This window comes from Aythya marila (assembly GCF_965140915.1).
Source record: "Aythya marila genome assembly, chromosome: 2".
Taxonomy (NCBI): Eukaryota; Metazoa; Chordata; class Aves; order Anseriformes; family Anatidae; genus Aythya; species Aythya marila.
This window is the reverse complement of record NC_139043.1, coordinates 90,734,948-90,978,740: the sequence shown is the minus strand read 5'-3', so window position 1 is coordinate 90,978,740 and position 243,793 is coordinate 90,734,948. Positions and strand designations below refer to the sequence as shown.

General features: G+C 40.3%; 2 protein-coding genes across 4 annotated transcripts; both read left to right on the top strand.

Moving 5' to 3' along the window:
* The first annotated feature begins 1,511 nt into the window (after window positions 1–1,511).
* Window positions 1,512–8,759, top strand: FRRS1L (ferric chelate reductase 1 like). Its single transcript, XM_082752675.1, has 5 exons — window positions 1,512–1,761; window positions 2,861–2,945; window positions 3,427–3,565; window positions 6,735–6,981; window positions 7,441–8,759. Exons 1-5 carry the CDS (start codon window positions 1,518–1,520, stop codon window positions 7,611–7,613), a joined length of 888 nt encoding a protein of 295 aa, XP_082608801.1. The 5' UTR covers window positions 1,512–1,517; the 3' UTR covers window positions 7,614–8,759.
* An 11,269-nt stretch (window positions 8,760–20,028) lies between these two features.
* TMEM245 (transmembrane protein 245) lies at window positions 20,029–113,217 on the top strand. 3 transcript variants are annotated; one of them, XM_082752934.1, is made up of 18 exons: window positions 20,029–20,662; window positions 29,814–29,931; window positions 31,219–31,320; window positions 31,932–32,039; window positions 44,422–44,631; window positions 49,110–49,279; window positions 53,521–53,544; window positions 59,835–59,939; window positions 61,152–61,234; window positions 63,271–63,361; window positions 64,118–64,216; window positions 67,704–67,835; window positions 74,334–74,456; window positions 80,428–80,573; window positions 100,812–100,912; window positions 102,794–102,968; window positions 105,505–105,699; window positions 106,683–113,217. In XM_082752934.1, exons 1-18 carry the CDS (start codon window positions 20,093–20,095, stop codon window positions 106,726–106,728), a joined length of 2,598 nt encoding a protein of 865 aa, XP_082609060.1. In that variant the 5' UTR covers window positions 20,029–20,092; the 3' UTR covers window positions 106,729–113,217. The 3 variants fall into 3 exon arrangements, with proteins under 3 accessions (XP_082609060.1, XP_082609061.1, XP_082609062.1); XM_082752935.1 differs by lacking the exon at window positions 53,521–53,544; XM_082752936.1 differs by lacking the exons at window positions 100,812–100,912; window positions 102,794–102,968; window positions 105,505–105,699; window positions 106,683–113,217 and adding an exon at window positions 84,727–86,030.
* Window positions 113,218–243,793: the final 130,576 nt, after the last annotated feature.

The window sequence follows — 243,793 nt, the reverse complement described above, 5'->3', positions numbered from 1 at the left end:
GGAGATGCGGAGCCTTCATCAGAGTTGATTATTGCCAGAAAGAAAAAGCCACAGCCTCATTTTCCTGTTAGCCTGATTTATAAGGTTTTTTTTTTTCTATTGCTGTTTGTTTGCTTGTTTGCATTGGCCTGGTAAAGTTTTCCAAGCTCAGTGAGGGGGGAATAAGCGACTCATTATTTTGTACTTGAGCTTGGTGTTGGTCACCCATGGCTTTTTACAGAGGCTACTATGGAACACGCTGAATTTGCACGTGGTCAAAAATTGCTTTTGCACCTTATTTTTTGCCCCTGTGTGGCCGTTCCTCTGTTTGGGGTGAGAAATCACACACTGCTCCACCGGATGATGGAGCATGCAGGTGGGAATTAACATCCTCTGCTAGATGCACCTGGGCATACTCCGGGACTACAAGCGACTGCTCAGCCAGAAGGAATGAGCTCGCCCCTAATGCAGCCTAGATCTTGGGAAGTCTCAGCACACCACCAAAAAGTAACTCAGTGCAGTCACCGGTATTAAAAAACGAACGATGCAAATTGAGGGATCTTTTAATTTTCTGAGCACTGCTGACCACGGCATGTTCTTCAGTATCCCCCTCCCAAACCCAATGTTTTTCAGAGTCTCCGTTCAGCCTCTTAGAAGGGGAAGCACCGTCATGCATAACGAGATAACAAAGCGATTACAGTCCTCACCAGAAGACAGCAACCCAGCCCCTGCAGAAGAGCACAGGGCTGGACAGCCGTCGCTTCTCCACGAACCCACAGGTAGCACAGCAGGAGCACCAGCAGACCCCAGACTTCCAGCCACGAGCCCAGGGCTGATTGTAGGAGCCTGGGGAAGGCGCTGGAGACCCAGGCAGGGTTTTGCTCCTTCTGCCTGGCTCGCCACACTCATGCCATCGCGTTACGCGGCGTGCAGACGGGACCAAGCACGGACGCGCGGCCGGACGGGGAGCAGCTGGTGTTACCTGGGGTGGACGTTAAGCCGCGGTGCTCTGCGATCCCGTCTGAGAAATCATGGGAAAAATGGACATAAATAGGAGAGAAGGAAACACCACACTAGACAAGATGATGACACAACACCGTAACACCACAGCGCTCGACAAAACACAACTCCACACCACACCAGGACACCGTAACACCACATAACACCACACCACAACACCGTAACACCACACCACAACACCATAACACCACATAACACCACACCACAACACCATAACACCACACAACACCACACCACACACCACCACACCACAAGCCCTACCCCACCACCCCGCGCCCACCCCGCATCTCCCCGCCGGGCCGCCCCTTTCCCTCCCGCGGGAGCGCTTTTGGGACCTCCCCGTCCCCTTCCCCATCGCCCCCCCAGCCCCGGGGCGGCTCCCGGCTCCTCGCTGCCCTCTCCCCGCTGCCGGTGCCGGTGCCGGTGGTGGTGGCGGTGGCGGTGGCGCAGGAGCCGGGGGCGGCCGCCCCTCACGGCGCGCTCGGGCGCCGCCGCCTCCCCGCCCCGCCGCCGCCGCCATGGCGGAGCGGAGCCGCGGCGCCCGGCGGCTGCCGGTGCCGCTGCCGGTGCCGGTGCCGCTGCTGCTGCCGGTGCTGCTGCTGCTCCTCACGGCCGGCTCCGCCGCCAGCCCGGCGGACGAGGGCGGCGGAGGGCGGCGGGAGGCGGGCGGCGGGGAGCCGGGCGACGAGGCGGCGCCCCACGACTCCTCGTACGGCACCTTCGCCAGCGAGTTCTACGACCTGCGCTACCTCTCCGAGGAGGGTGCGCTGCGGGGACGGGACGGGGCGGCACAAAACGGGACGGGACGGGACAAAACAGGACGGGGCATGGGGGAGCCGTGGGGAGCGGGGCTGGCGGCGGCGGCGTTGTTCAGCACGAAGGCCAGCGCCCGCCGCCATCTTCTGCCCGCCGCGGCCTGCGCGGCGCCTGCGGGGACCCCACGGCGCGGGGACCCCACAGCACGGGGACCCCCACAGCGCCCTCGGGCACAGCCCCGTCCCGCCCCGCTGCTTGTATTTTGTAATTATTAAGCTGATCTTGCATGTGATGGGGTTTGCATGTGGCTAGGTGTGTTTTGTTTTGCAGCTGGGTAAGTAGAATAATATATATAAATGTCAAGGGGGATGGATCAAAAGCTAGCATCTACAAGGCAGGAGGGGAAGGGTCCTGTTTGCAGGCGTGTCGGTGTCTCTTCAGTGCATTATTGTAGAGCCCAGAGTCATGAATCCCTCAGTGTCTGGCTCTTCTGTGTCTTAGTTCACAGGTGGTTGGTTGCAGGCCATCACCACGGGCAGTTCCCTATTTTGATACTCCTACCCTCTAATGCACTGAATATTTTATTTACCTTTGAAAAGAGAATGTATTGTAAGGAAAATGTATTGTGAGGTCCTTTCGGCATCCATTCCTACAGCTCTGAGTCTGGTGCCCTGGACTTACTCTTACTACCATCATTTGTGGCTAAGGAGTCAGACTTAGTTCTCTGACAGGTTTCCCAAGGGGTCTAGGAGTGCACGACGAGCTAGCTCAGTGGAGATCCCTGTTCATTAGCTGACTGCCCCACTCTGTGTTCATGCTGCCATAACGTGACGTTGTCTGTGAGAAACCTCACACCCTCACTGCAGCAAAGCCATGCTCCAGCATCCTTCTTCATTGCAAACCTGAGAAAATTTTGTTTTCACTCCTCTCTGTTACACTGGTATCAGGACCCTCTGGCTGAGGGATTGTGCCTGTGACAAAGTAGTCCTGTGTCAATACAGCTCAGTTATTAGCAAAGTAAATGCTATCGGAACCCTTTCTCTTCAGTGTTACTGCTTTTTACGCCTTGTATTTTATTTGGTAATGGTTTGTTCTCATTATACAGGTTACCCGTTCCCTACTGCACCTCCTGTGGATCCATTTGCAAAAATCAGAGTGGATGACTGTGGAAAAACTAAGGGATGCTTCAGGTCAGTCTGAGATAAAAATGCAGGTACCTTTACGTTTGCAAATGCCGACTGATTGCAATTGAGAGCTTGGCCAATTTTCTATATTCATTAAAAAAAAGAAGTCTATTATTTGAGAACATACTTTATAATTATGGACTACATTATTTGAAGAAACAATTATTTAAGTATATACGTCATGGCTACAGACTAGACTGTTTAATGTTTCTTTCATTTTCATGAGGCATTTACAAAACAAGGCCTCCGAAGGACTACAGAGTGACGATATGCGTAATTAATTTATTGCCATAATGATTAAATGTTATATATTCTTACTGTAAAAAAGTAATAGTTGCAAACAATAGTACTACTTCAGTATAGCATAATAAATGTTTTAATGTCATTATACCAAAATACATTCTTTTAGATTTTCTTGCAGAAATATAATCAACTCCATAGCAGCAAATTGAAAAGAAAGGTTACATGCAATTCCCATTCCCTTTAGGTATGGTAAACCTGGATGTAATGCAGAGACCTGTGACTATTTCCTGAGTTACCGGAGGATAGGAGCTGATGTTGAGTTTGAGCTGAGTGCAGATACCGATGGCTGGGTGGCAGTGGGGTTTTCTTCAGACAAGAAAATGGTAAGACTCTTTATGTTGACAATGTACACACTTTCACATGCTATTACACAAATGGTTTATATTTTATCTGTCAGAGACAGAGCATATAAGGAGAAACTGACTTGCTGACAACAAAGCACCATTCAGTAGCCAGCCGGGAGCAGGAGCCAGGTCTGCTGCCTCCCAAAAGACTGCCTCATCCTTACTGACACGTCCTTTCCCTTCTTAACGAAATATTATAATAGCATTTTAGGTTAGCTCTGACTGTCCAAATGTTACTAGCTTTTGGTCTTTTTATTAGAAAAGCCCTCAGACATAAGCCAACTCCTGTGGGAATGTCCTGTTGTATTTTATTTCAGTGTTACTTGCGCAAAAGGTACATCCAAAACTAAATAGCAAATAATTTTATTCTTTAGGAAATCTTTCAGAAGTACAAATATGGATTTCACTGCTAAACTTTGGATTTTGTTTTTTTTTCTTCTTCTTTTGTACCTGTGTGTTGTTCCAGGAAAGCCACAAAGGTGTGAATAAATGGCTGCTACTCAGTTATATACATGCTCTAGAAAACAATCTTGTTAAGATTTCTTCTTCTATCTCTCATGGATTTTACTGTGTGTGGTTTTATGCATATTCTTTTACTTACTCTTTCATTCAAAAGCGTTATTTTTCGTTGTGTTTCACTGAGCAAAACAGGAGCATGTATATATAATGTATGGATTGTAAAAATAACTGAGCAATAAACATCATAGAATCACTGAATGGTTTGGGTTGGAGGGGACCTTAAGGACCATCTAGTTCCAATCCCCTGCCATGGGCGGGGACACCTCCCACCAGACCAGGTTGCCCAAAGCCCCATCCAGCCTGGCCTTGAGCACCTCCAGGGATGGGGCATCCACAGCTTCTCTGGCAGCCTGTGCCAGTGCCTCACCACCATCACATGTTTTACTATGCTCTTTATAAAATGTTTAGCATAAAAGTGCAGTTCATAACGTGGGTGTGCTTGTACAGAAACGCTCCTGAGCATATCAGAAAATACTGAGTCTGTGTGCTATATCACGAGTCAGAAGAGAGGAGTGTTTTATGTATAGATGGAAGCAGTAGTTTGAAAAAGGACAGCTTAGAAGTCCTGAGCTAGGAGCCACAAAAAGCAAAGTGAAGATTTGCACTGACTTAACAACCTTTTGTCAGACCCAAAATGAGAAATAGAAAATGCAAGGGTAGGTGCTTTTCACTCATTAATAACTATGCCTTAGTATGATGCTGCAAATAAGCACAGCAAGGATAGCAATCTTCTGTGTCATAAAGAGCAGTTCATGTTGTAAGAACCAGTTCATGTTTAATGTGAGGAATAATTTTATAGCTAAATTTTGGGAGGAGTTTAGAGGCCTAGAAGTGCAAGTATTCAATAGGATTTTCAGAGCAGCTCAGCAGCTTTAAAGTTTTGGCCTCAAGCTGTCAGAGATCATTTACCAATTTGTAACTCTGATGTACCTGCAATAGATCTGCCTTGCCACCGCTTTAAAGCAAAGACACTGAACTTCAGTAGTTAGACAGACTTTAAAGAGATGATCAGTTATGAGTATGATTATCAATTTGTTAGTGTTACCTTGGCAAGCTTTCTGTCACATCCCTCACCCATCCTGTGTAATGCAGTATTTGGTGTCCTGGGATACACAGACTTTCCTGGGAAAATGACTTTCCATCGAAACAGCTTGGCTGTGAGAAACGGGCTGTACCTTGGAGGCCCTAATCCAAATGCTGTGGCCTGGATAGAGAAGTTCAGGGGAAAAAAAAAGTACATTGGATTCTCAGTAGATTTTTAAAAAGTCCTATGACCTATTTCTTTGTCTCAAATACCATTACGTTTTTGCACTTGTAGACTTCCATGCCTGCTGAGGTTCAAAATGATTTTTTTTCTTTCCTTGTGAAAAGCTGTGAAAACTCTTTGTACTTAAAAATGAGGCATTGGTGCTCAGAGGTACAACATGTAAACGTGGCAAATAAGTTATGGAAAGCAGTGACAGGCTCAGGACAGAAGCTGGAAAGGTAGCCTGCAGCAGTACTGAGGTGCAAAAAGTGTTCAAGCATGTGTTTTACCTAGCTGTTCCCTTTTCCCTTCACTTTCAGCATGTCTTTTACAAATTTACATAGGAATAGTTGCACTGCACCTTTTTCCTTATAACAAAGAACTGAGAGATGGTGCTCACGAGCATTGATTGTGTCATCAGCGTGTCCTATCACAGAGGTTTTTGGTGTAGAATGAGGACCTGCATTTAACATGGTGCAGATCCCCACAGCACTGGCATTCAGTGAAATGCCACACATCAAACTTGCACGGTGTTTGGATGGACCTTGACACAGGGGCTTCTACAAGATAGCACTCCTAAAATTAATGCTAATTCTTGAGCGCTCCACTATGATAGTTACCGTGAATAACTGTTCCAATAACTGTATAATCTTTCTGTGAATGACCTATAGGAATAATTGGCTCACTTCTTTCTGTCCTTTCTTTGGTTGGTGGCCGTGTATGTTATGGGGAGAAGCACACGTCAACTAGCCTTTCCTTGTCTTGTGTGGTATTCTCTATTCTGTCACTGTTTGCTGAACATTTTGTGTTTTCTCTTAAGATAGCTGAGAAGTGATATTCTTGTAAGTGAACATGACAAGAGATTAGAAAAGACAGACTGTACTTGATGCTATTATTTGCCCAGACTGAGTAGATTCATCTCCTCTATCTTACTAAGTTAGATTGCTTTTCTGTCCGTGATGTTGATGCAGTGGGTTTTGCACACAGCAAGGGTTCAAGGCTGCCAGTTTTCCTGAAGCAGGATCCCAGAACTTGACATGTTACAGAAGAAAACAGCCTTCTACCGGTCAATTAATTGTGTGATGTCAGGGCAATACCATGTCTACAAATAGATTATGTGTGTTAGGTTGTTATGGATCTTAGAAAGATCCAGAAGAAAATGCAGAGGCAGTAAGGGTAAGCATATATTAATGTTTACTCTGTGCTGTTCAGTCTAAATGAAGAAACATTGCTGGGAAAAGACTATTTGTGTATATATAACTAAGAAAAAGTGAACGAGAGTCCTGTGTCTTTGTTTTTAATAGTTGAAATTATGTACATAAATGAGGAAATGCTCTGTGAAGCTCTTTGTTTTCCTTCTACCTAAATGTTTTTACCATGTAGGGAGGAGATGATGTCATGGCTTGTGTTCATGATGACAACGGAAGAGTCCGAATACAGCACTTCTATAATGTTGGCCAGTGGGCTAAGGAAATCCAGAGAAATCCTGCCAGAGATGAAGAAGGGGTTTTTGAAAACAATCGTGTAACTTGTCGGTTCAAGCGTCCCGTGTATGTTCCCCGAGAGGAAACGATCGTAGATCTGCACTTGAGTTGGTACTACCTGTTTGCATGGGGTCCAGCCATTCAGGGTAAGTCAATATCTGTGTTACCAACAGCTGAGGTACCAAAATATGATAATGCCTTTCCTCATTATTACTAGATCCCCTCCTTTCTTAATGAACTAAAATTATGGCAGCATCGGGCTTACGAACGGATAAGCAAGAAGGTGAGCAAGCTGGCAGATTCCTCCATATCACATTTTCTTGGCTATGTAGCTATTATCCCCACTCCCCAAAGCTAAATTTAAGTAAGGATAATTCACAGCTGGAAGTTCTGAATTCCTTTGAGGGGTGTTTATTGTTTACTTGAATTTCACTTATTTTATTCAGATGTTTAATTTCAGAAATCAGAGAACTACTCACTGACAGTGTAACAGTGCATGCTCCTCTAGGTTTGGAAATTACTTGTCTTTCTGCCTATTTCTTTGACAAAGTTACAGAAAAAAAAATGCACCTGACATTATTTCTTTCTGCCCTTACCTATTAAAGGTTCTATAACTCGTCATGATATAGACTCACCACCTGTATCAGAGCGTGTGGTCAGTATTTACAAGTACGAAGATATTTTCATGCCATCAGCTGCCTATCAGACCTTCTCTTCTCCATTCTGCTTGCTCCTCATTGTTGCACTGACCTTCTATTTATTGATGGGAACCCCGTGACCTCTGGAAAGTAGCAAGGATTTGTCAGTGAAAGTTTCTCAGGATGGACGGATACACGGATGGATGATGCGTTTTTTATTGGGATTTATATCACACCACCATCATCATCTCGCTGCTTTTGGACATAGTTAGCTTCTCAGAAGAAGGAAGTAACCATTTCTGAGCGGCAGAGTGGTGACAAATCATTTAAGAATAATCAGTGAACAAGTAGGACAATGTTTTCAGTGTTGTGACTACTCGTTTAAAGAAGAAAAGACTTTTGTAAAATGAATGTGTGTGTGTGCACGCGTGTGTGTGTGTGTTTGGGAGAGGTGTCTGTGTGTGTGTTTAGGAGAGCCTAGTGATGGACGTCTTATCAAGTAACAAAATTGCCTTCCATACTGCTCCCAGAAAGCAAATTTGGGAAAACATTACAGTGCTGTTTGGTAATTCTGGTGCAGACAGAACAACTCCCAGGTGCAGTTTCTGAACTTAAGATCAGAATACTGACACTGAAGTTTAAAACCTAACCTTCAGTAATCCCATTTTTTAATTTATTTTTTTAATATTTATCAAGGTTTTCTTGCTCTGGTACTTTCCAAGACTAAACTTGCATAATCAAGCATGAACAGGATTTTTCTTCAGTAGAGAAGAAGCGATGAATGTCTTCATAACAATAGTTTCAACACCCTTCCTGAAAATAAAGGCTACTTCTTTTATGAGTGAGATATGAAGTTATTTAAATAAGGGGAAGGGAGAATGCAGTTATTTAAATTCCCCATCCATAGGAAAAACAAGTTTAAAACACAGAGAAGTTCCCAACAAGCCATAGGATATCCTCCCAGTGAATAAACTCCTTTTTTCTCTTTTTACGACAAAACAGTGATATTGCTGACATGTAAATAATGTTTTTAAGTAGTTGTGCAGTAGTACCAAGAAATCTGTTTTTTTTTTTCCTGTGTTGTATGCCTGTATATCCTGTTCATGTTAAAGATGAATATGGGCAGCTGATGCGTGCTTATAAAGAAATGGAAATATAAGAGATTATTTGTAAGGAGAGATGGGAATTAATAAAAGGATCGGTATCTTTAATTTCATCAAATCATTGCAAAAATGAAGTTACTGTAGAAAAAGATGGTCTGAAGAGGAAATACACCAGAAATTTTATCACCAATAAATGCTGTAAAGATGAACGCTAAATCTTATCAAACTGGAAAGTGTCAGAATGTATTTTATGAGCCATGTAAAACTCTGAAAAAATGTGAGTTTGTGTGGAGATTTTCTGTACTTCGTTAGCAGGAAGTGTATGACACATCCATGGAGCAGCTGAATGTGCTTGGATAAGGTTGCTTGCTTACTTCCCAACTTGCATCATTGCACCAAAACTCTCTCTAATGTCGTGTGCTTGAGGACTCTAATGTAGGAGCTGTTAAAATACGCAGTGGACCTCCTTTGTATTTTCGTTGCTGCATAGAGTGTAAAAAAAGGAACTGGCTTTGCTGGGTTTGCACCATTATTCACAGACTGAGGCTAATAGACATACTTTTTTTAGGCTCTGCATTCTTGAAACCTATGCTTTAAGTATTTAAAAATAGGTTTGAAAAGGAATTTGTCTCCATCACAACTCCCTTGCCCCCATTTTAAAAGAAAGCTTACTTTGTAACATGTAATACTTGCATTGATGTCTTTAAGGAGTTGTTTGCTTAAAATTGCTGGACCTGGAGTTCAGGAGGGGAGAGAGGAATTCAGAGGGAAATGAACTTGAAAAGTGTATACAGTAGCTTACTTAGTATAAATTACCTCTTGCAAGCTGAAAAACCAACTCATTATCTGATAAAATATTTAGTGGAAACCACCTGATGGGGAAGGTCAAGCTTTGGACCATCATGGCTGTAAAATTTGGGCATAAGAGCGGCTGAAGCAGAGAGCTGAAGTCATGGTTAATGAGTTTTATATTAAGCAACCAGCTGAAGTGAAGAAATCTTTCGGGCAAATTCCTTCTCCTTTATGCTAAAGTGTAGGCAGTTGCGGGAGCTGAGATAGCACAGCTCCTTCGCAGAGATTGCAGCTATTTAAAGTAGCTTCAGGGTTGCTTTAGTTTATGGCCTTGTAATTTACTGGTTTAGTTTCAGGCGTTTCCCTGATTACCCACTAAAAGACTTAATTTAATAATCGAAAGGTACTGAAGTACAATAGAAGCCCATTTGGGCTCCTCTTCACTTCTTTAACACAGTGCTGGATGCAAGGCAGCCTGGCTGGACCCGGGCTCAGAGGTACGTTAAAGATGACAGTAATGATACCACGGTAAATGTACAACACACACGTGGAGCTGCTTTCCACTGCGAGGCAGCCCACTGGGAGTCAGAGCTGCTTCAAGGTTGAAAGTTCAGGGTCTAAAGCAACAGCGAATTCAGAGCTGAAGCACAGCCACTTACGGAGATACCCAGTGCACAGCAGAAACTGCTTCAGGCCCCAGCTGTACCATGTGCTAAATTAGGGGAGAATTACAGTTTCTTTCTTTTTTCTATCCATTTTTTTTTTTAGGGTTACTTTTAAGTGTGCTGCCTGGTGGCTTTGTTGTACTTTCCTCTTTTTGAACTATAAGCAGAAATGTGCACTTCTAAAAAAAAATCTTTGACCCAAACTTCAAAGGACCTAATTAGCACTAATTAAGCGTCTCTAATCAAATGGGAGGAAATAAAAGTCCACAACAAGAAGCAAGGCAATCTGTTATTTGGCATTTAAGTTGATGATTGAGTTTAGCTTTGTTACTACTCTCCAGTAAACTGTTCTAAAATTTTAGGTACTACTTCATACATCTGAGAAAAGCTACAATTCTTTCTCTAAATGTTTTGCAGAAAGCTTAAGGAGAGCTGAAAATACCAAATTAGAAGCAGGAGTTGGGGTAAGGTGTTTTTTTTTTTTTTCTTTTCAGTGAAAAAAGTTTATTGTATTGTGGTACTTTGAGAGTCACTCTTCAGAGTGGAAAAAGCAGGAACACAAATCTTGTACAAAGAATGTGCAAGTATTTAGAAATTAGTATTTGGGAGTAAGTATGAGGACAAAAATGTAATAAGAGAAATGAAAAGGCTTTAATTCAATGGTACTTAACTTTGTGTGGTACCTGCTGTCTTAACATTTGAGTGGGCACATTAACTTGTCATGGGAAGTGTTTTGTTTTTCATGTTTTCTTTCTTAAGACTGAAAAGCAGGATTGATCCCTGCTGTACCAAATCACTAAAAAGCAGCTTTCTTCAAAGTAATTTTAAAGTGAATATGGCATTTCAATTCCTTTTTTTTTGACTTCTCTATTTAATGTGTACCAATATAAAACAAAGGAAAACGTCTCCCTCAGAAGAAAGCTCCTTCTCCAAATTAAACCACTTCTAGATTCCTTATGGTGCCTACTAGTAAGCAGCAGCACATTTAGAAAACGCTTTAATTTTGAGAGGGAGAGTGTCTTGCTGCAGGGTGACCTAATACAGAAACATAAGGTTTAGAAAAGTAACGTTTAGAGTATGGTGGCCTTTGGAAATTTGATTTTGAATGTTAATTAGAAAGATAATTAATTAGAATGATAGCACTGGAAAAGACCACAAAGCACTAATTAGCAGGCTTGAGTATATTATTCTTTCCACGCGCAGCAACATTCAGTTGTGACCATTGCATGTGACACTAAACATGATCCCACCTTCTGCTCCCTCTGTCCACCTTGCCTGTAAGGTATACATGCTTATAAGCTATTTGATAAAGAAATGAGATCCTTTGTGACAGTGCTTCTCACAAAGGGGCTTTGATTTTTGACTGTGGAGTCTGATAGGTACTCCACTACAAATAGTAAGTTAGGCATGAAATTAGTGAAGAGTAGGGTAGGGAAGAGTAAAATAAGCAGAGAGGACAGACCTTTATAAAGTTTGTTTTCCTTTGGTGGATTCAAATAACTATTTTTAAGTATAGTTGAGATACCTCTAGATGCTGATTTGGCTTTTTTCTTCCAAAGAAAGCCTAGCAGATTTTAAAATGTCACTGGATACAGGGTGAAGCTTTCATCCGAAATCCTCTAATTATAAGGGAATTGCTCTGTTTTTGAAAGAGAATATATTGATTAGGCATTTTGAAATCCCTCTGAGGCCTCTGTGTCCTTATTGATGGATTGTGTTTGCAATTCTTGGACAGCAAGAAAATAAGCATTTATAGCTGCCTTAATCTGATGGAACCTCCCCAGGCTGGGTTAAATGTTGCCAAAGGTTGTGTTTGGCACTGACTTTTCCAGTCTTTAACACAAGAATTAGAGAATAACTGCAGTGTTGTGCGCATCAGCACACTGATGGTAGCTCTGAAGCTGGCTTGGGGCTCCGTATCCTGGGGCTGGACGAGGAAGAAAAGCTCTTCGCCTGTCTCCATGTACTCAATGACTATTGTGAAGTGGAAATAACCAACAGCATGGCCCATCCAACACCAAATCCCTTAAATATGTCTACCTTCTTTTGCCAAATTGTGGATGATATTCCTACTGTGAGTGCCAATGCCCAGTTTTCCTCTGAAAAGATCTGTCCTTGTTGCTAGCCTATGTCCTGTACTCCTTCCCACAGCTGCTGTGTGCGATTTAGCACCTGGATCCTGAGAAGTCTTAGCCCAGCTGTGAAGAGGAGTTAGTGGATAAGGAGGATGGAAACACAGCTGTCTTCATGATTACCCAGGTCATGGTTAGAAATCTGTGCTGTGGACATTACTCCACTTACCTGTAAGTAAATACTGCTGTAAGCTGTAGGGGGAGGAAAGAGGCAGGGATCCTCCCAAATCTTTTTAATTATCCTTACTTTCCTGTCCCTCTAATGCACCAGACATTTAAAAACCCCTTTAAAGAGAAGTAAATTGTAAATTCTCCTTTTGTGGAATAGACTCTGATTTCTAACCTTTTCTTTTTTGGGGGTGGTGCTGGAGGTTTGCACTGTGCTGCTCTCTAGGGGCAGAACTGGAACTTATATCTGGTAGCTTTTTACCAGCATTTAAATTACATTTTGTGACCCCTTGGTTTACCACACTGATCTGTAGCAGGTGTATTTTAATTTTTTAACTTCTCCACACGGTTTCCCCAGAGAAAAGCATTCAGTAGTAGCTTTAGGAGAAAGGAACATATTTCACAGAGCGAATTACGAAAGGTCTAATATCACTCTTTTCTACAGATGCCTATTCTAAAAGTGCTAATATTTTATACAAGGTCCAGAGCCTTAAATTTGTGGTAGGAGTAGAAACATTTCAATATTACAGTTGTTTTGGTGCTTCACAGAATTGTGCATGTGCTGCACACCCTGCATGAACTGGCATCCTCCATCTCAGCCCTGATGCCACTGCGTGAAGAACAGGTGGAGCTGTACGATGAGGCAGAGGCAACCTCCAATGCTTCAAGATAGAAGAGTGGAGAGTTTGTTAGTAAGGCTGAAGGAGAAGGATGGGTTGATGGTTACGTCAAACTTCCCGTTCGTGCATGACTTTGGCTCTGCCACATGTAAATCACATGAAAATACTACTGGATATGAAAAGGTGCGGAATCTGACTTGAACAAGACTTTAACTTTTATACAGGTCCTAGCTGTGTAAGGGATGATGCGGGCAGATGGTCAGATTCATACCTTGAGATATGTACTCCCAGGGAACTTCAAGGCTTGAGCTAGAGGCTTGATCTTGCCCTTAAATTTAGAAAAAACACATCAGGACCATCCGCACAGCAGCAACAGTTGGCTGCTGCACACGTACCTGCTCACTGGGCATTTTGCAAACTGCTTGGCCGTGACAGTTCAAGTCTCAGAAGGTGGGAGCTCTAAGTCTTAACAGCTTTCTTTGTCCATTGTCTCTTTCCCCTAATTAAAATTTCATTATCATTATTTCTGTAACAGTGTGATAATGCCTACTGCAGTCCTTCCACAGCCTGCCCAGCTCAGATGGAGATCTAACTGGAAGCCTGTTGATGGCTGTAAAGAAAATCTTAATTTCCTGAGTACAAAAATTAATCAAAAGAAAATCATTTATATTTATTTACCATATGCCAACTTTTCATCGCTTTTTTTTTTTTTTTTTTTTCTCCTTTCTAGCTATTTCTGTGCAATTTATATGTCTGATTTTTTTGCAGATACAGAATAAGATCTAGGTAAACTTCCCTTTTCTTCACCTTCTATTAGTATGAAAAAAATCAATTGGGTCACTTTTTCAATTTTACATTGAGTTTGGTAAAACTATTTGTGTGTACTCTGTAATTTAACTTCTCTAATTTGGACTCAGATAGTGAGGTAAAATCAGTGTAATTTTGAAATGTTAAGGAGGACTTATACAGCTTGTGGAGTCAATAGATGTGAAAAAGCAGACTGAACAGGTATTACTTTCTTTGAAAATCTGTGATTGCATTGGCAATAGCAAAGAATCTGCTGTAAGGAAAAGGGCAGATTTTTATCTTTTCTTGGATTGCTAAATAATTTGAATTGTACTAATTTCTAACTTGCTTCCATGTCTCTCACTGAAGCAGGGATGTTCTCTCACTGATGTGAGGTTGGAGCATATGTAGAGCTTCACCACCCATGTTTATAGAAAGGCTGCTTCTCAGGATAGGCTAATTTTGATCTGCATTTAGAGTGTATTTAGGAACGTCCTTACAAGGTGAAATTTTCTATGGCACTTTTAAGAAACATTCTCTAAAGGTATTTTAAAGAAATTGGATTTTTAAAGAACTGGATTTTTCAAAAGTACCCAACAGCTGCAATTCTTTTATGGCTTCAAAGCCTACTCATGGCAGTGAACGTTTCATGGCGACTAGCAATTGCAGAGCATTACTGAATTTATCCTAGAATGGCTCGGGTTGGAAGGGTCCTTAAGGAGCATCTGGCTCCAACCCCCTGCCACGGTCAGGGACACCTCCCACAGAGGTGTCTGGAGTCCCATCAGAGGGACTAGAATTTAGTCTCACAGCTCTCTCTTAAGCTTCACACCTTTTGGTTCAATTTCATGAGATGATAATAGTAGAGGACTAAACTAAAGGAAAAAATCACCTAGATTCTGTGCAAAGGAGTAAAAACATCCTTGCTGATTTTTCACAACAGTGATCTGCAAAGTTCATATTCATGAAAATTATTCTTCCCAGACTTAATATTTAGGCAGAGTAAATTTTTTAAATGTATTAGTGTGTACGTGTGCAAATCTGAAAAGTATAGAAGGCAGTTTAAAAACTAAACAATAGGCTGTACTTTCCAACAACAACAACAAAAAAGACAGAATCTTACATGTTCCCTTACTTGTAGGTGATATTTTCTTCTGTATCATTGTCCAAAAATATATGCAAACCTGACATGTTGCCTACTAGGGTATTATATTTTCATTTTTTCATGTACTAACTTTTGTTGACTTCTTCGGTACAAAAATCAGCCTCCCATTATTTTCTTCTTTTTTTTTTTAAATAAGATTAAAAAAAAAAAAAGGCAGTTCAAGAAGTAAGAGAAATTATGTCATATAGAATATTAGGATAATTGGAGAGAAGACACAGATGTCATGTTTCAAATCTAGGAGGAGAAAGGCTTATTGTTTAAACACAAAATATTATATCTGCTTCAGAGATATTTGGAGAGCAATGTTTTGTTTTTTCAGTTTTTCATAGCTGGTGATATGAAACCAGTGATAAAAATCAAATTGAAAAAACTACCGCAATAATCTTCTCTTAAACTGGAAGTATCACTCAAATTTTGACACGGAAAGTCTAAGATGAAATTCCAAACCTATTAACTTCATTGGGAAAATGGGACCGTGATACTTCTGTGTGATGCCCCCAGCCTTCATTTAGGGAGATAAATTTTGTTAACATATTTGAAGCGTGGTGAGTTCTGTTTAGGTTAAGACAGATGCCTGGTATGTCTTGGTATTTCTGATTAATATATCCTGAGGTCTGGTTTGCCTTAACCTCTTTGCAAGTAAGCAGACTGTCATAAGTGCATTAACTCTTGCCACTTGGTGTTGTGTTACGTAAAGTGAAGCTGAAATGTCAGCTGTACCTTTTGATTTTATTCAGTGCTCTCAAGAGTAAACTTCAATCTAACATACATAGATAAAACACACAAATAAGCACTTTGTAAGTATAGTGTTAGCTGGTATTCTGCCTTTTTGTAGGCTCAGTTCTGTCTGCCAACACCCAGCATCCATTTGAAGACGGTGAGCTTTTGGCTGGGTGGGAGTGCCGAGCTGGGGCTTTGTAGTCCAGAAGTAATCATCAAACTTATTTATATTCATGCAGTAGTCTTTTTGAAAAAATAACGCTGGATGAATAGATAATGAAATTGTGGTGACCTATGGGACTATTTTACAATCAATGCATGCCCTAAAATACTGCTTTGTAACATCTGTTTTATACTAAATGTTGGTGTTAAAGTGAGCCTTCTTAGCCATTTGACAGTGACATACAACGATATTTATAAACCTGTTATAATAAATGCTTTTTTAGTCTAAGAAAATGTGTGGTATGGCATTTGTGAAAGGGAGAAAAAGAAGTTCTCTGTGAGGCTGAAGTCTCTGCTGCTGCCCTGTGCTGTGTTAATAATTCCTTCCCGTGCCATGGGCTTGAATTTATCCTGCGTAATTCCACGCAAGTCAGTGAGACTGGTCACAATAGCAACTTAACAGACGTGGGAGACAATTTTTTTTCTTTCTTTCCACCATCAGAATTGCTGTGAAGCTGTAAGTAAAAGCAATCGTCTGTATCTTAACAAATGAAGTAAAAAGAATGCAGGGGTTCCTGTGGTGACCTCTGCTGTGTGTTTGTAACTGGTGTGATGCAGCTTCAATCGTGATAACTATTTTAAATTGGGGTGTCCTGCTGTCATCGCTGCCCCATTGCATGGCCAACCAGAGCAGCTCCTGAAGTGGTGAGAACAGGCTTTTGCAAAAAAAAGACGATGAAATTAAGCTGGAGATTGGAAATGGGGAGGGGAGGAAGTCTCAGCATTCAGCAAGCAACAGCAGCTCTAGAAGTTTCTCAAAACGGGAAACTTCAATTTCCAAGATCTCTCAAGCTTGGGTATGCATTTTAGCTCTTTGCTGACAGGCTGAGAAGAATTGGCTCAAGGCACCAAGAAATACAGTGCTTTTATGGTGTGTGCTCTGTTTGTGTATGCAGTATTGCTACCCTGAAGCTGCAGCCTGCAATGCAAGAAAGGGTGGGTCTCGTTAGCATCTCCTGCTTGTGCACACTCCAAGTGGTCATGATCAACAGTCCTAGATCTTACTCCACGTTGCACCATGTAATGTTTGATGATTACTAAGGCATTTTGTCACAAACTGGACAAGGCCAAAATACCCTTCTGTCACTCAGGTCGGTGTAGATCCAGCTCTTGTTCCAAGCACACAGCTGCCATGTGGGCTAACCCTGAGAGATAGTGCTCTAGATCTTGTCCATCCCAGATTATTAGTGTTTTTGTGTGCTGGCCCACTGAATGCACATCTTTTTGTTGATGCTGTTGACTGCTGTGCCTTACCACCGTGCATTTGATTCCCCTCATTAACTTAACAAGACTCTGCCCCGAATAGTTCTAGTGCTACGCACTGGTAATGCCATTTACTTTAACAGAACCCTTGAACAAAGTTGTTTCCACAATGCAGTCAGTCACTGCTGTAATCATTGGGTATTTCCAGACCTGCTGCTCCTAAGAACTGGCTTTCATTTTCTTTTCACCACTAATTTGTAAATCATATTTAATTTGGAGTCATCTTACTTTAACAGTCAATCTGGTGAATCTGCATAAAAGATTAACTTTTTCCTGTAGGCTAAAATACAAAGGTATGTGCTGGTCACCTAAAAATACAAGGTTTACATCCAAATGATGAACTTAAAGGGCTACATATATTTTATTCCCTTGGTCCTGCTCTTATTGAATCTGTAGTGGTTTAAATATTTTTTTTTCACTCATCTGAAGAGATTACTTTTCTATTAAACTGCGGTGAATTAATGAAATGAGATTAACCCCAGCTGAGTGATCACAAATATTGAGCTATACAGAGCTAAAAAAAAAAACAGCAAAGAGTTCTCAAGACTTATTTTCCAAGTGTACAGGCTAGTGCTGACATCTGGTGGCTTTGTTACTGAGCTATTGCATAGTTTCCTGTGGTTATTACAGGTATAAATCATTGTTAACTTGCTGTTGTCTGTCTGCCGTGCTTCCTGGCCACCTCAGCATCCCATGTTTTGGTAGCACTTTTAAGGCAGCCTGGAACTTGCAGCTGCACAAGGAGTGAATAAGAACTGTGGGTGGGTGCCTGGAATTGTTTGGGAGAAGACTCAAACAGCTTAAATTCAGCACACACACAGTCATAGGCACTAATGCAGCAGCAGATGGAAGTGAGAAGCTTACTTATTTGCTAGGTAATGTTTCACTTTATATTACTCTATATAACAGAGCATCAAGGACCATCGATACTTACCACATGGGTACTTTTAGGCACATACATGTTTTCTGTATTGCCACAGAAGAGTTCCTTTTCCATTATTCCTGAGATGCACTGTATACCTATGGCCATATGAATGCCAAAAACACAAATTGTCAGTGCAATTTATACCTAGTTTCCCATTGAATCTAAAATCACATTGTACTTCAACCTTAAACAAGACCAGCGGTTCAGGCTGCAGGCACTGTTTGAAATCTGCTGTGGAATTAAGTTTTCAGACCTTTTAGATGTGTTTTGTGAAGATCCTCCCTGAGCTGTCACCTCAGAGATTGCTTCCTGATATTTATCTCCCTGTTCTTAAGTGTTTGTGTTGCAATATGTGAGATACACATGAGATAGCAATCTTTATCTCATTGATTTTTCTGTTTTGTGTTTTAAATTTCTGGTGTATTTAGTTGTCTATAATGAACAGTGAAATACAGTTGGATAGGAAAGGCTTTCTACAGTAGGGGCCAAATCCTCAGCTTGTGGAAGTCAGTATTTATAGCCTCACTCAAGTCAAAGAGGTGACATTAATTTCTGTTTGTGAAGAACATGACTGCCTGTGTCTGTTAAGAAGAATCAAAGGAGTAACGATGTGCCTATGAAGATTCGATTTGCCAGCATCTCTGTGTATCTAATGGAAAGATTTGTATTCTCAACTCTCCCCCTCTGTAAATCTCGGCTGACACTTGCTAATTGAACTTTAATGCAATAGATGTATTATAATGAGCCATTAGAGTCTCTTTTTGGCATGCTTCCTCCTGTCTGCAGGAACCAAAGAGAAAAGGCTGGGGTAGCGATGTGCGCTTGTTACCTATTTCAGCGCCCTGCCAGAAGGTAGTTGTATTTGATCAAAGAGCTGTGAGTGACAGTATCATTTTCAGGTGCAGTAAAAGCTTCTCTCTCCTATGGACAGCTGCTCGTAATGCATCATTCCCATCAGGATCAAACAAGGTACCCGTAGGTCTCTAAATGCCTCAGTTGCATGAAATTAAAGTCCTTTGAACTGGCACACAGTTTGCTTGGCAAAGGAAAACAGCTGCGTGAGCTGAGAGGGCCCTCTGCAAGCAGGAATGGGCGTGTAACTGGCAGCAAAGCCCTCGCAGCATGGAAGAGTAGGGACTGCGAGCCAAAAGCTCGCAGAAACTGGCTGGGTCCTGCCCCACCTAGAGCTGCAGGACACAACACATTACAGCAAGTGTGGGAAAAACCGGAGTCTTTCCCTCCTGGGCCGATGGGACAGATAGGTTGCAGCACTCCTCGGCTGTCTTTACTGCTCTGCCTTTAAAAATGGCGAAATAGTTTCCTATTTTATATGTTGGAAATGGTTGTGCTCGGAGTAATTTCAGCCTGGGGGTATCTACAGCATACCAGAAAGGCTGAGGTCCTGGTGGACACAGGTCTACCGTGATGTTATGTAATGTTAAAATTGTATGTAAATATTAAATTCGTAAATCAATTGGACTTTTTATATGTTCAGGGGCATGCACCTCTGCAATGTGTCGTAGAGAGGGACGTGCATTTCTTATTCGGAAGGAAAGGGGAAGATCACCAGGGAGGCTTCGTGGTGGCATCACCGCTAGCTTCAGCAGCGGGGTGAAGGCTGCTTGGGGGGTGTGAAAGGAAAACTGTTGGATTGTCGGGGGTCTCAGCACTCAGCAAACTTAACTCAGAACAAGCATGTTTATTGAGGCTTTCGGACTGTCTGTAAAACATGAGCTGTCGCCCTCACAGATGGAAACGTGCCTGCTGCACGCCAGAGGTGGGAAACCTGCTCCGCCTCAGGAGAGGGCTGTGAGGGGGGGGGGGAAGGCAGCGCACGGAGCGCTGCCTCACAGCGCCACAACCGAGGGCTGGAGCTGCCAAAAAAAAGCCAAAAAGGGGCCGGAGCGGCCTCCTCGTGTGGAAAAAAACTACATTTCCCGGCACCCTCCCTCCCCGCAGGGCGGCACTCCGGCCCCGGCCGCCTCCCCGCGCCCTCGCCCGAGCCTCCGGCGGCGGCGGCGGTGGCGTCGCCCCCTGGCAGCGGGGCTGCGGGGCGCCATGGCCGGCCGCGGGGAGCCGCCGGGGGGCCGGGGGGCTGCGACCGGGACCGGGGCCGGGACCGGGGCAACACCGCGGCTGCCGCTGGGCACCCCTCCGGGGGTGCCGGGCGTGTCGCTGCCGCGGCTGGAGAAGCCGATCAAGCAGGCCTTCTACAACACCGGGGCGCTGCTGTTCGCCGGGCTGTGCTGCGGCGCCGCCGTGCTGGTCTACTTCATCCTGGAGGCCTTCCTGCGGCCGCTGCTCTGGGCCGTGCTGTGCGGCACCTTCCTGCACCCCTTCAAGAGCTCGCTGACGGCGCTGGGCCGCCGCTGGCTCGGCCGGCTGCAGCGCTCCGGCACGCCGGTGCTGCTGGCCGCCCTGCTGCTGCCCGCCTGCTTCGCCAACTACGGCGTGGAGGCGCTGGGCCAGCAGGTGCTGCGCCGCCGCCGCCTGCTGCTGCTGCTGGGCGCCGGGGGGCCGCTGCTCTACGGGCTCTACTGCCTGGGCAGCTCGCTGGGGGTGCAGCTGCTGCTGGCCCAGCTCGCCTGCTTCATCTGCCAGGGGCTGGACTACTTCAGCAGCCAGTGGGTGAGGAGGGCGCGGGGTGCTTTCGGGGGGCTGCGGGGAGGTGGGGGGGTGTGGAGGGGCAGCCCCGGTTGCCCTGGTAAAGGTGCGTGCAAAAGGGTTTTAAAATGTCGCTGACTGAGGTACAGCCCGGCCAGCACCTGTGTGTCACACCCAGTTGTGAGGTGCCCCGAAACCGGGGTAATCCAGGGGAGGTTTTGGGCATGAGGTGGCTGTAGGCACTGTGAGGAACTCGGGCAAGATACTTGCAGGCTTCCAGATCTGCACCCATTTATTTACTTATTTCTTTCAAGTACCAAGCAGTGCTGATGCAGTTGGAGTGCCAAGTGAACCTGTGTGGCCAACTTGAAGCTGTGTGGCCAACTTACAAGTGTGCGTGGTGATAAGGGGGATGGGCAGAGATTGCTTTGCCTTCTGTTCCCCTCAGTGCATAGAGTAAAACTCTGCTGTAGCTCATCCTCGCTTTGTTATTTAGAAATATTTAATGAAAAATGCGAAAAACCAACCCCCAAAACCTACATATCTGAACTAAGTGGCTGTGTGAGAGCAGAGTGGATCAATAAAGTTGTACTTTTCTTATGTACCGATGTGCTGTTGACACGCTCAGCTTCCTTGGTGTCCAAGGCTTTTTAAAAGCAGGCTTTTAACGCTAGACTCTTCTGCTTTAAAAAGCAAACAACACCCCAGAAACATAACAGGGACAGAAACCTTGAGTGGAAAGTGACACGCGTTTATTTCCACTTACACATGGAGGTAAAACCAAAGAACTGGTTAAAACTGATTCACCTATGTGGGCAAGAGGGAGAAACTGCCAGGAAATCAATTAGCAAACTTATCAGGCTTGTGACTTTGGATTTGTGTGTGTGTGAATCCTAGTTTTATCCCCCTGGTGGGGCTAGTGTATGTTGAAACCTCAAATGCAGCTTTGGAGGTTTATACCAGGAAAGAAAAAAAAAAAAAAAAAGCAGTTGTACTCTGAAGTGGTGTCATGTGCTGGGAGATGTCAGGGGAGAAGTGTTTCTGGTCTGCTTTGTCCTCAGGAGTATAATTAAGACTGAGCAGACAAGACAGGCAGTCTCTCTCATTCTCATTTCGTTAAGAGACAAAGGTACAAGCTTCTTCCCTTTACCTTCAGTGAAGTGGTGGAAGAACATGAGCATGGCTTGAAGATTTAGTTAGTTGCTGTGCAGTTTATTTGATAAGTTTAAGACTTTTCCTTTGGATTCACGTACCTGTTTAACAGATCCAGTGTTACTAGACTATGTGACTTGGCCAAGTCCACTCCTTTATTCAAGCTCACTTAATTAAGCTATAGTTACAGCTGGTAAATAGAAAACTACCAAAGGAAGTTGTGCTGATTTAGCCTCATGACTCTGGTTGTAGTGCGCTGACGGCTGCATGCTCCGTGCAGGTTTGTTTAGCAGCATTTGATCCTTCAGCTTCATGTTGGTGTTTCTCATGTGACATTTGTGTTCACTGAGGTGCTCTAAGATCTTAACTAGGCAAAAAAAAAAAAAAAAAAAAAAAGTTCCTAAAACTCTTCAGACTTAAGTTGTGAAAATTTGAGTTTATATCAAAATAAGTAACCATGGGCTTCCTTAGGCAAACCAGTAACCAGCTAAGCGAGCTGCCAAAATCTCTTTCTAGGACACTATATGAGAAAGAAACTAAGGTCTTCCTTTGGTAAATAACCTCAGCTCAGCCTGGCATCATCTATGCATTTTACAGTGTTTTCCTCTTCCAGTTTCATGAATTTTGCCGTGACTCGATTTGTATTATCTCAGAACTGCAGCAGGGTAACTTAATTTTATCCGTGCTGCTGGGGAGCCTTGAGCTGGGTCGGTTTGTGGCATCTGCTTGAACTGCAGTTCAGCATTGACAGGCTGTTTAATTTCCGTGTTACTTTGCAGGACCAAGTTTGCATGTCTGCATTCTGCTTCTGAGCCACACAGGAGTTTTGCATACTGCACGTCAGTTTGCTCCATTGTTCAGTTCTTTCCTGGGACCCAAATTCTCCATGGCTCCTTCTTTGTGGTATCCTGCATGAAAATTAGATCTGTTTTTGTTTGTAGATACTCTGTGATAAGCAAAAGTAATGGTCATCTCTTTTTTTTTTTTTTTTCACTGTTTCTTTTAGCAGCCAGCTAAGCCAATCCAGATCTGTGTTTTGAAATAGCTGAATTCACAACAACTTAATTAACATAAGTAATTTTTTCCCTTTTGCAGTGAGGAGTACTTTCTTGCCAGGAATATAATAAATGAAGCATTTATTAAAAGTGTAAAGGAGACAAGCAAATGCCTGTTGCTGCGTGGGGCGCCTTGACCGTGAGAGCAGCACCTGAGTAGCAGCACACAGTAGTTTATGGCAATTTTTATCTTGTGAACTACAAATGTCTGTGCTCCAGCCAGCCACAGTTCTGTCTTGCAAAGGTGTAAAGTGCCTGTGTCCTTACTGGGAGCTTTGCACCACCTGGAAGGCTTGTGGAAAGGAAGAATGTGCACAGTCCTTGTTTCCCTTTCTGATTCCCTCTGGTGTACTAGGTAAGCGAGAGGGTGCCTGCTAGTAGAATTTGACTGAGAACAATTACGCTTTTTTTTGGGTACCAGTTTGGAGTTTCCTGCTTTACAGTTCCTGTATCTTCTTTGAAGGAGGTTGCTCAAGAAATGCAGTAGACTGCTGGCCTTAAAGATAGGAGCTAGCAGTAAATTGTTTGAGCTCCTTACCCTGATTCCAGCCTTCTCTACAGGTTGTTTGCAGAAACTTTATGTAGAGGACATGCGTTCTGCATGAACTTCACTTAGGTATAACAGGGAAGGAGGAAGTTTTTCTGCATCTTTTTTTCTTGAATCAGAGGGGAGGCTGTCCCAAAGCAGGCTATAAAAATGCCCTTGTATGTTTATATGCCATACCAGTTGCAGCATGGTTCCCCTCACAGCCCTCACACCTTCTGAAGACTGATCTCGGACTGCCTGGTCCATCATAGTTCTGTAAGAAGTATCTTCTATCCAGCACTGTACTTAAGGTAGGGGAAGTTTCTTTGCCTTGTGCCAGCAGTTCAAACTAGTTTAGCCTAAGATTTTACATTTAGAGTACTACGCAGGAAATGCCAGCTACTGGTTGTATTTGTTTTTCTGCAGTGGGGGTCATGTGCTCATATTTATATGGAAAATGGTTCGTTTGTAGATCCCAGCAGATAAAATGAATTATACAGCTGTTCTGCATTGACTCCGAAGCTCATCTCCTCAGTAAATTAAATCTGATGCGATCCTAATTGGCAGGATTCTCCAGGGTGAAGTTGGTCACGGGGCTGTCAAAACCTTTCTCCCACGACCAGTCTTTCTTCTGTGGTTTGTCGCAAGTTGTTGGTCAGGTTCAGAGCTGTGTCCTTCTATGTGGGTCTGTAATATTAATATGTTTTTTGGTTCAGGTGTGGAGCTGTAGGTCTGTGTTAGCAGAGCTGTACTTCTCACTGCAACAGGTACAACTCATTTTGTGCTTGTGGCTTAGATGCTGTTAGAGGACCCAATAATCCTTTCCTCGCTGCAGTGCTGAGCAAATTTGGAAATAATTGTGTGCTGTGAGCAGCATATTGGAACTGCCTAGGACGGTGTTGTCTGCCTTGGGCTGTTGACTCTGCTCTTTTTCAGGGAAATTATCAAAAACATCCATCAGGGAAACTTCTCTTGTGTAGGCACTAGATGTCAGCAGTCCCCAAAGCATCCCTTGCAGATGGAAATTCTCAAACGTGCTTCTTGGCAAACGCTTAGGGACACGGGCATCCAAGGTGCTTGGCTTCCCTGCTGCCACCAACGAAGGATAAAAGTGTCTACATTTGGTGAAGTTCACCTCCTGGGCAGTGTCTCCTCTAGCATAGGAAAGGGTTAAGTTTGACTGTCGGGTTGTGTGACTCTAAATGAGGAAAATGCAGTTCTGATTTACAATTTTACGTAATTCCTCTTTGCGGTGTTTCAGAACGAGTTGGGAAAGAAAGAAATTTCTTCTTAGAGCAGGCTTGAAGATTTCTAAAACTTTCCTAGCATATAAAAACCAAACCAAAACAGAAAAAAAAAAAAAACCCGCAAACCATTACCACCCACAAAAAATACAACCACTGAAAAAAAAAAAAAGCAAAAAACCCTTAAGTATTCTTTCTGCTGTTTATAAGAGTCTTTTCAGTATTTGCTTTCATGGTTTATAAATCAGCCGGGCATTGGCTGTAAACACACCTTACTAAAACCACAGTTTTGGTTTTATTTTCACAAAAGAGATCGATTTTGTAGAGACCGCATGTGTCCTACTGAAAACAGGATGGGGAGGGGCAGGAAAAAAAGAGGATGTTTGAAGTGTTTTGTTTTCTTTTTTCCCTTCCACACTCCCCTCAGCTTTGGGAGAGCCTGCCTTGAGATGCCTTTTGAAAAAGGTAATGAATTTTTTTATTTTTTTTTTAATTTATATGCCTGAGGTGCAGCCCCAGGCACCAAACTGACACTAGTCTTGAGCCTAATGATAAAAGCTACATAAAGCTGGTTATTTTTTGCTATTTTCATATATACGTATTATTTAGACACAGTAATATTTTTCTACCACCTCTGGAAGGAATGATTGGTAGGGATCTGTCCAGCAAGATTTGAGCCATGCTCTGTGAATCAAAACAAGAAGATGAAGAAGTCTCTTAGGTTGAGGAGATGTCTCCTGTGAAAGTGGCAACATGAAGCATGTCGAAGGAGCACTGCTGTGTCTGCAGGGAGAGGATTCGATGCACTCTTCTCACAAGTGGATCTTGAACATTTGATTTCAGAGTAGCTTTTTATTAACAGAGATTCCCCTAAGTAACCTTTGTATTAAGACAGGAAAAATGAAATGCAGGGGCATTTTAGCATTCAGAGCTGCAGTTTTCTGGATATCTTAATGTAATGGATTTCCTTAAATTCACAGCCTAGGAAAGGTTGCAGAAGACATTGAAAATACTTTTAACCCATGTGTGACAGTGTTGGTTTTGAAGGTCAGTTCTTGCCTGCACCAAGATTTCAATCGTAAGTTCATGATTTTTTGTCTCTTCAAAAAAGACACAATTTTTTGACAAAAATCATCTCCGTGTAAAATGAAGGGCAGTGACACTTCTTCATTCTGCTGAACTTTCCCTCTTGTGTTCTGTGCAATACACAGTAAAGCCAGGTGAAATTAATTTTGCTTCTGAAAACTGGAATAAAAATGACGTTTCCGTAATTCCTTACTTGCCATCTTATTATCTATTTTCTTGTTTAGAAAAACATTTTCAAGTGTACGGATAAAGAAGATGCTGGGATGTTTGTAGTTTTAGCTATGCATTTAAAGCCTAGCGTGTCTTCAGTTCTCAAGTCCACGCTGTTCTGCTCAGCTTTTGCCATGGGTTCGTTCCTTTGCCAGCGAGGACGAGGAGGTAGAAATAACGAGCTGCTGTCACAAGATCTCTTCTTCAACCAGCTTCACTCAGTGTAGCACCATTTTAAAACTTTGCAAAACACACGTGGAGTTGGCTGAGAAGACTCCTGGGTGTGTGTGTGTGACTGCTGCTGACTGCAGAATACTAAAATGAGGAAGTCCCTTTTTTGTAGGGATTTATTTGTGTGCTGCCTAGATAGGTGTGTGCTTGAGGCAGCTTGGAAGCGTCCTCTTGTTCTGATGGTCCATAATCTGATTTTCAAAGTAAGTGATAATCACATGCCAAAGGGTTGTGTGTGTGTTTTTTTTTTTTTTTTTTTATAACGGAAATATTATTGGAGGAAATGGGTTTCTGCAATAGGAAGCTGTACAGGGAAGGATAAATGACCCTTTCCTCTGCTTATCCTTTGCTGTTGTTTAAAGCTGGTTGATGAAGGAGCAGGGAGGGAACCAGAAGGTGCTATGCACAGTCGATGGATTTTGTATGGCAGCTGCCAGAGATTAAGGCTGCTAGTGAATGTTTGAAGTATTTCCTATTTTAAGAAAAACTCATGAAAATTGTTAACTTCTAAATGAAAATTTCGTTTTTAAATGTTGCAGGGAGGGAAGTGGTGAGGGTTTTTCTTGTTTTGTCGTAGCCCTGAAGCAAACTGGAAATAGGAAAATGTTTGAATTGAATTGGATCCAGAGCTTCCTCAAGCTGCTTTAAATAACTCCATTAAAAAAAAAAGGGGGAGGGGAGGGAAACAAAAACAAAACAAACAAACAATAAATTTAGAGACGCCAAAGGCAGAGGGTAGAAAGCTAGAAGAAGGAAGAGTTGAAACATGCCATTTGAAACATGGAAATGTTTGGGAGGTTGGCAAGGCAGATATCAGAAGTAGCTGTTCTTCATTCTCCTCGATCTTCACTGTCGTGTTTATGATGGGACAGTTTCCGTGCAGTATTCAGGAAGTTTGTTAACTGGGGGATGCTCAGCTATAGCTGAATTAGATTATAAACTTTTTTTCGGAGTAGTTTTCTTTCAGCTGAGGAAGCTTGAGCTGCCTGGGCGGACGTGAAGGCTGGTGTGCAGAAAGAAGAGAGAGAAGGGAGAGAAGGGAGCTGCCTTCGTGATCAGCAGCAGCGAGCTGCTGAATGAGCTCAGCTCTGAAGCCTCTCCCGTAGAGAGTAACTTGCTGACAGGAAGGGGGAGCTGTGCAAATAAAGGGTTTTACTCATCGACATAACCGGTGTCAAGAGCTGAGGAGGAAGAGAGAGGAGAGCTCATTCTCGTTGAAAAATGATGCCAAGGCATTTCGCAGATTTTCACGTTCTCCCAGCTTTAACTACAACTGGAAGCAGACTTCTGGTAACGTTGAAACAGCCATGCTGATAAATCTTAGATGTTCCAGCAGTAAAATTTAAAAGGGAAATCAAAACACTGAAGCAGATGCTTGATCTTAACATAAAAGCTGCAACTTTTTTTTTTTTTGCGGTGTAATTTTTCCTCCATTTGTCAGTTTAAAAGGAACTGAAGCCCCTCAGACTTGCGTAGACATCTCTAGACCTGGTCTTTTAAATTTACTGCTGTAGCCCAGCAGTGGATGATGAACCCTGAGAACTTGCAGTGCAGTCTTACAGTTACTTATTCAGGGAAGTATGCAGCTTGCTTATTTATTTATTTTTAATATGTCTAAAGGCAAAAGAATATCTTTTTAAATTTGCAAGAGGTGCTACAAAACGCAAAGGAGATACGAGGAGTGAGGTCTTTGCTGTCTGTTCAGACAATGAGGATAAGTGAGGGAAAGAAGAAGGAAAGCTTACGGGATTAAACCATCCTACAGTTCTGAAATATGGGAGTTGTGCATACCTGTAAGTATGATTGGGATTGGATCGGCATTTAAAATCTCGGAGTAAATGGGGAAAGTTAGGTATCTGCGACTGACTTCAGCTTGGTAAATAAGAAATTGTGATAGCAGATGGATTCTGCAGTATCCAAAGTGTGTGCATTAGTCACCTGGTTAGCTGTATACAAATACATTTATATGTATTGTGGTTTAGCATGGATTTTGTACTTACTCTGGGTTTAGTGCAATAATTAAACTTAAATTAAAAAAGCTTAATTTTGATGAAAGTAGACAGTATCTTTTGATTGTTCATTTCCATGGTGGCTGTTGTTGAGATGGTTGTGTAATAATGAAGAGGTTGTTAACACTTTCACTTTTAATGTGGCCAAAACCTTTGGAAACTATTCAGAAAAAAACAGTGGGAAGGGCTATATAACATGCATTTGAAGGGTTAAAAAAAAAATAAGGCTATTGCCAAGTTAGCAAGGGATAAAATCCACTGTCCATTGATGTGAATTTGCTTTGTCAGTTGCTTTCAGCTGGCTGTGAAACATAGGCTTATGCCTTGTTAGTCTCCGACATGTGGTGTATTTTAACCAGAAGACCTAATTTATGAACTCAGTGTCAGTGTTTTGCAATTTATCATTAAAGCCAAAGAGAAAAATTGTCTTAATGCTGGAATATGCCTGACACACAGATGCTGTGTTGCTGATAGTGGGGAGTAGGGCAGCACCTTCATGCTGAGTTGCCTAAAACTGCACTGCAATACAACTTGTGAGGGGATATGTTACGAACCTGTGCTGTGAAAGGCATGCTGTGATGCACTTGAGGTCAAAATTGATTTGTTTTTTGAGTTTAATCTAAATGTCTGAGTTTTATTAGTTTTAGGCTTTAGTCTGGAGCCTGTATTTGGCCAGAAGTATTACATTGCTTTGTGACTACAGATAGGTGACAGTGGAAAAGTTGGACTGACCAGCTTTGATGTGAAAGATTTTATGAAAAGGGCATATGTCTGCTCACATTTCTGAAGTGATTTTTGAATTGCCTTAAGTGCCTGAGTGCTCCTGCTGAAGTTACCTGGCTCCATCAGTGCTTGGCTGCTGAGCTCTGTGTAGTTGAGATTTCCTTCAGACCTTTTAGAAACATCAGAAATATTATTATTTGTATATCTATATTTATATAGATAAGAATTTTACAGTAATGAACCACTCTTTTAAAAAATATTTTTATACCTTTTTTTATTTCACATCTTTTGCTGAGTAGCAACTTTCTATCTCTAGCTGTCTCTTACAGTTTCCACTTTCATCTTTTCACCATTTCCAAGCTAAAGTCCTTCATCTCTAGTCCTAATTAGAATTCTCTGTTGTCATTTATCTGGTGAGCAGGCTTGTAGAAAGCAGTTACAAGCAGCAAAAGCAAATGACCACATCTCATCTGCTACCACAGAAATGTTTTTTGACTTCAGTTAAATGATCTTTGATAAAATTGCGTGTCATGAGTCATTTTAAAGGCAGGACTGTTCCGTGAACCAGCACGGCTGAGGAGCAGCAGTTTTTATTGAGCTTCTTAAGGACCATCTTTGGTATAAACTTGATTATTTCTTTGATAGAAGTGTGCCCTGCTAGGAGGAGTGGTGCTCTGCTGGCTCTGTCTCCCAGAGGCCCCTCTGGTGCTTCTGGTGGCCCCCTTTCATTTAGGCTCTGACCTTCCAGTGGAAGTTCAGAGCAATCGCTTGGTCTCAGCTGCACAGTCTTCCTTTGGGGTTTCCTTTGGAAGCCTGCATTTGGGAAATAAAACCTGACATCAGTCCTGCTGTATCAGCTAGGGGTACGTGTGTGTGCGCACAGAAATGTGTCTGTATTGCAAGTATGAATATTTATCCGTGTGTATCTTTCTCTTAAAGATATGGACCTTGGTGCTCGGTTACCTGTTGATGGTTTCATTCAAGTGGAATATAAGCACCGAGCGCTACTTAAAAGCAGTCTCCGTTCCTGTCTGGATCATGCTGCTCTTTCACCTAGGTGAGTAACAACGAGTTATTTTTCTAATGTGTTCATAGTGATTCAGTTGTCTTGAAATCAAAGCTATTCTTGCTTTTTCTCTAAATCCCTCGATAGAGCCTCAGTCAAGATGCAGGTTTTCTTTGCTCAGTAACTGGCTGCACGTGGCCAGCAGAGAGCCTTGGAGTAAGGAATGAGAAGAGCATCAAGGAGCTGAGCAGCTTGTGCCTTCCACTCCTGCTGCCCAGTGTGCAGTTGCTGTGGTTTCCCTTTATTTGGCTCTTGCAGTAACAGACCTGTTACTGATCCCTGACAGAAGGGATGGGTTGGGATTTTTTTTTTTTTAATTTTATATTTTCAGACTTGTCATTAACCAAGGCTCAAGCTGTAAAATGCATTTAACAGTAGAAATAAAAGATGGAAAAAAAATACACACAAAACAAAAAAAAAAAAGCAAGAACCCACCCAACCAAGTGCAGTCAACAAGAATGTTGATACCAGCAATTTCAAACAAATTTACTGTGTGATCTGTATAGTATGTTAATGCAAATACAAGATTACTATAATCTGTTAGTATTAAACATGCGATTATACCACTATAAAATTTGCATATTTAATATAACAGTGTCAGATTATATTATCATACGAGAGTTTATGTTGGCGGTATTAGGCAAATAATAAATAAATAATAAAAGGCTATCATGATGGAAGGTTTCAGAGCATGCTTCATGATTAACTTTGGTTTAGCAAGAGGTTTCAGGGAGTTTTCTGAACATGCAGGGACACTTTCCTGAGGTTTGAAGCTGCACAGAGTGGCTTTGCTTATGCTTATGTTTTGACAGTCTTATATTTTCTGGAAGTACTAGCTGAAAAGTCAAAACCCAAGAAAAGCACTGCTTGATGCCACCCTAGAGATTTAACAATAAATCCATATTTGGGGAGGGATTTGTTTTGCCTTTGATTTCTAAAATGTTTTTCCTTTGTGTATATCTTAATGTAATGCTGTGTGTTGTTTGGAAATTATTTTCTAAGGTACATCATCAGCATAGTTTAAAGTCACTGATGTTAGAAATTTTAACAGCTTGCTTTATTAATTCTGAAACTCGCTCGCCTGTTTTTCCTATTCTTTGATGCTGTGAATGAAGAAAGCCTGCTTGCCTTTTGACACTTTTTCATTTCTCCCTGGATTGTTTTTGTAGGTGGGGCACTTTTCTTAGTTTTGCTAAGTACAGAGTTCATCAATGGTGTATGCCATCTTTTATTATTATTATTATTATTTTATTTAATAAAAAATACCATCTCTTTCAGCTTCTGTGGCAGGTTCCTGGAGAATTCCCGTGTTCCTGGTTATAGTTGTTCTGATGACTGTAGGCATGTTGCATGAGCAGCAGAATGGAAAGGAGTCTTCTGGTAAGGAATGAGTCACTATGTCTTCTGTTATTGGAGGCAAAAGATATGTGAAGTCAAGAGAGGGAATCTCGACTGTATTACTGTAAATTCAATATCATATACGTTTCCAGAATTAACTGTAAGATTTTAGTACAGTTGTTTCAAAGTGGTTTATGTATGTTGAAATGAATCTTTGGTTCTTCACAGAAAATCTTTGCAATTGACTGTTTTCCATAACAAAGTAGTTACTCATATTTTCAAGCCCAGTCCCCCATAACTATGAAGTTTAGAATATATTTCAATAATTCTAGAGAATCCTACACGTAGCTTCAAGTGTAAAGCCCAGGAAATTTGGAATTGAAGGCTAACTTTGAAATAAATGAGCAGTATGGGTTTAGTAGTGAGAAAGCTCCATCCAGCAAGCTTCTTACAGTAACCTCAAATTATTGGATATATCAGTTTCTTAAGAACACAGTTTGTGTTTAGACTTTGAGAAAAATATTTTTCCTCTCTTGTTATTTCTGATGCTTGTTATTGTTATTTCTGCAGCTTCAGTGGATATCAAATGACAAATAAAACGTTTTAAGACCAGAGCCTTTTTTTATTTACATACACACACATTTTTTTTACAGGGGCAGAGCTTCCTGGTCAGATGATTTCCATTGCTGCTTCAACAATTGCCATGGCAATTTCAATGACAGAAGATGAGTCCAGTAATGAACGTTCCTCACAACCCTCAGGTGACTGAATACTCTGTAAGAAAATATTTGAATTTTCTCTAAAGGCATGTAATTAGAGGGAATTAAGAACAAATTTCAAAAGAGCCCCCTTCCTCTTCATCCCTTCCAAAATAGCACATTTATACTTTATGAAAGTGGTTTATCTGTTTTTAACAATGTTAAGACAATTATTATTATCTAAGAACTGTCTTTAGAATTGTAGCATGTGGCTCTCTGTACATGTAGGAGACCTGACTAACAGATTTTTTTTTCAGAATGAGGGCATTTTTCCCCCTAATATTTATTATTTATTTTATTTACCCCCCCCCCCCCCTTCTCTTTGACTTGTTGTGAGTTAAATGATATACCTGTATTTCACAACTGTTAACAGCCAGAATGACTTTCCTGTACATCACAGTGACAAAAAGCTTTGCTCTCCTTTTAAACTAATTCTCAAAGTCTTTACTTGAGAATGTAGCTTTGAGTCATGGTATGTTCAGTTGCAATAACAGAATTAGTAATCTGTAAGAAAAGGCTTGAAAGAACTACAAAGAGGGTGTTTACATGTCCATCTCTGGTTTTAAGCCTTATAATCATTTTTCTGGGTAGGCCTTTGATGGAGTGGGATACTAAAAAATAAGCTATTATGGGGATCTCTGGCAATTGAAAGGTTTCATCAGTTTTCTATAAGTAGACAAGCAAAACAGGTCATTCAACTTGACAGAATATGAACTTCCGAAACTTAAACTTGAAATTGGCTGTGTCTGTGCAGTCTTCTTGAAGGTAGGATGTTCTTTATGTTGTCTGAAACATCTGAACTATAAAAAGGAGAGAACATACTGAGTGTGCAAAAGAGGATGCTCTGAGAATCTAGCGTTAAAAACTTCTGCTTAAAGGCTAGTTTGCATGAAACTAAAAAGTTACTTCAGCTATCAGGTGTAAAACAGTTGATGTAGAACAATCTCTTCAGAAATCTTTTGGTGAAACATAAACACACTTCCAAATTTTAAATATGTCAGTGTAAACTGTATTTGAAACAGTGCTTCTTTTTTAAATATAAAACAGGCAGCTTTAGACAACTTATTCTTTTCTTATCTTTGTTTCTGTGTTTTACAAGCCTATCATGAAAATAAATACAGAACACATATGCCCTGAAATTTGAGAATGGTGACAATTTTCTTATATTGCTGTATCTTATCTTGGAAATTAGTTGTTTTGTTTGTTTTTTTTTTTTTTTTTTTTTTTTTGGCTGCATTTTGGACATCTGGTCAAGTGACAGTCTCCCACAAGTGTGCTGTATAAGTGGCTATGCTTTTTTATTTATTTATTTATTTTTAAACTTACACACCAGTTGTAATCCCTTTTCCTCATAAAGACAATTTCTTTTGTGATTTCAAGATGTAACCTTTCTTGGCTGAGAGAAAACTACATCAGCTTTACAAAGGTATCTTCTACAGTGAGTGCTTTTTTTGACTTACTTTCTTGAGGCAGATGACTTTTTTTTTTTAATCTTGTGAGTTCTGTTTTTGTTTTCCTTCACAACAGGAAACGAAAAAATACAGTGTTTGCTGTCTGCATTCAACAATAGCTAAAAGACTTTCTCAACAGTCTCTTGGGAAGCAGCATTGTATTCTGTCATGAGTGTTTGCTTTGGTGATCTTTGGTTTGGATTTTCTATTTGAATGGTGATAAAACATCGATCTTGTACAGCGAAAAGTTTCTACCTGCAGGGTTAAGAAAACATAACTCTGTTGTTTGTCTGCTGTCACGATTTTTGGATGTTTAGTTGTCCTGCTTTGGAACTTGTAGTGTAATACACGGTTATTTTATGAGAAGTATAAGCTATTGGAAATTTTCTGTACCATCTATCAGACTTCATGGGATCTTCCTTGTATCTACTCTAAATATATGTCAGCAATTGTCAAGGTTGGTTAACTGCAAGTAGGAGGAGATAGGCATATACATGTACTGTATTAATTCAATCACAGAACAGTACAAACATGAAGCACTGACTGTTCTTGTGCTTCAGTTTGTTCATGAAGAAAACACGAAGGAAAACAAACTGTAGTGATTTTACAGTTTTTTATTTTTTCCTGAGCACTATTTGTTTTCTTAATTTTTGTCCTGGTTTCAGTTAGCACAGAATCAATTTTCTTCCTAGTAGCTGGTGGAATGCTGTGTTTTGGCTTAGAATGAGAAGAGTGCTGATAACACCCCGATGCTTTAATTGTTGCAGAGCAGTGCTTATACTAAGCCAAGGACATCTCAGCCTTTGTTCTGTCCTGCCAATGGGCAGGCTGGGGGGTGCAGTAAGAGCTGGGAGGGGACAGACCCAGGACAGGTGACCCAAACTAGCCAAAGGGGTATTCCATACCATCTGACGTCATGCTAAACAATATATAGGGGTGGCTAGCCGGGGGGAGGGCGCCGGACTGCTCGGGGTTAGGCTGGGCATCGGTCAGCGGGTGGTGAGCAATTGCATTGTGCATCACTTGTTTGTACATACTATTATTACTTTCGTATTATCACCATTGTATCATCATTATTATTATTGTTATTATTATTTTGTTATTTTTTTTTCCTGTCTTATTAAACTGTCTTTATCTCAACTCACGGGCTTCACTTTCCATTTCTCTCCCCCGTCCCAGAGAGGGAGGGGGGAGGGTGAGCGAACGGCTGCGTGGTGTTTAGCTGCCGGTCGGGTTAAACCACGACAGTCTTTTTGGCGCCCAACGTGGGGCCCGAAAGGTTGAGATAACGGCAGATCTGATTAAAGTGTGTTAAACTAAAATTGGTGTAAGGATTAGACCTGCTTAATAGTCACTTGTCATGATGCTGATTGCTTTAATCACAACTCTGCTGCGCCTGTTTTCCAAATTGAGTATTATAGTACATTATTTTCCGTATTTGCTCTCTGTGGTGTTGTTTCTCCTCTCCGGGCCCTGGTTTCAGACCATTATGGTACTAAGTGTTATAGCAATGGCTTATGAGACGATAAGATATCTGGTCATGACTCTAACTTGGTATTTATACTCAGTAACATCGTGGACTCTGTACTTTGGAAACAGCATCTTGGGAACTATTAGCAATTATACCTATTGTTTTTCTCCATTAGAGAGTCAATCTGTGGAGGGGAAAGGGGAGGATATTTTTCCTTACTTGCTTACTCTCCCTTTCTCCTTCACCACCCCTGTATCCTCCTGGGTCACTTTGCCTTCCTCCTTCACCACCCTCTTATCCCCTGAGCTTGTCACAATAGCTCTCCAAGATATTGAATATTTCTGGAATACTCAGAATACCATAGTCTTGTTGTTCTGCCTCATGAATGCACTTCAGATTCTGCTTAAAGTTAAACAACTACTTATGAAGCTCATCCGGAGATCTGCCCGGAGGCAGTATAGTTGTGGGTGGCAGGGAGTATGGGTGGATATGGGCAGGCATCTAGAGCAGTTGGCACCCCCAGTGTGTTGGAAATTCACCCCTGAACAATGGCAAAATCCTCAAAAACTGGCAGAATGCTTGAAAAAAAGGTGTAATGATTCTGGCAGTTCCAAAGTAACACAAATCATTGTAACGTGCTGGGGCCTGGCTCATGCCTATCGAGCTGCCATTGATACTGCTGTCAACTTAGTGACAGACCCTGCGGCCACTCCAAACCCTGTGACAGATCCAACGGCCACTGTGACCCCTACGGTGGATTCTGCAGCCGCTCCAGTCCCAGCTCCTGCAGCCGCTCCAGTCCCAGCTCCTGCAGCCGCTCCAGTCCCAGCTCCTGCAGCCGCTCCAGTCCCAGCTCCTGCAGCTGCTCCAGTCCCAGTTCCTGCAGTTGCTCCAGTTCCAGCTCCGGCCGCTACTCCAGTCCCAGTTCCTGCAACTGCTCCAGCTCCAGCTCCTGAAGCCGCTCCAGCTCCAGCTCCTGAAGCCGCTCCAGCTCCAGCTCCTACTGCTGCTCCAGTCCCAGCTCCTGCAACTGCTCCAGCTCCAGCTCCTACTTCTGTAGCCGCTACAGCTCCGGTTCCTGCAACTGCTCCAGCTCCTGTAGCCGCTCCAGCTCCTGTGGCCGTGTCAGAGAAACGAGCTGTAGCAGTGCAAGTTGACCCTGCAGAGGGCATTCCAACCCCTGTGGCAGACCCTGTAACAAAGTCAGAGAAACGAGCAGTAGCAGTGCAAGCTGCCCCTGTAGAGAAGGTGAAAATATGGTATAGAAATTCAAGTCGTTTAGAACGCAGAGAGTCTTCTGCCAATCCAGGTAAGGCTTCTGCCAAAACTAAGTATAGAGATGACGAAGATGATGACGACGCTGGGCCGTCAAGGATTCAGGAGGAGGAAGATGAGGATGCCGAAAGAGCAACAGTAACTACCCGAAGCCTAAACGAGCGCGAGCTACGAGATGTGCGAAAAGATTTTGGTCGCTGTATAGGTGAGCAGCTTGTCACCTGGCTGCTCCGGTGCTGGGACTCTGGAGCCAATTGTGTGGAATTAGACGGCAGGGAAGCCAAGCGGCTGGGATCCCTTGCTCGAGACGCCGGCATTGACAAAGCAATTGCAGATGGAGCACGACCCACCAGCCTCTGGAGGCGTCTCCTCTCAGCTGTGAGGGAAAGGTATCCCTTCAAGGAAGATATTTTATGTCTACCAGGCAAGTGGACCACTATGGAGAAGGGAATCCAGTACCTGAGGGAATTAGCCGTACGGGAAGTGATTTATGAGGATCCAGACCTCAAACAAACATCCACAGATCCAGATGAAGTCAAGTGTACACGACCCATGTGGCGGAAGTTTGTACGGAGTGCACCATCATCATATGCCAGCTCATTGGCAATAATGGCCTGGAAAGAGGATGAGGAACCCACAGTGGGTGAAGCGGCTAAACAACTCCGGCAGTACGAAGAAAGTCTCTCCTCTTCCTTACAGGCCTGCGTCTCCGCTGTGGAGAAACTTTCTGAAAAGGTTCACCAACTTGAAGAGAATCTATTGTCCTCCCCACCTGAACCAACCAGTGCCCACCGACCAAAGGAGAACACTTGGGAGAAACTTTCTGAAAAGGTTCACCAACTTGAAGAGAGATTATTCTCCTTCGCACCTGTACAAAGCAGTGTCTCAGCTGTCAGGGGTAGGCGTTCACCCACACAAGGAAGACGATATGGTGGGTACTCACCCCGTGCCACCCTGTGGTTTTACTTACGAGACCATGGAGAGGACATGAGAAAGTGGGATGGAAAATCTACCGCGACCCTAGAGGCACGGGTACGTGAGTTGCAAAAGAAAACAATCAGGAAAAAGGGATTCTCCGAAAAGTTTGCTGCTCCAACTTCCAGCAGACAGTCCTTCAAACACAGAAACGAGGAAGATTCTGACCAGGATTAGGGGGGCCCTGCCTCCAGCCAGGGGGAGGAAAGGGACAATCGAGTTTATTGGACTGTGTGGATTCGATGGCCTGGCACATCACGCGCACAGAAGTATAAGGCTTTAGTAGACACCGGTGCACAATGTACTATAATGCCATCGAGCTATAAAGGACCAGAGCCCATCTATATTTGTGGAGTGACAGGGGGATCTCAGCAGTTGACTGTATTGGAGGCTGAAGTGAGTCTGACTGGGAATGAGTGGGAAAAGCACCGCATTGTGACTGGTCCGGATGCTCCATGTATCCTTGGCATAGACTATCTTAGAAGAGGATACTGCAAGGACCCAAAAGGGTTCCGGTGGGCTTTTGGTATTGCTGCCTTAGAGACAGAGGGCATTAAACAATTATCTACCTTGCCTGGTCTCTCAGAGGACCCCTCTGTTGTGGGGTTGCTGAGGGTCGAAGAACAGCAAGTGCCAATTGCTACCACAACTGTGCACCGGCGGCAATATCGCACCAACCGAGACTCCCTGATTCCCATCCATAAGCTAATTCGTCAATTGGAGAGCCAAGGAGTGATCAGCAAGACTCATTCACCTTTCAATAGTCCCATATGGCCAGTGCGAAAGTCTAATGGCGAGTGGAGACTAACAGTGGACTATCGCGGCCTGAACGAAGTCACGCCACCACTGAGCGCTGCAGTGCCGGACATGCTGGAACTTCAGTATGAACTTGAATCGAAGGCAGCCAAGTGGTACGCCACAATTGATATCGCTAATGCATTTTTCTCCATCCCTCTAGCAGCAGAGTGCAGGCCACAATTTGCCTTCACTTGGAGGGGAGTCCAATATACTTGGAATAGGCTGCCCCAGGGGTGGAAACACAGCCCTACCATTTGCCATGGGCTGATCCAGTCTGCACTAGAGCAGGGGGAAGCTCCTGAACACCTGCAGTACATCGATGACATTATTGTGTGGGGTGACACAGCAGAGGAAGTTTTCGAGAAAGGGAAGAAAATAGTCCAAATCCTTCTGAAAGCCGGTTTTGCCATAAAACAAAATAAAGTCAAAGGACCTGCACGGGAGATCCAGTTTTTAGGAATAAAATGGCAAGATGGACGTCGTCAAATCCCAATGGATGTGATCAACAAAATAACAGCTATGTCTCCACCAACTAACAAAAAAGAAACACAGACTTTCCTAGGTGTTGTGGGGTTTTGGAGAATGCACATCCCAAATTACAGTCTGATTGTAAACCCACTCTACCAAGTAACTCGTAAGAAGAATGAGTTTGAATGGGGCCCTGAACAACGACAAGCCTTTGAACAAATCAAGCAGGAAATAGTCCATGCAGTAGCCCTTGGGCCAGTTCGAACAGGACCAGATGTAAAGAATGTGCTCTATACTGCAGCCGGGGAGAACGGCCCCACCTGGAGCCTCTGGCAGAAAGAACCTGGGGAAACTCGAGGTCGGCCTCTGGGGTTTTGGAGTCGGGGATACAGAGGATCTGAGGCCCGCTATACTCCAACTGAAAAGGAGATATTGGCAGCATATGAAGGAGTTCGATCTGCTTCGGAGGTGGTCGGTACTGAAGCGCAGCTCCTCCTAGCACCCCGATTACCGGTACTAGGCTGGATGTTCAAGGGAAGGGTCCCCTCTACGCATCATGCAACTGATGCTACATGGAGCAAGTGGGTTGCACTGATTACTCAGCGGGCTCGAATAGGAAACCCCAGTCGCCCAGGAATATTGGAAGTGATCATGGACTGGCCAGAAGGCAAATACTTTGGGATATCATCAGAGGAGGAGGTGGGTCGTGCTGAAGAAGCCCCACTGTACAACCAGTTGCCAGAGAATGAAAAGAAATATGCCCTGTTCACTGATGGGTCCTGTCGTATTGTGGGGAAGCATCGGAGATGGAAGGCTGCTGTATGGAGTCCTACGCGACGAGTTGCAGAAGCTGCTGAGGGAGAAGGTGAATCGAGTCAGTTTGCAGAAGTGAAAGCCATTCAGCTGGCTTTAGACATTGCTGAACGAGAAAAATGGCCAGTTCTCTATCTCTACACCGATTCATGGATGGTAGCAAATGCCCTGTGGGGATGGTTACAGCAATGGAAGCAAAACAACTGGCAGCGTAGGGGCAAACCTATCTGGGCTGCTGCATTGTGGCAAGATATTGCTGCTCGGGTAGAGAACCTGGCTGTGAAAGTACGCCACGTAGATGCTCATGTGCCCAAGAATCGGGCTACTGAAGAACATCAAAACAACCAGCAGGTGGATCAGGCTGCTAAGATTGAAGTAGCTCAGGTGGACCTGGATTGGCAGCATAAAGGTGAATTATTTATAGCCCGATGGGCCCATGACACCTCAGGCCATCAAGGTAGAGATGCAACATACAGATGGGCTCGTGATCGAGGGGTGGACTTGACCATGGACGCTATAGCACAGGTTATTCATGACTGTGAAACATGTGCTGCAATCAAGCAAGCCAAACGGTCAAAGCCTCTTTGGTATGGAGGACGATGGCTGAAATATAAATATGGAGAGGCCTGGCAGATTGATTACATCACACTCCCTCAAACTCGCAATGGCAAGCGCCACGTACTTACAATGGTGGAAGCAACCACCGGATGGCTGGAAACATATCCTGTGCCTCATGCTACCGCCCGGAACACCATCCTGGGCCTTGAAAAGCAAGTCCTATGGCGACATGGCACCCCAGAAAGAATAGAATCAGACAATGGGACTCACTTCCGAAACAACCTTATAGACACTTGGGCCAAAGAACATGGTATTGAATGGGTGTATCACATCCCCTATCATGCACCAGCCTCCGGGAAAGTTGAACGATACAATGGCCTGTTAAAGACTACCTTGAAAGCAATGGGCGCTGGGACGTTCAAAAACTGGGATACGCATTTGGCAAAGGCCACCTGGTTAGTCAATACTAGGGGATCTACCAACCGAGCTGGACCTGCCCAATCAAACCTGTTACGTACTGTAGATGGGGATAAAGTTCCTGTAGTGCATGTAAAAAATATGCTGGGTAAAACAGTCTGGGCTACTCCTGCCTCAGGAAAAGGCAAACCTATTCGTGGAATTGTTTTCGCTCAGGGACCTGGATATACTTGGTGGGTGATGCAAAAGAACGGAGAAGTCCGGTGTGTACCTCAAGGAGATTTAATACTGGGTGAGAATAGCCCATGAACTGAATTGCACCATGTTAAATAGTATATTATACTGTATGTTATCACTACCATGATTACTATAGGTGACTAATTAGAATGTATGGAAAAGAGTGAAAAGACTGTCGTGGTTTAACCCGACCGGCAGCTAAACACCACGCAGCCGTTCGCTCACCCTCCCCCCTCCCTCTCTGGGACGGGGGAGAGAAATGGAAAGTGAAGCCCGTGAGTTGAGATAAAGACAGTTTAATAAGACAGGAAAAAAAAATAACAAAATAATAATAACAATAATAATAATGATGATACAATGGTGATAATACGAAAGTAATAATAGTATGTACAAACAAGTGATGCACAATGCAATTGCTCACCACCCGCTGACCGATGCCCAGCCTAACCCCGAGCAGTCCGGCGCCCTCCCCCCGGCTATCCACCCCTATATATTGTTTAGCATGACGTCAGATGGTATGGAATACCCCTTTGGCTAGTTTGGGTCACCTGTCCTGGGTCTGTCCCCTCCCAGCTCTTACTGCACCCCCCAGCCTGCCCATTGGCAGGACAGAACAAAGGCTGAGATGTCCTTGGCTTAGTATAAGCACTGCTCTGCAACAATTAAAGCATCGGGGTGTTATCAGCACTCTTCTCATTCTAAGCCAAAACACAGCATTCCACCAGCTACTAGGAAGAAAATTGATTCTGTGCTAACTGAAACCAGGACAATTTTGTAGTTGAATACTGCTTTTTAGTGTTAGCAGTGGGAAGTTTAATGATAGAAGGAAGGTGATCTAACTTAGGAAGTTCCCAGAAATTTCCATAGCATGCAGCAAGTGCACCCAAGTATCCAGCTTCAGAAACAGGCACTACTGCCGTGTTTTTGCTAGCTGCCTTGTAGGTAAGATTGTTGTCTTGCTGGCTTCGAATATAATAGAAACCAAAATCCTTAAATGTTTCCATGCCTTCCCCCCCTCCCCTGTATTGTATATTCTGATTTTGGTAGAATTCTTGATAGGCTGTTATATTAGCTATTTGGGAAAGACTGTCATGCTGTCATTACTCTGAGGATAAAAAGGTGCTTTTCAGGTTTTGTCTCCAAAGCCACGATGGACCACAGTTAGTGAAATTTTATAGAATCGAAATTACTCTAAGTCGAGATTCCGATGGTCCTTCTCCGTTTGTGTTAATGAGGCACTCACACCTTGATTTGCAGAGCTCACCTTGCCAACAAAACGTGGCTTTTTTCATTTGTGCTGTTTGTTTTTTGGACTGGATCAAATCTGTGAACTGGCTTACAATACGGTCACCTGAGTGGCATTTCTGATGCTAAGGAGTCCGTGTGTTTGGCACGAGAAGAAGACTGGGTCATTGGCAGCGCTGGTATAGTTCAGCTTCAAGTACTGTGGAACTAAATTCTGAAAAAGATGTCACGTCTTGGGATCCCCTAGGATTTTTATAGTCTCTTTTTTTCTTTTTTCTCCTTCTTTTTTCCCTGCCAGCTTATTCCCATCTGTGTTTTGCATTCTGTGTAGTCTCATTTATGTTAATAGGGAAGCTGTAAGAGAGTGAGTCAGTTTCATTGGTACTACTTTTAATGTTATTGTTGCTGCTATTTAGTTAAGGTTTATCTTCATTGCAAAAATTTGTTGATAAAATTTTTCATTACCAAAGGAAGTAATATTTTTTTTTCTTTCATAAAGGTCGTATTACTAAATGCTTTTGGGGCACAAAATGATAGGTAATTTTAATCTTGGCACAGGCTTCATCATCCTAAATTAATTTGTTTTGAATTTTGGCTTTTAGGGTTTCCTTCCCTTTGGTAGACATTTGAGTTCCTGCTTTTTGTCATTTTACTTCTGACTTTTGAGGAAAAATGTAACAAGAAAGGTGTTGAATAACTTGAATAGATGGGGAGTATTCTCAGTTATGGATCTTCTACTTTCAAGTAAACACTTTTGTGTTTCTCTAGTTTGTGTGCTTTTTTTTTTGTTTGTTTGTTTCTTTGTGTGCTTTTTTGCTTCTTCAAGGATAGGCTGTGAAGTACAGGGGAATGTTTGACCCCTTTATTTCTTATGACAAAAACACTTCTATCCTTTTAGGAAAGCTTCTGTTTACAGGTAACTTTCTACCCCATTACGAAAAATTACCTTCTGTCTTTTTGTCCAAAGTGTAGTTCAAGTATGATAGGGCTGGCCTTCCTTCCATCAGCTGATTTGCCTAGAAGCACTCCACCTGAAGCATCTGCTGTATTTGGCTGCTTGCAGAGTTCTTTCTTTCAGGTTTCCTCCTGTAATTCCTTTGGAAGTGTTCAGAAGTTCCACCAAAAATGTTACCAGCATCCACCTGATGTTTCTTTCATTGTGTCAGTGTCCAACTGGGTGGATCAGTAAATCTGCATTATTGTATTAGTGTGTTTGGGAATTATATAGCTCTAAAAATAGTTCCCCTTACTTGTAGAACACCAGTGCAGCTTTCTACAACAAAAGAAGAGTGCTCATCCAGTGTGTGAGGCTACAGAATTTGTCACTTGCCACTACTGTACACGTATGACAAATCTGTCTTTTGTACGCTCTAGCTGTCACGCTTTAGTCTAGGAGTAGCTTTAGTGACACGTTGCAGCTAACATTGCATGTGTGAACTGTGAATTTTTTGATATGCATGTGGTAGTAGTTTCAACAACAGTTTTTCTTCATGAGAGGAAAGTGTTGATGTGAAACAGGTCCAGTGTTGATTGCTTACCTGCAGCACTGTGTACCAGCATACAAATTTCCTCCTATTCTTCAGCACCCAGTAGCTTTTCAGGTGTTCCCATTCTTCCACAATGGCAGTAAATGTTTTTCAAGTAGTAGTGCATGGAAAGTTTGGGCATTTCTCCTCATGCAGCTGAGCATGCGGCCTGAGTAAAATTTAATAATGGTGTTCTCGGGGAGAGGTTGTACATGCAGTGACTGAACACGGATTTGGAATCATCCATACTAGCCTGATATTAGGCAGACTTATCAACTAAGAAGTTAAAAAAAAAAAATTAAAAAAAAAATAAAAACAGAAAGTTGGTATGTTCTTGTATAGAGAACTTTAACTTGCACATTAATACTATTGCCTGAAATGGCTGTTGGCTGTTTATTCTTAAGTGCCTTTGATTTTAACCCATCAGCTCACGTTTTTTTGGATTGAATTTAATCTTTACTAATTTATGAATGAATGACAGCATTTGTTAGCCACTGATCTGTGATTGCTTTTGTTACTAAAGTAGGTTACAGAAACAATTTAGGATCACAGTGAGCGCGTAGTAGCTCAGAAAATGAAGTGTAGCGCTGTAGTGTTCAGAAAATGAAGTGTATGAAAATGAGCGCTGTAGTGTTCAGAAAATGAAGTGTAGTAAGAAGTTTGAAAGATACGAGCGTTCTCCTCAGTGTATACTATGTTTTGTTTAAATGAGCTTTGAGCAAATTTAAGATTTCTGTTTGAGTCCTTGAAGAGAAATTTGAGATTTATTTTAAGACACAGGTTTCTGCTTTCCTGCTGAAAGTGAAATTTATTTTGTGGTTTTCAGGTTTTTGTGGTTATTTGCTAAAGTGCATTTGGTTTTGTAATCTACGTGCAGCAACAGAAGGCCTGTTAGGGGCTATAGCATCTCTACTCAGCTCCCTGCATTGCCTGGCATGGTGTAGCATGGTGTGGGAGAGCTAACATGGCCTTATTCTAGCTCTCCAAAATTCAAATCAGTGTCAAGCAGTCCCTCTCTTCTAGCGAAATAACAAAGGAGAAAGAAAAAAAAAAAAAAAAAGGCAGAATAAGTTGTCTCTAGGAAGTATATTCTGTTCTGTGGTGACCTTTAGTGTCATAACTTCCAATTTGTTTGCTTTTGTTTGTTTTAGGTGCAACAGAAGGTGAACAGCCTCCACAAGCTTCTTCATCTTTCTCCTCTTCATCCTCTTCTGGGAGCAGACAAAGACCTGAGATTGGATCTTTCCTTAAAAAAAAGAAAACCAGTGATGTTTACTTCGTTACGCTTGTGTGGGCCATTGTCATTGTCCAGATCTGGCTAAATTTCTGGATTGTGCAGCTATTGCCAGTGCCTTTTGCAGGTAGTAATCAATTACTAGAAATCTTTTTTAAAAGATGATTTTGGGTTGCCCTAGGCTTTGGGTAAAGTAGAAGGAAAGGCCTGTAGGCTTATATGAGTTCTTTAAATTTAAAACTTTTTCGAGACTCTGAAGTGTGCAGAGTTCAAGTATGTGACAATCAATGTTCTTGGTGAATTGTAGCTTCAAACAGGATTCATGTGTGCTGTCTGTTACCACGTAGTGGACAACTCTGTCGCTGTAGAATTGCTTTGTCTGTTGACTGTCGTTAGTATGTATGTTACCTGGAATAATTTAGTGACACACCTTACATTGTACAAATACCTTTGGGTTTGGAGTACTTTGTTTTTCTTCCTCTTGATGTCTTTCGTGTTTTTGTCCCTATAGATAGAGAATGTTTTAGCTGTTACTCAATATTGAAATATAGCTCATGCATCTGTTTTAATTTCCATTGAGAAAGGGTTGCTAGGTTTTGTGGACAAGTCACGAGAAATTTGGTTCTGACTCTAGCTCTGAGGTTAATTAGTTTTGCCACTTCACATATACATGTATCTGTTCTCTTACATAGCAAGAAAGAATGGAATATTTATGATAAGCTATCTGAAGAAGTTATTTTAATGCTGAATGCCACTTTTTTTGCAAAAACCTTTTTTGGAGGGTAGGTAGGGAAAAACTCTGGAAATAAGCTTGAGCTACCATGAATGTGAAAGTCTTTTCTCTCTTCATCCTCCATAAACACAGTTACCCAATTTCTTTCATCTTTCTCTGAGCTATTTTCTTTAAACTCTAGCTTTCAGCATTTTTTGATATATCTAACATTAAAGTGTAGCTAATTATTCTCTCCCTAAGTGCTGTGGGTTGTCCTCAGGAGGCAGCTGAAGTACCCATGGAGCTGCTTACTCTTTCCCTGTGCTCCGGTGTGGGCTGTATATGCTGACAGGTCACAGAGGCTCTGAGAGGCATGGTGAAAGAAGCAGCTGTGCATTTGACTGTGACACTGTAGCTGGAGCTAAAGGGTGATGTTGGGCATACAAATAGCTGAACACAGGCTAAAAAGAGAGAGTTTTGATCTTTGTTTCGTTCCATTGCAGTTGCTGCAGGAGAAACTCCCCAGTTTTGGTGTCTGGGCAACCTGGCAAATGGTGATGATAGAGTGGTCATATGTCATACAAATGATAAAGGGGTTAGAAAATCAAGTAAACTAGCTAGGAGTGGAGCTTAAATGGCATAATTTATTTATTACACAAAGTCTTGGAGGGACATAACCACTGTTTAGACATGTCTGCTCGTGTGGGAAAGAAAAGTGGACACAATAGTTTGGCTTTTAGGCAAGTGTCAATGAGAGGTTGGTTTTAAGTTTGAGCCAGAGAAATCATAGACCAGAGCATACATCTGTAACTGAAGTGGGTGAACACTGCTGCTGCCAGTCCTTAAGTTTAAATCCTCTACCTGAGCAATAAACTCAAGTCAAAATGTAAGTTAATTTTGAGAATATTTGTTTCCTGTTGTCTTAGCAGCATCACTGGGTATACAGGTAGTTGCTTTTTTGGGCATATAACTGATGAATATAACTAGATCATCAAAAATACTATGAAAAGGCAGTATAGTGATAAACAGAGACAAACTTAGACTGTTGGATCACACTTAGCAAGTGTGAGAATGCAAATGAGGATAACCTGGGCCATTAAAAGAGAGCTGGTATTAAAAATACTTAGTGGTGGAAAATAAGAAGGCATATAAAGCAAGTTTTCTTGTGACTTTCCAAGTCTAAGGAGACTATAAGAACTTCTGAGACTTTGAGGAAAATGCTTATAGTATCTTTCAAAAACAACAACCACAACAACAAAACACCTTTAAGTAGAAAGGGCTTAATTTTGCCCAGGTTCCTCACGCTGGTAGACAGGACATACATGAAACAGTATTTAGATTATTAGTAATATCTTGGTACCATTTATCTTTGTACTTCAACAGAATGAGATGAGATGCTTCTTTAAAACTGTTGAATTTAAGGTATAGAAAATGCTTACTGCATAATATAAAAAGGTGAAAAATGAATTTTGAATTCAAAAGCTAAGCATTAAACCAGACTGTGGAACACTTGTAGCACTGGTTCAGTGATGAGAGCCTGGGGATCCTGGTATTTGTCTTGTTTTAAGATCTTTCATTTACTTTCTTGCTCGTTCTGTCTTTTTTTTTTTTTTTTTTTTAGTTCAGTTTTTGTCTTTTGGTCACTTTCTGCTCCCCGTAGGTGTTTGAAATGTCTTACTATGCAGTATTTCTGTTCTGCTCATGTTTTCTAATAACAGAACTCCTTTTGGCTTTTTCTCTTGACTCATTTCATCTTCACACAATTACAGCTGTGCGATTGACTCTAGGACCTTTTGACACCACATTTTCAATGAGTGTGCCGTCAGTTATTCTAGAAGATACTTAAGCATTTATATTTAATAGCAGAAGGTTAGAATGTCATTTCAAATATGCTGATCACTTGTAAAATGCCAGCTGGCTCCATAATGCTGAGGAACGGTTTGTGTATTTACCATCAGTGGCTTTCTATCATACCAAGCTTCAACCTAAAAGTTAGGTGCTGGCTCTTGCACCATTTTCTCTTTTTTGTTTACCAGGTGATATTTATTAGAAAGCCTATTAGAGAGCTTATTTCTTTAAGAGAATAAATCCTGTATTTGCCACATGGTGGTGCCAGAGGTAAGTAAACCAAACCTCTGAATTGTTCAGTGAGCTCTTCATATAAACTATTACACAAATGGCTTACAGATAATATTGTGGCACCTTGATAAATGCACGGTGGAAATCAAAAGTTAACCTTTGGGGTTATGTATGCCATTTTGGATACCTCCAAATAGAAGTGTGATGAGAATTTTGGAGGGCAGAGACATTATTGTGGTGGTGAAGTGTGGCAGTAAGTAATACGTTTGGTTTGGAGGAAAAAAAAAATAAAAGTATGTTTGAATTTAGTGGTGGAGAGTTCAGTATTGGATGTTACAGTAAATGTGATATAACCAAAGGAGTGCTGCTGGTTTGAAAAAAAAAAAAAAAATCACAGAAAGTTATTTTACTGTTTAAGTACAATTTTTAATGTTGAGTATAATTTTTGATCTATGTGTGACATTGACTGTTACTTACTTTCTGGTAAAAAAATAAATAAATGAAGGAGAAATGACCTGAATGTGATTCTCTTGCTAATGGCTTTACTTTGTTTTCCTTCAGAATCAGTTTTCAGTATTTGGGGATTTAGCATACTTTTGTCTAGAGGTTTTTGCATCCATAGTTCATGAGAGGACAGGGTTGTGAGACCTCCAGATCTGTCACTGCCAAATACATTAAGGTATACCTGCATAAAGGATCGTGTAATGATGTTTTTGTGACTGGTATGTTTTCATCGACATAGTAAAATGAGTTGTAATGCAAATGTTTGTTTATAATATGAATTAATGAACTTCTCTGTTGCGATGTTACACTTGCTATTGGATTTGGAAGATTGCCTGCTTTCTTCAGTGATATAAAGACAAGTATTTTGAGTGGTGTAGCATTCTGTTGAAATATGGCAGATAAATCATGACTATTTAAGGCCCATTAGGTTCCAAGGAAGGTTTGTATGTAGCATGCTTTATTTGCCTTCGCATTCCTTAACGTGATGCTTCACAATTTTTGTATATATACATGTACTCAGTTAATGGAAGGAGAACAGAGATACAGAACTAGACTGATAAGCCTTATGCAGAAGTCTCTGTGCTATATCTCATTGGAGGTAAACCAATGTGATCTTTTGTTTCTGTAATTAATGCTGAGGCTTCTCTAGCGTTATTAAGAGGATGGGTTAGGAATGTTGGAGAAAAGCTATTTGCTGTAACAATAATAATAATAAAGTTCATGTATTTTTTTTGTCTGGTTTTGAGGAACAGTGTGAATATTTCAGTGGTCATTTTGAAGCCGAGATGTAAAGCTGATCTCAGGACAATGCTTTAGATGTTAAAAAGCAATAATGAATCAATAGTTGCATTTCAGTTGAAGGTTTATGTGTTCGCTTCATGACCTGCTGTCAGTCCTTAAATGGAAGGTGCAGATTTAACAGAATAGAAGGCCTCAAACTTAAGAAATGAGGCGAACAATTTCTGTTACATATCCCATACCGCTAAGTTCTCAAGGTAGTATCTGTGGAAAATGTGTGAGCGTGTGCTAAATGCACTGCACTGGACTTGTGGAATGGTATGCCTAAGTGTGCAGTGCACAGTCACTTTTGTGCTTGTGTAGTTTAAATTCCACGCTGATAGGCGTGTGTGTAAAATGAATGAGGAGATTAGCAGTAAAACCACTTCAAAATTCTGAAAGTGGTTTCTAATGCAAATTAAAACTTACTCTTTTCCTTTCTTTTTCATAGATCTTTCAGACTGGAATAGATGCGTAGTCTTGTGGTGCTCCTCTGGAATCACTAATACTTGATTTCCTTCTTATGGTTGCAGTTTGGGCACTGAAAAAGCTCGTGGTTCATTTTGGAGTTCTGAACTTCATGGCAAACCGCTGCAAAAGTTGGTGGCAACTTGTTGAAAACTTTGTGAAGGAACGTCAGGAAGCTCTTGCTCCACGACCCATCAGAGGGCTTGGAAGAGTCATGCTGAAGCTTGACAGTAAGGTATTCCTACATATTTTCCTAAGCAACCTGAACATTCATATTATTGTGTTAACTGTGTGCTGAGATGCTTTAACTCTAAAATAAATGTCTGTCACTAATGGGCACGTCTGTCACGTATACAAGTATATCTGTCTTACCGCGTAATTTAGGTCATGTCTCTTCTGTCACTATTCACACTGAAGTACATGTTTAAACTTTGTTCAATAATTATATGCAAAGCTTGACAAAAGTCACTTTTAAAAAGTTGAGTTAACTTTAGAAGATTCCTTACTTGAATGATGCAAACCTCCTACAGTTCAGTCACCTTATCTGATTACAAAGATTTTGAAGTTAAATTTAATGAGCTTGAATATGAAGAATGAAATGTTACTACTTTACCGTGCAAACTTAATTTTAAAAAGCAACCCACTTTATCCTGGAAGGTAGGACCTGAGCTAGTTTGAAACACGTTCTTTTTATACGGTATGAATGAATAGTTGTTGAACACAGTGGCATGGTACAGAAGGGGGCTTCGTTCTGGAAGAGAAGAAATATGTGGAATAAGGTATTTGGGAAGATCTGTAGAATAAGGCTTCTGTGATCCTTTCCCTTCTCCCCTTCCTTTCAAAATGTACCTGCATCTGCGTTGCAAATTGCAGAGTTGGAAAGCTCCATAAAACTTAAGATGACTCCTCTATTGAGAGTTTTAAGTTTTGACTTAAGCTGATAAAATATTTTGTTTGTTATAGTTTTGCTAGTGTGTGAGAACGTATTTCCTGTAACTGTTTTTGTTGAGTTATTCTCTGATTTAGAAAAAAATCTGTTACCTCAGACTTTTCAGTAAGTGAAGTGAATCCTATAAGTACATTTGTCAGAGCATCAACACCTGGGCAGATGCTTGCAGTTTATACCTCTGAATTCCAACAGGAAAATAAAGTGCTTTAGCCCAGATCTAATGGGTAAATGGATGCCAAAAGGTCAACAAAAGCATTAACTGGCTGTAGGAAATAAGTAAGTTCTACAAGGTTCACTGAGGAAGAATTTGAAAAAGAAAAATCTCTCCAGAATACAGTTACGAACAAGTTAAGTGGGGTTCTGAAAGACAGTGGGAAAGATTCATGTGTTGGAGAGGGGGAAAGCTTATAGTATACAAAGGTTTTCACTAAAAGCTTTTGTTTTGGAAGTAAGAAAAATCTCTAGGCACAATAGTGCATATATTTTCTCTGTCGTCAAGTTCAGTGTCCATGTATCAGAGAACTGTACAATACAGGATCCTTCCTAATTCCATTAAGTCTTTTTTCCTCAAAGAAGGTAGGGGTTTTTGTCCTAATGTGCACCAGAACTTCCCACTCTCCAGCTTAAATGTATACAAGGTCAGTTTATATTTATGTTGTTGTTGTCTAAGCAAAAGATCAGTGTTGACACAATACATATCTCTATCTTGCCTTTCCCACCATTTTTTAGTTGACAGTCATATTCCTTCTTTCTCTGTGCTGTGTGTATTAAATCAACCCAAGCTCTTCGGGCCCTTATAAGAAAGACGTTTGATATTCTGCATGATGCTGTTGTCCTTGTTTGTGACAATTCTAACTAAAATTCACCTGGCTTTGTCATGGGTGGCTGGAACTGTGGGCTTCCAATGCTTGTCACACTAATGCTTTCATATTTCTAAGTTCTATTGGATATGCTTATTCTGTGTTGTGGGATCGTGGATGAATCATACTTCATTTGGGAAAGAATTTGGGAAGCAATGCCAATAGGATTAGGTCAATTTCTTAACTAAAAGTAGTTAAAAGACAAAACAAAACAAAACCTTCTGTACTTCTTTTTCCATTGCTCATCAACCTCTGGTTATCGTCTTGGAAATGCAGACAAATTTGAACTGAAGAGAAGTTCTGATTGAGCAGAAAGAAAGGGCATTGCTTTTCATTTTCATTATAAACAGTAGGTCAAGCTGTGCCTATATGTGCAGGCCTGGTTTAAATGTGGATTCTAGAAATACAGTGTCAGTACTGTATTCATTAGTCCCTGATTGTGGATTTGCCCCCTGGATCTGACAAACCCAGAAATTCAGACATAGGAGGCTTCTTGGAGGAAGGAGGAGGGAAAAGGTTTCTGTTGTTATCCATCTAATCACCTTAGAACTTAGTAGTTATAGTATGCTTAACAGCAGTCAAGAACTAATAATTTGCTTCAGTATAATAATAAAAAGTTTTAATATTTTGACTGTAGTTTTTTTTTTTTTATTATTAGAGTTTGCTAGAAAGTTTAGCATAATCAGTGGATCAGCTGCACGCACTAGACGTGCTAATTAGGATGTGCTGTTATTTTGCATGCATGTTTTCTGGCAGACTTCTGCAAATCATATAGTTAATACAAGGTGCTTTGTAGATATAGTGTAGTAGAATATTATACATGGAGGACTGTGTTAGATTGTTTATACTTAGAGTAAAGTCAAAATTTGTTTTTTCGGGTACAAAATTTAACATGTAGTTAAAGCAGGTAGTAACTAGACAGAATCTCTACCAGTGCATGTGCTATTCTAGGAAATACTTCCACAGACACGTAAGATGTGGTATAGACAGTATGCCAGTAATAAACTGAAAAAGTTGCTGTAGCCTTACTCATTTTGAATGACCTAAACATTAGACTTAAGCTATAACCTATTTTTAAATGTAGATTGATCACATTTATAGAACTACTTAAATATAGGGGTTGGTAAGATAACAGGCAGGTATAGTCCCCCATATTTTCTCTAATAAAACTTAATAGTAAAATGATTATTATTTTTGACATATGATGTTATTTCCTAGTTACTGTATTTATCATCCAATTCCAGGAGGCTGAAATTACATAAAAATACCAAAATGACATCCTTTCACATTCTGCTAAAGCTCAGGCTAAGACTGGAGCTCTAGCTTTTGTTGCATTATAGTTGTTAAGTAGAGTAATACAACTGTGAGATCTACTTCTTTTTTCCCTGAAATAATCCAAATGTACAGCAGATTTTACTATTAGTATATGAAAAAGTAACATTAGAGGAAAAAGTATGATGTTGAATCTGTAAACATATCTACATTTCTACATTTTTTCAGTAAGAAGTAAAATAAAAACAAACTGTACAGTAGCAATTTGAGGCTTTTGAAGCATTGTCATTGTTTTCCACAACTGTGCTTCTTTCGATGAGTACACTGAAGCCGTACAAGTAGGTAGGAAAGCTGGGTGCTTTGTAACATCCATTATTTTCAGATTCCCTGGTGTTCATCTTTCTTTGTATATCCACTTCTTGCTTCTGATAAAACTTAATTAACGTTCTGAGTGGTGTTTTTTTTTTTTTTTTTAAAATTAGATAATGTCCTTAAGTTTTATTTTTATTCAGAGCTAATATGATTTCAGGCAATTGGTGAAAACCCTAGATTAATTAAGAGTTTAATAATATTTCTTATTTTCAGGGAAGAACAAACTTCATATACTCGATCTCAACCTCTAACACAGATGAACAATAACATTAAAGCTTTTCATTGTTGTGGTTATGCTTCTATCTGAATGGTAACGGCTGGAGTTAAGAGTGTAGTCCTACATAAACTAAGCCTTAAAATGGGTGTACTTGTGTGTGCTTTGGTGAGAACTAGTTTCAATAATAATAATAATGTCCATACATTTGTTTGATCTTTAGTTTGCTTTGTGTGTATATCAGATTTAATTATGTACATGATATTTCTTTCTATGTTGTGACATTGAATATGAGTGTCGTAATATGAATGTGGTACTAAATTTTTTTTTTAAATCGTAATTGACATAGCAAGGGTGTTTTGAAATAAAAACGAAACTGCCTGGGTTGGAGTATTAATGGAGTCAATAAGTGTCTCATGTTAAGTTTTGTTATTTTAGTAATGTGTACTTCTCAAAAGTAGAAATCCTACTCTGAAATGTTAGCTGCCAGTATAATGAAACTGGAATTGCCCAGGTTATGCTGATTGCTCTGTTAATATCATTAAAGTCGTTCTTAATTGTTATATCCCCTCTTTATTTCAAAAAGTACATGTTAATAGTAAAATCTATTTTCTTGCATTCAAAGTTTTTATGCTCTTTTCCTATTGCAGTTTACCTTTGTGTCTGGAATGATTTCATTTTCATTCTGTGGATGACTGCCTGCCTCTCATTGCTTTCCCCTCCCTCTATTACTGCGTTTTTCAATAATTTTCCACTGTGTTCTTGTCTTTTTTTCCCCTTTTCTTCCATCTCCCTCTGCCACTGACAAGCTGTGGCACTGGCTTAATAAGAAGGTAAATAAACCGAACAATTGTGATTCCAACTAATGGATTCTGCGGTTTTGGGGAGGGTTTGTTTGTTGTTTTTTTTTTTTTTTTTTTTTTTTCCAGCATGAACTCCTTAACATGCCTTGCTTCTTAGTTTTCTCTCCCAAGTGTCTCTTTTCCAGCTCTTGATATAAGCTACTGAAGGTCATATATAGTTCTACCTGATCTCTTTTCGTCTTCTAAAATAAACACACATAAATACATGGTTTGTACAGCAGAATATTGCTTTTCAAGTGGTAGTTTGATTTAGTTGCACTTATCTTCACCATACATATGCGTAACAAAACCAGTGAATTCCCTGACTTGAGAGCTGTCCTCTGCCCAGGAATGCACTGGTTACCTGAAATCACTCGGGAGTGCTGAGGGCCAGGGCTTGAGAAGCACAATTGTAAAGCTAGGAACGCAGGTGCTTGCATACAGAGCATTGACTGGTTTCTCTCATTGCTTTTATGGCATTTTGAAATGTCAAGTTGGCCTTGACATTCAGTCATGCTGAGCATAGCACGAGTGAAAGGAGGGTACCTGTGCTCTGAGAACTGAGGAATCTAATAACACTCCCAGGGAACGACGGCTAGTTTAAAAAAAATAATAATAAATAATATAGCAGTTGGTATAGCTAACTTTTTTTTTTTTTGCATGTATTTTAAAAGTACATGATGTGTTATGTATGAAATGTTCTCAGTTGACCTCACTCATCTTAGTCCACCAGGACTAGCTATTGGTCTTGGAGAACCCACATCCCAAGAGACGTTAAAGCTGAATCAGTCCGTGTTTGGCCTCTGGTGTGACTGTGATATGGAAAACTCCTCAGTACAGCGATGTCTTTGTGAGGGTTGGGCAGTACAATTGCTTCAGAGAAGCCGGGAGCTGGAGAAGGATGCCTGTAGGATGTGTACATCTGAAAAAACTCAGAGTTTTCAAAGTGAATATTTGAGTGTTTGATAAAATAGGGTAATTGAGAGGGGGGGAGGGGGAGAGCTAAATATCTTACCACTTCAGTACTAGTGGGTGAATCAGAGTGATGCTACACTCATGTATTGGGAATAGTGTAGCCAGCAGGCCCAGGGAGGTGATCATCCTCCTATACTCATCTCTTGTGAGGCCGCACCTCGAGTCCTGTGTTCAGCTTTGGGCCCCTCACTACAAGAAGGACATCGAGGCCCTGGAGCATGTCCAGAGAAGGGCTACAAAGCTGGTGAGGGGCCTGGGACACAAGTCCTGTGAGGAGCGGCTGAGGGAACTGGGGGTGTTTAGTCTGGAGAAGAGGAGGCTCAGGGGATACCTTATTGCTCTCTGCAGCTACCTGAAGGGAAGGTGTGGGGAGCTGGAAGTTGGCTTCTCCTCTCAGGTAACCAGTGATAGGACTAGAGGGAACGGCCTCAAGTTGCGCCAGGGGAGGTTCAGGTTGGCAATGAGGAGACATTTCTTCTCAGAAAGAGCAGTCAGGCACCAGGACGGGTTGCCCAGGGAGGTGGTGGAGTCACCGTCCCTGGGGGTGTTTAAGGAAAGGTTGGATGTGGTGCTTAGGGACAGGGTTTAGTGGGTGACGTTGGTGGTAGGGGGATGGTTGGACCAGATGGTCTCAGAGGTCTTTTCCAACCTTGATGATTCTGTGATTCTGATTGAAGTAGCACATCGACTGAGTAGCCATAATTAATTGAGCAAGTTTGATTATTATTTTTCCCCACAGTTAATCAGTCAGCTCAGGGTTATATAACTGGGAGTGTTTCTGTGTTTGTGAAGGAGATGGTAGAGTAGCGTGCTTTATCATTCAGTTGTAATTGTCCACTGAAAGGGCAAACTTTGAGTTTTCTTTTGTCCTTGAATATGGTTTGGTTGTTTTAAGGTTGCATTTTTTATTTCCCAACTTAGAAATGTTTCTGCTATGTGAGGGGCTTATAATCAATAAATATGTACACCTATAATCCTTCATAAATGTTTTGATTAGTTACTGATTTGTTTGGTAAACATGTTTTGACTGTTAATTACTTTGAACTCCAAAATACTTACGTTTGTTCAGAGGTTCGCTTTATTGGGCAAAAACCTGCGGATATAGCTTCTTACAGAGGGTGTTTTTTTTTTTTTTCTTTAGTTTCTAGGAGTTACTTTGGAAACTACTGCTTTGCTTTACAGTTCCATAGGAGGAGATGCTGAAGGTTGTTTAGTGTTATGCACATTGTTGACTTCTGTGCACAATGAGCAAGTAGCAATAGCATTATAATTACGATGAAAAAAACAATGAAATACTCCATCAATTCTTGAGTTAAGTTTTTGTTGTTGTTGTTTTTAATTATATTTTAAAAATCATACTCTACCAGAAGCAAAGAGGAGACTTGTAAGACAGAACAGTGGATTCAGTTAAAAGATTGCTTCTTATGTGTCTTCCTTGTTTTTGCTTCTCTGAAGGGAAGTACTTTCTTGAAGACTAGCACGAGTTTCTGATAATTCACTGAGAAACTAAAAATATACCCCGTAGAGAACAGCAGAATTTGGAGTGATGGTTGATTGTGGCTGCTGGTGATAAACATCAGCTTTTTTTTTCCTTCCTGCTTGAAACTTTTTTTTAGCAAATGAGTAATACATAATTATGTTTAACATGGCATATATGCCCCAAAGTAGAGAATAGGTTCCACTGGGCTGGCATGATTTGTTCTTTAGGACATCACACATAGCAGGAGTCTTTATAAAGAATTACTAAATGCTGTTGCTGTTGGAGAGACATCGGTGTGAGTAGACTTGAGACATCATATAGCTTGTTCTCCAGCTATTCTAACTTAAGTACTCATCTGGTTTGTTTCAGCATAGTCCTGAGATGTGTTGTGATTACAGGCTTCCCCTCATTCTCATCAAATGATATCAATAAGATGATATCAAATATTAAGGGAACTAAAGGGGAATGTTAACAAGCCTAATGGCTAAAACGTATGGAAAAAATGCTGATAAATGGTAAAACTGTTTTTTTAAAAAACGATTCTTGTAATTTTGTGTAGATTTAACTGAAAATGGAATAGATATCCAGGTATGTTTCACTGTGTGTGTAATGAAACAAATAAAAAAAAAAGGTGAAACAAATAAAAAAAAGTTCTGATGGCTATGCAGTGTGAGGACATGAAAACATGAATTCATAGATGATGTATCATACTGCATAACGTAGGGAACCTGTTCAGATAGCATGATTCCTGGATGCCAAGCATGAGCAGAACTTTTATTACAGCTAAGTATAATAGGGTTAGCATCATTATCTGAAAGTTCAAAGCAAGGAGTACTTACAGATTATTGAGAAGCATTTTAACAGAATGCAGCGTGGCTTAAAAGCTTTTTTCTACCTTGAGCTAAATTTGAAAAATTAAAAAAAATATATAAAAAATTATACCTTTCCCTTCAAAATCTTGACAACTAAAGATAGCTTTTTGTGGTCAGTTTATCACAACTCAGTAATGTTTCAGTTTGGTTTTACAAGTGTGACCTTCTGTAGCTTAGGAGCCTGGCTTTCCTTACCTTTGCGTAATTTTGGATGTTGTGGCAGCATCAGCTTTCTGCTGTTGACTAACATTTAGATGAAGAAGCTTGGAACTGAATTTAATACTTGATGATCTCTGGCTGATGATTAGCATTTAGTCAGTACATGTTTGTATTCGTGTGTGTGTCCACGATTTACAGAAAAGGTGTAAAGGGAGGACCTGATTCGGTGGTAAGTACAAGCACGCAGGGATTTAACTTTCTAGCTGACATGCAGTACTAAGTTAGTAGCTATGAATTATTTAGCACAAGTGTGCCAGGGTGAGTGCTTCCTACGGAAGTGTTGTGGGTAAATGCAGAGGAAGGAAGGGAGGTTTGATAGCAAGTAAATTAGAGAGGGAGTAAACATAGCCCTAAATTAATGTTGTGCATACGCTTTTACTTCTACCATACCCAGTCTAGTTCAGATTCTCTCCTCTGATTTCTGTATACCAGTTGTTGAGCTTGGTGGGCTTGCGTGGCTGAGGTTTCTGCCTGTGCTAGAGCAGCATCACCACTGCCATTACTTTATTAACTAGATTAAAGGTAATTCAGGCTTCACATGTGCTGCAGCTGCACCTTCGTGGCAGTATAGGCAAACTACAGCCAGGAGCATCAAGAAGGAGATCCCTGCTGGTGGTGTTCAAGTTGAGAGAGTCCTCATCCTGGTCTTTGGGAATTTTGTCATCTCCTAGGAGTTGCTACCGTGCCGAAACACCTAAAGCATCCAGCCTACACTGAGTTTCCATCTGTTGGATGCCACTCAGTGAGGCTGATTCAAGTGCTATATGTAAGACTAACTAGTGGGTTTCTTTTCTCTCTAACTTAGAAAGTCATTAGCAATTAGTTTTTACTTTAACTAAGAAATAGCAAGGGCAGCTTTAATCATTTATGTCTTCAGTTTGAAGCCCATGTCAAAAAGTTTCCCTTCCCTGGCCATCCAGTGTTTTTCAGGGATAGTTTTTATTTCTGACCTTTAAAGCAGGGGCTTTCATTTTTGCTTCTCTTGCTTAATCCTTAGCTGTATTTGAAGTTCGGAAGGGCACAGCAAATCCTGTTCTCAGTCTTACTTCCAAAGAGGAAACAGCCCAGGTACAGGCTAGTCAGAAATTTTCAGAAAGCTGTGTTATTGCTACAGGCAGGTAGTCTTCCCCCCCCAGCACTGACAAGGCATTTCTGATGGCAGAAATATTTCAGCAATGGGGAAAAATGTTAAAAATATCTAAGGCATAATATTTTGCAGATTCCTTTCTGCAGGTCGTGTAGATTTTGTTACAGATACTTGCTAGCTCAGCACTAGTTTCTTTTAATAGGATTTTGATTTTTTCTCGATGTTTCAGTATTTTGAACAACAGCTCTAAAACGCTGAATATAATTGTTGTGATAATTCAGACCCAGCCAGGAGTTGGGTTGGTTGTGAAAACTTGAAGTTAAAAAAAAAAAAAAAAAAAAAAAAAAAAAAAAAGGCACAAAAAACTTAATGAACATTAACTGCTTAAATGTATCAGGATTAGCTCAGGGGAAAACATCCCTACTATTTTTTTCAATTAGGAAATATAACTTCTGTTCTGGGGCCAATTTCACATGTAGAGATATGGCAAGTAAGGAGGAAAAAAATAATGTAAACCATCAGTACGCTTATTATTTTTGGAAGAGCTCTAACCGATAAATTATCATCCTAATCACTGAATATTTAACTTGTGCTCACTTAGAAATATCTTTTTCTGCTGCACATTGTTGATGACCTTAATTAGTTCTCTTAAAGCTCAAATTTTACGGCTGTATTTTTTCTGCTTTAATGCCAGATGGGATAAAAATAGCCTTGGTGTTTGAACCACAGAAGCTAGAAAAATGTGCTTGGTCATACTTGCATGAGCTTTCACAACTTTTTAGGTGAACAGTCAAGTGGTGTATGAGATAAAGCTCAGCTGGCACTGTGTAGTCACGTAGTGGAGCAGTTTTGTTCTGAATGAGATCAGCAGAATCCCTCTGATCTCAAGTGGTATCGCTGTTACTTGTGCACATGTGCAGAATGTGTCTTTCCACGAACCGACAGAACAAATGTGGCTATGCCCTCTATCACTAGATTCATCTGATTTGTGTTTATAATACTGAGAATCCTTTCGAGATTGAAAGTAAATGGAATATCTAGTGCACAATAATTGCCCTGATCTTTAATAATTTAGAAAACTTCCAGTCCCTTTTCAGAAGGTGATGAGCAGCTTTAAAAATCTCATAATTTCCAGCAATATGTCTGTAGTCATTTAGAGGGTTGCTAGCTTATTCAGTTTCAGAAGTCATGGTTGTACTTTATGGTATACCTTGTGTTGGCTTCCACGTAAACTTCTTAAACTTGTTAACTTCTATGCAAATAGCATCTGTAAGCTTCCAAGTGGTAAAGGACAAGAAACAAAGACAAATTCTAGGGTTGTAGTTGAGATGAGTGCTAGTCTTGTTAGGTCTATTAAGTAAATGTTGAATTACTGCTTGCTTTGCAGAGCTTGCCATGTCTTGTGGTACTGTGTAAATGTTGTTTGCAAAATCACATGTCATACCATGACCTTAATCATGCTAACATTGCTTGTTAATTGTTCATCTCAGAGCTTTGGCATTAATGCTGTTTTATTAGAGCCTGATTTTTGCACCCTGGTTGTAAATAAAAATAACAATACCGTCAGATAGCATCTAACATTGCTTTCATTACAGATTGATTTATATGCCATGATTTGTTTTTTCTTTTTTTTTTTTTGTCTGCACAGATGATCGTGTGGTTGGAGAAAATGCTAGATAAAATAATCAGCATTTTCATAATATTTTTGCTAGTAATAGGAACCCTTCTGCTAGCCCTGCTCCTTACTGCAAAGGTACAGTGCGCTGAAGAATGTAATCATAGAGCTCATTGTAAAAATTGAATGAGTTACTGATATTTATGCAAAATTGTGTAGCTTAAATAACTTTTTGAAATATTTAGCAATTAAATGTTCTGTAGTTGAACTCATATTAAAAAATGGTGGAATGGTAAAAATATATATTTGTATTTATGTAGAGAGATTTTGAGATCTGAAATTTATTCTGATAATCTAATTGCTAGCTTATATATTACAGTAACAGTTTGGTTTTGCATCTGGTTAGTTTTCTTGGCAATGGCAGAGCTACTTCGAATTTTGTTCTTTTTAATTTACCTTGCATCAAAAAACTTATTTGCAAAATGCTTAAGGTGCATTTGTCAATTCATTTGTATAATTGCCTGTAACAACCTCACCCTATACCATTTCGATCTTAAATGTGGGGATTCATGAGAGATATTCATTTTAATTGATTTTTGGTTTGTGGCTGTTTTTTTTTTCTCACCAGAAGAGGTCACTCATGTCTCTCTTTCCCCGTTTTTTCCTCTCTCTTTTTTCTTTTTTCTTTTGAGCTGTAATTCATTCTGGAAATAGTCAATGGGACTGAATGTTTCGCTTGCATACAGTTATGGAACAAAAATCAGATGGGTTCTGATGTTAGTCTCCTTTTTCCAAAATGTAGGCTTACATAATGTCAAGTACTTAAAATCGAAAGCTTTAAAAGCTGTGCAAACATTCCAGCCTAAAGCTTCCTTACATTCATAAAAGGAGCATTAAGATATTTGTCTATGGAGTCTTTTATCTTTCTTACTGAAGAAAGAATTTGCTGAGGCACTTCATTGTATGGTTGGTCATATTAGAGCTGAGCATTCATTAATTTTTATACTTCTTTGATCCATGGCTTTAAAAGATGTATCTGAAACTATGCTTTGTATTTTAGCACTTCCTTTGACAGCACAGCCGTATTGTTACTTTTTTTCACTGATGAGATAAGGTTCAAATTGCCATTTGCCATTACTAGTTACACAGTGCATGACCAAAACTGTCAGAACAGAAAAAAAAATGCTGTTTTTTGTATTGATTGTTTTTCTGGGTTAATGGCACTTCATTCTTCATAATGGGTTGTCTATGTTGTAAGAATTATTCTTTAAATGTATCACAAACTCTCTGACTGTGGGTAGAGTTCTAGTTTGCATTACATAAGATTTCTTCTCTCTGTATTTAATTTAGGTACATCAGGAGAGCGTTCACATGATTCAAGTCACAAGCAGCTTGATCAATGAGACAGTAGCCAGTCACCCAGAATGGGCAAAGTAAGAATGCTAAAGTTAAACGAATAGTGTAGGGTGGATAAACAAGCTTCCAGGTGCTGTTAACATTTTTCTTTAACTTAAAAAGCCCCCAAGGTGAACAAAAATGGGAGTAACTGTTGCAGGCAGATGTAAAAGCTGAGCTCTCAGGCCGCAGCAGTGTTTATGCGTCATTCTGGAAGAGACTCATGGTATCTGATCTGAGAACTGTTTGGACTTTGGTGGAGAAGGACAGCTGTATAAACTTCTCTAGTTACAGTTTTGGAGGAAAGCGTGCATGGTGCTGAGAATAAAGAGGCCAATATTCCTTTTGCTTTTACCTGGAAAAGAAAAGTAATAGGAAAGATTGCTCTAAAAGATTGTGAGCTGCGAGCTGAAATATTTTTTCAATGTAGAGAGCTGGCAGCACAATGCCCTTGACAGAATAGAAGTTGAAAGAAATGTTTCTGGAGTGAACTGAAAAAGAGTTCAGGGGTGGAAAGAATGGTGGATGGGAAAAATTTGGTATGAATTGGTTAGGAAAGGCTGTTTCTATTGAGAGTAGATGTGTGTTATATATAGAAGAAGCCTGTAGATGTGATATATGTAATGATTAAAGAAAAAAGCAAGGTAAATGTTGAGGGAGGGAGAAGATCATGAAAGAAATGAACATAGAGGAAAAAAAATAGGGTGGCCTGCTGAGCAAACTGATTGCATGAACAGCAGAGTGGAAATAGGTAAGACTGAAGGAGTGTGGTTTTGAAGGAGGGTTGTTCAGGTTTACTTTTGTTCTGCTTCAGCTAAACAGACCTTGAGTAAAGGTGAGTCCAGGCACTTCGTGGGGAAAAAATAGTTGACTTTTTTTCAAGAGCACCTTCTAGACAAAAGCAACAACAGTTTAATAGGATCAAAAGAAACTGCATGCTGTGTTCTAAGAGCAAGGGAGGTTTTCAAAAATAGAACTAGCATGATATAATTGATAAATGCTATAATAAAGTATTTTAACTACTTAATCATAAACATTTTAAAATGTTCTCTCTTGATTATTCCTTCATGGCATCTCTTCTGTTATTTGGCCTTCCCATTTTGCTATAGGATGGGATTAAGTAGGACTAAGGAAAATCAAGTTTGACTGTTTGAAGCATATTCACATAATGAAAATACTGGAGCTCTAGCTGAGTAATTAACAGAATTTTAGTTAAAATGTTTACTTACAATATCTCTTAATAGGAATAAGTGTATGTCCTATCAAATCTATCAAGCTTCAGTCAGCTTTCGGAGCTTGATATTTACATTATATTTAGAGGCAAGTGACTGAAATGTCTCTGAAATCCTATGCAGAACATTCCTGAAGAGTGACATGGGCAGAACAGCTTCAGTGTTGAGTTAGGTGAACAAATTCAGCAGTTTGGGTTTGCCTTTTTTTTTCTTTCTTTTTTGAAGGGCTGCAGTACAGTCATTAAATCAAGGTGTAGAAAGTCAAAGCAGGGAATGTGTGCCCTCTATTCAAAAGTGCTGAAATGCTGGCAATTCAGTGGGTCCATTACCTGAAAGTGGCAGGAATCCCTGAAGATAGGTATGAGTGGATAGCTTTGTAGATACTTGGAAATAACTGGCACTCCAACCTATTGCTTCATCCTATTCCTTATGCAGGGGAACAACATTAACAATTAGCATTCAGCTCATAATTCAGAAGGTTGTCTTTGCAACTAAAAAAGATTGGATTATATAGTATTTGTCAGAAAGCTAGGAAAATTCATACGAATGTAATGTGAATAAGGATCTCTTTTTGAAAAAGTTGAGATACGAATTGAGCTAAGGTTTCAGGAACCTTAGTGAATTACAAATGTAATGACATGTCCTAGACTGAGTTTTGCTTGGCTTACTAAAAAGTCTGCTCTTTGGACATGTTCAACAAAATTGCCTAGCTGCAGTAAAAGTGTTTAACCTTAGCTGTTTGTTGTTGTTTCGATGTGTTAATTTGTATTGTGTTTCAGGTATAATGAAGTGAGTAAAATACGTAACAATTAACTTTGTTTTTCTTCTTAAAAACAAAACAGCTGGCTCCCAGAAGCCCAGGTTATTCAGAAGGCGCTCAACTCAGCAGCTAATAACGTGTATCAGTATGGCCGAGAGTGGATTACACATAAGGTAAGAATAACATCCCCCTGCCTTTTTTAATGTGTAGATTTTGTGTATTTCATGAAAGGAAAAAAGAAATAAAAAGGTTTTCTCAGTGTTCCTTTCCTATGTGGTTAGCTGTTCTGTTAACGGATCTACTCTTTCTAATCTTCAGTCTGTGAGGGAAGGAAGGGTGGGAGTGGTTTCAGTAGTCTTTGTGCTCGGAGGAATATTTTTTTATAAGAGCTGAAAAAAATCTATCATTTTAATAAGACTGCCAGTGAAAATACATCAAACAAAGATGAGTAATTTTTTTTTTTATCTGGTTATAGCTGCCCAATTTTAGAAAATGTACTTTTTTTCTCCCCTACCACCAGTATTCTAATTTCTATGTGGGCTATGTGTGGTAGATTGACATGTTATTTATTTATTTTTAAGTTAACGTTCTTCAGGAGGATTTGCCATATGCATTTTGATATCTAGCACACATCTCAAATAATTTGAATGTTTACTGTGAGTAAGATTTTGGATTAAGCATTTTAGAGACTGTTAGTTTTTTGGTGTAGATAGAAGCCTGAGCTTAGTGTGGCAGAATGTTTTTTACAGATAAAACCTTTGTTAAGAACCATGAAGTGTATATTCCATACTAATACTCATTTTTTCCAATTACCTGAGTTTAGGCCATGCCTTTAATGACAGTTTTGTGTGATTCGTCAAGCTTTGGGTTTGTCAGTAGATGCCAGCTTTGTTCTGTCCCTTGTAATAAAGGATTTCTGTATGTTTCAGCTCCATAAGATTTTAGGAGAAAAAGTGAACAACACCGCTGTGATTGAAAAGCAAGTGCTAGAGCTCTGGGACAGGCTTTACCACTCTTGGTTTGTGAAGGTGGGTAACTTAAATCATATTTATAGTAACTATCACTTAGATTAGTAAAAAGCTTGGAGTACTGAGTAAATATCATAATAACAGAAAATTAGTTTTTTAAAAAAGCTCATTCTACAGCTACAGTTTGAGTACATTCAGAACTATGTCCTCATGTGTATACAATTATGTATTATAAATTGCAACATTAGCAATTGAATGTATACTGTGTTCACTTTTTATATTTAGTATTTTGTAGTTTAGAGCATTCTATTGAATTTTTGTGATCTTGAGGGGTTAGGAAAAAGCTGATATTCTGCCCGATTCCTGTAACTTTTATTGATTTGAAATTTTTAGAAAGAAGTCCTTTCACATTACTTTAAATGCATTTTTGTGAATGCTAAAAATGGGTTCTGCACACCGAATCTTGAAAAGTTCATAAGAGTTAAATCACTTTCATGCTGTCAGTGCCGTTTGCCTGTAAAGGAAAAAGTAAGCAATTCATTAGCCACGGTGCAATGGAAATACCAAAATCCAAAAGTCATACCCCTGAAATACTTCCCTATATTTAAATAATTGCAGTTACAGTTTATTAACTTTTCTTTACGCAGTCACTTTTAAAGTACTTCTGAAGTTTGAAGAAGATCTCAGTGTTAAAAGAAGTAAGAGTTTGAGTATTGTGATCAAAATACTAGGGGAAGGAATCGGTTATTTCTTCTGACAAGATAATGGTGTCAGAAGCATGAAGATTATGTGGTAGGCTACATGATGCTGTTGGGGAATATGAGGCTGCCGAGGAGAAATAAAAGTTACATTTTTGGGACATTTTGCTGGCCTTAAGCACTTAGGAGTAGTCAGTGTTGAATGCTTAACCTCAAAATTGCGTACTTTTGATACAGCTCATACTGAGAAACTTGGGCTTTTACTGTTGTAAGCTCTGTGTCAGATGCACCCTGGCACTGTGTGGTTCAGCATAACATGTGCTGGAGGAGTACCTTCTTGCTGCAGTGTGCAGCACAGGCCATATCTCTCTGCGTTGCAATATTTGATTCCTTCCCTGTATTTGTTATTTAAGACAAAGCTGTGGTCTTGTAGATACTCTTTTAGTAGAGCAGAGTAGCAAGCAGCTTTTCCAGGAGTCAGAAAGGCAGAAAGCTGCAGGAGCATGTTGATGCTCCCTGCATGCCATTTTGAAGCCGGTTCCCCTTGTTGCCCGCTCAAAACCCTGTGCTAGCACTGGCACATTGGGCTGCAGCCACTCATCTGCTGCTTCAGGTTCAGTTTCTGATCTTACCCTCTCTGTCACACCCCATGCCCACTTTATATGTTTTTCCTGGGTGATTTCCACCTGGCTATTTCCCTCTTAATATTTTAACGGCCTTGTGGGGTCCTTCAGAGTATCTGAAAACTGAAGGTAAGCTAAATTGCAGCATGCAAAACATCTGTACAATATCCAACAGTCTCAGTAAAGCTTTCAAGCTCCCCATCATTTCACTTGTATGAGCATAATAATCATACTTCATTCTGAGGCCTGCGCAGCGTTGCTGTAGCCTGTAGGTGACTGAAGAACCCAAGCTCAGGTGATGCAAAGCTGTAGAGTTGAGGGGGAATTGCCAACAAAACGTTAATTCAACCAGTAACTTCAACTTTCTGAAAAGATCAGTAGGTAGCAAATGGTGTATATTTTAAAAGGTTGCAAAGATGTTGTGAGAGATTAATTACCATCGAGTCTCTGTACTTACTGAAGTAAAATAATGACAGAATCATAAATCACTTGGAAGATGAGGGCATAAATGCAATTGAATCATCTTCAGGGAGAACTAGTCTTGCTCGTCTATTCAGGTGTGAAGTGTTTTGTTTTGCTGTGTTGTGTTCTAAGATCTAGTAAATTTGTTAGAGGACTCGGTTGACAGTTTCCTTGAATCCTCTGTATAAAAGGCCGTAGGTGCTACTGCAGTATAGCTGCTGAATAACAGTGAACTTGAAGTGGGCATTAACAATGTAAAAAAATCTGCAAGTGATACACCATTCTGCTGGTTAATGTCTTTGAAAACAGAACTAGGTGAATGGAAAATAGATTTCTCATAGTTTACAAATACAAAAGGTTTATTGCAGGTAGATGTTTGACTATTTGCATTTTTCTGCTCTAAATAAGCTGTCAGCCTAGAAGAGAGATCTCTGCGTTGCTGTGGATTGTTAAACAACTTTGCTAATTGTGCATCGTAAAATGTAACTGTGTGTCTAGGGAAAATTGGTAGTAAACAGAAAATATAATCATAGAATCGTTCAGGTTGGAAAAGACCTCTAAGATCAGCTAGTCCAACCTTTAACCTCGTACTGGCAAGTCCACCACTAAACCATGCTACTAAGCTCTACGTCTACACGTTTCTTGAAGGCCTTCAGGGATGGTGACTCAGCCACTTCCCTGGGCAGCCTATTCCCTTTGCACAACCCTTTCAGTGAAGAAATTTCTCCTAACACCCAACCAAAATCTCCCCTGATGCAAATTGAGGACATTTCCTCTTGTCCTATTGCGTGTTGCTTGGGCAAAAAGATTGACCCATATAAATCAGTGCAGGGACTTCACTCAGAATAATACTTGCTCTATGTGCCAGAAAAAGGTAATGTCATTCTGAATGCAGAATGGTAAGGTTAAAGTTTTGGAAAATTCTAACAGAAGTAGAGGGATGCTTGTATAAACATCAGAGTTAAGAGCGTCTCTTACAATTGAGGATTGGGATGACATCTGTTTTAATCAACAGGCAGGCTTGTATTTTCTAACTGTAATTGTGGCATCCTTCTCTGAAACTCCTGATACAGTCCCAGACTGAGTCAAATAGTCTTGTAGTAGATTGTGGTCACGTGTGGTTCAGTTGCAGAATAGACAACTTCTTAATTAGGGTGAAGCCACCTAAGTAACTAGCTGTTGTGTTTATGACCATTTTCTGTGCTCTTGCTGTGTCGCAGTTACAAACCTGTGTAGTTGTAAGAAATCCTCCATGCTTGCAGTTCAGTTTTTAGCTTCTGCATGACTGAATGTTGCCAGTGGAGAAGCAGATGCTAATTACGAGGAAAGTAGTTGTTTGGCAGCTTCTCGTATTGTTCTTTGCGGGCTGTACTGGTAGAAGTTACATGTTACAAAGAGTAAATTATGTAGGCAGTAACTGAAATCGTTACCTCTGGTGTGCTTTCATAAAGAGCAAGATAGATACCGTTGTCTCAGTCAGGCTGTGAGGCTGATGTTTAACTGAGATGAATCAGTACAATGTGCAGAACTGTACTCACACGGGATAATTAACTACAGGTTTCTGTCAGCTTTTAGTTTTTCAGTTGTACAGAGAAATGCTTTCTTACTTCCAGGTATTTTTGAGGATGCCAATTAAAGCAGGTCTGACTATTTAGATGCATGTTGGACATGTTCCTCATTAAGAAAATCTTCGTCTTCGGCTTTCACATTTATTGAGTTATTCACATGTCTGCTATCCTTACATCTTTGTCTTTTTTCTTTAAGAATGTAACACATTCTGGAAGACACAAAGGACACAAATGGCACATAAACCGTCAGAACAGCTGGCTTGGTGATATTCTGGACTGGCAAGATGTTGCTTCATTCGTTCATGATAACATTGAAACATTTCTTTCGGTATGTATTGTTTGCTCTTATTACCAAATTGGTCTGATTTTAACTGGTATTAATTCCTTCTTGGACTACTGCTAAGGACATGGCATGCAAGTACATGGAAACATTGGAAGTGTTATTTACAATTACCTGTGTAATAATTGTAAGTCTCTTTAGGATATATTCATACTACAAACAGAACCAAATTGTGATGAGGAAGCCCTCCTGATTTCAGCATCTTCAGTGATATTTGCTTGCCAGAATTCTTCCTGAGTGGGATTGTTACTGTAGGATCACCTGTGTCACCTTATAGCTGGATAAATTCTTCTTAGTCTGTAGTCTACTCTTCTGTTTTTGGAGGTCATTTGGTTGGAATTATTCTTACTTTATCTGTCTCTTCTAGAAATATTGTTATTTGCCAAATATCAGTTTGCTTCAGCCTTGTTTTTATGTAACATGTGGCAAGTGCAGGGTTGGAGGCTTTTATTTTTTTAAAAAAAGAATAACATTTGTCTAGGTTATAAATGAGAAATACATTGACCAAGGGGTTGTAAGATACACACACATATACATATATATACACACACACACACATATATATTACTTATCTGTATATGTAATATATAAATGTGCATGTGTGTGTTGTAGTCATATTTTTTTCCTCAAATTATTATTCATTGGGTTGAAAGCAGCTTATTTCTCTTTTATGAAAGTTCTGTGGAGAATGAAATTAATATTTTACACTGTGTGAGTCTCTGAATTAATGCACTGGACCTTTCACCTCATTAGGAGAAAAAGAAAAAGCATTGAAAGCAATGAGAACTGAAGCAACTACATTTGTCTAAAAAAATGATGTTGAATCTGAAGCGCTTAACATACAGTCAGTCCCAGATACAGTTCATCTTTGACTTGAGCTGTTGTAATCTAGAAATATATTCAGTTTAAGGCTTATCCATGTTGAAGGAATATTATTTATATCTAACTTGCAACATAAGATTTCTGTGGATGCAATTTAAGCAGTTATTTGCCTTGAGGCAGCTCATGGTCTCAACCGATGGGCATGTGTCCTTTTGTCTTCTCTCAGCTGCTGCTTAAATCTTTACAGTTTCTATCATTAAAAAACAAAATGCAAGTTAAGAAGAAGATGAGACAAACATCTTACTGTAGTGAACCTTTTTAGTGAATAGTAAAAATTTGCTTAATTCTTTCTTTGCGTGCTTGGGGCTCAGTTATAAACATCCATAGCATATCATTTAAAATAAATACAGAATGTGCTGCTAAGAGGGAGAGGAAGAGGAGGAGAAACTAAACTGCTTTATAGGTGCTAGCTGTCTCCTTTACTCCATTGCTAAACAGTGTTCAGAAACCAAAATAAGTGTGCTTCAGTAATCTTAAATAGGCTAAAATAGTGGAGGAAATACTGAAAAGAGAATAAATATTTAAGACTGCAATACATTAATATTAATATTTTTTTATCTAGCTAGCATGCTTAACATTCTCTAAAATCTTGTTTAGGAATACAGGGAAAAAAATTGCAGCAGTTGGCTTGTTTTCCTGTTTATATCCATGAACCCATTACTTATCTGCTGTGGGGAAACACCTGTCCTTTTTCTCCATACACTCACATCCATAATAACAGATTGTAAACTGGTCCACATAGTATATAACACTAAGTCCTGATTTCACATCCTTATGGGTAGCATCTTCTTTGCTGTCTGTCTCATAAACAAACTATTGCATAAATATTACACTGTTTTAAATTAGAATCGATTAAAATCTCATTTGTGGTCGTGGGTAGGTCATTAAAGCTTAGAGATGATTAAAATGAGCATACTTCTACCGTAAGTCTGATGTTTCTGAGAAAGTTGCTTCACCTATTCTAGGTTACAGTGGAACTTTACTGTATTCTGGATTTATGTTTTTATGAGAGAATGAAAATCTTAGTGTTTCGAAGAAGAACAATTAGTTACTACAGAATGGCATACTAAACTGGGAAGGATCAATATTCTAAATCATTTGGGTAGTTGTGGGGAGAATGGGCTTTGGAGTTTTTCATTTTATTTTTTTTCATGGGCTTTTGCTCACATTTTTGTGGGTTTTATTGTGTTCTGTGGTTTTCTGTTTTACTTGTTTTTTGGATGGTTGGTTGTGTTGCACAGGCTGGAGGTGGAGGTTTAAATGGCGTAGCTCTAATTGAAACTAGGATGTTTCTGCTTCAGGACGCTTCAAATCAATGCTAACCTGCAATTCATAAACATACAGTAAGACATGGTAGATTCCATAAACTGCTTTGACATTTTTTTTTAAACACAAAACAGTTAAAGAGAGAACTGTAAAGAAGTGGTGGGTGAATATGTAGTAGTAAATGCCTATGCATAGATTATAGCTGGAGTTTACCACATAATAAGTTGTGGAAACCCCTTGGCTTTCAGAAATATTTCAGAATAGTTCAGATCACTATGTATTCTCTGAAAGTACAACTCTTTGACAGTGTTATATATATATTGCAATTATAAGCAGATAAGCTCTTTCCCATTCATGGAAATCGTAGCAAGTGTTCGTCCTCTTTAGTAAGCGAAGGAGCATCTGTTAAAAGAAATATGTTAGAAAAGACAAATGGAAATGTCTCTCTTCAGGCTTTTCCCGTAATGGAAGAAACTTCCATATTAGAGTTGAAAGCATGTAATTAAATAGCTGGTATAGCTATGCTGGGGAATTGCTGGCATTTATTTCATTTGTAACAGTATGCATCAATTCAGGAATTTAGCTGTGAGTATCAGGTAAAGGACTGTACCCCCCTCAAAACATGCTGTTCATTATAGCAGTCATATTTAGCTCTAGTTTGATGTAGTTAGACCTTGATTATTTTAAAGTAACTCGCTATATAAACATGTAGGTTGCCTGAAGATTTAATGTAAAGATAAGCTTTTCAAAATCATCAGTTACATTTGTTTTTACATGTATAAGCTGTGGTGTTAGCAGCTCTGATACATTTCATCTTTGAATTCTTCTAGATTCAGTAGAAGCGGTAATGTTATTAACTTGTTTTTTTTGTAGTGGTATGTTTCCAAAGTGGGGTTTGTTTCATCCTATTCTTAGTCTGAGGAGAGGACTGGGGTGGGTCCTCACATCTGCCTCCAATTTTCTACCCCATGCTGTATCCTAAAGTAGTTTTTTAGGTGAACGAAACATGCAGTACGTTGCTGGGCTATTGAGATTTAATTTCTGAGTAATGAAAAAGCCTTGTTCCTTCTCCACTCGCCTGCTTTTCCATTCGTACCCTTTCCTCCGTTTCTTGAAGGTTTGAAACATTGAAAAAGCAAATTGCTGCTGGCTAAATCCGTGAATGATCACTCGAAACTCCCTTGATGGTATAGGAGACATTGCTCATGTCTCCTAAATTGATCTTGCTTTTTCCATAAGAGTATTCATCATTCTACCAGCAGCCAGTATCTCATCCAGAGATTTCCCAGGCAGAAAGACAGAAGACCTTCCTTTAAAAGATGCACAGTAAGCTTCAGCTCAGTTAGGTTTCCCGATCTGTTCCTTTAGCATGACTGATACATGTATGTTCCAAATCAGGTTGGGCTGACATCCAATTTCAATTGCTCAAATATTTCAATGAAAACATTTCCCAATGTTTGCTCTGTCCCTGAGGATTTCTTCATGTAATTACCTCACTGTATATCCAATACAGTTCATTCTTCAGTAATAATTCAGCTACCATGCTCTCTTCCCTGTAAGCATTCTGAGATTTGGTGTTCTCTGTGGCACTCAAACACCACTGTGAACTCTCAGGTGCCAGGACTTAATGTTTTTGTGACTGTTAGTGGGGTATTTGAGCACTTTCTGATATTGTATTCAGTGATGACTGATGTCTGCTATTTCTGTCTTCTCATCCTTGTGATGAGAAACTTGTTGTGAAATTTTAATTGTAAATACACATAAGGGGAAACTTACTCCACAGCTGGAGACCACTCCCAGAGGATGCCCTTGCCTTCATAGGACATACCAAAAGTCTCCAAAATGCACTATCCTTGCTTACCCCAAAGTAAAAGCTAGGATGTCCTTCTAGGACAGCTGTTCTCATTGTTGAGTGAACCCTGTGATAACTATATCCAAGCTAACTGCAGATGTATGCTCAGGTTATTAGCTCCTCAGCCTAAAACCTGTAGGGAAACTTAAACAAGTACAGACTGTGCCGCAGGAACAAAACATCCCCAAAGAAACTTTCCCAGCCCCACCAGATACAAACTCTCTCAAGCAGATGGAGCAAGTCCCAGCCCATGAGAACTGCTCGTCAGTAGCAGTGGGGGGTGAAAAGGGCCGTGTGTGTGTGGAGGAATTAAAGATGGCTGTGAATAGTATTTAGAAGGCTGAGAAATCAGGCCAGTTTTAATCTTTTAAAACAAAACTTCACCGGACTAACTTTCATCAACAGCACACTTTAATGCTAATGACTTGTTTTACAATCTACTAATTGCTATTGCTGTGTGTTCAAAGTAGTCAGTCTTCAACAATCATACCCAACAGTGGCTGTGAGGGTAGAATAGCATCGTGCTGGTGCCGTGTAGTTGGCATTGCTATCCACTGTCAGCCACAGAAGTCAAGGGGATCGAGCTCAAGAGCTCTTCAGTAAGGAAACTGGAACTGGAGCATCATCTTCCCTCAAATTAAGGAGCTTGTCCTTTTTATAAAATGGTTTGTGTCATGTCTGGACAACTCCCACCCCTTGACCTCTGCCTTGGACCACATTTTGTGTGATGCTTGGAAAATTATTACTTTCCCTGACCATGGCAGGTACCTTATCCTGTTGCTTGCCTTTACTTCCACCCCGTTTCTTAGTTGCTGCTGCTTTTTCTTAGAGCAAAAGCAGTCTTTTCCCAGCTCTCTTTGATGTCATGTTCATCAGTGAACTGTTTGTGGTTCTGAGGCCTCTGTTTTCAAACTGTGTCCTTTCTTCCAGTGCTTTGCTGTTGTTCGATAAACTCCACAACATAACGAGATGCCTGTGGCACCAAGGTCCTGTGCACACAGCAAGTCCCAGTAACACTCTGGGACTGCAGTTTTGCACAGCTAGCATAAAACTTGCAGACTCTTTGAAATGGTGGAGGGAAGGGATGCCCTCCAGAGGTCTCTTGGCAGGCTTGAGAGGTGGGCCTGTGTTAACCTCAAGAGGTTCAACAAGGTCAAGTGCAAGGCCCTGCATCTGGGCTGGGGGAATCCCAAGCACAGATGCAGGCTGAGCAGAGAATGGATTGAGAGCAGCTTTGAGGAGAAGCTTGAGTAAGGAAGTGGACAAGTACTATGGGAGAACACTTTTTTCAGCCGAATGTTGTCATCACTTCTAACCTCACTTGAGGCATTCTCAAGGGAGACTCATAAAATATCTTCAGAAGATGAGCCTTCAAATACGTGACTCCCGTTAGGTAGTAAGAAGCACGGATGTTTTTCCTGTGTGTGGTAAATCTTTGTCACCTCCCCCAGCAGTTATTCCTTCACAAAATTATGCTTCAAAAATTATTTTCTGTATGTCTCCTTTGATTTGATTACAAAATAGAGATGGTCATATGGCTATGTTAGTTTGAAAAAAGGTATGGCTTTTCCCCTTCAACCTTGCTGCTTATATCTGTGAATCAGTTTGGCTAATAACCTTCTCACTGTGTTCCTTCTGAACGAAGTAGTTGTTGAGACTGTTTGGGCACAGCTTTTAGGATGCCTCCCTGTACCGTGTCATGCTATTCCTTTTTGCCCTTAGTGTTTCTGAAGTTGCTGCCTTACTCAGATTGTGCTGTGTCTCCAAACGCAAACTAATTTGGCTGTACTGGCATTCCATATTAAAAGGCATGTCTCAAAACTATTCTACTATCTGTAACTAATAAGCAATCAGTTCCTCGAGCCATTACAGAATTTAATAGGTTGTATAGAGTTGTTTGATTAATTTTCCATAACTGCTTGACTAACTCTTGCATCCCTATGCAAAATCACAGCTTGTGTAGTTGTCTGCAGACATTATAAAAATTATGCATCTTATTTACATAGTGTGTTTAAAACAAATTTATTGAAGCTGTAATTGTGTTAGTAGATTTGAAGCTAGCTTCAGATTTATTTCTGTTTTATGGTGTTATTCCTTGTTCTTTGTGCTTTAGCATTCCTGCTTTTGAAAAGATGAGCTTTCCCTCCCAGGACAAGATCTGCTTTCAGTTGATGGTGATACTGATCGCAGTAAACAAGTGTCATTATATCTAGATTTTCTACAATTTTACATGATGAAATACTTCCGGGTATTGGGAGAAAAGTTCTTAAAACCTTGTAGCCATCTACCTAGAAACCTGTCTTTGGCAAAGTAGACATTTTCATTTAATAATACCTGTTGCAATTTAGGGTAAGGGAAGATGATTTATTATTTCTTTTGTCATCTTTGTATGACTTGATGGAGAAGAATCACCCTGCAAGCAGTTGTTTTCTAGGTAATTCAATGTGTTGTCTCACTTTGTCTTCATTCCTCCCCTCCTTTTTCAGATCCTGGAGTCTCTATGGATAGTGATGAGTCGCAACGTGAGCCTCTTGTTCACTACAGTTACAACATTAGTGACCATCCTTTTCCACAGTGGGACAGCTCTTCTCAATTTTGTGCTTTCAGTGGTAAGTAGTATGTTACATGCTTATGTGATCGATTTTACTGAACGAACCTAATTGTGCATGTTATAGTGTTGAAAATCAAACCTAAGCATTGAAAACATCCTCTAAACTTACCTAATTGGAGACATCTGAGGCAAAGGAGCCTAATTTCCCTGTTGTAATTTCCACATTGAGGAGCTCGAAGTCCTCCTATCAGTCTGTTCATAGAAAGCTCTTTGTTTCTGGCCTTGAAGATACTGAGCTGTACCTTGTGGTACCCTACAAAACTGCTGAAGTCTTAGGGCATGTCCTCATAAATATATCCTTAAACAAACCAACGCTCTCAGAAGATGGAAAAATGTAATAGATTGCTGAAACTTTCTGAACATCTTCATCTCGGACAGTGAGCAGTATTAAGGACTCTAGCCTGGGACTTATTCCTGTTTTAATTAAACAAATACTGATCTTGGAAGCATGAATGAAATCCATGTCTTGGTGGATAGTTCAGCATTCAAAAACATTTGCTAGAAAGCAAGGTGTTTTGCCAGTTTAACCTTACTGCCTTCATTGATGCTTGCTCAGGAGAGAGGTTTTGGTAGACAAAGCTGCAAAATTGAAATAATGTTTAACAATATTTCAAGGCAGTCGTGTGGGTTCTCTTCGATATTTAAGAAAGAACAAATAGCAACAAAATTTTATTAAATGACTGCCTTGAACTGAAGGAGATCATTGCCACTGAACTTTGTTGTTCTCTAGTTAGCTTTCTTTCAGTTAGTGGAACAGGCTGCCCAGGGAAGTGGTGGAGTCACCATCCCTGGAGGTCTTTAAAAGACGTTTAGATGTAGAGCTTAGGGATATGGTTTAGTGGGGACTGTTAGCGTTAGGTCAGAGGTTGGACTCGATGACCTTGAGGTCTCTTCCAACCTAGAAAATTCTGTGATTCTGTGATTCTGTGTGTGATGAAAAGAGAGAGACTGTGTGGCAATACTTCATTTAATTTCTTCCTTGATACACTACTTCACCCACGATGACACGTTGGTAACAGTATCCGAGAAGTTAGTGTACTTCCAAATGGCAAGTTCAGGTGATAATTGCAGATCATCTTAATGCACTCGTTACCCTGACACAAAATTTAAATTCAGCTGTCTAATGGCTTATACCAGATCCATTCTATGCAGCTGTTGTGATGCATGGTCCTGCCTTTGTTTGTCATCAGGGTCCTGCTGCTTGCTGCGGCACGGTGCAGTCAACTGGCAGAGAAGAGATAGTTGGGTTTGCCTTGGATTTCTTTTAAAGATTGGATGCCCTAAAGGCTACTGTTCTTCCTCCACTTCTGTTGTAGGTTGAGCGTTTGTCACAGTTTCTTTGAATCTCTCAAATTTATGTGACAAACATACTCTGTAGATTAAGCTTCATTTTGTGAGCTCATTAGAGAAGAAAATAAACATGCACAACAAGCCAGGGCTCAATCCTCTTCATATAGACTAGTCTAATGTGAACTCACTAGTTGGTCACTTAACTAATGAGGTTTCTAACTGAAAAGTTTCCTATTTCCTAACTTGCAATTTATAACTCCTAACTCAAATATTCAGCAAGAAGTAACTTGTGTGCCTTTGAACAGTGCAGTTCCCTAGCCAGCAGTGAGAGTGGTCATCCTGCCTCTACTGTCACACCAGGAAGGATGAAAGCCTTAGCAGTCCAACCGCTGTTGGATCCACTTCAGAAACTTTCTGGATAAGCCGATGTATTTATTCCTTCCAGTTTGGAAGTTTGGTCTGTGCCAATTCCATGAGTTAACAGATCCAGAGGAAACTGCCAGACAATATTCAAGGACTGTGGCTGCAGGTGATACTAGGGGCATAGTGACTTTTAGCCCTTCCTGGCCATCATTCCTAGCAGCACATGTCTTTTGTTTTGACATAACTGTGCCTACCTGAAGAGTAAGTAGTTTATGTTGTTAAACCCTTTGGGTGGGTGCTGTAATGTAGTCTTTTGTTGCACTGTACATTTCTTAGGTCTTTCTGTCCAGTCAGAACCAGGGTTTATCATATTTATGAAAGTCTCTCACAAAGATTCTTAGAAAAAAAATAAACGGATTCTCTTAAAACACAGGAAGGTAAATTGACTAAACTTCTAATAATAGTGTTCAGTGTGGCTTTATTATCAGGGCTGACTAAAAGAGAAAGGACTCATATTTAGGTTTTTCAGAAAACAGACTGCACAAAATAGAGATTAGTGCAATGCATTAATTGGGGCAATATATGAATGAAAATGTTAGCTGTTGTGAGAATTCAGCTGATACTGTTTTTCAGGCTTTAAAGTACTTCTTAGCATAACTTAATTGAGCTATTCTGTAGTCCTTGAAGAAGTAATGTAATTGCTTCTTAAATTTTCCAATGTTTTTTTTTTTTTTTTTCCTTCTGCAACAGTGTAATACAAAAAGCAGAGAAAACCGAAATGTGACTCTAGGATAAAGCACCGTGGCTTTCTCAACTCTTGCAGCGTGCATCATTACTGAATTCTGTTTGGGACTATATCGTTATTAGATTTACTTTTTACTCACTTTGCTTTCTTAAAAGCTAGGGAAGAAAAAAAATTCTAAATGAGGAGAAGATCAGAAGTAACCTTAACAGTTATTATTCTTCCAGGGTCTCAAGGCATACTTTTTTTTTTTTTTTTTTTTTTTTTGGCCTTGTCATAGAATCATGGAATGGTTAGGATTGAAAAGGACCCTGAAGATCATCTGGTTCCAACCCCCCTGCCATGGGCAGGGACACCTCCCACCAGACTAGGCTGCCCAAAGCCCCATCCAGCCTGGCCTCGAACACCTCCAGGGATGGGGCATCCACAGCTTCTCTGGGCAGCCTGTGCCAGTGCCTCACCACCCTCTGAGTGAAGGATTTCCTCCTAACGTCTAACTTAAATCTGTGCCTTTTTAGTTGAAAACCATTACTTAAAAAACTATGCTTTAATACATGGAAATAATGGATATGTTATTCAGAGCCTCTATTTTGAAAAATGCGTCTTCTACCAAAGCATTCACTAGGAAGTAATCTGTGTGTGTAGCATATCCCTCCACAATCCAGTAAGGCTATATTCAGATGTTCAACAGATGCTTGAAAATTGATCATTCATTGCAAGAGTGCTGCTTCTGTTTTACTTCTGAGTGCAAGTTCCTAACTGCACACGTGCATGTGGGCTTATATATAAGCTGGTGTGTGTCTTCTCACTCTGTTAAAGGCTGGAAAGAGAAAATCTCCATTTGGCAGATGGGTATCTACAGTCCTGCAGGGAATACACAGATTTCTGATGCTTTTTTCGTTCATTGGAAAACTGAGCATGAAAGCGTTACAGAAATATTTCCAAAGTCTATGGACCTGACATACAAGGGATTAAACTATGTGCTTCTTGATACATGTGGAAATGCTGAATTGCCATTCTAGCCTAGTGTTTACTCATAGATTTTGCCTTGAACTCAGTCAATTCACCCTCAAATTAGAGTATTTAAAGTTTCAGAGCTTGGGGCTATAGGATAAATACTAAAGCAAGAAAGTGTAATCTGTCAAGTGTTTAACACTGGAAAGAGTTTATTATTTTATTTTCTGTGACTTCCTCCTCAGAGTCCTCAGGAGGATCTTGAATTTTGCTGGTTAGGAAACAATTTAGGTCATGTCTGAAATCTTAGATATCCTGTCAAAGAGATCTGAAGGTTTTCAAGTGCCAGTAGAGAGAGGGAGGGACATCTTTTTGCTGCTGAATGCACCATTGAAGCTATTCTGCTCCTTAGAAAAGTTAGCAAGCTCCTTGAGGTCAAATTGTTAGGTTCTGCGATTGCTGCTGCTTTGCATTCCTGTACCTACTGTGCTAAAGAAAATACAGTGATTTCCCAAAATGCAGCTGATCTAAAATTCAGTTGATTTTGTGGTTACATGCACACTGCCTTAAGAAGAACGGAGTTAGGTTTGTTAATCTTTTCATGGCTTTTAGTCCATGTTAAGACTATTTTGTTCTATTGCTCTTCATCCCCGTTGCTACCTTGGCTTCTGCAGTTCAGGTGGGTATGTCTAAGTTGGCTTATCCATCACTCCTTGAGGAAGACAGTTTCTGTTGTGGGCACTGGGGAAGAAAAGCTTTTCCAGTGAGTACAGGTGCTGTGCATGTTGCCACTTGAACTAATCCCCAGCTCTTGTTCATAGTTGCCTTAAATCAGCTCTGTATGCTTCCCGTGCCACAGGGAATCAAGCTTCGCCTGATTGCTGCGGTTAATTTCCTCATTCCTTGGCTGCCATACACTTTTCAAAGGGTAACATCTTAAGAAGTTAACTGAAGCTGTCCTAATAAAACAAGATCCAGTGGAGCTTTTTTTTTTTTTTTTTTTTTCACTCTGCTTTTTGTGAGTGTCAGGATGAGAGGATATGGCGTGTCTAGCAGTATGCTTCTTTCTGTGTTGAGAGCTGCACTGCAGGAAGGATCTATAACCAGGTCCCACTGGAAGGAAGAAGGATGGTGCTCACCATCTGGATGCCTGCTTCAGGGTGGCGAGTTTTGTAGCTAAATCAGGAAACATTATAGTAGCTTAGCAGGTGGGCCCTACCAAGGAGAAAACAACCATGTTTGCAGCATTACAAAAGATAGTAAACCTGATTCAGGTTTTCAGATTTACTTAATGTTGTAAGTTTGAGTTACAGTTTAGCTGATACTGCTGCTGGATTACTTCTCATTAAACGTTTTTCATTTTTTTATGATCTTGAAATTAACAACATGCTGAGCAAATGTGCTGATGCAATGACCTGCTTTAGTTGATAGATGGGTTGATCACCCAAGGCCAGAGTTGCACACCTGGGAAGATAGAGTACAGCCCATAGCTACACGTGATATTTTGGAAAGAAGTCATTGTGGGTGAACAGTTGATGTGACTTCCAAGTTAAAGGTTGTGGTGGGGAAAAAATGTAACATTTTACTGGGTAGAAAGGAATTACAGAAAGAACAATGACAAATAGATGGCTTTGTTGCGACTGGCAACTTCATACTGTATGTTATGCTGTCTGCATTTTTTTCTGAACATCTTCAGAAGGAATGCAGGAAAAGGGCATGAGGTGTCTGCAGACTGGATAAGATGCTTGAAAGTAAGAGACTTACGTAGGTCAGACAGACTGGTTTATCAAAAGGTGAGGATGTGATTTATTCCATCATACCAGTAGGTTGGAAATAAGGAAGGTGAAAGAATTCTTTTTAATCTTGGGAAGACAGATAAAAGAACTAAGGCTTGCAGATGAAGAAAATACAAGCCATATTTTAGCATTGTAATATAAAGAATGAATTTTCCTTGTTTGAGGTATTCAATTTCAAGCTGGAGACACTTGTGGTGTTTGTTTAGCCAAAGAAATTGCTGAACCCACTATCTAGAGAGTAAGTAAAACACAGTAGAGTGCAACATACCCAAAGCTGACAGAATCTGATTGTGTGTTTTGGTCTTTAAACTGAAACAACGCAACTGCTGTCACTTCTGCTCAGACTAATCTGCAAACTCATAGTAGGGAATACAAGCCTAATAAACACTGCAGATGTTCTGTTTGTGGGGTTTCGTTTAATTCATCCAGTATCCAGTTACACAGTGATTCTCCAGACAACTCAGAGTTATTTGGTTTTGTTTGTTTTTAACAAAGGATGTTAATGTTCAGTAATATTCTGATCCGCTAAACATGCTGGAAGAAGAAAAACAATCTTGATTGTTGATCTAGATCAGTATCTGTTTGCTTTAATGCAACTTTGTGAAGAGGCTAAAAGGAGCTAAGAGGTGGTGCTGTCTAGATAAAACTGGTAAGTCCTTTGTGGAGCCAGGCTAGAAGTTACTCTCCTAGCTCTGTGTCTTCCAAGCTTGGTGAGTACTGCTCTGACTTTCCAGTTACGTTCAATAATCTGAAGCATATCTGCATACTGTAGTTCTTGAAACTGTTTATTTCCTTTTGGTTTAAAACTCCACTTTGCTTTGCAGGTGATTTTCCTGACCACACTGTTCTACCTATTAAGTTCCAGTGATGAATACTACAAGCCAGTGAAGTGGGTGATAAGCCTGACGCCTCTGTCTCAGCCAGGTGCCTCCTCAAATATAGTTGGCCAATCTGTGGAGGAAGCAATAAGGTATGTTGCTGATTTCTTGCCCTTTTTGGATTTATTTATCTATTTATTTTTTAATTTGGTATTCAATTACAAATACTAAGCACTTACAACAGCTCATTTTTCAAAAACATGACCTGAAAATCTTAGGATTTTCAAGAGCCTAGCATTGATGATTTCTCCCCTCCTTGATCATTAAGAGTAATTTGATTGGACTTGCCTAAAAAAAAAAAGTAGAAGCCTAAGCTGTAGTGAATGCTAGTATTTTACAAAGCAAACTGATCACCCATCACATTCCAAACCCATCAGTGAGCACTGCGTCTGCAGCTATAATGGCATTAACAGCTAGTGCAGCTCGGTAGGAGCAGATTCATAGAGCAAAACAGTTGAAACAGAGGACCTGACATCTGTGCTGTACACGTTTTGGAGTTAGTTACTTTGAGCTATTTTTAGTCCGGTCTTTGACTGAGTACCCATTTGCCACTGGAATGTATTAGATATGCTCCTGGAGTGCATTTTCTGGTTCAGTTTCATCAGAGAGAGATCTAGCTCGTGGTCTCCCAAGGCTTTTCCACTGTATGGACCAGATTACACCAAAGGGAAGAACTGGGGAGCATTCTCCTTATCCTAGTTGAGATGCTATTTACCACACCTCTGGAGTGTGTCCACAGTGTTTTGTGCTTAGTTACCCTTCTTCTGTTTCATCTCTAAATTGCTGCTTGTTACTGAAGGAGGATTTTTTGTGTTTGTGTTTTTAAGTATGCTTCACTGAGATTTGACAAGAAAGCAATTTTGGGGTTGGTACAGTAATATATTTTACTGATCAGAGATGAATGAAGCTGTCAGTTTTTGCTTATTAGCACTGTGAAACACTAACATGATGGCAACATAATAAATGGATTTAAGTAACGTATTTAAGTCATAGCTCTATTTTTCAAGAAGTTGATGGACTACGCAAAGTCAGCAGTCTCCATTTGGAGTTCTGTATAGCTGGTGTTTCCTACAGTGCCACACACATATACAAAACATGAAGAGAGTTTAAGTAGGTGATATTTTAAGCTACTGCCCAAACTCATTGCCAGATGTTAGCTATTGTTCTTACATGTACCTTACAAGTGAGTGTTGTTTTCTGTTACTGGAATTAAGCTGTGCCTGGGTACATCATGGCAATGAGAAGGTTAGATCGTGCTGTGTAAGATCTTGGCCAGCTAACATACTGCTACAGCTGTTTGAAACAAAGGGGCAGTCCAGGTAGAAGGAAACAAATTCAGAATTCTGCCAAAAAGTTGATAGCTCTTCTCTTCAGAGACTGCTGTTAAGTTCTCATTGATTATGTGGTTAATGTATCAGTTCTGTCTCTTCTGAAAGGTGTTGGCAGATCTATAAACTGAAACTTAGCCATCTCACAAATTGTTCTTTTTACTTTAGCCCTTGCTGGATGGGAACAGTATCAAAATATTAAATATTTTATTAATAATATTTTAAATAAATATAAAATATTATTAGATTTATGGGTTTGTGACACAGGTAACCTGAGATATTCATCAGAGCTTAGAATGGTGGAAAGAAATAAAATAATACTAGAGAAGCAGCAGGACAAAGATCAGGAAAGTGCTAGTGCACATTAGTAATTGATAATATCATGAGAAAAAGATAGTGTCTGGAGAATGTGGGATGTGGAGCTCCTAGTCATAGATTTTAATAAAGATAAATTGAGGAGGAGCTTAGCCTATGTGTTCATTAAGGTGGACTGAATCAGTCTTTCATATTTGGAGTAGTCTGTGTTTGGTACCTTATTTAAATTCTGTCATTCTGACATTTTCAAGTTCATCTCTTGCTTAGTTGTACCAAAGGATTTTTTCATAATTCTTCTAGATGAACTTGTATTCCTCTCAATACCTAATGTGATCTTCAGTATGTAAATGAAGAGTATAATTAACAATTTTCCCTGTGTTTATGCATGCAGAAGTTAGAATCGTGGAATGGTTTGGGTTGGAAGGGACCTTAAAGACCATCAGGTTCCAACCCCCTGCTATGGGCAGGGACACCTCCCACCAGACCAGGTTGCCCAAAGCCCCATCCAGCCTGGCCCTGAGCACCTCCAGGGAAACCACCGCTTCTCTGGGCAGCCTGTGCCAGTGCCTCACCACCCACATAGAAAAGAATTTCTTCCAAATACCTTCTCTCTTCTGGTTTAAAACTGTTACCCATGTCCTGTCACTACATGCCCTTGTAAAGTCTCTCCCCAGCTGTCCTGTAGGCTTCCCTTTTAAGTACTAGAAGGCCACTATAAGGTCTCCTTGGAGCCTTCTCTTCTCCAGGCTGAGCATTCCCAACTACCCAGCCTGTCTCTGTAAGAAAGGTTCTCCACCTCTCCATTATCATGTTCATGGCCCTCCCTTCAACCTGCTCTAACAGGTCCATGGCCTTCTTGTGTTGGGGTCCCCAGAGCTGAACACAGTAGTCCAGGTGGGGCCTCACAAGGGTGAAGTATACTGGGGAGAATCACCTCCCGTGCCCTGCTAGTCACATTTCCTTTGATGCAGCCGCGGATGCAGTTGGCTTTCTGGTCTACAAACAGAAATTGCCAGCTCCTCCACCAGTACCCCCAGGTCCTTCTTTGCAGGGCAGATCTGTTTTATGAATTATAATAAAACAAGGGGAGCAAGGGGCTGCCTTTGTATTACGATTTAACAAATAATGAAACTTCTGTAGTTGCTTTCATCATTAGACTTAAACAGCATTACGCAAATGTGAATTTGCTCTCAAAATACTCATGCAATCCAATTGACCAAAAGTGTAGGCAGATCACATTATAAATCTTGAAAGTCACCAGCTGTGTTCCAGCTCCCGTCACTCTCCAGCAGGACATGGCACCCTCACAGAGCACAGAGTGCATTTTAGTAGCTCAATCTGGAGAGCAGGGATACTTGTGGCAAGCCATGTAGTTATGTCTCTGCTTGTTCATCAAATGGCATTGAAATACTCTTACTCGGTGTTTTAAGTCACTTTTACTGCTCCTTTATTTGAAACATGTTAGTGAGAAGCACCAGGAATCATGGATGGAATCAGGAGAGTGTGTTCCTTTGTGTCCTTTGCTGTACATCTGCAAGGAGAAGATCAAAGGGTAAAGAAGAGGAGGGCAGTCTGCAAATGCTTTCTGTAGCTTGAGACGTCACTGAACTTGGACATGTTACCTGGCAAGCACCTGATCAAAGACCCTTTTCCATTGCAATTACTCTCTTCAGAGCTCTGTTGTGATTTTTTTTTTTTTTTTATCTTCCTCACTATAAGTACCTGTAGATTTCATAAATATGTTCCTAACTCACCTGGGGTCACACTGATTGGACCCCGAGTAGTGTTTGGATAAGAAGAGCTTTGCTGCCTATTTTGAGCCAAGTAACAAATCTGACTGTCTATGCCACGGTGACTCAGATGGTAAATTCCCACTTGAGTAGTGGGAGAAAAAAAGATGCAGCTTTTTCGATTTTTTTTTTTCTTTTTAAGAGCTTTTCAGGAGTTTTGAAGCTGATGGGAATCCATGAGGTGAAATGCTTTCCCTTCCTCTGATAGGAAATCTGTTTATCTAAGACAGAAGGGAGGCAAAATGCCAGCAACACACATCAGGTGGTGTGGGCCAGCAGGGATTTGCCAAGGAGGGGGGTCATGACAAGGCCTAATATGAGATGTTGCTTGGTCATCTGCATGGGAGGTGGGAGCGTGTTGAATGTAATTTATGCTGTCTTTAGCAAGGCCAGCGATACATTTCCAGCAGCATCCATTTGGGTGAGGGCTCTACAAGGTGGGACAATCACCTCTTCATGATCAGCAGGACAAAGCTCCACCTGCTCCATCATGGGGCTACCGGTAGGCCCAATGCAAATGGTTGCCTGAAGCAAAGGCCTGAATGGTGAAGGCCACATTGTGCAGGGCTGTGAGCCTGCCCCTCCAGCATGGAGGAGGCCAGGCAGCTGCAGTTCAAAGAACCACAAAAGCACGGTGTTACGGAGAGACTCTTGCAGGTCTCTGGTCCAGGCTCCTGCTGAAAGCAGCCCCGGTCAGATCTGGTTGCTCAGGGCCTTGTTCAGTTTTATTACCCTCAAGGATGGAGACTCTGTCTGGGCACCTGTTCTGTGTCTGAGCACCCTCATGGTGACAGTTTTTTCCTTTTATTTAGCTGGATCTCTCTGTCCGTCGTGCAAGCGTGGGCCTGGTGTCACTCGTCCTTCCACCACAGAGCACCTCTGAGAAGACTCAGGCTTCATTCCCAGTAGGCAGCCGTAGGCAGCAGTCAGGTCCATCCCTGAGCCTCACTTTCTTCACGCTGACCAAAGGAGTCCCATCAGCTCGCCTTTGCCTGCTATGTGCCCCAGTCCCTCGCTATCTGGATGGCCCTGTGCCAGGCTCACACCACACTCACTGGTATCTTTCCTCTACTGGAGAGACCAGAAGGGGATGCAGGAGCCCAGATGCAGTCACAAAAGTGCCAAATAAGAGAGGACAGCATTTATACTGTTTTATTTCTGTACTGTTTGTTGCCCAGTCTTTGGAAGAACTGATGAAGTATTGTAAATGGACTTCAACAGTGCACTCCAGCACTTCTTGGCAGACCTGAAATCCTGAATGTTAGGGATTAGAAGGGACCTTGGAAGATCATCTAGTCCAATCCCCCTGCTGGAGCAGGAACACTTAAATCATGTTGCACAGGAACGCATCTGGGCGGGTTTTGAATGTCTCCAAAGAGACTCCACAACTCCCCTGGGCAGCCTGTTGCAGTGCTCTGTCACCCTCACCATAAAAAAGTTTCCTCTCAAGTATAAACAGAACCTCCTATGTTCCAGCTTGCACCCATTGCCCCTTGTCCTATCGTTGGATGTCACTGAGAAGAGCCTGGCTCCATCCTCCTGACACTCACCTTTTAGATATTTATAAACATTAATAAGATGATCCCTCAGTCTCATCTTCTCCAAGCTAAAGAGACCACCAGCTCCCTCAGCCTTTCCTCATAAAGGAGATGCTCCACTCCCTTAATCAGCCTCATGGCTCGGCACTGGACTCTCTCAAGCAGTTCCCTGTCCTTGAACTGAGGCCCAGAACTGGATGCAATATTCTAGATGTGGTCTCACCAGGGGAGACTAGAGGGAGAGGAGAACCTCTCTCGACCTACTAAGCACACCCCTTATGATACACCCCAGGATGCCATTGGCCTTCTTGGCCACAAGGGCACAGTGCTGGCTCATGGTCATCCCACTGTCCACCAGGCCCCCCAGGTCCCTTTCCTCTATGCCGCCCTCCAGCAGGGCAGTCCCCAACTTATACTGGTGTCTGGGGTTATTCTTGCCCAGATGATGAAGTCTTCTGCTTCCCCAAAGGAACAGCTAACTGTTCTGATTGATCTGCTGCTGTTCTTTCTGCACCATCACAGAAGGTCTGTCTTCATCTTTAAGCACCTGTTGGGTAGCCTTCTTGTCTGCAGGCTGAGATCCCCCCACACGAGCCCCAGAGTGACCCTCTAAAGGATGACTACTTCTGTTGCCTCTGTGCCACAGCCTGAGGGAAGCCAGCTCCTCTCTTGCTCTCTTTCTTGGTACTCTGCAGGAGAGGTGCTAACTCTTCATGAGGGGCAGGGATGGGAAAGAAGGGCTCACACAACCCTGGCCAACCAACAGAGGAACTGTTGATTGCTGGGAGGACTTGCACACAAGCCTGCAGGATGTCTCTGGATGGCCTCTCCTGTTTACTTTTGGGCAGAGAGGTTGTACTGTGGGTATGGAGCTCCTTGGGTGCTCCTGCAGTGCCACGGATGTGACTGCACAGCACAGAGGCCCTGGTCAGCTGTCTTGGAGGTGGATCTGCCTCCGTTGGCTCTTTGGCTCTTCTTCATCTCAAGGTGGATCTACCTCCATTGGCTCTTCTTCATCTCAAGGTGGATCTACCTCCATTGGCTCTTCCTCATCTCAAGGTGGATCTACCTCCATTGGCTCTTCTTCATCTCAAGGTGGATCTACCTCCATGGCCTCTAACCCATCAGTCGCAATGCTGGACGTTGCTCTTGCGCCACAGGTGCTGTTTCTCCTCCACTTCCTCTTCATGGGATATGTATTCCTCCTCTTCACTTTCAGGAACCGTTCCTCTTCTGTCCCTTCTCTCCTGCAGAGGTGGGCAGCTGCTGTGCGAGGTGCTCATCCTTCCAACCATGCTGTTGCCAGAGGGCCTGGAAACTCAGTGAGTGGTGGGCCCAGCTGCAGCTGTAGGGCCCAGACCAAAAGGTGGGGCAGATGCCACCATGACATCAGGAAGCCCCTGTGATGCTGGGACACACGCATAGCCACGTGTGGCTGTGTTGGCCTCCGGTTCTGGGGCGTCTGCTGGAGGGCCACCGAGGTCCTCAGGGCCTGGAGGGACCGTGGGGGGGAAAGGGGTGATCTGAGGTGTGCCCTTGCTCTTTTCTCAAGTGGTTTTTGTGGCTTCTTGCTTCCTCATTCAGAGGAAGGGCTCTCCTGTCATAAGTAGATCCTGAATGGGAGCCTTCAGGCAGATTCCCAGCAGAAGCTCTTGCCCATCTTGGGGCATGCAGAGCAGAGGGAGGATGCAAGAACTGCTTTTACTCTTCTCTCAGTATCCACTCAGGGTGGAGCTTCCCAACCTGGGAGTGTAATTCAGTCTTCCAAGTCTTCTGCGGGGACAAAGAGGCAAAGACAAACATGAGGAATGGCCTGCTTCTTTTTCAGTCTTTCCCTCTAATGCATATGTGGCCTGGTGTTTATGAGCTGGACATTGCCTTTGTCCCAGGTGTTTGCTTTTGAGGGAGTTGTCCCAGTGCACTTATAGGCAAGTCCTGCCAGGCTTCAAGGCATCCTTTAGTACAGGGATCAACAGGCTGAACTGTAGAACAAACACCGTTTTGCAAACTGTTCATAAATCTGTCTTTCCCATTAGAATAACTTACATGATTAAAATGTTGTTATATCTATCTTCTCACAATAAGCACCTCTGTATGCTTTGGTGCCATATGCTGCCTTTGTTCCTCTTGGTAGGTCGCTTCTTGGGGATGGCAAATTGTAACCTGCAAGGAAAGGGAGGGTCAATATTTGTATGACGATTCCTTAAAAAACATGGCAAAAAGCCTGGGATGAAGAACGCTACCAAAACCGCACATGACTGTAGGGTTTTTTGGCTTGTGTGTGAAGTACTCACACTACTCCAAACAGAGCAATCCATTCAAAATACCAGATTCAGCGCTGCAATTCCATGTGCAATCACCTACAAATCAAGAGGGAAATTTAAGAAAATGGTAATACTTCTGAACACTATTAGTCCCTCAATAGCAAAATAACTTCTGTCCTCCAATTTACTTGGTCTTTCATGCCCAGATATTTGATCCGTTTCTCCTTTTTTAACTTCAAAATAATCTCAGTCCCTTCGCACTTGAATTTTCTTGGTGTGACCACACTATTACTACTACTACTACTACTTCTTGACAAATGCTCCCTTTGCCCTTCCTGCTATTCTTTCCTCTTTTTTCTCCCCTGTATATCCTTATTACTTGACCTAGTAGGTATGAGCACAAAAATGTAATGAATTATGAAAGTAGTATTGTACCTCCATTGTGCACAAGAGTCTCCCTTGACTGAGTGTTGTTCAGTTGTCCGTGAATGTAAGACCTGTGCGATTTTCATTGGAAGTATCACTGAAACAAACATGGGAAGCAGTGGAATAAGGAGGGGACTGGCAAATATGGCAAAAGGGTTATGCCATAATAAGTCTAGCTGTACAACTCCTTTTGATAGCACTTGCAGTCAGGGTTAGGAAGATGATTTACTTTTGAAATGTGAAAACCAGTAAGAGCATTTTACTGGATTTACATTTTTTTTTTAGTTCTCAAAAGTGGTCACTGAAGTGTTTTGAGGGCAAGAGGAAATCGTTATCTGCATGTACCAGATGGTGAGATTTACTTGCCTCAAAAGGTTCTGTAAAATCAAGTCAGTTTGTCAGTCAGCTACACCCCCGTGTAAGTAGGAAAATCGTGTCCTTGAGACTTCACCCCCTGAAATAAGGAGGTGATGTTTTTGTCTGGATTTTTTTTTTTTTTTCTGAATGGATGAAGCAGTAATTCTCCAGTTCACAGGTCTCCTAAGTAGTAGCATGCACACCTTTGCCTGAACCATTTTCCTTTCCCTGAGCAGCATGTCGTTCTCCTCCTGAATGCACCATACCCTTCTTCCCTGAAGCTCCCATTCTGCTTGCTCTGGTGGAGATATTGCACATTACTAAGTTGCATGTTGTCACGGCCTCAGTGCAATTTAGTGTGTGCGATACTTTCACATGAGTGCATGCACACGGGTATGGCTGTGGCTTAAAGTTACTGCAGCTTTCAATTTTGGTGGGGCCTGATTACGTTGTGAGATGGTCTTAAACCCAGATCAGTATTTTGAGTGATGTCTTGAAACGTTTGTTAATGGAAGTTTGGTTTGTAATGCCAGGAAGATGAGTACTGTTTGTTTTCAATTTGAGAAGAGTTATCATTATTGGCTTCATTTTCTTCATTTGTCATGTACGCTTCAAATTTGATCAGATCTTTCATTGGCTATATAAACGTTTCTTAAAATACTGGGAAATATTTTAGTCCCAAAGTAATTATGGCCTGAATTGAAATTTGGCAGAAAGAAATTTGATGTGAAGAGAACCTATAGTACCTGGATGGCTGAAATAGGTTCTTAATGGTTTTTAAGCTTGCATTTATTAACATTTAAAGAGATCTGAAATGAGCCATCATGAAAAAAAATAAAAATCTTAGCTGTTCTAAGTATCTGGTTTGTTTGCTGTGTTTCCAGGCAGTAATGATGGAGAAAATGAAATGGTGATACAATTCCCACAGAAAACAATAATCTTCCAGCATGTTTAAGCTAGTGCTTAGAAAAGCCAAAATGTGTGATCTTGTTTATTTTACTGCAACATTAATAATGTCTTTCAGAGTAATTTTTCAAAGCCACTGTTAACTGATTATGTTTTGACTGAATTTTTGCATGGTTGTGTGTGTTCTTTAGTAACAGGAGTATCTCTTGCAGAAATATGTTTTGTCACAAGAATACATTTAACAGACACTTACTAAAATGTTATAAAGTCTACTTATGGTGTATGTTAAGAGATGGGAATAGAACTAAAACCAATTCTGTCTTAAATAATTTCCTAGCCTAAAACAGGCAATAATACATTTTTAAAAATTTAGTGGAGGATAGGAAGGCTTCAATTGAGTTACAACAACAACAACAATCTAGACTATACTATAGTCTATAAATCCAGAACAGATGCTGTACTGTGCCAGTATGTTTGCAGAACCAGACTGACAGTAATTGTAACCCAATTTTTCCAATTGGTATAGATAACGAATGGTATATGTCTGATGAGAGTTTTAGTAGTAGTAACCACATGACTCACCCATATCACAATTTTAGATAATCTTAAACATTGTCCTGTATGGAGAAAAATAATAATTTGTATTTACCTGTATTTCCTTTTATATCCAAAATACTTGTTCTAACTAAATGCAGTTGTCTGTATATTGTTTTACATACACATGATTTTAAAAAGTTATTCAACAAATTACAGAAAGGAAAAAAGACATTCAAGGAAAAGCAATAAAGTAATTTGTTTGTTCCTGCTTAATTGTTACTCTTTTTTTTCCCCAACTACACCTGAAACTACGAAAAATTATTGTATACATGTACTTTGGGTCAGGCATATCACAAAGTCTGTAGGAATTTTCCAGTTTACTATGCCTAATACACAAGATTATTTAAGTGCATAATCAGATGCTTGGGAAAAAAAAAAGTTCTCAAAGTGAGCAGACTGGTGTAGTATATTTTCAAACACATTCACTGGCCATTGCAGGACTTCCTTGTTTTGTATCAGGCAGTGTCACCTTTCTGACATTTGCTTCTTTAGCTTTCCAGATGGCATATTCTGTATGTCCCAGCTGTATTTATTTTAGTGTACTTGGTAGTTTCTGATTCTGTGACAGTCCAGTTTAAGTCTGAAGGTATCTGGAAACGCATGGGAGTGGGTTAGTGTGTGTGTGTGGGGGGGGGTTTAAACACATGCACACTTGCATGCAATCTTTAAGAACCATGTAACTGCCCAGCATCCTAGGTACTAATCCTTGAATTACGTGTTGCACCAAGTAATCATATTTTAATTATGCATTTTTGCATATACACTGCTTTTTTCTACAACACGAGTTTTTTAAAAAAACACTATTTGCATGTTGGAATTTCTTTCTAGGAATAAAGTGATACTATGATTATTCTATTTTTTTTCAGTATAACATTGCAAATTTCCATACTTGCATATCTCATAATTCTTTATCTTCATATTTAAGGCCGCAGTACATGTTATTATAACCTTAAATCGATTTTTGCTATTTAAAATAACAGATTTATTATAATGTGAGCGGACAGCATGAGGACTGGTGTAAAACTCCAGCATTTCCTGACATTTGAAAGATTTAACATTATAGCTCTAGGTTTTTGCTTTATTGTCATTTTAGATTGAACTATTAAGTCAACCCACTACTTATTCTCTGCATAAGCAATCGAATTGGTGCTTGTGATTCATAAATTTATAATAGTAATAATCTGAACAGACTGGGAGTATCTTAATATAAAACTGGAATGGATCTCCAGCTTTATTGAGTCCAGCTAGCTGTTGCTCTCATTCATGAAATTTTTGAAGCTAAAAGGGGTTTCTAAAACATAAATCCTTTCAAGTTGTGTGGTGAGTAATTGGTGTTCAATGCACAGTGCCAGTGAATGCTAACTGTTGAGGAAGGCTTGGGTAAAGCTAAAGGAAGCCTGCACGGGTAAACATCAAAGTAACGAAGGTCACAGGAAATGAGAAAGTACCTGCAAAAAGCTGAAGTTTTAGCTAAATCAAGAAAACCATAAAGTCTTGCAGGTAGAAATAAGCTGAAAAGAAAGAAAGGGAGAGAAGAGAGTTTGATTTGCTCCAAGCTCCCCCAAGTGCCACTAAACCAAAATTCCTGCGTACCAGAGCCAGAAAGCGCTCAAAGAGGCTGAGGGGTGGTGAGGGGAATCAGAGGAACACACAGCGATAACAAGGCTGCTGTGGGCTGTTGGAGGGGTGGGAGGTGGGGGGTAAGGTCAAATGCTGCTGTGTTATTCTTTGCTGTGAAGACAAGTGGAGGGAGTCATGCTGTAAAGCCATGCTTGGGTGAGAGCTGCAGCAGAATCTTCAGAAAATAAAGCGGTGATAGGAGAGGTTGTGAGAGAAATGTGCAAAATGGAGCAATAGCAAATTGCTGAGAGTGGATGATACTCAAAGATGGAGTTAAAAAGAACAACCAAGCAGTGATCCAGGGAACCAAGGAGGTACAGATGTGGAAGTCAGACAGCAGAACCATTAGATCTGTCATGGTTTAACACCAGCAGGCAGCTCAGCACCATGCAGCAACTTGCTCACTCCCCAGCAGAGGGACAGGGGAGAGGACTGGAAAGGTAGAAGTGTGAGAACTCGTGGGTTGAGATAAAAACAGCTTACAAGGTAAGGTGTAAGTCCCACATGCAAGCAAAGCAAAACAAGGAATCCATTCACTACTTCCCATCGGCAGGCATGTGTTCAGCCACTTCCAGGAAATCAGGGCTCATCGTGAGTGACTCCGAACATCCCCTTCTTCCTCCTCCTATCCTCCATTTTTTATTGTTCAACACAATGCCATATGGTCTAGAATATCCTTTTGTCCACTGTAGGTCACCTGTCTGGGCTCTGTCCCCTCCCAACTCCTGCTGCACCCCCAGCCTCCTCGCTGGAAGGGCAGCACAAGAAACCAAAAAGCCCTTGGCTCTGCGCATGCATTGCTCTGCCACAGCTAAACCATTGGGGTGTTATCAGTATTATTCTCACCCAAAATCCAAAACACAGCCTCATAGGAGCCTCTCTGAAGAAAATAACACTATCCCAGCCAAAACCAGGACAGGAACTATAGTTAAGGAAGTAGCAGCACCCAGCAAATATGATTTAGTTTCACAGATACAAGTTCTGTCTTACTCTTTTTTGAAGAGCTCAGCAGACAAGGCCATAATAAGTCAATTGGGCTGGTATTTTCTACTGAAGTTTCATAAAGGTCTTTGACAGCATCTCTTTTCCAAGATTTGTGGTGATGAAGCAGTGATAATAGAGAAGGTTTCTGCACAGGTAAATAACTGATTAAAAAAAAAACAAACAGCAGGAGTGAATGACAGGATCAAGGTAAGGACCTCGACTGTTCCACCTGTTCATAAACATCCTATGAAAGAAGCAGAGAGGGACATCTTACTGATGTTGCAAAGCTATTAAGCATGAAGGCTGATGGTAGAACCGCAGCAGGATTGCGGACAATCTCAGAAGACAGCAGTGTCTGGGGGATAAAAGGATGAAATGCAGCATAGATGAGAGTGATGTGTGTGGGTGCAAACCACTCCTAACTTCACACACAGACCAGTGGCCTCTGTGCTGACTGTTACTGCTTGGGAACTCTATTTTCAAGTACACGTGCTAGCCCTGTGTTTGGTAATATCTAAAGTTATCCACAAGTTATATTAAATGTTTTGTTACAAAAGACAGAAACAGAGAATATTACTCCATTGTATGAGTCTGTGGTTGGGCTATGCCCTGAATTGCTGTGTGCCATTCTGGTTCCTGCATCTCAGAAAGCTAGAAGGGCAACAGGGCTGATCAGAGGAATGAAGGCTTGCAACAGTTTCTGTGTGTGGAATAACTAAGGTTAGGATTCTTTGGCCTGGAAAAAGGGTGGTACACATTTGAGGTCTTCAATGAGTTGTTTGTTTTTTTTTTAATCCCTAAAAGAACAGGACCCTTAAAGAGAGTAAAAGAAAGGCTTATGAGCTTTTTGGAAAAGGATTTCTTTAAGTCCTGGCACTTGGAATTCATTCTTCAGTGTACAGGATCTTGTTCTCTCAATGATCTCTTGAAATTTTGGAGATCACTGTGGAAGAGAACTACTTAAGTCCTTTTTTAAGATAATAGCTCTCCTTTGATTGTCACTGGTAGCTTGTCTTTTGCAATAAGTCTTGGTGGTATTTGAGAGAAGAGTTATTTGGTTTTCAGGCTATAGGACAGCTGTTGTTAGTTTTGTAGAATCACAGAATATCCTGAGTTGTAAGGGGGCCACAAAGATCATTGAGCCCAACTTCTGACTCTGGACAGGACCACCCAAAAATCAGACCCTGTGTCTGAGAGCATAGTCCAAATGTTTCTTGTACTCCATAGGCTCGGTGCTGTGTCCACGTCCCTGGACAGCCTGTCCCAGTGCCCGACCACCCTCTGGGTGCAGAACCTTTCCCTAACACCCAGCCTGACCCTCCCCTGTCCCAGCTCCATGCCGTCCCCTCGGGTCCTGTCGCTGTCCCCAGAGAGCAGAGCTCAGCGCCTGCCCCTCCGCTCCCCTCGTGAGGGAGCTGCAGGCCGCCATGAGGCCTCCTATCAGCCTGCTCTGCCTGGGGCTGAACAAACCAAGGGACCTCAGCCGTTCCTCAAACATCTTGTCTTCTAGACCCTTCACCATTTTGTAGCCCTCCTCTGGACGCCCTCTAAAATAGTCTTATATCCTTCTTAGACTGTTGTACCCAAAACTGCACACAGCACTCAAGGTGAGGCCACATGAGTGCAGAGCAGAGGACAATCCCTTCTGTAGACTGGCTAGCAATGCCATGCCTGATGCACCCCAGGACATGGCTGGCCCTTTTTGGCTGCCAGGGCACACTGCTGGCTCATGTTCAACTTTCTGTCAACCAGAACCCTCAGATCCCTTTTCTGTGGGGCTGCTCTCCAGCCTCTCATCCTCCAGTCTGTACATATAGCCGAGGTTGCCCTGTTCCAGGTGCAGAATCCAGCACTTGCTCTTGTTAAACTTCCTACAACTGATGATTGCCCAGCCCTCTCCTTTATCAGGATCTCTCTGCAAGGCCACTTCACCCTCAAAGGAGTCAACAGGTCCTCTGTTTCATTTGGGATAAGTCAGCTCTCTGTTGTACAAAGATCTCCTGCCCTGCCAGCTACCAGTGTGCTGGCTCTATCAGTTGGATGGGGTCTAGAGAGCTGAGCTACTTAGTTAAACGTTCCCCAGCAAAAAGCAGTTATTGACTGAATTCATTGGCAAGCAGATCTGTTCCCTGGTCTTGTTTGCACCATTGTGGCACTTAGTGTCTGTGCTGGCAAGTACCCAGAGGAAGGATGGTCTGGGGCAGAAATGAATGATTGAGAACAGGGGAACGGGTGGGATCTCTTCTTACAGTAGGAAGAAATAAATTGGGAAACTGCGTTGTGAAGTTTGTACTGCTTGCATTCACGTTTATACCTTGAACCCTCTACTTGGAAGTTGTTAAATGTGTATTCTCAACAGAGTTTCAATACCTGGAATTTCCTAAAGTATCATTTGAATTAGTCAGGTTTGTGTAGAGGAAGGTGCTGCCACAAAGACACAGTGCAACCCTTGTAATGTGTACTAAGAGAATATGGGAACATACCAGAAGTGGTGTTAAAGGTGATGATTATAGAGTGAAATTGTCTTTTTCTAATAGTATTCTTAGCTTAGGGTGTTCTTGTTATAAAACTTGCATTGTAATCACATTGTAAGCCAATTTATGTCTTGTTGGATGTTTTGTAAGGTATTTAGGGAAACACTAATTCTTGCAGTTTCCAAGACAAATGTGACTTTTATCCATTTTTTAGTTTTATGCCCCTTAGAATAGTAACTACTAAATCTCTCTTCTGAGCTTACTATATTCTTTGTATAATCTTTCTGGAAACTCTGATTCTCATCATTTCAGCCCATACATTCTTTCCCTCAGTGCTCTGGGAAGAGGGAGAAAATCAAAGGAACTCTGAGGTCAAAAAAGTAACGCTCTTGAGTTGAAGCTTGAGGTATGTTCTGCATCCCAGGAGCCTTTGTGCTTCTGCCTCTTTCCTTTAAACTGGGATTGTTACAGGAGATAGGTTGAAATTTTTGGAGGTCTTCATATGGAAGCCAGTCCACTACGTTAGTAATGATGAACAGACCTTACCTGTAGGCTCTGTGAAGTGCACCTGAATTCATCTGTTTATTTTAGTAGGCAAGCATACATTGAATGTAAATTCCAGTAGAAATAAATCAGTAAAAACAAACAAAATTGTCTAAAAAAATTGACCCCCCCTCCCAACCCATAAAATTAAAAGGTGTCTCTTGTGAAATTTAAAAGCAAATTCCTTATTTTTTCAGTAGAAATAACTGAAAAACAAATTTAGGCTAGTTGTGTAGAAACATTTGACAATTTGACAGAAGTTTTTTCGTTTATAATCTGAATAATGTGAAGTGTGACCCACGTTCCTCTGTTTGGTTTTTTTTTTGTCAAAGTTACATGCTTTTCAAAACTCATTAAAATAAAATCCATATGTCTAAATGTGCCCTACACCAAATTGCTTGAAATGCTTATAAATTACACATTTGCAGATGACAACTCTTGCTCATCCAGATACAATGCCAAAGTGAGATACGAAAAGCAATTGGATTTTCTGATTTCTAAAACATAGAATTGCTCTTATGTCTAAAAGGAGGCTGTGCATAAACCAATAATGTAATAAGAAATTTATTTACTGTCCTAGTTTAACCAGGAAGGTATGCTTTGTACTGATGGTGATACATTCAGCGTTTTGCACTAGCATACATGATCTTTAAGATCAGTTATCACAGATGCAGAATAGCTGAAGTATGCTGTTTATGAAGTTTCTGGTCAGTATTTTGAGCTGTCATAATCAGGAGCTACAATGAATATGAATTTCTAGAGTATTTAAAACAGGATTATTAATTTTCCTGATAGAAGGAGAATACAATTAGGTTGTCTCTTCACACTTACTGCTTCACTACTGGCACCACACAGGTCCTCAGCACTATGCGATGCCTTCTCCTTTCAGCTTATTAGTTCTGTGTGCTAGGTGCAAGGAGCTGGAGAGATGTTGCACTACTATGCAGCCATTTACAGGTATATGCTTCTTGCCTGCCATAGCACTGCATTGCAGACCTGCTGTGCCACATATGGGACGCATGGATTGGTGCCTCAGTCCCAGCAGCTTGCACCCCACAACTGTAACCTGTTTGTGAAAACTTGGTGGTGGACTGCCCTGACCTATGTATGAAGAGCTTTTAAACCAACGGCTAACTTAAACCCTTCTTTTTCTAGTTCAGGTGCTCCTTTTTGTTCAACCTATGGTGGGGAAGAAAAAGCACTTACTTTGACTTTGCAGCTGCCTTTGGTATCTTTTGTCTTTCCCTTAAATTTTTCTTCTCTGGTGGTATCCTTTCTAGTGGTATCTTCAATCAAAGGTCACCCGTTCTGCACTGCTCATCATTCTTACCACTTCCCACTATGAATCACATCCATACATTTTTCTTGAAACATCAATAAATCAGTCCGTGCAACAGTCTTGCAGCTGATGCCTAGGCATTACTACCTAAAGTTGTTACTAGAGGTAACAGTCTCATAGACATCACTGATGTATATGGGGAAATTCATATGAAATTCTGTTCTTGTGCATTAACATAATATAGATTTGCTGATAATCCCTTGTAACCACTGTCTCTTTACGCAGGGCTACTGGCAATCCCACATATTCTAGTTACACCTGATTTTTTGTTTTATTTTTTTATCTTCTGCTATCGAAATACACTACTTTTTTCCTAGTTGAACTTCATTTTTTAAGGTGGCTTTTTAATTTGTTAGGGCCACTTTAATTTGTGATCTCTGCCCTTAAATTACCGCAGCTCTTCCCAACCTCGTGACACCATCTACAAACTTCAGTAACCGTAATGCATTTCGTCAGGTTGCAGAATGACATCAGACTAGGACATAGGTATTGGTTCATGATTAACTTTTCTGTTATTCTGTTACTGCATCTGTAACACGAAATAGATTTACAGTATAACATTTTCTTACAAGTTGCATGATTACATCAGCAAAAGACATGTCTGAATATGGAACTTAGATTTGAGTAAAATTAATCTGAGGATAAAAACAACCCTTGTCTGACATGGAAGGTTCAGAAAGCTGCCTAAATATAGGGGTAGCATTAGTTTTAGGTTTGGATTAGGTTTGGATTCTTTCTTGTGAATGAGAAATAGATTTTTTCCCTGAGATGGTTAAATTCACAGCAATTATTTTTGGCCATTGAGATCATTCTTCTGTCTGTTTGTTGGTTTCTTTTTGTAGCTACCATAATAAGACTTCTGCTCATCTTCTGTAGTCTCTGGGGGGAAATCTAAAATGACTGCTTGTTTCAACACTAAGTCTGTCCTGTAGTTGCAGATAAGTATTTTAATTTCAAATGAAGTTGATACTTCAGATGCCTGCCTCAAGCCAGGATTCTGCCTTGTCTCCTGTATACTTGAAGGTAGTTTGGGGGCACGTTCATAGTAGTTAAGACCTAGTTTCTTCTCCTACAGCACAGAAAACATTTTTACAGGCAAAATAAGGAGATACTTCAAGAACAATTTTAAAACATTTTTGACAACTGAAATACATTTGTGCCATGGTTCCCGTTTGATTGAAAGGAAAGGGATTTACTTGAAAACTTAATTACGGCATGTTGAAACCTGGGTTCTCATACATGCTATTAAACATTTAGATGTTGTATTTTCTTCGAACAATCCAAATTGGATTGTGGTTGTTGTTTTGATTGTGTTTGTTGGGTTGGGCGGGGTTGGTTTTGGAAGGATGTGGTGAACTGCATTAAAAAAATTGAAAACTGTGTCACCCATGAGGGTTGCAGTAATTGCAAGGTTTCTGTGGGACAGCATAAGGTTTAAGAGACCAACAAGGCTGAGGAGGTTGGCTTGAAAAAACCACAGGGCTTTAGTGGGAACAAGATACCAGGAGGTGTTTTTTTGCTGCACCATCATGATCATTGCTGCACAGCTAGCACTTCATCCCACAGGCTGCCTTGAGGCTCTCATTGCAGAAGACCCCGTTGGAACTGTTCATGTTCTACATTCTTAAAATACATCCACAGATAACTTGCAGGTAGTGTTTAGCTCCCCTTTTTTTTTTGTGAAGTGTCCTTAAATAAAATGTTGACAGGTTATTTTTTCCACTTCTGTGTGATGGTTGACAGAATCAGTTTCAATAAAGAGGTTCGTGTTACAAAAACATTACGCTCCTTTGATATCCTCTGAAGGAGCTGACATGAATTAAATGTCACAGAAAATACAGAAAAATCAGGCTTTTGAGCAGCCGAAGTATGAAACCATCCAGAGTTTTTAGTGCAAACTTGTATTTAGTGTTCTTGCTGTGGCTTTGGTTTTGGGAACTTCTCTCCTCTCTCCTCTGATTTTATTATACCAGACGCTTACTTCTCATATGACTAAAATACTAAAAAGTATTACACTCCTCAAAATCTGCAGTTTATATAGATTTTGGTCTATAACTTCCCATTTTAATACTAAAGAAGCTTTTTTAAGCTGTGAGGTATTTGGGCTCTCTTCACTGGGGCCCCATGTATTCATAAACACTCCTTCCCCTTCCTCAAGTACCTCATAATATTTGTCTGTCAAAGGCTGGATTTGTTATTTCAAGTCACTCTTTAAAGCTTTATTTTTATATATACACTTTTCCCTCTGTTTTTCCGGGAAAATGGCTGACAGCAGCTGTTTCTAGTTAGTCTGTTAAGAGAACCTCGCGTTTATTTTAACAACCGTGTGGATGTACAAGGTTTATAATGCACTCCTCACTTCCAGTGGATGAGTTTTGAATAAGGTGATTTTGGTTCAGCAGTCATTTGGGAGTTAGGCGTGCCTTTAGGTGGGAAAGGAGAGTGAAAATATGCAAACTTTTCCTGGGAATAATAATGAGAAGGGAGCCCGAAGAAGCAAAAGCTGGGGGTCTTGGAGCTCTTGGTGGTAGGTGGAAGATTCTGCCTGGTGGTTGGGAGTGCTGAGGGTGTTCCTCTTCTACAAGGTTTTATCAGCTCAACAGAGGAACGAAATGGTGTTCTTGGAGCAGTTAGTTCCAGAAAGGGATGTTTTCAGTGCAGACCGTGTTCCTCCTCAAGGTGCAGAGACAGCCTTTCAGCTAATTGTCTGGCTCCGGGACCTCTGTTACGTCTCTTCCCGTCTTCTCCGCCCTCCTGCCAGTGCTCCCCAAACTGCAAAGATACAAGCAGTGTGCAAAAGCATAACACGTAAAGCGGGAAGTTAACATCAACACACTGCATTTATCTTTGCTAAGAGGGTGTGTGCGACACCAGCTCTGCAATGATGTAACTGTTAGGGCTTTTCTGAGAGGAGGAATTTAGAGTTGGTAGGGATATTTTGGTTGCTCAGATCCAGGACAAGAACCCGAGTGTCCTCAAATAAGAGTGAACAACTAGCATAACGCAATGGTGAGATAAATTTTGGAGTGTGGCTTTTGTGACTGTAGTCTGAAGGCACAAGTTTTCATTTCACTTGCAGGAGTGTGCTAGTGCTGTAAAAAGGATACAGCACTTAGCTGCCTGCTCGCTGTCTCATGAAGCTGTGGTGACACTTAACAGAGGAGTACCTTGTTTTATGGCCAGTGAGCTTGGATATACATTCACCAGGATTTAATTAGATTACAGGACTTTTTATGTGCTTTTTATCTGTGTAACCTAGTAAGCAACCTAAAAGCTATGAAAATAAAGATGCAGAGACTAAAATTCAGTACTAAATATGAGGTGCTGAGTTATTTTCACCTGGAAAGCCATGCAAGTATGTAGGAAAGTAAGAGCTTAAGCAGTCTATTTCAGTTCTTGGACCAGTGGTTTTAATCCATTGAGAATGAGCAGGTAGAGAAATGTGAAGAGAGAAGGAAAAGGTGTGAAGAGGTAGGAATGGAAAAAGACAAAGAAAAAGTAGTTTGCGCATAGAATGGTACCGCATCTCATAGAAGAAGATTTCTTTTTTAGATGCCTGGGCAGTTTCTTTCCAGAGGTTTACCCCAGGAACCCACTGTGCAGTGAAAAGCAGTCTATTTTTTATTTTTTCTCCTATAGATGGCTTAAATGGTAAATACAATGGATGATTGTCCTCTTCATAGGGAACAAACGCAAAAGGGTTACATTTTCGATTGTGTGATTTGTGGCACTAACGGCTTAGCAGTTTATCAAACTACTTTGTATTTTAACATATATGTAAAGATATCTTTACAGTTCCCAGAATCGTACTGCCAATAACATTTAACAGAGTTTCTTTGATCGTTTTAGAGGTGTATTTGATGCTTCCCTCAAAATGGCTGGGTTCTATGGACTCTACACATGGCTGACTCACACTATATTCGGGATTAATATAGTCTTCATACCATCTGGTAAGAATTTGAATAATTATAATCTATTCATAGGTAATATTGGATAATTACACAGGGGCAGTAGGATTAAATGTTGCTGATGAGATTAGTCCCGTAGTTATTTTTAGAGAACATTATATCATAATCTGGCAACTATCAGAATTGAAGTTGTATATGCAACCTTAATGTGGTTGATTTGTGCAAATGTCTTAATACAGTTTCTAATTACAAAACTGGGTACTTTTTTTTTTTTTTTTTTTTTTTTTTAAATCATGACACCTGAGGCTGTTGGTGGACTCAGTATATGGTATGAACTCAAAGAGGAGCTATTTCGCTATTTTTTTTCTTTATTTCCCCATTCAATATGTAACCTCATTTTCATTTCCCGTTTATTGTTCAAACCAGACTTGGAAATGTACTTTGACAAGTTTAATACTTCTGCATGATGCACTGGAGTTCCAAAGAGCTTCTTAGCATTAACTGATTCCTCCAAGTTTAATTTAATCTACCATGGATCTAATTATTCCATGAAGACTGTACAGCTTGTCATAGCTCTGATTTCAAAATCTTTAGACCCAGCTGTGAATTTATGTAGTGCTGCTGAAAACTTATTCCAGGCATGTTTAAAGCTGACCACGAGTAGGGTGGAGAGAAATCCCTGATTTCTGTCTTACCTCCTTAGCTTTGCCTTTTTCTGTTTTCACAACACATCCCCAGCCAGCTATTTTACTTCTGTTTATTTTGCTGGCTGTAATTCTTTCCCCCTTCTTTTCAGTCCAAGTCTTTCCAGGTTTTAACTTCATTCTGCGTGCCTTGGCTTTTGTTTCCTCCGTAATTGACAGGTGCTGTTTTTTCAGGATGCCTAAATGCGGGAAGATACGGTATCATGAAAATGCACAATAGAGGCATGCTTCCTATTCTCAGTGCTGTTGACTGACTGCGTTACCGGCCTCTGGTTTCTGTTACTCTCAAAGTTTTAGCTTTGGAATGGCTGAACAGTTTTCACTGAAAAATCTCCCCGTTCCTCTTCTCCCACTATTCCCGTGTAAAAAAACAACAAACAAAACCCCACTACAACAAAAACAACAGTTGCTGAACAAAAAAGGGAAACTATAAAGCAACAGAAAAAATATCATACAATACCTTGTAATAGAAAAGATCAGTATCATAAAGTACAACTATCTTGAAGGTATTGGTTGTCATTAGACCTACTTAGAAATACAATTGTTCTTTTTGTTTCAGCTACCTTCAAAATCTTAGATTTTACCTTTTGGTTAATGAGACCAAAAAGGAGCAATAAAACTGTTTTCTTTTTTTTCTATTGTGCTCATTAATTTTGCATTAAATTAGAATGACAGCAGTACTACATTGAGATTACCAGGGGTGGTTGAATAAGCACGAGGCTGTATGCCTGTTTGGACACATGCATGTGTTTGCACAGATATGTATTTATTTATGTGCAGACATAAGTACATGAAGTCAAGGGTTTTCTGTTTGCCTGGTTTCTCACAGTACTACTTACATTATACTGGTCCAATGCTTCTCTGAGACTTCCTTTTGTACAGTTTGCACAGTTACTAATTTTGTGGTTACATGAAATTTGAATGATTGGTGTAACTTCATCTTTTTCTTAATTGGTGTCTGTATTGGAAGTAACTCTTTGTGACTGGTGGAGCTTTTCTATATGGGGAATAGTTCCATTTTCTTAAATATAGTTCTTTTTTTCCTTGACCACAGTTACAAAACAGTAAGAGCCTTATGTGCTATCTCTTCAGTGTCTTATTTGCAACAGTTGATAGAAGTGAGACTACTGGTGTGGCTGAAGTGTCAGAGTTGAATTGTAAATGTTTTTGTACTTATGTTTCTCTGGACTTGTTCTCACTCCGCTTCTGTGTGCTCTAGCATTAGCAGCAATCCTTGGAGCAGTTCCATTTCTGGGGACGTACTGGGCAGCAATCCCTGCAGTCCTAGACTTGTGGCTTGTGCAAGGACAGGGTTGCAAAGCCATCTTGCTCTTGGTTTTTCACCTGTTGCCAACCTATTTTGTAGATACAGCAATATATTCGGATATATCAGGGTAAGTATACTGAAAATATTTTAAATTTACATATTGTAAAAATGCTTAATGAACAACGATGCCTTTAAATTTACTTTTATGAAGCATGTATAACAGTCTTTAAGCACAGGAGCAGGTGTAGTGATATCTCAGTAAAACTGACCTAAGTGCCATTGCTTTCCCAGGCCTCTTTTCTGTGAAATTTGTCATTTCAGAGGTCTTGAACTCGTTCTCAGTCAAAAACTCAGCTGCTCTGGCTGATAAAGTAAACTTATATTATTTATCTGATCATTGACTAATGACATCTTGCATTCTCCTTCATATCACCTAACGCCAAATGATGCTGCAGAACAAACAGAAAATCCATGAGATAGTTATGGACTTGAAAAAAATCCTGTAATTTTTCAAAATTAGCTATGAAAATTTTGAGGATTGTTTTGAAGCCAGCCTTTGTGTTGTGCCACTGTGCCCAGTGTAGAAAGTCTATTGATTTTTCGATTTTTCGATATTTAAACGTGTTGAGACAGCTGAAAGTGTGAAATTGGAGAGAGGCTTCTACTGAGACAGCAGCCAGTTCTGTTTTTCTGTTGTTGGAGCTGAACACAGGTTTCTGGAAAAATCTTGCTAGGTTTCTGGCTGCCTGTCTGTATTGGGTTGAAGTGTCTCTTGGTTTCAGCTTTGAGTTTGTACACAAAAAAAAGCTAATTCCAAACTATGGAGACAGAAAGTCAACATCTGCAGTCGTACCTGGAGGACTAGCAATGCTACTGAAATGTTGACTGGCATGTCATGCTGCTGAAATGCCTTGTAAGTACCATTGTGGAACTCAAACTAGAAAATGTGGAAGGGAAGTTTTACAGAGCTATCACAGATATGAATGGTCAAGGTTCATATGTGCAAGATGTGTTCACAACCATGTACAATATAGGTTAAAAGTTGTACTCTTCTAGTCACTGCTTCAGTCTTAGCCATTAGAAGCAAACCTAGTAAGTTGTTTTAATTGAGAACTTTTAATGACAAGGTGTGAATGCTCAATCAGTCTTTGCTTTAATTCATGCTCCAGACATAGTTGCGTGCTGAAACTAGTCCTTCATTTGTATTAATTTGTATTGTAGTGAATTAATGCAGAATAAAGACATTGTGTTTCAGCTGGGGTAAGTTAGAAATTTGTTGTTTTTTTTTGTCCCCCAAATAGTTACACTGAACCTTATGATAATATGAGCAATATTAATAATCTTTTTCATAGACTGTGACACTAGTTATTTTCCATGAATTAAAGCTAACAGGTGAAGTATAATCAAATTACATTGTTTTTTTCTACAATAAATTGTGGATAAATTTAAGGCCAGTAGCTGTTTAAGTAGCCAATAATTCTTCTACTTATTGAAATATATTTTTGACTGTGGGTTGTGGGCTCTGTTCACTGTCCAGAAAATATATGTGGCAAGAATAGATTTTCTAATGATGGAGCAAAATTGTATTCTTCCCATTACATAAAACAGTAAGCATCATGCTGCCTTGCATATTAGGTTAATTCTATTTGATATAGCTATAATTAGGTTATGCAAGGTTTTCTAAATATATTAAGTTTATATTGTAGCTCTATTTTATCAGGTGATCTGTTGTTTGATTTAGCAAACTGGCCAGAAAAACTTTAAAACTGATGCAAGTGTTGGAAAAAAATATTAGAAATTTTTAAAGGTTTAGAAATGAATCACATGTCTACTGTTGGAGCAACATAAAGCTTTAAGGTTGAGTCTGTCCTCTCAAAAAAACAATCTGTTTGGCCTTACCAGTATGTTAAATTTGATCTAGGTAAGACATGATTACAAGGTGAGTATGATGTAATAAATCACATTTCATGATCTTATCATTACACTTGGAATTTAGAGCAACTTCCTAAAAATTGGATGCTAAGTTTCAGCTGTAGGCTTTCTAGTATAATACCTAAAAGATATATGGTAACTGTTCTTTGAAAGATGAAATGTAAATTGCTATCATTGTGTAAATTAATGTCTCTTCTCAGGACTTCAACATAGTAAATGTTGCTATCTGTCTTAAAATTTAACAATTCTTGACCGTAAAGCATGAACAGTCTTTGTAATCTCTACATTTTCGAAATTGAAATGTTTTTACCATTAACTCCTGTAGATCCCTTGAAGTGTCCAGGTTCAGGTTGGATGGGGGCTTTGGGCAACCTGGAAGGTGTCCTGATTTTGGCAGGGGTGTTGGAAATGTGTAATCTTTAAAGGTCCCTTCCAACCCAAACCGTTCTGTGATTCTTCCAGCGGTTCTCTAGAAAATAGCTTCTGTAGATATTGCAACCATTATGTGCTATAAATTTTGTTTGATATATTGTATAAATATAGTACAGAATGCAGCTGAGAATACTTGTGCAGTCATTCAAACAGCAGTTTAGTCTAAATACAGGCATCTGTAAATATATGTCACTTTTTAAGCTTAATGATACTGTGTGATTAATCCACATTTCATAATCAATAGTAATGTTGCTGGTTGTTCTTACTTTAATTTTATCCTTCTCATGCTGTAATTCCAGAGGTGGTCACCCTTACCTGACAGGTCTTGCAGTAGCTGGTGGAGCGTATTACCTGGGACTGGAAGGAGCCATCATAGGACCAATTCTACTTTGTATACTTGTGGTTGCCTCCAACATCTACAGTGCCATGTTAGTTAGTCCAACAAATTCAGTGCCCACTCCATCACAAGCAGCGTGTCCATTACAGATTTACCGGTAAGCTTTAAGTGTCTTACATGTATGCATGATAAGTTTTTACACGGAACACTGTTAACACACATAGGGATGTGTGCATGAGTTTGTGTACGTATGTGCCTGCACACATACATTGTCTGTTGAAGTATTCAGAGAGGATTCAGCTATCCTGTATTCTAGAAATAAAAAGTACTGTAAAATGCTCACTGGAATTTGTAAACTTGAAATGTTCGTTTAATGTCTCTCAGCTTCTTAAAGAAGGCTCTTTTAGAATATTCATTGACAATACCTTTGTATCTTATAATACACATGCTGCCTTTGTGCTTGAAGATAATTGAACATCCCCCGTTCCCCGTGTAAAACTATTATTCATGGATATCTGATAGTGTTTATTGGCCTTAATAAGATAACTGTCTGCGGATATTGCACTTCGTGTTACTTTACAATACTGCAAAATATGAATAAACATACTTGAATTTAAAAAAATGAGATTCCTTTATGTGCCATTATTCCATTAGAAGTATGGTCTTGATTAATCTCTTTATTGAAATTACCAAATGTGGAATATAGAAATGTATTTTTAAACTGTTCAGCTAAGGAATGGGATGAATAAATTCCTAACTGAATATTTAATTAGAGTTGGAAATCATATTGTGAAATTATTAATGACAATAGGCATTTTAATGTCTCTACTGTCTTGTTTAATTATATAGGCTAGCTCATTATACATATATCTTGAAGAGATTCTATGCTTGTGAGCAATTCTTTGCTTCATTCACATGAATAATGTTGTCATCTTTCATCTGATGAAAAAAACCACTAATTGGACCTGTCTGTAGTTTCTGACTTGCGGAACTTATGCTCCTAGACTTTCTGTATACTACACATAGCGCTGCCTGCAGTACGCACAAAAATATGCATGTATTTTTTCCCTGTTTCATTTGTAGGAAACTAGACATTTGCAGTCACTCAAAACAAAAATGAATCTTTTTATTTTTTTCCAGGTCACCTAGAGAGAGTCCTGAGGAGACGAAAATGGCTGCCGAATGATGACGTTGCTGTGCTGCACCTATTCGACTCGAGAGAATCATTCTCTTCTGTCTTGAGTTCACAACAGCCATGGCCTTCTGTCCCTTCCCAGCTGAACCTAGGGACAGCTCACAGGGAAGCATAGTTTCGGTGTTAGGAGAAACCACTTCCCAAATTACTGCTGGCCTTACATTATTGTGCACTTTGCTTCTTCAAGAGAGGAAGGAAGTCTACTTCCATGGCTTTGCATACTAACACACAGTTCCACTGCCGCCTTTGTAGACCTTCTATCTTCATAAAAAGGATGGCTGAGAGGACGGGTATATCCACTGGAGTTGTTACCTGCTGAAATGACTAACTTGGCTTTTATTTATTGGGTTATTTGCATTACTAAATTGTGGTAGTTTTACAGAAAGCTAATTCCAAAATATTTATTTTCTGTTCATCTGGTGGCAACAGAGATGTAAACCACTCGTTAAATGAAGATTGAATACTGTTTGTTTGCTGCTCCTCAAAGTATTTCTTTAAAGGCTTTAATCATCACCTATAACTCATAAGTACACTTAAACCTTTTCCTCTTATAAGCACTGAAATTTATTGTTGTTGGAGACAGGTATTTCTAATACCTTCCTGAAATTAGTAGACATACAGATTGTAGAATGTGGGTTTTCCTCATATTGAAATAGGAGGACTTGTTTAAATAGTTTAAATCTGATAGTATTTTGCCTTCTGTTCACCATCCCAGTGGAGTCATGTTGTCAACTAAATTTAATCAAAGGCCTTAAATGTTTTCAATCAGAGGTAATGTACAATTGTCATGTCTACTTCCAATAATAGGAAGAGCTTGAATGGGGGATTGTTTTATGTTGTTTTTCAAATGCTGTGACTGTGTTCCATTTACTTTTCAAACAAATGCAAGTTTATTTTTAAAGAGGAAGGGAAAGGAATACAGGCTTTGGTTTTGTTTAGTTCCTTTTTTGTTTGTTTGTTTGTTTGCTTTTTCCCTTGTATGCCACTAGCCAAATACCTTAGAAAGTTAGGCAGAGTATATAAATTTCTGAAACGGTGCATTGCCTAGGTCACAAAAGCAAACTACTTTAGCGTTTTTCTTTCATATGTAGTTCTGCCTAAATTGCAGTTTTGGTGACATTTAAGGCCTTTTGTATTGCTTGTTGAAATACTTTGACACAATGGATCTTTATACCATGGAAAACAGGAAGTGTTTTTTTGGTGGAAGTTTCATACTTGAACGGATTTTCCACAAACACACTTTGAGGCCCTTGGAACAAAGTAGCAGTTGCACATGCTTAACCAAAGAACCACCTTTCAGTTTCTAATAACTTATAACTTTTCTTTAGTTTATTTCAGAGTTTGATTGACAAGATTTATATTGAATACAGGCATGCCTTGCATTTATTGTTTACCATAACACAACGGTTGGCACACAGATCTGTTCGTACCTAGGGATAAGGATGTCTGGTTTGTGTAGAGACAGGTCTCAGTAAATTAGATGTTTATTCTATTCCCATTGCCAAGGTGCTCATAGATTTTGAAGGCTCTTATTTTCTTGATAATACCTGTATATTGAGATGATTTCTGAAAGTATATTGACATAAAAAATGGATGGCAAATAGCCTGATACTTACTAAGCAAGAATAGGTTTGCTATAGGTTTGCAATAAACAGGCTGCCTATTAATTAAAAAGCCTAGTCCTCAGATTCTCTAAATTTGCTGCTGCAATTTTACTGAAATTTTATGCCTAAATTTGGGGTTTCAAGTGTGCTGGTTTTGGTCTTGGAAACTTGGAGGTATGTGTTTGGATTATTCAGGCTTAATGTAGTGGTTGGACTTTAGTTCCTTAAAATATATAAATATCCCATATAATATTTTAAATTCTGAAAGACCTACACATCAGTTTGAAGTAACTGTACAGAAGGATGTGTTGTTTGTATTAAGTAACTGTCCCTATATTAATTTCCTTTTTTTTTTTTTTTAAATTAATCTTTAATAAAACACATTTTTATAATTGTTGCTGGCTAGGGTGGAGGATGACCGAGAAACCGAGGCTGACTCCTGCAACACTCTAACCAGTTTAAATGAGACCACCATGATACTTGGGAGACTTTTTTATTATATTTTTTTTCTTTTTGTCCAGAATTTTGCACTGAAATGTCTTCTTCACATTAGAGCTTCTTGTAGACAGTATTTAGTGATTACTAGCAAGAAATATGCATGTTTAATATATTCCCAGTTTTCTGTTGCTCTTCTTTGCTCACATTTGTATTACCCACATTTGTTTACCCAGTTATTTTTGAGACAATCTTTCAGACTCAGCATGGTCATTTTAAAGAGTCATTATAAATCATTCTTTTGTTTGTTTGTCTTTAAGTTTTCCTCTTCTTCCTCCCCCTTCATGTGACTGCCTTAGATCAAAGAAGGGTTTCTGATGTTAAGATTGAAACTGATTTCAGACAGTTGTCTTCAACAATGGCAAGTCGGTGAAATCAGCTATTTTGAAATGTTCCTTTTCCAATGTGAAATCGTTTTGTATGGAGAACTAATTTTTTACGTAGTCTTTTAGTCTACCCACCTTTGAAATGAGTCTTCATACTTGATTTTTCCTGTTATAAATTTGACTAGGGCTTGCCATGGACAAACTTCTGTGGTATGGTCTTTCTCACAAAATGAAGCTTAAGGATCTAGTGCTATGTGCCATGTCTGACCGGGGAATCAATTGTGTGGCTTGGTGGTATAGTAATGGTATGCTGCCAGAAAGAAAAGAACAAAACCTCCAGTAACACCTTCTCAAAATATGAAATACTCACAGAATTCCGCCACTCGCCCTTGTGTATTTTACCAGCTCCATGTTCTTTTCTGGAAAGCTTTGGCCTCTTTAAGACTAGTTTGGTTTAGATCAGTCTCACAATAACCTGAAAATAATCAAAGTTGTCATTTTGACTTCTGGTCACTTCAACATACAACTTCGTGTTATATTGCTTTGTCTGCAATAGCAAACAGCAGCTCTGTGAGATGAGCTTTCAGATGATTTTTAGGTTTCAGAAAAAAAAAAAAAAACGACAAGGAGGGAGGGAAACTGCTCACACACAGGTGTTTTGTAGCGGCATTAAACTACAGTTTTCTTAGCAGTGACAGTCTTAATATGTTTGTAGGTAAGAAGTTGATGGTCTTTAGCTTTACTGTAAACAGTCATTCCAGGGGCAAGTATTTACTTGTATTTGATATATTTAGTATTCAATTTGGAACAAAATCAATTCAGAATTCAGAAGGGAGTGCTCATAGTAGTAAACCAAGACAATGTAGTCTCACAGTATTATAAAATACAATGATACTGTTTTCTACCATTCTCTTCTAGCAAGTCAGGCTTGTTGCAAGTAAGTGCAGTGCCAGAGGGCCAGGATAACTGTTTTTGCACAGAGCCTCAGTTAGCCCTTTCTCCCCTTCCTACACCTCAGCTGAACGTTACTGTACTGCAGCAGAACCAGCAGAAGCGAATGTGTGCCCGTTCACAGCCCAGCTTGTTAACCTCAGCTCGCTGTAAGTACTGGCTTAATTGAACACAACGCAGCAAGTTGCAAAGGGTGAGTCTGGCACATGCTCATTTTGCCAGCCTTACAGCAATACGCTGGCTTTCAGCACAGATGCACTGTGACCAGCTGGGAGCAGCAATGGCTTATTTTGAAAAAAACAGTGTTTAACATGAGAGGCATACATACAGTATGCATTTTACAGAAATGAACTAGATATGCCCGTGTCTAATAATTGAGACAACAGTCTGATTTTTCCATTCACATTGGTATACGTATTGGTTCATCTGAGATACCTTGAGGCTTGTCTGATTTCAAAGGGTAAGTGACTTTTGTTCAAGACACTGGGAGAAGAAAGATGCACTTTTGTACATTCTGTCAGTGATTATTTGATTAGGAGATCCGTAATCTGTTAAATTGAATAAAAGAAGGAAAAAAAACATTGCAAAGGGAAAATCGGAGGCTTTCTCCAATATTAAACACCAGTGTAATTTCTGAAATAGATGTTGGGTTGTAATATCAAACAGGATTTCAGAAAGCCTGAAAACACAAAATTGGATAAAATTATACCCCACTAAAACCAGCAACAGCATTGCTAAATCGCTAATCCCAAGTATTGGTGGCAGGATATTGTACAGAGTGCTGCCTTCCCTATGAACCTACACAAAGGATGGGAAGAATGTCATTATTCTCCTGGGACTGTATGGCTTTGCATCAGTGATGGAAGATGCTTCCACAGCTGCCTTTATTCAGACATCGTCTATATATTATATTGGCTTAACTTTCTCACTGCTACCTTTATGGAAACCACACCATCTTTATAAATTCCATCTTGGCTTGTTTTTCAAGGGTATTATTATAATTAATCGCTAACGCTTGTTGGTGAAGCATGCGTTGGCAAAGCTCTTCCCTTCTAATTTCATATTCCACAAAGCTAAGATTGCCTAATAATAAACTTTTTTGAGGTTTGATCTTTAACCTGTTACTGTTCTCTCATTTTTAGTAAAAATCCTTAATGCTTCATGATAAAAATATCCCAAATTACTTTTAACTGATAAAATTGTAAATTTAAGAAAAAAAATGCAATGTGTAAAATGAAGTTGATACTTTGAAACCAGAAACAATGCCAGAAGTGTAGAGCCTATTCAGGGATTCCACATGGGGTTTGTAAATGTATGTGTTGATGTGCACCATTTATAAATATGAACAGTCTGTCATATTCAGGCTTCAACTGAAATTTTGACCTATCATTTTTTTTAAAGATATCTGAGAACAAAATAGTGCCTGTATATAGTGAAAACGAGCACTATTTTCTAGAATTAATGTTTACTTCATAAAGGTCAAAGGAGAACCAAGCAAATACTGGTGGGGTGACTAGGACTGTTTTCGTGTAGTTTGTATAGTTGGGAAAGACTGCTCTTCCGTCTAGTAAGGCATTGCTAAGAGATTACTGGTCCTGGAAGTATTTGCACACACCTACTAAAGAGCTGCCAAGATTAATAGGTCATGAAATATGTCTTCAGATCCCCAGTCTCTTAACCTCTTCCGCACCCTCATCTGGTAGCTCGTTTTCAATCTGGTTTAGTATATGAGAGTGTTGCTTCGTGCTATTTTGGGATAGATTCCCCTGAAGGGCACGCTTTGAATGTCCGTACTGATACAGTATGTCCAATTCAGGAAGGAATTGCTAATTGGCAAGTAAGTGCATCCCTGATGTGCTCTGCATATGGATAGACTTGGACAAATATAATTGATGTTTTATTGAACTAGAGGTTGCTACCTAGTGATTCCAAAGCTAGGTTTGAGTCAGAAGCAGGGCATATTTGCTTGCAGCAGGATGCATTTGGAAGATAGCGAAGGCAACACGAGTGCTGTAACATCCACGTATCAATCTGAACGATTTTCAGCATAAAGGTTTTAAAAGGAAAATACTGATTTATTTTCCCAGCCTTTTTGCGTCTTGATTTTGAATGGGGACCCAAAGTCAGAGTAACTTTTCATGGTACTGTTGTGGATTAAATGTGAGAGGCATCACAAAGCTACAGTGTAGCCACAGAACAGAAGTTGGTTAGGAATTGTCATTTAGACCATAAGGTTGGAAGAACAAAATCCGAAATTTCGGCCTCCTTTCTGCCAGTCTGAAGTTTTTTCAAGAAGTATCAGTAAAAAACAACTTCATGCTGTTTATACCTTAATGGCTGAGTAGATCAATGTTTTCAGTTTCCAGTGTCACCACTGGTATATTCTGCAAGCATACAAGTTGTTCAGATTGTTACCCTTAAAAAGAAACTCTCTGCTTCAGTGATGGTTGGAAGGAAACTTTCTATACTAATATTGTGTGTTTACCTATAAATACAAGTTAACTACTGTTTGATATTTTGGTTGGAAGACTAGCAACGGTTTTGTTCTGTTTTGTTTTTTCCCCTTTGGTAAATTTCACCAAACCAAATCCAAAGAAAACTTTGATATTGTGTGCTAAGACTGGCTAGATCCTAATAAAATCTAAAAGCAGATCTGTGTTACAGAGCACAGTCTGTTCAGAAGCGTGCATTTCTAACCAGTACTTGGGGGGATTTGGAGCAATAACTTCTATCTGTTGACTCAAATTTGTCTGTAAATGTACCTGCGATACATCTTCAAAATGTATCTTGAATTACATTCAAGACTAATGTTTCCATAACTGGTTTTGGTACAGCACCTCTTTTTTTTTTTTTTTTTTGCATGTGTAATATTGAAAATATAATCTGTATGTCCATTTGTGGCAGAAAAAGAATGTGAGTTAAGGTTGAGAAGTACTTGTGTAGACTGCAGAGGTATTTAATTAATTTTGATTGTATGCACCAGTCCTCTTCCTTAATAACATTTTTTTTTTTTTGTAGCAGGTATACAAGGCTTTTAACTTAATATTGTATTCACACTGCAGTCCTTTGTAAGCACAGAATGTTTAATATATTTTGAAATAAAATGCTGTTAAAGAAAAGAAAATGGAGTTTGATTTGAGTGATTGGATCTTTGAAATGAGTCACAAAGGCCAGGTTAATCTGGTGAAACATCTCAAGCAAAGCTTGAGACAAAGAACAAACAAGGCAACAGATCTGCAGTCACTGAGCATAACTCCAGTTAGTTCCATACTTCTCTTTTTTTTTTTTTTCTTTTCTTTTCTTCACATTTTCCATGGGGTAAGGGCATGTGCCTCAACAGTAACTGTGATTCAGGTGACATCTGGCAACCTGCTACACTGCCCGCAGTAGCATGACCACGCATCCAGACCCTGCAAATGTTTCTATTCGGCAGCTGTAGGTAATTCAAGTTACTTTTGTTATGACTTACTCTGTGAAATGGAAATGATTCTTTGGTGTCTAAGCATAATTTTAGATCATTCTATCGACTATAAAGCAAAAGCGATCAAATCCTCTCTGCATGACTGCTCACGTGTTTAAAAAGAGATAGGGCTGATGCTCTACTGCCAGCCCTCTCATTGTTCGGTGGCCAGACTTCTTGCCTTAAAGCAATTCATACAGCACAGTCCATTTTAGTGAATATATCTTTAAAGAGAGGTGAATGATATTTAATCCTCTGAAGGGATCAAACCCTGTTTAGTTTAGTATGGGCAGGGACAAGACAAATGTATGCGTAAACCAGCAGCCCACCTGCAAAGCAATTGCACTTCTGTAAGAACTCCTTTGCTCCCATTTAAAAAAATAAAATATGTATTTTTAATGTACAAATACAGTGTTTATTTTTATGAAGAGAAAATTGTTTTTTTTTTTCTCATGTTCAGCACTGACAGCAGATAAAGCTTTAAAATTGTTTAGCATTGGTGAAGGAGGCTTTTTGCTCAGCCTCCATTCTTTGCTCAAAGTACTTTAGGAGGTGCATGTCCAATATAATTAATTAGTATTTTAGAGGTGGAAGGTTAGAGTGTATGAAAGACCTATCAGGCAGATACAAAGGAAGAAATGTGCTGAAAGAAAAGTTATTGATGTGTTCTGAGCTCGACTAAAGGAATAATTAAAAATGTAATTGTTTCATTGTAAAAAGTCCTCATCATTTCCAAACTACATATTTATTCTTTGGAGAATTCAGTTGGATTGTTAATCTAAGCAAGGATTTTCTGGTACAGTAATTCATACTGTAGTTGATTTTCCTGGAGGTGAATTTTGTTCATACTGATTGTTTTTTTTTTTTTTTTTTTTTTTTTTTTTTTCCCCATCAGTCTCTTAACCTCAGAACAGAGCCAGCTCTGCCCATGCAGGACAGAGCGTTTGTAACAATTCCTCTCTCACTTTTGGGAAGGACATGCACTGAATACATGCGAGCCTCCGAGGGCCTTATCACCTTCTCCATTCCCTCCTCAGTTCTGCTTGTTGCAATTTGGTTAGCATTAAGAATTAATTGCTGGGGAAGAGGGGATAAAAGCCTCTCCATCAAAGGGTTTCAGCTGTTAGCATTTAATTGAAAAGTGACAGAAAATCTATGGCAAGCAGCCGACTGCGACTTGCAAGATGAATCCATTGTTTCTTTGGGATTGGTGGGAACTAAAATCGGAAGAGTAGCTTTTACCATACATTGCATATTCTCAGCCATTCGAAAATAAATATTACTGAATATATTATAAATCGGAGCAAAATTTGATCTTCAGTTAGTTTCTAATCTGCTTTTCGAACTTCAAGATGGCCAGTGGGGCGTGAATTGCTCTTCCTGCTGAGTGAAGCCAAACCAAACGACTGCTTTACTAAACAGCTTTTACTGAACATTGGCAGTTTTTTTTTCCAGACTACTTTCATCTGTTTTCATTTTTGCTGCTTTAGAAGATTTTTTTTTGTATTTCAATTAACAGCGCTGAAAAATAATAGGTGGTAAGATCTTTTTCCATCTTGCGAACATTAAAGTCCCTTGTTCACATTGCAGTCTTTTGGCTTTACCACTCTTAAAAATAGCAGTTATCATTCTGAGAAAAAATAATACCCTAGACGTTCAAGTATATCTAGTTGACATTAATCCAAACACACAGTGAATGATAACAAGGAAAATAGTAAGAAGAATGAAAGCAGCTCAGAAAAACACTGAGATGGTATCTTATGCTGCCATTTAAAATTTCATGCTGCACCTGAGATGTATAATGTAATCCTAACATCACATGCAAAAAGAATTGAGCTTGTGTGTTTAATGTTAAGTTTTTTCTTCCCTTTGAGTGAAGGATGTTTAAATCCTTTGACATAGCTTTCTATCAAAAATTTAATAGCTCTCTTCCACCACCTCAAATCAGGAACTACTCAATGATAATTACTTTTCTATGTAAAGTCACAAGGAAGATCATGTTACACTTCATATAGAAGTTCTTTTTTCCTTTTTTTTTTTTTTTTTATACAAGATAATCTTTGAAATTGAAGTATTAATGCTGCCATTATTTGTGTTATGATGAACCCTGAATACTTCTTTGAGGATCTAGTTCCGTGAAGTTCTGAACACGCATGCTCACGAGTAGTTTGGTCAAGTTGGTAGCTGAAAGATGGTTTAAGGAAGACAAAAGAAATGCATTTATCACGCGGAGCTAAGGGGAGGTGTACTTGTGAAACCTGCCACAAAGTGGTGGCTGCATGGAGTGCACAGCCTTGTGCAGGGCTGAAAATACTTGTCATAAATGAACAAAACCCCAACTGTTCTAGGTTGTCCACAGCCCTGTGCTTTGCTTTTCTTGTTTCTGTTTTGTTGGAACAGAGCAGAGAAAGAGATGGGATAGGAGCCATGAAACAAATAAGGAAGAAGTAATGTAATTTATTCCATTTGTTTCCCAAACTCCCTTGCTGGCCTCTTAGGCTCCTTATTTTATGTTCTTAATTTGTGCCATGTTCCACTGTGCTAAGACTAAAATAAGCTTGAGCATAGGTGTGCAGCTACAAGTACTGAAGGCTGCTCATGGAGATGTTGCCCTCCCCATTCCTGACCACATGCAGTTGTTCTGATTGCCTGGCAGGAATACTGCATCAGTCCCCTGTGCAGTGTTCAGCCAAAATGAAGCACATGAGCCTGGCACTGTTTCTGCTCCATTCTTTGTGTTGCGCCAACAGCTATGAAAATCTGCCCTAGCAGATTTCCTCCTTCATCGACTTCCTCCTCCCTTCAGTATAATGAGGTTTTAAAAAATTGAAGGCAGTTGTAAATGCATGCAGGTGAAAAGCTGTGATCCAAATATGTACCAACACCTATGTTTTTTGTTTATTTTTTATTTTTTAATGCACCTAGAACATTACAAAATTGCATTCTTGGTTCACAGCTGGAATCAAATCCTCATGCCTCAGGGAAATAAAGCAGGCTGTTTTGATTTTGCCTTTCTTACCATAATCTAATCTTTTATATTAATAAAAAAATAAAAACAAAATAATCTTGGACAAACATCTGCTTTTGTTTACTAAAGAAGATGAACAGCAGAGGAAAAAAAAAGTGATAAAACTTTGAACTTTCGGTGCTTTCAGAATTTGTTGATAAGTATCTTTCAGATGACATTGACAAGCTTTAGGGAAACTCGCATATAGTTTTGGCGTATGGTGCCTTTGAGTAATAGGTATGAGGCTCGGGAAGTGGAACTGAATGATACTGAGGATGACGGCTCATCTGGCTTGGAGGTTTTGCTGAGGTTAAGTCAGCCTATGCCCTGCATCCAAACTGCTTCTAGAAAGGAAAAAAGATGGGTCGTTGTCAGGAGACTTCCTTTTGAAGGGAACAGAAGGCCCCATATGCAGGCTGGACACACTTGTTAGGGAGTTCTGCTGCCTCCCCGGGGCCCTACAGGGTAGAGATGTAAATAGAAAGCTTCCCACCCTGGTGTAACCCTCAGATTATTATCTATTATTGATTTTTCACATAGGCAGCGATGAAGTTCCAGCAAGAAGTCAGAGGGCATTCAAGAGAGACTTCAGCACCTTGGGACAACTGGTTAAGGGACCAGGAGCACAAATAGTGTTCTCCTTTATCCCTCTCTTTGCAGGCAGTGGTGGGGGAAAACAGGAAGAGCCAGCAGATCAATACCTGGCTCCAAGCCTGGTGTCCCCAGAAGTAGTTGGGGTTTTTTTGATCATGGGTTGACACTAGGCCTGCTGGCAACAGACAAGGTACATCTGGTGGGAGTGCTGATCTGCTTTAGGATAGGAAAGGTCTACAGAGGAAACTGGATAGGCTGGACCCATGGGTTATGAAGCTGGTGCAAGGTCTAGAAAGAAAGTCTTATAAGAAGCAGCAGAGGGAACTGTGGTCATTTAGCTTATAGAAAAGGAGACTGAGGACATACCTTATCAGTCTCTACAACTACCTCGAAGGAGGTTGTAGTTAGGTAGAGGTCAGTCTCTTCTCCCAAGCAACAAGTGATAGGACAAAACGAAATGGACTCAAGTTGCAGCAGGGGAGGTTTAGGGTGGATACCAGGACAAAATTCTTCACTGGAAGGGTTGTGAAGTACTGGAACAGGCTACAAAGGGAAGTTGTCCTTTTTTGAGTCTCCATCTTGGAGTTATTTAAAAGACTTATAGATATGATGCTTAGGGATGTATTTTAGTGGTAGACTTGGCAGTGCTAGGTTAAAGGTTGGACTTGATGATCTTCCAGGTCTTCTCAACCTAAATGACTCTACGATTCCATGAGCACATCCTTTTTTTTGCAGGGCTGCTGCTTCTGACTATGCAATGTGGTTGTTGACAGCTCTGAGAACTGGAGAGAGGTGAGGATGCAAGTTTTGCATCTTGGTCTGTGTTTCTCTGTTCTCAGAAGAAATAAATTTATTTTGGTTTACAGAGATGTGAATGTAATGGGGCTTGTTCAGAAAAGGCATACTTTACTAATTCTAGGTTGTCTGAACTTCAGCAGTTTCTTGAGGCATTCGGCCTTATGCAGGTGAGTTAAATTTGCTGCTCCCAGTCTGGAATTATGCAGTGAAAGGCAAAGAGGATTTCATGTGGAAATTTGGAAGTAAGTAACTAACGGTACAGACAGGGTAATGATCACCACAAGAAACATTGTGCCAATTTCAAAATTATATTTCCATATAATTCTCTTCTTACTCTGCTTTACCGACAGGGATAACTGAACTGTAGCAGTTTAAATAATTCATCTTTTCTAAGATGCCACAGTCAAAGGATTATAATAATGTATCTGTTTATTATTATTACCTAAAATCTTTGTCCAGGTAGGCTTATCTAACTATGGTGATTTTCAGTAAAAGAGCTACCCTCAATAGCTTTAGAACTCAAATTAATGCTGGCAAAGATAGGTGATGGCAGCTCTGCCAGCTAGAATAGGGGTAGGATTTTTGGCACTGGACTGATGATATGAAGGCTTTATAGGCTAAGTGTTGATATAACACATATCCAATGGGTGGCAAGGCATAGTAGTTCCCTAACAGATATTGCATGCAGATTGCACCTCTGAGGGTCTCCAAAAATAGGATAAAATATTAGAATAATTTTGATTGATAATTAAGGGGGAACAATTTTATGTTTGGTGGTTGGGAGTCACCATTTGGTGACTGGGGATATATTGGTCTTGTGGAGAGAAAAGTACCACGTAGTCTTCTTGGAGCACCACATGGACTTCTGTTGAAGATTTTCCATAACTGGTTTGGGAAAAAAAAAAATAAAAATGTAAAAATCAGAAAGGGAATCCAGATCTAATTTTTGTCAAAGGAAATAGTTGCTCAGATTCCTCTTAGAGAAAGGTCCTCAAAAAATCATATTTCCCTGAGATATCCCAGAAGTTTTTATTTGTCATGTACAGTTCTTTATTTCAGTTCAACCAGGTAAAAATCATATCTTCCTGTTCAGATGTCTGAGTAAAAGGCCATAACATAGATGTAGCCCCATCAGGAGGGAGGCAGCAATGAAAGATTTTCTTTAGATTGATTTTTTTTTCCTTAAGTTAATAATATACAGAATATGGTATATTTATATATATAAATATAGATATATATTTTTTTAATAATATTTTTTTTCCTAAGAAATCCCATTTTGTGAAAAGCAAAACTTCTGACTTTCATCAAATGCTGGTTTAGCTGTGGACTTTTAGGAACTGAGACAGCAGCAGGGGAATTCAGAAACTTACACACTGGTAACATCAAATACTTTCTTTTACTGTTCTCAGTGGTCTGTAAGTTACTTACTACTCTGACAAGTAGTAAGTTATTTCTTTCTTTACAAAATGCAGCTAGTAGATAGTTGTGGCTAGACTGTCATTGCTGTACTGTTGCAATCATTCTAGCTGTGGTTAGTCTACTCCCATTTTTTCATACATCCTGACAAACCAGAAGCTGACTGTATGCTGTAAAGCCTATTTCTCTGTGGAGATTTAAATTAAAGAAATAACTTTATTTTTTTCTTTGGATTACTACCAATTATTGTGAAATGATGAAGTCTTATATGTTTTTCTAACCATATTTATCTGAGAAAGTGTCAACCTTATGCCAGTGGGTTCCTAATAAAACTATGGAGACAGCAATGAATTTGAACTCTCTGCTTGCCATCACCACTAGCTTGCAGGCATTGAAAAGGTTGCTTTCAAAGCATCTCTGCTCTCTTAAAAGAGTAAGTGAATGTCCTGTGGCAGCTAAAACTTCCAATATATTTAATTTTTGGGTCAGAATGAACTACTCTGCACTGGCATTTATTGAGTAGCTAAATGGAACTTTCTCAGTACCTTTACAAGAACATCAGGGTTGCCTGTGCACTTTCAAATGTCATTACTTTCTTCATCTCTCAGGAATAAATATTTGAAGAAATGATTCCAAGGTTAAATTCTCCTGGCTGGGAAAAATCCAGTATATCCATGGCCACAGGGTAACACTCTTTCTTCCAATATAAATCAGCTTATTTCTACTTTTTTTTTTTTTTTTTTTTTTTCCTATCTTTTAAAATAGATGCATTCTGAATGTTCATATGAATTAAATAAAATATTTTTTTGTTAAACTGAAATGATCATTTGGTAAAGGAGATTCCTGTCTTCTGGACAGCCATGCACATGGCAGGTCTTGCATAAAGAAATAATTCTGTTTTGATCAACTGTGAAGAATTTTGTTGACCTGGTAGACTCTTGTGAGAGCTGACAAACACCATGTCAAAACAACATTAAGATTAAAAAATTGGTAATACATTTGAAAGCTAGATGGATTATACACAAGTCAAATGAGTGTAGAAAGCATAAATGAGAACACTCATCCTATAAAAAATTGCAGTATATTCCTTTGAAAAATCGTTCTTGATCTATCGCATTATGGATGTATATCAAGACAGGAAGAAAAGATTTAAAGTATTTGAAAGTTAAATATGATAACTCTCAGCATTTGCAATGATATGTAAAAATTACACCTGAGAAAACTTGGTTACTTGTCAAACTGGTCTCATTTGAACAACGTACATGTTAACAGTGCCAAATGCAAGGTGATACATTCAGGTTTCTATGTATGTTATGAGGATTATATTTTGGAAACCAGTGCTTCTTTAAAGGTTTTATGATCCAGTTAAAAATCTGACAGAATGAAAATTCCTTGTGTTGGATGCTGATTAAAACAAATACAATCTTTGGATGTTTAAAAAAGATAGTATCAGGTACATGTCTATGACATTAAAAGGAGAACTGAGAAAATAATCGGGCTAGACCTGAGGCTTATGCATTGAAAATAATGTTGGCTGGTAGAAAAAGTTCAGAAACAAGGGAAAAGAGTGATTCAGTCTTGGCAAATTTTCCTTCTAATGAGTGATTAAAGAAACACTGTCTTTGGAGATTAGCCAAGAAAGAGGTTATTGGCAGTAGATTGATCATACTCCAAGGAAAAAAATAAATAAATAAAAAACAAAGGGTCTTCCTTTCAAGTAGGATAAAAATGGCAATATCAGATGGCTGGAAGTTGATTATAATCAAATTCAGACTAGAGTTATGCCACATGCTGTAACACTAATTAACAAATGGAAAAATCACACTGATGAAGGTATAAATTATCCTTGAAGACTTAAAATCTGTAATAGATAAATTTTAATTACACTGTCTCCAGGATAACTGAGTTTCTGAACGAAAAAATCCTATGGCTTCTTTTATATAGGATGGAAAATAGAGGCTAGTTCAATCCATTTGGCAAAAAATTCTGTGAGTTCTCCAATATAGGCAATATTTGCTGAAAACTGTAATTTCATTCAGTTAAACCCCCTCTTGTACTTAAAAGCATCTGCAGTCGTCTGCAAAGATAAACAATGCCTGCTGTCTTGGCAGCTGCAAGATCAACACCTTAGATTTCATGATAGGTCCTTGCGTTGTACTGGCCTTTGTCCTTTAATGTACCTTTTTATTATAACATAAAAATGGTGGTTGCAAAAAGGCATTTTACTAGGGATTTAGGAGTGGAAATGGGTTCATGAGTCATGCTGAAGCAAGATATATTTTTCAGCTTTGCATGGCTTTGCTTTGATGTTAGCTTGTTGACTTTTATGTTTTCCAAATAACTATCTGTGATGTTGAGTGAAAAAACATATTTTTTTGGTCTTGTTTTTTTGTATCTTGTTTTTAAGAAAATGATGCCATGCCTTGATCTCTCTTAACAGGAACCTTTGTTGTTTGTGGTACAGGAAAATGCTGTCAAGTTGCTGGCTTGCTTAGGTGCTTCTTCATTTTCTTCTAGGGTGTATTTTTTGGAGTGACATGTGGTGTTCACCTCTCCTCCAGGTATTAAATGCTTATTGCTGAAGAAGTAGTCTAATCTATATTGCTCTAGGGTGCACAAGAATGACCTTGTAGCTTTGCTGAGCTAATAAATGTATTGGAAAGTCACACTGGAACTGATTTTTTTGTTGGCTTTTCTTTTTCTTCCCATGAAATCCAGTTCAGAACTGGGTAAACTGTTGCTGGCTGCAGCGTCTTTATCACAGCTACTGATATACCACATCATTGGCACTGTTTTTATAAAGAGACTGACTCTTTTCACAAACTGTTTGCATACATTTGGAGCAAGACTCATTTTTTAAATTTTTGTCTTTAAAACAATTGTTTCTGTCATAATCCTAATATTCTGTCTCAAAATAGTCAAACATTTTTGCTGATGCATGGAGTCCTTTTTGTGAAAAGATTGATGTTTTTACTGCCAGATTTTTTTTTTTTCCCTATCTTTAACTTCTTTCCAAATGACAATGTTTGGGTAACTTGTTAACAACACATCTCAGCCTACTGATATGAAGGAGGAGGCTGTTAATTATTATTATTATTATTATTCACTGGAGGTAGGGGGAAAATCTGGGTGGGCTAGTCAGTGTTGATGTAACTGTGCTTTCCTTACCAAGGGTGGGTGTTTAATCAGGTATGAGTGGCATCAGAGCGAAATGAATCATAGAATCATAGAATTACTAAGGTTGGAAGAGACCTCCGAGATCATCTGGTCCAACCATCCCTCTACCACCGATGTCACCCACTAAACCATGTCCCTAAGCACCACGTCCAGCCTTACCTTAAACACAGGGATGGTGACTCTACCACCTCCCTGGGCAACCTGTTCCAATGCCTGACTGCTCTTTCTGAGCAGAAATGTCTCCTCATTTCCAACCTGAACCTCCCCTGGTGCAACTTGAGCCCATTCCCCCTAGTCCTATCACTAGTTACCTGTGAGAAGAGGCTGACCCCCAGCTCCCCACACCTTCCATTGTAAAATGAAAGCCCTGCATGCTTCGCTTGAAGATGGAGGAAGCCAGCAACATAGAAGCAGAAGGGACCAAGGAAGGGTGGCGAGGCCCTCACCTTGCTCCCTGCTCTCCTGTCTGGTTTCACTCTCTGAATTACTTGGCTGGATAGGGTGGCTGTGGGGAGCCTCAGGCAGTGCCATGGGTGCAGGAGAGGTGAGTCTGTGAGTGTTGTGAGGGTAAGGGGCTTCCTCGCCCTCCCTGCCCACCATGTTTGCCTGCTGGCCTGTATCACTGTGGGCCCTGAAGGGGAGCAACCTCTGGGAAGCGGACATCAGCCTCCTGGATCTGGGCTGGTGTCATTTTTTTGGCACAACAAGCAACCTCATAACTTCTCTGAGGTGGTTTAATGTTCATGCCAGTTGTAAACTATTGGATATGCTTTGCTGCCCGCTGCAGTTTGTGTTTGCTTTTTCCCATTAAAAGGCTAAAAAGTAACCATGGCTCTGTTGGTGGTTTTGACAGAGCTGCCGCCGTAGGGTTTACTCAGAGTCTGTCAGATGCTTGAAATTGTGGGCTGTCATTCTGACCACTGATGGTGTTAATTGTCTTCTGGTTTTCATTCCTTTCTTCCTTTCCAGGCAACCCTTTGCTTTCGTCTGCCAACACATATGAGACACTGACAAGCCAGGGAAGTTGTTAATTGTGTGTTGCTATACATTCGAGCAGAGGCACGGAATAGAGGCACAGACTAAAGGTCAGGTCTGGAAAGGAAATTAGGATTTTTATTCCCAGTCTCACTGATGAGTTCATTTTAAACCTAGAGGCAGCTAAAATCTGCAGGAGTTACTGGTTTTAATACATGTACATCCATATTCCCCCAGATCTGTTCTTGGATAAGCCTAGAAGACCATCAGCTTGACAGATCCAAGCAGCTCAGTGACAGACAAGCACCTGAGCTCTTCCAAATCTGTAAATAGGTGTTGTTCCTCTGCCTCTCTCTGTTAAGCACATGCACTCCCAGAAAGCCTACTCTATGAGTCTGTATTTGGGCTATAGGCCCAAAAGAGAAGTGACTGCCATTTTATTGTAAAGCATAGCTGGTATCAGAGTTATATGTTTGTTTCCTTTTTCCCTTGTATACTAGACTGTTGGTTCAAGTATTCATCTGGGATACAAGTTCAATTTACTCTTCTGAGAGCAGCCAGTGTGGAAAGAGGATCCTGCTCTGGTAGCAGTTTAATATAAAGTAAGTGAATGTACTCTTACACCTAGGCTAGATACTGCTGCTCACTTTGATTTAATTACTATTTAAATACTCAGTGAACAGAACAGCTTCAGCTGAGAAAGGAAACTGCATTCCTTTTTTTTCTAAATGGAGGAGGCAGTGAGGAGGAAAGAGACTTAGCCTGTTTGGGTAGAAAAGAGTACCAAATCCTGCCAGGTACAAGGCAGGTGTACAAATACAGGTGCTGGGCTGGAGGCATCCCTCTTAATTGTCTGCTTTATAAGAAAAAAGTAACTCCATGCTCATCTCAGAAACCTGTTTCTAGGAGACAGTCCTAAGCTTTTAGTTCTAAGCTCAATAATGTTACCCCAGTAGTGCCAGGCAAACTTGATTAAGTATTGGGGAAAATGGACTTAAAACACATCCTTACCATAGATATCCTGTGGTTAGTGTTCAGAGTATGTCTGGCTGGCTGGTGGAAGAGAATCTGTGGGAAAGAAAAAAAAAAAAAAAAAAAGAGTTGTTATTTTAACTAGCCCTCAGAGGGCTGGAGCATGACTCTTATGAAGACAGTCTGAGATAGTTGGAGTACTTTAGCCTGGAGAAGGGAAGGCTCTGAGGAGACCTGATAGTGGCCTTTCAGTACCTAAAGGGGGCCTACAGAAAAACTAGGGAGGGAGTCTGTGTAAGGGAGCGTAGTGACAGGACAAAGGAAAATGGTTTTAAACTAAAAGAAGGTAGGTTTAGATTATATATAAGGATGAAATTCTTCATGGTGAGGGTGGTGAGGCACTGGAGCAGGTTGCCCAGAGAAGCTGTGGATGCCCCATCCCTGGAGGTGTTCAAGGCCAAGTTGGATGGGGCTTTGGGCAACCTGGTCTAGTAGGAGGTGTCCCTGCCGCTGGCTGGGGGGTTGGAACTGGGTGATCATTAAGGTACCTTCCAATCCAAGCCATTCTGTGATATTATGATTTCCAGAACATTTGGTTAGTAAGTTCTTAAACTGGTCAAAACATCATAAAAAGTAGATGCTGATCTTCAGATAATAGCCATTTATACAAAAAGCAATGTCATGATAACACTCACTGTGTAGTACACCTCATTTTCAACAGTAGATCAGTTTTCTTGCAAGAGAAGACCTTTGTACACTGGAGTGAGACTGCAGAGTTAAAAATGAAATTTCTAATGTGGATTCACTTGGCAGCTTACATAACAGAAACTTGTCAAAACCTTCATGTTTAGCAGATTTTGACATTGCTGTTTACTGCTGTGCTGATAACCATGTTCTTTCTAGGAGATGGATTTCTTTAGAAAATGTGATCATCTCACAAAGAATTTTGACATTTCAAAATAAGGTTTTAATTAAAACAGAAAGTGAAACAAACAAACAAACAACAACAAAAAAAAAAAAAAAAAAAAAAAAAAAGCATGGAATGGAAAAAATAGGAGGATCAAACTAAAAAGATGATTTTTTTTTCTTGAAAACTAAGTCAAACCAGTACTGTTGAACTAAATCAAACCTGAAATGTTTACTAGGAGTTGTCACCTCCTGTGGAAAATGAAAGACATAAGTTAAGAAACTTCTGAGATGAGGATTACCTATATAAAAGTTTTGATTGTCCCTTTTAGGAAGATGGAATTGGTAAGCTCACAGTTCAGAGGAAATAGAAAAACCAAAGGAATCCAGCAAACAAGATTGTATTGCTGGAATGTTGTAGGGCACGACAGATTAAAATACAAATTTGGGGTTATCTTCAACAATAGACAAAAGTGAAATTATGGAAGCATGTTGCTTTGTAGGCTTCTTGTTTCATAAAGCAGAAAGTCAAAGCAGTCATTGATTCTTCTCTGAAACATTCTTTCTGATAACGAAGATCCTAGGGATTATTCCAGGTCTGTTTATATTGAAATTACTTTATCTGTCTTTGTAATGATTCCATTAGAGAAATGTTCCTGTTAGCCTAGAGAACAATATTAATGCCAGCCCAAGCAGTTTTACTGCATACTGCTGTAGTGACTGTTGACCGTGGGAGAGATGCTTTGCATACAATTTCATATTTAAATGACAGTCTGAAGTAGAGTCTGAAGCAAGAAGGAAGTTTAAAGACTCGGTGCTTGCTATACTTACCTTACTAATTTTGACCTGGAACAATACTATGTGTTCAAGTAAAGAAAGAGTTCAAATGTCTGTGGTGAATGTTAAGGAGGAATACCTGCCTATTAAGAACCAAAATATTCATTCAGGACTACATTCCTTTTCAGACTCGTCTGGAACAGTAGCTAAAATAAGTATTCAGGCAAACTGAACAAAACAAAACAAAACAAAACAAAACAAAACAAAACCATCAGAAATTAAATATTAACAGTTATGTGAGTTCATTGTACGCAAAGGTAGGCTTAGGATATGATTAGTATGAAGGTTTATACAAATGAGTGTAATTTTGTATCAACATGATTATTTACAGAAGTGCATATTTGAGAAATATGCACAGACTTCAGTAAATAAAAACAGATAAAAGTGATGTCATAAGAATTCTCGTAAGCCTGTTTAACATGCACAGTCTTTACTGCCAGTCAATATCATCACTTGCTGATAATGTTAATCAAAGGCTACCCTTGGTTTGCAGTTGCACTATTTTTTTTTTCCTTAACAGAACAGTGCTGCTAGGGGAACCAACATATTCTTGGAAGCAAAATCATGCTATATCAGCAAAGCAAAAAACAGGCTTTGCATATTTTGTAAACTGAAATATTTGTATGGAAAGACATTGCTACAAGTCTTTTCTTTAGCTTACAAATGCATGATTTGGAAGAAAAAAAAAAAAAAAAAAAAAGAACAGATTGGAATACACTGTTGTAGTAGTTAAAAAAAGCTAGAACTTTCCAAGTCTACTATACATGTATATTTGATGTATTTCTTTAACCCAAAAGCTTTTTTAAAACAGGGACCAAGTGGTGACCTTAGAAAGGTAATTCTTTTGGTTGAGGAGGAGCATGGTTTGTGAAACTGATTTCTCTGCATCATTAGAACAAACGGTGACTCCAAGAAAAAGCCCTGATTTGAAGTGAGTTTATCTAATTACTTGCTGTGGTGTGATAAACTGTATTATCTTTCTAATGTGCACTGTAAATACCTTGGGACAGACGTGTTGTATTTGCATCTATTATAGTTTTATCTCATTGACACTTGATAAATAATAATAATCTCATGATCTTCAGTGTGAGCAAATAGTTTCAACCTGGGAGCAGCTGAGTGTCAATGTACTCACCAGGTACAACGATTGGTTAACTCCAAAGCCAACAGTATTGGAGAAACTACTTCTAGTGGATTATTTCAGTATTTAGCATGCAGTGTGTTCAAGAGACTTATGCTGTTGTGAAGTAAGATTGTTATTTCTTGAGGAAAGTATCTATATTGATTTGTTTTCTCTTAGCAGGAATTCAGAACTTGGAAGACTGTGTTGTCTGATGCATAATTAACATTTGAAAGTAAAGGTCACTTGAAAGTTTTACTTTAGCATATAACAGTGCTGGCATATATTTGAATCATTTTTTCATTTCTGGGATTCATAAAAACATTTTTATGAAAATCTACATTGTGGCTTTCACATATAATGGAGTTGTCAGCTGTTCAGATTACTTATATGCAATGCTTCATATAGACACATAAATTCCCCAGGCAACTGTACATTTGTACTCCATATTGTAGAATATAGAATGGTTTAAGTTGGAAGAGACCTTTAAATATCATCTTCTCACAACCCCCAGCCACAGGCAGGGACACCTCCCACCAGACTAGGTTGCCCAAAGCCCCATCCAGCCTGGCCTTGAGCACCTCCAGGGATGGGGCATCCACAGCTTCTCTGGGCAGCCTGTGCCAGTGCCTCACCACCCTCAGAGTAAATTTCTTCCTTGTATCTAATCTAAATCTACTCTCTCTTAACTTAAAACCATTTCTACTTGTCCTATCACTATACACCCTGGTAGAGAGGCTCTCCCCGTCTTCCCTGTACTGGAAGACTACAATAGTGTCTCCCTGGAGCCTTCTCTTCTCCAGGCTGAACAGCCCCAACTCCTCCAGCCTGTCTTCACAGGAGAGGTGCTCCAGCCCTGTGATCATCTTCATGGCCCTCCTCTGGACTTGCTCCAACAGGCCTGTGTCCTTCTTATGTTGAGGGCCTCAGAGCTGAACGCAGCACTCCAGGTGAGGCCTTATGAGAGTGGAGTAGAGGGGAAGAATTTCTTCACCTGGCATGCTGGTCACACTTCTTTTGATGCAGTCTGTGATACAGTTGGCTTTTTGGGCTGCAAGCACACATTGCTGGCTCATGTAGAGCTTTTCATCATACAATACCCCCAAGGCCTTCAAAACAGGGGTGCTTTCTATACACTTGTTGTTCCGCCTGTATTCACGTTTGGGATTGCCCTGACCCAGGTGCAGGACCTTGCACTTGGCTTTGTCCAAGTTCATGTTATTCTCATGAGCCCTCCTCTCAAGTCTGTCAGGGTACCTCTGGATTGCATCTCTTCCCTCCAGTGTGTTGAACACGCTACTCAGCTTGGCATTGTCAGTAGACTTGCTGAGGGTGCACTCAATCCTGCTGTCCATGTCACCAATGAAGATATGAAACAGCAAGAGATCTTCTAGTGGAAGATAACTTCCTGACACAGCTGGTGTGGGAGCCAACTAGGGATGATGCCACAGTGGATCTTCTGCTTGTTAACAGATGAGGACTTGTGGGTGATGTGGAGGTTGGTAGCTGTCTTGGGCATAGCAATCATGAATTAATAGAGTTTTTGATTCTTGGAAAAGTAAGGAGTGGTTTAGCAGAACTGCCACCCTGTTAAGAAGACTGGTTGGTGGAGTCCCTTGAGAGGCAGTCCTGAAGGGCAAAGGAGTCCAGGAAGGTTGGACAACCTTCAAGAAAGAAATCCTAATGGCACAGGGGAAGGTTGTCCCCACATGCTGCAAGATGAGCCAGCGCAGAAGAAGACTGACCTGGCTGAACAGAGAGCTGTGGCTAGATGTCAGAAAAAAAAAAAAAAAAAAAAAAAAAAAAAGAGGGTTTATGACCTTTGGAAGAAGGAGCAGGCCACTCAGGAGGACTATAAAGATGTTGTGAGACTGTGCAGGGTCAAAATTAGAAGGGCCAAAGCCCAACTGGAGCTCAATCTGGCTACTGCTGTTAAGGAGAGTAAAAAATGTTTTTTATAAATACATAAACAAGATAAGGAGTAAAGAAAATCTGTGTTCTTTATTAGCTTTCCAACATTTATCATCAGTCCTGGCTATCAGGGGAGGCCCCAGGCAACTGGTGTCTAGCAAATGTGATGCCCATCTACAAGAAGGGCTAGAAGGAGGCTCCAGGAAACTACAGGCCTGTCAGTCTGACCTCCGTGCCAGGGAAATTCGTGGAGCAGATTGTCTTGAGAGCCAAGACATTACACTGCTGCCAGTTTTTTTAAGTCTGCCAAAGAATACCTAACTGTTCAAGTTTTTATTGGATTTCAAGTGTTTCTGTAGCCTTTTACTGCTGTCTTATACTATCTTACTTGTCTTTGGCCAAAAGAAAGGAAGAGACTCAGAGGAGAGAGTACACAAACTGCTTGGTAGGTGAAACAGTACAGGAAGGTTTCAATGGAGAGCTTGGATGAGGAAGAAAGGTCATGAGTTCAGGGACTATATATGGCCCTGTGAGGAAAATGATTCAGAGCAGTATTGTACATTTCCAAATGTAATCTAGTTCAATTAATAACAAGGAATTATAATAGACTACATTGACTGCGTGCTTTTATGTATCCTCGCAGAAATACCTACTTGAAAAAAAAGAGTACCCTTCGAACATCAGTTTCCCTAACCCTAAGTGGAGTCCTATCCTAACCTAGACATCAGTGGTAGGGAAGAGTTTCTTGTGCATGTAGGTAGTGTGGGGCATTTCTGCTTTTGTCTCTAACACTAATTTAAGCAGTAGAGAAATGCTGTACTAAGAGAGATTATTGGGATTTAGGTGGAATGGAAAGAGTGGAGATATTTGCCTTTTCCTCAATCTCTGACTCCAGTTAACATGCAGTTGCTTCATAGTCATGCTGCCAAAACTAAGGAGTCAGGCACAGGACTGAGTTATGACATTTCTGCACATCTTTCTGTGTACTTTTAGCTCAGGGCAAATGCAAGGGAAGTCTATATAACAAAGGTCGCTTCAGCAGAGTTTCCTTACATTGTATTTTACCTGGTATTAGAGCATACCCACCAGCTACTTTTAGTGCTCATCTAATCCATGATAACTTGGTTGCATGTCTAAGGTGTCACCTCTGGAAAAGACAGAGAGAAATACATTTTACATGTGTGGTAAAGTGCAGAAGTATAAATGTTGTAAAGAAGTATAAATGCCATATTGCTTAGAAATTGTGTAGTATACGAGAGCAGATTTGGAGTTACTATGTGTATGGAAATCTTGAGATTTCAGTAATGCTTTCAGGAAAGATAGCATTCAGCTGGTATTTCAGCAAAGGGGTGTTCTGAGATGCAGGAGAAAGGAGAACCTACTGATGTGCATGATGTCTTGGTTTCCAATTGCCTTGTTACACTACTGCTTGAGATCTAAGGACAACAAGGATGAGATGAACTTTTGTATTCTTTGCAGTAAAATAAATAAGAAAGGATTTTTTAATTTCAAGTATATTTATCCAAATTAATAAAGTCATATTTTGTTGGATGAGCAAACAGCTGGAGGGAAATGTCCAAAGAGTATTATAGGTATTGCGCATTTGTGCCTGCATTGCAGAGAGTAAAAAAAAATAATTTCTTCAGCTGTAGCTGAAAAATCTGAAGTGGTAATTACATCTGTGTGTTTATCAAACATCTGCAAATTTTTCCATTTTGGTGAATACAGCTAGTGCGTACAACTGCTTATTTGTAATCTTCCCTCTGAATCAGTGTAATGAAGGGCCTAGATTTTTTTAGAGCACAAGAATGCAGGTTGCTGTTGTGGAACTAACTGAGTTATATACTGCCTGACAAAATGTCAGCCAGCAAGTACTTCAGCCCTGCTGTTTCTCTGTAGGGGGGGGAATCATTACACAATCACTCCAGATTTTTTTTTTCCTCCTTCCTTGAGAACTTCACTTTTGGTATAAGAAACAGTTTTTTGCAGTTAAAGGGGTCTTTGTTATTTTTTCTTAACCTATTTACTGGATAGTCTGCCTCTATTTAGAAGAGTTTTTGATGTGAAGAAGTAAATCAATGTGTTTGAAGAAGAATGATTTTTTCCAAGTTTCAAGTTTTTGAAGTTGCATGTAGATAATGATTTTTTTGTTGTTGAGATTTTCAATGTTAGTTCTTTAACTCTGAGAAAATTTAGTGGCTGATTTACAAATATTCCTTCACTAGAGATTATATAATGGGACTGATAAAACAAGAAAAAACGCTAGAAATTCCCTTAGTCTATATTCTTTTGCATTTTTTTCCCTCAGTGCTGTAATTTTTGAAAACTTTTATATGTATATCTCTCAAGAGTCCTTCCTCTTCCCTTGGCTGATTTGATATCCATCAGTATGAGCCGTTGGGTCAAAAGCTGCCTGTCCTCTAGTGGTGATACAATTGATCCTTTCGTAGTAATTTACCAGAACTGTGTTAGAACAGTACCCAAAAGTTCCTTTCTTTCCAAAGTGAGGATCAGCAGCTTTCAGCAGTTTTGAGGAGAGGGAGGAATCCAAGGTGCAGTCAATTAATTAAAGGAGTTTGTGGTTAGTGATGGAATACTACTTACTGCATAATGCGGAGATTCTTTGCTGGTTAGCTGCTATGTAAATGCTGTCTGCAGCATGTTTCCAGACAAAGGCTAGTAGAGCATGGGAGATGAAGCTGGTACAGATTTCTTTAGACAAACCATGCTCAAGAGGGAAATAAAGATAGCAAACTCTGGTTTTGAGTCCATAAAGCTCAGTAACAGACGGACTTCCCTCAGCTTCCCTCTTGCTCTGTCTGAAGAATCGTGCAAAACCAGTACTGTAGAGGGGGAGGGTGGATGGGACATTATCCCAAAATATTTCGTGGTGCTCTTTTGTGAATGGATTGGATTTTTTTTTTTTTACAAGATTCTATGAAAGAAAAGCACTGTTCTCTGTGTCTCTCATGAATAGTTAAATTCTTTTTAGAGATTATATTTTTATACAAGTGCAAAATGTAGCTAGGACTATGTAAATACACTGAATCTATTCTCTTAGTTAAATAAAAAAATATCTGAATGTAACCGATGTTGGTGCATTTTGCCTAATGACGTACAATGGAATTACTACTTCATATTTGACTTTAAAGTGCTCAATAAAATTTAAATAAGGAACTATGCAAGAAGAGCATGAAAGATTTAAGTAACTTAAAGAAGCAGTTATTAAAAAAAAAAAAAAAAAAACAAACACATAAAACATAATGATGTGAAATTCTGCAAACTTTAGCTGGGTTAGAAAGTCCATTGTGGCAGCATTTGTGATGTGTTCCACAGTTGGAGTGTTTCATATGGGATGGCTTACCAGATTTCTTTGGTTTCTTCTACGTGAACACTTGTCAGACAGGAATTTTTACAAAGATTGAAGTAAATAGTTCATCTGTCACTTAAAAACAACTTAGCAAATTTTAAAAGATTGAAAACAGATAGCAGTCTGAAGCCATCAAATTTCAGAAGTCTAGCTGTAATTGACCCTTTCAGAGAGGGAAAGGAAAGGAGAGAGGAGGGGAGGGAGAGGACAAGAACCTTTAGCCATTAGTGTTCTGTCACTTATTTTTGAAACTAATAGGGAGAAATGCATTGAAACATAGTTTGTACTTCTATAATGCAGATTAATGCTGACAATGTCTGCAATTTTAATCCTGTTTTATGATATTTGATGATTTAAGTCCCAGTTTCTGGAGCCATATGAATCTTAACTTTGAGAAAAAGAGGACTTTCCTTCCCCAGGCACATTTCTAACTCATACAGTTTCATCTGTAACTTCTAGAATTTGTGACCCATATGTCTTAATGACTTGGTTAAAAATGGTTACGTATATATGAAACAGTACATCTGTGTTAGATGCCAACAGCATCAAAGCAAGTGCCCCAAAATGCAGACAGAACACCGGTGATAGAATGACACAAATTTAAAAAACAGATATTTTCTGAAAAGAGATATTTTGTGAAAATCTCAACATCGCATGGAGTATGGGAGGATGGGTGTATAATTCATGGTTGAGAAATTAAAACTCTCTTTAGAACAGGGATTTTTTTTAATTTTTTTTTTTTTTTAATTTTTGTTTAAAGAGGGAATCAATCATTTAAAAGTTATTTTAATGCTCTTCATATCATGGAAACACATCATGGCTTTAAAATCCAGGTGCTAAATGGTGGTGTGTTGTGAGAGTTCAAAACAGCTGCGTGTTTGAAAACAATTGAATTTAAATATGTTCAGCTTGATCAACAAAGAAAGTAGATGGATATAAATGCCAAGTATATTCCAAGGCTCTAAGAAGAGATCTTAGAAAAGCAAATTTAAATAACATTAATGTCTAGGCCCTTCACCATCTTTGTAGCCCAGTATCTTACTGACTTGAAGAAAGAGGCTTTAATCTGTCCTGGTTTGTTTACTGATGAAGGAGCATGAAAGAGACATGTCCTTGTGTCTGAAGAGGAGGTGAAGGAAAAGCTAGTGCAAAGAACACAAAAATCAGTTGTTCCAGACTGTGTGGTTGTATCTGAGCTTGGAGACTGCAACTGTCTTCAGACTTCCAGATCTAGAGGAACACTGGCTGCAACCTAAAAGCCGCGTGTACATAAACTCCCCTAAGCCTGCCAGTCTTCTTACCATGACCTGCCAGGAAAGAGCAATGTAGGCACGTAACCAAATTAAAGCCAAAACTTTCAGCCCAGTCCTTGACCTGAATAGTGAGTGGGGATCGGGGTCCTGGCATGTATACGTGATATTTTATATGCAGCTGAAGTAAATAATGTAGTCAGAGGTCATGGGGCTAGGTTTTGAAAAATTCTACATAAAGAACTGGTCTACATAAAGAATTTGGTCCCCAGATCTGGTTCCCTGATCTTTGCTTTGACTATTTATGGTTAAAAAGAATTTCTAGTCAATAACCATGGCTGAAAAAGCTCTTGATTAAGGCAGTGTGATTTAACACATAACACTAGGAATATTTTGAAGGAACTTTAAAAGTCAGGTCACCACAGAGTAAGTAATTCTTAAACAAAGCATTTTATGGGAAGAAAGTTCTCTGGTGCAGAGCATATCCTATGCCACAGTTGGGATCTCAAGCTGTCATCTCAGCTTGACCGGCTCGTAAAGTTGGAAGTATGCAGAAAAATGTTAAACAATGCGTTCCACACTTTTTAGCCCTAATGTCTAATCTGTGGTGGTTTGCAAAGGAGATTTCGCACTGGCAGGAATACGGTAATATTGTTTTGTGGCAATACAATTTTTGGAAGTTGTCTTGCCATTTTATACACCTGCAACCCCCTCACTTCTCCGAGAGGAGACATTATGAAGGTTGAAGTTACAGATTTCTTATGCAGAATATGAGCTTCACAAAGTAAAGGTAGTTGTTCCTCTTAAAGGGGGTAAGTTTGAACCCAAAACTCATCTTTAGGACAGAAGCAAGACATTAAGCTCTTTATGTTAATAGGAACATGAGTTTTTTCTGCCTGGAACACGATTCAACAGAGCAGTCAAACATTTCTTTAGCTTTGAAGATGCTGAAATGGACCCTGGGTTAAAAAGAACCAGTTCCCAACCTATCCCAAAAAATAGTTGCTTAGGGCTAAAATCTGAGTTTCCTTTCTGTTACGTGAAGATCCAGAGAGACAGCCTCCCTTCTCAGTTGAGTTCGGTGCTGCCTAGTCTTAAGCTTTTCAGTACTCAGTCACATACCCCAGACTCTCATATTTTGAGAGTGATTGCACTCCCCTTAAATAATATGGGAATCCCATTTTTCTGTCTCAAGGGTGAATGGTGTAAGGCACTTATAAACCACTGCAGATTGTGGTTGTTGTCAACTGCCATGTAAATTAAGGACAGACAAGTACTTTCTACCGTTTCATCTTCCCTTTCATTTGTAGTCTGGTTACTCCTAAATGTTACATATTTGGTGAAATATCCTAAGAAAATATTACTTTTTAATTTTAACAACCTTTTTTTTTTTTATTTTCTAAGTCTACCAGTAGCTGTCGAGGTAGAAAGATGTGCTTTTCTCTTTCATTCTTGTGAAGTTAGAGGCAGTGCCAATTTAAACTGTGACTGAGGCTCTGCAATGATGTAAGTCTATCTTACTACTTCAAATTCAGTGATGCAACCTGAGTTTATGTTAATTAACTTTCAAGGATTCAACCAATGTAAAGCTTTTGGACAATGACAATGATTTGAAAACATTCTTACGGGTTTATTTTCTTCATTTACGCTCATTTGCTATCTCCATCTCATTCAAAGCAGACAGGACTGGTTTGCTTCTCTCTTCTCTGGAAATTTGCACTAGGAACCACTGTTAGAATCAGAACCCTGATCAAAGAGTATGATGAAAAATGTTGCACTCCAAGTTGGAAATTGGAGAGGAAAATGTTCATGTATATGTTATTGTAGACAAAAAAAAAATGCAGTTTTGTGTCTAATTAGCCACTTTTTCCCCCCCTCAGACTTACGTATGTAACAGCTGAGGTAAGTTCCTCTGATAAAGTCTTTTTCAAATCACGTTTCTTCAGCTTGGGAGAAGCCTCCAGTGATCACCGACTTGTATGTTCTTGAATGAGGCTGTGTTGTGCCTTTCTGCAGAAACATCTTTGCCTGGGATACATGATGCAGAAAGCTGTGAACAAAATGCAGCGTTGGTGGCCTTTTTGTAACCAGCAGGCTAGCCTGTCATACAGACTGCATTTTTTTTTTGCCTTTGAAAGTAAGAGAAAGGGTGCAGTAGAGTTGCAAGAAATGAAAAAGTTCTTAATGTATACTTTCAGTTTTCGTAGTATGTATTTATGTGCTTATTTAATACAGTTTTCCTAGCTGTGGAGTGGTGTCAATGGATGCTCGCTTCCATGTAGCTAGTCTTCAAAGCCTCTCTGCACATGCATTTATGATGCTAGAGCCCTTTCAGCAGCTGAAGATCTCAGTTCTGAACACCTGCTGCTGTGGGAGCTCAGTAGCAACCAGGAGTGTTTGGCCTTTGGGAGGTCAACCCCTCCTGATAGGTCTTTTCACTGATGGAGATGCACAAATATGTGCACACGCCATGCGCATGGTGTGAGCCTACTGGTTAGATACTAGTTGCACCGTGTGTTGTTAATGTAAGTATGCAGAGTTAATAGCCATACTAATTTTGGGAGCAGATGCTCTGAAATGTTTTGCATAAAGCTTTGTGGAGGTTTGGAGAAAACAGGCACAAACCCAGTTTGTTAGGTAAAAGGAGGCTTACAAAGAAAATAAGTATCTTTTTATAAATCTCTGAGGTATTTGTTCATTTGAAATGAGTAAAAATTTGATGTTTACTTTATATGAAGTATTTGTGACTTTCTTCACTATTTACTTTACACATCTGAAAAGCTCACAATGATCAAATAAGAGGTGTGGTTGATTTACTCATGCTATCATCTCAAAAGCAAACAGCAGCCTAATGGTATAGGGCAGGTGGAAGAAGCCTAATGCATTCAGACAGACACACTTGTTACTTAATAAAACAATCCTTTACTACAAAGGGTGGCAGTCCAGTGCTGCCTTCTAGATGCTGGTCCAGTAAATTCTGATGGAAAACAAATTTTCTAGCTGGGGCACAGACTTTTGCAAATGAATCACCACTGAAAAGTTGTGAGTTTAACAGGGTAGTTGCCCCAGCTGCTGTTAATAGCAAACATCAAGGCCCTTAAAATTCTTAAATCCACTTCAGTGCGTATTGATTTGGGTAATAAAAATGTTTCCATAGGGAAACACTTAATAAAAGAACTTAAGGCATGGGAAAGCAGTTTTGCACTGCAGCAAATGCGAAGAAAGAGAATGTTTAACCAAACAGCAATCTGTGTGATCAGTTGTGTTTCTAATTTTTTATTGCTGCGGCATCTGAAGTGTTTGAGTAAGAGCTACCGTGAGCCTCTCCTGCCGTCTGCAAACACTGCTTCCCGGGTGACTCTGCCCTTGAGAGGGGAAAGGAAAGGGGCCTGGTGCTGTTGGTGTGTGACTGCAAATTCAGCTTCACGAGTGCAGCTGGAGCAGGGCATGCTAGTGCTTTTACACATGCAAGGCTGTAGTGTCTGGTTATAAATTATTTATTTTTTTCCAGAAGATTTCTCCCTCTGTGAGAAGGGGCTGTGAGGGCACGGAGTCAGAGTGCAGCTCTGCAAGAGAGTAACAAGAGCAATAGCAGGAACTGTATGCCAGGTTCTTTCAACACCCCTAGGCCTTCAACTCTGAATCAAGAAACTGCAGCTGGTCTGAAGATACATGGCGAAAAGTAGGAATCATTACAGACAGGTCTTGCCTCAAGTTGCGAGTGCCTTTTCTAGCAGCCTAGCTTCTGCCATATCAGCCATCAGGAACAGGTTTTTTGCATGCTGAATTTGCACTAGGATAATGTAGTGGCAAGCACGTTTGAAATGCATGCTGATGAGAGAGAGATTAGCAAGTGGAGAGGAAGCCAAGTAATCAATGATAGGTTTTCTGATGGAGAAGAGTGACTTCTGAGTTTAACATGCGTGTGTGTTTGGACTTGTCTGTTAATTTGCTCTTAAGATGCTTAAATTAGAAATATATATATATTTTTTGTGACCTCAGTAATTTTAGCTTCTAAAGGAGAAGAAGATCTTTTAGATCTGCTTGAAATTTTTCAAGGAGCCCTGCCCCTGAAGCCTCATCAGTCTGTTTTGTGCAGTTGAAACAAGGCAATGATCTATTTGTGGAGGTGAGGACGGTGTCACTGAAAGCAAGGACAGAGGTAAATACAGGGGGAAGAATTTCTTTAGTTCACCCTCCTGTGTTTTTCTTTGGGTGTGATTTAGTGGCCTGAACACGTGTGCATTTTTGTTTGATTTATTTTGTTATTTGCTTTGTATTCCAAACTTATTGTTCTGTCAGGTGTGGTGACTGCACCTATTCGGATCAAGATGAGTTCAGAGCGTGAGCATATGTGGAGCCTGAGGATGAGGAACTGAAGCTCAGTAGGAGCACTGCACAAGGGTGCAGCAGGGGAGATATCATGGAGTCACAACTGAAAGGGGTGAGCAAAATGTGAATGCAGTCAAGGGTGAGAAGATTTCTGGAAGATGAGTTCTGATACACTTCTTGTGTAACCGGAGAGCCTTGAAGGAGCAGTTAATGCTGGGCATGTTGCAAAAGCACTTTGATAAGGGAATTCAAAGGATAAAGTGATGTTGGCAGCGGTAGCAGGGGACGGTATGTGATTATTTTCAGCATGTCAGGCAGATGGGAGAGAAACTGAACAGGTGTGGAGATCAGAAAGGAGGAGGCAGATGCAGGGCAAAAGACAAATAAAGGATTTATAGATGGAAAAATGTAAAAGGCATGGGTTCTGTAATACCAGACCATTTTTTGAGTTACCAGCACAACTGAAGAACAGAGGCAAATTTTGTAGGGCTATTTTATATCCTTCAGAACAAAATGTTTATTTATTTTTTTAAAGATATATGTGATATGCTGAAGTTTGTGTAAAGCAAAATCTAGGTTTTGTATAAAGCAAGTTTCACGATGGTGACTGTGAACTTCCAGGTTTTTGTTTTTGTTTTTGTTTTTTTTTTGGGGGAAGGAGGAGGATGGGAAAGATTGACCCTATGTTCAGAATCAGTTAAATAATTTCATGTTTTAGAGAGAGAAAAAAATAAATGTCAAAGAACTTCAAATGAAAGCAGAGTTGAGCATGAATAGTTCACAGGATGTGTCTACAGTAGTTGTAAATGCCCATCTTATTAGGAAAGCAGCTGCTTCATATCTTGGGCAACAGCATAAACTTACAATTACCTAGAAAACACCTTACTAATAAGAGCCTGCCTTTTGCAATTCTCTGGTTTATATGGTAGAATATATTTATTTATTTTTTTTTAGTTGCAGGATAGAGGATTTAAGATGTTAGGAATTAGAAATGCTTGGCTGCATTGAGTTCTCTGAATCAGCTGCCAGGGCCCATACTGAGCCCCAGGAAAAAAATTGTCATAAACTGTGGGACTTCAATAAGAATAAGGCTGGATACAGCTGCCTTGCTGCCGGGGAAGGGAAGGTAGGTGCTGTAGACCCACATAACTGCTGTATCATACAACCCAGAATATGTAAGAGGTGCTAACAGGGGGGAGAGAAGAAGAGAGGAGCTGTGAGTTTGCGTTAGTCCTTGCCTACAGGGTTGTGTCTGCCTCAGAGAGCAATCAGTGCCTGAGTCTTCCACTTCTGAGCGAGAGGAGGACTTGGATGCCTCAAGGGGTGCTGTGAAATGACACTTGATACACCTTTTCAGAGGTAACAGTAGCTTGGGATGGGTGAGGCCTCTGACAGTTTGTGAAACTGCTCTTTGAGGTCACAGAAGCAGATTGAGTTTGTGACCTTATAATGAAAAAACTCTGGTAAGTACAAAATCTCTGTAATGGAGTTGACAGAAATACAGATAGTTGTGGAAGCAGAATAGAAGAGACCCAACGTAAAAAGCACTCAATAAGGAAAGATCCAACTAAAGCTATTGCATTTCTTCTGTTACTAAGAAAGGCATTGCTACCCATTCCCCATTCTTGTGATTGTTATGCTGCAGGGTTGTTTCTTTGAAAATATCAGTAGCTGAAAATTAAAAAAAAAAAAAAAAAAAAAAAAAAGAGGTTTGAAAATATATTTGAAATGATCTAGGGAATCCAGTCAATGGCAGTCATAAAAGGAATCCAACTTTGTGGTGTAAGGAATGGAAAACCATTCTACAGTTGTTAAATCATGATTTAAGTATGGCATACATCCTTGTGGCCACAGTGTTGGTTCACTAAGATTCCTCCAACCTGAATTTAATCTCCTTTTCTGCCTTGCTAGGTGATGCTGGTGAAATAATTTTGTGTGCAGGGTTTGTTTGTTTTGTATCTGCAAAATGTGAATAATGATACTCACCTTGCTTGGGAATGCCTTATGGCCTACTAATGAAAAAGTGTCTAGGTGTGTGGTGGGAGAATGGAATAAATATTGGTTTGAATTTTTCTAATTTTAAGTGTAGGTATATCCTGACTTGCAGTCCTATTGATATCTAAATCTCCCTCAGTTTTTAGTAGAACATTGCATAAACACTGAGTATACTTGTAACAATGACTAAGTGAATCTGAAGTATTTAGGTGCTGAAGTGTTAGGTGATGAGCTTTGTCTGTGCATCTTCACAAATGTTCCATGACATCTACGTTTGCCTTCTTGTTTGATCTATATCCAGAGGGAATATGCAGAATAAAATGTCTGCTTCCAGTTCACTGTAAAGAGCATCTTCAAGCAGAGTTCTGTCTCTGTTCCTTTTCCAGACAAAACTGATAATAATGAGAATTTATAGGCAATGTTATTATTAATAAAATACAGGAATTATAATGTTCAGTCCTCAAATTAATCAGCATATTTCATTCTGTATATGGCTCATATGATTTTCTGTGGTCTAGCTAGGCTTTCCTGTGACAGCAACATTGCTTTGCTTACAAGTTTACAAGATCTGGCTGTTGCTTTTTTGAGACCTTTTGGGTCTTAAGGCCATTTATCTTTCAACTTGGATTGCTACCTCACTCTCCAGACATACACCCTGCTTTGATGGTAACTTTACAGGGTATTTTATTTGTCTTGCTTGTTTTCATAACTGCTGCTTCCTCTCCAAGTTATGTTCAGCTTTACTTACCTGACATGGTGGCAGCTCACGGGACTCCAAATTGTAGTGATTTGCCTTTGCCTTGCTTGTCTCTGTCTTGAATATCTGTGGAGCCTTGACATGTTTCTCACAACCCAACATTCTTATTTCCTGTTGAACAAAGGGCCAGCAGCTCACAAGGCAAACATCATTACTGCTATTCAGACTTGTACTGTGCTCTGTCAGAGGCTTCTTTTTTCTGCAGAGAGATATCCTCAGGCTTTTTAAATTTATTTATTTGTTTATTCACTGCCCCTCCACAGTCTGGAAGGTGAGTCTAGAGGTGTTAAAAACAGTACTTGTCCACTTTTGCTGTTGACTCACATGTTTTGTCTCACCCCTTAGTGAGGGTTAGTTCACTGTTATAGAGCCTATAAACACATTTTGTGCCATCTCTTTCACTGTGTATGTCATTGCTTCTGTCACTGCATTGGTGACAATTGTCACCAATGCTTCACTTGTCTACCTGAAGCATCCCAACAGGCTAAAGTCATGTTCATCTGATGCAAAATTCTCCCACTGAAATGTTCTTGCTGGCTTAATAGTGCTATCACAGTCTTGTCTTGAAGATGGTAAAAAAATTTCTAATGCATTTACATGTGTGAAAGGAGTGCTCATTTTTTAATGAAGCTCAAATTATTTTAAATGTGTATTACAAAAAAAGAAAACCTTTTTGTTGTTGCTCAGTTCCCTAATACAATCTGTATTTTCTCTCAAAATTTCTTCTACTTCTTAACAACTAGAAAACATTGATGTTGTCCAGAGGCTTAATTTGATGTTCCTTGTGATTCACTAATAAGCATATGAACTACTTGTCTTTGCAAGCATCCTGGTGTGACTTGCCATTGATTTTTGCTCACCTTGAAGAAGTTGGCTGTTTATCTGTTTGGTTACTGTTATTCTTCAGTTTTTGTTCCTTGCTGTGAGCTAACAAGAAGAAACTTGACTGACTGACTTTTCCAAATAAAGCTTCTGTGAGCATCATTATGTAAAGCTTTCAGAATTTCCAAATAAATTCTCATCCATGTTACCTGAAACAAATTTGCCTTTTTAATATTTTATTACATGGTGGATAACTCAGAAGCTGTTTAATCATTTTTTTGCACTTTATTTAGTTTACTGAATTAGGAAAAGACAATTTTTTGACACAAATTCTGTAACGATCAGGGAAGACTTGTTTCTCTCTGAGAATTTCAACTTAACATTTGTTTTTTTCCTTGATGAGCAAGTCTTTTTTTTTATTTATTTTTTTATTTTTTTTAAAAAGGAAGTTGCTTATACATTTTTTTTGTAAGCCTTGATTGCCATAAAAATAACACTGTGTAGCTACTGGCCTCCTCCCAAGGTCATAATGTGAGGCACTGATTATTGTCTTAAATATTTAAAGGTGTGCATATATATTAAAGAGTTTGTTTCTGAGACATGGCAACTGTGACAGATGAGACATCGATTTTCTGAAACACTGTAGGTATTTTTGTACTATTTCTAGAGGTATTTGTGGTACACTTCTGGAGAGGACTGACAGGTTGATAAGATCAGCTGTGTGGCTATTAAAAAGTGCATGCATGAGTGCTATATCTAGTTGTGAAGGAAATATATGTATTAAATGCCTATCTTTTTCTGTAATATGCGTTGGGTTTACATTCTTATTTTCACACTGTCATGATACAATCATGATGAAAGGGAGATCTTTCAAGGCTAGTTACATTAAATTGATTCAGTCAGAAAGTTTCAAGATTTGCTTCTCTCTGTCCTTGATGGAAAGAAGATACTGAGCTAAAATCAATATTGTTTACTTTCTCAATTATCGTGTGTAAGTTTGAGTTAAGTCTGAGTTTCTGCAATTAAACTACAACAACTCTGAGTGAACCACCCGCCAGTCAGTCATTGAAATACGTTAATTTTTCTCATTTACTTATGTTTAACTGAAGAAGGGAAGTGAGAGAATGAACCTAATATTACTTCTAAATCATGTCCACCTGAGAGCAGATATGAAAGTATTTGAAGTGTAACATCTTCAAGCAATTTTTACCTCTAAGTAGAAATGTAACTTCTCTGTTTTCCAGCTATTATGTAGCTTAAAAGATAAATTGAGAACTAAATACAAAACAACAACCATATATTCCTGGAGGCTTTAGGCTGAATAAAGATATCTGATAAGATGGTGGGTAGTGTAACTTATGGTTAGGGACCATATAAATTAATTAGGTTATAAAAAGGCAGTTGGAAATTCTGTTTAAAATATACAGTCCCTTTCACTTTTCTTTTTTTAATTATATCTGACTTTCTGGAGAGAAGGATCAATATATATATCAACCTGTCTTCTGTTGATCCTACGAGGAAAATGAAGATATGGGTCCTATAAGAAAAATGAAGATATGAGTCAGGCTATTTGTAGGCTGAAAGTATTTTTTTCCTTTTTTAAAATAAAAGCTATCTCCAGTGATTTTACAGGTAAGATCAACCCGCTGCACCTGTGCAAGTCTTTACCAGGCAATTTTTTTTTTTTTTTTTTTTTTTTGACTGTCATATCATAGAATTACCAAATGTTTTTTTGTTGGAAGGGACCTTAAAGACCATCTAGTTCACTCCTGCTGCCATAGACATGGACACCTTCCACCAGACCAGGTTGCCCAAAGCCCCACCCAGCCTGGCCTTCAACACCTCCAGGGATGGGGCATCCACAGCTTCTCTGGGCAACCTGTGCCAGTGCCTCACCACCGTCTGTATGAAGAACTTTTTCCTTATATTTAATCTAAACCTACCTTTTCTAGTTTAAAACTGTAAACCCTTGTCCTGTCACCACAATCCCTGACAAAGAGTCCCTCTCTAGCTTTCTTTTAGGCCCCCTTTAGGTACTAGAAAGCTGCTATAAGGTCTCCCTGGAGCCTTCTCTTCTCCAGGCTGAAAAATCCCAAGTCCCTCAGCCTGACTTTGTAGTAAAGGTGCTCTAGCCCTCTGATCATCCTTGTGGTCCTCCTCTGGACTTGCTCCAACAGGCCTGTGTCCTTCTTGTGTTGAGGGCCTCAGAGCTGAATGCAGCACTCCAGGTGAGGCCTTATGAGAGTGGAGTTGAGGGGAAGAATTGCCTCTCAACCTGCTGGTCACACTTCTTTTGATGCAGTCCATGATACAGTTGGCTTTTTGGGCTGCAAGCACACATTGCTGGCTTATGTTGAGCTTCTTGTCATGCAGTACTTCTCACAGATAACTACATTCTATTAGCACTGCTCCTCACCGGTTTCTACTTGGACATCAAACCATTGATTTACAGCATGATCACCCAAGTTTTTATCCACCTGTGTTCTGTCATCAAATCCACGTCTTTCCAATCTGAAGATAAGGATGTCATGCAGGACAGTGTTAAATGCTTTGCATAAGTCCAGGTAGATAACATCTGCTAGTCTTCCCTTATACACCAGGGCTGTAACCCACTTGCAGAAGGTCACCAACTTTGTCAGACACGACCTGCCCTTAGTGAAGCCATGTTGGCTGTCACAAGTCACCTCCTTATTTTCTATTTGCCTTAGTATACATTCCAGGAGGATCTGCTCCAAGACCTTGAGCACTACAGGGGTAAGAGTGACTGGTCTGTAGTTCCACAGGTCTTCCTCTTCTCCCTTTTTAAAAATGGGGGTTACGTTTCTCCTTTTCCAGTCAGTGGAGACCTTCACTGAACTGCCACAGCTTCTCAAATATGATGGAGAGAGGCTTAGCAGCTTCATCCACCAATTCCCTCAGGACCCGTGGCTACATCTTATCAGGTCCCATGGACTTGTGCACCTTCAGGTTCCTTAGATGGTCTCGAACCTGATTTTCTCCTACAGTGGATGGATGGTTCTTCATTCTCCCAGATCCTGCCTTTGCCTTCTGTGACTAGAGTGGTGTGGCTAGAACAGTTTCCAGAGAAAACTCGGGCAAAAAAGCCTCTCTATTTTGGTTCTGGCCAGTCAGATCTCATAGGAACCTCTCTGATGATGCCTGGGGGGACTTCCAGAACTCTTGGGGACCTCTGTAACCACTGGGACTGAATAAAGCTCCTCGAGTACTTTGACTACCAGCTACTGTGCAGGTCTGAATACAGGTGAAATTGTATACAAATCAGAAGATAAATACCTATCTTGCACTAACTACAGTTCTCCCACACGCTACCACCTGTCCCTTTTTATATGTGTGGATGTAATGCTGGCAACACGTGTCCTCTTGACAGTACTATGGAAGAAGGTTAAGTGACTCTCATACATAAATGCACAATCATGCTCCCCTGAGTGGGGGGAAGTTTAAGGAGTTTTCCTAGAAGCAGTAATTAGATTAATCTCTGGTTACTTTTGTAATCCTTATTCAATCATGGATCAATTTATATAGTTAGAGCCCTTAGTTATAGGAGAACATACCATTATTTTTTTTCCCCCCAGTGTAGCTGTCCTAGGCTTCTACCACTTGAGCTAACAACTATGGTAGCAGATCAGGGTTTTCCTCTGACATGTGGGGTGTCTGTAGAGGGCATGTCTCTCAATCTTGGCTCAAAGTAACAGAGATTCTGGTATTCAGCATTTTCCAACACTGTATCATAAACTGTAACTTCTCTTCCTGGCACGTTATAGTGTGGTGGCTATAGCACTGTTTACGCAAAATAGACTTTGCTCTGAAAGGAATATGGCAAAAACAGTAAGATTAAAGTCTCTTTTTCCATTCCCAGCATGCCTGAAGTACTTTTGTATGGCATCTGACTTGGCTGAGTAGGAAAACCAGTGAGACACTGTTGGAGAGGGAAGTTCAAGCCCTCATCCTCGTAAGTGCCATGAGCTGTGCAGAGGCCTTTATGTAGGTCTGTAGTGTAAACTGGGTAGGAGTACATCGCTTCCTACCTAGGCTGGAGGTGGTTATTTGGGGAGGAATTTCAAACGTATTTCTGGAAAGTGTTGTTTTCTTCCATCAAGTGTTATGACTGCTGAACCCTGCAAGCAAGTACAAATGAGAGCAGAACGCCCAGAATGAGATCCTAATGGGGAACGCTCAGCAGAAGGTGAGGCATTCTAGCACATCTTTGTTGTCACAACATTATCTTTTTGACTGGTCCTCCGTTGATTCCTACATGATGAATACCGTGTTACAGTGACATTTTTATTCTCTGTGTTTTCTTTTCCCTTCTGAGCTCCCCAAAGGAAATATTTGTCATGTAGTGTTTTGCAGAAGGTTGAATTTCCTTCTCTCACCTTACAAAGACTTGTGCCATGGTCCTGGAGTGCTGTTCACTTTTCTGTAAGTAGTGAACAACCAAGATTCTTTGCTATGACCCTCTGACTTCTAAAAGAAAGAGGAAGATAATGACTTTCTAAAATGTCTTTCTCTCCACTGCTTACATATATTTCTATGGAAAAAAATAAAAATGCAAGTCACTTCATAACCTTTTCTAAATTGCAGGATTCAACCACGTTCTCTGTGTGTGCACAAGAGAGATGCAGGGGGGAGACATCTAGGGAAGCAAAGATCCATTCTAGATTTTGCACAGCAATTAGCATAGCTGTGAGTAAAGAATCTAACAGAGTGGGATGGAAGATAATTGAATACCAGCCCTCCATGGAGTTGGATGGTTGTTAAGCAGTAGGAGCAGCAATTCCTGGACTGCAGCCACCAAGACCAATGCAGGCTGTGAGTGCCTGTAGCAAAAAGGTACTGAGAAACTAAAGGTTATGTACAGTCTTGTTTTGTTGGTGATGGAATGAAATCTCAGCCAAGCTTGTAAAAAAAAAAAAAAAAAAAAAAAAAAAGAGGGTTGCTGGGCTTCAAGAATTAATACATTGTAACTGGCATGCACATATTTAGCTGCTAACCAATATTGGTTCAGTATGAGAATTTCTGTAGGTAACTGGAGAGTAACAGAGCTGTGCGTGGGTGTACCAGCAGTTCCTGCACTAGGGCAGTTCTCTTGCAGAGTGATTTTCTGCTGAAGATATGAAAACCCATGAGGGACTTGCCTAAGGGTCTGAAGTGCAGCATAAAGTAGCCTAGATTTGTGACCCCCTAACTCTCACTATGTAGGAAGTTGGCTATGAGACCTTCCTAGCAGCATTCCAGTCTCCTGTGGAAGCCACTAGATCTGAACAGAAACAGTATGTGAGTATAACCAAGCCTTAAATGGTCATATACAGGCAGTAAAAAGGATTGCATTCAATGCATCTGTACATGTCCATTTCCCTTGTATCCTTAATTTTGAGTTGTACAGTGACAGTGAGATGTTGAGACAGTTCATTGCTACCCTACCTTCATCTGTAAGAGCAAATCAGGCTTGGGTTTTCCTGCTGACCATTTCCTCCCTCCTACTTGATACCTTTCTGATATATGAATTTTAATTCAAGGTTGTTGTTGTTTTTTTTTTTTTTTTAATTATTATTGTTATTTTTTAAAGTTAGAAATACTTCCTCTGTAGTGTGTGTAAATCCAGATAAGGTTGAGGTTTGAATCAGATTTGAAATCTGCTTGAAAACTATCTGCTGTCATTGTATCTGGAGACTGCCTCTTGCTATAGATGACTGAAACCAGTGGGGTCTAGACATAAAGATGAATGTGAAGGGGTGGTGTGTTTCCTGCTGCTTTGGATGGCAGGGAGGTAGAGGTGCTGAGAAACTGCAGTGCACAAAGAGGGAAGGGTGGTAACCAACTAGAGGCTGGAATGAGCTGCTGTTGTTTTTAACCACCTGTCTTAAGTGATCCTGAGCTCCAGTCCAGTGAACCTGGACTCACTTAAAATAGGCTCTTTTCTGTTGGGCAGCTTAGCAAGTAGGAGGGAAAGTCATGTGCTTTAGTTCTGTTGTTCTTTTGCTACTGTCCATAGTACAGATCCATCAAATGCTGGTAAGAATTGCTGTACCTGGTCACTGCTGTAGTAGAGGCATGAGTTTTAGCTATATACAAGGCATGAGCATCAGGTCTGTGAGAAAAATGTTTATGTATTTATATCCTGGTTCCACTACTTGCTCTTTGAAGAGTTGGGCCAATCCTGGTTCAGTGTCTTGGTTTTGTCACTTGCAAAATAGGTGGAAGTTTACTGACCAATGGAAGAGTATAATGGCTTTGTACTCAGGTGATCATTACGGCATGCGTGGTTCTCCTGTGTGCTCTTCAAGATCGATATTGAAGAAGTGCAGAAAGGGTTGCAAAGCAAGACTGAAGAGCTGTAACATACATCTTCCAGTGAGAGACTTCCACAACTCCATTTTGCCTAGCTTTATTGCGCAGAGAAGTAACTAGATGAGTGAATTTCACAGGTACTTTTATGAGAAGAAAATGCTGGGTTCTTAAAAGGCTCTTTAATCTTGCAGAGAGAAGCATAACAAGAAGCAAAGGCTGGAAGTCAAAGCCAGACAAACTCATAAGAGAAACAGTGCACGTGTTTTTAACAGGGAGAGTGATTAACTATTGGAATAAACTGACAGGTTCTTGAAGTTTTCAAGTAAAGGCTGTGATGCCTCACTGGAAGATGTACCATAGCAAAATATAAGTTGTCAGGTTGAAGCAGGCTTGACAGGCTTTTATGGCATAGCAGATTGAAGTAAATGATCTAGTAGTCATTTCTGGTTTTAAAAAACAGAGCTCTGCAGGCATAACGTGTTCCTTTGTCCATATATACATAAGCAGTAATTTTTAAATAGTAAGTATTAAATTATGCCACTAGATTATCCTTCCACAATGATAAACGTTTTTGCTGAACATTCTTGCAAAATACGTAATGGAGAACAGACATGCAATTTCTATTGATTTAATTTGCATTGGGAGTAAAAAGAGTTTGCTTTTGGTTATACAGGTAATTGTCAAAACGGAAACAGAGCATTGCTCAAGAATGCCTATGTTTCCAGGACCTGCATTTGCTTTCATTGATATTGTTGACACAGCTTTGTTTTCTTGCAACTTAGGCTTCTCATGAGCATGTTGTAAAACAAACAAACAAACAAGCCACATGTCAAATCATCTATTTGAACCTGAAGAAAGGGCAACCTTCCAAGGACTCCACCAGGGTCCCAAGACTGTGACTCTGAAGGGCAAGTGCGTTCATTTTGGATTATGTGTTTTTCGCCTTTCAGTATCAAAACACAATCTGAAAGTGTAACAAAGAGTTAGTCACATGAGCCTTGTAGTTTTGCAACTTCTAAAGGAAAATCTTCCTGTGATTCAATTCTACTTTTCAGTGATATAGCAGTGATTTTATTGAGTTGTCTTTTAATAAATGGCTCAAGATGGGGTGATAAGAGTTCATTTTCAAATTTTTGGCTTAAGATAAGAAAAACTAAAGATCAGAATTACAATAATCTTGGTTCTGTTTTTGTTGTTAATAATATAAACTGAGAGGAGTGTTTTTACCTGTTGCCTGAAGGTTTCTCCATCAGGCCTGTTGCAGACATTCACCACCTTCCTGCCAACAGCCTTCCCCCACATAGTGAAGGTAGTATAGATACCCAGACTACTGGAAGTACACTCTCCAGAGCCACTGTAGTCTTTGATCTGTCTGCGTTTTAGGGCATGCCCTCAGCACTGTTATTTTTGGAGGTCCTGAGCGATGCAAACTGCATGTATGGATAAGACTTTTTCTTTTTGACAAACGTAAATGAGCTGCTTGCTTAGCGCTTGCTTTGAATAGTCAGGCTTTTGCAATTTTATGTCATACAAAATGTGCAAAGTTGGGTGTATTACAAAAAAAATCAGGCAGAGGCTGGCACTCTTTTCACATCAGCCTCGTTATCTCCCTTACACTAGAAAAATAGTGAAGATATCTCTCCATTAGCAGCAGCTGGCATGGCTACTGCAATCTAAGACATAAGTAAATATATGGCAGGGAGAGAGGAAGAATTGGCTAAGAATAAACAGAAACTGAAGTACTGATACTTCTCTTCTGATGTGCATCTGTGTATACACACACGTTTTAGTACAGTTGAAAGCTCCTTCAAAAAGCAAACAAACAAAACCCAACAACAACAAAAAAGCCCACAACATTTTGCAATTGAAAAAGCAAAGAATGCTGGCTCATGGAGAAGAGCCAGAGGTGAAAGCAAAACATTTTTCACTGTTAATTCAGGACATTTTGTGAGAAGAATGAGCAGCAGGGAGGGCTTTGGCTTTGCAAACAGGCATAGAAATGTCTGTCAGCTCATAATGAACCTGCTTTTTCCCTTCCTTTCTGCCTGAGTTGTCTTTGCTTGTGTTTCTCTTTTTCCTTCCTAGCTGAACTTCGTACTTGATCAAAGCTTCTATTTTATTTTTAAACTTTTCATTCCTGTAAATGATTGGAAACTCTCCAGCAAAGCTCTGCTAAAGCCAGAGGGGACTGAAAGCAAAGAGCAAGGACAGCGCTGAGGACAAACTGCAGACAGTTGGAGGACACTCCTTTAGAGCTGCAAGCAGCAACTCCCCTTCCTCTCCTTGCATTTTGGCTCTTTCCAGTCCTTTCTAAAGGGTAGGGAATTTCATCCCACATCCCAAATGCAGGAAGAGGTGTCAAGGAGACAGGGAAAGACCTTGGCAGTGCAAATAATTTGGATGTTTTTAAAGGATGTGGATACTTATTTTGGGAAAGTTAAAGTAGACCACTCAGTCCGATGTAAGCAGCTATGTGTAAGACTGAGATTGGAATGAAAGTTCTGAGTGCAAAAACGTCAGCACTCAGCCAAAGGGCACTGTCACCCGGACAGTTTATGCCTATATGATCAGGAACAGCATCTCCCTGTTCACCTGGCAAGAAGTAACAGGCTGTGGTAGCCTCTCTGCTCTGTGTGACTGGATGCAAAGAAGGATGGTGACCCCTCTGACAAATTCAGGCCCCATCTTTGCTTTTACCTGAGGCATGGAGTGTACCAGGCAGGCAGAACACAAAGCAGGGACACAAGGTGCTTGGGTTATGTTTACAGGGCTGATGCTGGCCTTGCATGACCAATCTGCCTCAGTTTATTCCTTTGTGGAAGGTGGCATTGATTAGCTTTAGAAGATTCGTGGGAGAAAGATGAACACAATAATGTCATTGCTAATGGCAGTGGCAGAAAACTAAAAGAGTTTGTTAACATTAAAGAAGCATAAAGGTAATCCCCAGAAAGTTACTCTTCAGGCATATTTAAAAGGCTTTATTTTAGCAACTGCCTAATTGATCATGTTCTCACTTGATCTTAAGCAATGTTTTTTAGACTGGTCTCCCTGTTGACCTCCTGCACTATCTTCTTTTTAAGAATGTATTACTAGTATTACTGCCACTGTACTGGCAAGGGAGAAGGAGACATTTGTACTACAGTAGCTGAAAAGCCAGCTCCTTTCCATCAAATTAGTGAGATCCACTTCAAAGTGTGGTCCAGCTTTCGGATGGCTCTCTATTCCTGTATCAGCTCTGTAAAGGGACCTGATGACCTTCTCTCAAAGACAGCCAAGTTAAGCTAGTCCAGACATGAAGGAGAACTTCGTATATTTACAGGAATGTTTAAGTTTATTAGACTGTAGAATTAACTAGCCTTAACTTAAGGAGACATTGTCAGCTTAAATCTCACCCATTGTTAACATCTTGTATAAATAAGCTGTAAAATACTAACCCTGATGAAAATAAAATAAAATAAAATCCTCTCTTTAAAAAATAAACAAAACACATAGATGTTTGTCTGGACTGTGTGAAAATCCAAATTCCAAAGCTTGAAGGACTTACCCTATGTTGACAGTAAGGGCAAGCAGAACTGAAATGAATTTTCTGATTTTTTTTTTCTTTACTGTCTGTGCTCAAAGAAATGCATTAAAAAACAAACCAAAACAGCAGCAAACAACACACTAGCAACAAAACAACTCATTCTGGGGGGAGTAATGCACCCTGAGCAGCACTGCCACTCTGCAGTCCTGTCTCACTGCTATGGGTGTCTCATTGATATGTCAACTTATGAATATATAAACATTTCCCACATACTGTCCTGTGGTGTGGACCACTCTCCTATTGCATGTAGTTCGGAAGGGCCAGGTGCTGTCTGTGAGCATCATCATCCCACAGCCAGCCCTGGTCTCCTATCCAGCTGCAAGGTGACTCTCAGTGCTGTAGCCCAGCCCTGTGCTGGTTGCTGTTTGATCCATGTCCTCCTGAGCAGCCATGCCTTGTCATGGGCTGAAGGATGGACAGCAGGGTAGCGCTAGCACCAGGAAAGGGTCTCTCCTCTCCAAGATCCAGAGGTCCTGTGAATTATTTTCAAACAATGCTGCCATTCTTTGGTAGATTGAGCATACCTAGTCTCTTCACGGCAGGGTTAGTGAGTATATCACAGAGTGACCATAAACCAGCCAAGGAGTACTTCCTGAAGGGATAAATATGGAGTTACTGGAGCTCCTCAGTAGCTAGCACACCTCAGGCTGCTGTTACCTTGACAACTGTAGACAGAACATGATTTGTCCTGGCTTGGATCTGAATCTCATTGTAATTCCTGGCATAGATTGGTCTATCAAATCTACATCAGTGAAACACCTGTTAGAGAGCTAGGAAAATGAGTGTTTTGGGTTTTCTCTCAACAGACAAAAGATAATTTTATGCTCAGAGTTCGGTCCTCAGCCCTGCCACAGAGTTTGTGTGTGACCTTGGGCAGATGCTCAGCTCTATCTGAAATGCAGGTAATGATCCTGTCTGTTGCCCAAAAAGTACTATGAAGTTAAAACAACTGTAGCTATTCAACAAATGGGCAACATATACGTATGTATTTCTATAACATATATATGTGTAACATATAAATATTGTTATTCAGTTCTTACTCTAGAAGTTTCAGCTCACCGCATCCAGGACATGTCTGAAGGAAGCAGCTATTCCTCCAGTGGGAAATGATGCATGCTCATACCTGAAATGTGTATGTAAATAGCCCTTAGCAGGTCATCCTTTAGTTAGCCTGGACCACTGATGTTGAAAACTAGTGAAAAATGGGGATAAACCAATATTACTTTTCAGAGCTCTCCCTGTTTCTTTCAGAAGATACAGATCTGTCCTCTCAGGGAACAAATATAACAGGAGAGGGACATGCAAGGGCTACTATCCTTTTAGCTCTGATTCCCAGATCAGAGAAGCTGTTTCCTCAAAAGCCTTGTGGCACATTACATTTTAAATTCAATTTTATTCTTTTCTTTCCAAAATGAGAAGCGTCTGTGACCCGTTTGCTGGTTAGACAGCGGATGGCCTTTTGTGCAGTGCTTAGCAAGCTTGCTGTCACTTTCTAACAGCCCTGCAAGAACCCTACAGCTGACATAGAGACTTAAATACGTCTGAAGGCCATACTGTTGCCAGCAGCATCTCAGCTCCCTGTCGATATCAAGGGGAAGGCTTTGAAGAGGCCAGGTACCTTGGCTTCTTAGTAGACTCTCAAGAATTTCCTCAGGGTACGTTCCTTGTTGGACTTCACCATTTTAGCTTCAGATCTGCTTGCAAGCTCATTTTTCTCTATTTGAAAGCAATCTTTTATATTTCCAGTAAACAGCTTGTTACACACTGAAAGGAATTGGAGATGCCTCCAGTTCATGGTAAAATATAATCCATAAATGTGTCCTTTTCCTTATGGATAAGTTCTCATTAGATAAATAGATGGTGTCTAAATATTGTTGTGGCTGTTACCTAGACACCCCTTGCTGTATGTCTCGGTTTCTAAGTAGGTGATTTAGACAGGAGGAAGTCTACTGTTATTTTCCCAGGTTTCCGTCAGATGCAGACAGAATAAAATTTGTAAGCTAATGCTGGAATACTTTTGCTGCTGTGTGGTGTCATGTTCAGAGTGACTACTCCAAGAAGATTTTTTTTTCCTGTAATTGCAGATTCTTTGAATGTTAATTTTTATTTTGTTTTCCTTACGGAAAATGTGTGTAGATGAAATGACTGTATGCTGGCATTTTCCTTATAGTCACATTTTATAATGGTTACTTGCATTTATCACCCTCCTTCCTCTTCAGATTTGCTGTTTAAATTATACTGTAGCATACTTATATTCCCAGCCTCTCTCTGCTAATGAAGGAGAAGAGAAGCCATCATTTTTTCTCCAGAAGGGATGAGCATGAATTCTAATTTAATTCTAGCATAGCTGGCTTCCTAGGTGTTAGCTCATTTTTGTCATTACAGTATGACCTCTCCCCTCTGAATACACGAATTCACCACTCAGGCTGTCTGGAGGAAGAACAGCAACAACAGAATTACAGCCAGAAAAGTCAAATGTATATTTCAAATCCTGTCATTAAGCAGATATAGAGAAGTAGCTTAGATCTTAACATGTTAAGAGCTCATCTCTGAAAGCATGACTGATCATGCTTTTCAGTGTCAGTAACATAGAAATCACAAAACCTTACTGCGAGGGAAAACTAGAATTATTCTGAGCAAGTTCTTGTCTGTGTGGTGATTTCTCAAAGTTACTGCGGTAACAGGGCTCAGAGTGTACTACTTCTTCCCCTCTCCCTGCCAAAATTATTTCCATATTCAGCAAGAGCCTATTTAAATCATTTTCCCCTCTTTGTCTTCTAAGTAGCACTTTTGGGGTTCAAAAACCCAACAGGACAAAGATCTGTGTAGCAAAAGAAGACGATTTGAATGCATACTAAAAACTGTTGCATGTTGCAGCCTGAAACTACTGGTGAATTACACCAATCAGTGTCCAACTATTGAATCTGATGGTACAAATTTCTATAGTGTCTGAAACGTGTAGTATTCTGGCAGCTGATCCTGAATGACTTCTTTCATGAGTGGCAGAGCCTTCCAATTTCTTCATCTTTCCTCTCTCTGACTTTCATAATGTAGTTGTTTTCTTGTCCATGTATACAAGCATCTGGAAAACTCGTACAGCATTCAAATAAATTTTACCAAGACAAAACAAAACAAAAAACCAAGTCCATCACAGTACCACCAACTCAGCAAACTAATGTTCTGGAATTTACTTTGTTGCAAGTCCTTCCCCCTTTCATCCCATTAAGTTCCTAAGCTTATAAACTGATTTTTTTCATAGCACGTATAATACTTTATGCCATTGCAGTTCCTAAAATCAAAGATTTCCTGGAAGTCCTTGCTTACCATAATCTAATTGTCTAATACCTCCTTCAGTGTTGAGTTTCATCTACTTGATGTAAATTCTCTGAGAGCCCATGTAAGCCTACAAATTACAGAGTTGTAGTGAAACTTTATACCTGTGGCATACATTTGTACTTTGTCACTACCTGCTATGCTTCCAGTGCTCTCCACCGTAATCCCACACCCCTTTTAGTGAGAGCATTGGCCATTTGGATTTGGCATACATATCCATGTTGGATCCCTTTTCCTAGCAATGCCTTAAACAGTACTTCAGCCAGCTTCCTATGAATAACCAGTGTGAACAAATGGAGAGAGAATCTTGGACAGGTAATGTCCTTGTGCTGTATCAGGCAATTTCTTGTGCCGTTAGTGATAATTTTTCTCCTTCAGTTTCTGTCAAGGCTGACATTTTAACATCATCTAGCAAGGTAGATTGTTTTACTTCCTGTGGTTTTCCTGGTCATATGTAGTTTTTTGGTATCATGCCCTGGACATTTTGCACATATCCTGTTGTTGAGGAGTGATTTTCCCACTGTTGCCTTCGCTGTTTGTTGTATTTGGCGGGGGGCCCTGGTGGTACTTTATTTTAGCTGAGATTTTTTCCACCTTGTTCACAAAACCTCAGAAGCATAGCGCAGACTTGATGACTCGCCTGTCTCAGGCATTTAATGAATTCTCCCTCATCCTCATATATATTTTTTTTTCATTGGGTCTGTTCTCTAAATACCAACACATTGAACAGATTTTATTTTCTGGTTTGGACTGAACCTTTCTGCTTTTGTTTTGAGTAATAGTATTTATAGCTTCTAGTGATGACTGGATATTCTTAAGACATTTAGTCAGCCATAAAAGAAAGTCCCCCTTTTTTATTTCTGCAAGCTTTTCTTCTCTCTGGTGATCCCATTGCAAACTGTGTTGCCAGAAGCCCTGTAGGTGCAAGCTCCACATTCCAATTTCATATCAGAGTGTAATCTGGTAGATAATCATAACCACCTGGCAAGATGAAAGTCAACTGTCTGTGTGATAAGCAGGTCAGGGTGTCTGTGTGCCACATCTTCTGAGGCTGCTGATTACAAAAAGGAAATAATTTGTGAGATGGGACCCATCTGTTTTAATTTTGGCAAGCTGTGTTTCAGTCCCCTGTGTTCTTAAGGATAGCTAGAAGCCACGCAGTGACTCTTAAGTCATGTGCTAGGATGGGGACTATTGAGTGATTCATTTGTGCTGATTTAAAAGAGCCAGGACAGTAAAAAGTGAGGAATTAACTCTAATTTGTATCATAAACACTGATCTATGTGAAGTCCCCTTCCCCATGTCATTGTAATTTCTCAAGACTGGCTGTTCTGCTTCTATAGGACAACCTCTTATCTGATTCAACAATCAGATACCTTGCTGTTTATTTTTCATCCTTTATTTGGTTAAAAACAAATAATGGAGGGATGACAGCAACACAGAGTAGTTTGTGGCACAAATGACTGAATGCAGTTGGGTTCATGAAAGCAGTGCTGAAGATAACACAGGTAAGGTAGCCATGGGGTATAACTAGATCATTAAATTTTCATTTGTATTTTTCAGTCATGTCATTCTAATTGAATAGTCTGCTTGGAATCCTTTTTGAAGTGATTTGAATGGAGGATTGAGATGTGCCAGGTAGCAGATTAGAGACAACGTGTTTGGAATGACTAAAAAGAACATGTAATAAAAAGAAAAACCCACCCTCTAGTACAGAAAAATCCTAGTGAAACGTCTGCAATAAGAAAGTTCTTTCTTTGAAGGCGTAAGATGAAAAAGAGAGAAATAATAATGGGCCAACAGTATCTTGTCCCACCTTAGCAAGGAACAAAATCAGCTTAACAATTAAATACTTTAATTAAGAACCAAAGCGGTGATTTTTGACATCAGATGAAAAGGGAAAAAAAAGATTCAAATGTTCCAAGCAGTGAAGCAGGAGGAAAAGAAACCCCACGCTGAGAGTCATTAAGAGCCAAAAGTAATTCATCACAGGCATAAGTAACCTTATTACAGGAAAGTTGTGTTGTCTTCCTGGTGCAGGCATTGATCCCAAGCTAGGAAATGAACGTGGAGGCACATTTAGTAGTAAAAGCAAAAATATTCAATTGCTCCTGAAAATTGTAGCTGTGCTGTTTACTTCATCAAGGAAGGATAATTAGACTGTTTAGGGAAGTACAGCCAGCCAGCATAAGGAATGTATTTTGTTAAATTTTAATTAAAGACAGAGACTAATTTCTGCTGAACACTGTCCAAGCAGTGAATTATTTATTAAAAATAGGATGCTCAGAAAAAAAAAAAAAAAAAAAAAACAAAAACAAACAAAAAAAAAATAGCAGGATATTCATCTTTAGCCAACTAGAAACCATCCAAAGTTGTAGTGAGTTACTATCTGGGTTAACTGTTCAGTTACCAAAATTGCTTGCCTGCTAGGAGAAAAGCCCCAGGCTGAAGTGGTGGGATGAAATTTCTTTTTAAACCAGTAGGCATGTTAGATATACTGTCGTGGACTGTCTTCTGCAGCATGAGCATGGCTCACCACGGATCCGTAAACAATCTGTATGGGACTAGGGGAGAGGTCTAGGAGGGCACATGGCTCCTTCCTTTCCTACGCCACTGAGTTTCTTCAGGGGATACCGGGGAGCAGAGGGAAGGATGAGCATCCTGGTCTCATCCCAATATGCTGTGTGAGTATGGGCAGAGGATGCAGCTGTGGGAGTCAGAACCCAAAGGAACGTACCTCTCCCACAGTTCAGGGGCACTCAGTTAAAGGTTACTGATAGCTTTGCATGCCTAGAAACCCGGGACTCCAAAGAAGGCATTTTTTGTCATTGACAAGCTGAAGTGAAGATGTTTTGATTATGCTGGAAGGGAGGCACGATGGATTACTTTGAAGACTTGAGCGTGCTGCCTGTACTGGTGTCATTAAGAACATCCTGCAAACAAGGGCATTATTGCTCTGTGTCACAGATATCATGGAGATGTGATTGCTTCTGCTGGGATGGGGAGTACTTAAAAAGTGTGGGGTTCCTCTGCAGTTAGACTCTTTCAATCCTGGTTAATGGGACATCATTAGGAGTCTTTTAGTGAATGGGTAGTACTAGCCTTGCAACAGCTTGCAGATGTTGAGGAAAAGCATAGTGTCGGGCCTGCTGTTGAAGCATCTGATTTATTATTTGGACTTGCCAAGTCTTCACTGTTTCCTCTTTTATTTCAGTAAAGGACCCATTTGTTTAACCCTGGGATTTCTTGCGTGCAGGTGGGCATACCACATATCATGAATGCTCACATGGTGTACATGTAATTTACTTTCTGCTTGAGGAATGTGCATTTTTTTTAAAGAACTTTAGAAGTCAAACTGTCTGGCAGAAAGGTGAGTACGTGACAGATGAGAACGTTGATAAACAATCACTATACTTGGATAAAACTGCAAAGCAAGTTGGTCAATAAACTCTAAGCAGTTAAGCTGCATTTTTCAGCTTGAAGACTGACCGGGATCATCCAGTTCAGCACTGGAGAAGCACAAATCATAAGGGTCAAATCCTCTTCAAAAGCAAGCACAGCCCATCAGAGCTAGGAATTCAAGCATCATTCCGTATGAGTGGCTCCCTATTGATGTGGCAGTTTCAGGGACTTGGTTTTGAACTTAGCTCTCCCCAAACTGGATCTATTAGCACTGATGTCCCCTGAGAGTAATAAAGGTTCAGAAAGCAGGCAGTCATCCTTCCAACTTTCAGGAGCTTATTCAGATTAAATAGATTTCAGATAATGCTTGCTTACAGAGAATCGTTCACAAGAAACAGATTTGACGACATCCTTTTCAAAGCTGTGAACGTAGTGTGACAGTCTTCCTACACATCTTTTGTCTTACAGCCTAATTGGCTAGAATACATGCTGGGAGAGTGTGTGACCAGGATAAATTCCTTTCTCAGCCAGAAGGAGGTTTAACTTTTCTTTCCAACCTGCCATACTAGAGTAAGTGCTGAGTGGAGGGTGTTTTCCCAGCCTGAATCACGCTGCTTTCCCTTTAACTGGGTTAGTATATAACTGGAAATGTAAGAGCCTTTGATCAAAACTAGAGAGAGAGTGCACAAGGGGAGCCTTGCTGTAGTGACTGGGGCCTTCAGCTGGCAGAAAAATCCTAAACTATGTGCTTTGGACTATTCCTCTGTTTGTTTCAGTGACTTTTAGAGGAGAAGGAAGCAGAACTCAGCAAGACTTAACAGACTGATTATTGCATTCTCCTCTGCACTGTGGCCCAGAGCGCCTGGAAACTTTCCTTCATTTAGCCATACTTAGCAAGTGATTAAGGTTTGCCTTGAGGAGGCAGAAAATATAAATTTGAATCCCTTCAGGCTCAGTTCATCATTGACCTCAGGTCCCCTTTTTGCTCATTTACTGTTTTAAGGAGGCAATTAAAGGTAGCTCACTGCAACACCTTTCTTCTTTCTCAAAAGAAGAGAGTGATTCTAGCTCCATATTCTTTTTCCCCCATCAGCAAGCAGAGGAAAAAATCTCAGTTGCAGGAGAAGAGATGTTTGTCTTATTCTGTTGCCTAATCTCATTCTAGTTAATACATTCATTAAATTATTATTAATTATTCATATTAAGATATTAACTGCATCTTATTTTACTTAGTTTTCATTTTCCAAGGAAATGAGTATTCAGAATCATTGTTTTGCTTGCCATCACCCATAAACTAGCTCTCTTTAGCTTTTTGCACAAGCTGTAGAATTTGGAGAAAGAGGGATCGTGATTTTTGAAAGCATTTGGGGATGACTACGCAGTCAGTTTTTGGTATTGTGTTGAGTTAGCCTTTGCTAGCAGCCAAATGCCCACCCAGCTGCTCACTCCTCCTCAGCAGGACATGGGGAGAGGATAGGATGAAAACGCTAGTGGGCTAAGATAAGCACAGGGAGCTAATTTTCATAGGCAAAACAGACTCAACTTGAGCAAAAATAATTTATTCCTAGCTTAAATAGATTTGGGTAATGAGAAACAAACCCAAACGTTAACCGACCCCTTCCCACACTACTAAAATCTTGCCACCTACATCCACTAGATGTGTTCAGTCTGTTACTGTAGAAGTTCTTGCCAGTGTCCTCAGCGTACCACCACCTGGCATTAATTATCCCAACAAGCTTCACACAGGAGCTCCATATAAATTCAAGCCTGCCCATCTATTCTTCTTCTGAGCTATATCACAGGTGTATGTGGCTACAGGCTTGTTCCTGCCTCATCTTTGGCAGGCCCCAAACAGACTATGAAGCTGGTTTGCTCCTTCCCCTGTGTCTGGGGCTGTTCAGTGGAACCTGCTACCAGCACCTGGCTGCGTTTGGATGCTTTGGGACTGTGACCCAGGATGGTGAGGATGCTGCCTGCACTGGGGCCACCCCTGGCTTGCCTTCCCTATGAGAGCAGTAAGGTCTGGCTGCTCCCTGACACCTCTTCCATAGCGGTAAGTCTTTGCTTCCTCCCTCCTGTCAGCAGGGTCGGTGATATTGCTGTGTGCAGCATTTTCTCCCTGTTTTGATTGGAAATCAAATCAGGGATAGTGGTGGGAGTGAAATTTTACATTACTGTAATCACAGGCTTACTAATTCTTTCATGAGATGGTCTAGGGACAGTGAATGCACGACTGCACAGAGGAGAGGTTATTGGAAGGGTGGCTGAAGGGCAGCATGTTTTGCAGCCTTGTGATCTTAGGTTGCTCCGAGTCCTTTGTCCACCTGCATCCTGCATGCACTCCCACTTTGGAAGCCAGGCACTAGAAATTAGAGGCTGAAACCTGTAACATGTTTGCACCCAACTCCTTTATCAGATCCAGCCCTCAGACTGTTGATACATATAACTTTTCCATCATAACCTCCCCGATGTTTTTCTCCTCATCAACCTCTATCCTCAGCCAGCACTCTGATTGAGGAGCTAATTATGACTCACTGAGAGTAAATTTGCTCAGAGATGTTGTTGTCCCTCTGGGTTTCCAAAGGCAGGCCCCGCTGCTCTAGCTCTGTCAATGCCCCTGTGTGGCTCAGGCCCCGGAAATCCCCGTCTTGTAACATTTCTGTCCATTTGGTAGACAGCACAACACCACAGACTCAGCTGTCGTCTTGGTCTTATTCCCAATTATCAGCAATTATTTCTCTTTCATAAAGGTCCTCCAAATTTTATGTGGAGATTCTCTATTTTATTTCTCTGGCTTGTGTATCTTCATATTTACTTGATTTAAAATTCTCTGGGGCTTTTCTTTCCTTTGGAGTGTCAGAAAAACACGTTTGTAAGAGTTCCTGCAGCATGCTTTAGAAGAATCAAAGAGGGTGGTAAACTACCCAAGTGACTGAAAACTCTCTGCTACCAGGTTAGGTAGGTCCAACAGCAATCCCTCAAGGACATCTCTTACAAATCTGCCTATTCTAAGGAGTACCACCTATTATACCTGACATGGCAACTTCTGTGTCTTGTGCTCCTCTTGTTGGTCTAGCTAAGGCTGCTGCTTCATGCTGAGGCATGAAAGCATGCAAATGACTGAACTGAAGAACCTGTGTCTGCTCCAGAAGTGCTTTAGTGCTTTTGAAAATTATACTTATAACTTCCACCTGTTCTAACTCTCCCACCTGTATTTGAGCTGTGTAAACCCCCTACTCCCTTTAACCTGGTTTGTTGTTATCTGGCCTTGCTTAGGTATCATCCACTCCTGCTAGCAAGTCAAATTTGGTTTTATTTTACTTTCTATAGCCAGGGAGTATTTGTGCTCCTAACATTCATTATTTTTAGTGTTAGTGTGTCCCATAATCTATTGAACATTTCAATGTTTATGTCCATCCTGTAGGAAAAAAAATAAAATGCCTACATCACGGTTCATGCCTGCAGGCTTTCCTTCCCAGTGTGTATAGATAGGACTCTTAGTTCCTATGTATCAGATCCAAGTACTATCTGGCAAATTGATCTCTCTTTGCTTCTTGGGTCTGTGAGTGTTTTGCATTATGATGGCCTTTGTTTTAAGAACTATTGTGTTGCTTGAATGATTTTTTTTCTCTTTATGAAGGCTTTCTTTTTCCTATAAAAGGAAGCAACAGTGAACAGCCTAAACTGGTATATCTCATTTTTAATTGGTCACGTGTTTAACTTCAGGTCGGTGTAGGAATCTAAAAAAATGATGGGGACAGATGGATCCTAACTGACATTATTTGAAGTGTAACAGAGGCAGAACAAAGCGAGGATACTGTGAGAAAAGAGACAGTCCACCCCATTGTCTGCTCATTTGTCAAGGTAGGGAAAGATAAAAACGTTCAGTGTAAGCTTGAGCTGTTCACTTGCACTTCTTTTTTGTGGTGAATGGAAATAAAAGGCAAATTCTGGGGTGAAATTAATCTCATGCAAAGGTATGCTTCTATTCCCACTCCCTCTCTAGTGGTCGTGCAGCTTTAACAGGTATGGGTAACATTCTCATTGTAGGTAGCTCTGAAGCCTACCTGAATTTCCACTCTGTCCATCAGTGAAATTTAGCTGGTGGCAATAGTGCCTGTTGAAGAGAGTTGTTTATCTCATAGGTACAAGGGGATGCTGCTGGAAAGAACAGCTCTACCAAAGGTAAACAACAACAACAAAACACACAAAATACTAATTTTCAGATGGGGCCACAGAACTTGAAAACTGAAGTGCTGGCACTAGATGGGGAGTCAGGGACATGTGCAGCCACCTGGCATAGGGCAGGGCTGCTACTTCTGGGACTGCTGAGGTCTCAGATCAGTGTGACTCCCTAGAGTTTCTGATCAGGGCACATAGAGGCCTTGCTCCATGTGGTTTGACTTAAAGGCCAGTATTTAAACACAGTGCTACCAGAGCAAAGTTATGCTGTATTGGTGCAGTTAATACTCAGTTGTTTGAGGCCAGTTGTTTTTGTGTCTTGGGGTGGTCAAGATTAGTCAGATTCAGTTCCCGGTTTTGGGACAGCTTTCCTGTTAGAGCAGAATGGGCGATGTGTTAGACAAAGTATTGGTTAGGTGCTCTGGGGGCTTTGCACAGATTTCTGATGTGACTTTAGGTACCTTTTTTTTTTTTTTTTTTTTTTTTTTTTTTTTTTACTGCAAATCTGTCAAAATCTATAACCAACTTCTCTAGGATTATGTTTTGTCAAATATATATTAACAAACATATAAGCTTTAAATCCATGTTTTTCAGTCCTCTGTAGCTATGAAGTTGAGATATAATTTTCATGTAGTTCTCAGTGTATGGAAGCTAGTAGGGAGAATGATTTAAAAATATCTGACAAACATCCGAAGAGCTGGGTGTGCTATTTAATCTAGCTTGTTACTTGAATTCTTTAGCTGAAGAATGGAAATGTTACAGACAGAAGATAAGAAAATTTTCTCGGTGAAGAAAATGTGGCAGATGTCAGAAGCCTGTTTTAGTCTCATTAAAAGATTGTGTCAGAATTAGAAATGGTTTGTTCTCAAGGTTCTCTGTTAGCATAAGATGCCCTGCTTTGTTTCTCTGAAATTTAAGGTATTTCGTTTTTTGATTTATTTTTTTTCTCTCTCAGTTAGAGGTTGGCATGGGGAAAAAAAAATGCACTGTTAAGCAGATCCAGTAACCTGCACTTTGTGTGAATAGTGAATGTGTTGTAGAGGGATGACTGGAAAACAAACAGTTCAAAGGAATTGTATACAGTACCAATGCAGCACGTTTTTTGCATTTGTTACCATTTTGCAAATATTTTTTTAACTCCCTGTAGGATATTGAAAATTAACAGAGAAACCATTTAACCATTTCTTAAAGCAAAAGGCAAGTTAAGGATTTTTTTTTTCTTATGGTTCTTTCCTTTGAGAAAAGAGTATGTTTGGACTTGTGCAGTAGTGCATAGGAGTACCTAATCTAGTGATCGGAGTAAAAGTTTCCCAAACTGTTCAAAGGTCTATTTAAAAGTTATTGCTTAAGTGTTTTCAGATAACAACCTTTTTCTCCTCCCTACCCGGGTCTGTGGGATTCTGAAGCACTTTACATGAAAACATTTTGAAAGAAACAGTCTTATGAAACTAATTCACAGCATGATAAAATAAATAGAATTTTCTTTGAATAACTGGCCACTGTTGTCATACTGGAAGCCTTGAAGCAGAGGTGGAAAAAGTGCCTTGGAAACCTTTGAGATGCTCTGAAGTAGCAGCATTTGCAAGAAAAATTCTTCTCAAGCTCTTTGTTCTGGGTGGTGCCTTCACTTTCTGATCTTGCCTTGAAAGAAATGTGATTCAGTGGTTGTTTTTACAAGTTTTATGGTGGTGTCCCTCCCTCATCCCCTTCCCCCCAACACTTAGTGGTGTACACGTCTGACTTGAGACAGCTGCAAATTACACATCTGCATCTATGTTACTAGTTACCATAGTGTGTCTTTACTGTCATTGGAGAGAAAGTGGCACCTCCAGAGATTTATTCCTCTAATTGCCTTTAGAAGCCAATTTGAGGATGAAATGACTTCTCTTCTTCAGATGCCTTTTGGTCTCCTTTTGCTATAAAGGGAGTGCTTGGAAACAGTTCATGCTTACTTGCCTTTTAGCTGCCTGGGTTAGATGGAGTGAATCCCCCTTTCTGCCTTGGAAGGAGCTAGATTACTGAGGTGCTTTTTTGTCCAAGGAAACTCATTGTTTCTTCCCAGTAAGTATGGGATAAGAAATAGCTCAGAGGAGTGAAGTTCCCTGCTTGGAAGGCACTCACAGCTGTGACAAGAACAGCCATAATTTCTAATTTGAAACAGCCTGGCTCCTAGATCATAAATTGGGCTACTCTATATCACAATGCTGTCTGTGAGTAATGTAATTCATCATTTGTTAATGAAAATTAAGTCTGTTTCTAACATTCACAAAGCACCAGGAATGAGAAATATGTTGCATTGGAGTTCTGCTTTGGCAGCAGAGACCAAACCCAACCCGCTCCATTAATAACAGCCACGTTATGAAGCAGGGCATCTATAGCCAGGGGACAAAAATGAATTTCAGTTTGACAATACAAAGCAGTCTTCAATGTTACTGCTTTTGTGCGGTGCTGAACACCTCACCCCCTGCTAATGTTCAATCTGAATTTTGCTTTCAGGGAAAAGTAAGGATGCTAATCTGTTGGATTATTCACCTGGTTTTGTGAATTTTGGGTGTGGAGGGAGGGTTGGAGCTACTTCCTAAACCAAAATTCCTTCCAAATTTTCTATGATTGATGGTTATCTAAGAAATAAGTACTGTTTCATGTTGAAAAGTCACATCTGAGTTGGGTGGAAGTTCAGCAGTTGCCACCTACAATGAGCTGTGTGCAGGAGTAGAGATGGATAAGATCCTCTGAGGTATGAGGTGGTGCAATGAAGACACGGAGAGGTTGCAAGATGATCTTAAGCAAGCGAACGATAGTTATGAACAATGTGAAAACCTTAGGGATTATTACTGATGTAGTTTTATGTGGCGTTAACTTCATGCCTGATCTTTTTTAGTTTTTAATATTAAGAGGAATGTTTTGACTTTATTGACAAAAGCCATTGGCACTAATAAAGGAAGCTAAATTGGTTTGCTTGGAGACTGAGGTCTTTTACTAGCCAAACAGTGATCCATGTAGATGGAGCTTTGTTTCTAGATGACAGCAAATCACCAGCATAATGTGTGGGTTGCATGGGGAGTTTGCAGTGTGCATGTAGTGTTTGTGACTGAATGGTGGCCAGTGTGGATTTTTCCTTTCTCAGCTAATTTCTCCTTCCTTTTGTTTCTCTTGTTCTGAAACACTTTTCTGAGTAAGACATTGAAGGGTTTTCTATCAGTTTCCCTTCTAGACTATTTGCTATGGGGGAATCCTTTTACACACAAAGAAGATTGTATTAGCATACACAGGGTGTCTGCTTGCAATCTTTACTCTGGATTTATTATTGCATTTTCCTAAGGTTTTGCCATGCTTTCCACTTTGCTAGTTTTGATAAGCTCTAGTGAAATCCATTAGTTTAAGGAGGTGGCTTTCTTAATGACTTATGCACCATCTGTTATTTTACTTTCAGTTTAGTGTAGCTTTTATTTGTAATTTAGTAAGTTCTGCAGATATCCGCTGCTTTAATTATAACGAAATGTGTAATTCCTTCACAATCTATCTTCAAACTGGGGGTTATTTAGTACCGTAAACCATCTTGATTTTTATCACACAGCGGTGCACAAGGTAAGACCAGAGAATGATAATGGTCCCTTTCCAACTGCAAAGACTCTGTTTGTTTTTTCAGTTACCTTATAATACTGCTGCTCACGATCACTGTATTTTTGTTTATTGAATGCTAAAACACCTTGGTTTGAAACACTGCAACATGAAGAAGGGAAAGTGTTGCAAATCTAAAATTGTGCAGCTCCTACTGAACCTGCTGGCTCTTAGAATGTGTTAATTTTGCATGAAATATTGAATAGACCACGTGTGCTTAGAAAGAGATCTGATTAACACTTCCTCAAATGATCGTTCTCAAAGGTGAATTGCGCATTAAACGTGCAGCAATTTCTGTCTCTCCTACTTGCATACAGGAACAAACAAGTTGTAGGCTTTCCATCATGGTAATACAGCCAAGGAAAAAGCAATGTATGGCAGAAATAATTTTTGCCAGGAACGCTTCCTGTGAGGTTTAGCTTTGAAGTGGCTTTCCATTTCCCTGATTTGTTTAAAGTCGAATCCCAGAATCACAGTGTGTATTCCAGAAGTGTCCATCCTGCCTCCTCTCAGTTGTATAACATTGCCAGTGACAGAGAGGGCACTGTGTACGCCAATGTGAATTATTTAGCTGTTTACGCTGCTGACTTATGATGGTACTATGCTTAGTGCATAATTGGCAAAAACTTACAGGCTCCAAGGTAAAAGCTATTGAGATGTAGAAGGTATTTATTGCAGTTTCATTGTTTGCTTTATTTTCAGGTGTCACTGACCTCAAGTCATCTTGAGTCATTCTAGAGAAGAAACGTGACCTTCTCTTTCTCAATTCTACATTAGGTCCCCTTGAATGCTTTACTGCACAGCAGTTCAGCTCTTGAAGGGATAATTACCTCAAGTAGTAAATCCCACCTAAATTGAATTTGATCCATTTTTTTCCCCTGTATTGAGCTGCCTAATTATTGTTTTCCCACAGGCACGAGCCAAACCACTTCATTTCCTCTCCTTCCGTGATAATAGTGAAGGTTCTGAGATCTTCGCTGCTTTAATTATAGTGAAATGTGCAATTCAAAAACCAGTCAACAGACAGCAAGTCCCACCTCGTGCAGCAGTCAAGAACTACCTGCTCTTTCATAGTGAGCATTTACTGTGCTTGATGAACTGAAGGAGCACGTGTTTGGAAAGCCAAGCCTGGACCACAGGCCGCACACAAAATTTGGGTCTTAGGGTGTGAATACTGAGGCTGATACCTTTCATAGGCTGTGCCCTTGTGCTAGGAAGGTGACAGCAGCTATCTTTTTTCCTTTTGTGCAAATTTTCTGCAGTTTACAGGCAGGTTGCCAGCGTAAGTCCTCCAGTTGAAGTAGGTTGCAAATAACAGCACTCTTGTTAGAATATGTAGCAAATTGGTTTATTCTAGTCCTTAATCTACATAATTAGGGTGGAAATGAGAGTAATAAATATACTTAAGTGTTTGGAAATGACTTTCTTCCTGAAGATTTTTCACAGGATGGAAATTAGGATTAATTCTAGAGGAGGAGAACTGACCTTAAAAGGCCCATTGTAATTGACCTTAAAGCCACAATTCTTTTTAGTTAGTGAGAAACAGTTTCTAAAATGTAATTGAAAAGATCGATGAAACTTGAGCCAAAGTTATAACAATATTGATAGTGCTACCTCCCCCCTCCCCCAAATTCTCTTCATTTACATGGATGTGTTAAAACCAGACAAATGTCTGTCTCTTCTGTAGTGGACAGTGGTAAAGTCCAAGAGGAAAAATTGGTTTGAAAGATGTGCGTTAGTATTTACCATTTCTTTTTTTTTTTCCATTTCATTTGTCTTTGTTTCACCTGTCTGAAAAGCTCAGAATAGTGTGTTAACTGGGAGATACAAAGGACGTGCAATTAATCACTTTTCCATTACATGAAAGTTGTAGGAAGCCCCATTTATGCAGCTTAGTATTTTTGAGTGCTTTGATATCTTTTTTTTTTTTCAATTGTATCAAATAAGTCTTCACAATTACTCTTTGAATAACACCAAGTTTTGAAATCTTGTTCATCATGCTGCAATACAATTCAAATCATGAGCAAGTCTTCTCTTGATGTCTGTAATCTCGTTTTTATTACTATTATAGCTGGGGTCTCCACTGAACTTCATCCTATTTAAGAGTACTTCTTGCACAGATCCTGAAAACCTTTATTTAAATGTTTTTATTGTAAAAAGTTTACCCGCTGTAATAAATTTATTGAATTAGGATTCAGTTGCAGCTCAATCTGGCCATTTATTTTGGTGCTTTTATGTACATACAAAGTAGGAAGTTGTTGCATCTTTGTCTTATGGAAGTTTGTTTCCTGTCATGGCAAAATAAAGGCTAGTGCATGATGTTGCCATACAGGTGAGTTGAGAATAGGTCAACACTCGAAGATCCACTTCCAAACCCTATATCCCGAAATCAGACCTGGAGAGGGAAAGGAGGTGAGGTTTGCATGTTGGCCTCTTCAGGGTTGTTCTGGCTAAGCAAAATGGTGCCCTTGCTGCAGCATGTTTCTTTTCACTGCCTGAGAATGCTCTTTCCCTATTTTTATCCCTAAAAAAAGTCTTTTAAAAGGGCACTTTAATTACTCTATAAGGAGTAGCAGCTGCTGGAACAACTAAGAGCTGTTTCTGTGCAAGTTCTTGTTCGCTGCAGGAAGCAATGGACTGCAGGCTGCACTTCCTGCTGCTCCTGCGGGGTCTGCCAGGCTCCTCCCTTTGGGGATCTCGTTTTTCAGCCATTCTCACCGTAAACAGACAGAAATTGGGATGGTCTGTTAAAGCTGACGTGGTGCCCTTTGCTTGGGATTTTATATATGTAGGCTATTTGGTGTGACAAGAGTTAACAGTGTTAGTTATGGCCCAATATTTGTTCTGTTAATAGCAGTATCGGCTCTGCTTCAGAGTTGGCTCTTCTTCTCTTGATTTTTTTTTTTTTTTTCCCCTTCACGTTTGTCCATTGTTATTTTAACAGCGTGTAGGTTGTGTGTGTGTGTGTATATATATGCCTACGTATGTATATGCACACACGGGCATGCATAAGCATGCAAGTTTCAATACCGATGTGCAGATGCCTCCAAATCCAGCAGTGTTTATTTACAGAAAATTCCTGTCTTGGTGAACAGATGCATTATCTTGAAGTACAAATCCTGACCTGTAAAGGCATTTCACACACAGCACTGATACTCAAATGCTTTGAGTAAACCCATAACCCTTCTTTAAGAGTGAACAGCAACTCTTAAGGACAGATAAAGAAAATGAAGGCAGAAACCACTTGAAAATCATGTTGGTGGGGTGTCTGTGAAGAGGTTCCTAGTTGGTAATTGTACAGGAGACTGGACAGGTCAGCTAGTAGCACCCCTGAGTTTGGGGGAATAGCAGGAATCTCTTTAGTAGCTATGAATTTGTGTAATTTTTCAGGTTGCAGAAAAAGCCTCAAATGAAAATTTTCCCTATGAGCCCATAATTAAATCTTTCCTACACTTCTAGTTCTGCTTAAAGGCCCTATGGATGTGCAGTGCTTCTAAACTCAAGTGTTTTTTACGATTGCTCCAGAAGGACAGGAAGGGTGGTTTGGGGCTTGCCTACATGGGAATGGACAAGTGGATTGTAAATTTTTTGGCATACAAGTTAATTAGTCATTAGTTCTAGCACAGACTCTTCTAGCACCTCTCTGCACTGGTAATGTAGTGCAGATAGACATACCTAAACCAGTTTTAGGTGCTCTTGATATTCTATTTTTCTCTTTGTGATCTCCCCAGCTTATAATACAAGCCTTTACAAATGCTATTTTGAACAGAACTGAGACTTAAATTTGGAGGTAAGGGTATTATACAATTGAAAACTCCCAATTCTGAAGTCACAAATCCTCATGTGGGCATAGTGGGCATTTTAAAATGCATGTTGTCAATGGATGACTTACATCTAAAAGTATCCTTGTTAAAATAATATATATATATGTATCTGAACCTTGAAGAGTATTTGCAGAAGGCTGGCGCGGAGTGGTTACTAGCTAAGATCCTATCTCTGTGAAGCAGTGAAACTTTGGAAAGCCAGACAGCTGCAAGTAAGGATGAAGAACAGCATTGTTTTGGGCAAGAAGTTATTTTTCCTCAGTATTGACATACAGCGTCTTTAATACTTCATTCATTTGGGGCTTAATTAACATGTTTTAAAAATTAACTTGTGAAGTCAGTAAGCAACTGAAGGCAGAGCTGGATGTGAGGCTGTGCTTTCTCTAGCAGCTCCAGGTTCCAGTGAAACTTTTGCAATTGGGCAAACATTTTCAGCATCCCTAAACAGTATGGACTAGAAGTAGTCACAATTATTTGGTTTTTAGAAAAAGTTGAAAGGTGTTGATTTTACCTTTTTACTTGGAGTTTGCTAATGTACCTAAGTTGCAATTCTTCTTAATAATTTTACAAATACTTAATTTTACAGTAAAAGGGGGAAGCAGGAACCAAACATTATGACCCTGTGAAAACATAATTTGTTACAATTGGGGTTTCTGTGGAAGAAGTCTTGACTTGTGTGTATAATTCAACAGAATTTCAGAAGGCAGAGTTTTATTGAGGAAGAAACTGAATAAAAATAAAAATTGAACAGTCTTTATTGGTTTAAAAGTATCAAGAATGGGGAAATGTTGTAATTTACACTGTGATACCAACTTCAGAGGTGGGTGGGCCTTCAAAATTTCACATCCTTTTTTTCTATAAGTATCTAACTCTCCGTATGCACACAAGTGTGTGTACAAGAGTTTTGTGGATGTGTATATATTAAAACGCACTTGCACTTAATATTTTTGCTTCCTGTAATTTTATCTAGCAGACAAATGTGTGTCCCATCCAATAAATACACAGACGGAAAGTAGGTCCTGATTAACCTTCCGTGCATGCTATTGCTGGCAACGCATAACATCATTTACTCTTGTAAATAATCCTGATGATTAATGCGCTAGCAGTAATAAATGATTTCCCTCTGCTGCTGCTCTCTCCACTGTACTGAAGATATTTTGTAGTCCCTTTGCCACTTCACTGAGACATCTTGTGAGGTGGCATGCACTCTGGGGGAACCTAGGAAACTGGGAGCTACTTAAATTTTGAACATGCTTGAGGAAAGGTTTGACACTGGTCAAGCTAAGCTGTGCTGTCTGTTTTCAGAAGCACTGAGGCATCAGAAATGTATGGCTCAGCATAGTGAAGAACCAGACTGGGATGCCAGGTTGAGATGCTCAGCATGCTGGCTGGTTTCCTAGCTGCTGAGAAAAGAAATCATTGGTTCTAAGTTGTCCCAAGCCTGCTCAAATCAAAATAATATGCTCCTTTTTTTTTTTTTTTTTTTTTTTTTACAGGTATAAGCTCTGCTTCTTCAGTCTCTGAGTTGTGGTGGAATAGCACACAGATTGGAGGGGTAGGATGCATGAACCTTAGCAGCCAGCACTGCTAAGGCTTTGCTGACAGGATGATGCCCTGCTTGGGACCCTGAGCCCAAAGAAAAACATGAAGAGTCTACAGCATAACTGGTGAGGGAGACCTGAGAGGGTTTGCTCTGTTCAGCGAGGAGAAAACTGGAATATGAAATAATGAGAGGGGAAAAGAACAACTTGTTTTCTGTGACTGTGGTGGGGCAGGGCAAGAAATAATGGGATCGCATTGTAGCATGAGAGATTTTCTAGGCGTAGGTGAAAAACATACCCAGAAAGATAGCTGAGTGCTGGATTAGGTTGCCTAGGGAAGGCGTGAGTCTGTTATTGGAGGCTGATAAGAACAGGTGAGACAAACCTGTCATGAATGGTTTATGTCTAGCTGGTCTTCCCTGAGGCAGGGGGTAAGCTTGGGCAAGCTCCCAGACCTTTTTTTTGTTATTCTCTGATTATTCAACAAGTCCTATGTTGTTCTAACATCTACTGGGAGCAAACCAACTGACAAGCTGCCAGGCCAGCAAAAGCAAAGTAGGTTAGAGGAATGATGCCTTCATAGCCCGTGGGAGAAGGGAGAGCGGGGAGCTTGGATATTGCTGCTACGCAGCACTGTCTGCACATCCTTTGTTTGTGAGATTCGTGGAGCCACACGGGCATTACAGCTGGGGCAGTGGCTCAGCAGTCCTCAACAGAGAGGGAGAAGGATAAGGAAGGGCGATAAGCAGCAAATAAGCTGTCACTTATCCTCTGCTGCTTCCTGTGCACCCCCTGGCAAATAGACACCACAAGTAATCGGATGCATACCAAGCTGATTGTTGCAATATTTGCCAGGTTTGATGTGTAATGTCCCCAGTTGGTACAGTTCCCTCTCAGGAACAGATTGAAAGATAGAAGGGCACAAACTAAATCGCTGATTCCACTGCTTTTACTCATGAAAGTCTCTGTAATTTATATTACTCAGATGAATTTCTGCAGGTTCCTCCATAAACTGGGAAATTGGCAGACTGAAAATTTCATAACATCCAATTTTTCTGCCTTTTTTTTTTTTTTTCTGCTTGATATTGAGCCCATCAAAAAAGCATCTCTGAGTTCTTATTTGATAGTGGAAGACGGCAAGTCACATAGCTATGGAAGAAAAAGCAATGACAGACCAGAGGAGCTGCTTATTTGAATCTTGCTTGCATGCAGAAATGGATGTCAGGATTGTTTAATGAATGAAGTTGTACTAGTGCTGGGGAAACTCTGAGTGCACTAGCAGACTCCTCTAACTTTTGGCAACTTTCTGGTATCTGTTAAGGGAGAAAATACTCCTAGTTCGGTCAAGTGAGGCTCTGTCACAAATACTGTACCTGAAGGCCGAGCAACAGAACACATGGAGGGGATTGTAATAGTCCTGTGAAGAAATAGAGGAGTGCAGACATAATTCATCAGTCAGTTGGCTCTTGTAAGCATCATCAGTGTTCTGGCACGACTGAAGCTTGTGATGTGCCTGGGATGTGGCTAATGCAGGGGAAGCAGAGCAGTATGGACTCACCTGAGCTATCTCCAGCTTGGGTACTTTAATTGCTTACTCAGATGTGCATGAAGCTCAGTACAGGCTGGTTGTCCACATCCCTTCCTGCCTTCTGAGCCTGTCTTGAAGGATTGTCTTGAGGTCTAGGCCAGTGTCTGATCTAGTCAGTGTAAGCTTTATCAGCTGTGCCATGCAGTATTACTGGCATGACGTGATTGTCAGTGTATCCTAAAACAGTTTGTATATCTGTGCTGCAAGCCGTCTTTTTTGTTTTTGTTTCTTTTGGGAGGAGGTTGGAATGAATGTTAGTATTCTTGGAGATATTACTTCTAGTTAGTTTTTAGGCTTTCTGGTTTTGGGGATCTTTGAACACGAAAAAATTATTGTATAATTTTTATCCTTGGAAACAATAAGGAGTTCATGACAATTACATGTATACTGGAAACCTGAGATAACATTGTATTGGTAGCTGTAAGCAAATGAAAAACATTAAAAGCTTAGATTCAACAGACTCTGGGTAGGAAATCAGAAATCAGAAGATTTTAACTACATCAGGCTCTTTATTTGCTTTTTTTTTTTTTTTTTTTTTTTTTGGATGTTAAGAGCATACCTGTTTCATGTTTTGGAGCCTTTATTTACCTTAATATTTTTTATTCTATGAGGATGAGCAATCTTTAAAGAGGGGGAAATAAAATAAATTTTATTTTTAAGTAAATAAAACATTCTCTTGTGAATGTGTGAATCTACAAGTTATGATTCTGAACAACTTAAACCTAACATCCCTGAGAAGGTGTTGGCTGGCATCAAGCACGTGCCTGCCTGCCTATGCATTGACAGGTGGTTCATGAAAATCTGAGTGCTAAATTATATCATCATGTGCAGATGATATGCCTCCAATTTGGAGTCTTCCTGCCGTGTCCCAAGAATAATGTGGATCTGGCTTTTGCAGTTTCTAAATGATGGCTGGATGTAATCAAGAGCCAGACTGCTGTTATGTGTGCTGATTGAAGGATGGCTTTAAAACTTTGGTAAGTGAGGGCATCTCTATCATTCTCCCTCATCTGTGTCCATTCAAGTCTCTAGGGCGTCACTATGGCTTATCTCAATATTTCCTAAGCTTGTCCAGCAGGAGTACGAGGCTCAGAAAGTTGGGAAGAAATTGCTGTCCTGGGAATCTGGGTAGTGCCAGCTCCATAGCAAGTTTAACTGAGGGTGGGGGGGTTGCCTTATCCTGTGGTTCCTGGGGCAGAGCAGCAGGTGGATGTGCTCTGAAGCTCATCCTGTAGCGACAGAAGCCCAGCTCCAGAGGTGAAACAGGGTTTGGAGTCCTTCATGCTCTTAGGCTCACTGTTTATATCTTCATTTTAATAGAGAAGCATCTTATTGCACTCCTGACTCCTTCCCAGGACATGGGATGTTTTTTAAAGCACAGGTGAGTGTATGCCACCTGTAACTGTAACGCCATTTCCTGGAACAGCCGCTGTATTTTGCATCTCTATTGATTTTAAAGGGATTGATTTGTGTTCAAGTCTTCCACTGTCAGCATCGGGAGGCTGTTTTGCATTTTCCATTAGCCTTAGCAGATCTCCTGGAAGTCAAGGCATCTGTTGGCTTAGCTCTCAAGCCCTATAAGCTGTGGTACTGGGTGACAGGTCAGTTCTCAAAAGGGTTAGAAGAAAAGTGTTAATGAAAAAAATAATAAAATACACCCCTTCACCCCCCAAAACCAAGATAACCTTTATTACCATGTATCTAGTTCAGTATTGAAATCAATTCCCTTGCTTTAGGATTTGGGTACGCTCCAAGTATTGTCAGGCAAATGCACCCAGTCTTTTCTTCTGTTAACAACTCCAGTGTAATTTATTCCTACTCTACCAAGATGAAGAAAGCTTGCTAAGGTAAAACGAATTGCAACCTGAGCTTCTTTCTTCCTTACTCCTTCACAGATGTGGTATTAGCACATGTACATAATATATATATATATATATATTTTGGAATTGATTGTCAAGGTAATATTAGCATCTTGTGTTAGCCATTGATTGGGTTTCCTGGTGGGGTTGGGTATCCCATGGTATACCACAGTCCTGCAGCTTGTTTTTTTGCTACTTAATTCATGGAGTATATGGGACCTGGGAACAGCCTGGGCAATGGAAGTGAAAATGGGGGAAGTTTTGTAACATGCAGGAGGATAGATGTTGATAATCGTAATCAGTAGTCCTCTGTGTATGCTTGCACACCCTCATAGGTCTCTTGAGTGGATCTGGAAAACTCCTTAAGTGGTCTTCAGAAATGAAGAAGTGGTCTTCAGGAACTGAGAACTGTCTTTCAGTTCAGCCAGTTGTTTCCAGCACATCTGATGGCAAGGCTTGGTGTTAAAAATGTGGTTGTTTTACTCTGTGTTGCTGTCAGATGTTGTAGAACAGGTTGCTAAGGTTGTTTTTAGGGGAGCAACTGATGATGGTTTTGAGCAGATTCTCATAACTGAAGGAGAAAAAAAAAAAGCACAGGCATAAACCTCTACAACAAATGAACTGTATCAGCTGTCCTATGTCTGTTGTATTATGAATAATGGTAGTTGCATGCTTTGTTTCCAGATCTGATGTTTTTTTTACTTGTCTGTACTAGTTGAAAAAGCAGAGGGTATATTTTGGTTTTGTGGGATTTTTTTTTTTTTTTTTTTTGAAAGTGAGAATAATTAGAGTAGCAGCAAAAATGCTTTCAGTGCTCTTGCATGGAAGAAGTTTTCCCCTTTTCTGTTCAGGCTACAAACATTATCTAAGAAATGATTATAATCAGCGAGAAAAACAATTCCTGGTTCCTGACTGAGGCTTTGGGTCAGGCATGATGCTTTCCAAAATATAAAGGTGATTAGCTTTCTTTCCTGCTTTACATGTCATTTAAAGAAAGCTGCAGTATTACATTACATTGTGGGGTTTTGTCCTTGGACTTTATTTCCAAGGTCACTTGTTCCACTTTCAGAAACAGGAGGATGCGTAAAGTTCAAAAGGCTATCACAGAGCAGCAATAGGTAAAGGAAAAGAAACGAGAGGAGTGGTGAGACATAATATCTGTTCATATATATGTGTGTATATGTATCAGAGCAGTAGTCAGGTTTGTTTATTTAAAGCTCCAGGTCACCCAATGTTTTTCTCATCTAAATCTGGGGCTATAAGGAGGTACTTATTACTTTATTTGGGAAACTGTCCTGTGAGCGACATATGGCATCAAATCATGTATGCCTTATTAAAGCTCAAGAAATGCTTGTAGCTCTTTTTTGCTGACCTAATAGGTAGTGTTACCTTGTACTCCTGCCTGTGGAGAATACAGAATGAGGACTCAGGGAAATGTTCTTTTATTGTAATTCTGATTTAATTAAAAAAAAATAACAACAAAACAAAAAACATTGACTTGAAATCAGGTATTCTCTGTAATGTGTTGTTCCTCAGTAAATATGTAAAGTGTTGTTTGTTTTGAAATAAGAATTAGCAACTAGTTAATGAGTGAGAACTCTTTAGACTTGTTTTGCTCTTTTCTTTCTATTTCTGTCCCTTAAAGGTGTTCTTCTAGATCTGTTTTGAATTCTGACCCCTGCTGTTCTGGGCAAAGATTCATGTGCAGTACATTCATTCTGTTTTATTTAGGAAGCTACAGCAAATCAATATAGGGCCTCATCATTAATACAGTCTAGCAATCATAGTTACAAGAAATAGATCAAGTTTTAGGTCACCTCTGAATGCCACAGAGTGGTCGAAATCATGGGATAGAGGAGGAGGAGAACGTTACACATCCGTACGTTTCTCTTAATTTATGGAACATAGAAAAAGCTCTTCCAAAAATAGGCAGCCATTATCTATAAATCAGTTTTGAATCTTTATCTGTCTTCATCTGAGCATTTTGGATGGCATACGTGTGTGTGTGTGCATGTAAGGACTTGGCGGAGGGAAAAGTAAGATTGAAGAACAGATTATTCCCATGGAGAATGTCTGCTGGTAGTTCCTTACCATTTCTTTAGTCTACAGCCAGCTCCATTCTTCTTGTTGTCAGCTCCTTTGCACTCTTGATGAGTGGTTACCTTGACGATGAGTTACAGTAGTAAAGGTGAGTATCCTCAGAGGTCAGTCTAAGTGCTATAGTATAGGACAATACAGTGCTCCCAGCTCATCACAGTTCTCAGCAGAGATAACGCGTTAGGTCTTCAAGGCAGTATGATGTCGTTAGGACAGCATTACTCTGTCCTAATGAACTTTGCCTCTCAGCAGAGCTAATTGCCTTCAATAGAGCCATGAACTGATGATGTTTCATGGTCACTATTAATCTGCACTTCTAGCATAGGGTATGCTAATACAGGAACAACATCTATGCAAGATATTTATAATGATATGTAGCATTCTGTGATTCTCAGCTGAATAAATACATTGCAGTGAAAAGCTTATGGCTCTCTTATAAAGAGATTTTCTTGTTCTGTACCTGATATTGTTTCCTGGAGATGCCTGGTTTTCTTGGTCACTGTGGTCCACAATTGAAGGTCAGAAAAGTCAAGCGGACCCTACTGAGTATGCTGAGGAACATTACAGACTAAAAGGTATTTATCTATGCCCATAGATCTGTTTAAATGTGCAGAAGCCTTTTAGACTTCAGAGGTCAAAGTGATTCCAGAGCTGCTGATTACTTTAATAACTGAAGTTAATGTACCTTCAGTCCTAGGGTTTGCTATAAACAGACTATTAGAAGCAAATATTTGGCCACAGACTACTACTTCTTGTGATACAACAACTGAAAAATGACAATGTTTTCTTTTATTAGGTCTTTTTGTCCAATAGATGGGTGTGCTAAGTGCATTTGTTGCTGTCTCATCTTGTGCTGCCCTGACAACTAGAGATGTTCAGTGATACATAATGTTTAGCTATGCTTTTTCTTAAGAGCGCTTCACTGGCTCTGGTATCCACTTCAACTTGAGAAGGATGCTCTGTTGTCAGCTCCTTGTGTCTGTGTTATTCTTCTATGAGAAGAGCTTTAGTCTTGCTCTGGAAACTTCCCTCATTGACTTCCCTTGTAGCTTGGCTATGGTGAATGAATGTGTTGGGAGTTTTAGTTGGGCAGAGAGTCATGTTGTTGTATTTGCATGGAGATTATGTCTTTTCCCATATCTCACAGGGCATTTTCAGTGTTATTGAGGGTCTTTGATCCAGGAGCTTCTGCCTTTAAGAGGTGTATAGGTGAGTTATAGGCTATACTGTCAACAGCTTAGCATTGCAATATTCAAAGGATAGTGAAAATCAAGAGATCCTAATGGATATGCTTAGGTAATTTTTAAATTTTTTGGACAAAATATTGAAACTTGTAATTGTCCCACACTCTCTGCCTGAAGTTAGCAACTAGCATGTGGCACTGTGCCAGTTTATTATATATTTCATTTGTTGTTACTGTGTACACAGGCATGGTGTACAGGCAAGAGAGTGTTATTTTACCCCAGCATGGTTTTCTGGGGACCATCTGCTGGCACACAGAGTGTTGTCACTGACTATGCGACTGTGACGAGTACTGATGAGGAGGGAATAGCAACAGTCTTTTTCTGTCCTGGCCAGAAAACCTCCTCACATCTGTCCTACACCCTAATACTATGACTGTAGCAGAAGTGGTTGCAGATGATTTGAATTTACTGAATAAGGCTTTTCTAGCTCTTCTAAAGCTCTTGCCTGTTTTTATTTGTATGATGCTAGCCAGTGCTTTCATATGTTTGTATGAAATGCCTGACTTTAGTGCCTGCCTTCAGTGATTGTAATTTCTGTGGCTTCTTCATATTGTCTTATTTTGTTGGGAAAGACTTCAGAACCTTTTGATTTTTGTTTGTCCCTTTGCCTTCTGTGGGAAGAGTGAGTAGAATCCCCTTTTCCAACCCATTTCATGATCACAGAATGGTTTGAGTTGGAAGGGACCTGAAGGACCATCTAGTTCCAACCCATCTGCTGTGGGCAGGGACACCTCCCACCGGACCAGGCTGCCCAAAGCCCTATCCAGCCTGGCCTTGAATGCCTCCAGGGATGGGGCATCCACAGCTTCTCTGGGCAGCCTGTGCCAGTGCCTCACCAGCCCCTGAGTGAAGGATTTCCTCTTAATAACTAATCTAAACCTACCCTCTTTTAGTTTAAAGCCATTTCCCCTTGCCCTATCCCTACACTCCCTGACACAGAGTCCCTCCCCAGCTTTCCTGTAGGCCCCCTTTAGGCACTGGAAGGCTGCTGTAAGATCTCCCTGGAGCCTTCTCTTCTCCAGGCTGACCAACCCCAACTCCCTTAGCCTGTCTTGATAAGAGAGGTGCTCCAGCCATAGGGCTGGCCATCCTCACGGCCCTCCTCTGGACTCAATTTAAGAGACCCATGTCCTTCTTGTGCTGGGGGCCCCAGAGCTGAATGCAGGGCTCCAGGTGGGGTCTCAGAAGAGGAGAGCAGAGGGAGAGAATCATCTCCCTCATCCTACTGGCCATGTTTCTTTTGATACATCCCAAGATACAGTTGGCTTCAGGGCTGCAGTTTGTCAGTCATGCAAATACTTTGTCCTATAAATTCCACAATTTTTTAATTCACCAAACAGGGAAGTCCCAGTCTTTGTCACTGACCAGCATAATAACATTTTGCTGTCTGAAATTAATATCATAGTTCAGGTATGACAACAAACAGACTGTGCTACAGATAACAATATTAGACGTTATATGTTATGCATTCTCCCATTTCCACATAACTTGATTTTTTTTTTTTAATTATTTTATTTTGGCAGGGGTGGGGAGCAGCTGTAACGGCCAAGAATAAATGTGACTCACTTTGCATAGCCAAATGTCATCTGGTTCTCTGTTATTTGCTATTTTAGTGATGAACATGTAGAGCTATTATAAACCCATCAAGCACAACTGGCCCCATTACACAATGTTCTGGTTACATCTCATCTTGTAACCTAGGTATGATAGAGTAAGAGTTGCAGAAGGCATTTGTATGGGAGGTATAGACTGATCTTTTTGAGGGAGGTGCTTATCTTTTAGGAAGGCCAGCCTGAGGAGGAAGATGATTAGGTAGAAAAACTTAAAGGGGTTGATTTTTACATAAATAAACAATCATTTTTACAGGAATTATTTGCTTTATTTCCCTGTATACTTTTAATTAGAAGTGTCCCTTCGGGAACTTAGCATGTTTACCCAGTTTCTGCTCTCCTGGCTGTTTGTTGAATGGGGTTTAAGTATAAGGTCTTACTAATAAAGTGTGAAGTACAAGTTCTTACTAATAAGACTCCTTTTCTATAAAGCAGAAAAAATGAATATTTTCCTTGATTCTTCAGAGCCAACATGTCCTCGTGATCCATGAACCTTGGTTTTTAAGGAGGATTTAGAGGAATATTAGCAGTGGAGAATTCCTATCCACTATTTGCTGTGACATGCAGATGATTTTAATTTAGATAATATGGCAGAACTTTCCCTTGCTTTTATATAAACCTTTATGAATATTTGGTTCTCTCTGTACTTCATTCATTGATTCGTTACAAAACAGTGCTATTTTTAAAAAAAAAAAAAACAAAAACAACAACAACAAAAAGCTGTGTATATCAACATCTATCTCTTTCCTATTAAATCACGACTTATGACAACATCTGTTAGCAATAAAGATTGCTTTATTTTAAGCAACAAGAGTAGGAAGTCTTACTTTTCAGATCATTATTATATTTGTTTAAAACAATCCTCTATTAATTACATGCCAACTAACAAATTGTCAGTCAGTACCTGTAGCATTGACTTTCAACTATTCTGAATCCAAATTGGAGTTGTATTCCTCAAAAAAAAAAAAAAAAGTGTTGATTTTAATGTGAGAAATTTTCTCATATTGCTGTGTTCTGAGTGCTTAAAGAAGATCAAAGCTCTATTTCTCTGTGAGTCTTTGTATGATAACTTCCAAAGAAAAGCAGTTTAAAATCCAGGAATGCTTCTGGAACGAACGCTGTCAGGTGAGAGCAACCAGCAGCCTGTGGAGCTGTGCGTGCAGAGCTGTGATCTTATCCCTGCTTGGAGAGGACCTGAAGAGTCCCAGGCAAGTTCTGGTTTTCTTTCCCCATTTAACTTCTTCCTATTCACTTAGCAGATCAGTAGGATTTATCCTTTCCCACATGGTTTTCCTTGCTGCCTGTTTATCTTTGAGGGACTAGGCTGAAGTTTATCGTTCTCCCTCAGTGTAGTCAGGTACTTCTTTCATCTTTCTTGCAGTGGTTTGAATTCGACCTCCAGCTGTTCTCTATGTAGATGTCAAATAGTGATGTAGGCTGTTGTTTCCTAGCTGTTTTCATAGGCCTTCAGACATTCTTGTGGTCATTTGTAGAAACAGCTTGTATGAAAAGCAAGCTTGCTATCCCCAAGCAGCTCTGTATTTATGACCCATTAAAATGTGCTGAGTTTCAAGACTTTATCAAATGATGATACAGAGCTTGAGTGCTGATCACGAGGGAAGTATCTGCTGCCTCAGTGCTTGGCACTTCAATGCAATTTTTTATGCTTTGATGTTATATTTAGTGGTGTGTTGGGAAGTGCCCTGTGCTTACAGAATCAGGTGCTTTGCCCTGTGTCTTTCACTGCTATTACTTGCCATGTCTCTGACTGGAAGTTGTTCCTTGTATTAGCAGCTTCTTCATCAAAGAAAACATAAGAATATTTTTGTTGTGTTTCAGAAAATGAGCCAATGATAGCTATGTAATTTAGGATAATGTATGCAACCAGAGCCTTTGACAGCTCGATGTTCTAGTGTGTGCTACTATAAAATAGGGAGGGGGGAAAGGGGTCAGTCAGCTGTGCATGAAAGATCTGAAGGGGTAAGGTCTCCAATAGATTCGTCCAAAGGTGTAGAAAGCTGATCGGTGAAGAGATAAATGGTCTAATGCCAGCAAAGTACCTCTCATCTAAACCTGTTAAGTCAAAATTATATTCTCTTTGGGACTTTAACTTTCATAAACCCTTTATCTTTAGGTGACAATTATTAGCTCAGCCATAAAAACACTATGCTTGTTTTGTGCTGACCTCTGCAGTATTATTATTATTTTTTTTTTTTTCTTAAAAACAAATATTTAAAAATAATGTTCGGGGTTGAGGAGATGAGCAGTGGAGGAGATAAAAATGCGTTCGTCAAACATTTGTAACTTCAAAAAAGTGTAACTGCATTTGTTTTAAGTGACAGATCTGCAGGGTGCCACTTTCTTATACCTGTCAAATTCGGACAAATTCTTATTTAGTCAAGGTGTGACTTCTGGCAGAGAAAACAGACTAGTAGTCAGGAGGTATTTAAATTAGGAGCTGAGAAAGGCAGACAGGTGTTGAGGAGCATTTAAGTCAGACGGATACATTAATAAAACAGAGATGCTTCTCAGCCTAATAAGAAGAAGGACAGGCATACACAGCTGAACTGGAGGAGGAACAGATGGAGATCATGGAGGTAAAATGTCAGTGCACAAAAGGTAAAGTGAGTGTGTCAGAATAGAAGCTAGAAGAAAATGACTGCCATTGTCTGTACATCTGTGTGAGGAGCTAGGAAGAGAGAAGAGCTGAACTCCATTGCCCAGCATTACTGAGGCATGGCAGAAAGACAGGAGTTGATAGACAGCTGGGATTGCTGACTGCAAGTAGGACAGATTAGGTCATAGATTTGGGGGAAGCTGTTCTGTGCTTCTGTGGAACTGAAGATGCTGTATGACATGCATGCTGGTCTGAATGTGTTTTAGTACAGTGTCGTATTGTTATTCGGCCTGGTAATGTATGCTTTCAAATAAGCAGGGTTAAGTTTATAGATTTAGCCTTAGTTTTTGCATCTCTGGAATATTGTACTGCTGGCTTAATGTTCTCTTAATACGGGATTGTTGCTTTTCAATTGAATTGTAATCAATGTTTTTTGTAGAAGTCTATCTGGGAAAGCCTGAGCAGGAATACAAGATTTTCTGCTCTTTTGTGGATAATCTATTCTGTTATGTAATCAGGTTGCTGATAGTTTTCTTAATCAGCATTTCATTTTCACAGAGAATTACTTTGCCTCTGCCATGGAATTTAATATGGATGTTCTTATTGCAAGACTTTTGTCATCCTAGTAGGACAATATTTTCCTTTTACAGAAAGAATTTTGAGAAGAGTCATGTTGAAAGGTACCCTGAGGCAGGAGATGCTAATAATGCAGTTAATGGGAGAAGCTGTCTTTATACAAATTATTTTTTTTCAGATTTATTATTTACTTTTTAGTTCCATATTAGAGAATAATAGGAAAAGAGTGAATTTATCTTCCTGTTAGGCCAGCCTGTAAATGCTCATTCTCTTTCATAACAGGTTGAAAACCTTTTGCTGTAAGAAACACAGTAAATGGGGAAAATAATTTTGTCCATCCAGATGCTCAAGAAAACTTTATGCTATATTCCTCCCCATACACGAGGTTGATGGTTTCTTAGTGCTAATTGGCATTCGTGTCTCTAGTAGTGCTAATTGGCATTCATGTCTTTTGTACTAAAAATACAAGTAAATAAATCTGGAGTCTCAAAGTAATGCTTGGCTGGAATTGTAGGTAGGACTGTCCATTGTTGTCAGAGACAGTCTGGTATGCTCTTAGGCATGTAAATAGTCTGCAAGTGCTGCTAGTGCATGCCATAGAAAGGCATTGCTGTGTAATATCACTCCTTGCTTCTCTCTCCAGTTGGAAATTAGATGGTATAGTTGAAGTACGCTGAAGTAACTAGTCTAGCAGTTGAATATTTAGTATATTTCTGGCAGAGTGGGGAGAGAGCCCGACATAAAATAATTGAAGAACTGTGGAACTTGGGATGGTGTTCATTGGATAGCTGCTGCTTGATGCTTTCCAAAGGCTGAGGTGAAAAATGAAGTCATGGGGGTCTAAGTCACTAAAATAGCAGGAGGCCAGTGAAGCAATTACTTGTTGTCAGTCTTGTAGCCACAACTTCCTTGTACGGTGTGACAGGGAAGGACAAGAATAGTGCATTCAGCTGTCAGGTAGAGTACAAATAAATATATTGTTTATTTGGAGGTTGCGGGAAATGCATTATGGTTCAGTTAGTAGGAGGTGGGTTGAACCTTAACTTCCTGAAGATATGGATTCCACAGATCATGGAAAAAACATGAAAATGCTCTGTGTAACCAGTTGCAATACAGTAATAGAGGCAGGTGATAGGGAGGAGGAAAAAGAAAGCAAGAAGTTGTCTGTCCCAGGATCATTCATGCCATCTAAGACCAAATATTCTTGGAATTTGAAGCTGGTAGGAATTAGCATTAGGATTAGGATTGTTCGTTATGAGAATTTTGGCTTCATAAAGGGAAATTATGCTTGACTAACTCCATGTCCTACAAGAGTGACATCACTGGTGGATGAGGGAAGAGCAACACATTTCATCTACCTCGACGTGTAAAATATTTGGTATGGTCCCACAACATCTCTGTTTCTGAATTGGAGGGACATGGACATGATGGATGGATTGTTCAATGGCTAAGGAATTGCCTGAATGACTGAATCCAAAGAGTTGTAGTCAACAATTCAATATCCACATAGAGAGCTGTGATGAGGGGTATCCCTCACAGGTCCATATTGGTACTGGTGCTGTTTAGTATCTTCATTGATGGCATGGACAGTGGGATCAAGCGCACCCTCAGCAAGTTTGGAGATGACATAAAGCTGAGTAGTGCAGGTCACACTTTAGAGGGAAGGGATGCCAGGCAGAGCATTGACGGGCTTGAGAGGTGGGTTCATGTGAATCTCACAAAGCTCAACAAGGCCAAGTACAAGGTGCTGCACCTGGGTCGGGGCAACCCCAAACATCAGTATGGTCTGGGTGATGAGTGAGTGGATTGAGAACAGCCCTGAGGAGAAGGACTTGGGGGTTCTGGTGGATGGAAAGCTTGACATGAGCTGGCAACGTGTACTTGCAGCCCAGAAAGCCAACTGTAGCCTGGGCTGCATCAAAAGAAGTGAGGCCAGCAGGTCAAAGTATGTGATTCTTCTCCTCTGTTCTGCTCTGGTGAGGCCCCACCTGGAGCCCTACGTTCAGCTCTAAAGCCCTCAGCATAAGAAGGACATGGACCTGTTTGAGAAAGTTCAGAGGAGGGCTATGAGGATGATCAAGGGGCTGGAGCACCTCTCCTGTGAAGACAAGCTGAGGGAGTTGGGGTTGTTCAGCCTGGAGAAGAGAGGGCTCTGAGGAGACCTTGTAGTGGCCTCCCAGTGCCTAAAGGGGGCCTACAGGAAAGATGAGGAGAGATTACACACCAAGGTGTGTAATGATAGGACAAGGAGAAATGGTTTTGAATTAAGAGCAGATTTAGCTTAGATATAAGGAACAAAATCTTTACTGTGATTGTAGTAAGGCCCAGGCACAGGCTGCCCAGAGAAGCTGTGGATGCCCCATCCCTGGAGGTGTTCAAGGTCAGGCTGGATGGGACTTTGGGCAACCTGGTCTGGTGGGAGGTGTCCCTGCCCATGGCAGAGGGGTTGAACTGGGTGGTCTTTGAGGTCCCTTTCAGTCCAAGCCATTTCATCAATCTCACCATGTAGAGAACAGTGAATCCTGGAGAGAAGGTTTCTGGCAAGTTAGGCACACCTAACAGCATGCAGCTGTATCTTCTAGGGGAAAAAAAAAGGAAAAAAAATCTCAATACTAAGCAGTAAAACACTGCTTAAGTGTAAAATGTCATTATTGATACTTGTGTGGTATTTGAGATGGTACTGGTATTGTACTGGCATGAGTAATGATCCTGGACTCTGCTGTATGGTGGTCTTTCCTCCCCACGTTCATGTGAAAACATGGCAGCTAAACTAGTGGTGTGTATGGCATGCATACTTTCCCGCTGTCTGGAATTCAAATAAAGATGGAGTGTTTATGGCAAAAAAAAAAAAAAAAAAAAAAGCAAAGCCAGGTAACCTTTTATTCTTGCATTAATCATACACATTAAGCCACAGAAGGATAATTTGTTGAGCACATACTCTCAATTTCTGGATAATGTGTGAGTAATGTAAAAGCCACAGGCAACTAGGTTGATGCCTCCAGCTAGCTATTCAAAGATGAAATATTACATTGAAAGCCTTTTTTTTTATTATTTTTTTTTTTTTAATTGCAATTGAAGCATAATTTTCTAAAGAGTTTTTGACTGGAACATCAGCAAGAACTTTTGAAATCAAGCAGGATCACCTTGGATATTCAGCAGCCCGGATCACAATATTAATCCTCAATAATATCAAACAAATTGATCTGTTTTAATATGTTCACAGGAAAACAAAAGTTGTAAGGATTTCCAATTACTATTTGTACTCCATGGTGATGGTTATCCTGTGATGAAACCCATGTGGTTTTAGAGAAATATGTTAGATGCTAATGCAGTTTTTTTTAGCTTCATAGCCTGTTGAAAACATTTGTATTGTTAGTATAAATAAGGATTTTATTTATTTATTTATTTGTTTATTTGTGCAGGTACACATACAGGAGTCAAACTGAATTTTTAAGAAGTTTGGTTGTTGAAATGTGGGTTTGGTAAATGTCTGAGACTCAAGAAATGTCTGAGACTCAAGATACCTGTTTAACTGTGCATCTCTGATACCTGCCCATCAGTAGCTTGTCCTCTGACCATTAGAAATGCATTGCTATAAGTAGAACAAACTTTAATATTTTTATTTTCTGTGCAGATGAAATTCAGGCTTGCGTGAAATTGTGTACCAGTGCCTGGAATGTGATAATTTGTATTTAAATAACCACGTGTTTGTGGCAATACAAGTCAGCAAACACAATCATGGTCTTGGGATTTTATTTCCAGTTAGATACGCAGTTATTGGGTTCTTGTGGTGTATTGTCTTCAGTGTAGGCTTCTTCATATTTCTGGAGAACGAAAAGAAACCATCATGAGCCACAACTCCTCATATGTTGAGGGACACTAGCTGTTAACCAAGCCAGGGAAAGAAAGCTCTGCCTGTGTGACACTTGCCTGGTGCTCTAGAGAAAGTATGACTTGTAGTGGTTTCAGGAAACATGATGCTGAGTTTTTCGTTTTTGTTGTCTTTCTTTTCCTGGGAGAAGGAAACCTTGCAGTGTGCTGGCTGCTGGTGTGTTGTTCTGTCTCTGAGCTGTTTTGCTCTAAATTAACTGTGCTCCTACTGGACATGAGAAAGCACATTTAATCAACCCAAAACATGAGTTCACTGGTGTTTTCCATAGCAGGATGGGAAGAAAGTTTTTGGTTTGGGTCCAAATTCCTTATTTAAAAAACTTCATCAAAGGCATTCTGACTTTTTCTTTGTTTGCTGGAATCTCTGCCTTTCTGTTGGTGTTCAATGTAATTCCAAAACCATTTCCTCAGTTTTAGCAGCCCCCCAGCTGTCAATATTTGGTGGGTTGTTAAAATAAATTTACAATAGTTTAGTGTATTCCTTAAGTGTAACATAAAATATTTTTCCTATATGTTTGGAGTGTGTTTCCTCAGTTGTGAATTTTTGTGCTAGTGTTTACTTTGAGCAGTGAAGGCAACTCTCCTGTCTGGGTATTTTTTGCAACCACCTCCTTAAGCATGAGAACTACAGTGTGAACACCAGACACTACACTGTCGGAGAGGCTTGTGTTTAGTTCTGTTTTCAGGCATGTGATTCCTGCAGACCTGCCATGCATCACTGGCTCCTTTTGACATGTTAGTGTGTGAGCTATTTGAGGCCACACAGCACTTGGTTTAAGATGGTTTTAATGAATAGTTTTAAAGATCCACATAGTAGGTTTTTCAAGAGAAAGATGTTGGCTCCTTTTGGCTTTCAGCCTCTTGTGTTGTTGTTGTTTTATTTGTTTTTTAATTGTGATGAGGTCTTCACCATCACCTATGGCTGTGTGGTTGTTTCTGGGAAGGAACTTTTGATGTTGGTGCAGTGGGGAGGAGCATGTATTTTTGAGCAGTGTTGCTAAAAAAAACTTTAATGCTTTCATTGGCAGATGCTGAGACACTTGCCTAACAAACTTCCAAACTCCTAGGGATGTGTTGCTTCCTCTGCTGCAGTAGGCCAGTTTATGTATAAGCTTTGCTTTCTGGAGGTACTCACCTGCCACCTCCTGAGAGCCAAACTAACGACCTCTTGTACATCGCACTTTGTACCTGATTGTCAGCTTATGCCCAGCTGCTTTAGGATTGGTAATATGTCCAGAATTGCTAGTCAGTCTAAATGGAGCTTTTGTTTTACTAGTGGATTATTAAAAGGATTATTATTATTTTTTCGTTCTCTTTCTCCTGTTTGATACCTTGGCTATCTGGAAGATTACACTGGGTTGTTTTAATCAGAAATGAAGATCCATCAAAAAAAGGCTTCCCTATTCTAGGCTCTGTCTCCCATCAGTGCCTGGACTCAGGCTGGCCCAAAGCAGCTGGGAACTGCTCCTGTAGGGCAACACCTCTCGTTGGGAAGAGGTGCACGTGCAGTCTGTCAAGGTGCAGAGAGCACCTAGCACCTAGCAAGCTGTAGTGCTAACAGGTTTCCTAAAGCTGTAAACTTGACCTAATCTAAGGGAATGTTTCATTTAGCTGGAATTGCAACCATAAATGCAGACTGTCTTCACTGGGTGTTGAGATGGCTTCTCAAAAACTTGAGTGCTGGCTTCTAACAGACTGCATTCACATCATTTTTCTTAGTAGAGGCAAAACACTCTGTCCCCTGGCCTGCTCTTGCAACAGGTGAACCATTTTGGCAAAAAATGTACTGTTAAAATAAAAATCAGCACAGAGCTCTAGCATGGAAGACTTCAGCTTGAACGTTTTGACAAAGCTGCAAGTAACTGAAAACAGGGCTTTCTCATGGAAATGCCTGGCAACTTTAATAGTTGGCAGGCCCGTGTTCACACACCTATTGTAGCTGCAATATTGTCAAGTGCTTCCCGATTTATTAGGTGCCATTTGGATGATGACCTGTTTAGCCAAACATTTTAATAAATCACTCCTGGGCAACTGACACGCATGACCAATACCGTGACATTTTTGAATATGTCTGAACAACAGATTTATGGTGAAATAGGGCTGGTGATTATATGGGTAATAGAACAGGAAAAAGTATGTATTGATGGATTGAAACTACATTTCAGAGAGTGCCCTTGGGCTCAGCACTCCAACGTGTTTTATTTGATTTGACCTTTGCACAGATCATAGAAATGTTGACTAACCACCTCGTACTGACAATGTCATTAGGTATTTTTGGGGAGACTTTTTGTGCAAATGCAGATGTATTCTTGCAGTATTCAAAATGCCTTAAGTGCTGCAGGCTTTCATGAAATATCAGCATGGTGACCTTTGCTTCATAGCTCTGATAGCTAAAGAAATCTCATTATAGAAGCTATAGCGTAACTTTGGTTTGACTCAGTGTTGTTTTTCTTTCTTAAAAAAAAAAAAAAATGCTGAAAATGTAATTCAACCCTTAAGGCTAAGGTATTTTATCCTATGGTTTTATGATAGTTTTCTTATTGCTATATTAACTGTATTTCAGAGAATAGTAGAAAGCATTTTAATGGCTTTTGGAAAGAGGGCTAGAAATACCTGCAGCTCTGTCGGCATTCCCCGTGTTGCCCGTGCTCTGGGTAATGTTTTAACCTAGCAGAGATGGTGCACCAGAAAGCATAATCAGTCACCCTCTCCACCTGCATAAAACTCCTCAGAAACAGAAGAATGAGATCACTTCTGATATTATGCCCCAGGTCACGGCTGTGTGAGCCATTTAGGAGAGCTTCTGTAGTTGTAATGGCACTGTGCGAGTGAGACACTACATTGACTCCTATTTGGGTATTTGACCAGCTCTGTAATTTTTCAGAACTACCCCCAGCCACATAAAAATACCTGAGGGTTTCAGACTCTGGGTTTGTTTTGGAATGAAATAAAGGTTATTTGACTGTGGGGCTGAGATCTGTGTTTGCCACAGTTTTGGAAACACTTATTTTTCTGCAGCCACTGCAACCCCTGTAGCGTGGAAGTCAGGACTGAGGGGCTGGCCTCTTGGTTGTGTTGCTTATAGCTCCAGAAAGTATAACTGAGGTTATGGCTTGAGTTTTTAGTACTTCCATCACAGGCTGCAGTATCTGATAAAGTGCCCTGTGATATGAGTCTCAGGAGTCTGTTTTCCCTAATTCTCGTTGTCTTTGTGTGCATTCTTCTCATGAAGAAAATGGACACAAAAGCAAGGTAATGAAAGCTGCAAGCTGTCTTTTCCAGCCACCAAACCTCTTTTCTTGGAACACATATCAGAACTGAAGTAGAGCAGATTTTATTTTATACTCACTGCAAACTCTTCTGTTCCTGCTTTTTGAAACTCAGTGGGGTGGTTCAGGTGCTCTGAAATAACAAACACAGCTGTACCCAAGTAGATTAGTATTTTGATAACAATCACTTCCCAGAAGTTGATTCATGGTTCACTGTGCCAGCAAAGAGATGACTTGCTCCTTGCCATAAACATTTGCGTTTAAACAATATGCAGCTCTGTCATGGCTACAACACGTCTCCTTGTTACGCTGGGAGGGAAGGAGGAGACTAACCTGGGAGAGCTGCAAGGATTATTGAGGAGGCAAATTAAGAATTAAATTCCTTGTAGTTAAGATCCTTTTGAATGGATGTGAGGCATCTGACAAAAAGACCTGGACTACAACACCTGGGGATAACATTTAGGAATTTGTTATTATCCCAATCTTTGTGTTCAGTTAGGTTGCTTCTGGCTCTGTGGAAGGACAGTTTGGAAAGCAGTCATACCACCCAGATGTCCCTGGTGACACTCTCTTGTCTCATAGACTGATCTGTTACCTGCTTGCTGAGGGACTTCTGTATTCCACTTCTATCCTGGGGTTAAATTCAATTTTGAAATAAACTAGTGGTGCAATTTAGGTTGCAAACAGTATTCTGTTTTTCTTGTTTCTCTGCAGCAGTCAAGATGCTCTGCTTCCTGATATATTTTGCTCTTGGGAGAGCTATGGGAATTTGCAGCTCTGCAAGAGAATGTATTTGTCCTGCTGATGTACCCTGGAGTAGGGAGGAATTACCTGATGGTCCCTTTTGGAAATCAGTGGCAGCCTACAGGAAGAATATTTGGACTTTTGTAGACAATTTTAGCTGGGGGGGTACCGGGGAGCAAAGCAAACTGTACAAGTACCAGAAAGCTTTATTAGGTACCTTCATACCTTTAAGATGTAATTAAGTGAGAATCATTTATTTTAGTAGCTATCAGTAAGAGAAAAAACTTTTGGAAGATGATTGAGTGTACTGAAGTGTATTGAGAAATCTGTTTATGAAACGGTTTCCCTTAAATATTTATGCAAGTATTGATTAACAATTGTTGCCATCAAGCTGAAGCTCCCCCTGCCAACAGAATGGGCAGTTCTTACACTCTGACAGGTCAGTGAAATTTTGGCTTTTGGGTGAATTGGCTAGAAAAAGGGGCATTTGTGGAGGGAGAAGGAAGGTTCTGCTGAGTTGCAGGAAGCAGCTGCAGTTGTTGTTACTGGCTCAGATGGAGTGGCCTCAGTTTGAGGATGGGGAGATGGAAAAGTCATGGCTCAAGAGCTTTTGCAAAATCAGTGTTTTTCTAACTGCTGCTGTTGATTCTTTAGCCTGCAAAGAAGGTGGGATGATGTGAGTTGGCAGTGTTTTAATTTTTTTGTTCTTCTGTCTAAGAAGCCAAACGGCTGCCAACCTGTACAATGTCTCTGCTCAGCTGCTTTGCACTTAAGAGCACTAAGACAACTTTTATCCTCCTCCTTTTTCTCATCATAGTAATTCTAGCACCTCTGAGGAGTTACAGATTGATGGCCCATTTCTTCCTTCTTACCTTAGTTTATTTCACTTATATGCAGTCCTGACCTCCAAGGAGGTCAGGAAAATTTCTCTGCCTGATCTTCTTTGAGAAGGAAAATTTTTCTGCCCAGAGTAATTTCTCTATCTCTGTGAACAGAGGACTACATGAAAATTGGTGTTACTTGCTGATCTTGAAGAGTATTAGCAAAGTATTTCTGCCATACTAGGTTAAAGGTAAGTGACAATATATTGGAGAGTTAAATTGGAAACAGGCATTTATGTAGTGTCCAGTGATGACCCCTAAACTATCAGTGTTGCTTATTCTGAGCTTTGAGACCATAATCCAATTTTAATGTGACTAGCCTCTCTAAGAAACAGCATCTTAAAGGTATTGAAAAACCTTGGCTCTGAGTATGAAAGCTGTAATTATGTAGATGGATTTTTTTGGATCAAGATAAATGAGAAGGGTCGTTTGGCACGCTCACCTCTTACTGGGTGTTGGTTCTCCAAAGCGTTGCTTGACTGAGTTACTGTGCAAAGTCAGGGCTGACATTGTGACACCCTGGGGATTCTGAGTTAGGCACAACTGAAAACGTGGTTCGTGTGCCTGAAGCTGTTAGTCTGAAATACTTCTGTGCAAACTGCCTCCGCTGATGAGTTTGTTAAGATGTGCAACCAATGGTAAGCACTGAACTTGACAATTATGCGTTGAGAAACAAAATGGTGAGTAGAACTGGAGGAAATTGTTTTTCTCCTTTGTTTTCATGGAGAAGAGTGCAGGAAATGCACATTTCTCTGGGAGAACAGAAGAGGCAATGAAGGGAGAAAGAGAGTAGAAATCGAACTTGCTTGGGAACTCTTGGGGAGGCAAAGCAAATGGGAGGAGATGGATTAGTCATGAAACTGCTGACTAGAGCCTGCTTGAGCAAATACTTGATACGTACTCTGAAGGGTTTAATTGTAGTATGAAACGCTACATTAAACTGTATAGTCGGAAGGTAAGCTGCTAGATGGCAGAGGTAGCACTTCTCTTGGAGTGTCAAGGTAGTCTGTCTTTTCTTAATTTTTTTTTTTTTTCCAAAATATGAAGTAACCAAGGGAACAGCAATAGTGCCACAGCCTGTCAAGGGGTCCAAATTTGCAATCTGAATCATGCTTACATGACTAGCTAGTGTATATTGTCAATCAAAACATGGTCTCAGTCTTTATTTTTTTTTTTTTTTAATTTAAAAGCATTTGGGGAAAAACAAATACAAAACTTAAAAAGAAAATCAAAAATATTTTTCACAAATCCTTTATGAAAAACTGTATGTCTTTCAAAACAAAGAGAATAAAAGAGGAAGGTTAACTTCTTTCTCCAAGCCCGTTGTACATTTTCAAGCTCTCAGCTAAGTCATTCTGCATTTTCTTTGTTCAAGATGTCTCTTAATTTTACTGGGCTGAAGGTCTTTGAATTTCTTCAGACAAATGGTAATTTCATAAGCATTGTCATAAATCAGTAGGACTGCATATGTGACAGTGGAGATGTTTTATGCTAGAAGCCGATTTGTTTGAAAAATAACAGTTAATTTAAACTTACTGTCAACGATAAGGCTTTTGTAAAGGAGCTTTGTCAGAAATACTTCTTCGTTCCTGGGTGAGATTTCTTGTCAAAGCATGTGCTGTGAAAGTAGGTTTTTTTGTTTGTTTGTTTTAAGAAAGTTTATTATCTTTATAATATAGGAACAGGACTCTGAAAGATGCGTTTTATTTCTGTCTCTGACACTGACTTTCTCTGTGGTCTTGGACAAGCTGTGAACTCGTCCTTGTTCAGAAATATCCATAAAATCTGAGCCATTTGATTTTTATTTTTTTTTTTTATAGCTATTTAAGGGCAATAGACCTGTGCTGTTCAGTGCTTTAATCCCAGTCAGTTTTGATAGACCCTAGATGTCATATGTGAAGCAGTTAGGAGATAAATTCATGGACAGTTAAAAGAAATAAATAGGTCCAATTCTGTACTTGTTTCCTCACTATGAAATGTGGCCAAATGCTGCTTGGAGCTAGAACTAGTAATCTGTGAGGAAATTCTGGGATTTGGAAAGAGGCTGAAATTGGTAATGAAATGCAAACTTTTAAGAAATCTGGGATTGTAGAAGATGTGAAATGTTTAATTTTAGTCTGTTACACACTTGCATTTTATTACAAACAATGTGGGCAATAAGAAAGTTTGTTGGGGTCCATCTTAAGCTTTCTGATGTTTTCATCTTGGTCTAATGACAGCTCTTGGGGTCTTTTTTTATGTGATAATGTGCGGAGGCAACTCCAAGAATTTGCTCCCTACAAAGCTTCTTGGTTTCAGCAGAACTGTGGGTTAGGGAGTACAAGCCAGATCTGCCCTCCTCAGTTTTCTTCTATGTGGTAAAAGGATAGATGGCTGCAGTTCTTCCAGAAAGATAACTAGACTGAAGTATCAAATCAACTTGACTTTATTAATGACCTCCACGGAAAAGCACTGCTAAAGTGCCATCTGTTAGCTTTTCACTGCCAAAATGGTGCACTACAGGTCTGTCTGAATATAAGGAGGATAGGGCATCCAGTGCTTGTTACAGCATGCAAAGGCTGTTAGCAAGGACGCTGAGAGTGATCCATTGGTTGTATTACTTTGCAGTGTTGTATAGTTTTAATGTGGAAGTGTCTTCTGCTCTCAACATCAATAAAAGATCAGCCTATATAAGGACTGGTAGGATCTACAGGAATCTCTGTGGTGCCCCCGTTCTGGAATTGTTTACCCCTTTGTCAATATAAATGATGAGTAGTAGAAGTAGAAAAGTAAATTTTAATCTAGAGAATTAAACAAACAGCATAGTTTGTTTCTTCAGCACTGAAAATGGAGTGGAAAGTCTACAACTTTTTACGGTGCTAATGCTAACAAGAACTGAAATATTCTCCAAATAGAATTCATTCTGTAATCTAAATATGATTGTCTTTCCTCTGTTGATTGTAGACTTGTCTTAATATTTTTCTAGGAGTTTCTGTTAATTAAACTCTTTGTTTTATTTAGAAGAAAGTGATGCTTTGTGCCAGAAATCAGTTTTGGTAGCCTGTGCCACCTTCTATGGGAGAGACCTCCAGTGTGGGGATGGGGTGGGCTGGGGTGTCAGCCACCTGAAAGGCTGCCTCTGGCATGCCAGGGGTTAGTCCAGTGGGTTGCTGTCAAAGTCACAAAAGAATTTACTTATTTATTCAATATGGTACAAGTGGAATGAGCAAGGTGTTGGAGAAATTTATTTTTTTGTCAAGAGAGGAAACAGCAAAGCTTTCTGTCTTCTTGAGTCATCAGGCATTGTTCCTTGGATTCTGGCATCTCATTAAGGTAAATTCTGGTAAGTAGGTCCATAAGTAACAGGTGAATTGACATTAGAGTGAAAACAAAGCATATTCTTAGATTGCGGTATATTCTTTAGTCTAGCCAGTGATGTTAAGTTTTGCATTAAGCTCAGTCATGCTCATGATACTGGAAAACTTAAATACGTTATGTCCACAGGATCACATTTATCTGCATGCTTACTAACACCCCTGTAGAATTACAGCCAGATGATGAAGTGGGATTGCATTTTTTCAGAAGCCATGGTGACACACTGATGCAAACTAAGTTTCCTTGTGTGCTTAGTGGTCTTGCCCTTTCTTACAGACTGTCTACATTTTACTGGGTCTGGAAGTCACTCCCCCAGTTGTTCCTGTGATCCCTTTTGGAGTCCTTTCAGTAATTGTGAGTCCATTGGCAGACACTGGCACAGCAGATCTCTGTGGTTATCAGCTACAAACCTTGGCTAGCAGTTCTGCACTTGCACGTTTGAGTTTCCTCTGAGCTTTTGGGTGAAAAACCAGTCCCAGTGTCCTAACCACTGATTCGTCTATTTGGCCTAATACTTCCCATGTACTTTAAGATGATCTAGCTCCTCCAACCTATCTGTTGCAACGGAAGCATCAGGTATGGGGATCTCTCCAATATCTTCTGTAGGGAAGAGTATGTTCAGTTTCTTGGGTGTGGGTTTGTCATTCCCAAACACTATTCCTGTTTTGCAACACAGTCATCAAATAGTACTACTAGGTTCCTTGCTGGCTTCCTATTTCTGGTGCAGTTAAGGGACTTCTTATTGTTAGTTTTGAGTTTTTACAAGGCACTCCTCACATTATTTTGCAGTCTATTTTGTTTTCTATTTTCATTTGACCTGTGATATCTCATGGGTTATTCTGTTCTTTTCTTTTGGACAAACATTTTTTGTATTGTACCTTAATTTGAAATTATGCCCTACAAAAACAATATTGTGTAGTGTGTGCAAAAGGTTTGCAGATGTCTTTGTCATAAACAGTTCCTGTGCATGTTGTGAGTAAAGACGTGCCTTTCATTTATTGTTACAGTCATGGACAGTAAGATTTGTTGCAATGGGCCACTCAGAATCATGTGAGACTCTTTTTTTGGCACCTCCCCAACACACAATTTGTCTTATTATTGCTTTTGATTTAGGTAGCTAAAGTGCCAGTGATCAGAGTGCCTCTTGGGCACAGCGTCTCTGTGCTGGCTCTGGAAAGAACAGTTGTTGCTGTTGTGGTTGGTTACAAAATGAGCTTGTTATAATGAAATGGCTCTGTGCAGTTCTGTTCACAGCATACAATAAAAGAGGAATCCCTGGGAGCTGGGAAGCAGAGAGAATCTGAAAGCAAAGGATTGAAAAGTATTTCAGATAAATTCTGTGCAAGTCTTGGACATCAAGTTGTGATATATTACACCGGTCCTTCTTCAGTTTCAGGGGCCCACGACGGCTAAAAGCATAACTTGGTAAGAAATTGAAGGCTTCTGTACTTTAACATGTCAATAGTAGCGACTGAACAACAAAACTTGGGGTCAACATACATGAAGTCATCCTAAGTGTCCCAATCCCAACTTTTGGGGAACCTTCTGAATTTTATCTGCAGTGAGGAACCCTGAATTCCTATGTGTAGCAATGGAGAATGTAAGAAGTGAAGGTAAAACCTTTAGATTCCTTAATCCCATAAAATATCAAATGATTTGGGTTTGGATTTGTGAAAAATAAGAGCTGTGACAGATATCAAAGCTGTGTTTTAAGCAGAATAGCTGCTGATCAAACGGAGGCATTAAATTAGTCATTAATTTTCTTCTTTTTGTCTCTAGTTGCACCTGTGCTACATTGCTTAAAAAATTATGTCTAGTGGTTAGCATTCTTTTATGTATATAAGTGCTCAGAGTAAAAAATACACATTGAATCCAGAGGCAGATTGTATCAACCTATCTGGGGGAAGTAATTCAGCTGGTGCAACTGCTGTAGGCTGATTCCTCTGTCACCTTACTTCTCTAGGAGGGTAGACGCTGCTGGTTGCATATCTTGACTGCTTAGCATCTCAAGGTGGTCCTCAGAAAACTGGGTATCAAGCTTAAAGAGTGGTTTTGGATCTGGTTCTAACTTTGTGTGATGACTAGTGAATCTTTGCCTCCCTTTTGTGGGTCACTGTTGCTATTTGCTGGCTTTGTTAGTACCAGCTTTTTTCAGTGAATACTTCTTACAGAAGACCTTGGCTGGGTGTATTGTAGCTCATGCAGATGTTCTTCAGTGTTTGAAGTGTAACTTGATTTTGGAGTAGTGCTCACTCCAGCAACTTTGGGTGCTAGTCAATTTTAAGCATTAGCCATCTGAATCTATCTTAGATAAATTCCTTCTCATGCTATCTTCTTGGGTAGCTGAGGAATAGATGGCTTTTTCTTGCATCTTTGCCAGAAACAAAACAAAACACAAAACAACCTGATGTTGAGGGCAAACTTCCTTGCAGCCACTCTTTCAGGCCTGTGAGAGACAGGAGGTGGGCTGGTGTAGCTTAAAAACCCTTTCAGACTCTGAATTCCAGACTGGGCAAGGGGCGCTGGGGGTAGGTTATTTGTGATCTCTTCTTAATCTACCATGTGTGCATGCAGAGCAGAAAAAAAGTCTGCATTTTTCTTGGACGTGAAATCAGGGAAACAGCTTTTATCAGACCTTACATCTGTTGATGCCCCAGGATATACAGACAGTAACTAATGCCAGGAAGCCTCGAATGTGACAAAATACTGGCAAACTGTGTTTTATCAGATTTGTTTGTTTGACGCACTGTTAGGAGTAACAATTAGCAGATTGACTGTATGCTAGCCAAATGAAGGAATTGTAACAGTAAGCCAATGTCTGCAACCCTCTTTGCTCCTTTGAAGGTCTTTGCCCTGCAGTGAGGTGGTATATCTGTTTAGCATGCAATGTTTTAGATTGTTATGGCTTGTTTTTACAGCATGAGAGGAATCCTTCTTCCAAAACAGTGAATGGAGAAAATATTCTGGGCTTTCAGCATATAGTAGTCATATTGTGTAGCTTCTGCTTGTTTCTGAAGTTGTTCTGTTTTCCATTTTTTTCTTCCGCTTCTTCAGTACCATGAATAGGTGGTGGTTGGAGCAGTTAGGAGGAGAAAGACCTGTGCTCTGTGCATCTGTCGTTAGTGTGCTTGTTTTCCCTGCAAGCAAATTTGAGGATGGCTTTTTGCTTGTGCTCCAGCAAGACAGTCAATGACTTCACAGAATGGCTGAGGTTGGCAGGGACCTCTGGAGATCATCTGGTCCAACCCCCCTGCTGAGCAGGATCACTTAGAGCACGTTGCACAGGATGGCATCCAGGTGGGTTTTGAATATCTCCAGAGAAGGAGACCCCACAGCCTCGCTGGGCAGCCTGTCCCAGTGCTCTGTCACCCTCACAGTAAAGAAGTGCCCCCTCGTATTGAGCCAGAACCTCCTGTGCTTCAGTTTGTGCCTGAACTTCAGGACCTAGAAGAGTCTAGAGAATGGGCATAGAGTTCTCTGGAACTCGTTCTCTAAGCATCATTATACTTGTATGAAAAAATACCAAGATTTTTATTATCTTTTTATCAGACCTCTGGAATTTGCTGTTTATAAATAAAGTGACGTTAAGAGTGTGGAAATACTACCAATGATTCAATTGAAACTGTACAGAGAAAATTAGGTTGAGATGTGCATTGGGGCAGATAAAGCAATGGGTACTGGACTTAAAACTTCTTATTCTGAAACAATGAAATAGAATTAACTCCCAAATCCCATTAGTTGTCTTGTATTTATGGCAGCTGGGGATTGTGTGGCATGAAAATTTAATCTTTATGTTTTTTTCATGATGTAATAAAATACCCCAGCCCATTACAGATTTGTTAGCTAAACAGCCAAACGCTATTTTCATACTTACCTTTTGCTTGACAGATGCATCCCCTAATCCTGTCCGTCCTCCTCCCCCTTCTTCCCCCCCCCCCCCCCCCCCACACACACACACACTTTTGGCATAAAAATGAAAGGTAGTTATATCTTTCCTGAAGCGAGTTCAGATAAACCATTCTTTTTATTGTTTTAGAAGACAGAGACCTGACTGCCTCCCCCAGGAATGTAAAGGTTTGCCCTTTTTTCTATATAAATATTCCAGATCTGTGATACAATAATCATCTACTTTCTCTCCAATGTCCACCCAAACGCTGTTGGAATGAAAGCAAGCATATTATTTTCTCTACACTTTTGAGCTGTGTTTTTTCCACAACACTCCCCCTTCCTCCCCAGGGGAGAGCACAAATGTAATCTTTGCTACCACAAATCCTGCAGCCAGGTTTCTTGCATCTGGGGTTAGTAAGTACAAAGGAAATGGGTGGAGCGCATTGGCTATGATGCCTGTGCATCTGTTATCTGTGACAAGTCAAGGTTAGAAAAGTGATAATGGACAGCTGTCAGATTGTCTTTCTGCTTCTGTAGCACATAGCCTTTTCCTTCCAGCTAGGAAAGAGTCTATTAGCCTGTTAGCACTGCTAGCTTCTTTAGGTTTAAAATACAGGAGCATACATATATGTTGTTTTTAAATACTAGGAAAAGTAAAGTGAGAGGAGAAAACACTAGCTAGTAATTACATGCCTGCAAAATAGTACAGGTGTCACTTGCCATCGTATTGCATTACAGTACATGTGATTTATTCCTCGCTACCATTTTTTTCAGAGGTATGTTATTCAAAAGTGTATCTTGAAGTTCATATGCTGCACTTTTTTTCTTTTTTTTTTTTTTTTTTTTTTTTAAAGTCTGACCTGCTGCACAGATGTAGACTAACTGTACGGGGCATGGACTGTGGCTTTTGGTTGTGTGATGGGAACAGAGGTATGTGATCTGCCAACCTGGAAAATAGCAACACTTACCCTTGGAGCAGTTCTCCATTCTCACAGTAGGAGAACTAATAAATTCTGGAACGTTTCCAGATCGAGATGGAAGTTTACAGTGTTTTTATTTAGGAGATGCAGGATGTCATGCTGAACTGCAGAGCAGTAGAGGGGCACTAGTGAATACCAAAGTCAGCAGTGCAAACATGAATGTTTAATATGTGTTGTCACTTTTTCTGTTAAGTGATAGCAAATGAGAAAATCACTAACTTGCTAACAGTTCATAAGTAGCATGTATAGCTAGTAATGTATACGTCTTTAAACATCGTGCCTGTGTTGCTTGTGAATTTGAATGGCTTGAGGAGGAAATGGGCATTCAGAAGTTTCACAGCATATTTTAGGATGTGGTAATTTAAAACCAGATAAAAATCATTGACATGTGTAGGGAGGCAAATCGAGCAAAGAAAGATGTTTAGACAAAGTAGAAAATAAAACTGTTAGCCATCTTTTAGTCATCTATTTTAATATGTCCATATAGCTGTATATTTTCTTCCTCATTTTTTGCAGGATCTTTGTATTGTAATACAACTTCTCCAATATGAACAGAAAAATCTGCAATTAATGACATTTAAACATAAAATTAAGTTTAGGTTCTTGTTCTCAGGGAAAAGAATAAATTGTCTGGCATCTGCCATTTGAGGAGGGAAAGCAAAATATTATATTAATGGAAGGGAGTAGATCTTGGGTACTTGGATTCTTTTACAAATCTTTTTTATTGATTTATCCTTTCTTGATAAAAATTTAATGGTTGTGCTCCTTCTACCATAACTGGTGGATATTTAATTGAATGAATTCTCTAGATAGTTTACAGGCATGGATGTACATTAATCATGCTCTTTAACTTAAAGGTATTTTAATTGTATGCTGTCAAAACATAACTTAGATCAAAGCTCATAGAAGGAGCGTGGTCAGATAGGAAGTTTGCTTACTGCCAAAGAAAGAGGATAGGAACTGATGGGAAAAGATTAAACTTGCTCAGAGCCAAAGCAATCATTCAGTTGTTTTTTTCCCTAGTGACTGGAATAATCTGCTTTGCTAAAATCATATTTTAACGTTTTATCTCAAAGAGACTAGTGAAACTAAAAGGCCATGAAAATGCAGTTTAGATACCTACTCAGTGTACGTTCCTCACTCTCTAGACTGATCTAGAGAGTGAGGAACTGCTGCTGACAGATTCAAGTATCTGATTTTCCTCAGGACTTGGAACTTCAAGAGAATAAATGACACAAACTTTTTACATCTGTTTTTTGAAAACTCCAAAATGTCTACAAAAGTAAAGAGATGTCCTCAGCTTCTGAACAAAGGTGAATGAAGGTAGGTTATGAGATGTGGGGCCCTGGAGCTGTGGGCCTGACAGACCAAATTTCAGGTTCACAAACTGCTTTCTGGCTGCTAACAGTCCTGTTACCACTGAACATGGCACAATCCACAGTGCCAAATCTACTCAGTATCAGACCTTGTGTCAGCTTATTTTCTCAACTATCTGTGCTGTTAGTGAGCTATAACATCCAATCGTTCTTTGCTCAGACCAAATTTGTAGCACAACACCAAGGAGAATGATAAGTTATCAACTCTGCCTTTTTAACTGTTTTTGGGACTTGAGTTGATCTCTGGGTTTTTTTATATACACTGTTAATGGTACTTAAAATTGCATTGATATGTCTGGGATGTTTTCACAGGATCACAGAAAAATTTAGGTTGCAAGGAGGTTCTCTGGAGGTTGTCCTGACCAGTTTCCTACTCCAAATTGGCCAGCTTCAAAGAAATTCTCTGAGGATGGTGGATTCCACAGCCAATCTATTTACATTAGTGTAGATCTACCCCCACTAAATTTGCTGTAGATGTTGAGGTGTTGGTAGCTGTGGTGGGGAGGCTGCAAGGGAGGTCTCTGTGAGAAGAGGTTGGGGCTGTGCTGTGACACAGGGCTGGTTCCATTTTTCTGATGGCAGCCTATGGTTGTATTCAAGGGAACAATCCCAACCAGTGCTGGCCCACTGAAATTTACCTTTTTATTCCTGTTGGCGATTCACTTGTTATTAGTAGTAACATTCTCCCACTAGTGGCCAGTATTTGATCCCTTACTGAATTTCTGGAAGCCAGTGGTGCAGTAGACAGCTGTAATATGCTCCATCTTTCCGCTTTAATCAGGAATAGGAAATTCAGCCAGTGAGTACCTGGGTGATTTTTACATGTAATTGAAATTAATTTTGGCTCTCTAGCTCTTAGCTTTCTGCAGTTACAAGCATGCATGATTGTAGTGCTTTAATGAAAGGTGCAGTCAGATGTTTGGGCTTCGCCTCAATACTGAATGAGCAGGTCTATAATCAGAGATCTCTTCTGTTCAGTCCCACCTGTCTTTTTCAGTCTTCTCACTGGATGGTAAGGCCAAGGCTGTTGAGTGCTGGCTGGTGAGTTGCTTGCTCAAAGCTCCTTTCGCTTATGAAACACGGAGATTTGGGCTAGCCTGTGCTTGAGCTTTTCCAGCTTTTTTTTTCCTTTTGATTATCTTGCCAATCTGTTCTCTTCAGGCAGATTTTGTGGCCTGTAGTTATTTTTCTGACACAGAGGAAGCCTGTTCCAAGCTCCTGCATGTTTTCATGGTATTGTCATAGGCCTGCCTTCTTTTGCTCTGTTGCAAAAGTAAGTAGATTGCTGTCCAGGAAATTTGAAGATATCCCAGTCTAAAGATAGTCTAGTGCTTTATCTTTGATCATTCAAGGCTTTTTGTTGTCAAATTTGAATTTGAAATTTAATCCAATTTATGCAATGGAAATAACAATTTGTGTGGAGAACAGAAGACTCCTTTGCTCTTTGAAGCGACTATTAATGAACTTGAAAAGTATTACTAATTCTTCCAGAAGTGAACTTGAAAAGTATTACTAATTCTTCCAGAAGTCATCTTTATTTATTTCTTTAAAAAAAGCAAAACAAGACAAAACAACAACAAAAAAAACAGTTGGTTCAGTTTTTCCATTATGGTTGGGTTTTCTAGACCTCTAACTTTTGTTATCCTCTGGACTTCCTATAATTTATTCATGACCTTTTCAAAGTGTAGCGTTGAAAATGTGATGCTGTTTTGTAGCTAGGGTCTCAAAGGGCTCAGCTATGGAAGAATACATTGTCTGTGTGCTTTTATTTAAAAACCCAGCACCAGACTTGCCTTTTCCATGAGAACGAATTCAGCTTGCTGTCTGATGCCACTGCCAGTTTCCCACAGAACTGTTCCCTAGCCTAAAGTGTAGCACTTGCACTTGTCTTTGTTCAGTGAAGTCATGCTATATTTTTTTTCCCCTTAGGCAATTTCTCCTATTTCTTGCAAGTATTTTTGAAGTATATAGCAATTTTACCAGTGATTCCACAGGTACAGGAGTCCAAGTGACTTTTCTTTGCGCTAGTATGCATTCATCACCAGTCTTTTTCTGGTGATAGTTTTCCTTTAGGTGGGAAGATGGCAGATTTCACTTGCCCCTTAAAAAGATGTCATCTTTTCCTGAGTAGTAAGAGATTGTCTTTAAATCCATCTTCACATCCATGCTTTTCTTTCTAATGCATTTAAGAAATAAGTAACTTATTTGTTTTGTAAGTGGGAAACTAAAATAAAAATACTCGAGAAAGATTGACAAAATAGGATCTATTGTAATAATTACATGACACCTCTTTAAGATGAGTATCCTGAAGTTCTCCTTGATGAACACCTCTGTATTTTATATCAGCTTAGGGGAGACAAGTGTTATGCCAAACCTGGTTATAGGCATGTCCTGGTTGTCTGTCTAAACAGGTCTGTGAATGCTGCAACATTGTCCATGCCCACAGGCAAGTGGCCTGGTGGCCATGTGTATGCCTCAAAATAGTAGGAAGCTAATTGCCCTTCTAAATCTAGTGCTGGCTCCCCATAATGAAGAGCTATTGGAAAGTGCTCTGTGTTCTTGTGCAAGATGCAATTGATAAAGACTTTATTGCAGGTTTTATGTGTTTCCTGTGTTAAAGCTTTACAAGGTAAAACACAGAAAAATAAAACCAAGCATAATGAAAAGATGAAACAAGCAAAATAAATGACTCCCTTTCCTATACCTTAAGAGGTGTGTTTTTCTTTTTGTTTGTTTTTAATATACCAGTATTACTGGTCAGTTTTCTATCACAGATATTACAGAAGCAGCCCAAGGATGTATTTTCTTTTGTGTTCTGTGACCTCACTGGCATTAGCGAAAGTGTGTATATATTTGTCTGAGAATGAATCAGACACAGATAAGAAGTGAAATTCTTCTAATACACATTTATTCAGATAATGCACTCTGTGTAGAAGAACCACGTATTCAATTTCTTTGACAGCCCTGAAAGGCCTGCTGAATATCTCTGTATAAATCCCAGCAATCTAATGTATTTTCATGATATTTATTGAAAAAATGAGAGAAGGTGTTTCATCTTATAAATAGAGTATATGGATTAACTCCCAGGAGCAATGAATATTCCAGAGGAAAAGATGTGACAAATGGTTTTCATCTATTTTCACACAGACATTATCATCTTAATTGTATAGAGTGCTTTTTTTTTTTTTTTTTTTTTTTTTTTGGACAAGGATAGAGACAGTGTTGAGAGGCACAATAATTTCCAGAACAAATCATGGAAATCCCATTGCAGGTCATGGCTGGGTCAATTGGTTGAAAGTATTCAGCAGCAGATGAGGTCAGAAATGTGGCTCCCTAAGAATGGTACTTGGGCAAGGAAACAGAATATTAAATGACTAGTCCTGTAAAATACCTATGGACTTTCTAAGCTCAGGTGAGCCCAATCTAATTTGTACCTTATGGTCAGAAATGTCTTCCTCAGCATCCAAGAACGTGAAGGAAGATCAGGAGTAACTCCAAAGACAGCATCCACCTCCATGCAATCACCAGCTCACCAGCTGGGTCACCTAGATCTCTGTGAGGCCTCTGAGCCAGGCCCTGCCTAGCTTGTAACATTTGGCAAAATTTTGAAACCTGGCTGTGTTTTGAAAGGTGCAGGTGTTCGTGTTGTTTGTGACCCCCTTGCTCTTTTGTCCCAAAGGGATGCTATCTTTATTTTTGGATCAAGGGGTTTGCAGAATACAATGGGATCTTGCCCCATTGTATTACCTTCTGTTCAACACACTCTTCTAGCACTCATTTTCTTAACCTCTGCATTTGATTCTTCCTTATATTTTATTTCTTTCCATTCTTTCTCCTTGAAAATTTGCTCTCTCTTTTATTTATTGCTTGTTCCTCATGCTTCTGTGCTTCTGCATCTCACCAGTGCTTTGGCACTGTAGGTATATTTCCAGCATCTGTCCCACATTTCTAGATTTTATTATTATTATTTTTTTAATCTGTATGGGGGCTTTTTGCTCCCTTTAAGTTGCTTCTCTAGCCATTCCTGCCTGAACCAAAAAATCATATCAAGAAATGAAAAGGCCACAAAGATGATCAAGGAACTGGAGCACCTTTCCTGCGAGAGGCTGAGGGAGTTGGGACTGTTCAGCCCAGAGAAGAGGAGGCTCAGGGGGATTTTACCAACGTCTATAAGCTCCTGAAGGGAGGCTGTAAAGATGATGGATCTATGCTGGTTTTGGTGGTGCCCAGTGCTAGGGCAAGAGACAGTGGGCACAAACTGGAACACAGAAGCTTCCCTCTGAACATCATGAAGTGCTTCTCTACAGGGCAGGTGACTGTGCGCTGACACATGTTGCCCAGACAGGCTGTGGAGTCTCCCTCCTTGGAGGTGTTCACAAACCAGCTGCCTGGATGTGGTCCTGGGCATCTTGCTCTAGGTGGTCCTGCTTGAGCATGGTGCATTGGACCAGATCACCTCCAGGGGTTCCTTCCAACCTAAACCATTCTGTAATTCTGTGAAAGAGTTTATGTGCCTGCTTTGTGCATTAAATCATTGTCCATTGTTAACTTTCTACTAGGGGCAGAAGACTGAGTTTTATATCTATTTTTATTTACCTTGTTTTTAATGAGGAGGGGAAATAGGCCTTTTCAGAGGAAATATAAGGTGATGAATAAAATGCATTAGCTATTGCTCAACTTGATAGAGAAAGTCTTGTGGCCAAATATCATATGCCTAACTCCCCCCCCCCCCCCTTTTTTTTTTTTCTTTTTAATGTATTGAATGCAGCAGTGAATTCAAATCTACAGCACACGTAGTTAAAATAATATTGGGGACCTCCCCTTTCCTCCTGATTTCACTTCAGTCTACCTCCAGATTGCGCTTGTCAACTGAACCAAGAAGTCAGTTTGTCCTGTAGCTCTAGTTCTGAGTATCCTAAAATGTTACAGACTCGGTGATATGTCTGAACATAGGTTCCACAAATAAAGTAAAATTACTGACTAACATTTGGGAGTCAGCAGCACTGAATGTTGTTTCTGACAGTGATCAGATACAAGCAGTTACAGAAACATCTTCATGGACAGGAAATAAATTAATGCAGTTTTAAAGCTCTAAGCACATGTGTTTGTGAAACAAAGCACCTTGTCTTATTTCTGCTGTTGTAATTGATTCTGAAGAGATCGTGGCTCCTAAGAAGATAGATAAATAAATAAATAAATAATCCCTAGTAGTAGTCTGTTAGGCTTTCATTAATAATATGTATACAGAGAGAGAGAGAATTATTTTTTTTTATTATTATTTTTTTTTTTACTTTCTCAAACCACTTGCTTTTTTTGTGTGTGTCAAAAATCAAGATGACAACTCCGTGCACACCAACAAAATCTAGAGTGACAGAATGGGAGCATGGGGATATTGCTTGCTTAGGACTATGAGTCTGAAGTCATAGGAGCTGGCAAATGAAGAAGTGGTTTGTGGAGACTTGATCTGAATCTTGCTGATTTGGTACCTTGTTGTTACAGACCTGAGAGCTAGCATGCTTTAAATTCTCACCCCAGCTTCATCACTCAGGTGCTTTAGGTTGTAGTGGCTGTGCGCTTCGCTAAATATAGACAGTAAATAAAGAAGTAAATAAATAAGGTAAAAGAAGGGGCTCTGAAAGCTCTACTAAGCAAACAAATACACAGTCCTCAAATCCTACAGCTTTGAGCCCCGGTAAGAATTTTTGCTTCCAAGGATTTGCTTTGCTGGGGTGGGAATTGAATTTGGGACTTACTGAATCCTAAAAACTCTTAAGGAAGTTGAGAAGAAAAGTGATGAAACATGTAATGTCTGCCACATCTGACACTTCTACTGACATGGTGCTTCCACCAGGCCCTGATAGCTTGCTGTGAAATGCAGGCACCTCCGTGACCTTGTTTGGGCCTATTTTGCTAATGACTAGGTGCATGCATTTTTGTATCTCCTTGGAGTCCCCTTGATCCTGTAATTTTTACACGGTGTTGGGTTAGAACAGAGTGAAAACCCCAGTGTATAGACTTTTCCAGGAGAAGCAATTTCATGGGATTGGTTTATTTTTCTCATTTTTCATGGCAAAGGTCACAGCACAAAACAAAAACTGTCTTCTGCAAAATCACAAACTCCATATCACCACTTGTTAACAGAGATATGTGTACTACTTTCTTATGCTGGATAGCATTAATATTGATTGTAAGAATTCAATATTAATAATTTAAAGTTAAACTTAAAGCTAATAACAAAGCCATGAAATCATAACTTTGCATCTAGTGAAGGGAAGGTAAGAAGGAGAGCAGTGTAAACAAGAAGGAAGACTGGGAAGAGGAAAGGGCAAAAAGCAGGCCTAGGTAACAAACTGCTGCTTCTTCAGCTGTTCCTGGACACGGTCCCACACTTCTTCATGCTCACGTTTTCAAGTTTGTTGCTGAACATGAGCCTTTTCCTAGGGGCATCAGAGAGGCTTTGTGACTGTGGAAGCTTTTGTGCATATTATGCTGATAAAAGGCCCTGGTTCACAGGTAGGTGAAGATTGCTTGTTTCTTTATGGACAAATGGTTACAGAAGGCCCAGCCAGCCTTATTCTAGTGCCAGCTGCTTTCCCCAGGTGTCAGCCTGAGGCTATTCCTTCCCGCATGTTCAGAAATTTCTTTTATCTTGATTGTGGTACCAGCATGCCTTATGGAGGCGTTGCCATGTATAATACACTCATGCTAGGAATAGTTCTTTAGTTCAGCCTAGCTATTTGATAGAAGTGTCTTGGGTGGTACGTTGCATGAGTTGGCTGTTGTAAAGCCTGCAGAGCACTCTCTGATACTCTATCCTCTGTCTTAGTAATACTTTCAAGATGCGGAGAATCCTTTTTTGATTTACAAGGAATGTGTGGTTGATATTGGTGAAAAGAGCTGGTGGAACATTTCTGTTATATCCTGTGGTTCAATGCATAAAATATTGACGTTGGCACATTCTGCTGGATTATTTTTTCCCCTTCTGCAATTCAGGTTCTTACTTCTGTCACCAATGGCTTTTATGTTTGTGTATGCTTGGCATTTGGACACTGATGGTGGACCACATGTCTAGACTCTTTCCAACTAGTCTATATGTTCTTCTAAGTTCTAGTGATTATTTAGTTAGGAGAGGAAAGTTTACGTAAAACTTTAAAGATGAAGTGAATTTACTCTTCCATGCTGAATGTTGTACAGTTTTCTGTTCTTAACTTTCATGCTCTGGAGTGGTTCCAATGTGAAGAGTGAGAAGGATAAAGTTAATGCTAAGTGAGCTCTGGAGGCTCCATTATGTCTTTAAGATCTCAAATCTGATGCATGGCACGCTGATCTTTCTTCTTTTAGTACAGAACAATGCAGTCGTATGGAGAGAGCAAAAACGTTTCCCATGTGCATGATTATGGAGTTCAGTGGAGGAAGTTGGTGTAAATACGGGAGAAAGATGTAGAAAAATCTATATAAAGTGCCTTTATGAACCTGTGTCTGTCACATTACAAGGCTGCCTGCACGCCTGTGTGAGGGGGAGGACAGCCTGGCCCATTTTAGTGCTCTGTGGTAATTATGGAAATGGATGTGCCTGTTACATGCTGTCCCCTGAAGTGAGAAAATCCTGCTTGGACCAATTACAGTAGCTTCAGGGTACTTTTGCACTAAGAACTCTTCTTCTGCACTCACCGTGCTTTATTGTCTCAATGTATAAAGTCCAACTGGGAAAGAACTTCCAAGTACCAGGAGCAGTGACTATCCATCCAGAGTCTCGAGTATTCAGCAGCTCTGATCTTCTTCTAGGTAATGACAAGGGGGTTGGGGTCTGGAAATAACTGCTGCTGCTGGATGAAACCCCAGTCCAAATAAATGTGGGAACTGTTAATCTAGAAGCATCTGCTGGATTTACGTGTAAAGTGTTTGTTTATTTTTTAAAGTGTTATATCAAGTTTTGGTTACTCAGTAGCTTCCTTCCTCAAGTTCAGTTTTCCAACTAGAAGTACAGAAACTTTTTTTTCCCCTGATGTCTGCAGTAATATTTTTTTTCCACTTTCCTGGTTTTAGGCTATCTCTCCTTGTTGTTCCTTTTTACTGCATTTATACATTATCTCCTTCAATTTTCTTCTATCTCTTTGAAGCATACTGAATTTTAATGACTATGCAAATTAACATTAGCCTTCCCCATCTACTTGCTGGCCTGCTGTAGTTCTCCTTATGCCCTCTCGACATTTTAAGCTTTACATCCAGATGGTGCTGGCTAGGAAAGAGAATTTCTCTCCCATGCAATTTTCATAGGGAGGAAAATGTTCTCCCTAGCTGGTGTGTGTGTTGGGGGAAGGGATTAGAAGGAGGAATTATTTTGGTACTAAGGTAGATCAAATGTTAATAAAAATAGAATTTTAATGTAGTTTAAATACCTGTGAGGAGAAACACAGTGAATAGTACCACTGAAAGAAAAACAGGTTTTTGTTTTAAGCTGTTCCCTACGCAGCAGGCTTCCTGGGCCATCAGGGTGTTCAAGGTTATCAGCACAGCAGGAACCTGTTTTCCAGCTTTGTAGGCAGCTGGCAGGATGCAGGTTTTCCCAAAATTTTAAATCAGCTTTATGAACAGTAGATACATAGCAACGTTTTTTTCTTTTCTGTTTAAAACAGTGGTGTTGGTCAGGCTGAATACTCCAAATTGCCCATAGATCAGGATAAGAAATACTGATGCAGAAAGAGTTCTGTCTGAAGACCTGTACCATTTTTCTGGTAAATTGATGGCCTTCCTTAAATCTTCTACTTCACTTTTTTTTTTTTTTTTATTTTTTTTTTTTTCTACACTAAACGTTCCTGGAGCATGGCTTAACTTTGTCTTACAACAGAAAGCTTTGTCTGGCAACAGTGAGACTAACATGAAGATTATGAAGCATTAGTATGCATTTCTTGTAAACAAACTTGCCAAAAAGTTATTCTGTCATAGTGATTAATATTACATATAAAAGAAGATGTAGCAGGCCAATGAAGTCTTAAATCAAGCATATGTTTTGTTGGGAGGTTGAAGGTTCTACAAACTTCCTGAGGGATACTGAACATCCCTGTGTGCAGCCAAAGATCCCACTCTTCTCATTGGTGTTTAGCAAGCATCAGTGCTTTCAAAACTACTTCATGCCCAAACTCCTTCATGCCCAGCAAAACAGAAGGCTGACTTTGATGTGGCTACTACCAGCGCTTCTAGCCACATAGCTACAGCAGAACAGTGCTCGACTTGCAGAATACCTTGAGTGTCTTGCAAATACATGGCAAACACAATTGAAGATAACCAAGGGTTGTACACCACAATCTGTGAATATACTCATCTTCCAAGGAGTGCATCCCGTGTGTCTAAAAGTTGCAAGAGGTTGCAGTTGTCATGAATTCCCCTTACAGACTGGAAGTAGTTCACAATTGCCCGTTTGGTTTATAGCAGTTCAATGAATTTATTAAACAAACTAAATATCTAATGGAAATCCTACCACTCAACTGTTTCTCTTGTTTCTTTTGTTTACATTTGCAGCTATGCATTTTCATCCCTTTCTTTTTCCTTGACTTCCTTCTGTGTTTGCAGTCCTTTCCTCAGTTTTTTCCAGCATCAGTTGAGAATTGGGAACTGAGGGATATAGCTTAAGCCAAGCATCAAATCGTGTGCTTCGGACAGTTGCCAGGTTTGGGCACACGTGACTAAGATCATTACAAATTTGGCAAGTGCTAGCTTAATTGCCAGTATAAGTGCCTTGACCCTCTGTTGCAAGAATTGTACTGTACTTTTATTACAAGCATTAAATAAAATTATGAGACCACTGTACTAGACCATTAGATTATGGCCATTTTCTGATAATTATATACGCATAAGGACAAATAGTTATTTAGCTTAACTTATATGGTTAAATAACTAAGTATTTTAATAAGATTTTTGTACTTTTAAAGAGGACCTTCTTTTCTTTCTCCAAGGTATTTTTAAAAGCTTGTAGAAAATACTGACTTCTGTTGTCAGAGTTGAAAAAAGAAACGTGTGTAGCTACGAATTAAGACCACAAGTCCAAAGACACATTTGATGTCATTCACTTCAACTAAATGCCTAGATAACTTGGCCATTTCAAAATGTTATTCCCATGCTGCGAATGGAAGTGTTTTGCTTGCCTTGTTTCAAATGCCAAAGACTTGACTTTACTGACATCATTTAGTAATGCTTTTGCAGGCTAACATAAAACCTTAAAGCAAAATTGAAATACAGGTGGAAGTGTATTTTATATCTAAATGCTATTTCCATTTAGGAAATATTGAACCAGAAAGGGTTTTTTAAAATAAAATAATTTTAATTAGTAATAATTAACTGACAAAGCTCTTGCTTTTTTTTTTTTTTTTTTTTTTTTTTTTTTGACAAACCTACTGGAAATCTGAAGCAACCAAAAGTCTGCTTGCCAGATATAAATTCCACATGTTAAGAGAACCAGAAAGTCTCCCTTTCCTGCAGTGATGATGGGTAAGGCAAACTCTGAGATTAGTTTGCAAGGATTTTGGTGAGCACAAACCAACTGGTGCATCACTAAAAGCACAATCTGAAGATTTTGAGAGTACAAAGCACTCACAACTTCAGGTGAAATCACAGGTGGAGATGTATGGTAGTACTGCCCTCGGTATTCAGCAGGGCAATTGGAGGGCACAGCATTGTTGGCAAGCAGGTTTCTGCCAAATCCCAGCACGATGGGGAGGGGTGACAGGGCTGCAGAGGGATGCGGATCTAGTAGATCTGTAGATAGGCAAGTGCATTTCCGCAGTTTAAGTGTCAATTTCTGTCTTATGGGAAACGAGACTGCCTGCTAGTGATGGGCATATCTGCAACGTGCAGGACCAAACACCTGCCTTGAAGCCCACTGAAGATGAGTGTCTTCCACACATAGACCAGTACTTTGCTGTAAGAGAATTACCCTCCCAAATCACTGTGGTCCTGGGGCATTGTATTTAAGTGGGAATAGGTGTACCTTAAACACAGATTGTCCTTGTTTATTGCAGCACTTGGTGGAAGACGAGAAAGCATGCTATGTTAGGTTCTCTTTTCTCCCTGTGGAGCTTTCTGTCCTATAGTTTTCCTTCAGTATCACTGGCGTAGCTCCAACTAGCTTCCTTGATATTACTGTTCATTTTCTTGCCTTCTCTAAAGCAAAGTCTGCCTTCAAAGCAGTCACCTGAAAAGTGTGGCCAGCCCCTCCCCACTGGCTGAACATAGATGTTATTCTCCAAATAACATCTCACTGCATCTTCAAGTTTTGTCAGTTTATTGCAAATATACAGATATCTTCAAGAACAGTGCACTCTCTGTAATTCTTACATTTTTCCTTAAGAGTTCATATCATTCCCTTTCATATTTGTAAATGATTATTTTGTATTTATTCTCTACTTCTGAGTATCTTCTTGTCCTGTTCAAGAGGTCAGTGAACTGTAACACATTTTTGTTGTGCTGCACCTCACTTCAACTGTGTTTACAGAAACAAGATGAGGCTGACAGTGTTTTAGTGGGAAGCTTTCACACATTAAAGGTGCAGGCTTAACGATGAGGATGAATTCATGCAAAAGTGAAGTTTCTAGAGCAATCTTTTATCTGCCTGTTTGCATTTCTCCACCAGAAGTGTTCTTCATTTTGACACTGATGCACCTGGGTGAGTGGGAGGGAATATAGTCCATGTTGTAATACAGCATAATGTACAAAGGAGAGTTGCTGTGTTTGGCAAGCAGAGGTGTTTGCTACATCTAGTGATCTTTTCAGCATTGCAAAGAATACGACCATGTGAAAAAAGATCACTGCTTTGTAATGCTTGCCCTTAATAGCAGAGCCATATTGTAGAGGCTTTTCAAAGACAGTTCCAAAGGTCCATTTGCAGACTGTGTGCATGTGGCTGGCTGTGTGCAGATGGCTAGTTCCACAAGGAAGATCCATAGCTCTCCACGCAGAACAAGAGTTTACCCTGTGCTTGCCAGCATCTCACCAAAGGTATTGAAATTACTGTAAAACCTGCCTGTGATCATCAGCTTCCCTCTGGCAGGTAATCACGCTGGAAAGCTAATCCCATCAATTGGGTTGTGTTCTCCTAGTGTTCCCCGAGGTGAAAAGGAGAACTGCAATTACTTAGGTGCTGCCTTTCATCATCATCTGGCTTCACTTGTGCTGCTATATACCACACACGTGTTCCCGTAGAGCCAGGCATAACCCTAGCAAGAGCATTTACAGTGCTTGTAAATCTTCTGTTCATTCCAACTCTGCATAGCAGACCCGTGACAGCTTTGTTGCTGTCGAAGCTGAGCAATCACATATTCAGACTCGGTTGTGTCTGTCTGCGCATCAGTGAGCATATTGCTGTGTTGTGACTGCTTTGCAAAAACTGATGTGCATTTGAACAAGGTTGTTGGTTTTTTTCCCCTTTTCATTAAATTCTCCTGTGTTACTTCATGAGGGGGCTCATTATTGCAATTAATTGCAAAATTATTTAGATAAATAAGTTGTGATACCACTGAGACACACAAAACATTTGAATGTTGAGGGTATGAATAAAAGTGTGTGTGCACGTTTCTGATCTTTTGTTTGCCTAACTGAATATGGAATACACAGGGAGTTGTGTAATTCCTCATGATTTGGAACATAAGTCTTTGAATGTTATTCTCATGTAACAGGGCTGGCCGATGGTGCAGACAACTGTTATCTGCAATGTATAAATGAAGTGATATGTATGTGAGATTTGTGTCTGCATCACCCAGAATGAGAATGTCAGAGTTTGTCTCGTTTACCTCTGGCACAAAGCCAATGTTGTAGGCAGTGGAGTAAGCAGCATGTGGATCTTTTTGTCATGAACATAAAGCCATGTGCCAACAACTTGTTTTGTAATCCAAGTGGATAATGTGCTAGGTAGAGTGGTGCAATACAAAACAAACAAGCAAATAATGATGTCTTCCTTCCACAGAAGAAGAAAAAAAAGCAGATGAACTATAAACAACAGTATCCGGAGTCTCAAAAGCTAAAAGAAATGCAAACAACTGGTGGGTGGCCTGATATCAGCTTGAGGTGAGCAACAAAGGAAACTGCTGGAATAATCAGCCCGGACAGCGAAACACAGGTTAAAAATATTGGAAGTTGTGAAGACATCTGATTCCCACTGTCAAATGCAACTTTTGGTGAGTTTTAATATGCATGGTGCTTCTGAAATTATGAATTTTGTCAAATCCCCATGCTGCTCTTCTGAAGTAGCAGTTTCTCAATAATTAAGACAGTAGTCAGCTCTTCTGTATGAACTGCTTTTTTTCTCCCCTTGATATATATTGCTCAGAAATGATTCTATCAGCTTTGGCTGTAAATCTCAAGTTCACGACAATAGAAATAATTTTGGGAAACAGATGGCAGTCTGAAAGCTATAATATTGGCCATAAAAAATAAAATTGTGACTAGAGTTCACAAGATGTCACAAATCTTAGTGAATGTGGAAACTGGGAGTGTGCAAAGCTGTATGATATCATCCATATGTATTTTATTTTTGGTCTTATGTGTATATGCAAAGTTAGCTGTAGGTCTGTGGCTTATATTATATATATTGGATATAAACCTTGTAAATATGAGACATTAATGTTAAAATGTTTTCTGCTGTTCTCTACAATAGCTGGGCCTAATGCTATCTGTGACTGGGTAGATATTGGCATCTTAAAATAGTTTAGGCAGATGCTTCAGTCACAAGGGAGGCTGTTTATCAGAAATGGTAGAGGGGTTGATGTCATGGTCAAAGGGCTAGAAATGGGAAGAAGGTTGCTTTTTGAGAATGCTTGTCCTCTCTGTTGTCCCCACTTACCAGTTAGCTTCTCATGGAAGTGTTCCTGTGTTCTCTGGTTGCTGTCATGAATGAGCTCCTTCCTTGAACTTGCCCATAAGAGCACCGTATGCTGTCTTGTCGTACCTTTCTTGGAAACAATGGCTGAAATAAGAAAATAAGAATCATTGAGTCTGAGGTTTTTGTTTTTGTTGTTGTTGTTTGTTTGTTTGTTTGTTTGTTAATAATCAGAGAAATATGCAGAACTAGATAGCAGAGCCAATGACTTGAAGCAATGAATAAGTTTGTCATTAACTGGTAAGTAGGGAGAAAAGTGGTCCAAATCTGAGTAGGAGAGACACTGTTTGCTAATGATGAGATGATGTGTCCAGTTTATCTGTAAAATGCAATTTATTCTGTGTTATTGATCTCTGTCCTGAAGAAAGGAGAGGGGCTGCTTCCTTCTGTAGGCTGATGTAGGAGGCCACTTTCCATGCTGCAGTCCTGCCTGCCACTGACTGTCCCGGGGAACTGCAGCGCTTGGGGAGCTGACAGGGAGTTGAATATCTTTGGGAACATCTGCCAGTTAAGTGGGATCAAGCTAATATACAAGTAGCTCTTGAAATTTGAATTTTTTCTTACCTGGAAATAGAAGGGTTGCAGATGGGGAACCTCCCCATCCAGCCTCAGAGCAGGGATAATGTCCCAAGGAGATAGCAGAAACTGTGTATTCCTTGGTGGAAAAGGCACAGACCTTTTCAAAAAGTTGGCCATCTCCCAGTTTGAACAATACCGACTTCTAATTGGAGCACAAGAGACACTTACTGGTTACCTCTGCAGCTCTGAAAAGTGGGCTGAATTTGTGGCTGTTGGCAAAGAACCCAGAGATCTCAGCTTGTCTGGTGAAGTTGAAATGTGGGTTTGGCTTTTCTGAATTCCTGTTGTCCTCTTCCTTCTCAACTTCCCATTGAAGTTTGGGTTCATTTACACTGATTACTTGATTCACTGTCTTCCTGAAAGCAGAGAAATACTGCTGATAGGCCCTACCCCATGCATATATCTAGGTTTCTAGTTTTCTATAGCAGAGGAGGCTTGAACCAACATTTTTCAGTTTAAAACCTCTAGAAATTGATCTTGACTGTTTAACTTTATAAACAGTGCCTGATAGATGAACAATTCTGGGTGATGTTTTAGTTAATTGTATCTTTGTGTATGATTTAGAGTGTTTGATGTCATCTTGATGCTGTGCTGTTGTGGCCAGCTATTAAGATGGGGTAGAGATCTTAGTGTTACTGCTGGAGAATGAATGACAGGGTAGGTCTGGTTGCGTATAGGTGTAGTGTATACCACCAGATGATGTAGACAGTGCATGGTGTGTAGCTTTATAGAAATGGGATGTGACATGCATTTTTGTTATGAATATATAACAGTTACTGACCGTATTTCTTTGTAGTCCATGTTGGAAAAAGATTTTTAAGGTAAGCAGCAAAAAGAAACGTGGTTGTAGAAAGGCCTGTTATAGCACTTCTATACTTCCCAGACTTAGTCTTTTTGTAAAGACTTTCCTTAACATAAAGTTTCCTTTTCAGTAATCTGTGTGACTTTCTTCTAAACAAACAACGAAAATGCTGTTTGTTCTGATGGTAGTGATGTTTGGTTCCTTCTTAAAATTACACAATTAAGTATCATTTAACTTGGAGATAAATGATTCCAGAAGAACCTTTACTGGGGCATTGAGACTGTCTGGATATTCACAGGATGACAGTAAGATAAGCTTTCTCCTAATTATAACCAAAGGGAAAATCAATGAGTGACATGGCGCATATTCCTTCGGTAGGAAAAATTGATGAAATATGCAAATAAATATTGCGCTAACATGACCTGAAAGCATGGATATAGGAATATAGGCTTAGAGGACACACTGAGAAAGTGAAGGGCAAGTTGTTGGACCTGTCTTGTGTTGTATCAGATGTAATACCAAGGGCATCAGCAAAATAATTAATATGTATGTAAATCAGCAGTCAGAGAAGAGGTAGAAATGCTGTTAATGTAAAAGGTGAAATTGTAAGTACCACTACAGTTGAGCTATGTTCTGAGTAGGAAGAATCAAGGCATTACATTTAAAATGTAGTTGTGAAACAAAGTAAACATATATGCATACATATGAAATAGGATGTAGCCAGAAGGGGAGGGGTCTTACCAAGAAACTTCCAGTCCTTTGTTAGCATCAAGGAGGCTAGCTGTGCCTGTGAGATACCGCATAATGGTGGATTGCCATCATCCCCAACAGAAAAAATAGAGGAAGACGCAACAAAAACTTGGTGACACAGTTTGTGAAAAAAAAAGCCTGGAAAATTTCATGGAACTTAGAGGAGGCTTAAAAGCTGACTGTGAGGAGCTTTGTCCTTGTATATAAATTCTGTGTACCCAGGAAAATTGTGTGTGCTCATGAAGAAACGTTGGTGAATTCAGTGAGCTTCTCAGATTTACATATACTAGCAATCATGTAGAAGATTTAAATCAATGACAGCATTTATAGCACCTTACCTCTCAGGTGTGAACACACATGATTCAAAATTCCACCTGAGTTTTTTGTTGATGGGAGGAGACTCTTGGCTTACTTTTGTCTATCTTATTAGCAAAGCCAGATTACGGTTGTTTGAGGGGTATATTTAGTGGTATGATTTCCCTTTTTTTGTAGTTCTCTTTATCAGAAAATTTCTAGGTACCTCTGAAGTTTCACATCTGTTCCGAAGACCTATGTCTAAGTTGTGCCGTGTTCTACATGTATTGTTTTTATTTTATTTGTATTTGTATTTTTTTTTTGTATATACTTTTATTGCATATGTTTTTAACATTACCAAACTCAGGGCTGTCAATTTAAATATAAATATTCAGCAAGGAACAGCTTATTTGGAATTTTGTATGGTTTTTGTGTGTGTTTTCTGTCAGGTGCTTTCTCATCACTTGAGGGAATGACTCTTTTATCTTTCGCTACAAGGTAAATCAGATTCTGTTCTCATTTAGAAACACTGAGATTTTGAGTGCAGTCTATTCAGATATGGATTAAACACCAGGTGCAATTTCATTTAGTATGAAATACTAAATTTCATTTAGTATTATTTTTAAAAATAGGTCCACGTGGTATGGCTTACTCCACCTGTTGTTGGTGCCTCCACATTGGTGAGGAGGTGTTGGAGGAGGGATGGTATCCTTACAAGGAATGGAAAGAAGTCCTTCCACAGGCTCTTGTTTAGGCAATGCGATGGACTTTTATCCCTGACAGTAATTAGTCTATCTCAAGCACAGGCTTATGGGGTCAGCACATGGAAGGAAGATCTGTTAAGACTACTAGCTCATCACAGGCAGTTAATGAGCAGTGACTTAATATCAGAAGCATACTTTCGAGCTGTGAAGGGCATGTGTCTTCCAGATTTTTTAGGACTGTAGAACCCCTCCCAGAGTGTTTTATGCATTGTTGTTTGTGTGCTGCTGCTTTCTGCAGCTCTCAGTTCCTACATCCAAAGCAGTATATGATCCTAGTCACCGTGGTGCAGAGGTCAATTTCTGAGGCAGCATAGCATTGCTGGCAGATGGAAAACAGGTTTTCTGGGCATGTATTTTTTTGTATCCATGGATCATCATAATGTTTTCGCACAGACAGGCCTTTGCTCATCAGACATCCCTCGCAAAGCAAGTGGAATCCCTGTCATCTATCATAGGGAAAACCGCTCAAGAATATTTGTTTTACAAATAGTTTTGAAAATATGACTGGGTTGAAAATGAGCAGCGCAAAAATCCATGACATTTGTAATTCAGTTGAAAGCTGACCTTTTAAGGGAAGCTAGGATAAAGGTTTTACTTCTAATCTTCCAACTGTGACTTCCATTCGCCATAGGATCTAACTGCCTGAGAGCTGACTTAAAACCTTCCTTTGGTGAGGCAAAAATAAATACAGCAGGTATGAGGCAAAGCAGGAAGGCAAATAACGGGAGCAGTTGTCTTCAGGAAAATCTTTGCAAAAGCATCAAGGCTGGCAGACAACAAGAATATAAAATTGGGGGATTCTTTTTTTTTTTTTTTTTTGGTAGGAAGAAGACCTTCTGAAGCTTCTGCTAATGAACATGATTTAGTGCAGAGACAGCTACAGAGAATAATGTAGGAGGAATTGTGTAACATTTTTTTTCCATAGATACATCATAAGAATTGTGGTAGTACACTTCAAATTTTGTTTAAAACACAACGATTCCCTGAGGCATTAAAGCAAGAAGAACAATGTACCCTTATTTGTGGAAGGAATTAAATAGATTTTAAGCAACAGTGCTCTGACCTGTTGAAGAATGCAAACAATTCCTTACAGCTGAGATGATCTAATATTAGTCTAAAATAATGGCCTGATTTTTTTTTCTATCTCTTTTCCCCCCTTCAACCTGACAACCAGTGATTCTTGGAAAGGATGCCTCTGCAGGATTTCATGTTGCAGATTGAGCTTGCCTTCTCATGTAAGGCATTCACACTGGTGAATTCTCCAACTGTTTTCATCCTTGCTTGATGTTGCAGTGATTTGATGCTGTTGCTTGAAGCCCCATGTTGGCTGAATGGAGCCTTGGGTACAGCTGTGGGAGCACTAGAGGAATTAAAGTATTTTTGTTTTCCTCACATAGTATTTCCTTTGGCCTGTGTGTCCTACTTTAAAATTTCGGGTGTGAAACAATTATAATTTAATTATTCTTTTGGCAAAATATAGTCATAAATAAGAGTGTTTCTTCAAAAACAAACTGTGTTAGTATTCAGAAATAGCATTGTGTTTGACAAAAATTATCAATAACTTGAAAAATGGTTTTTCATCTTGCCAGGGTAGTGAAATGAAAAATGTATGTTTCAGCTTTCTGTAAGATTAAGTGAGGAAGAGACAGAGGGAGAGGTTACCATACTGTAAATTTTCTCTACGCAGCAGAAAGAGCACAGCTGGAAGAGGTGCCAGAACAGATTCTCTTTATAGAGTTCTTTTGTACAGTGCGAAGTACAGAAGGAGGATATTATGTTTTTTATGTTTAAAGCAAGCATTGCTTTCACCTCATGTGGAGAAGCCTTTGTGCATTAAAAACAAAACAAAACCACCACAAAACACAATTCTGTAGGTAAGTACATGGGTTCATGCTGAACTGTATTAATATCCATCCCCCCTTTAGATTATTTTGGTGCTTGGAGTATGGAGTGATTAAAAATGGAAGCAGCAAAGTGCTTTCCTGGATGAGGAGGATTGTCTTAGAAATGAAGAAGCTGCTACATGCTGCAAATATCAATGAAAGCTCTAAGTGTTTATCGCTTTGAGTATGTTGAGATTGCCCAGATTTTTAACTCTAGCATTATCCAAATAAAAATCCCATTGTTGGGGGATTCAGCTGCTGTTCCAAAGTCCCTGTTGGGAACAACCTAGTTTAGATTAAGATCAGACCCATCACAACTGAAGGTGAAGTTTACTTTCATTCTTGTGTGTGTATATAATATATAATGTGTATATACATAAAACATATGCCTTGCCTAGTATTTAGGGGTATCCAGAACAGTGACCTTAAGAAGGAGAGATGTAAACCATTAAGGTAGCATGTGTGCGTATTAGGAGGGTTGTTTTGTTGAGCTAAACAGCTTGTTTGAGCTGCTGCTACTGTTTGGCACCCATGGAGCAGAGTCTTGTGGTACAGCGGATGTCCTCCATGAGGAGAAAGAGTTGGGAGGGAGGATTGGAATCGGAAGGCAATTTGGCACAGAAGGATGGGACGTTTCCAAACTGTGTCAGCAGCACCTGCCAGGAGGTGATCCTGGAACAGCATGATGTGGTAACACTGGGCAGAAACAAGGGTAGGAAAGGAAATCTAGGATGTTCTCTCTCAAGTGTCTTACTTTGGAATTTAATAGCCCATTTTACAGTACATGAGAATTAAGGCATATTGTTATGACAGTTCAGTTTTCCTGACATGATGTATCTCAATGGATTACTCCTTTCTTGCGTGCTTGGAGCTGTAGTTCCCCAGTCTGTCATTTTGGGTGGCAAACTGGCTTAGGTGTTGCTACACTTCCTTTCAGCTGGTCTTATCCTTGTGTCTCAAAGCATCCTTTCAGCTGCAATGTGGCCATGTTGTGAACCTGCCCTGGTTGTTCTTAAAAATAAGCTGTGTTAAATAGAGACTTTTAAAGGCCAGACCTTTAAAAAGGTCTGCTTGTAACAGAACCACGCAAGTGTTACCCAGACGTAGCTAGCTGGGCTGTGGGAATGAACACTGGGGTATGGGTTGCAACGGGAATCCTGGCAGTACCCGAGTCAAGATTGTTGTGAAAAGCTTTGCAATGGAAAACTGCAGCTCTTGCTGTGGGCTGAAGAAGTACTATTTTATATAAGGAATCTGAACTAAAGAGGGGCTAAAGACTCTCCTATGCCAGACTGCTTTGCTGAATAGAACTGTGTTAAAACAGCTTTGTTTCAGCAGACCTGAAGGCTGTTCTAATGCAGGAACCAAAATATGCTGTGCTACAACCACAAGCTATGGTATAACTACATCTGTGCTCGTACTTTCACCAAGGTAACGAAATCCTCCCTAGCATTCATGCTGCTAGCAAGACTATTTCAAAAACAGTGCCTTCACAGGAGGGCACAAGTAAGGGGCTGAAGGCTGGTGTGGGTGGGAGCTGGCCCCAGCTCTCCCCACTCACAAGCCACCACACCATCACACTGTTCTCCTTCCACACTGGGAAAGTGGTTTCTGAAACCAGTAATGGAGAAGTTTTTGGAAAGCAAAACTGTTGATCAGATATCCAAGCTCATTCAAAGGCTTGGAGACTTAGGATACAGGCTAACTTTAAAGTGTGAAGGCAGTTTTCGGGGAAGTCCTTATGCAGCAGAGCCTTTTCTGCTTTTTGTGCCTTTGAACCATACTCCTTCAAATCTCTGTGTTTTAAAGGATAATTACCAAGGAAATGATATATAATTTTTGTCAGCTACATAAATACAGTTAAATTCTCCGTAATTGTAGCTTCATGGTTCAAGACATCTAATCTATAGAAGTTACCACTATGAAAAATTATGAAGTAACACAAGGTTAGGTAAGATTAAGCTTAAATTATGCCCAAGTGAAAACATCCTCTTTGACAAGGGGTGGTCATGCTGTTCTGTAACCTCTGAGCAGCCTCTAACTGTAAGAAACGCTGCCTTTCTCACAGTGCTGAAGAAACATCTGTTTACTATTAAAGCATATACAGATCTTTTCTTATTGATTACAGAAACAGAATAGAAATTAATAACTGCATTCCCTGTGTTGGAGACTCAATCTGTTAGTGTGAAGGGGTGTTGTCAAAACAGCAGGACACATACCAGAGAAGGTGGGGTAGAGTTGTGGGTAGGATGGGAGCTATTTTAGCAACTTTCCTCTGCAGCAGCCTGAGCTCAGTCGCTGGGGAAGGTGGCTGAGAGGCTGGGTGCAGGTACTGGTGCAGCTGCTTCTCCATGCTCGCCTGCTTGTGCTGGCAAGCTCATGCTGACACTGGGCACTCGATCTCTCAGCCACTGCATTACCCCTGTGAGTATGTACCTGCTCAGACACCCTCTTCTCTGGAGAAAGGGTGATCTGTCCAGGCTAAAAACAGCCATTTAAAATTAACAGTAATTACCAGCTTTGTGTGAGACAAAGTGCCTCCGTTTCAAGATGGGTACTTCTTGGTACTTGGGCTATGTGGAACAGGAGACTAAACAAAGTGGGATGCTTACCATATTAACACCTCTGGACCTTGCCTTTTAGCTTCCCTCCATTGTAGGGTCTGTGTAAGAGGAAGAGAAAACAAGGGTCTGAATCGTGAGCAGCTGCAATATACAAGACTGTTTTTATTAAGAACTCTTCAGTTCTGGTTTTAAAGCTGAGTGAATCTGAGTTTATTAACTTCTCAGTTAATGGCTTCTTTTCTGCAACATCATTTTTTTTTTATTTTTATTTTTTTTTTTTTTGCATACTTTATTGGTGTTAAAATAGATCTAGTGTACAAATGAAGGATATTGATTGCAACCTCATTTCAGTCCTATGAATTCATATAAAGTGAACGTGCAGTAGGGGAAAAATATTTTGATTATTTTTTCTTCCATTTTTAATAAAATGAGATTTTCCTCAAAAAAGAAAAAAAAAAAGCATTTAGAGTGGGGCAAATATCTAAAAAGCAGATTGCACAATGAGGGTATAGTCTCAGTAAAACCTTTAAAGACTCGGAGTAAGCACACATACCTGAGTGAAGGTCAGGATCAGAAGTAAGGTCAAGAAGTCATAAGTAGGGACAAGTTCTTCAACATTAAGGGATCTAGAAAGTGTGCAAGACAGCGTAAAAAGCAGGCAATGTAATCGTGGCTGTTCCAGTCACTGAGCAGGAATGCTGCTGCCTGCTGCAGTAGTGGAGAGGCTTGCTGAGCAGCCTGCCGAAAATTGAATTATGAGAAATGAAAAAAATGTGCTACTGGGTTGAACTTAAGAGCAACTCTTTCCATAATGCTTATATTGTGAGAGAATTTTAAAGCCTCTTTAAGATATGAAAGTTAGTGTGATTGTCTCAAAGCTATTGCTGTTGATGATAAATAATTTACCTCTTTAAGGCATTGATATTGCTTATCTTTTATGCATCCTAGAAAATAGAGACCAATGGTTGTTGACTGTTGAACACAGAATGAGCAGTAGATTGTGATACGTACACCTGTAACAAGAAGGGTGTGATCTGAGGTCACTTAGATTAACCTGTTATGTTTGTCACTTTGTGCTAAGGTTAGATGTCATCTCTGCAAAAGTCGTCGTGTGTGCAGTGACCATGGTATCCGTAACATCCAAGATGAGTTCAGTAGCATTGTGAAAAGTGTGTGGCTTCTTCGGTTACAACATTAAATGGAGGATTGTGCTGGAAGAGACAAAAAAATGATGTGTAAAAGGGCAACATTCTTTGCACTGATATGAGGTGTCATTTATTTCATGCTCATCTAAATCTTCATTAGCTGTCTCTGCACCCGAAAAGAAGTCAAGAGTCTGTTATGAATCTTATTTGGTCTGACTGCCAGCATGGCAAAATGCAGCTACATCATTTCCATTTCTTCTGCATCTAGAAGATTTTCTTCTAAATGAGAGTTAGAAGGAAGGTGTTTACTTAAGTGTATTAGGTTTTGTTTTCCAGTTACGCAAGAGAAGAATGACTGAATTCACTTTAGGGAAAATTCACTCAGTGTGCTTTTTAAAGGAATATGAAATGACACAACTGAGGTAGTGCTCTCGTTTTGTATTCCAAGTCTGAATTTTGCTCAGCCTGTGAGTCCAATTTTAGAATGTATCCCTGAGTTTTCATGGCTCTTCATCTAGATTTTAGGATTTTTGAAAGGAATAAAAGCACTTTTTTTTTTTTTTTTTTTTTTTTTTGGTAGGGTTCTACTTTAATTCCCCTTGTTCTATATTTAATACCCATTTAATACCATAATAGCTGTTTGAAGGAGGGGGGAACAATAATTTGCAAAATGTCTTGTGATCTTTTTGCCATTGCTAAGTTCTTAGGAGAGAACCGCTTAGTAGACAGCTAAGTTTAGATACTGAACTGATCTTGTAATACTACTTCAATGGAATAGAGTTTTTATTCTGGATAAATTGAACCCTGCTGGTTTTTCATGAGAGGGGAGGAATAATTACCATGCCTTTCTCTTTCTCATCAGCATGTTGGCCTGCTGCCCTGGCTTTTTAGTACCAGGTGTTACAGGCAACAGTAACTTGTTTTGTTTTTCGCTACCTTGTCCTTCAGCAACCAGTGTTTGCCTGGTCATTTCACCTTGTCTGTTAATGGCCCTGCTTTCTAAAATCCAGCTATCTTACTTCCACTGTACTGCTGTGTACTGATACTATACCATTAATCATTTTCACTTCTTCCACTACTTGGGTATTCACAAGATGTCTTTAAGTTTGTTTTATGTTGCTCTGTTTTCTTTCTGCTGTTTTTCCTCTGATTCTTCAAGGACTCCTATACAAATACTAGCAGATTGCTATCAAACGAGTTGCAATCAAATGGTGAACTTGTGCTTTGACCAAGGGAAATACAAACATATTCTTTTTCCTTGTAGGCCAGCTTAAAATATTTTAATCAAGTGACCTTTTGTCACTTCTGTAGAGTATTACTGCAGTTAAGGTGAAGTGATGGTTACTTTCTGTAGGTAGTTATCATTTCTGAATGCAGAAGCATAAAATTTAATGGACTGGTGCAGTTGTAAAGTTGTGATGAGGTAGGTATTGCACCAAATAGAACAGCTCACTCATTTGACCTCTCTGAAAGTACTTGGGCAGTCCACATTTTGGCTAGATCTGGCAGGTTCATACTGCTAGAATTAGTACACCTTTTCTTTTAAAAGGGCCTAGGGGTTCAGTGCATGTGTATGTATGTGTGGGCTAATGTTGCTCTGTACTGTGTATACCCGGCAAGGGCTTGGTAGCAGGGGGGCTGCAGGGGTGGCCTCTGTGAGCAGAGCCCAGCAGCTGCCCCATGTCAGAGCAGAGCCAGCTCCAAAAGGGACCTGATGCTGGCCAGAGCTGAGACAGGGAGTGACTACACTGGGCCTCTGGGACAGCAGATTGAAGAAAGGGAAAAAACCCTGCTGCACTACAGCTGCTGGGGCAGCTGTGGAGGAGCCCCCGGTGGAGCAGGTGGATGTGGCCTGGAGGAGGCTGCGGCCCATGGAGAGCCCCCGCAGGAGCAGGGGGTCTGGGGGGAGCTGCCGCCCAGCCGTGGGGGACCCGTGCTGGAGCAGTTTGCTCCTGGGGGATGGATGGATGGACCCCGTGGGACGGAGCCGTGTGGGAGCAGTGCTTGAGGAGCTGCTGCCTGTGGGCAGCCCGTGTGGGATCAGCTGGGGAAAAACGGCATCCCGTGGGAGGGACCCCACGGGGAGCAGGGGCAGGGGGTGATTGCGAGGGAGCGGTGGAGACAGAGTGTTAGGGATTGACTGCAGACCCCATTCTCCTGTTCAGCTCTTCAGGAGGAGGTAAAAGAGTAGAATGTGGGGGAAGGTGTTTTTGGTTTGCTTTTAGTTCTCACTGCTCTAGTCTGTTAGCAATAGGTAATAAATTATATTAATCTCCCTGCACTGAGTCTGTTTTGCCTGTGATGGTATTTGGTGAGTGTTCTCCCGGTCCTTATCTCAACATACGAGCTTAATTTTTCCATCGTATTTTCTCCCCCTTTGTTCTTTGAGGAGGGGCAGCAAGAGAGCGGTGTGGTGGAGCAGTGTTTAGCTGCCCATCAGTTGTGAAATCAGCCGGCTCATTGTGAGCTGAAAGATGTTAGATTTGATCTAATTGCTTTTTGGGAAATGAGTTGACAACCTCTCTTATACATCTGTCAGCTGGCAGGGAAGTGGGCACTGGGATCTTTCAACTCTCAGTCAGACAAAAGAGACCCCCTTTCTCAATGTAGAGGAGATAGGAGATAGATACAGGCATTTTTTACCAGGATCTCCGTGTCAGCCTTTGAAGGAGGGCTCCATGGATATGAAGCAGAGCCCTACTACTCTGACAAGGCTGGGCTGCTATGGCACAGATGACCAGAAAGGTTTCTTTTTGGTTTACAGTGAGCACAGATATATATTTTTGCTTTAGGAAACTGCTTGCCTGTGGTGACCCTGCCCAGATGGAGTTATGTCTGGTTGTAAAATGGTGATTTATTGTTTGAGTTACGGGGCTTTTTTGGGGAAGGAGTGAAAATTGCAGGAGGATGTGGGGTAGCAAACCACAGTGGAACCCACAGGAAAAAAGGGAGACAACACCTCAACGCCTAGTACCAGGCCACATGCTTCCTGTTTGTGGCAATTAAAGGAGCTGGAAAAGGTCTAGCTGCTCAGATGCAGGGCTTCTGGCAGGCTCTTGATGTCTGGAGCCAGCCCGGAGATCCTTATTGCACCGTGGTACTTCAGGCTGGTGTTGAGACACATGGTCTTTTATTCTTCTTGGTCCCTCCAGTCTTCCCAACACCCCCAAATTATCAATGACTTGAAAATATTTTTGTGCTTACGATGTTTTAACAGATTACTAGGAGGTACTGGTCTGGCACGCTATGCTCTGTTAGACTGCCAAAGCAAATGTTGAGGAAAGAGATTTTATTTTTTTAAATGGGGTCTGAGAATGCTGTCTGTCTTCAATAGATGTATTTTTTTTCTTTTGCATGTTTTCAGTAAGCTTTCACCACAGAAATGCTGATGTATTTCTTCTGACTTGTGGTGTGCTGCAGAAGTATATCAAAGGGCTGTGTTCCAGGAAAAAGGAATCACCGGCTCACATCGTAACAGCGAGTTGTTTTATGGCTCTAGGCCCCCGACAAAGCATGGACATGATTCAGACCTTCATTCAGCACTGCAACGCGTGTCCCTTTCCCGAGGTTTAGCCAAGCCATGCTCCCTCACCCGTGGCACTGTTACAAGTCAGGTGGTGACCATGATCCATTGCATCGCTGACCGTGGGGCCCGAAGCAGAAAAGCTGTGATGACCTCTCACCCTGACAGGGAGGCGTATGTCTTTTTAATAGGTTGTTCTTTGAAGTTCTGCTCAGACTCCTGTCCACTGGCTGGCTCTTAAAATTCGCGGCCAGCACTGTTACCCTGTTCTGTCCATGGTGTCACTATAACTAATTCTACCTGCATGCAGCATCTTCATCCTATACAGGACAAGGGGAGGTGTCCTGCATTTTATGTCAGCAGTCAGTGGAGGGCCCTGGAGATCTGCAGCTTCATCATCATTTATGAGTATTGGTAACCGATGTTTGCTGAACTGAGCCAACAGTTTCCCTCTTCGTGTCTGGCCCTCTCCTTAGTAAGAACAACTCTGTAGCTTTAGTACTTCCCGAGTTTGCACATTCCTTTCTATTTTGGTGTATCTGTGCCTTATTTGTTCAATGAAGTAGCTAATTAAAAAGAAGAATCTTTTTTTTTTTTTTCTTTTTTTTTTTTCCTGAAGCTCTACAGTGGGGAGCTTGCTGCCCACATTTGTAGGGGAGGAGGGATGGGAAGGGCCCAGAGCAGCTTTGTAACTCCAGTGAGACAGAAGAGGTGGAGGGAAGGGAATATTCTCTGGTGCCTGTGAATGAGTGCAGGGGAAAGAAACTGCATGTTCCAGGCTACTGCACTTGATTCAGTTACACTGTCATGGCTGTGGGCCTGTATTCCTCCTTGATGCAGAAGGCCAGTCATGCTGTCCTGCATGTGTTCAGAGTAAGCCATTGAAAAGCAGAATACAGCATGCCCATAACGCTGGAACCAAGAGGTTTTTGTTTTCCTACAGTTTTCTTTTGTGACTATCAGCTTCAGTCAGCATGGGTATAAGCTTTTTACTCTGTGTATTTTCTGCTGCCTTATACAGTAAAAGTTTCCACTGCTTTGTTTCTCTTGCTTGTAGGGCTTACAGAATATCCCTCCTCTACTCAGGGTGTCTGTCTTTATGAAATCTGTAGAAACCTCAGAGACTTGTACCATGCTGAAATCACTCATGCATGTTCTGAAGTTACAGGGGGTAGAGACATCAGCAAGAAAACCAGCAAGAAGCTGAGGAGCAGAGCCAACAGCAAGGACTGCATCGGCTTCATTTCCATGGCAAGTCAGGTTAAACAAAACAAAAAGCAACTCTTGCTTTTTTCCTGTCTTGCGTCTGCATCTCCGTTAGAAGAACTGTTTAAGTGTTTTCATCCACCTCTTGTTTCCTCCTCGGGGACTCAGTACCTAGCATCTGTGGCTTTGAGGGAGCTGGCAGGAATAGATTGCTTGTGCTGAAGCTCTGGATGGCAGTGATTGAATGGAGAGGTGGCCTCTAGCAAGGGAATCCTTTTTTTAACTCATCAGCAAGTAAAAGCACGTGCAGTGCAGCTGAGAAAACCTTAAGTAGTACCTTCAGAGCCATTCATCTCTTAGTGCCCAGAGCTGAACCTGAACAGCAAACTGCAACTGTGACAGCAGAGAATGAGGGATATGGCTCATGCTAGCACTGAAGTGTTAGTTCAATAGCCACTCACAGCTGCAAGAGGCTGAAGTCAGATGCATTGCCAAGAAATGCCGGGGTTGGGGGTGCCTTACCCAGAAGATACTATTGATTTATCACTCATTGTCTTTCCTGAGGTTTTGTTTCCACTCAACTCTTTTTTCTCCTTCACTTAAAACATCTTTTGCTTCGTCCCTTGAATTAAGACCTTGGAAGTGAAGCAGTGTTACTAGTAAAGGTTCTCGATGAAAGTAAAGTCTCTCCATGTCTCTGCATGGGGCTGAACCATCACAGAGGAAATTTTTGGGGAAGGAGATGGGACCTTTGGAGAAACCAGAAGGAGGGGGAATAAATTACCTTTAGCAATACACGATCTCAGTGAGAGAAATGATCAGCTCTATTCCTTTTAAGACAAAAGAGAGGGACATCAGCCAGTTCTATCCCATATGGTTCTGCAGTACCTGAATGAAGATGCTGGAGTGGACCAGGAGAGAAAGGCATGCTGACCCCAAACAAGGAAATGTATCTTCTTGTTAGATGCAGAGGAGCTTCTGTTGCCTGTATCACCATTTCAGTGACTTCAGTACACCTGTGCAGAGCTCAGGTCTGATTCCCATCCTGTGTTTTTGAGCAGTGAGGTTTTTTATTTCATTTTTGTTTCCTCTGTAGTTCTGCCTGTCTGCTGGTGGCACCGATCTTGTTTCCATACAGTCACTGCTGGCAGGATTTTCCTGTTGCAGTGCAACGTTCAACCAGCGCCAACATTTCCCTGACAATTGTCGCAGCAAAATCTTTGGAGATAACCCAAACTGCACAGGGTATTTGTCATCATTTGCGTGTATTGTTCTGTGGCACGTAAAGTGCCAACAGGTGCCATTTAGGATGCTACTCTCTCTGACAATGCTTTTTTAATTGCTGCAGAATGATCCCTGCTGCCCTCACATAGCCAAGCCAGCTGTCTGTATGTATTCCAGGGCTGCAACTCCACCAGCAACTTTTAATTTAAAGCTCAAAAACTGGTGTAAGTTCGCAGAAGAGTGAAGCAGTGAGCTGGAGGGGGAGGGGGGGCTGCTATCAAGGGGGAAGGCTGGAGCATAGGTTTTTCAGCCAGTTCCTGGGGGCCTGTTGTTCCTCTGCCAACTTATTGTCACAGCCTGAGGACAGGCACCCTGCCATTCTCGCAGATGGACAGAAGGGCAGGCTGGAAGGAGATGGGCACTGTGTGTCGATCGTTTCTGTCAGTGGTTTTCAACCTGGTGTCTTCAAATAATGGTTAGCATTTAGACCAATGGCCTGTAATTATGTGCTGGTTATGGGGTAGATGAACATGGTATGAAAAACTGAGACAAATGTCTATCCTTATGTGGTAAGTACCCAGATATAATAACTGCTGACGTACAGCCAAGCTACAGGAGGCTGTGAAACTATACCAAAAGATGCAGGGTTATTGAATTACTTCAGAGAATTTCTTCAATATGAATCTTTCTTCCGCACACCCCCTTCCTCCTCGAACACCCCCACAGGGATAAACTCAAAGGCAAGCAGCACTTAGGAGGCTGTTTAGTTGAGAATTGTGTTTGTGAGGCATTTTTATATGGAAGGCCCATAGCATTTCAGTGAAATAAAATGCCAAGTTAATAAAAGTGGGAAGAAAATGAATCTGCTGTGATCGAAAAAAAAAAAAACAACTAGGCCATATTTTCTTTAAGCATACTATGATCCAGAAAATTTGTTCTGCTTTGGAATAAATATTCCTGGTTGTAATGAGATTTGGGATGGGCTCTTAAGATGGGCAGATACCTTGTCTAGTTTTTCACCCTGCTATCCTTGTGCAAACCCTGTCACAGCTCATGTCCTGGAAGAGATGCATTATGTTTTCTTCAGTCCAAATTGCTTTGCTCACATCCCATTATGGGAGTGGATTATGGGTCCCTCCAATAAACTCTTCATCTCTCCAGGTTTAAAAGCAGTCTCTGGGGCAGGAGGGGAACGTGGCCTGCTTTGTTTGCATCAAAGGCCACCCCACTGTATTTCAGTCAGCCCTTTGTGCTGTATGTGGCACCAGAACAGTGTGGGTGATGGGTTTTTCTGGCAGAACTTGAGCAAACAAGAGAACAAATACCCTTCTGGTCATAGCTTGCCCACTCTGAACTGATACCAAGCTTCTTTGTTGAGTTTGTAGGAAGACAAAGATTTTATTTTCCATGAGTTATCCGTCATAATTGGGCATTAATGCTGATGCCTATTTTTCTCTGAAAGGCTCATTGCTGAAATGCACTGTCCTGTAGGTTTGGGGGGACTTTGTCCAAATTTTGGTGCAGTATTAAACAAATACCTGACTTTTAATGATTGGATCAGTCTTCCTGCTGTCACAATACTCACCTTCGTGCAGTAGTAATTAGCCCTTCATACAGGGGGAACGCCGTGGATGTAGCTGTGCTGTGAAATGCAGCATCGTCCGGGCTGACCTGAATGAGCTAGCTCTGGAGGCAGGGCAGTGCCACACATGGGTTGAGTCCCAGCTGGAACCTGCCCTTGGGATGCACCAGCTCACTCAGGTGCAGCTCAGGAGTCTTTGCACTGAAAATGTCCCGGTTATTTGAAACGTCTGCCTATTGGGAATGAGGAGATGGATTGGCTTGACTCCTGTTGCCATCTCTTCCCTGGTGGCTGTGCTACACTGCGTGTTGCAGGTTGCCTGTGCTTGCCTGCTATGTGACACCAAGAAACATCTACAAGCCCTGCTGCAGTTCTGGGGCTGAAATTCATCTCTTGTTGAGGTGTGTACCCTGCATCATTTCCTGAGATTCAGACCTGGCTTTAAGTGCCTGGATCTCACTGGTAATTACCGAATATATATTTGTAAAAGAATGAATTTTCCAAACTGCTTTCTAGACTTTCTCGACTTTGCCTCTTAAAATGCTGCCTTTAAAATAGAGCAGTTTAATGGCATTTTCAGGCAATTACAGGTTCAGAAATTGAACAGCTAGAGGTGATCTTTCTCAACTTTACTATTAAATAGATTTACCAGTGTTATATCCAAGATGTCACAGGCTCCGCTGAACAGCGTTTTGCTGTGCAGTCATTTCCAGGAGGAGAAGGCTCCAGCAGATCTCCTGCAGGGGCGCAGTGGCTGGGCAGGTCCTGGTGGGTCTGATCCCACATAAGCCCTACCATTCCCTTTTCTCAGTCTTCCTGGCATGCTTTTTAGGCACACTGTTCCCTGTTTACTGTCTCTGTGTGCAAACGGATTCACGATACAACTGCCTTGGTACCTCCCCAGTCCAGAGCAAATAGTGAATCCCACAGCTCCTTCGGAGAACGTGCCAGCTCCTGAGCTAATTAGGAGATGGAAGAGGTGACAAGAAGAGGCTTTGTGAGGGGTCCCAGATGAGGCACCTTGTAGCTGAGCTGCCACAAAAACTGTGCAGCTGTGCACAAAACAATAAAGTAAGCTGCTTCAGTCTTCCTTTCATGGGGGAATACTAATTGACATTAGGCACAAGTTTTAAAGGATCCGGATTCCCTTCTGCATGGCTTCTTTTCTGAACTGCACATTTCTGTGTCTCTTGACAGCCTCCTTTCTTTGTCTTTTACCTGCTGCTGCAGGTAACCGGTTGCTCCTCCATTTCCCACAGTGTTGCTCAACTTCCCATCATCTGTTCAAGTACTGGCCTTCTCCCTGTCCCCCCGCCTTCCAGCTCTTTTAAGCTCTGTGGTCTTCAAGCCTGATACCTGAGTCTTTGTTCTGCTTCTGTGGAAATTGGATTCTTTCTGCTCCCTCTGGAGAAGTTAGGGAAAACCCGCTTTTTTTATGGACATCACTACTCCTTTGTTGTCCCTGGGTAGGATTGGTTCAGGTATTGATCATCTTTAGTACTCATCCTTGTTTGAGACAGATCTTCCAACACTTTTCTCCCTTCTCCGAAGTATGTGTGGGAGCAGACAGAACACAATAAAAGGTTTAAGAATAGAGACGGTTCATAAAATCAGATTGAAATTCATGAATCATACATAGACAGATTCCCCAAACTGACTTTCATGCATTCATTATGGAAAAAATGGACATATTTATAAGCACAGTGTCTCTCCATAAGTAACAAGTATCCATCATAATGAGCTGTTAATTAAAGTTGGTTATATTTCCAGGTATTACTATTCTGATAAAGTTAATAGTCCAAAAATATAAATTATCATTTACAGTTGACTGATCTTGAGTCAGATTTAAAAGGATACTTTTAATCACTTCATGTAATTGTTACCTTGAGATATTACCTAGAGCTAGACAGTTATGTCTGTGGAAAAAATATATATTCTTATTGCCAATAGTTAGAAAAAATGAAAATCCCATCTGCTTATTATGTCTCCTAGCTCAAGACAAAATTGTAGAGAAACAAAACCCTGGGAGAGCTGAATTATAATTTGAAATGTTATGTAAATCAAACAGGCACAGTTAGAAGTGGAGGAAATACAAACTATGCACTTTTATTATTTTAGCACAAAACATGACCAATTGTAATTGAAGCAGAAGTTGGAGAAAAAAGAATTAAGTACAACACATCAGGACAATGCTAAGAGTAATTAATAACACGGACCATGATGATTTTTTGGTAAGAAGTGCTTTCCAAAGCTCAAGGTTCAGAGCAAGCTGAGAATAGTCTTTCAGGTAGATCAGAAGAGGTTTCTGACTGTGGCATGCAGATGGGTTTGTATGGTCAGCAGGAGTTCAAGTACTGATGGAATAAAGGGCATGGTTCCTGTACCTGCTCTGGGTGAATTGCTTGAGTCCTTGCAGAGCTGAAAGGGCAGCTGCTCGAGGGGTTGTGCCCCACCATGCCTTCTGGAGATTTAGTTTGTTATGTGAACTGGGAATGAATTAGTTCATTATGTGGCTGGGAGGGAGGCTTGTCCTCTGAGCCAGGTGTCTTTCCATGCTAGGAAGCATTTATTTTGTTATATGAGGAATGGGGCAGAACAGGAAGAGCAGCTCTTGCAATTGAAAAAATTAAAAAAATAAAGTTAAAAAATGCCACTTATGTGCAGTTCACAGGGCAGGGCTGCATTTGCAAAGCACATGGCGTTGCTAGTAGTGGGATCTACTGAGTCAGGAGGTGGTAGAAACCTTATCTCTGACTGTGTGCTAAAGCTAGATGCAGAGCAAAAACTGATGGCAATAATACAGGTATCAGTCTTGGCCCAGGAGGGAGAAAATTGGACCACAACTACTTTTCATTTTTCTAGGATTTGTAATACTTCAGATAAAGTGACTGTGCAGGTAAAAATGGACTTGGAAACAGAGAGAGCAACGAAGAATAAATTCCTGAGGGATTATGGAAAAAAAAAAAAATCAGTAATACGGGCTTTTCTGCTTGAAATACACGTTTTAGTGAAAAACTCTTGAATTAGTTACACTGCCATCATGCGTTTCCCGTGCTAATCCGGAACTCCTGTGTGTTTGGGGTTATCAAGGGTTTGCTAACCAAGTCTGAGGCTGCAGCCACCTGGGTTAGGTGTTCTTAAGGAGAGCTGTGAGGATTAGAAGAAAATCTTTGGAAATTGTCCTTATCCCTCTCTGTGTGCACCCCTGTATTAGTCACTGAATGCAGATATTGCTCTTCCTCCTCTACAGTTGTGTGTTCTGCCTGTTCTCAGCACACGTGTGCTCACCATTCCCTTCACACATGTTGGATCCCTTCCTGCCCTGGATCTGGGGAGCTGTACAGGATCCCTCTGGAGCCTGGCTTTGGCTAAAATGCTCCTTCCTGCCTTTAGCTAGACTGGCAGCCCTGGGGGAGCCCACTGGGATCACTCCTCTCTCCTCTGCTGCCTCTGGGTCCCCTGAAGACTTCTTGCCACTTGGGCTTGGAAAACATTGGGATGGTAAGGATGAGGATTTTTCAACATAGCTCTGAAAATGCTAGTAACAGCTTTTTTTTTTTTTTTCTTTTTTTTTTTTTTTTCTTCTCATTACAAATTAACCCTCACAAAGACCAAAGACTAGCCAAAAAATGTAAATCCACAAGTGCTGTTAACTATAAGGACATAGGGAAGAAGTAGATTCCCAGATATTTTGCTATGTGCAATTATGCATTTGCAACTTGCAGATAGGGGAGATTGATGAAATGGCTTGGGTTGGAAGGGACCTTAACGATCATCTCATTCCAGCCCCCTGCCATGGGCAGGGACACCTCCCACCAGACCAGGTTGCCCAAAGCCCCATCCAGCCTGGCCTTGAACACCTGCAGGGATGGGGCATCCACAGCTTCTCTGGGCAGCCTGTGCCTCACCACCCTCTGAGTGAAGAATTTCTTCTGAATATCTAATCTAAATATACTCTTTGAGTTTAAAACTGTTCATCCTTGTACTATCATTATCTGCCTGCATAAGAACTCCCTCTCTTTTAAATAAGCCCTGTTTAAATACTGAAAGGCTGTGATAGGGTCACCCTGGAGCCTTTTCTTCTCCAGGCTGAACAACACCCGCTCTCTCTTCACAGGAGAGGAGCTCCAGCCCTCTGATCATCCTGGTGGCCCTCCTCTGGACCTGCTCTAACAGCCCCACATCCTTCTTGTGCTGGGGGCCCCAGACCTGGACACAGCACTCCAAGTGAGGCCTCACAAGGGCAGAACAGATTGGGGCAATCACCTCCCTCACCCTGCTGGCCACCCCTCTGTTGATGCAGCCCATGACGCAGTTGGCCTTCTGGGCTGCAAGTGCACTCTGCTGGCTCATGTCAAGCTTTTTGTCCACCAGAGCCCCCAAGTCCTTCTCTGCAGGGCTCCCCTCAGTGAGTTCTCCTAGTCTGTGTTCATGTCTGGGATTGCCCCAACCCAGGTGCAGCACCTTGCTCTTGGCCTTGTTGAACCTCATCAGGTTCACATGGGCCTACTTCTCAATCTCTTCCAGGTCCCTCTGGATGGCATCCCTACCTTCTGTTGTATCGACTGTACCACTCACCTTGGTGTCACCTGGAAACTTGCTGAGGGTGCTCTTGATCCCACTGTCAAATTGCTTGCTTCACAGAAGGCTGTTTCTGTAGCGCAGATCTGATTGAAAAAATCAAGCGTTAGAGCATGAGTGCCTTCTCAGCCATAGCTTATTGCCAATGCTGCAGAGTGGAGTGTCAGCCTGCTTCAGCCCTCAGCGTTACCCTGCTCTGAAGGGAGGGACCAAAGAGCAGATCGTCGCGTGGACCCGGGATGTCTCCTCACAGAAATCGTTATCAGAAACCCTGCTGAGGTCACTCTGAATCTCATTACCCCTGAAGTGATGTGCCTTAATAGGGATGTGATCACATGAATTGGTGGCAGTATCTTTTAATGTGACAAGTTATAAGGGACTGATCTGATTAGTAGTAGACGCTTCTGGAGGAACGATAGAAAAAGGAAGCAGCTTTTTTTGTGAAGGAATTGTAGCCAGTTGGTGTAGGCCTCACACTAGAAGATTGTGTAGGCAATGGCTTTGTCTTAATTAATTTATTTTTTTTTTAAATAAAGTATATATAGCAATGAAACGAAGAAAATGCCATTTGCACTCAGAATTTTGTGCATGTAGGTATGCAAAAAAGGGCATTTGTGCATCTCAAGTCACAGCCCCCACTGCTCAGGTTGATAGCCACTTTTGCAAACTTAGCTCCCAAGATGTGCAATTTTATGAAAATATGTAATAATGATTTATGACACTCGTGGTTTCTGGTGTTCTAGCTTATTTCTTAGACATTTTAAACTTGTGATGCTTATTGGAAGGTACGATGTTTATTTTCTTTCACACTTTAATATGTTTTGTTTTCTTGACTTTTTGTAGCAAAAAAACAGCTGTGATTTTTATTTTTATTTAATTTCTTTATAATAATCCTCTGTTTATGCCTTTTCTCCTCCTCCTGTGGCTTACCCATTACACTGTTTTTACCTGCTAGGAGTGCAGCACCAGGAATGCTGTTAGCCTTTGTTGCCTCAGCAATTAAAATCCATTAGGTCATGCTCCTGTTTCAGTCCCCTCGGGTCTCCTCTGCACTGTTACTGAGTTGTTTCCAAATGTAGTGGATAATCATCCTGTGTTGGGAGAGATGGATTCACGGTGACAGCCTCATGCTTACTTCTTAATAATGAGTAGGTTTTAAATAATTTATGGATAAAACCATGCTCTCCTGGAACTGCTGGCTATTCCTGTCTCCTTGATGTCTTAATGAACTTTTGATTAGCTGCGGACGTATTAAATGTGAGCCAGGAAATGTCAGAGCCAGAAATCAGGAGGGAAAACGAGAAAAACACTGCATCTCTGAATAAAATATTTGGCTGTTTTACTTCTCCTAGTGTTTGCAGGAAACACAGCTAGTGCATGCCCTGAGCAAACACTAGTTTGGGGGCACATGTGGGGTTTGGAGGTGTATACCTTTTCCTCCAAACCCATATCCTATGCATCTAGATGTGGTGGCAGAAGTAACAGAATCAAGTTTTGTGGGTTGTTTGCACAACCTCCGTTTGTTCCATCTGACAGTCGTGGATCTAAGTCCTGTTTTTCCTTCCTGAAATTCAGACTCATGCATATACAGATGTTTCTTTTTAATTTTAGTTCTAAAAAAAGCTCTCTGGGTTGAGTTTTCCCTGGTATATAAAACTCTAGCATTAAATTCAATTAAACTTACAATACAGTAAGTGTACAATACAATAAAGTATACAATACCCCTGTTCTGAGAGAGGCCCTGGATTTGCCTCTATCAGCTCTATATGATTATACAAGACCAAGAGTATCATTACTTTTTGGCGTCTGCTGTGCTTATGGTGAATGCCTGACATCCTCGGAGGCTTTCTGAGAGTAGATTACTAGTTGCCCTTTGCGTTGATCATTTTGACTTTTTACTGTACGTTCTCAGGAAAGAGAATTTGATGTGACTGCAGGGATGCCCTAATGGGACCTGCTGGTGAAATAATGAAACTGATTTTCCAGAGGTGGTGTATTGTAAAAAGATAGAAGTTATATATAGCGTAGATAACTTGTCTTGACAGTGTACAAAGAAGATGGACGCAAACTTGTATGCAAATGTCCAGCTGTGTCCAAAAATGAGAAATCAAATGTAAAATCAAGAGAGAGAACCCTCTCGGTAAATCTTTTGTTTCTTTAGAAATCGTCAAGAAGAGAACTGATGAGCCAGCCTGTTCCTCCCAAGTTTCAAGGCTACTCTGCAATGTTAAAGAAATGGAATTTTGACATTTCAGAATTTGTTTTTTATTGCTCTGAGTTGATCTAAACAGATATCTTTTCAGAAACTCATTTTTCAAAACTTTTCTTTTGCAACACCAGCAAATCTGAAATTAAGTCTGATATCCTTTGTAGTAGCTCATGTATGGCTGCTTGAAAAGCCTGATGATAATGTAAGGCAAGAAGCTGCTCCCAGGACCAGCTGTCTGTGAGAGAGGCTGCCAAAGAGCTCTGTGGCCATCTCAGGATTTCTGAACTGTGCAGCAGGTAGGCTGAGAAGCCTGGTTTGGGCCGTGTCTGTGGGTCTTTTTTGGTCCAAACTTTGGGATCAGACAAAGTATTGAGACTTCAATCAGATGCACAAAGTCCTGGGAGCTCCCAGGCATTAACAGAACAAAGGAAAATACTTGTTTATTCAGAAGCATTTTGGAAGCCCAGCTTTCCTTTCAGGGCTTCTTGTTATCTCTCATTATCCAGTGGATTTTTCTTTATAACGTTTCCTGATGACTAAGGTAGTATCGTTCTGTAAAGTATCTTGTCAGTTAAGATAGGTTTTGTTTTTACTTTGTGGGAAAGTAGTCATCACCCAAAATGTTATAGTTGGCTTAATTTTGATACCTAGATCTGCTCAGTAAAATGGTCTTGCACCGTGCAGATATGTGATGGGCAGATAGAGCAGTCAGCAGACAGGAGTATTACAGACTGCTCAATACCCTCTCAAATGCCTTGTGTAGACAGGTTGTTTTAATCTCTCTTTGTCTCCATAGCTGACCAAGTCACTTGAAGGATATACTCCATCTTTCGTCTCCTTACAGTGTCATTGCTGAACCATGCTAGTTAATCATGTCATGAACGGCTGCTGCTGCACGTACTTCATGCAGGGCTCTGGCTTGGTTTTTGTTAGTCCTTGGGACAGGCAAGCGTGCTGGTAATTTCAAAAATGTTTGCTGTCATTGGTGACCTGCACGATCTGGTGTCGTAAATGAGAGCCTTGGTAGTGTTAGAGAGATTCTCAGAGAAAAGACAAATGGGATTACTTTGGGCCACCTTCATGTCAAACCTTTGCAGTGAAAAGCCCAGATCTTGGTTATGCAGACGGAGGGATACTAACTTAATGCGTGCTAAGCAATTAAGCTGAGAGTAAGAGCTAATGTGAGTATTTATATCTGTCTGTGTTAGTGAGCTCAGCTTAAAGTTCACTTCTCACCCCATTTTTTGCTGAACGAGGTGTTTGAGAAACACACAGTTTCTTGCAATGGAAAGCAATAGCTCTTTCCTTGTGCGGTTCTTATCTATGCTGTCTTCAGAGAGCTCAGGTTCGCTTTATATTGATTTCCAGGTCTGAAGTGCAGTTTAACAGTATGAAAATGAGTGGAGAAGCTACTCATGCTCAAGTAAGGAGTCTTTGGGCATCGAGCCCAGGGAGCTTTTGCAAAGAGGGAGCACTGAGTGCCCTCCCTCAGAACGTCTTTCAGCAGGTTTGTGAGTATGTCAAAACACGTTGAATCTTGAAGACATGCACCATGCCAGAGAAGTGAGGCTGTGGTAAGGAGCATAACAGAGAGAGCTGAGTGTGTTTCCTTCCACGCCTCCCTGGCACTGCTGCTGCTAACTTACTGCCTTGCAGGCTGCTGTCTCCGAGGGTTTATGTTTGTCAGAGCCTGCCACAACTCCCAGCCTACTGCAGAAGTTCACTTTTCACATCCAGACCCAAAAACTTGTGCCAGAAATGAGGCTGCTTATTCTTCTGTTTTGGAATAAGCCATTTGTTATGGAAATGCAGGAGTTCTCCAAAATACCTTACTCAGTTGTTTTTTGTTTCTTTTTTTTTTTTTTTTTTTTTTTTTTGTCCAGAAACCTGGCAATGTCAAATAATCTGTATTTGCTCATAGCAGATCATTGTTTCACAGCTGACTAATGTTCTTCTGGCCTCAAATGCAGGGAAAAAAAACCTATAATCCCTCAAAAGCTTAGGTATTAGCTTCAGTGAAGTGTCTTACCACTTTTTTTTAATGTAACACGGATCAGTTGTAGCCAACTAAAACAAGTTTCCAGTGAATATATCCAGTCAATAAAGTGGAATATGGAGACCTGAGATATTTCTGCAGGTGTGCAGAGGCGAAGTAGCAGATGCCTGACTGTCAGTTGTTTCTGTTGGTGAGCTGCAGTATATTTCTGATGGCAAACCCACTCCACTGTTCTTTTTGCAGATTTCTATTCAGCCGCTGCGTTTGAGAGAGAGGTCTGCACTGCATCTTTAGATTTCATCTCTTTCCCAGAGCAGAAAAGGGTGAATCCTTATCTCAAGAAGGAGCCCTAAGGAGTGCTGTTTTTAGTTATGAAAATGCAAGTTCTCCTTTGCTTTGTTGGCTTGTATAGGAAGCCACGGGGTGGGTGCTGAAGCAACCCAAACTCTTACAAACTTAGAGCTCTGAAAAGGAAGGTGTGCCCTTATTCTTTCTAAATGTCTGCCACGTAGATTTGTGAGTAGTTGCTCTAGTACATTAGAAACTAAAAATAACAAACTGTTTTCTCTTTCAAACAGCATCTGTAAACATACACCACTTTAATATCTCACTAATATTTATTGTCTTCAAAGGCAACGGTATAATAACACGGTGAGGGAGGAAAATCCTTTTGCCATTTTGCAAATGTTACGGGAGTGTAGTAGCAAGGTGAGGTTTGCAACATTTCAAAGCCTCAGTTGTTCTTCAGTGTCTTATTTGTCTGCTGCCTTTGCTCAAAGAGGCAATGTCAAGGGAAAAAAATAAGCCTTTAAATGTTTTAAAGTGCCCATTTAGGATTCACTCCTCAGAGAAATGAATCCTAAATGTCAGACAGTGTTTGATGGTTCTCTGTAAAATCATCGTATTAAGAATTAGCCTCATTTGACATTTTTAAGCACTTAGACCTATCCAAAGAAAGTCAAGTGAAGAATTACCTGGATTTCATATTTTGTAAGTTTGTCCCTATCAGTAAAAAATGTCAAGTGAAGCATTATACCATTGCTGAATGCCATTATGCAGGCTGTTAGTGTACCCATAGCACACACAAGTGGACCTCTTCTCTGTGACTGTTTTTTGAAGGTTTTAGGAAACTTCCCATTGTTATACCGCATCAGCTCTGCTGTTGGTCTCAGTAGTAGCTGAAGCAAGTTATGATGTCTTAAATTGTGCTGAACCACAAAAAGGGCAGATCTGCAGTGTGCTACGAGGCACAGAGCAGAGATCCACATAGGTAGGTTTTCTGTCTCTGCTGTGTTCCTGAATCCTGGGTGGGCTTGTACAGAGCTACATTTGGGAAAGTTATTTCAAGCCCTGCAGTGAGACTCAGTTCCTCCTTAGTCCATCACCCTTGCAGGGATCCATAGCAGACACAGGGAATTTGAACGGGAATTTCAAGAGATTAAAAAACAGCTACAATGAACGACCCCCACCCAAACCCTAATTCCCCACCCATCCCAAATTTCTACAATTCAGATAAAGACTCCATGCTGACTGCTGTGCAGCATGTCACGTGCTCTGGGCGTTGTGTACAGAAATAAGTTAGATGTACACCCCTACTGACGGGCACCACTGGGCTCAGCAGCTCTGTGCAGGATGAATGCAGCACAGAAAAGTTAGTGGCTTGGAGTCCAGTCATATTGCTCAAGGGAGCAACATGAACAGAAGACAATCCGAATCGTTAATCTCTGCAGTTCTTTTTTTTTTTTTTTCTCATAATTTTTTCTTTCTTTCTTTCTTGCTTTTAAAACTGTAATTGTGAAGGCTTCCCTTCTCATTGTACTCCAGAAAAGCTCTGCTTGGTGCAAGAATTTAATTTCAGAGCATTTTAAATCATCTCATAATCCTCGTTACGGGGACTATTGGTACATACTGAGATCAGATGAGTGGTTACTAATATTGTTTGGTACAGCTCTTTATCAGAGGTTGTAAATGTGGAGGGGTATCTTTTTTGTTGCTGGCTTGAGTTTTGTTTTGTTTCAGTCTGTGGTTAGCAGCAATTTTTTAGCAGTGAAATGTCTTCAAGAGACCGAATTCCTGTTTCCTACTGCAGAAACTAGAAGGAGTGGAAAGACTTGGCAACCTGTCACTGCTGTCTTTTCTGACAGTGCTTTTGTTCCTTCGAAGGAAGCGCCTTGCAAATAATATAAACTGTAAATTGAGCAGACAAGGTCCCCTGGTTCTAGCTCAGTATGATATTCTAAATCCTCCGTGTGAAAAACATGTGTTGTTCTGACTGACAGGGCAATTTCAGAGAGTAATGAGTAAAGATGGAAGTCCCTAAACAATTAATCAAATTTCTTTCGGCAACCCTCCCTTCAAGGCTGTCATTTTAGTTATTTCAGAAGTCAGGTGAAGGAGGATCATAGCCATGGATTCCTCTTGAGCTAGATTATGTAAAAGTTGGTGATAGTAATAGGTGCCAAAATGAGAAGAGGTGGACTTTTGAAGTACAGGCAGGTTTTATGTCTCCTTTCAGTACCATGGCTGACAGATGTATTGTAAGGGTGCCTGGTTTGATACCAGTGTGTAGTATGTTCTCCCTTTGCTCAGAAGTTATGCTGTAAAGATGAACCTCTTGGCTGGGAGGGGAAAAGGCATCCCACTGAATCCAAGGATTAGGTGGAAAGTGCTCTTGGATTTTTTTTTATTTTTATTTTATTTTTTACCTATGAAATCTGTTTTCCCAACTTATTGGGAATCAGCTTGCTTCCAGCTATACCAGAAGGATGCTTGCAGGTGGCTTCTGCTGGTGCAGAACTGGGTTGTAGACCAGGTGCGATTGCTAACTGTGGAAAGAAAAGGTGTAAGTTAAAGGTAAGCATAAACTAAAATTCTTGCTATTTGTGCTCCTTGTTTAAGAATGCCTCTGCACACACTCAGTTCTTCTTTCTTTCAGTTCAGTATCCCTCCTTATACAGGCAATACTCCTGCCACCCTGCTGTCTATACAATGGAGGAGAAAGGGAAAGAATGGAGGACAAAGATCTCAAGCTTTTGCCTGCCTGTGAACTTGTCTGGATCCTATTTTTCATTCCTTTAAAGTGGGACAGTTGACCTTGGAGGCACTAACAGAGCTCTAAAGCAGTGGTGTAGTAACTCAGCCAGTTCTGCCAGGCAGCTTCCTTCTTTAGAAAACCTGACAAATCTTGCTGCCAGGATTCAGGATTAGTCTCTGGAGGCTCCTGTCTAGAAGTGGTGCACGAGG

Bases quoted from the DNA above. Each gene is read 5' to 3' on its own strand.
- FRRS1L (XM_082752675.1), top strand. From the start codon at position 1,518: ATGGCGGAGCGGAGCCGCGGCGCCCGGCGGCTGCCGGTGCCGCTGCCG. The intron at 2,946-3,426 runs GTCAGTCTGAGA...CATTCCCTTTAG, and splicing joins AAAACTAAGGGATGCTTCAG to GTATGGTAAACCTGGATGTA. The intron at 3,566-6,734 runs GTAAGACTCTTT...TTTACCATGTAG, and splicing joins TTTCTTCAGACAAGAAAATG to GGAGGAGATGATGTCATGGC.
- TMEM245 (XM_082752934.1), top strand. From the start codon at position 20,093: ATGGCCGGCCGCGGGGAGCCGCCGGGGGGCCGGGGGGCTGCGACCGGG. The intron at 31,321-31,931 runs GTAAGGAATGAG...TTTTTTTTACAG, and splicing joins GAATGGAAAGGAGTCTTCTG to GGGCAGAGCTTCCTGGTCAG. The intron at 80,574-100,811 runs GTATGTTGCTGA...TGATCGTTTTAG, and splicing joins TCTGTGGAGGAAGCAATAAG to AGGTGTATTTGATGCTTCCC.